Source organism: Nyctibius grandis, chromosome 1 (assembly GCF_013368605.1).
Source record: "Nyctibius grandis isolate bNycGra1 chromosome 1, bNycGra1.pri, whole genome shotgun sequence".
Lineage (NCBI taxonomy): Eukaryota > Metazoa > Chordata > Aves > Nyctibiiformes > Nyctibiidae > Nyctibius > Nyctibius grandis.
The window spans coordinates 36,738,081-37,026,438 of NC_090658.1; the positions used below are offsets into that span (position 1 = coordinate 36,738,081).

The 288,358-nt window shown below is 38.3% G+C and overlaps 2 protein-coding genes across 6 annotated transcripts; both read right to left on the reverse strand.

Annotated features, from left to right (window-relative positions):
* Window positions 1-4,776: 4,776 nt before the first annotated feature.
* Window positions 4,777-198,970, reverse strand: BIRC6 (baculoviral IAP repeat containing 6). 3 transcript variants are annotated; one of them, XM_068415935.1, is made up of 74 exons: window positions 198,718-198,970; window positions 182,628-182,809; window positions 179,877-180,014; window positions 179,273-179,466; window positions 177,447-177,558; window positions 176,076-176,158; window positions 174,658-174,880; window positions 174,399-174,559; window positions 172,481-172,539; window positions 169,740-171,134; window positions 159,501-159,650; window positions 154,700-154,925; window positions 150,203-150,363; window positions 147,241-147,372; window positions 145,892-146,023; window positions 145,434-145,612; window positions 144,706-144,836; window positions 143,673-143,834; window positions 143,431-143,562; window positions 143,058-143,155; window positions 141,677-141,824; window positions 137,218-137,351; window positions 135,944-136,090; window positions 135,206-135,393; window positions 134,264-134,578; window positions 133,752-133,851; window positions 133,064-133,278; window positions 132,668-132,876; window positions 132,019-132,365; window positions 130,840-131,059; window positions 129,250-129,383; window positions 126,573-126,710; window positions 125,698-125,825; window positions 124,969-125,100; window positions 122,811-123,026; window positions 122,246-122,429; window positions 121,700-121,855; window positions 121,232-121,365; window positions 119,387-119,540; window positions 118,517-118,633; window positions 117,366-117,520; window positions 116,055-116,181; window positions 115,098-115,208; window positions 108,997-109,130; window positions 107,840-107,967; window positions 103,955-104,517; window positions 100,731-100,906; window positions 100,141-100,237; window positions 99,757-99,951; window positions 97,679-97,879; window positions 96,757-97,036; window positions 94,694-94,950; window positions 93,391-93,499; window positions 92,646-92,867; window positions 87,403-88,183; window positions 86,329-86,472; window positions 84,368-84,497; window positions 79,712-79,843; window positions 77,338-77,505; window positions 75,224-75,397; window positions 70,970-71,166; window positions 67,812-68,112; window positions 64,770-64,987; window positions 62,261-62,425; window positions 60,142-60,310; window positions 30,433-30,643; window positions 20,626-20,771; window positions 19,664-19,774; window positions 18,226-18,443; window positions 17,404-17,565; window positions 15,791-15,868; window positions 11,164-11,352; window positions 7,193-7,327; window positions 4,777-6,148 (listed from the first exon to the last, which is right to left on the reverse strand). In XM_068415935.1, the coding sequence occupies exons 1-74, from the start codon at window positions 198,968-198,970 to the stop codon at window positions 5,969-5,971; spliced, it is 14,583 nt and encodes a 4,860-aa protein (XP_068272036.1). In that variant the 3' UTR covers window positions 4,777-5,968. The 3 variants fall into 3 exon arrangements, with proteins under 3 accessions (XP_068272036.1, XP_068272031.1, XP_068272046.1); XM_068415930.1 differs by having other exon boundaries at window positions 125,683-125,825; XM_068415945.1 differs by lacking the exons at window positions 179,273-179,466; window positions 182,628-182,809; window positions 198,718-198,970 and having other exon boundaries at window positions 125,683-125,825; window positions 179,877-179,989.
* A 3,507-nt stretch (window positions 198,971-202,477) lies between these two features.
* Window positions 202,478-218,864, reverse strand: YIPF4 (Yip1 domain family member 4). 3 transcript variants are annotated; one of them, XR_011049037.1, is made up of 7 exons: window positions 216,919-217,128; window positions 213,187-213,340; window positions 210,168-210,339; window positions 207,947-208,024; window positions 205,955-206,068; window positions 205,294-205,441; window positions 203,450-203,537 (listed from the first exon to the last, which is right to left on the reverse strand). XR_011049037.1 is itself a non-coding variant. In XM_068410944.1 (6 exons), exons 1-6 carry the CDS (start codon window positions 218,612-218,614, stop codon window positions 203,400-203,402), a joined length of 705 nt encoding a protein of 234 aa, XP_068267045.1. In that variant the 5' UTR covers window positions 218,615-218,864; the 3' UTR covers window positions 202,478-203,399. The 3 variants fall into 3 exon arrangements, 2 of the variants coding, with proteins under 2 accessions (XP_068267045.1, XP_068267037.1); XM_068410944.1 differs by lacking the exons at window positions 205,294-205,441; window positions 216,919-217,128 and adding an exon at window positions 218,566-218,864 and having other exon boundaries at window positions 202,478-203,537; XM_068410936.1 differs by lacking the exon at window positions 205,294-205,441 and having other exon boundaries at window positions 202,478-203,537.
* Between the last annotated feature and the right edge of the window lie 69,494 nt (window positions 218,865-288,358).

Consider the following 288,358-nt stretch of genomic DNA (forward strand, 5'->3'; position numbering starts at 1 on the left):
TCCAGTTAAGACTTGCCCAGTGACAACTTGGTAGTTGAGAGGATGGGTCCTGTTGGCAGATACGTAATTTCCTTTCCAGCAATCCTGCTGCTGGCTATTAGTTTTTGATCTGCCATGTCACCTCCATTTCCTCTTGAACCATTGCCACAGGACGTTGGCAGCAAACATTTGCAAGGTTTTGAGGACAGCCTGAACTGTAGCTACGGCCAGGATGGAGGCTGGGACTCGCATCCCACAGGACCGTTCTCAGCCAGCGCGCACAGGGATCTGGCACCCAGGCTCCCCTCATGTGAGAATGCCGGTGCTTGGCTAGGCTGGTTGCACGTATGTAATGATGATGTCCTGGTTACGTCCTAAATGAGCTACACTGTACCCCTCGTGCAGTGTTAAAAGAGTTGCTGTCGTGCTCAAGGCTTAGAACTGTGCTGCGCTGGGCTTCAGCTTCTGGAGACATCCAAACCACTGTTTAGGAGTAGGATGCAAGACGTTTTCTGTTGATATTCTTTTTCTGAATCACATACTTGTTTCAATATCTGAAAGAAAATAGAAAAGATGGGAAAAAACCCCACATTTTGCTTTTCCCATTTGCTTTTCTGGTAAATGAGAAAATGCTTAATGAAGCCACGGAGGCAGTCTTTAATGATGGCAAATTGAATATTTTTATTACTAGATTTTAGTTTGCTTTAATTTTCTGGTTGGGGGAGTTGCTTTTTTTTTTTTAAGATGTGTTCATCTGTTCCCTATTGGGGGTCTGGGATGTGGTTGCTTTCTACCCACAGAGCTTTATGAACTACTGAAGGCTTCGTGCATATCTGTGGATGTGGGTCTGTAGGTGAGGAAAAGAACAGTGAATGGAGGTGTAGGACACATAAATTTAAAAAAAATGCAGCAAGTGGTTAAGCTGGAAGTGTGGAGCACAACAGTGGCAACAGCAAAGTGTCTGCAGGTTTTTAAATGCAGTGACACATGATATGTTTGAGAAGCATTTCCTCATGTAAAACCATAGCTGACTCCTTGCTCTGGCAACCTTAGTAGATCAACCTGCTCGTTAATTTTGCAAATATACATTTATATTTGGTTTAAGTATAATTTTGGGCATTACTCTCAAGGTTTAACAACTTCTGTTTTATGCAAGTCTTACCAGTTACCTCACTTCTAAATGTCTTTGAGGGGAACAATAACATGCCTTTTCTAACTCCCAGGAGATTTTCTTAGGGCTGTCCTTGCACTGGTTCCTAAGACGAACTCAGCTATCTTCCCATCAGAAGCAGGGCTGCTAAACGCCCTGCATGGTCTCTGACTGATAAAGAACCTGCTTCTTTCCTCTCTGGACTTTTACCTAAACAACCTTAATTACAAAATTTTGCTATCTATCTGAATTACAGAAATCTTACCAACTCCAGCATAAATATTATCTAGACATTTGAGGATGATATTGTATTATTAAATGATGCAGATATTATAGGCATTCTTAATGTAAAGGATAAGTAGCATTAATATAGCTGGAGAACTAAGTGGACCAGGTTATCACTTTTCAAGAGCCAAAAATTTGCTTCTGAGGTGAGAAGCATAGAAAAGAATAGATTGCAGCCTGCAGAGATGACAGGTCACAATATACAGAACTCTCTCAATCAAGATGGAACATTGTGGTTTGGGTTTTGTTTTCTCTGAGCCTTTATTAAAAATAGAGGCAGTGGTGAGATTATTTTAAGAGCTCTACTATAGTAATTCACTGGGTAGATATTGTATTTTCTGCACTCGTGTTCCAGGAGAATAAAACAATGGCAACAACGAAATCTCCGGAGAATGAAATGTTTTTACTTGTGATTTGTTTTAGTAATTGTGGGACTTACTTTCACCCCTGTTCAGCTTACTGTATTTCAGAAGGCTCATGTTCCGATATAAACACCTCTGCATTCCACCTCCTGTTGTCACTGTCTATGGAAAAGGAGAGGGGAAAATAAAGCTCAGAAAACTGTTTTTCAAAGACAAATATCTGCCAGACCTGATACATTTATACATATAAAAATATTTGTGTATGTATGTATGTATATACATGGAAAAAAAAAATTGAGAACATACATCTGGAATAGCTTCTGTACCTTATACTTGTTCCTTCTGGTAAGAGAAATGTAAATCTGTGTCTCCTTTCCATTGAAAAATGCTTCTAATTTCTGTTTTCTAACTAGAGAGAGCTGACAGTCCAGGGAGGTAAGTCCACGTGATGGTGACTGGTTCCTGGAAAAACAAATAAGGAAACAAGAACACTTCTAAACCACACTATTACAAAGGCAGCATGCAAGTAAAAAAATGAAGAAGACATGCCTGAGAAACTCCAACTAAAAACCTAAGCCTAAATAATTCTCCTTCACAGGGATCAGAGTAACATCGTATAGTCTCAGCTTAAATGTAGGTCAGCTGGCTTTGTGTTCAGATATATATGGGTAAACAAGGTTAATAATATGGTTGGTTGCTTATCAAGTTGTTTGCCTCAGGATGTAAAATAGAACATTTGTTTATATAACACCAGAAACATTTTGGGGAAGAAAAGCTCCCCTAATAAACACCTTATGTATATGATTACATAGTTGCATGGAAAAAAATATCATTTTGTAGTAATGTTTTCTTAACAATGTGATTCCTGCCAGAAACTGAATGTCCTATTTGATACAGCAAGCAGAGGTTAAAGCCATAAGAAGTAGTGTAGTACATTTATTTCCTGTAGTGTGTGGGAGCTTGCTTTTTTTTTTTTTTTTTTTTAAGTAAAGAAAGCTGCTGCTTCATCCAACCAACCACAGTACTGATGACAGACCCACACTGAAGCTCCCTAGAAGCTATCGGTAGTCCAGTGCCTTACCTGTGTTGGCATGATTTTACCTGCTGCAAGGGAGTCTCCTTGACGGGTTAGCAGACGTGCACAATCTCTACCTTGAACTTAGGTCAAAGATTTAGAGAAGGAAAAACAGTAACAAAGCCCAGCCAACACCACCAAACAGGCTGCTGTAGACCCAGTCAATCTATAGTCACACATAGTTTATTCTGCCAGTACCTAAACATGTAGTTACTAGAGTGAAACCTGGTGTTGTTTACAGGGTTCTTATGTTTCAGATTTTCTTGTTTTTTTCTAATACATTTGTCATCTTTGTTTTTTCCTGTATAGCAGTGCTAGGATGATGGAGGAGCATTAATCCATACATTTATGCACAGCTTTTACCCAAAGGAAATTCCAGAGGAAACCACTAAATCTTGTAGTGACATCGTTCATGTCTCTATACGAAGAGTACTCTGTCTACAACTGTGAAACAGAACAGTTGTTTATGCATAAATACCAGCATAACGAGTGGTTTGCTCTCATCGAGCACAAGGTTTCATAGATTGCTGACCTGTTCCCTCTTCAGTAGATAGTGTAGATTGAATCAATCAGAAAAGCTTGACATTATCATTTGTGAAGTGTCAGCAAAGACTATTGGCTTATTATGTGGGGCGCTCATCCTTTGGCAGAGTGGCTACAGCGATTCCAATGGCTGGTAACATCCCATGCTACACTGCATGGCAGTGTGTCAGTGGTGAATCCTGGGCCAAAGGCAGGACCAAAATCCATGGGGTAAAACTCCATAAAGATCTAATTAGCAGTGTGCTGCCCTTTGTGCTTTTGAAAATAATTTCTGTTGATTTTTAAAACATTTTCTACAAAAACAGCATAACAGTTCAAACACAGGACTTCAATGTGATGGTTAGAAACTGTTAATATACCTATGCAGGTTTCTGTTCAGTTTGATGAAATGGTAAAAGATGAGGGGAACTGGTTAAAAAAATACTCAGTTGCCTACATACCTCATGGGATTTACTGTGATGTTACTGCAAAGTAACATAGCTACCTTGCATGTCATACCTAAAAAACTGAAAATACATATTTTTGTATCTGTTGCCAAGTTCACAATGTACTTACTAGACCGTAACATAGTTGCAAGTTATTAAGGATTGAATCTCTGCATTAATTGGGTACCATACCCTTCTAGCTCAGGTTAGAGCAAAAAAATGATAATTGGTACATGGATACGAATCAGAGTTTAATATACCATGCAGCTGTTTACATCTGCTTAATTAAGCAGCAGTGCCTTCACATTAGCATTGCTATGATACCGTAAATACACACTAGAGAAAAAGGTACAATCATGTTTGCCATCCTCTTAATGTCAAATCAATGCAAGTTACATACTTTTTATTTCAGTGTTGTTTTTTAATGGTAAAAAAAGTCTTCACGTTGAAGGAGGATCTTCAGGTCTGGCACATTTGGTTTAGGTCCAAGTGCCAGGATTTTATAGAAAGACTATGCTCCTGTAGACAGACAATTGAAGCACTAAATGAAGAGCTTAATGGAAACCACTAACCTAAATATAGTTGGAAGTCAGCAGGTAAATTTCACTTTTGGAGCCTTTACAAGAGTATCACAGTCGTTTCGTACAGTAATAGAAGGCAACCAAATACCCGCCTAGAAAAACGCAGTGCTGTTTTAACACTGATGAAGTTCTAACGCTGGGACTATGTGGCATAAACTCCTTGCTTCACGTATTTACCAGCGGCTCTGGCACAGAGCTGCTTGTTTTGCTGTTTGATCAAGGATCCCCTGAAGTAACACAGACGTGCCTAAGCTGGGGTTTTGAGAGGTATGTACAACCAGGACAGGCCTTGGATTAACACAACGTATCAATGTAACAGAAAAATTGTACTGTCTGTTAGCCATCAGCATAAGAACACAACCTCAGTTGGTGCCATTTTTAATGATTAGAAATAATACATTGTAAAACAAAAAGTGAAAAAATTCCAGCGTGATACTTATAAACAAAGAACAAATAGGAAACAAAAAAGCTTCGGTTTTGCCTGATTTATAGTATTTATAATACAACAGATCATTACTCTGAGGTAATACCATAATACCTTTGTAGTCCTTCAAGGACTGCTCAAAAATTAAGAACAATGATAGTAACGCATGTTATGTTAAAAGCGGGGCTTGATTATTACATCAAGCAATCCCTCACCCTTTTTAGTTAGGGATCTGTGGTTGCAAGTATAAAATTGGAAACAGATCTATACAGCAGGAACTGCAGAACATTAGAGTCCTGCGTGGCACGTCATTAGCCTCTGTCAGTACTTAAGAGTACAGTTGATTACGTAAAAATCAGACATTTCAACAGAGAAAAGACTTTGTTCCGGAATAGCCCTTAAGAAATTTAGAATACTGTTAGTTTGCATAAAACAGCCAAACAAAAGATGAATTCAGAAGTCCAAATTTTGGCATGAGGTAAAACCATGTGCATTTATTTCATCTGCATTTTAGAATTAGTAAGCATAAAATTAAATATGTTGACTGGAATGAATTCAGTCATACAAGTGCAAGTCTTCAGCTAGAATGTATTTTATGGCAGTTTATTTAAAAAATGTACCAGTAAATCATAAAAGAGGGATCATGTCCATTTAACGTTTATTGAAGTATACAGGAGGTTTTCTTTAGAATCAAATATGAGCATGAATATATGGCCAAACGTAAAATCTATCAAATTCAGTGAAAATTTTCTGACTTTAAATAGTAGCTGTAAGAATGACCAATATATATTCTTTGTTACAACCGCCCTCACTCTACAAGTAAAAAAAAAAATAAACATTCAGTAAACATTCTTTCCTAAGGTAGTTTCCCTTATATATCAGTGATTTATCCATTTCTTGTATACATAACTTTTTAAACATACCAATCAGTGGTTCTCACAATTGAAAAATAAAAGCACAAAAAAGTTTACACTCTTGTACAGGTAAATAAAAGATCATCTTGAATTAAACTGTATATCCTTAAGGGCATAGTATAGTTTCAATTTCATTACCTATTACATAATTAGCTTCTTACATACAAATATTGACATATTTGGCTTGTGCTTCAAAGCCTTTGTGTCTAGAAAGTCCATGTCAATGCAACTCATAACTTGAAATCAGTGTGGATATCTTTACTGCTGCTGGGTTTAACCTGTTCGTGCAACATCATCTCTTCTGAACTTGTTGTGGCACTGCATTTTTCTGGGGAGTCGTCCGTGTCTGGATCCAATCCTTCAGGACAGGGAAGCTTTAGAAGTTCTTCCCGCAACTGAGCTGTGTGACGCTGGATATACAAAAAGAAGTCAGATGGACTTTAAGACCACAGTTAAAACATTACTTTTGACAATGTTAGAGAACATCAGGCAAAAAAAGGAGTAAGTAGAAAAGGTGTAAATGAACTGTTTCAAGGGCTAGATAAATTTTTTGCCTGTGTTTAAGGATTGGTGCTTTCCTTGTAGTGACAGAATAATTAGCAAATGCTGCTAGGGACAAATTAAAGGCAGTAAACAGATCAATGCATCAATGCAAATGCATCAATATAAACGCTACGCTATTTGTCTTGCAGTTGAGCCGTATCTGCGTTCTGTGAAACTGGCTTGGACTAGGTAGGTCATACAGTCAAAACATACATTTATAAAGAGTTCATGGTCTTGATGAGATCTGTTACAGAGACAGATACACAGAGATTTGTACACTGATTGCAGTACCTAACAGCAACCTCATTTTGATGACCAGTCACACTGAAAAAATGCAAGTCTAGCAATAGAAAAAAGACGACTTTATTTTTTTTTTTTTCCTCCTCAAGGGAAGAAAAAAAAATAAAAATAACGTAGGTCTGTTGTCTGTGTGGACACAAAATACACAAATGATAGTACTTGTCTAGGAAGAAAGAAAACACTATAAGGGTTATAACTGTCGATAAAAGTTTAACACAGGGTAAAACTAATTGTCATGGAGCACAGTTTAATAACTGTGCTTGTCTACTCAAAAAGCTTCTTTTCTGGCAGGAACTGGTTGTAGTACAACTTTATGATAAACCCCCACACACCCTTAGAGAGAACAAAATAAACTATATCTTACATAAGTATTTATAGAAAAATAGGCAGGACAGATGCTAAAGGAAAATCTAACATGTAGAAAAAAATACTGAGAAAGTGGAGTGCACATACACTTTATCTCTTGACAGTTGGGAAACAGGTTTGTTTACATGTTTTAAAGTTGCTGGGTTTTTCTATTATTGCTACTATAAAACTCAGCTGCTGAGCTATTTCATTGCCATTTGTCATCTTTGGATTAAAGAACATAAAATTATAAAAGCACGCCTCACCTTTAGAGCTGCTGCATGATGGGACATAGTCCTGCCTACCCGTTTGTCACTGCTGTACTGCTGTATGTCTGCTATCCACTCCTCACACTGAGCCATGATCTCCACTCTTTTCAAGTAAAAATGTTTGTGGATGACCTGCAAGAAAATAGCCAAATAAAAGAAAAGAGTGTGCATTGTTTTCTAAGAACTATATACTTTAACAATACAAAATCTGTAAGGCCCCTATGAGTCTTAACTGGATAGAAGGAAAAATAATAATAAAAAAAAAAATCAGTATGAGGATATTTCCGCATTGAACCAGACTGCAGAAAAATTGTGGAATTTCTGTCCTTGGAGATTTCCAAGACCCAACTGGAAAAAGCCCCAAGGAACCTGTCTCAATTCAGCTGATTCTGTTTTGAGGAGGAGGAGGAGGTTGTTCTGGACGTCTCTTCCAGTTTGTATGAATCTATGATTTATGTGGTGTCTGCCATTTCAGCATTCACTTGTGTTACCTGGGCGAAGGGTAAATGAGTGCCAGAAATACAGTGTCACACCAGGGAAAAGCAAAAGTGTAGACACGTTCTTCAGTTCAAAGATGATCTTACTGTGCAGGCACTATGTAAGGTCACTCATGTTCGCACAGGGGTAGGGTTACACAGACACAATATTAAGACTTTTATTGCTGGTTTCACAGTCCCATTTTATTAAAGAAGCACAGGCAGGGAGAATAAGCACCACGTCTTCCCCGGCATTAACCACTTGCTGCCTGAACAGAAAACAGGTAAGCAGAAACACTGTCAACAGTGTGAGCACAGGAACACAACATCCTTCTGCACAGAGAAGAAGGATCATACCAGCTGCTATGGAAGAGGTAAAACACATTCCCTACACAGAGGCAGCACCTCTGGGGACAACTAGAATTCCCAGGCAACAGGAGTTGAGCTGCCCACAGTTTGAGTGGGAACCAGTATTTGATCGCATAGTAATTTTGGTATTTCCATACAGATTTGAGTTTAAAAAAAACAACCAATCAATCCTCAGACAAAGCTGTGAATCTCTGCTTAGTGCTGGCTTTGTGTTAAACAGTTTTGTAAAGCTCTGCCTGGTGAAAGAAACAATAAAATCAAAGAAATTTTACTGAGCACAGAGAGTTCTTGGCAATATTGCAACATAATTGACAAAATCATCTTTCCCTCTAGAGGTTAGAGAATATAGCCATCTGTCTAAAGAAAAACTGCATATTGAAAGCATAATTGACTTCAATTCTGGATGCATCCCTTATATCCATAATGGAGCTTGGAAGAACTCCCAAAGACCAGCAGTTTAGATCTCCTGAGCCTACCTGTCATGTAAGACATGAAGGGAAGACAGCTCAGATTTGTGAAGACAAAAGATCTGAGGAGCTGAAGGACATACATTCTTAGACCTCAGTTTTCAAGATGCCTTTGCATTTATGTTACTCAATGATCATCATTGTTAAGGTTTCTAACACAGCCCTACAAAAAAACCTAGAGGTCTTAAGGACAAGCTCGTCTCTCAGAGAAGTGCTCAGATAATCTGTGCTACATTTTCATTTGCATGGGGCTGCAGACAGAATCTAGCATTCTTCCAAAATTCAGCTATTGCCCCAGAGAAAAATGTAATGCTTTCCAGTGCATCATTTCCATTTTTGGACATGTAAAGAAAGACACATGCCACTTTACATAATAATAGGGAATATGTATTCAGAGAAGCAGAAAGGGAGTTCTCATGTTGCACAAGCTGAGCAGGCACTGGGTAACACCCCAAGCGTAAGCTAGTACGATTGTGTTTTTAACACAAAAGCAAATTATCTTAGCCTCAAACTTTCCCTTACAAAAGGAGGCTACTGTAGCTTCAAACTTCTTCTCAGAATCTTGAGGATTTCATCACACCGTCCTAAAGACCTCAACACAGGGAAAAATAAAAAATTGTATGTTGGGAAATGAGGCAAACTGCAGTTACCTAAACCAGAACAAAACAATTTGGATGCAAAGCTTTTAGGTGTTGGCCAGTTCTCTTCCGTGCAGCAAAACTCTCTGTTCACGGGTAACAGAGGGGAGTTTCAAATGTTGAAGATACCTCTGCAAACTGCTGTCTACCTCTTAATGCTACTTTTCATTTACATGTGTGAGCATGGCTTAGCTTAACTCAAGTCCTACCTATGCACCACATTTAGAAAGATGGTAGTCGTGTTGTTTTCAACATTTGCCTTTTGCTAACAATGTGCTGTGTATAAGTCATCTGTTCTCAGGGAGTAACTGGTCTTCCATTGAAACACCACCTTTTGGGTACACCTCACTACGTTACCTTCCTGAAGAGGGGCAGGATGTCAGCTGACAAGATGCCTTTTTCATACAAGTAGTAAAAAAGCTAAGCTGCAGCGTAAGCACAATATTGCTGAGATTCTTTTGAAAAATGCAATAACAGCAAACTGGGATTAATTTACCAAATACTGTCATATTGCACATCCTTCATTTCTGTATATGTGAAAAGAAAGATGCAGCATTATTGTCAGGGAGCCCACCGCCTTCTGATACTTCAATTAATTTAAAATTACTGTAATCTGAGAACTTTTTTGGCAAAAGTGAAATTGTTACATTTAGCTAGAAAAAAAGGACTTATTAACAGAGGTTATTTGATTATGTGTCACGGTATTATCTTTACCATGGTCTTCAACTTATCGAGTAAAACATTTAAGAGGTAATTTCGAACAACCACAGTGTTTTTCTTCCTTAATTCAAGACACCAGAGTACACTGCACATCCTTTTCCGTCTTCATGTGGATAAAATATTTAACTCCTGTCATGCAGGTGAAGTGTCTATGGTTTCTTATTCCACAAGACACAGTAATTTTAATGGAAAAAGGTTTTTGCATTCCAAAGGATGTTTTTACAGACAGCAAGGAAGGGATGGGAGACTACCCTCTCACTCAGACACCACGCTTAGCAATGTGCAAAATCCTACAACAATTATGCTATTTCAGCATTTTAGTATGCAGACAACTGAAAGCATAGGTGATGTCACAAGATGGTTCCACACCTCAATTTAGAAGTGGCAACAGTTTTAGTAGTTCAGAGTAAAATGTGTTTTTCTCTAAGTATTTGCTGGTAGTACTGTGAGATGACTCTTGTTTGACCAACCATTTTGCATTAATATTCATACAGATTCTCTTACTTAGTGTATCTTCAACTCTTTTTTCCTTGAATCCTTTGCCATATATATATGTTCAAGTCTCTGAGATCTCACTGACCTTCTTTGAGAAAGGAGTTGGACTGGAGACACTAACAGAATCCCTAACAACTGAAGTGTTCTATGATGCTATGGGTGAATTAGTTTATTTTCAGGAATGTAAACAAATTTGATTTCTTTCAAATAAGTTTTTTAAGATAGTGTGAATGCATTAAGGTTAGTATTACTTTTATCAGCATCTAGACAGTTGTTTTCAAAGGCATAGATTCCTAGTTTAGCATAGATGCTTTGTGGATCCTTCCATAAATAACATTCAGGCTGGTATTTGTTTTAAAGTATTTTTCCAATTTGCATTGTTTTGGTGTATCCGAAGCGTGTCCTAATACTTGCTTCAAATTAATGTTTCTTGGAAATCTACTTCCTGGTAGCTATGCTGACTGACAAACACCGAGCGCCCATTTGTAGGGCTGATCAAGTTTTCACGTGAAATGTAGAAGGTACCACCTGGCATTAAGAATGAGCCAAACTGTATGAACCATGTATTATCAAACTGGGCACCAAGCCTCCTTACAGGTCACTCCCAGTTTGTGTACATTCCCCTTTCCCAGAAAAGAATCCGTGAAGTCAAGTGCATCCTTAGTCACTTCAGTCTCTAGGATCCATTGCCCCATGGAATAACGAGGAGGCTAAAACGATGTTTCCAGATATTTGCATTATTCTTAACACTCAAACAAGATAAACAGACAAGCAAGATATTTACTGTGTTTCACAAAACCTACCTCCTTAAAACATGGCGATGGATTTCTGATTTGTTCAAGCATTGCCCACTTGACTGTTGCCTGTCGTATATTTCCATCGTATTCTCTGGAGCTCTGGGTACCACTCGGAGTACCTCTCGAGCGTTCGTAACCCGGTTCATTAAAATACGGTTCTGCTACCAGTATTAGGGATTGGACAGACACTAACACCTGTTAAGAGAAGAAACTAAATATTAAAATTGTGTCACCCGCTTGTTTTTACAAATATACATAGTTTTGCTCACCTTATGTGCAAAATCACTTCTATGGCAACGTACTGTCATTTGTAGTACAGGCTACGTGCAAGCAGGGAATGTCCATGCTTTCGAACTGAAACCGTTGCCACACATAAAAAATGTAAGTAAGTCCTATGACTGTGTCCTACGACTGTGAAAATGACAAATACAAGTTAAAAAATAACAAAAATACAAATATAAGTAAAAGAAAATGTTTAAAGGAAGAGATGTCTGATTACACCCTTTTGTGAAAGAAAGTGTATTTATTTGTCAAGATCTCGGTCAACAGTTCTTGAACTTTTCCTGTGGCTGAGCTTACTGATTCTTCCAATTCTGAACCAGATGGAAAAGGAACAAGGGAGGTGAAATGCAGACCACTGAAGTTAATCTTGGTATACACACTCTCCCATTTTTTCTTTCAAATGCATTCAATTGATTTAGGTATGTTTTTGTTCCTTTAGTTTCAGATTTTACATACAACACTGTGTGTCATATGCCATTAAAACAAAACCTCAGTACTTCTCTTGAGATAGGAAAAAAAAAAAGTTTTCAGTACTACATCAACAAAGCACCAACTATTCAGTGATAAGGAAATGACAATTTTCTCCCTTTCAATTTTATTATCAAGTACATGTGGGAATAGATGCTTACATACATACAAGGCATTTAACTATATGCCCAAATAGTCCTAATATAAAACAAAGAATTAAATAGATACATAGAGCACTTAGGAAGCCAAATATGTAGGTATTGCATATTCATGATTTGATGGCTTGCTAATTTTTCCAGTATTAGAATGTCTGTCCCTGACAACTTTTTGTTGCACTTAATCAAAATTATGTTACTGCAAAAATGTTGTTATATAGGTAGAAAGACATAATTGACTTCTTTTTTTTAAAAAAGATGAAGGATAGGTTTTTTCTTGTGTACTTAGGACCAAGTCCAGCAAGAATTTTTAGGGATTACAATTCTGTGACACAAACCTAGCTTCAGAACTGTAAAGAATTCAAAAACGGTGATTTGAACACTTACATTTCCTCCAATATTGTAAAACTGATGATATGTTACATGCCGAAGAATGGCATGTCCAGCACCTGGCATACTTAGGCGCAAGACATCCACTGCAGTAGATTAAAAATGTCAGGGCAGCTGTTTCTGGAACTGACCCTCCTCCCAGCCTAAATACAATTTAAAGCTTGGAGCCATTCCCTAATTTAGCAGCCCAGTTTGTGAATTTGGATATGGACGACAACAGTCCCTTCTTTGTCTTGGAACACGCCGAACATACAGCTTACATCAGATAGGTACAGTGTCAGCAACTATTCAAGACGTTGGTTCTTTCACAGGGTAGCAGTGTTACACTCAAAAATTAAAACAGGGATAAATGCATTAAAATACACAGAATGTGTCACAAATCCGGTCCCAGCAAGAAAATGGCCACTTACGACACTGAAAAGGCAGAATATTAATGCAAATGTGCTAAGCCAAGGCAGAGTACTTCGGGTCCAATGCTTCAGGTACCCAAGGTGTTTTGGTGATCTGTGGCCTTTACATGTGTTTGGAAGTAGTTGGGTTTTGCTTTTTTTAATTTTATATTTTAGAGAGAGAGAAAAAAGATATTTTTAAATAGCTACGGTTGAGAAATTTGATACAACACAGATTGTACTTTCTTGGCCTTAATAACCAGTTGTTACTTTGAATTATAATTGCAATGAATGAGAAACTCTAAACTGATCTTCCAGTTTCATTTGGGTTATAAAAGTTAATTTCTGAAGTATTTTGGGTGGTCTGACAATACTTTAATCTTTGAGCCAGAAAAAACATGTTGTGCTTAATTCTTTCGAAGCAATTTATTTAGTCCTACAGCTGTTTTCCATTTAAAAGCTACAAAGTGTTTTCCTCCCAGTATGATGGGGAGGGGGGACTTTTCTAACAGCTTTCTTACTATTTTCAAAATGAAAACCTAAAAACTTTTATTAAAATTAGAAACTTAAATGCTGCATGAGATTTCTACAACCAAATCTAACATTTTAATCTAAGAAAAAGGACATTAGTGAAAATAAGACTTCATAATACTTGCACCTGTCTACACTGATTTTACAGTTATATGAAATTTCAGTTCATCTCTTGATTAAGAAGTTGTATCTTGGGAAAGTGACCCTATGTAAGGAACCACAACTTAGATCTCCAAATCCTAATTGTCCCTTGAAGGGAGAGGAAACATTAATATCTCCAAGGATGGAAATTCCACAATCTCTCTTGGACACCCACCATAGTGTTTGATCACCCTCATAGTGAAAAAGTTTTTCCTAATACTTAATCAAAATTGCCCATGTCCCATCTTGTCCTAGTGCTCTGCATCTTTAAGAGGTGTCTGTCTCCATCTTCTCTATACCTTCTCCATTTAGGTATTGAAGGCAGCAGTAAGATCTCTTTGCCATAGGTCCACTTTTTCACCCACTTATAATCCACATCTCACTGATTTGGCTACAAGGGTACTAAGGGAGACTGCATCAGAGATCTATCTTGCTGAAGTCAAAAGTAAGCTACATGCACTGTTCTCCATTTGTGCAGAGCCAGTGACCTCGCTGTAGAGGGCAAGCAGGTTAGGCAGGCGCTACTGACCCCCAGTAAATCCACACTGGCTGTTCTCAGTCACTTTCTTGTCTTTCATGTACTTGAAAACCCGCCTGGATGCAACCCTGTGCAACATGCTCTAGGTGAACCTGCTTTGGCAGGGGGTTGGACTAGATGATCTGCAGAGGTCCCTTCCAACCCTTAACCATTCTGTGATTCTGCGAAAATAGCTTCCAGGAGGATTTGCTCCATAATCTTCCCAAGGGCTCGGGTGTTGCTGACCAGCCTGCAGCTCCCCACATCCTCCTTTTTGCCAGTCTTGAAGCTGGGTGTGAGAGTGGCCACGAAGCTGCCTTGATTGTTCTGATCTTTCAAAGACGAGAGCTGGTGGCTTTGCAGTGACATTGGCTGGCTCCCTCAGCACCCCTGGATGCATGAGATTTGCCTCCATGAACCTGTGGGTTCAATCAGCTTGAATACTGTTTCCTCTACTGTGGGTAATTCCTCACTCTCACAGACCTTCCTAGTGAGGGCTCAGGAATGTGGGAAAGCAAACCTTACCCCTAAAGAGTGAGGCAGAGATGACCTCTGCTTTTTCTATGTCCTTGTCAGTAGGTTCCCTGCCACACTGAACAGCAGGAAAGCCTAAGGAAAACGTAGTCTTTTTCTGCCAACATACTTGTAAGCAGCCCTTCTTGTTCCTCTTTATGTCCCTTGCCATTTGCAACACCAGCTGAGCTTTGGTTTTCCTAATTTCTCTCCTGAATGCTTGGCCAATGTCTTTATTTCTAAAGAGTAGTCCATCCCCTCCTTCCACCTTCTGTATACTTTCTTTTTTGCAGTTGAGCTCAGGCAGGAGTTCCTTGTTCACTCGTGCTGGCTTTCTGCCCCTCTTGCTTGACTTACACACACTGGAATAGACCATTTGAACTTTCAGGAGACCGGTCAACCACTCTCCAAGGCCAGTTCCTGAACAAGCTGAAATCTGTTCTGCTGAAGGCCAGGGTTGTAATTCTACTATGCTGAAACAAAACCTCTACAGTCTTTTAGGATTTGGAACAGAAAATGTATCTTGTGCTATGTAATAATGACTCCAAGGAAGGAATAAATTCAGAAAGCGCCATAGGAAATAAGCCATTGCAAGCTTTACTTTTATTTAATGTATGTGGTTGTTAGTCAGTGCATTTCTGTGACATAAAGCTGAAAATTATAAGGACTGTATGTCCTAAAAAACTCCACTCTAATTTCGCAGTAATTGTCATGGAACACGCTGTACCTACACTTTAACTCCCTTCAGCTTTATCCCTCTATCCAGCTTACTTGTAGACTTTGGAGGAGTACATTTACAGTTTGCACTAGCGTACTTCGCTTTCTCATCTCTCACAATGTGGAGCCTGCTTTGTCTTCACCATAAATAGCTTGTGATAGAGACATTACATGAGTTCCAGGAGGTGATACCATCTTCCAGTCCTTTTTTTTTTTTTTTTTTTTTAAATAAAGTATTTGAAATCATCCAAGCAAAGCTCAGGCAGTGCAGGAATGAGCTGCACACATGAACAGCCACTCTTCAAGACAAGACCAATAGAAATATTGGTTGGAAAGAGCACTTTGAAGAACTTGCCTACTCTACAGTGTTTCTTTTCTAGTGTTCCAAGGACGTTTTCTGGACTTTTGTCTTCTTTATGCTTATTTAAGAAAATTCTGGTTTAAAAGCACTATAAAAAGAATCCTTAGGACTGACAGACCACTTACTACTCCTAAATGACATCTACTGAAGAGAAAGAAGAAATGCTCACCTGCAAAAAACTTGATGTTTGGGGATTCCATTTCTCTTCTGGCCTCCCATGCCATGTGTTAAGTATGCTTAAACACACCTGAGAAGGTGACATTATTAATACCACAGACAAATATTATGATAAAATTGTTCTACTTGGGCAGAACAGAATGTTAGCATTACATTTAATTTTTTTTGACAGACTTTTGTTTAACTGCATTCTAAAAGACAAATTTGTTTCCTGTGAAACTAATTTGAAATGAAAGCAGATAAAAATAATGTGGATAAGGAAGAACAACATGTTAATAAATGAACAAGGCAAGGTAGATTACTTTTCTTCAAGGAGAACCTATAGATTCTAGTGGCTCCAAAAATGAATCATGAATACTATTGATTCTTTACTTTCTTCTTTAAATATTGTTCTAACACTTATTGTTGCGGTTTTTAAAGACAATCATTCTGCTTAAGCATGTGAAAGGTGGCTTCTGTCACACAGACTATCAAGGAATTGAAAATATTCCTTAACTTTTATGACTGATCAGGACTTTAGGGGAGTCTGTGGAGTTCTTTAACCTTGTCACAAAATGGAACAATCAAAGACAGGGAACACAAAGAGACAAAATAAACAGAAGAAATTTAGAGGCGAGTATTTGCCAAGACTTAATGCTAAGCAAAGAAAAAAGGACATGAAGTCTCCAGTACGAATTACACTCTCTGTCCATATCAAGAGAAAACACCATGTCTAGTCCTGGAAAGGAGTTTTACAGCTTGTGAAAACAGGGAGCATGGGGAACCCATGAATGACAGTGGAATAAGGAAAAAATGTTAGCCTATGGATTACATGTTCGCACCAAAAAAACCCTGAAGGAGTGCCACAGGGCTGCAGCCAAAGCTGTTTTGTGGGTCTGTGCTTCAGTGGAGACATACACATCTCTATAGCTCTGCAGAGAATTTCATGTGTGCTGATTTTTAACATAAATAGACATTTCATCTCCCTGACATGCACTTGACTTTCTGTTAGCTTTTTGGAGCCTTTAGAATGAGCCACAACATACCAAGGAGATGGGGGAGGGAAAGGGAAAGCTTGTTTGTTTTAACTTTTAGTATTATTTCCAAAAGCTTTATTATTTTTTTGAGAAAACTGTCATTAAGTCCATACTTTGTAGTTACATTTTCTTTTATAAAGGATACCGAGGTTAAGGAAAGTCGTCATCTTCCCCAAGAAAAAGCACTTTTGCATGGAAAAAAGAGACAAGGCACTTGGCAAAGACATTCAGTTGCAGCATACTTTGTCCATGGAAAGGATCCTGGGTATTTCAGCTAGCCAAAGTAGATTTCTGCCTGGTTAATTTAGCAAAAAAGGTGGAAAAGAACATCTTTCTAGGTCAAAATTACTTGGGTTTTGGTCCATTCCAGCTCATAAAGGCTTTAAAAAATCTCCAAGACTATTCAAAAAGGAGATCATTCTCATTTGAAACTGTTAAATCACTCTTCATTTCAGTTTGAAGACCTCTTTTAACCAAATAGCTTCCTCCAGTATGTTAGGAGCAGCTGGTCATTTGATTGCAAAAGTAAAAAAGTTTCATTCGTTTCACTTCCTTGTTCCATCTATACCCAACCACAAAGCTGACCTACCTTGCCATCATTGTAGAGGTTTGGATTAAATCTCACGCTGTGGCCTCCAGTTGTTTCCAGGTTCACAAGTGGAGGGGAATTAGGATAGTCTTGTGGAAAATATACATCAAATTCAAAGCAACCATTTGCGTAAGGGGTGTCTGCAGGACCAGTAATGAGAACCTACCGTTGTAAAAAAAAGACAACAGTTTTCAAAAAAACCTTACATTTGTCACACAGTTGAGATTTTTATAAGTTATACGAAGCATTTTATTGCCACATGCTACTTATCAGAAAATACCGTTAGACATCATAACCATATGCAGACTGTCAGCCTGTTCATTTTGATGCTCTGGGTAAGTGAAGCCCTCTGCTAACGTTCGTTTCTCTGGGTTACAAATGGAAAGCAAAGCAGAAGGAGCTAAAACTCTACCCGCTGTTGGATGCTATTAATAGAATTTTTCTACAAAGTTCAGGTCCAGACATATTCAGCATACTTCTCCATACCTACTGCTTTTACTCAACTTAAATGGCCGTGTGCAAAGATACAATTGACCATAACAGAGTAACAAAATTAAACTTTTCCCTTCAGAATAGCTGAAGAGTGAACCTTGTCCTGCGACACCCCCTTGGCTCACTCCTGGGGTGATTGGACAGACTCTCCCTGCCCTCCGCCAAGTTACTGAGAAATCAGGAGCAGACTCTAAAATACTATTACTTACGTTAAAGTTTGGCCAGAAATTAGAGTACATATGAAATACTTCAGGTTTTTCTTAAGGCACCTTCTTAAACATTTATATGCCAAGCTGAAAGAGGGAAATAAAAATAACTTTGCTTCTTTACCTTCATAATGTCAAGCCGCTCCTCGTCACAACGTACGAAAACGCTGGATGAAGATGAGAGAGGCAGTGATGTTGAAAGAGTCACAGCTTCTTGAGCAAGACGTCGGGCTCTGGCAGCACTGTTGGCATCACTTGCATTTTTTACCTGAGACATGTAGTGGTAATTTACTTTGAAAACCAATTTTCCGTCATCATCTTCAGAAACCATTTCAAAGGTATCTAGAAGAGAAGAAAATGTTAATGCATCAGGAAAACGGGAGAGTTCATAAGGGATTAGTCTTGGATAAATATTCTGAGTATTAAAATCAGGAGAGTTTAATTTGCATTGTACTAATGCAAAAAATACGTATTTTGTCAGTTAACAGTGATCACAGAAAACAAAGCATTAACAGCCCTGGGTCGAATTAATTTCTGCAGCAAACTTACAAGCTTGCATATGCAACTTGTCAGAGGTACACCATTTCTGATTTGGAAAGCTACCAGCTACTCCAGACCAGGAATATAACAATACTTATGAATACATAATAATGATGATAAAGGAATTAGTGTGAAGCAGAGTGCCAACAGTATTTACTTGTGTGGTGGTTGCAATGATATTAAAGAATTATAAAAAAATTACAGTGAAGCTAGTTTTCTTCAGTCATTTACTATGCAAAATCTGCAGCAGGGCTGCCAGGGTGAGAAGCTACCATTACAAACCTCCCTACCTCCTACTCTTGGCATACGCTCCACAAATGTTTGTGAGGAAAATCCCTTACAAATACAGCAGCAAAGAAATGTGACTGCAAATGCTGTCACTACAACTCAAAAGATACTCACAGAACATGTTTTTGCAATAATTTTATAGCTCTTTTTGGATGAGATACTATTTGTTCTTTATTAATTTTTTTTCAACATGTTCCCTTTATAGCCAAAGTTAAGCACCAATTCCCATCACATTTTCCAAACGCAACATATTGCACTCCATGAAAGGACACAATGAAGTTTACTAGAGTTTCATTTTAAAAAAACACATTTTGATCTGAATTCTATTGCATTTAAAAACTAAGAGCTACATTAACAATCATATATATATATATATATATATACAGTCATATGTGAGCTTTGAAAAAATCTACTAACATTTCAATACAATTTGAGGACTTAAAGACTCACAAATCATTACCGGAATGAAAATATGGATACTATCATTGAATTCATCTGGTCCCTTGAATTAATCTAGTGTATGCTTAAAATGTTTCTTATTAGTTCAAAGAGTGCATTAGTTGGTAACCTGAAAATACAGACTTACATAATTTTCCTTATGTGAAAAGTATAGTGGTCACATATGTAAAGAAGTTGGGTAACCTTCTAAAATAATTAGGGATTCGGTGCAACAGGTTGTGTATTTCTGAGGTATCAGCTTTGTAAGACACTAATATTCACACTTCTCAACCTACCAAACTGGAGTTTTTTCATGACAGCCACATACTTTTCTTCAAGAGACCGTAAGACAGACAAAGGCTTGGGCTTCACAGCAGCCTTTTTGGAGTATTCAGCCATCTTCTTTTCTGTTACATAAACCGTGATGATTATTTGTAGTTAAGCACGTAATTTTGAGACAAATACAGCAAGCACTTGGGGATTATTTAACTTGAAATGACATTTTATGGTGACATTGTTTGCAGAGAAATCTGAAAACTCGGCATCACTCACAACATACAAACCTGTTTTTCTCACTACCATGTATTTCATTATCTGAACAGCTTGAAGTAAATAAAGATGGTTATATCAGCTCAGAAATAATTCATGACTGCTGCTGCTAGCTATATTCTTCTATTGTTTCTTCTAATTTTTTTTAATTTAAAATAGGAAGTATGACATACGCTTGTGCGGCTGGACATTCACATATGTATTCTTGATGCACTCTCCAAAATCTGGAGCTGATTATACACGCCTTTTTAAAATCCACTGCCCCGATTAAGCTACTTAATCGTTAGTTTTCTTCACTAGCCAACCAGATGGCCCTTTGAACGTCTGCAGGTTCAATCCATGATTTAGATTTTTGTTTTGCATCCGTCTAGTTAAGAGTTAATCTAATTCATAAGATTTAGTCTTAACAGCAAAGGCTTTACTATTAATGGTCATGTATGTTGTTTTCTGCCAAGAAAAACAAAAAAAGGTGCTACGTAATTGTGCTGAAAGTCATTAGATGTACTCTAACTTTCCTGATTTATTCTGTTTCCTGATTGAAACAATTAAGACTACTGCAAGGTTCATACTACCTTTGAAAACGTAGTCCATGGTTGGGGGCAGGAGGAAAGTCATTTGTCTTGCTTTCAAGCTATTTTATAAGTTATCTGTTAATGAATGTATTACAAATAAACACTATACAGTATTTATAGAAGTATTTCTATTTTACCTTGGTTTGCTTGGCGCAAACTGGTGGTAGCAGCATAAACTATCTCCGCGGTCTTTTGGATGTCTGGTACCAGAAGCGTCAGTCCCTCTGGTTCTTGATCAGAAGTATCTGGTTTTACTCCTGCTTTAGCTTTGTCTTTTTTAGACCTGTTTGGGGTGGTTCAACAGGGAAAAGTACCAAAGATTAAAGATCAAGATTAAAACAAGCCTTCTGAAATGGAATGTCTCTATGTATCTCCAGGTTAGTCACTGAATGTAGCAATCAACTGTGACAACGTGAACACACAATCTTGATTTGACAAACAGAAGTACATAGAATCATGGAATGGTTTGGGTTGGAAGGGACCTTTAAAGGTCATCCAGTCCATCTGACGTGAAGAGTAAAGACATGAACACAAAGCCAGTGATACTAGTATACTAGTTTCTGCTCCCACCATTTACAGTTTTTGATTGTTACGCCACATGTTGACCTTGTGTTTGCACATTTTCAAAAATACTAGGGAAGCTTACAGAATCAGTATAAGAAAGACCTCTAGTATAAATTCACAGCATGTCTATGAACGACAAGCTAGGCATCACAAGAGAGCGGGTCAAAAATGAAGTTTGTCTCTCTCTGCAGTTCTCTTCTGGGCTATAAAAGTTAAGACCTTTTATTTCAATAAAAAGTTTAACGTAACATAATTTTATAAGACTTACAAATATAGAAGGTATCTATATTATGTTGGATGTTTATAATCAATGTATTTCAAATTAAAATGTCACTTTAAACACCTCAAATTTTTATAATGAAATAATTTGAAAATACAGTATGTACTAACACCGTTGTTTGATAATGTTATTTGCCTAGTAATTTAAGATATATTTAAATATTTTGATTGTGATAACCCAGTCTTTACTAGCACATATATTCAACTGTTGAAATGAAGACATGGTATTTGATAACATTGTAACCTAAATGTGCATATTTAAAATCTATGTTTCAAGAGCTAGCATAACTTTACACTGTTGTCCTGCAAAACTTAGGAGGTTTTAATGCTAACAGCCTCCAAATTATTTTACTGCAATTTCTGTAAATTTTTTGTTTTAATAGCACTTGTTCATTTTATGACCCAAACAAGCTCAGTAGCCAAGCAGCAGTGGTTTCCTCTTTCCCACTACCATACCTAGAAGCACAACAGGAGGCCATCTACACAAGAAAAATTAGGAATTTAATGTTTTGATGTCGAAAACATATTTTAGCAACTACCAAATACTATATCCTTTCTGTATTTCAATCTAGACTGAAATCATGCATAAAGAATGCGTCTCTAAACTATCCAATAGAGGTGATTATAGTAATACTGAAAGTCTTTGTACTGTACCTAATCAAATGAGAATATCCCCAGAGTGCATTAGTAACAAAACTAATTACTGCAGCATGGTATATTTTCCCTGTTCCAGATTTAATCCAAAAGGACGTTAGCCCATTCTTGACTTCAAGCCATATTGAGCTTTCACGTGCTCAAAGTCAGGAGGAAATCATCACAGACAAACAGTGTCGTTCAGCGTTTGAGGAACAGCTTAAGACAAAGAAGCAGCAGCTGCCTCTCCCATTCTTACTTCCAAAATCCTCATCACTGCCTTTTTCCTTGTGGAAATCTAAGCCAATATTTTTAACATAACCTAATACATGTATTTAAGCCCACTAAGCCTCAGCGATACCTGTTTTAACATCACAGACATGCTAGCAGCCACCAGTCCCAAGAAACGTGTACAGATTTAGAACTGCTTGCTGTTTATGTAGAATCCTTAAGATATTTGCTACAAAACGCTTGGAGAAATTTTGACTGAAATGAAATGTCAATGGGCTTATCCAAGAGAGAGATGCGTGAAAAGCAATGAAAATATGATTGGTGAAGATACTGAAAGTGAAATTAATTCTCACAAGTTTATTTTCAAGACAGTTATCTTGTAGGGCTTTTACCTTCCACATGGTTTTACAATTTAGACTACCAGCCTTTTCCTCCTACTTGGTCTTAGAGTAAAACAAAAATTAAAATGTTGGCCTCATTAGACAAGAGGCTTAACGACATGCTTAAAACCTCCTACAGATATACTGAGTTACTGACAGTCAACGACCTAAGCAGCCAAGGAATATGTATCTAGTTGAAGCAGTAGGCACGTGAGACATCTACTCAAATGCAAATTCTCAGTACCAATAAAAGAATTTCCTTTCATTCTCCCTGCTGTCTGGAACAGTTAACACTTCAGCAGTTTTGATTTATCACAAGAGAACGTTTTCTTAATGTCCCTTTTACCACCAATACCAATACTCTGTCCACTGTTATGCTGAGCAAAATAGACAAAACCCCCGTCTCCTCAGAATATACCTTTTAAATCAAGGGTTGGCAGAACAGCTTTACCCTGTCACCTTTAGGCATCTGGAGGTCGTGTGATGGTCTACATTACCAGGCTGCCTAACTCTCCAGTGAGGCCAGAACTCAGATGGTTTAAAAGGAGTTTAGGAAGCAAAGTGCAGGAGTGGTTCCACCTTGGACACCAAGAAGAAACCAGGTCTAATCTTTGGCCTGGCCTTGATTCTGCCTAATCGGGGATTTCAGTCAGTTTCTTGGTGAGTGTAAGCCAGCTGGCATCACAGACCCCCCAAAGCAGACATACTGCCTGATCAACATTTAGTTTCCTCACACAGGTCATGCTTGTCTATTCTAATGGTTATGGTAAAGATCATTTTTTTTCTCGCCTTTGAAGAAAAACCCAACTGATACTGCCATAACTTTTAAGACTCCTATTGATGATGACCTCCATTTTTTCTGCCCTCATTTTTCCTTCCTACCCTTGTTTGAGTCAAATCTTTTGCGTCTAAATAAGAATACCAACTTAGCACGGTTAATCCTGCAAAGTTCGTAAGATGTCGCTACATGGCCTTCTTTACATATTTAGTGTTATACACAATTATTTGGAGATATTTAACAATACTTTATAGCTTGTCAGTTTATTTACAATCAACATACGGTAAACTAAGGAACTCCCTAGACTCTAGATGCAGAAATCTGTCAAAGGTTCCTCAGTGGTATATATTTTCACACGGATTATAATTTGTAAAGATCACACAGTTTTGTCATCTTTAGTTCTCTGAGACAGAACTGAATTTCATTGCAGACATGACCTATTACATTTCATTTTATATTTTTTTTTTACACTAGAAGACCACAGCATCCCTTTCTAAAATCATATCCTTACGATATGGTTTATCATGACTATTAAATAAATGCAGTTTAAAGAAAATTAGATTAGGTACATTATAAGATTAAAATCTTGTGTGAAACAGCTCTGGAATTGCAGATGGAGATGTGCAGCTGGTCCATATACCCATCTCCCTGATGTAACGACACACCCTGGTCTGCAAAAACTAGAAGTCTGTATAGTGTCCTAAACTACTTGGTTATAAAAAGGGAGAGACACAACTGTAATTCACAGCCCTGTGAAAAAGCTGAATGAGTTTTACATATAACTGATGCACAGATGAATCTTGCAACACTTGGAGAAATAAAGGTCAAAGACTGGTGGCCTCTGTAAGCCCGCTGTGGGCTATTGGCCTGCTGTATGGATCCTAACTAATAAATACTTTAACAGGCTTCGTTAGGTTTGGTCTTGGAGGTGGGAAGCAGGACTTTTAGGGCAGCGCAGATGTTATTCTAAGGACAAAATTACAGCAACACCAAAGATGATTTTTTTAGTCCCCGAAACAATTTCTTAGTGCAATCTGAAACACATGGTATTACTTTGTGTGCACATGAAAAAGCAACCTGGTGACCATTCTGCCATTTGTGAGCATGTATAACATGGGCAAATCAAATTACTAGTTGAGAAAACGTCACCCTCCCATCTTGGTGTCATCTCCACTTTTATACTGCTGCCGTGCTCCTGCCTGGATTCCGAGCCACAGCAAGCTCTCTCCAAGCTGTGTGTGATACACAAATGTTTCAGAGGGACAAGCAGAGTCCCAGCTCGAGAGAGGGAGCTGCTGGGAACTACAAGGCTCTCCCAAAAATCTATGAATGAGGAGATGAAATACGAAAATTAAAGTGATAAAGCCAGTAAGATCCTTCAGCTCCTTCCCTGCACTCTAGCAGCCTGATACAATTTTATGTACGCAGATCAGCTAACAGTGTTATCAGACTCCTCAGCAATAATCGTATGTTTTTCAATGGTATTCCAAAGAAACATGAGAACTAACAATACTCATAAATAATAAACTACAGTCAAAAATATAACATTGGGAATACTTAACTGTACATTTTCTCTACTTTTAGAAAACATTTAAATGTCTATATCATAATGTACTTTTCTTTCCACCAAGATTCTGCTTGTGAAGCAAAATTTAATGCAGTTATTTAATACAGGCCAAACCTTTATCTAAACGTTACAATTTTCAGAGTGGAAGAGGAGCCAAATATTTAATTTAGACTTAGAAACTTCCCCATACAATTTTTCAACCATTGAAGAAAAAGCAGACAAAATCATGTCAACTCATATTTAAAGGGATGACAGTCACTAATACATTTGCTAGAAGAGACAGCAGTGTACATGCTAATAATTTAAGCCATTAATTTAGCTTGTGCTAGAAGATGACAGCCTTCTCTTCACGCTGTGCTAAATGAATAATGAATGACACACTCCCAAGGCAACTTTAATTATTAAAGCCAATACTAATACTTACTCACCCATGCCTGATACTTAGAGGTAAGTGTGTTGATACGGAATGATACCTTTATCAAAGTATTCACAAATAAAGCCAATGAACCATTCAGCCCCTCTGCACTAGAGGGACAGGGCTTACAGCAGAATGCTGCTCAGCTGTATACCGCACTCACTGTCTTGGAATAAAACTGCCATAGGTTTGCAACCATGGTATCACTCAGCCCTCGTGGTTCCCCACCTTCTGTAGGTTTCCACAGGTACCAAGTAGAAGCTTGTTCCTTCCAGTAATTCACAGATTCTTAAACCAGTCTCCTGAAATCAGGCCAAACAAGCAAAGGACCGTGCCTTTGCAAATAAACACCGGTGAAAGCCAGTAACCTCCTATGAGATGGCTCCACATACTCCTCCTTGGGGCTTCGAGCACTGCACTTACAGACACTACGCTGCAGCATCCCAAACCAGCAAAGCCTGCAGGACTGCTCCCTGCAGCCAACCATCACCTCCAAACATGAGCCTGAGAGTGCAGCAAAAGAAACTGACAGTTGTTTTGTCTTTGAAAGAAAAATAAATTAAAACAAATTAGGCCTCAATTCTTGGGACCCAATTCTAAAGAAAAATTTTTGTTTGCAAAGTGCACCATTTCACATAGAAGTTCTGCAAAATAACAGCGAAGACAATGAAAAGCCATAGCAGTGACAACGCCTCAGGCCTATCGGGTTGTATTCTAGCACCCCCACGCAACAGGAAAACACCCAGGTCATACCACCAATGTGACAGGCAGGGCCTCGTACATTGAGACAACCTTGGAACTGGCGGAATTAACCCTTAGTACCAGTGTGACCAGCGACAGAAGTGTGAAGATGACAGAATCAGATCTCCTTCAGGCAGTTACCATGGGGGTGGCCAGGATGATGTGGAAAGGGAAAGCATAGTTCGGAATGTTAGACATAGGCTTGCTGTGCTCCACTACACAAATAAACCATCAGCTTATTTTGCCAAACGTAACAATCTGCCACGCAGCTCACGTAGCAGGCGGTGGTTCAGATGAGCCTGCTTTGCTACACGCCAGTAGTTCTCTGCAGCAGCGGGCTCAGCCCCCATAGCAAACAAACGTCTCAAACTCAGCCCGTGTGGCAACCCACTACACACGCCTGACCACCCTCAGATTAGTGATAGCTTTTGACTCCCTAGCAGTCCAACAGAATCATGAGAAATCATGTCATACCTAAATGTCTTCTCCATTATCCAGAAATTTCCCAATTTTCTAGCAGAATATTATGGCCTTTGAAAGTAAATGAAATCAAATGCTAACTGGAGTCCAAAACCAAAACTGTTCCCCTTAAATTCTGGATCCAAGTGGACACTCTTGCTTCAACATGGAGATGACGCTTCATAGACATGCAAGTAGAACTGCTGTTCAGATAAAGGAAAGTTTTGTCTTTGAAAGCAGGTCCCATAATTATGTTGTTGTTCTCGCATTTGACCTAAAAGGGGCAGCAGATTGTCCCATTTAAGAAATTCATGCCAGCACTTGCTTATATTGCTGGCACACCTTCAACTAAAATGCTGAAAATTAAAACCTTCCACCCTAATGATTCCAAGCTGTTCAGGCTGTTGGTGGTGTCATCCTTGTCCATATACTGCTTTAAATACAAACAGTATTATGCTTAAAAGAACCAGTGAAAGACAAGATTTCTTTTTGTGCTGATACATCAAAGTAATACAAGAAAATTGGACAGATAACGTAACTGAACCAACCATGGAATTTTTATCAAATTCATCAATTACTAAAATAATACCCATTGTGCTTCTAGAATTCTTCTTTGTTTTCAGATCCTAAGCTGACACTGAAGAACTAGTCATACCGTATTTTATTTTACCAAATTAAAAAGAGCTTATGAGTAGTAGTTGTGTGCCATTCTCACAGTTTTTAGACTTCAACCTGGGGCAGTGACACAAGAAGATACAGGTTTCCATGCCCATTAAATCTGAGGCTAACAGATGACCAGATTAGCAAAAAAAAAGTGATTGTGGCGGAGAATTTTCTACATAGGTCTATACTGGAAATGGATTACACAGAAGCCAAATAGATTTTCTTTTCTATTTTAAGAAGATTACATATACTGTGATGTACATAGTATTGCCAGCAAGCACAAGCTGACATTTTTAGATGGGTATCCACCATAAAGAACTGTTATTTGTTCTTCCTAATTCTAATTCTATTTCTTTTGCATTAAGTCAGCAAAAAATCCCACCACAGGTACATTACATGCTTGATACGTAAGACTAGCATTCTCAGTCAAGAAGGATCAGAGAAATTAATGGGTAAAGTCCAGTCCATCAGGAGTTCCTAGAAAGAGTTCCCAATAATGGGATTCCTGCTCAGAAAAATCTCTCAGGTATCAGTTGGTGACTATTCTCAGTTTATAGTGAGAGGAAGAACATTCTACACACACCTTTTCCTGACATTGTATTTACCTTCTTTTCATGATGTTTCAGCATATGCTTAGTGACAGCATTAAATTCTGCAGGGAAGGATGGGTATTATTTCCTAACAAGCCATCTTTAAATTGGAAGCAAGTGAACAGAATCAAGAAACAACTAATTGCTGGAAGCAGTAATATTATTAAAAGAAAGAAATGAAAATCTGTATTGCACCATTTGCTTTTCCAACTCCCTAAGGGCAGAAAAAAAGATGATTCAGCCATGAAAAACCCCCAAATCCTCAGTTCTGGAAACTAGAATGGTTGAAGACACACAGAAACAGAGATGGAAAGTTGGCTGTGAGATCTGTACCAGCTACAGCACCTCCCAGAGGCAGGAGGTATTGGGAGGCACGCTAGGGCTCCCTCCTTCTGTGAGTGCTAGTCTGGCGACTGTCCCTTCAAACAGCAACCACATGCAGCACCGACTTAATCGGTCAAATGACTAAAAACCAGGCCCCCTCAGACTTGCATCCTGCCCCGTGAGCCGAAACAGAAGTGCAACATTTCACAGAAGTTGACAGTCAGATCTCAGTGATAGCAGCATTTCTGAAGGCGAGAAGCCATAGTTTTGCAGAGCAAAAATTGATTATAAAAGCAACCATAAAGCAACACCGTGTGAATCACTCAGAAGTGCTCCAAGAAGATTATTTGACCCCATGTATGAGTGTAAGTTGGGGACAGACCTGTTGGAGAGCAGCGGAGGGGAAAGGGACCTGGGGGTCCTAGTGGACAGCAGGATGACCATGAGCCAGCAATGTGCCCTTGTGACCAAGACGACCAATGGCATCCTGGGGTGTATTAGAAGGGGTGTGATTAGTAGGTCAAGAGAGGTGCAACGGGTGCAAGCTGGAACACAGGAGGTTCCACATAAATATGAGGAAAAGCTTCTTTACAGTGAGGGTAACTGAACACTGGAACAGGCTGCCCAGAGAGGTTGTGGAGTCTCCTTCTCTGGAGACATTCAAAACCCACCTGGACGCGTTTCTGTGTGATATGATCTAGGTAATCCTCCTCTGGCAGGGGGATTGGACTAGATGATCTTTCGAGGTCCCTTCCAATCCCTAACATTCTGTGATTCTGTGATTTGGAACAGTCAGAAGAGGCAAAAGAAACACCAGGAAGGTAAAAGTAAGTAGTTTTGGCTGTTAAAATAATACAAAGCTGCATTGTATTTATCCAGAACGTTCAGTTTTTCTTTGTGAAAGGGGAATATTTAGAGGGAAAACTGATTTCGCAGTACAGGTACTGGTTATTACAGAGTAGAATGGGAAAAAGACTGCCGGTCTACATTGTATTCTTCTCCAACATCTATGGCCCAACCAGCCAGGGGGATAATAGGACAATAATACCAGGTTTGACAAGGCAAAACTGTCTTGTAACTGTGGACTACACCAAAATCATCAAGGAAGAAAAGCAGCTAACAATTAGACGGGGCTCACACATTCCCTGGAAGAGAATCTGTGCTTATTATTGCCTTTATAACCGTTTTACAAAGGCAGTTACCTAGGGGCTGGTTTATGGTTACTGAAAGAAATGGTCATTCATGGTTTGTATGTGTTTCCTTAAAAAGTCAGCTCAGCTCTGGAAGGTGTGCAGAACAAGCTCCTACAGCATTATACTGTGACGCTTACACAGCCTGATGGCATCACAGCTGAGATGGGACATTCAGATACTTTTCCATTTGTTTGCTAACGGCTCTGCCGGACTGCGAGTGCTCGCAAGAACTGTCACACAGTTTCTCAGAGGAGGCTGGAAGACCCTGAAGTCTGGCACAGATGGCTCCAGGGCATTCGTTTGTAATTTCACATCATCTTCAGCATACCAGCTTACCTCTGATGCCGGTGCTAATGGACAAACTAGCTGCCATAAAATCACCAACTTACAGAAACGTACTTTTCATATGTAGCACCAACAGATACCACTAGTCAAAAATTTTCAACCATCTCTACAAAGTTAGGGTTCTCACCACAAATAACAACTCCCAAGTCTTTTGCCTCCTGAAACTACTTCTCCCTGACAGAAGCCAAAGGCTTCTCTCCTAACTGGTTAACCTCCGATGGAAAATGCATTGAGGCACCTGGTCCTTACTCAGTGGGTAAAGCAGCACAGAAGCATATAGAAGGTAGTTGGGACGTTTCTTGTAAAAACTACCCTTCGGTTTGGCCCTCCCCAGTCCTGTTCTTTACAGAATGGGCTTCTTCAACAGCTCCCAAGAAATGCTGCTGCCTTCAGACTGGCAGCAGGAAATGCACAGTTCTGCAAAATAAAGATTCACCTCATTGAAGAGGGGAAGAAATTTAAGACAGATCTGAAGCTCCGAGATTCTTGAGCAGCAATCCTCTTTCTGATCAGTAGGCAGTTACCAATGAAGTGACAAGAGTATGCAAAACTACCAGCTTCTTGGTGTCATACAAAAAACCATTCCTTGTAAATAATGCAGTAAAACAGAATATATACACATGAACATAAATCCAGATCAAACAGATAGTATGTTCTCACTCTGGAGTGCAGCACCCATTCAGATAAATATACAGAACTGAATCTTCTTTCACTTCTACATTCATAGTATGCAAGTAGAAAATACAGTTTAAATGAAGGTTAGGGATGACGAAAGTGATTACCTCAGTCGGTTGGTATAGGTATCTACACAGGTCTTCATTTTAGCCAACAAAGTGCCAACAGAAGCTTGTGACTCCAACTGTTCTTCCTCCTCTTCACTATTTTCTCCCGACAGAGGAAGCAGTAACGGCACCATTGATGTGCAGGATGCAATTGCACGGAGTAATTCTAGCAGGGCTCGGTAAAGGGGAACGTGTCGGGCCATATCCAAAACTAAGAGAGAAAAACAGTTTACAAAAATTACTAAAATTGAAGACCCCTCCACTTTTAGTGCAGATTTTTAAATAGAAAAGTTAGATTTTAATAATTATTAAAATATTACTGACATTTAATGATAAAATACAGTATTTTGTAATAGCCATTTATAATTTGTGTTTTAATGGACTCGTCCAGAAAAAAATTGTATAAGATATCTGGGAAACAAAGGTTAGCAAAAGACACAAGAGGACAAAAGTGTTAGCAAGGTATGGAACAGGATTACCACACGCTATATTCATTTCTAGTAGCTTAATATACAATCCTGGCTCAAGTTTAGGCTGACAGTAATCGCAAACAAATATCTATGGAGGAAAAAATGTAACTTATGGTGTAGCAGGGTAGCATTTGCTGGTTCTAATAGCATAAGCATTAATAAAGACAGACTTTCATATCACCCACTTTATTTATAGTTACCTTCTCCTTTGGGAAAATTTGTCTGCATTATTGCAGGAATATTTATGATCGTGAAATAAATGAAGTATTCTACTAAGCAGTCTACCTTTGCTTCTTTTCACGGAGAAAGTATCATTTTAAAAACCATTATGCATTCTTCAGAGCATGCAAAGACTCTGAAGAAGATGCACATTTTATCTGCATACATAAGAACCACAAAACAGCAAAGATTAATAGGAATATATATTAGGTAGGCAAACCTCACTGTCTTAGTATTGCTTAGTGTGATGTATATGTAATATAGAAGTAACTGTGGGTAGAATACAGATATCAGCTCCTCTGACTAGGAAAGACAGGCGGAGACACACAATTCTAATGGATTCTCTAGTACCACATTGTTTATTTCTCTTTTCCACTTGCTTGGACAAATGTGTAAGGGATGTCATTTCAACTGGCTTTGTATCATTAATAGAAATCCTGAAAATGTAGCAATATGCAGATATAACACAGCTGCTTCCTCTGTCCCTAGGATGTGCTATTTTTAACCTAACTGCAGAAAAAAAAATTGCTCTAGTTCGAAGTATTTACAAATGACTGAGTTTATGATAAAATAAGTTTATGCTTTTTCCAGAAAAAAAAAAAAACAACAAAAAGGCCCTGACAACTCACATTAGGACAGAACAAAACATAGAACAACTCTTTAATGCTTCATTTAGCACATCTCACCCTCCAAGCTAAAGCAGATCACAAACTTCATCTCGCCTCACCAAACCCTTTGCTCTAAATACAGCACAATGGGACAGTATAAACAGCCAAGCAAAAGTCAACAAGTTTATCCAGGTTTAAAACTGGATTTATCTCTACTAAGTGTTCTTTGATCAACAGCTTGCTATTCGTATTTTGAAATTATTACAATGGCACAAACTCTTAACTGGGTCAAGTTCTGTTGTGTGGAACAGGAAGAAAATTTCCCGAAACAAAGCATTGATCTGTCAGGCCTGGTATCATGGCCCTAAAACTATCCTGTGACAAAATATTCCATATATTTTTTAAAAAAAAAAAAAAATCTATTGAATGTAAACATTGGCATTAAGAAAACCAGTTTCAATTATCTGTCAATTCTTATATTTTATATATTTTTATATGTTATATATATCCATTCCTTATGTTCAGCCTCCAGTCTTTAGTGAACAATGATTGCCCACAGAAAAATCCCCACAATGTGTAGTAAAATGGCCTTAAAATAAACACGAATAGATCCGACGATGTGTGAATTTAAAAAAAAAAAAAGAAAAAAGAAAATAGGAAAGAGAAAAACAGGGTTGTGAGAGGGACAGGGGGGCAGCAAAAGAAAGGGAGAAAGGGAGACCATAAAACCCCGTAGTGTAGCCCTCTCCAGAAACCACTTCCCACCTGTAGTGCTAAAGATCAAGCAGCTCCTCAGTTTAATCAGTACCTGTTTATTATGAAGACAGTGAGTGAAGGAGAGATAGGACCTCTTAGATAACCACAGCATTTACCTTCTGGAAAGCTTTTATTTATTTATTTTAACCATGAATTTTTCATGAGGCCAGAATATATAAATTCAAATCCTTCAATGCTTGCTTGCCCTCTCTTTTGCTAAATGGATAGTTAAATTCAAAATTACTGCCATGAGGGAAACTGAACTGACATAACTTTAAAATGGGAATGTTTTCCAGAAAGACAGGAGAGAATTGCTGGTTTTAGCCAATTCAACTCACTTGCACTGCTTTGCAATTGTTCTCATGTGAAACAAATGAAATGCCTTCACTCGGTTTAAATTTAAACAATCTTTTAGGGAACAGCTACCAATTTCTTTTACCTTAATGCTAGACTCTTCTAAACTCAATGTCTAGATACCATTATGTGTCTTATGCTATTTTTATCCAAGGCCTTTATTATATTTACTAAGGATTATGACCCATGCAAGTGTGTTTGTCCAAACTGCCAGAAATCCCCCTCATCCCCAATCTAAATCCTAAAAATGTTTATCAAGACTGAATATCTGGAAAAGCATCAGAAAAACTTGCTGTAAAGAACTCAAAATTGGCAAATTACTGCTTATTACTTTTATTTGGCAGTTCATCTACTTTTTGTGCCTACTTTGCTTTCAATTGAAAGAGAATGCCAGACCGACTACAGTATGTGTTTTCTGCAGATACAGCTCTGCTTTCTGAAATAGGTTAAGAAGACTTGAGTGTTTTTTTAAATCTCTATATTTACATGGAATTAGATGCTCCAAATTGGATAATGCTCAATTTTTAAGACACTATGTTTAAGCCACTAGGACTACAAGACACTCCTTTGTAAAATACCTTCCTGGCCCAGATCTACTGTTCGCTGACCTGTCCATCTCCTCCTGGTGTGGCCGGCTGAATTTACAGATGTCCTAACAGCACCTTTCTGGACTGACAGAGCCTTAGCAAGTCCAGCAGCGTTCAAACTACAACCTCAACGTTCAGGTTGTACCACTCAGACTCCATCATCATCTTCACTGCTTTTAGTGTTTGCAGCATATTTAGTTAGTTAGGATTTATGATAGATGTCTTCCCTTTAGATATCGTTATGTATATATTTGAGGAGAGTAGTTCAGAAATATAAATGATACAGCTTTGTAAAAAAAATATTTAGATCCTGTAACAAAGTCCTTTAAAGGAATTGACTTAAAATACTAAAAACACAAATAAAAATGTAAAATACAAATATGCAAATTAACAAATCCTATTTCCATGAAATAGAAGCAATGGAATTGGACTATAATCCTCACATGCAGGTATCTTACCAACTAAGATGCCAGCAATTTGGATTTTAAGCAAATATAAACTTAAATGAAGAACAAGTGTTAAAAGTAATCCATCGTTTCCTTCGAAGTATGCTGTTCCTTAGGAACATACCCAACTTTTTTCTGCCTGACTGAATTGGGCAATGCAGGTGTAGCGTAACATTTTGTTCGAATTAAATACGGTAGCTTCTTCTGAGGGAAGGAAAATCCAACACATCACAAAATAGAAACAAATACTTTTACTTATAGGAGAGCTATAATTTGAGTATCATTAGTACATCTTAAATCTGTCAGAATTTTTTTATATCAGTACTCCAGTTGTGTAAGAAGGCATTAACAACATTTGATTTCTATGGGCATGCACATAAGCTCACCAAACTGCAAATATACAGCATTCTTAAGAAAACGAAAACGGAAGATTAAAATTCTTGGCTTTGTAAAAATGACAGATGGATATATTATCCAGGATTCTCCGTTATCCCAAAGTCGAAAATGTATATATAATATACGTATATATATAAAATATATATAATACTTGTATATAATGACAAATATATTTTTCAAACAGCTCAGTTTGGTGCTCTCTGACTCCCGCACTGAGTGTGCCTGGCCCGTCCTGGCTGTGAGGCAGGCACACACACATGCTTTGGGGTCTTTCACATCTGTCCATTTTTGTGCTGTCGGTGCTCCCCAATTCTGTGGGGCAGTGAATTGCTGAGGAAGGTTCAATCCCCCGTACCAGGGACCAGTTCAGAAGCTCCCCCTTTGCTGACTCTCAAACAGAACCTGCCCGACAGAGCCTGCCTGAACTTTTGCTAGGTTTCCTGAGCAGTTCTTCAAATGACTACTATATGCCACATACTTACACCAAAAAAAGGGAAAGATTAAATTATTTTATTACTAGACTCAAGCAGGGATGTGCACTCAGTTTTTATCCTGCTTCCTTGTCTGCCTTAAACAGGGCCAGCAGGACAGGGTCGCCTGGTGACAACAATGTTGTCTCAGAGGAGGCTCCAAAACCAGTGCCTGGAGCGTGGCTTTTGCACCGCCTGACCCAGTCTGCTTCCCCTGCGAGCTTCCCATGTGCTTCTCAACTTGTATTCAGTAAATACACATCAAGGTCTCACCTTTTGGCTATACCAGTAGTTAACCAGTTCAAACTGTGGAGCATGAAGCAGAGCACAAGCTAAAACCTGCTGCTGAACCTGGAGCGTGAGCAGCCAGCTGCAGGAGACCTGTAAAACAGCTGTGACAGCCTGGGGGTAAGGGAGAGGGGCCGGGAGGTGACAGAGAGCAGCAGGGCAACACCACCACAGTGTGGGCACCAAGACGATGACAGCAGTGCTCTTGAAGGTTGGGATCCCAGTGCTACCACAGGCAGCTGATTTAAAGGATGGTAACAGCACCATCCTTATTACCACCTTTGTTCTATTAATTGCAAGAATTACGAGTTCTAAAAGGATGAGTGGGTATGTCCAAAAAAGAGGTCAATGTCTCACTGACCTTGGTACTTAGCAACGAAGTTCACTGTAGCCTTTCTAGACAACAGGCAGCATGCATATATACTCACAATTCACATTAAAAGTGTCTCAGGTCTAAATTTATTCTGTTGCATTTATGAAAAGCAGCAATCTCAGCAAGGTCACTGCCATTTACTAAGATAGGTAGGGATGGCAAACATCTGGAAAACATCTCATGGTTTAGTGGGATAAGGTCTTATCCCTCCCTCCCATTCCTTTGGGTGATAAAGGTCAAGTTTACCTGGAATCACCACAATTCAGTTAGCCTCTTGCTACAATATTTGCAATTTAGAAAGACACTGAAGGCTAAAGAGGTAAAAAATAGACATTTCATAAAACCAGATCTCCCTTATAGGCTAATAACAAGCAGTCTGATTTGGGGTGGTGGTGGAGGGAAGAGGAGTCTCTCTGAAGTTATTTTAAGAAGTCTTAACAACTGATTAACATTCAAAGATTGTGTGTGTGATTTCAAAACATTTCAATTGCTTTCCACACACCTATTTATTCATCACCAACAAAGATCTATTTCTTACAAAGACCTAAGACTACCCATATGCAATTACAACTTTAATATAATGAAAAAGTGTATGAGGGAGCTAGTTTCATAGTATCAAGGTATCACCTTAAATTGCATATATATCTGTAACAAGATAATGGCCCAACTGAGTCTAATACTCCTTTGCTTTCTTTTAATATTATACAATATTCAAACAAAGAATAGCTAGGCTTAATGGCCCATTAAATAGACAGCACTGAACAGCAATAAACTTTTTTTGCAATTCATTTAACATCCTCACTACAACTTACCTAGCTATGAATAAGATTATAAAACTTATTTCCATTGCAAAGGATATTTAAAACATATCACAAAGAATATGCACATTTACTTTAAAATAAAGGAAACTATTAATATAGCATATCCATTATATCCAAAGATCTTCGCATTTTCAAGCAGATTAAAGAAACAAATAGAGAAGAATAATTTGTAAGAAAATGATGAAAAGTTCTGCTTTACTTGCATCTAATGTGAAGGCCTTCCCACTGCGATGCTCCCTGTGACCAAACTAGGAATTCCTACCCTAAAGGAGTCTACGAACTTGATGTAAAATAAAACAAAACAGACACTTGAGGGAAAAACCCAAACACCTTTACCAGTTTTACACATATCACATTGCCAGATGCATACCCTCCTTGCTTCTGTGCTACGAGAAGAGCTCTCTGTATATGCTCTCAATCTATCTACTGTACATAATTTCTCATTTACTAAACTCACATCATTTAAGGACTTCTTGAATATCAGTTATTTTAGAGGCCCACCAAAGTATGACTATTTTTTCTTATGTGCAATTTCTTTTTACTTCTGACCAATATACATGACTTTCTGCTTTGTTGAAGGAAAGAAGGGTGTGCTGGCAGCCACAGCAGAAGGCACCACTGGAAACTCTTTCCAAATTACAGCCCTTTTATTTGTTGTCTCAAAGAGATCTACCACTGCAAACATGAGAGAGATGGTCATGTATGGACAACTAAAAGGAAATAACTGAAAAGAAAAAGGCATTCTGGAGAGAACGCACATCTAAAACCAGGAAATGTAACTTTAAACCAAAAAAATTCTCACAAATGGCTACAAGTGTGGCTTATATTTAACAGATAAGAAGAGGGAAAAAAACAGGTTAGAACTCGAAATGAACAAATTGATCTCTACAATCAAAGATGAAGTTGAATTCTGATTTTACAATTACGCTCTTATCTTCCATTCCAAGAGGCCTCCTTCTTGCATGGAGTAGAGTTTCCAGTGACCTAAGAGACGCCTTCAAGTCTCATTTCTTATTTCGTTTTGGATCTATTTTTCTCTTATTTCAATAAGACTTTTATCTTCCTGGAAAGATGAATGATTGTATTTTGTTAAATATTCATCCAGAAGTAGCCATCTAATCCTGCCTCTGTTTTAAGTAATGTGAAAAAAAACCCACTGACAGTTATGTGGAGCAGCTGTATTATGAAAATGTTCTGTTCACATCATGCACAAATGCTCAAAATTTACTACAGTGTATCCAAACTTCCCCTGCAAAAAACCCACGAAAATACCTTTGTATTCCAAGACATTTATTTTTTCTTTTATAGTAATAAAGTTTAAAGGACATTAGTCTCATCAATTCAAGAAGCTAAAAGTAAAATAAGACATTCTCCTTACCATGCTACTTACTAAGAAGTTTAAGTCCAACGTTAGGATCACGACTGCAGTACCACACCCACCTACCACTACATTTTTCTTTTTTAGTTTGTTTTACCTTTTTTTACCTCCGAATAATTTAAAAATAGGTCTTAAAGTTCTGTCAATTTTATACCATTTCTAAAACATGCTTAGTAATTACTGAGGACATATTTTTGATGCCTCAGTATGTTATTCACAAACCTAAAACCCACAGCCATGATTAAATTAAAGACTTCATGATCTCATTATCATATTAAGGACTCTCAGTAGCTACAAACACCGCTATTGCAAAAAGCCACACAAAGGAAACACTCATTTTGTATTTTTAATTAAAACCTTCAGACACAGCCTCCTTGTGGCCACAGACACTGCCAAGCATGAGAGAGACCCGCTGTCTTCCCAATAGGGCCACACATCCTTTTGCTAAATATTTTAAAACTGGAGCCGTTCCTCAGCCCCCCTTTACCGCATCTTTGCAAACATACGATCTATGAATGCAGTCCCTGCTGCGGGCAATAGTGTCAGTTCCAAATACGTCATGCTCTGCTGCCTCTTGATTTTCTGTTTCAGAATCAACCCAGGGCAAGCCTCTTTTATAATAGGCCTAATTAACACCCTGTGTTCTGCTCTGTTTTGATAGAAAAAAAAAGATTGCCTACAGAGTATTTCAAAATCAGATCTCTTTAAGAAAACATTAGCCTTTGGGTAAAAATAAAACAAAAGCTTTTTAAAGATTGTCATCTTGTAATCATTTAATTAGCTCGACTTTTTCTTCATTTTTCTTTATAGGAATAACACAAACATTCTCACAGTACCATTTTGAGTATCAGAAAAAATGGCATCAGAAAAGATCAGTCCCCTTGTGTAATGAAGCAGGAGAAGGAGGGGTTAAGCCCCTTACAGGTCAGGACTTACAAACCCTGTGTCAGAGCAGTAAAACAATGCAGGAAGAGTGGGCCTCTGAATTCAAAGTGTACAGTGTCAGGCTCCAAGTTGTTGATTATTATTATTGTTCAGATACAGCCTTAAAATTTTGCTCTTCTAATGTCAGCACTGAGCCTGTTAGCAGTCAAAAAAAAAAAATCAGATCACATGTTAGAAAAGATGAAGGGAAATTAGAAATTACTTAATGAGACTGCACAATCATTAGTATCACTTCAATACCATGTGCATTCTTCCCCTTTCTCAAAGGGACAGGACAGAACTGGAAAAAGGACGAGAGAATGGCCACCAAACAACCCAAGGTACGAAATGAGCTGCTGTACTATCTAAAAATGAAATCAACTAAGACTTTGCCACCTCAGGGACTAATGAAGTGTATCATAAAGGTGGTTTTTTTTTAATTATGAGTGGTAAAAAAGTGAATAGAATTGGACTGATCAATACATTCAAAGGAATAAGTGCACCATTAGAAGAAATAGTGCCACTTGTAAAAGAACATAGCTACAGCACACATCACTGTTAAGCTTTGGAAAAGCTTAGCAGTAAATGCTAGGGAGTAAATATTGTTACAGGTTCAAAAGTAATTAGCTAAATTCATGCAAGAACAGGCCATCAAGGGCTATTAAATGAGGAGACAGCACCCTTGGCCACATACTAGCAGCACCAGGGCAGCATCTGTATGTCAGCCCCACCCCTATATTCTCCCACAGGCATCGGTTTTTGTCCACTATTGGTGACAAAGTAATGGGCTAACAACCTTAGTCTTGGCATTGCTATTCTTACAAGTGTCTTCTAGGAAACTTGGAAAAAAATAACAGTTTAAATGCAATATAAAAGGAAAACTGTGTTCAATTATAGAAGCAACATGCATTGCTCAAGTTAGTTGGTCAGTCATCTGGAGTTAGGGTAGTAGTGTGGCTCAAGGGAGCAGACCATTGCTCTTAGCTACTTCTGGTTTGCTTATTTTTAAAGAATATTTGATTTTGGTGAAGTTAAGCATTTTCAGGAACCTTTTGTTTACAAGTAAAGTCAAGCAACACTTAAAAACTTGTCACAAATGTATCCATTAATCCAGAAAAAAAACTTTGCCAGAAAAAGTATGAGGCATTACTGCATTAGGCCGGTGTGTACGGTCGAGTAAAGAGATAGAATTTCCTGTATTTCGAAAGGACAGAAAAAAGAAACCCAAATGATATAAAAGGCACAAAACACAAACTGAGCTTTTGAAGTGTAAGCGACTACTAAAACTACGCATGGTCCCCAGTTTTGGAGATACGACTATTTCCATGCCACACTGTAGTCCCTGATAACGTAATGCATTAGAGAGATCACACTCTGCCATTAAATAGTGCTCCAAACAATTTTGAAGAGGTGGTCAGGTAATGAAGGGATGCTTCTTGGAGACTACAGAGCCATCTAACATGGGAGGTGGGGAATACATCACCAAGTAAGAACAATTAACGAAAACTAAAAATGCAAAACTCTATATTCATTGGCTTTGCTTGTCTGTATGAAAAATGGCCCAGTAGGCATCAGATTAGAAAGGACGTGAGCAGAGTACTGCAGAGGAAGTCCATACTACCACAGGAGCCAACTCCACTGCAGTGTTTAAGAATCTCTCCTCTGAAAGATCGCTGGTTTTACCCAACATCAGTTCTTTAGAACGAACAAAATATGAAGAAACACAATTCAAGCATAAAGCTATAACCAAATCATGTCCGTATCCAAATCTGTAAAACAAGTGTAAGGAAGCATCAATGTAAAGCTACAGAACTACTCTATATTAGCCAATAAATACATAATGATATAAAGAAAGGCATAGACAAAAGAAAGATATTTAAAAAGGTATTAAGAATGGTATCTATAAAGAAAGCCATTCAGAGACTGCATGAGCATAAAGTTTTTTGCCTGGTCAGGGGATGAAAAAACACTTCATTATTAATACAACTCTTTACTATGGCATTTAGTAAGATAAAAAGGACCAATAATTTCTATTTGAGGCAGATGTAATGAAATAAATCCAATATTAAAGGTAAGCTAGAAGTGTCAAATTAATCTTCCACTTAGCCAAGAAAATAAGAAAAATATTTTCTGTAGAGAAAAAAATTACAAGATTTAAATATTCTTCAGACAAAACCCTTCTTGAAACAGTAAAAATAAAACCAAAACAAATTAGGTGCCAGCTTGCTTACCACCTCATGTTAAGTGTCTCAAGTGCAGGCACTCCACAGAGATTAAAAGAAAGGTATCACTGCTTTCAGAACACAAAGCAGCATTTTTAAGGAAGTTTATCTGGCTTTCATCATCCCTGCACTGGAGGAGGGAATAGTGATTTCACTATTTTTGGCAGAGGAGTGGGCAAGCAGCCACCTTGAAATGGTCCTCAGTCTGAGCATTACCCCTTCCAGCCCATTACACGGTCACTAGTATTTTAGAATAAGATGGGAATTGAAAATAAGATGGAAACCTGCCATTTCATTGCACATGCTGCAAAAATCGATGTGGAAATTCAAAATTAGATAATGAAGTTGTGGGGTGTTTTTAAACCATTACTTCAGCAGATGGAAAAAGGCCAAGACTTGGGTCTTCTGTTCTGTCAGCAGAGGACACCAACATCGTTACTAGAATGAAAGGACGTGCAGTTCCCGTGCTTTATGGCAAATTTTCCATATGTGTGAGCACACCTACAAGATCATGTCCTCAGGGGACAGAAAGGAGTCTACTTAGGAATCTCATTCTGCCTTAAATATCTAATTATTTCGCTTCGCCAAGACAGCAGAGCCCCTGTGCATATGCAAACCAGAACCTTTATCACTTCAGTGTATTTTCTAGAGAATATTTGGTTGTTTAAATACCAAGATGGGCTTTTGGTAAACGCGCAAAGTGCAGGCTGAGGAGAAAAATTCAAGCCTAAGAGCTTCCCTGAGTCTAAGTTATATGAAACGTAACCCCTTGCACTCACTGCACACTGAAATTGCCTTAGAGTGCAAATAGCTCTGTGGTAAATTTATCAACCAGTTTCACTGAACACCACATATGATGGGGAGAATCATCTCTGTGCCCCAGGCTTGGGGAATAGGAGAATCTGCATCTTCTGTGCAACCTCACACAAGTTCCTGCATCACTTATTAAAATGGATCATCCTCCATTATGTTACAGTATAACAATAAAGACTAACTCAAAAGAAAAGAAAATACTCTTTTGTTAATGAGTGGTACTATCTTGAAGTTGTACTCTAGAGAGGCCAAGAAGATATAAATACTGTTAAAAAATGCTAGAGTTTGTGTGTTGGAATAATCTACCATAGATTAACTCTTCATCTAGACTAACTCCTTCAGCCACAGAGATCTGTTTCCTTTGACCTGTACTCAATACTATGAATATCTTCAGAGAATAGTAAGAAAGGAAATACTATGAATGGGGAGTGTCTGCATAAGAGTATGGGAAATGCCAGATCCACTTACAATATTTTATTTTCAAAAACAGGAGAGAAAACAAGAACACAAAAGAAATAAAAGACAAGTGAGACTGTTACTGCACAGAATAATGAAGCCCTATCACTTGACCAAACAAATGAGACTTTCAACTGCTGAAAACGAAAGCCAGCCCTCACCTCAATGTTCCAGTAAGTTCCTCTTCAAATGCATGCTGAGCTACATGCCTCAGCTGATGAAATTCTTCCCTGAAAGTACAGTGAGCTCACTCTTAGGAAAGGCAAAGTAAAAACATCTCAACTAACCCTGGCAATGTGCTCTGTACATGAACAGAAAGAAATGGATTCCTAGTTTGTTTGGTCAAGAAATTTTTAGCAGTTTATCCAATTGTGCTGCCACTAATTGACAAAGCCACTAATATGGAAAAAGACAAAAAAATTGAAAGCGTGTTACAGTCCTTTCAGAAGTCTCTTGTGTGTACCAATCAAATATTTGTGCCCCTTAAGTGGTTAGTGTATCTTTAGCAACAAGGACCAGGAAGGCATGAGAGTTAAAAAAAAAAAAAGGAAAGAAGCAGATGGTACATTTCTGTGATATAATATGGAACCGTAGGACAACTAGTATGGTGTCACATTCTCCTCTGCTGTCATATTATCTTCTCAAAAAGGACTGAGTGTGTTAGCCATGAGAGGCATCATTTAAAAATTAATTTTTAATGCCTCCAGTAAAATCTGTGAATGTCTGTAGCATGCGGTGCTGCACAGCAATCTATTCCAGACACCCAGCACTCATATTCCCAACCAGGATTACCAAGTCTAAACGAAACCATTTGAGATGTACTGTTTCACTAAAGTAAACTAAGAAAAAAATGGGAGGCCCGGTAATATTTACTCTGGATATTTTGAAAGATGCAATGTGGTATCTCAAATTTTAAAGGGCCTGCTGAATGTCTTTACCAACTACCCTCAGAGGGAAAACAAGTCTAGTACTTACAGACTCCCAATCTCGTCTACAAGCAGTGATATAGCTACCAGTGTTGGCTTCCAAATAATGAAGGGAAAAAAGGAACTCCTGGATAAAACGCTCATGGGCCTTAGCAATGAGATAAATGGACCAGGAAAGCTTAAGGATAGGCTCCTTCCGCTCCAAACAAGATTTACTTCCTTGTGCCTTGAACAGTCATGTCAGTGTCCTGTGCTGTTTTCTGTAAATTAAACAGCTATCACAAGATGGTGACAGTCTATTGGCAGAGAGAATTTCATGGAACACTTATGGCCAAAAACAAACACTTTTGAAGACAACAGCCCCTACCTTTTATTTCTCAAGGGAATAATTCAAAATAAATACACAGAAACTAACTTCAGGAATTAAATGAACACCAGCTACATCTGATGTATCATTTGTCAGCTTCTACACATCCTTCTATCAAGGATCAGCATCTAACTGCTTTTCTCCTGAAAACTTATTAAAAAAAGATAACCCATCTGTGGGAGGCGGAAAGGCAAACACCACCGTCTAGTTTCCCTTTATATAAAACATATTACACAGTGGAGTGCAAGGCATCAAGGTCTATCAAAAAAGTATATCTCACATTAGTATCAGAAGAGTGATGTCTAAGTGCATCCAAAGGGGAATAGTAAAAAAATTACAGGCAGATGCAAGATACATAAGCAATCTGTTGCTCGTGCTTTCAAGACAGTCATACTATCCTGTAACCACAGAGGTCCAGAACTTCATAGTGGTCTCCAGCTGAGAAAGAAACTTTGTTTACTTAGTTTTCAGGATTGTCCTGTAAAGCACCTTCAGTGGCTTAGTCATCATTGGAAAAATTTCTGTGATTTAAGGCTCATTGAAACAAACAAACAGAAGAAAAAACCCACCCCACTCCTTGATTCTAGAGTACTGTTTTTCTGAAAAATACTCTGTATTATTTAGGCAGCATGACAAAGAATACCTAGGTGAGAAGCAGGAGAAGGAAGAACAAGGTGAGATGCGAGAAGCCCCATTGAAATCTAGCCTTTACCCTTCCTATTTGTCACTTGATAATTTCTTGACTATCTTTCCCACAAAACTCCCTTCCTTCTGGAAAATCTAACACACACTTTAATTCACTGTGATCAAGGGAGTGAGGGCAGAGGTTGCAAGCTCGTCTGATGTATGCTCTGTACATACAGCTGCAAAATCCACCACCAGCTGTGTAAATCAATGAAGAGCTCTCCAGTTAATGGATTTATGTTTAAAAGCCATATAAAACAATGTGCAGTGCACTCAGAAACAGATAAAGACTGAAGCAGAAGTTACAGTCTCTCAGTGATCTTTGCTAAATAATGATTTGTTGAAAAAAATATTTCCATTAGCTCTGTCAAGTAAGTAAACTTCAGTCTTTAAAGGACTAAGTCTTTTATCTGCCATGCAATCCAGGACCCAATTACAAACCAAATCTAAGCTGCTTTGTTCCTCGTAACAACTAGTTTTTTAATTCTCAAAGATCTCAATGCCATGATGTTTCAATACGTATTTCATAATTACTCCCTATAAATTACAATAAATTTCTGGAACACAGTAGAGCTAGAAGTACAAATCTACAATTTGTTCTTTCAGAAATCTTTTATAATATTAACCACTCAAATGGATAATTTGTTTTGACATTTTAAAAAAATTCTGTTACTAAAGTTCTACTCCAAAAGCACTATCTGCTAGGAAATAGTCTGCTACTTTAGATGTTTTGAAAATATAATAAGCATATATTCATATTCTTTTGCAATAGAAAATAAGAGATTTCATGAGATAATAATTTCATCCTCTTATTCCAAAAGTATTTACAACTAAAAATGACAAATCAGAGGAAAGAAATGTGGCAAAAGGTGATGGGATGGTGGTATCTTCTAGGTTTGTTCATTTTGTTTTTTTAAGATCAGTCATCTGGAAACTCATATGGACAAGATTTGTTCTTTCTTACAAGGTAAGATGCTTTCAGGGATTTGGAGAAAGAGAAACTTGTTTTAGTACTGTTGTTCTCTGAGAGCCACCCTCCTGGACTAGGATCAGTTCTCACTACTCTTGCCCAGTAAGGACCCAATATTCACTTAATGGACTCCTCTAACATGAAAAATTTATGAACATGACAGCTCAAAAACCTGATACTTGAAAGCCCTAACACACCTCCAGAAGCATACAGCCTGCACTCAAACCAATGTGAACAAATAGTCCCAGATACCTGCTGTCTTTGACAAAAAAAAACCTCTTGAGTTGCAGAGAACAGCACTGAATCACAGCTGAAGCATTTTAAAAATTACTAACTGCTTTTTAAATGTACAGTACCCATACAAGAGATTCTTTTTGACACCACTGAAGAAGAGAAAAGTGAAAATTGCTTGATGTCCCATGTGACACTAGAGACTGACAAGGAGAAAAAAGCCTTTCGCCTTTTTTCCATCATTCCCTTCCACCATATCCAGAAGGTCACTATGGACAGCTGGGGCTGAAACCCTCACCTCTAACTCTGGAACATTCATCAGCCACCAACTTCTGAGTTGCTTCAGTTCATCAAGAGAGTGATTGAAATAGTTCCCTCAAAACCAGTATGTGACATGTCACTCGACATCCTCCAAAGGCAGATTTGGCTCAGTTTTTCCTAAACTGTTACTCAGCTGTCAAACTTACCACTTTTTCTTGACAAAATACCGGTGTGCATTCTGACCACATTCACAGACAATAAAGCAGTGGTTGAGCGTGACCAGTGCTAAGAGAAGCTGGTGTGCCAGAAGAACTGGTACTACTCTGTGTCTGTTTAATTAATTTCTTAACACAGAACTATTTTAAAGCAAGTGTGAGAGACTGGAACAAGTAAATTTCTGGTAAGTGAAGACTGACAAGTGCGAACAAACTAGAGGAATTTCTGTAGCTAGCTATGAGAGAATTCTGGGGTTTTCGAAGGATATTCTGGGTCAGTAACTACGTTACAAAATCAAGAAAAAACCCAGACAATAGTCAAAAGGCATTGAAGTTCCTCAATCACAAGGAGAACAAGGTGTAGACACATAGCTGAAGTGTCAAAATCATCAAGCCAATGCTGAAATGAAACACATGAAAGAGGTGTGGATGAGAATAGTAAGACATCTAAAAGTAACTTGTGTTGCTACAGACAAAGGATCTGAGTTCTTCCTCTTTTTTTTTTTTCCAACAGAAGATTAAAAAAAAATACTTTTTGAAACCTGGCTCAAACTGGCCATGCCCATCATTGCTGACTCAAGGGCATCACACATCAATCTATATCATAAAAAATAGGATAACAGCTCCCACAAAGAAAACAGCAGCTGTGTTTAATTCTCGGGGGGGGGGGGGGTGAAGAAAAAAACTAAGGAAGAAGGAAGGAGTGCGGATATTCACTTCTCGCTTATGCTAAGTGAACCAGTTCATCTTAACTTGTGCATACTATTGCATCTCCTAACACACACAGATTTGCTCTGTTGTTCTGCAATTTAACTGAAAGTGTCAGATCTCATAATGAGAAGTTCAGGGAGGTTGTCAAAGAAAAAACTAGAATGCATCACCTACAGAAGGCATCTGCTACTACATTTCAAGTAGTTTCCAGCATCTTAGGGATAATACAGAACATCTACAAGGGAAAACAGTCTTCATGGACAACCAATGTTATGAATGATCCTTTGGATTTCATCACAGCATTTTAACCTAAATAGATTAAGTCTAGACAGCTCTTTACATTTTCCTTTCCATTTTCTCCTTCAAATCTTCCTGTATGTTCTGCTTTAACTTGCAATCTTCTTCAGAGCATTTGCTCTCTGTAATGGCAAACAATATCTGACTCAAAACATGCTATTTTAATGAAAAAATATAGCATATAGAATGATCTTAGAGTACATGAAAATCAAAATTATATACATCCATAAAAATACATGAGGAAAAAGAAAACTTACACTTTGGTTAAGAGTACTTGTCCCTTTTGTAAATGTGATGTTATGGGTGTACCACATTACTCATAGCAGTAGCACATAGCAGGATAATGATCATCTAAGGATCAAGACCGTAAATTGTTGAATTTATACCACTGAGTTTTTACAAGATAGCCTGGCAATTCCCTCTTCAAGTATGAATATCTTTAAAACATGACATACATTTGTATTGCCTAAGGCCTACTCCCATGCAATACAAATGCTCAAACATCAGCAGTAATGAACAGAATGACCTCTAATCAACAGAATTTGTTCTGCTCTTGGGATGCTACATAAATCGGTTACTAAGGAGTTGCCAAAGTCTTACTAAATGCTTGGAAGCTCCACCTAGATGGAAGTAACAGAATTAAATTTAGGACATTTTTGGATACCAGTGTCCAAACCCAAATATTACGTAACCATGTAATGTTCTCCCCAAAACAGATGGTTTTATTACTGACTTGTATAAAATGTACTCCCAGACTCTAATGTTATTTTACACAAAATGTAAAATATCTCCCCATCTTTCCAAATATCATCAAATATTATCGATAAATCAAGGCCTTTTCAAATCAACATTTATTATTCACTTCATTTGTGAGAAATGTGAGAAATCTTGCATGAAATTTTCTCTTCATACTGAAGATGCATTGTAGCTATAAGGAAGGAAGTTATTTGTAAATACCAGCTTCCACCCAACATGGATGAATTCCTCAAGTTTTCTATAATTGAGAAATGTTAACCCTGACAACCTTTGTCTTTCTCCCCCGCCAACAAGTAATTCTTTGCCAACACTGACAGCTTAAGCAGCTACTGCCCCATCCCTCTTATTGTGCTGTGCTAGAGATCTATTTTTGGCCGGGTCTGTTCTCCAAACCAGCTCACAGCATGTCTGCACAGACACGCATATCAATACAATGGAAGGACGGGAGGGGAGAAATGCCATCAAACCAAGGTCCATGGCCAACGTGGAATCCAGATCACAGTGCGCAGGAGGTGTCGTTCCCCCTCAACTGCGTGCAGGGGGAGCCCAGAGAGATTTGTTTCCCTGGGTTCACCTGAGCCACTGAAGTGCCAGTTGCATCACAACTACGGAAATGGCAGACCACTATGAAACCTCAACCATGGCAATAACAAGGCCAAGAAATATTTTGTGAATCTTTTGCTGCTCTCTGTGGATACATCTTAATTAGCTGGTTATTTGCTGTCGAGCTGCTGAATTTATTTTATTGTCACTATTCATACTTGACAATATTGCAGGAAATTCTTCTGCTGACCCTGAATCTTTATAACTGGTTGTGTTGACAAGGTGACAGACACCTACCTTCCAAATACATCATTAATCTTTAAATAAAAAAGGCACATTGCACAATTTCCCCCCTTTCACAAAGGAAAGGGTTTGTTGCTTCTTAACATGTGAGGGTTAATACAGTACAATGGCTCAAAAATGCAGTTATTGCTAGGTGCTCTCAGCAACGTGAATGGTCAGAATACACAGGTGAAAATTTCCCCATCTTTATATCTCTGAATGGATCTAAATGACTACAGAAATAGATTCCAGATCCATAGACAGAAAACAATTCCAGGAACAACTGAAGTTGCAGCAGCCTTTTCAGAATAAGGGATAAGCTTAAAAGGAAAGACCACATACACATATTAGAATATATTTTAAGGAAGCTATGCTGGCGAGATTTAACCTAATTACTGAATTCTTCTAGAGTCAAACAATTTCACCGAGGCAACATTACTTTCAGGATAAAGGGTAAATCATATACAAGTACCATACAAGTCATGGTACTTCAAACATGGTATTTACCATTAAAATAATACAGATGTAAAACATGCAGTTTTGTTCATTACTAAGAAACTAACAAATGTACTTAAGACATTTTAGAAAAATAATGAGAAAAAAAATCAATGTGTAAGTAAATTAATTTGAAAATGGAAGTATTTAAAGCAAGGATTTTACCCTCTTTTGCTTTCTCACAAAAAAAATTATTGAAAACTGAATTTCAAACAATGCCTTGTAATTTCTAAAATATGCTGTTCTGGAAAGTGATCAAGGTTTCCAGTTACATTCCTGCTGTTTGAATTCAATGTAATTAATTATATTTTGATTTTTCATATGCATAAGCTTTTTGTACTTTTGAATTCTGAATTGCTTGATATTGCAAGTATTTTTTTTTAAATAAGTTTTCCAACATATGTAAAATATAGTTGCCTTCATATCAAGAAGCTATGTTATACCCACGAAAACACATTGCATTGGTAGCTTTCATAGAACAAAGTCACTGAATAGGATTATTTGAAACACAGCTACTTGCAGAGGTTATTAAAATTGTTGCTTTTTATCTGAAGAGATTGGGAAGAAGAGAAGACTTGGCATAGCTCCCCCCCCTTTTCAGTAGGGCAGGCAAAAAATACCTCTCTGATTCACCTAGGAAAAAACTGAGTTACTGCTGCTATGAAATCAGGACAGGAATATTTTTCTTTAAGTCTGTGTTTTCATTAATTACACACTAACATGCATTCTTTGGGTGGTGAATAAAAAGAGGAAAAGCGTTAGAAGTAGTATTTTCCATAGAAACAATTGCCTGTCAAACAAAGCATAAAAAGACAAAAGGCAGAAACACTGTTTCAGCTTGAATGCCTTAATGTCACCATTTGTCATGCAGCACTTCCTCTGAAAACCCCCAAGTACAGTTAACTCTACTCCTCTTTACACCACACACTTTCTCCGGTTGGTACAAGATTAAAATGTGCTGGGCCTGACAATGAAACAGCAGAGCCATCGCACATTGTTATGCAACTCACTGTCTGCAAGGGTGGCTCGTAGCTCCTTCTTTATTCAGCAAGTGCCAAGTGCATGTTTAATCAATGTCACAGCTCACCACAGTGTGCAACTAAAGCCACTGTCATTCCTCTCTTCACATTTGCCTCGCTAAGTTATGCAATGCTCCAAAGAATACCTTGGAATTCTTTCCAGAGGCTCTCACTGCAGGTGTGTGACAGCGTTCACACTATTGCCAGTAAAGCAGACTTCTCATCCTTTCTCAGCCTGGACTAAAATTACATTGTGTGACTGCACGTAGTTCGCTGCATTTGGAATTACAGCATGTCAACGTGAGAAAGCCTCTTCAGACGGCTGCCACAAAGAGTAAATCAAAGGCTGGGTTTTTCTGAAGTCTTAATAAATAACTAAGTGTAACTGAATAAAACCAGGAGCTGTTCCTCTTTTTTTTTTTAAACGCAAAACTGAACAGCATGCATTGCGTTGCTCTGCATCATCTAAGGAAAAAAAAATCCTCAATTTTAATGAGAATTAATCAACAGTGAGGATCATTATCAGAAAGGGTTTTACTGTTTTTCTACTATACTTGCTTTAGTGGATTACTGACAGAGAAGGCCAGTCATTTGGAAGATTCTGTAACATTATTCTCCTCACCGATAAACTTCTTCATCAAGAAACTGTTCGTGCTCCTGTCTGGTCTGTCTGAGTGAGGAGAGCAGCCCCTTCATGAAGATAAAAGCCTGGTTTGCCACTGAATCGACAAGTAAGAAGCATGTCTGATGACATTTTATTCCTGATGCAATGTAGGGTAAGAAAAATCTTTTTTTTTTTTTACCTTTCTGTGAGATATGCTCTGAGCTGATGGCTTTAATTAGACTCACAGCAGAAATACGTTTCTCTCCAATGATTAAAGATGTTTGCCAGGAGAGAAAAATGTTACTGCACTATAAAATGTGATTGCAAATCTTCAGTAAATTGGGGTTATCTGAACTAGTAGAAATCCCAATCAATTTTTGGTTTAAGGTTAGAAATTTCTGATCAATAAGGCTAAAACAGCATAGCAGATTATATATAATATCAACATCTCAGCCACCAATGAACATAATCTTACAAAGAACATGCTTCTAGAAGATATTTGACTGTAAATTAAGAGTACAAGAGCAGCTAAGTAATAGAGATGACCTGTCAACCTCACTTTTGCAATAAAAAAGCTAATAAATCGGACACGCATCTGTAAATATCTGTCTCAAATAGTTACATTGTATAGAATTTTGTTACTACAAAAGTACTACTGTCCTTTGGCACGCTGCAATAATAAGCATATACAATAACAACTACCTTCATATTTGAAGAGACAGACATTTTCTGTTAAATGTTTACTGTTGCATGGATGTCCAAAACCTGATCTATTAAACAAGTAAAAGGATAAGATCACACCTGCAATTGCCTACTTAGGGCTCACTGGTCAAAAAAAGACAGTGATACTGTATTAAAGAGGCATATCTTCCATGTTCAAAAACAGTAGACATGAATATTTTCAACTGTTTTTGTACTGTGACAGTTAAATATTTAACAACAGCTGAAAATTCACATAATCTCCCCAGGCATTTCAGAGTCTTTGACAATGCCCACATACCTGCTTTCATCAATTTGATGTTTCATAAGGAAACAAATTAGCTAGCTAAAGACAAATTTTAAATTTGTTTTATAATGAAGCATATTAATTGGCTTGAAGCATCAAGCTATTTTTCCACTCCTTCTATCAAATCTGTATCTACAGAACAATTACTTTTAACACAGACATGTTCATACGAAAAGAAAACAAAAGATGAATACAACTCAATAAACACAGCATTAAGAAGTGTTGTGTAAAGAAGTACAGAATTGTTTTTAAAAAGCTCAAAGCTTGCATGTTTGTCAGACCAGATTTACCATTTGCTTTCTTTTTTCTAGCTAGCTGCCAGAATACTGGTGAAGGTATTTGCAGGAAAAATGGGGACCTCTGCCATCACAACACTGGAAGATGTAAAAAGGCAAGAGGAGAAAGAGGAAAAAGAAGAATCTATTTTAGCACTGCTTGGGATTATTGGAACTGTGCTCAATTTGTTTGTTATTGTTTTTGTGTACATCTACACGACACTTTGATGACATTTTTGAACATCAATTGCACAGCACACAGTGCAAAGACCAGTGATGGTAAGAACGATTTCTATATTTAAAGTAAAAAAACCCACTGTCTGAAAAGATTAACAAAAACATTCCAGAGCCAAGTGGCTACGGGCTCTGCATCAATGACTGCTAAACGTACCTGTGAGCCCAGCTAGAGTGCTAAATTACATAAAAGAAGGCAGACCATATTCAACTTCTCATTGATAACAGATGAAATCCAAATAGCAGAAACAGAGATGCCACTGTTTTATTGCTAGCAAGTGTGCAAGACACAAGAAATATAAGCAAATACTGAAAACAATCAATATAGAAAGAGACTAATTAAATATATAAATACATGTAAGTAAGCCCCATGATGCTTTCTATGGTTTTGTGTAAAATGTCTCTTCATAGCTGAGACCAGAAGACAGACAAAAGGGTTTTCTTTTTAGATCAGCATAATTTAGGCTTATAACTTACACTAATGTATAATAAGTGTGGAAACAGGAACACTGTTATACCAAAACTTGTAATAGTATAAATAAAATTTTAACTACTGACTATATTCTGCAGCATTTTTGTTAGCCTTGTGGAAAGCTGAAAAAGGTTAGATTTTCTTGCCTTTACCGAATCTGTATTTGAAATCATCATGCTATACTGACGATGTGCTTTTCTAATTAAAAATCCTTTAAAGTGGTGTGAAAAAATAAAGAATAGTTTCAGTACTTCAAGAAATATTAATAATTACAATGACACACTAATACATATTCTCCAAATGAAACAAATCTTGTTACTTTTTCTGTATCGCCATTGTTAGAACATTAAGTCAAATCCAGCTTTCATGTTTTCATCCTGATGCTTATTTTCAAGTAAGATAAAACACATCACACAAGGATTCATGGTGTTGCATGGAAAACAGGTTTAATAATCTTTGCCCAGAAGAGTGTACTCTCTCTTTCTGGACCAGGTCCTGAAGACATTTTCCCTTTTTGTACCATTTATGAGTGAGGCCCAGAATTGCAACTCTTGTGCATACTTCATGGAACATCCAATTAGACTACTGAAATTGTTGAAACTATTTCCACGTTTTTAATTAAACCTATGTACGTCTTTGAATTAGATCCAAAGCTGCAGACAGTCTGAGATCATAGAATTTTTTGTACACATGAATGTATCTCACATATAACTTCTAACAGAAAAGCTATTTTTTTGGAGTTTAGGATTAAAAACACAGTAGAAAAACTACATTAAAAAAAAAAGGGAAACACTGATTTTAATAAATACCATTCTTAGTATTATACGTGCCACAGAAGAACAACGGAGGAGCTGCATTTCTGAAAATCAGCTCAGTTCCTAGGCTGCAAAGCTACATCCAGTCCTTCCATAAAATGACAAGCAAAGAAATACATCCCTTGTATAGGTGATAGCTTATTACTGCGTAGAACTTCGTAACTGCTAAAACAGCTGAGCCTTTGGAAGTCACTTTGAAACAAGCACACGCGTAAAATAAGGTCAGGGATCTAGAACAGAATGAATTTGTCGAATTCGGCAATGGTATTTCAGTCAGTTGCAGAAACTACTCTGTAACACTGATTTATGGACGAATGAGGAGGAAGATGGTATATTCTGGCTTTGTGACTCTGAGTCAATACTGGCTCAACCAGAAGAAATGACAAACAGCTGGGGCTGCACTGGAAGGAAGCATGTGCAGACAAGAACATTTATTCACTATCCATAGTCTACAGCAAGTCTCTAGTATTGTATACTCATTTTTCAGTACATGAAGCACCAAAGCTTTCTGTAAAATTAAGCTACATCCTAGAGGAATTATACAGGTTCTTTATGTTTATTTAAGACTACAGAATAAAGTCCATACATTATTACATTTTTCAATGTACTTCTTATATCTACATTCTTATGGATATTATTGCATTGATCGCATAATACAAGGATATTTGAGATGGGTCTTAGAATGAGAGGTTACAAGAACCTGAAAACTGAACAGAAATATGAAATTCAGGTAGAAATTACTGCTGTTTATTTTGATCCTGAAGTTATTTAAAACTTGTCAATTCTGTCAAATAAATAAACAGTTTCATTTCATGTCATTTCAGTGCATAGCTCTCTTCTCGAAACTGTGAATCAACTAGTACTCTAGCACTGGAGTGAGATACTGCACCTTTTTTTGTAAACACTTCAACAGCAAAAGAGAAAAAGCAATCCCAAAGTTATAATCAAATCTGGCAAAGGTTCAACATCATTCTTTTACCAATGAATGAGTTCATTAACATTAATGAAAACATTAATGAAAACTAGAGGAATTTTTAATTTTGGTAATTATATACTGTCTATCTAAACTGCCATTGTCCTTCTAATTTCACTTATAGCAAAAGGTTTTAACCCATTGAAGAGGGTAATACTATCATTAGAGATTGCCCCGGCATATGATTTATATTCTGTTTTAAAACAGAAGTCTAATATCCTCTCTTAACAAGTAATACTTGCGCCCTATACTCACGTGGACCTAAGTCTAACCTTAGTTAAATGAGCTCCAATATACAGCTCTGGTGCTTATACGTTTAATCCAATATATGCCTAAGAATCTCAACAACAACAAAAAAATCTTAACAGCAACTACCTCTTACTAGACACAGTAAAAAGTCAATAGTCTATGGAAAAGCAGAATTTCACGATGATTCAACAAGTACACTGCAGTAGTATCTTCACACCTTCACCAACGGATGAATAAAGATGTAGTGCTCTTAGCTGAATGAGCTCAGCATACCGATTTCAGAGATCCATAAGGTAACACAAGCTTCCTGAAGTACTCAGCCTACTCAGTCCAGTGGAACTGGACTACTTTGCAAAAAGCAAGGCACCACCATATAATGCCTTGAGAATAAGTATGATTAATAGAAAAGAAATACCCTAACTTCAGCAGGCAATCTAGTGTAGTTCAAGCTCCGAGGTAAGGAGGCAAGGCCCAAAAAGTACGACTAGCAAAGGTGTATCAAAAGAGGCAGAAAAAAAGAATTCAGTACATTCACCTTCAACAGATCTGTCCATAGTACTTACTCACCAAAGTTCACAATGAGGTATTTGACAGCAGGATAAAGCAGCACGACTGTTAATAAATACACAAGTCCAGGGTGCAACAGTACTTGGTAAACTATGAAAGGTGCATTAAAAGCAAATACTGGACTTTTACAAAGTGGAACATGCTGGTCAGTAAACACAATCCTTTCAGTAAAGCCCTCACATAGAAATTCATCATCTCTTCTCAGCAGCCAAACACAAGGAAGACTGAGCTAATCTAAAACCGCAAGCTGACCACATCACGTGCAGTCTTTGTCCACCAAAGAAGAAAGGGTGGCTAAGAGAGCTAAGAGGGGAACACACAAGAAAACCCCAGCTAAAATCACAATATCACCTGCTTCCTGTAAGCCTGGGAATTCAAGCAAAGAGAATTTGGGCAGAATTCTGCAACTTGCTACGAGGTCTGTCTTCCAAGGAAGAGGTGGTACCAAACCTCTCTTACTTTTTGGCTTTAAACAAGATTAAATCATCTCAGGGTTTGCTAGATACTAGTTTAGGAACAAACCAGTACAACTACATTTTCAAACAAGAAGAGTCTACCTAATATTGTGGTATCACTGATGAATCCCAACTTCGCTGAGCTTTTTACTGTCTAAGCCCATAACAAAATAGACAGTCTGTGTCCTAAAAGTGACTTGATTTTCCTTCTGTTTCATGATTCCCTTCCAATGCCTTTCTTTCTATAAATCCTGTTAGCTACAAAGACTACTATTACTACTACTTTCTTCTCTCCCACGTGTAAATACTAGCTTGTATTAGTCTTCATAAACCTAGGTCCATCAGTCAAATAACTCCTACTTTCATCAGCAAAATCTAGACCTTCAAGAAAGCCGTGTACTCCAGTTAGAATCTGACGGTCACACGTTTGCTGGGACCCTCTTGTTGCACAGTGCAGATTTTATTGTGTACTTTGTTCAAGGAGAGAAGTGTTCACATATTTGAAAGACTTCCTACAGCAGTAGTTCCTTCAAATGAAATGCACTGTATACAAGACAACAGTGAAAAGGTTTTACATGACAGCTTTTGGTGTGAAATGTGCATAAATGCGTGGCAATGAAGACATGCTAGATGTTCCATGATACAGAAGTTAAGAACAACATCAATTTTACAAAAGTAAACACGAATTAAGACCCTAGGAATAAACACAAGTATAACAAAATATCTCACATTGTTACAAAGATAAACTTTTTTCATTTATAAAATGAAAGATAATAAAAGCCACAGTAATGCCATAACAAGATATGAGACAAACACAGGAAAAAATGATCAAGAAACACGGTGAGGACTACAGCAGCTATTGCTCCTTGTGACTAGAGCTATGATCTATCTTGCATAATAAGGAAAGTCCTTCATAGACAGATAAACCTTCCTTCTCTACCAGAAAAAAGCAATTATGGAAATTAATGAAAGTGGTCAGTTCACAATTTTCACGGACTTCACAATCACCTTGCTCTGATGCAGATGAAGCTGCAGAACGTGTCAGAGCAATCTGGTTTGTAATGCTCTGCTCAAGGTGAGGTTTCTAAAAGAATAAATGATATGTGAGCACTCGTCTGATCAATATTTCTTTTATCTAGAACAATCTAGATAACAATCTAGTCCATGTATGTTTTGGGCAAACTAAGCAGGGATGGCAAAACTTATTTAAGCAACAAAAAACCTCGATACATTTCTACCTGTGACATAGGCCAATTTTATATTCTGATACTGGAACTGTTCAAGAATTTTGCCAAATCAACTTTGCAAGCAGGATGTATCATACCTGTAGCTAACTGAACATATGTAAACAAAATATAAAATTCTCATCAATAACAAAACACTTACTATCTTGTATCTCCACAGTGGTATGAGCCTACTGTGCAATAAAGGGAAACAGCACATCTGCAGTTTCATTTCATTCATATTTCTTTATAGAAATTTTTTCCCACAAAATTTTATGCATATAGCATATATATGTATAAAAAATATATCTGAAGATCACTGTTATTGCAACCGTTGACAGCAAAACGTGAAATCTAGTAGAAAAATACCTGCAGCATAAGGGTAACCTTTAACTGGTCCCACCAGCATCCATTCAAGTCTGAGAAAGTTACAGACTTGCTGAAAATTGCTATTTTCGGTCAGCCCTGTGCTGGGCACAGCTTGTTCCTGCTGGGGTGCCAGAACCCGGGAACACTCTATTAGCATTCTGTATGCAGTGTCCTAATTTCTCAGTCCAGCATGTTACAGGAAGAATACAGGTACTTGCTTCTTCCACATGAAAGTACCTTTTGACAGCAGAAGGTACACTGGTCTGAAAATTAGAATACAACGTACATGAGCGTTACTACTAATACTGTTCCCTTTCCTACTCCCCCTGGGTAGGCATTCAGCCATACCGGAGAAGAAAGAGGTATTCAAGATAGAGAAGCCTGTAATTAGATCACGTCTAAAAGGAAAGACTCAAATCTGCGGTACTACATTGTATTCGTCTTCGAGGTTTTAAAAAAATAAAAATAAAAATTAAAAGTCACTTTCACATTTGAAATGTTTCAACTACAAACACATAGTTTAAGTGAATTTTTCAGTCTTACGAGCATTGTACCAGAGCTTAACACAGCTCCAGAGCTTCTCAACCTCTCTCTTGCAACAGCCAGGCTCTCTGTTAGCTGTATCTCCTGACACTCTGTTAGTGACACGGAGAGCTCCAGCATCACCTGCAGCTCACACTCATTAATGTGAGAATTATCTGTCTGCTTTTGAACTAAACAGTAATTACTGCATTGGAATTATGTCCAGCTATCACTAGGACAAATTGTTTTCAGGGACTCCTTTCAAACTAAGTGCATCTGACCCAAATATTCATGAAGAGAAAACATTCTTTCCAGAAGTCATCCTTTTTGCACATTTCCCTCTCATACTGATATCCTATTATATTTTCAAAGATAAGCTTGACTGATATAAGCCTGCAAAGTTGTTATTTTTTTTAATCCAGAAGAACATAATTAATTATAGTTTTATATATAGACTTCTGAACAAATACAGCAGGAAACATTCAAGACTATTGCTTGGATCAATCAAAGCATAAGAACCTTCAGATTTTAGTTATAAATTCCAAAAGAAATAATCTCACCCTTTGTGAATTTGTGATCAGAAGATTCGGTAACAGCTTTTCTCTGAAAAGCAAGGTTTTGCTTTGCTTTAATGTAGTTTAGCTGCTACATTAAGAGCTACAGATCCATTTATGAAAAAGCAGAAAGTAACTGCTTTGTTCACTCTTTACTAACTGTTAATTCACACACACAACATCTCAACACCCCCTGCCAACCACAAGTAGCAGTAGTCCAGCAGTGGAAAACATACCTAAAATGACTGTTGCCCACTGAAACTGGCTTTTCTTCGTACTTTGGGAAAAACAAATGGTCCCTGAAAGCCAAACTAGTCTGAACTTCTCGCCACCAGCCACATATCTCATCTCTTCTATCAGTATCTGACTGTTCCTCCCCAGTTAAAGGTGACTTATACAGACACATACGTTTTTCTATTGAAAACAGCAAAAAGCAATTTCAACAGCTGCGATTCATCTATAACTCAGAACCAACAGCTTCATCCTTTAGATAACATAGCATTTTTGCCAGGTCTTTCAATGGCTTTTCCTTTCTACCTCAACAAAGAAGAATTTATGAGTATGTTAGAAAGATTACTTTATTGTTTTACTTTATCATTTACTTTATTGTTTTACATTATATTTTCATTTGCAATAATGAGCCTGGTGTATAAGCTACACAGTTCATTTTCCTCACTGTAATATGTGCAAAATAGAACCAACAAATTCATCGCAAAATCAGGGAGAGGTGTCAAACTGTGGACTGGCAAGTGAAACACCTTCATATTTTTATTTTTACTATAAGGCCCCAGCAGACTTTGTGAACTACTTCCATCCCATCATACAAGATTATGCAATGCCCTAGTTATTATAGATTAAGAGCACCATGTTCTTGTTTTAGTCCTATGTAGCTTTGTAACTATTTAAGACATGGACGATTTCTCTTTTACCTCGGAGATAAAATATACTGTGCAATTCAACAAGAAGCTATGACATCGTTTCAAGAAATTCACATCACCACATCCTACAAATGGCATCCAAAAGAACTGCAGTAACGTGACAAGACTTTTACCAGTTACTCCAAAAACAGGGTAGGCAAAATAAGGTCCAAAACCAAATTACGCAGATTTGGAACAACTCCTTCTGCTACTTAATGGAACAACTCCTTCTGCTACTTAAGGATTAAATCCATCTTTACAAACATAGTAACTGAATAAAAATCCAACCTAAGACTCAGGAAGTGTTTCAAAACTTCAGGCTGACAGTTATCTGAAGAAAAAACATTTTTCAACATCTTCATACTAAAGCCTGTCATCTAGTGAGACTGAACATAAACCACAAACCCAGTCTGCTGGTTTTGCCATCAGTTCCACACAGGTATTTGCTTAACTCATATTGCTTGATGCTACCTTGTACAACTGAAATGGTTTCCACAGCAAGGTGCAACACACTGGATGAAAACTATCAAAGCATCTTTGTTTCTGAAATATGAGTAGAAATGTGATGACCACATGTAACTCATTTGTTTGTCCTTTAAAAAAAAACCCAACAATTTCATTGTTTCTATATATTTGGAATATTTTGCAGTTCTGATAAGAAGCTTATTTTTGTATTTCCTAAATAAATCTGAAAAAGCTCTGATCAAAGTGAAAGAGAATTGCCCTAGTACATGCAACATTTAGCAACTTCAGGCATATACTTGCTCAGTTTCCTTACAAAAGTAACATTTTTCTTCACAGTAAGATTCAGTCTTGTATAAAGTACTCTCTCCATGTATCTTCTGCAGAAGAACTAAAATGTAACCTTTTCAGATCCAAATACTATTTTTCTGTTAGTTTCAACAGTTCAAGAATTAAATTTCAAATTAAAAAAAGACATTAAAACAACGAAGTTTAAACTCTTACAACAAATGAGTATTTCAATTAACACTATCATATTGTTTTCGAAGACTCCATTAGTACAATTCTAAATTGGCAAACGCACTGAAACGAGCCAGAACTACCTATTGTTCATATAAAAACTTATTTGAAAGAAGTAAGCCAATTTAATTTAGAAGGAGACAATGGCGCATTACCTGAATCGTTGCGGAGGTATGATGACATTGCTGGGATGAGGCAAGATTGACTGAGTAGCTCTAGGAGAACAGATGGAAGAGCACTGCTGTTGTGTCCCCTCCCCTCATGGCTAGTTTGGGTCTCTCCGTTTGATGTACTCCCTGCAGGATTTATGTAACTGGCAAGAACCTGAAATACACAAAAAATATTTAATCAAAACTGATTTATTTTACGCAAAAGAACTTTGGTTTCCTACCTTAAGGAAGACGCCATAATACTTCACTAGCTATTTTGCTAATTCAGTACTGGTATTTACTTCAGCAGTCCCAAAGATGTCTCAGAAGAAATTCTATACAGTTATTAGATCACGATTACAACTTTGGCTGATGACAAAATTAAATAACTATTATAATTCTGAATGACTTTAAGAGATCAATTAATATGAATTTTGACAAATCTGCTGGAGTTACTCGAAGCAGGAGTTTGTCAGCTCACACCACTGAGGCATGCAGCTGATCAGTCCCATTCACTTTAGAATACCAACTAGCAATAAAAGATTTTTTTTTTGAACTGAAAACGTTTCAAAAACCTTTGTAACTTCCTTTTGTTTGGGATTTCAGAGTTTACAGATTAAATCACAACTTACGGTGACCACAACAGTTACTTGGAACAACAACTTGTGAGCACAGCTCTTGCTTCAGTGAACCTTCCCCTCAGTGACAGCGGGGCAGTCACCTCACGACTGCACACCTCCTTGTCCCAAGGGTTGTTCTGGCTGAGTTCACAGGCCCTTACCATGTGTTGCAGACATACAACTGAATGCACTTCCATGGGTCTGATTTGTGCAGTTTTACTCTCAAATTAAGTAACTCCAAGGCTTGAAAGGCTGTATTATTTGAAGTCTCAGGGGCTCTATTAATCTTTTTAGCCTCTTCTTTCTTTCATTTACCCTCTTTGTTCTAACCCCATTACCCACAGTATTTTGCTGCAGCATCTTCTCAGCACTCAGAATTTTTCTAAACAACCTTTCTAGAGAAGGGACCAGGGAAAGTCTGCTGTACAATTGACTGACATCTTCAGCAAAATGCTTAAGGGTTTTCTACTTCCTCCTCCAATTGCTGACTCCTTACCTCACGACTTTTCACAGTTACAGCTAAACCTCTGCATGCCATAATACAGAATACTGCCTAGAAGCTTCGCCCAGAGTAATTCAGGTGATTTTTCTCTTTCTTGCCTAGGAAAATTGTTTCAGATTTTATTTGTTTTGCTTTTGCAAGGGATGTGATACTTGTGCCTTATAAAATACAGTGACTGAAATAACTGATTACATAAAAATATCAGTCAGGGCATGGGCATTTTCAGAATTTCATCTCCTTTGTGCTCAACCCCAGCAGCGAGGTTAGCTAACGCATTTCAGCTGGCAGTTCTGTGAATGGAATTTTTGATGACTAGATAGAATCCCATTTTCCCTACACTGACCTACGATAACAGGGGTTGGTTGCATTTCACAATGCACTGAAAAGCCTAATTAAGTGGGATTTTCTTCTCCTTAGCATGAGGCATTTGGAAGGCATCAGAGTTTTACTAAGATCTGGATGTTTACTGGTGATTTACTATTGTCATTTACTTGACATACTCATGATTTTATAGTATGTCTGAGTGAGATTTTCTGTTATATTGGCACAACACATTCATGAAGACCAGTAACAACCATGGGCATGTCCTTAAAGCAGAGCAAAAATATGCGAGAAATGAATATTTAAGATTATGTGGCACACAAAACAAAATGCCTATTCCCACATCCTCCTCCTTTAATGGAAAGTCTTCACTTTTGACTGAGATACGCAACAGCTCCAGGGAAATACACTGGAATGCTTCTTGGTTCCTGTCTATTCGGAACTGTCACCGAGGCTTACCCGCACAAGTCTTTTATGCGGCAGCCTAGTGACAGTTGAAAACAGCCTCACTCCAAATATGATCTGTACCATTTTACATGTAGACAGGCAGTTGTAAATTATTTTTTGCCCAAAATACCATAATTACTCTGCTATGTGACTGAAAAAATACAAGCTCCATTTTTAATATCTAGTCCTAATGTTTCAAGTGCTTATCATTAATCAACATTTCATTATTACACACCTGTAGAAGGCAGGTCACATGCTCTTCTTCTAGCCTTTGCTTAGTCAAAGCTTGTTCAACATCCCATCCTGAAGCTGTGGAGCCTGTTCCAAAGCCTGTACCCTTAGCCCAGTATAACTGCTGTTCTTCTGCTGATGCACTGTTGTGTGTACTTGACACCTGTGGCTAAGTTAAACAAAAAAAGTCACAATAATTTCATGTTTTTCATCTTATGAACATTGTCTTTAGAAAGCCTTTGTTCTGCAAAAGACTGTAATCCAAATTTATTAACTTTACAGAGATATCATCAAGATCCAGTGAAATTCAAAGCTTTAGATAGGGAAGACTGCCACATACATGGAGCTCTAGTACAGGTCAGCACTAAATTGTTTCAAGTGATTCTTCAATTTGACTAGGACTGTAAGCCCATTTTTGTTCTCTTTTAAGATACTATCGCTGCTTAAATGATTAAAAGTATTAAAATGCTACTTAATATCATGCTAAACATCACAGCTCTGTAGTTATTACTGTTTAAGACCTAGTCAAGTTTAATAACATAATTAGATGAAGGGGACAGGAGTAGAAATGTTATCAAAAGTACACAACTGAAATGTTAAGATGCTCAAGCACTTGCTCATTTTGAATAAACGCTCCAAAATAGCAAGAGGTGTAAGTTACATGTATAGCTCTCACACATGATCTCTGTGTCACTGAAACACACGCTATTTCCTCTGCAGGTAAGAGGTGGGGGAAATATCTTGTCCTTAAAACGTTCTAAGAGAGTGCATTTTTTCCAAAGGTGCTTGTACAGCTTTTTCCAATGGTCTGCCTCACTGCATTTTATTAACATAACTCCAATATTATAATGCTTATCCCTTATGAAACTATTTAAGTACTTATGCTAATTTTGAAAGTTTACCAGATCTTTGGTGAAAAGGATGCAGAAAAAACTCTGATAAGCATTTTTTAACTAATACTTTCCTAATTATATGTTTAGCACCCTAAACAAATGATCTCGTTTTCTGAGCAATGAACACTTTCATTAGAGTTACTCAGTGACAATTAGCCTTACTGGAAACCAGGTCATGTGAGTAGGTGCCCAACTTTAATTTGTAATACTTGATGTATGGCTCTGAAAAGTTGCACTTTCTGTTCAGATCTTCTTCAGTGACTTTGTTAAAGATAATACTTGAAGGAAAAGAAATGATGTATGGAAAGACTGCAATGGTAAAAAAAAGTTATCACCTATGAAGTACCATACTGACAGTAATCTGGAATCACCATTTAACTTTTACATTGGGAATGTAATGCACCTCGGTGATGAAATAGCTGTGTAGTTATTCTCATGTAGATATTACTCATTACATCACTCATGAACATGTTGTGCCTTTAACACTCAAGAGGACTGTAATGAGCACTGACTTAAAGTACTTAAGGGAAAGCCTGGCCCCAGGAATACAATCCTCTGTGCAGGTCTGATGGATCTCTAGTTTCAAGTTACCATCTATCAGCTGATAGATATGAATGATGAGAAAGCAAGCTGTTTAAGGGGTCATGGTGTAACTGAAGCAGAGATAAGAATTAATGGCTGCCCTTTCCCTCCAAAAGCGCAAAAATGCTAAGGCGTTAATGTGTCAGCAGCCTGATATCCCATTAGAAGCAGAATATCTCAGCTTCCCCTTAAACTTGACTAGCCATTAAAGTGAATTATTCTCAGGCACAGCTTCATCTCTTCTGTGCTCAAGCCCTCATCGGTATCAGAGCTGCTAAAATACAGACAGCCCTATATTTTGCAGCTGCTTAGCCATATTTAGCCACCAGGAACTTTTTCATGCAAGCCTCTGCCACAACAATGCTAAAGAGGGCAAGTCATTAATTTTTTAAACACTTTTATAGACAATTGGTATGTTATGCAGAAATGGCAACTCATAATCCCCAAAAAATCAGGGGATACATATTCTGAATAGAGAGTGGTATAATATGGGAAGTACCTTGAAAAAGTTTAATTTTGGAGATTCACTCAGGATCTTGAACGCTATGGAAAATTTTTGTCTTTAGATCTCATTTCCCCATCAGTAAAAAGGATTTTAAAAAAATCACTGCATTAATTCATTAATTTTCACAACTCATTTACATTTGTGAAGCACTTAAGAGGAAATAATTCACAGCCAGCAGAGTTTAGATGATGAATGCTAAATAAGGTAATGATGTCATGCTATCTAACGAGTATTAGAGAACCACCATCCATTGAGCATTATGCCTTTCACCCACTGAAAAAGATGGTCCTCTGAAAGAAACTGATTACACCTTAATGCCTCATGACAAGCCTTCTTTGTTGATTAAATTTCATGTTTATTTGCAACATGCAAGGATAATTACTTCATCAAGTACTTTCTAATTATTTTTGTTCTTCATTCAAATGCCAACTCTGCAGAAATTAGACTCTAATGAAAGCATTGAGATTATTTTCTTCTTTATAGTTAAAACTCCTACTACTTCTCAGTGGCAATTATTCTTTTGCTAAACTTACCTCTGCCTGGTTGGGACTAGAGTTGGGCACTCTTGGTGCATGGTGGCTTAGAGCAGACAGACAAGCAAGGATAAGATGTATAGCCCCAATCTCCAGTGCCATCCGCCTGAGCAGTACTCCATCATCAGTAGTCAGTGGTGTAGTGCTGAACAAACTGCGCAACACATGGAAGGGCAGAGTTGGAAGCACGTTTGCTGAAGGAGACTGCAGGATATGACCTAGATTGAAGAAGAAATATGTGAAGACCACATTTTCTTTCAATAGTTCAATACAGCCTGTTAATATCTGCAACAGTTTATAAACAACACATACAGAAATCTACCAAGGACTTCAGTATTTGCATATAGTAAGCGATCTAATATTAGGTTCCTCCTCACAAAAAATTTTCATCAGGAGAAGAGTGTAGAAGAAAGAATGTTTCTTTATTTCCTTTATGGATTTGGTTAAGAACCAAAGTTATAAAATCTGATTCGCCACTTCCAGGGAGAAAATTCAGTTTGTGAATAATAGTGAGTATAGTTTCCGTATTTGACTATGCTTCAGGTCATATTTCTGAATGAAGAAAATGAAGGTGGTTTGAACTAATTTTTTTTTTTTTTTAAACATTCCAACTACAGCAAGTTAAAGAACGCACATGGCCAGCTAATAGCAGTTCAGCTGACAAGGAGCTGTAGTTTATGATGTAGGATTATTTTTCATACTCATGTGCCCAAAGTGGGAATTAAGTCACTGACACAATCCAAGCTGTGATGCTATTCAAGTTGAATACATGGTGAAATACTAACCTAATTTTAATTAGATGAGCTCCACGTTTGAATTTTGTAGTAGAATTATTTTAGATTTTTAACCCTTTTGCATTATGAGCAAAAATTACTTCTTATAAAAGCCACATTTCAAATACAAGAGTGACCTATTAATGCAACGTGCTCAGATTTGGGAAACTGTCTCAATTTTTTCTGTATTTAACAATGCATTTCACATTCCTTCCCCAGTGCATATGTAAATAGAGATATTTGACAACTGAAAATACTTCAGATACTGAAAATAGTTCAAAACAGCCAACTCTGTTCAGAAGTTTGCCTCTTACTCTAAACATACTTGTAGTATTTTCTCCCTCATTCTTAGAGTTTATCAGCTATATCATCATCCAGAGGTTTAAACTGAAATACATTACAAATTATGTCTAAATTTGTATGGATATGTATCTACACACACACATACATATACAGACAAGTTAATTCATATCTATCTGATATTCTTTGTAAAGACAATAACAAGAAGGAAGCAAAAAGTCCTCTGACTGGGATCTTCATAAATAAAACTGAACATCTCTGGAAAAAAGCCCATCTAATAGACTTCAAGAACTGCAGGTGTAGCCAAATGACAAGGAGACAAAAAAGAAAAACTAAACGTTTGCCCATGATTTATCTTTGCAGACAACTGAACCCATTTTTAATCCGTAAGCCATGGATTTGTAAGCGCAGCTCTTTATATTATGTGAGAAAGTAAAGAGATTCTAGGTGTATGAAAAGATGCATTTCCAAGAGAAAAGAAAAATATTAATGCTTTATACAGACAATTAATGTGGACCGCTGTGTACAATTGATTCCATATTTCGTAAAGAGTTGAATTCAGACATTTCACTTAGGGAATGGAGAAACTTGACTGTTCGGTCCAGCAAAAACAAAGGCTAAGAGGGAATACAATTCCTGTCAACAAATGCATCAGAGAAAGAACAGCTATTTATGATGAGGAACAATGCTGGCACAATGATAAATGGGCACAAACTGGATATGAATAAATTCAGGCTGAAATTAAAGCAGTCTCTACCTATCAGGAAAATTATGTTCTGGAACTGTATTCCAGCAGCAATAGTGGATGCACACACACAAAAAAGAAAGCAATCCAAATTTTAAGGATTTGAGTTAGTCTCTTTTTTTTTTTTTTTTTTAAAAAAAAAAAAAGAAGGATATAAAAATTGTTTGCAATAGCAAGGGACTGGAACCACTCAAGGACATAAAAATCTGAAGGACTGCATACAGTCCTTCAGTTAATTAGTACTCAAATTAGGTGGGAGTAAGCAGCCAGACTGAATTTTTGTTATCTAGTTTATTCTTGTCTACTGTCCTGTACCTAAATAGAAAAGAAATAAAAAGATAAACAGAAAGGAGGGTACACGAGACCCTTCGTTTCTCAGTTGGTCTTACGAGCTACACGATGCCCACCGCTCTATAGGCTGCTGAATAGAAAAAAACTTCAATTGATTGCTGCATAGAAAAAACAGCATTCTTTGCAAAATCATAATGAAAGGAAATGTCTTAAAAGTACTAAAACATCTCTCACATACACTCTTCCAGTTTTTCAAAACACTAAGAAATACAAGTATTAGAACTTGCAGAATTCCAGGTTCAGCTGCAAAGACACTGACGTTGTCTCTCGGCTCAATCTGTTCATTCATTGAAGAATACCCCATTTCTCCCTCTGAACTCACACCATTAAGGTAGAGCTCCTGCTCAGCTAATTTGAACACTACGATCTTCAGCTTTTTCTCTCCTTTTCTAAATTTTCTAAAACAGTATTACTCAACAATACTTTTCTAAAACAGTATTACTCAACAATACTTTTCTAAAACAGTATTACTCAACAATTTGTTCTACATCTGCTATAGCTGTCCTCCCATCCATATTATTCTGCATTTGGCTGCAGAATTACACGTTTGCTGAATTAGTTGAGCATACCCAGCTACTCAGATTGTTGTGTCTGAGCGCACTGTCATCTTAAGAGTGTCACTGTAAGTTTTATCAGCAGTTATTTTACAATTACTCTGACATCTAGATGAGAACACTTGAATACTGACGATTGTGACAAAACTTTGCCAGACAGAATTTAATATGTAGTGACAAGAGACTACCAAAGATGCTAGCAACACAGTTCTGCACAAACCAATTCTAGCTTCCTGCTAAAAGCATTACAGTGTAAATACATTTAAGTAAAATGATCTAGCCGTGGTCTACAAAGAAACATAATAATTGCAGCACATACTTCCTTCACCATCATCTGTAACTCCCAACACCAATCTCAACAGACACTGAGCATGTTTCCGTTCTTTTAGCAGCACCTCAGCATAGCCCGGGAGACGAAGAAATAAACCAAAGGCAGCCAAAGAATGCGCAGGTATGGGGGACATAGTCTGAACTGTTGACTTGATCGGTGGAGGTTCTGCCGCAATTGTTTCTGGTGCTTCATACACCAATTCCCCTGACTGTTCAATGGTAACCCATTCAAACTGATCACTGTCCTTCTGCTTTTCCTGTGTGGTCGATGTAACCACTGGAGTGCTCACCTTAATCAACAAAAACAACAAAAAAATTCGGTAGTCATTCAGTTAATCACCTAGGCAAAAATTTTATTAAAGTTAGGATCTAAAGGACATACAATCTTAATATAAGACACCACTAAAAAGTCATGTGAAATATATACTATCAGTTACAGATATGGGGACCAGGCTAAATGGCTAAAAAGGTCATACTGGTTGCATTTCAATACAATTCTAGAATCCGCCTACACAAGCAAGCAACTGCATTTTGCCAACCTAAAATCCTCAGTTAAAAGGTATCTAGAGGCACAGGAGACAAATTACACTGAAATAAACAACACAAAGATTAGTTTATGTATCAGACTTAAATAAGAAATGGCCCCTTTATTTTTAAACACTGAGTGTGAACTCAAGTGTTTAATTTTTAATTACATATTGCAAAAAGGAGAATAATTCACCATAATACCTTTAAAAACTGAGAAGAAATGTGGGTATCTTAGCAGTCTCATAGCAACTCGTGCTCCTTTTAGGCTTTCGATTGGTTTGGCAGGCTTTATTACTATTATGCTCCTACGCAACAGTCTGTAGTTCTGTTTTCTGAACTAACACGGCACAGTGGACTATGCAGCCAGGCATTATGATGGGAATCAGAGCTTAAGGGAGTAATAGTTGTACAATCCCCCAGGAAACAGTCATACACTCAGTTAAAATGAAGGTATGACACCCAGGTCCCTCTCATAATTAAACATCACAGAAGTTTCAGGCTTAGCAGATGAACTGACGCAATCATATTTAAGATTTTAGTATTTATCACCAGACTGATCTAAACTGGAAAAGATTACTCTGAAAAACCCTTGCAGAACTTATTCAGAATACCAAATTCCTAATTAAAAGTCAGAGTCATGTTTAGCTGCATTTATTCCAATCATCTACACGCTAAGAGAATCAGAAGCACCAGTGACTTAGACAAATATAAAAGTAAAATTAGAGAATAAAGAGTCTGGAGAACTCATCAGTCTTCATTCTGAATCTTCTATTTGGTATTATTGTCCTTAATTTGTTTTTATGGACCACAGTGTTTCTTATTCAGTATTTGAATCTAAACCTGTATCTCAGGCTAAAAAAATGTGAAAATAACTTCCCAGGACTACAGAAAAAGAAGTAAAAAAAGGGATGAAATTTCTCATGGTAATAAGTTGCCTTTCATTTGTTGCAGAATTCCATGAATCAGTCTTCTTCAAGAGAGAGTACACGTTATCTCTCTTGGATTTCAAAATAAAGTAATTGTTTATATGAACACATTTCCTTAACTTTTTAATTCTTGAACTGGCTTGATACTCGACCTATAAAACATCTTTGCAGAACTATGTGCACTTGCAGCCCAGAAGGCCAATCGTATCCTGGGCTGCACCAAAAGAAGCGTGGGCAGCAGGTTGAGGGAGGTGATTCTGCCCCTCTACTCTGCTCTCATGAGACCCCACCTGGAGTACTGCGTTCAGCTCTGGGGCCCCCAACATAAGAAGGACATGGAGCTGTTGGAACAAGTCCAGAGGAGGGCCATGAAGATGATCAGAGGGCTGGAGTACCTCTCCTATGAAGACAGGCTGAGAGAGCTGGGGCTTTTCAGCCTGGAGAAGAGAAGGCTCCGGGGAGACCTTCTAGCAGCCTTCCAGTACCTGAAGGGGGCCTACAGGAAAGCGGGAGAGGGGCTTTTTACAAGGGCAAGTAGTGACAGGACAAGGGGGAATGGTTTTAAACTGAAAGAGGGGAGATTTAGATTAGATATTAGGAAGACATTCTTTACTGTGATGGTAGTGAGACACTGGGACAGGTTGCCCAGAGAAGTTGTAGATGCTGCTCCCTGGCAGTGTTCAAGGCCAGGCTAGATGGGGCTCTGAGCAACCTGGTCTAGTGGAAAGGTGTCCCTTCCTGTGGCAGGGGGGTTAGAATGAGATGATCTTTAAGGTCACTTCCAACCCAAACCATTCTATGATTCTATGAACTATTTACAAAGGATTCACACTCATTATCTGGTCTCACTGCAGGGTTCCTACTCCTGCCATAGTTTTGCAGTCAGGGTACTGAACAGCACCCTTAATTAGTGATTAACTTAATTTCAAAGGGAATAAATATTCACAATCTTTGCTGTTTGGAGTATCAGCCACAGATTTCAAAAATATAGCCAAATAGAATTTGAATAATTCACAGGTTATTTTTTTCCCTTTTTAAAATAGACTGTGTACCTAGAACAGCAGAAAAAGGTGTAATTTCACACTAAGGCCACTACTGACACTTTTGAAATGCCTACCAGTGCCTCCAGAGAAATTCTATACGTAATTATAATATGTATACAAATAACATATTATTTATTATATAATTTTATTTTAGATATGTTAATTATGAATATAAATATAATTAAGATTATACGGTCATTTATTATTTATAATAACAAATTATTATTAAAATAAAATTATATAATCTGCTTTGAGAACTGAATTTCACTTAACATAAAAAAATCTGAGGGTACATTTACATGAGCAATTAAATGATAAGCAAGTATGGCTTTATAGTACATCAGCAACTTTATGTTACTGCACCCTCCAAAATATTTATGAATTAACAGAAGTGAGGCAAGCAGCAACACTGAATTCATGCGTTTGGTCCACAAGGACACGGCCACTCAAGAAGTCTATAACATGTATAGGGAAGCAGCATGTGTAGCTGGACTGGGCTGTGGAGTTATGCGCTTGCCTATTCTAAAGCAGCTTCCCCACATAACTGAGATGTCAAACTGAACCACAGAGAAATACGAGGAAAAGACTGTCCTTAAACAAACAAATGAACCACTCTTAGCATGTTTTTCTACACTGATTTTTTCACTCACTTGCTGAATTACATCAGGATAAAGCATAGGGAGTCTCTCTGCAATAAGGGCCAATCCGCCCATTCCTGCAAAAACTTGCAGCGGAGACTGAATGGGACAAGTTTCAAGAAGTGATTCATCTAGAACTGCATCCATACACTCATCCCCAGGACTGATGGCTTCATCTTCAGGGCAAGGTCCCAGCAAATCTGCATGCTCTACAAAAACACAGAGGTAAGAGAAATTAATACATCATCATCAATATTGTATTTATTTCTTCGTCCTCACTTAAAAAGTGGACTTCAAAAGTATCAGTTCCTTCTTAAGCAAAACCTGAGTGAAGAACCTGAAATTAATGAGTACAAGAATATCAAAAGAAAATAGAAGTATTTGTGGCACCTTTTGTCAGTGATGGCAGATCCATGTCATAACTTGGGATTATTTATACAGGTTTACATTTTAATTTTTAGAATTTTATGTTTTATTAGAATTTGATCTATGCCTTGAAGATTTTGTTAACTTTTGAAGTAAGACATTTTTTAACACTGTCTCATCTAGGAGATAAGAGTAGGTTTGTTACTCTCCAACACAGAGTTTATAGCTGAAGAAAGGAAAAATAACCTTAAATTAGTCTTGCTTTTTCCTCAAAAATGCTGAACAAGAATATTTTTTTTAGTTTCCCCTTTCCCATCATTTAACTCACCATCCATAAAGTCGTATCACCTATCACTCACCACACCTATCATTCTCACATCTCCTCTCTGTGAGATGTCAAAATGCTCCTCTGACAAAGCTGTGAAATTTCATTCTATTCTTCCTCATTAAATGTCTATTTTTAACTTTCTACTAGCCTCCCTCCTCCCAGTTTATGACTAAGCACCCTAATATCTTGTACAACAGACAAAAAAAAAGATAATTTTACACCCTGATGTACACAGCTTGTATATACAGAACGCTACCACAATTCATTTTGCCAAAAATCAACCTTCTTTGCTCATTACCACAGGCAAACTTCATAGTGAATATTCAATATATTTAATCTAAAAAATCTGTATTGCAGATTATGTTGTTCAATACTATAATATCTATTATATGCTTGTAAAAACACAGAAGCACATTAAAGCACAATTCATGCAGCTACCAAAACAAACTTTTTTTTTTTAAAAGTTTTAACCACAGATACTTTATCTTTTAAACCCTTCTCTTCCCTAATTTGCAGGGAAATAGGAAACCGCAGGTATTTCCCAAACCTAATTCTCAACTTTTAAATGTGCAAGAAGCACCAGGTTATAAGGACATTATGGGTATGTTGTGGGAGGAGCACATCGTTATGGAGTAATATGATCAAAGTATCAGATTTAGTAAGCTCATATCAGGGATATGTAGGAGTAAGTACATCAATTCACCCTAATTCAACCTGATGGACTATGAGAAACAGAAAAGGTCACACACACTTCCAAAGCAGGATAATCCTTGTAAGAAAGAGCCCAAACATAACACTTTCAGTACATACAGCAGCTTTGATGTCTACTGTTCTTCAGGATACAGGCAGAAACCACCTCTGTGGAAGTCACTATCGCCACAGATAGAAGGTGAGGATGTCTGCAAACATGCTGGTCTCAGCAAGGGACCACCTTCCATCGGACACGTGGAGGATTCCACCATGCTAGGCTGAACATGATTTACAGTTTGACTGCTTGCAATGACATGAATTGATCAGACCACAAGAACGGTTAGGTTTCCTTGATAAGGAAAATTGTAAAATAAAGATTTTGAAGGCTCACCCCTCTCTTTTACAGTGTAAAAAGCTGTAAGCCTTCCCAAAGAGGGAAAACAAGTGTCCTGGTTTCGCTGGGGTGGAATCATAGAATCAATTTTCTGTTTAGCAAAGCTGCATTTTTGAGAAGACTGCAGAACCCGATACAGTGGGAACAAAGGTGATAAGACACTTTGTTTTAGTTCATGACCAGCCATGGTATGCAGGTTCCCATGGTGATCAAGGCCGTTAGCAGTTTTGAGTTAGCCAGGTGCTAGAAGAAGCAAAAGCCAGGGCAGCTGACCCAGGCTGGCCCACAGGTGTACTCCATACCATAAATGTCACGCTCACTATAAATTGGGAAGTTTGCTGAGAACAGGGCTCCTCCTCAATGGTTACCATACCCTGGAGGGGCTTGCCTGTCATTCTGCTCCTGAGGCTTAGTATCCTGTTTGTTGTGACCATCGTGTAGCGTTCAACATCTGGCATTCACTGCTGGGAGTGTACAGCTTGCGACCACTATATGGGCTGAGTATAACTCTGTGTATTCTGTATCAGCATTAGTACTAATATTAGGGGTTTTCATTTTACTAAATCTGTTTCCATTTCAACCCACAGGTCTCCTTTCCTTTTCCCAATTCCCCTTCAGGCTGGGGAGGGGTCACTGGGTGATAGAACAGCTGCTTATAGTTTAGCCCCAGGTGCAGGCTAAAACAGAGACAAGAAGAAAACAGACACACACAGATATTCACAATGCATAGAAAGACCACTAAGGCCAAATGCTTCTCTACAATAGACACTTGAAAAATATGTTATCAGTAAGTAAGGGTATAGGTAGATTTTTTTTATGAGTGCAAATAAAACACTATTCCTTTCACATCCTTGTTGCAAGGAGTTACACTTAATTATGCTTCTCCAGAATTTGCTTTAGTTCATCTTCTTATAGCCCAATTGAAATCATTTCACCTCCATGAACATTCTGCAAGTCTTCAGTGAAGTCATGCACTTCAGCTATGCAAAACTGCTGATCTCAAAGGCATTGAAGCACACAGAAAAAAATACAAATAAATGACACTTTTCTTCAAGTGTAGTAGTAGTAAATGCAGCACTAGAGACAGCATGTGAAGCTATGCAATCTATCCAGCACAGATGGTGTAAAAAAAAGAAGTCTACTTTAAGTAGAAAGTAAGGAAATACTGATATGTAAGAAGGATTTCTATAGATATTAAAAACTAGTCATGAAAAAGCAGTAGCACTAACCTTCACTGATGAGTGGTGATTGTGAGGCATCTGAATGTAACTAATATTTTGCTGTATAGCACCACAGATGAATGGATTTGTAATGATAAAGTCAAATACTGTAATGATAAAGACTAATACTAAAGTATTAGTCTCAAGTTTTAAAAAAAAAGCCTAGTAACTTAATAAAAGTTCAAAGAGGATCTTCATGTTTTCACATGCAACTCTACTACTAAACTGAACCTCCTCTAATGCTTTTGAGTTTTATTCAAATAGAAAAATATTTATTGTAAGTTTATACTTTAAATACACAGCAAAACAAAACAAAAATATTCAAAAGAGAAAGGCCTCTCAATAGTGTAAGAGATCTGTATGACCAGCCATTATATGGAGTCATGAAATACTTAGACCAGAGAGTAAGAAAATAGATTTTTTTTTTTTCTCCAACTCTTCTGTTTCTTATCTTTTCTAGAAAGAGATGGATCTATCAAGTGAACAGTTTTTAAAAGAAGCCCCTGTCTTAAAATAGTGCAATGATTAACTTTGTAATTCCATGCTGTGTCAGCAGGCTGGTGATCACCAGATTACCTTAGCTTAATTTCAAGGTCCCATTTCTCGAAGTCCTTCCCTAAAGGAATGATAATCAAAATATTTCACCGCAGATTCCTGGGATCCAGCTCCTCCCTCCCCCCTGCCCAGCACTATGAGTAAGTAGATAGCAGGCAATTAGAAAAAACATTAGCAAGAAACAGACCATATTAGGAAATGTTAAAAATAATGTTTTTAAAAGCTAAAGTTACAAGACTTGCTTGAGAAAAATTCCCATTTTCAAAGAAGCATTTAAGTACTCAAGTTGCCACAACAAAAAAATTTCACAGGCTTCTATAATTCATATGGTTTGAAACAGCTCCTGCATTACTTAATCTGCCCTGGTTATCAGCACAAACACTTACTACAGAGAAGTGGTACACATGTCAAGAAATAAAATACACAGATATCTATAGAGTCATATAATCGTATCATATATAACACTACAATGAAGAAAGAAAAGTGAAACCAGAACAACCATATTGGTGCACCTTACAGATACAATCTGAAGACAGGCAATGAATTTGTTCTTTATCACGAAGTTTAGCACTTGTCTTGTACAGAATGGCTCAGGAACATCATCCAAGAAAATACAGAAAACTGCTGCTTCTTACCAAGGAAATCAAAATGATTTTTGTCCAAAATAAAAGCATTTTAAAAAGGAAGATACCAAAAAAAGTAAGAACACTCACCCTTTTCTGTGTGAAGACGTTTAAATGAGTCTGTTTTTGATAAGCTTGGATCCGAGATGACTTTGGAACCAAGCTTAACTGTCAAATCTATTGATCGGTATCCTTGAGGGAGTTTACGGTCATACAGCAGAGTCAGAAGCTGGGCAAGTGTCATTTCAGCTGGTAACGGTTGGCCTAAACAACAATGGCATCGAGTCAGAGAGGAAAATTATGATTGGATTATTTTAACACACATGTCCAGGTGCTGTTCATTACTTGTATCACAGATGCCAAGTAGACTAAATATTATCTGGCTCCGAACCAATGCCTTAATTTTACCATTTGTTCTCTTGGGAAAAGGGGCCCCATCAGTTTGGAACCAGCCATCAAAGAATTATGCCAACATTCCCTAAGGCAGCTCTGTGCTGAGAGCCCAAGCACTTGGCATATTTAACAAATGGCTAAGGCTGTAATTTGATGTGCATTTTAAGTGGGTCCTGCCTGTCCCCTACTATTAAACCCCACCCCTGCATCACCTGCAAATTGTGGTGGCATACAGGTATGTGACCATAAAGTAAAATGTCTGAAGTGGAAAAAAGTAGAAACCAAAGAAACCTGCAATTCTTTTTCAGTCCTATTAGTCCCAAACATAGCTCACTACTCTTGTGTCAGGACACAACTCAGCAAGAAAAAAATTAATGGCACTGCCAGCAATACTTTTCTCAGCAGCAACGCAGACTTGAAATGTACATGCAATACAGCCCAAACTGATTACTCAATTCAAGATTTTGGCCACTCTGTTGTTTACAAAGAGTATGTTCTTCCCTGAAATTACAAGGTACTCTCAAGGCAGAACAATTTTTCCTGGTAACAAGTAGATTTACACATGAAGTGAAATGTTTTAGAGTTGGATCATATAATACACTTAGCATGCCCATTTCATCTTGACTGTACTTAATCAAGTAACACGTTCCAGGAAGGTCTTTAGTAGCAACCTGTTTCTTCAGTGGAAGATGGTGTCTTAAGAAATGAAAATTAAAAATGTCTTGCCATTATGGCAGTGAATAAGTTTTCCGGCCTTTTTTTCATCACTGATTCTGCTTTCCATTGCTTCTTTTTTTGTAAAAATTGGCTATTGCACAAGACGTGTGACTGACCGGACCACAAATACAGAATGGTCTACATTAGTAGACAGACAACCTTTACCAGCTAGATACTGAAAACAGGCACTGAGTTTTGATCTCCTCTCCAAAGCAGCAGCATTAACTGTATCAATTTTAGATATTTTAATCCAAGCATATGATTCCTCTAATAATTGCCAGAGGACAGCCTCAAAGCCAATAATTCTGTAGTAAGTTCCAAATTTAGTTTTTTATTGGGTGAAAATGACTTTGATCAGAAGTTTACCACCTAATTCATTAGCTGATTCCTTGTTTGTATGCTATAAAACAGATAAGAAGCTCTTCTGCATAATATTAAAGTGTTTCACCCACATTCCTGTCCTATATCCCTGATCTAAGGTTAAGAATTCCAGGCACACCAATCTCCATAGGAGAGAGATCTCCCTCTATGCCCTAACCACAACATTGCCACCAGCTTTATCCAGACAGCTGATAAAATGTGAGTACATCTCTGCTATACGTAAAACACGACTAACTGCTTAAGACGTGCTGTTTCTGAAAACACAAGTATTATGGAATTCAAGAATATTCTGGAAGGTTGATCTGCCAGTTCAGGAGAGCAATGCAAGTCGGCTGCCCACTCAGAACATGAAATAACAGGGCACAAATACCAGTTCAGTTCTGCCTTGCAGGTGAAAGAAAATGTGAGTCACCTTGCAAACCCATCCCCTGTTTATTTCTGAGTGAAAGTGAAAATGTTTTGAGATTTTGTTTAGGAACAAGGAACTAAACTTCAAGGAAGATCAGCATAATTGTTACTTCTGTCAAGCCACTATGATGTTATAATGCTCCACTTCCACATGAAAGCTGTTACCAACCCAGAAGGGCTCTACACTTCAAGATGCTCAAAAGAAAGATAAAGATGTCCACTAGCACTACACCTACTTTCTGATAGCGTATCAGCCACTGAAAAAGACCATAATTTTTAAGTTTAATATGAATTATTAAAGTTACCTGGTAGAAGTTTATGGTACAGATGAAAGACTGGAACACTAATGGTCTTGCTGGAAGATTCTCCTCCTGAGGAAGAGGTACCTACTTTATCAGCCATCACTCTTCCTCTCCTTGATGGTGGACGTGGAGGGGTGGATGAAACAGCTCTTTTTGACTGAGATTTCAAACCTAGTACAGAAGTGAAAAATTCAAAGTCATTCTAGCAATTAATACGTTCAGTTAGCCAAGATGCAATGTATTCAATGCCTTCAATAATAGCAAAAAAGTAAAATTTTTCAGCACCGGCTAATTAAATATCAGAATAGCATTCACGTATAAAATATATTTGGATATAATCCCACTATTTTTACAGTTAAAAGGCTGTGCATCCTCCTGAGCCCCAAACATAAACCAAACTGTAACTGTATTAGATCATATCATCCATAAAAAAAAGCAAAAGATATTCTGATTCTGCTCTTAAACTTAGTTAAAGAGCCTGTCTTGCAATGGGCCCTACAATGAAACTTTTTTAGGTTGTTTTTTCAACGGAAAGCAAGGAAGGCAAAAATTTCTAAATTGACAGACATTTCAGCACAGACTATGGATAACAACCACTTGTCTGGCCTACAAAGGTGACTTCAGCTGCAGTACTGACAGTACCACATGTGATGGAAGGTGTCTTTAAACACGCTTTTAAAATTGCCTAGGTCAAAACATGTAAAAGCACTACATTAAAATTAAAAGGCAGAATAGGTACATAAAAGCTTACTGAGCTTACTTAGCAAGACTGCCATATTTTGGGACAGCTTAAGTTGACTTAAGGTACAGTGAAATTATACTAATATCATGTACCCTTCTACGCAGGTGACAGACCAAGTAAAAAAGTCAGCAGGTCAAGATACAAAGACACATACAACTACTGCCTTATCATTAGCCAAGAGCAGCTACAAAACTAACAACATCCACGCCTGAAATGCTGTAATACACTCTGGTTTCAGCTGATGAGTAGGAGCAGCTATAATATGCAACACATTCTCCAATAATCTCCATATGCTAAACTAGCTTGTCTCAGGAAGATCAGGCTTCAAATACTATCTCTGTTAATTTTACCAATAGGGAACAAGTTAAATACTGGCTGCATGAGGCTCTGAGGACACTAAAAAAAACCCAGAATACATGAAAAGATAAAGACAAAAGAAGAAAAGATTTCACAAACAGGTAGTAAAACCAAATGCAAATGAAATAAGTTTACATTTAAACTGTTTTACTTAACAGGAAAAAATTATTTTTTTTTCTTCCTAGATTCTTCATTCATGTTTTAACCCTTCACTTGGACCTACTAATATTTTAGATATTACCAAAACATGTTTACCCTGTTCAAGTGGCACCTACTGCAAATCTCTTTCCAGATAAAGATGCTGTAAGTAACATCAGTTGTGTTGCTTTAAATATATACCAAGACCCATGAAACTGCTGCCCTAATCAACACTTGAGTTGAATTATATCTACATCTAAAAACCTGAAATAAAAAGCTTAAGAAATATTGGTGCCAGAAGTCAAAGGAAATCAGCATCTCTTCTTCATGCTTCATGAAGTGTAAATGAAATTGAGGTACCTCAATGAAGGCAGAAAGACAGATAGGAAAAGAGTAGTTTGAAGTTCATTAATCTCTCTCACACCCACCAGAACTTCAAACCGACAGACTAATGATCCCCACAGCCATCATCTGAACTGTAATCTTCTTGTATCACTGCAAAATTACTATGTTCAATCTATAACATCCATAGTAGTTTTGGAGGAAAAGGGTTTATGTGAATCATTTCAGAAGGATCTTCACATTAGTTTTTAGAAGCTAATGCTTTGGAAGAAAAACCTGTATTTGTGGTTTCCAAGTGGAATAAAATGATTTTATGCTTACATCTCTATCTGACAGTTTTTAGCAGAGTATCACCAGTTGTTATGCAAAGTATATGAATCCTTTTATTTCCAAAGCATATTGCAGGAGCAGAGGTGATTAAACTCTGATGCACCAGCCACTGCAAAAAGGTAGAGGTATAATACCCATACCACAGTAACAGCACACAAATACTAATATACTGCCATGTAATCCAAGCTTCAGGTGTGTCTCTACAAAATCCTTTAAAATGCACTAGCAGCAGCATCCACAACATATCACTGACACACACATTTAGGTACAAATTTGTCAAAGTATATAATCTGCTAGAGGCAGCAGTTCTACCAGGAACCAATCTTTGCTGCCTAACAGCCAGTTAGATTAACTGGGCACTACAATTTTTCTAACCATCGTTAGTAATAAAAAGAATTGTTGTTAGATACTCCCCGCCTTTAACATCAGAAAGATCCATTTTTCAGAAGGTGGATGAAAAAGACATACCAGAAGCAACAACAACGCTGTAATTGTCCTGAAATCCATTTTCTGCTTTAACTTTTTCTTTCTCTTCATAGTTCTTTTTTTCTTTATCTTCCTTCTGTTCATTAATTAGCTTAGCTGTAATACTGGGTGTATCTACACAAGGTGGGGGAAAAAAAAAAAAAAAAAAAAGAGGAGGGAAAGGCATTTCAAGATACCAAGTTGATTTTATTACAGTTTGTAGGTTGTTAACAAAGCTATTCTCAACTATTTTAGAGGCTTAGAGTTCCATCCCAGGCAGCAATAGTGTTGCAAATATATATGAATTAAGGTATTATGATAATTCTGGTCCCCTCTTCCCCCAAAAATCTGTCCTCTGACAATTTAAAACTATAACCGTTTAAAACCATTACCTGATGAGTCAAGTGTATTCATGTTAAAACACCACTGCAATCAACTAAAAATGAGATTAAGCATAAAAAAAAAAAAACACCCAAACCCCCAAAACCACAAACTAAAACACCAAAAAAGCCAACAAAACACCAACAAAAAAAAATTCTAAAACTTTTTTTTAAGGACACCTACAGACTTATTTAAATAAATTGCTGTATTTATGTCTGGGTATCCAGTGTTATATACTGACACAATTTCAGAACTGGCAAGTACAACTGTTCCTTTGAAACTGGAAGATGCCTGAAGTATGTTATACAAGCAAAACTCGTTCTGTTTGCTTAAGCGAACATTAGATTACCGCAGTTCAACCGTTTTGGTTCAATCATTAGGGCAGATCACAAATATCAGCAAGCAACTACCAAGTTATTGATGATTGGTGACAATGGATCATTTCACACTTTGTAAGGTACAACACTGGCACCAAAATGGCCAATAATTCTCTAATTGCTTCTGAGTAGTAACTTATTTCCACATAGCAACAGCAGCCTTAAGATATAGCCACAAACTCAAGACCTAGAAGTACCATCCAGCTACCTTTAATTGCATATCACCAGTGCGTGAGGTGCTGAAAGAGATATGGTTTGACTGCTTGGAAGTATATTATGATTTCTGTCTGAAGACATTGATTTTATCTGTGTTAAGACAGCAGGGCAGACCAAAAGAAGATATAGAGTGTGAAATCGCTGTTACTCAGGACCCAACATTCACACACACTATATATATACATATATATATATATATATATATATATGAGACTGGGTGTTGGCTTTAAAAAATATTATTATTATTAAACTTTAGAGTTGCTCTAGTTTCGTCCCATGGCCTGAATGCCCATTTATTGCCAGAGAATTTAAACGACATTAATAAAATTATTAAGGAAGCTTAAGCAATTGTATTTTTACCACTTAGGTGATACCCAGATTTGTTGTTCAATTTTTCTGACCAGCCAAGACGAGTAACTTAAAGACTAGGGTGAATGAAATACAAAACAACTGGTATTCATCCTAGACAATCCTATCTGCAGTAATACTGCACATTTTCTTCCTGTGGTGAAGGGATGTGAGTAGATTTAGCCATGATTTTAGATCACTCTCCTCTTTTTTTTCTTAAAGGTTGAGAGAAAAAGTTTGACGTGAACATGCTTGTTGTGATTTATTTTTGCAGAAAGTATGGCACAATCAATGTGAGATATTAACAGCATAGTTAAGAAAAAAGAAGTTAACCTAAGGGACAGACTGTGACACAGGATCTTCACGATTTCCTGTTGTTGCAGCGGTGGCAGTCTTTTTTTCCTTTCCACCCCTCCCTTACCTCTCCTAACCATGGACTTCATGGAGTGATATACAAGTATCACAAGGTTTTAATACAATCAGAGAAATCACATTAGATGAGGGATGGAAACAAGAGAACCTGAACTCTTCCAGAATTAATTCTTCCAATTTAAAATGAGAGTTAAGCTGAGAAATAATAATTCTGTAGCAAAAAACAAAGTTATGGTGCCCTACAAAGTCAGCATTTGATCAATTTCAATTACAGACATTACAGTATATCATATCATCACATTCCCATCCTCAGTCCCTATTAGTGCTGGCTATCAAATTGACCACAATACACCAAGAAGGCAGCTATTCAGTACAGTTCACGTCACTACTCAACAACTCATCCCTACCTCATATACAGTGACTATCCCACCCATTACAGTAATTCTGACCATAAATTGCCAAAGGATCTGAAGACCTTAGTCACATTCCACCCATGACTGTGTCTGGACAGTAAGTGAATACAGTAACTGAATACAGAATTCTATCTGAAATAGTAAACTATTCCCTGGTAAATAAGCTTCAAGCATTTTTCTAGGATTCACTGTTTTTTAATTAAAATCCCAAAGCATATCTTGTTCTGTCTAGTATTCTGACAAATACCATATAACACTTCTGTCACCTTGTTAGGTAACATATTTATTGCCCTAAAGAATTTGTTAATAATTTCAATGTAAAGCTTTTCAGTAGATATAAAAAAAGCAACAGTTCCTCTGAACTCCATGAAGATCTCCTTTGGAAATTAAAAGCTGATCTACACAGACTGCCAAAAAAATGACACATACAAATATATCTACATATAAGAACACACATACCTAGTCAGATGAGTGTGCAGCTAAGTGCACACACTTCAGTGCACGTCTGCAATATGGCAAAATCGTAATTGCTGTAATGATCTTTGACTTTTATTTGCTATTACTGAGAACCACATCTTAAGAGTAAAGAGGAAGTGCTAGGTTTTTATCTTTTTTTTTTTTGTTTTATAAACTAGACATGCTTAAAACTGATTTCTGATGTAACATGACCTAATAAATTTTGCTCTGTTTCTTAACTGAGGAGAATCAGTTTACATCTTGCCTGGAGGGTAGGAAGGCCCTACAGAGGGATCTGGACAGGTTAGATAGATGGGCCGAGACCAATGGCATGAGGTTCAACAAGAACAAGTGCCGGGTCTTACACTTCGGCCACAACAACCCCATGCAGCGCTACAGGCTGGGGGAAGAGTGGTTAGAAAGCGGCCCGGCAGAAAGAGACCTGGGGGTGCTGATCGACAGCCGGCTAAACATGAGCCAGCAGTGTGCCCAGGTGGCCAAGAAGGCCAATGGCATCCTGGCCTCTATTAGGAATAGTGTAGCCAGCCGGTCTAAGGAAGTGATCGTCCCTCTGTACTCGGCACTGGTGAGGCCGCATCTTGAATACTGTGTTCAGTTCTGGGCCGCTCACTTCAAGAAAGATGTTGAGGTGTTGGAGCGAGTCCAGAGGAGGGCGACCAAGCTGGTGAAGGGTCTGGAGGGTCTGACCTACGAGGAATGGCTGAGGGAGCTAGGGTTGTTTAGCCTGGAGAAGAGGAGGCTCAGAGGTGACCTTATTGCAGTCTACAACTACCTGAAGGGAGGTTGCAGTGAAGTGGGAGTTGGCCTCTTCTCCTGGGCAACTAGCGATAGGACAGGAGGGCACAGCCTCAAGCTTCGCCAGGGGAGGTTCAGGTTGGACATTAGGAAGAATTTCTTCTCAGAAAAGGTTATTAGACATTGGAATGGGCTGCCCAGGGAGGTGGTGGAGTCACCATCTCTGGATGTGTTTAAGAAAAGACTGGACATGGCACTTAGTGCCATGGTCTAGTTGACAGGGTGGTGTAAGGGCAACGGTTGGACTCGATGATCCCTGAGGTCTCTTCCAACCTGGTTGATTCTGTGATTCTGTGGTTTTACCTAGAGAGCTCTGGCAAGGACACAACACCTTTAGTATGAATTCTACTCTTTATCTACATTTTAAAAAAGATCACTAACCCTAATCTTTACCATATAGTTGTACTTTCTAAAGTATTAAATAATTTATCACTAAAGTTCAAGGTGGGATTCATTTTAAGGTTAAGACATCTAACATTCAGGTGTCAAAATTCATATGGTCTGTGGAGGCCTGGTGAACAGAGGTCCCTACAGAAAGATTCATCTCTCCATGTATATTCGAGTAGTATAACTGAAAGTACTGAACTTTAAAAACAAACAAACAAATTCATGCCTTAACTTTATCTTCTCATTGCATTTAATTTTAAAATTAATCTCTAAAAGTAAATTATCATTTTCAATCTCCATTTAGTAAGCAAACTCAAATGTTGATATACAAGGCAAAAGTACATCCACAGAAATTAGCCTTCATTAATGTCCTTTTCATAGCAACATGATTTCATTTCTATCTTGAGATAAACTTTTAAGTTCCAGGATATTTAACTGACATAATTTGGGAATATTTAAGTGACTGGATGAAAGACAGAGTGTTTTAAAGACTGATATTTGCAGTATCATTTGTATGGTCTTGCAAATATCCCATGAGAGATTTGAGAACACATTAATACTAAAAAGCACACAAAAAAAAACCAAGACAACAAACTAACCAAAAAAACCCCAACCAAACAAAAAAAAAGGACAAAACAAAAATCCCACCTTCCCCACCTCAGTTTTAGAGAGGAAAAAAATAGTATTTGACCAGTAAAAGTGCATTTTACATGCAATACGTAAGGCATATGCAAAAGCTTACACCTTAAACCACTGTTTCATATTTGGCAATTACCGATGAACACTGCAAATATGTATGTTAGATATACTTGGTTTACGCGGGCTTTTTGGTTTTGGGGCTTTTTTTGAAACTGTATCTTAAAAAAATAGAACATGAACTACTGCAAACTTGCCTGACACACGATCAAGAACCTCTGCTAGAGTTGTTGAGACAGGCAAGTGAAGAGTACGAAATTTGTGTCCAGCTCCATACATTGGATGTTGAATTACATGACTAGTAGCATTAATTCTACCTTTGTACAGCTGAAAGGAAAAAAAAAGGTCAACATTTAACATGACTTTAACATTCAGAAATAAGTTAAAACACTAAGTTCTTATAAACTCATTTCAGTAAAATAAAGCTAAATCTCTTGTGTGCTAGAAAACTGACATAGCCTTCAACTTTGGCAATACACAGTAAAAATGCATCAAATTTGGACAACTTTAAATTTTTAACTCGAATTTGCTTCGAAAGCCTAGAATATTTTTAGGATCAGAAACAGCATAACATCATACTTGTTTTAAAAAAAACAATTATTTTACATAGCTGTATATGAGAGAAAAATTGAGTGTCTGGGACTTGCAATTACTTAAGAAACTAAAACTTAATTCTGAAATTAAATTAGGAAAATCACAATATACTTGGAGAAAGATGTCATTTCTCTATTGCTCTAATTTGGGGATGAAGTTTATTCTAGACTTAATATCTACTTTTTGCTATTATGATGGACAACTAAGTCACTACAAGTTAAAACATTTCAAATATTTTATCATAATATATTTCAGCCGGAGCTCTGTTCACATTTTGTATCATTCTTTGCTTGCAGTAACTTTTTACAGACTTCTGCAATGAAAGTGCTACTTATCCCCCTTTTCTCCTATAATCAGGAGAACTGTTTACTAATAGTCACATACAGGACTAATTTATTGTTGTGCAATATTATAAAAAAAAATTCATACTTGATGACAATCAGAATTTAGTTTCTAAAATACAGTTTTGGTAAGAACTTAAGAGATAAAAATGGGGATCCAATCTTTGAAATGCTATGTTGTTGGACATACTAGAAGCATATGCTGCACATCCACATTATTTTTAAGGTTTCTCTTTGGATCTTAGAGGAGGAATCATCTCAGTAAGAACAGACAGACTGTTTGCTCGTGTTTTTAATACAATACACGGAATTCTCTGACAACCTCTTTTCAATATATTTTTTCTGCTTTTACATATCTAGTAATATTCTGTAAAAATCTGTTGTATGTAAAACAAATTATTAGAAAATTGATGTTACCTTCACATTACCTATGGCCATGTTAACAATTAATCTCAGCTAGGCTAAAACAAAACACTTAAATGTTTGTGTTAAAACTGTATTTGTTCCTCCTTTTTCATTTTATACTATCTGATGCAGTTTCCCTGTCATATGTCTCATGTAGTACTTTACTTCTGAGATGCAGTAAGAACAGCAGAAACCAAAGTAGAAAGCAATTTTTCCTTGTATGGGAGTACCAGATCTTTTAATGACTTTGTTTTCCCTCTATTTCTTTACTCACAGCCTTCAACTGACAGCATAGCACTTCAGTCATTAATTATAATTCTGTGTTCTGGTGAAGCATGTGGAAATATAAAAGCATACATCTGCTTTATAAATTAATTCAAGTATTTTTCACTCAAGAACTTTTTCATGGTGCTTGGCTAATGCTGAAGGATCTCTGCCAATTTTGAAGCATCAAAACTACAACTGTTCCTTAATTAAACTGATAATGAAGAACTGCTGGAAGGACTAGAACTTGTATCTATATTTGCTGCTAATGCATAAGGATACTATTAAAAAGTCTTCCATAAGATAAATTTCAGTTGTCAATTCTTTCAGAAGCAGTACATTTTCAACAAGATGGCTTTGTCTTACAACAGCGCCTTAAATTTTCTTTTAAAATGCTGAGTTACAATTCACCAACACATTCCTTTCCAAAATTCTGCAATGTGTAAAGTAGGAAAAGCTGCCATCTGACATTTCAAAGTTGAATATAGCCAGATTTTTTTTTTTTAAGGCTAAATTTATTCCATGTTCACCATACGGATATCAAAAATTCTTACTGGACATGGGGACTGAAGAAACAAAGTCACTTTCTCATCCTCTAGCATCAGCTGCAAAAAAAGCCTCCTAATAAATCCTGAAATATTTCCAGAGGTTGGGAAGTTCCCACGCTGAGGAGAGGACTGGAACAGTTCACAGAGAACCTGGGAATGCAAAATGACATCAGATTTAAAATATTTCTATATTTAGGTCTCTAAAGCATAGCTCTACACAGCCATAATAGGTAGTGCCTAAGATCTACCTTCCAGTTATCATTCAAACCCGATTAGAAATGAGCACCACTGAAGAAAATACCAGCAGCAAATAAGGCTTTTTAATAAAAAAGTTCAAAACACTGACTAGAGCATCAAAGTGAACACAAAGACTACTGAAAAAGATAAAAAAATCTGAAGATAAAGTATTTAGAAAAGTAGCTTTCAAATTCCTAAAGCAAAAATTTCCCACTGCATAATGCAGTATTACTACCAGCCATTAACAGAGAACTGTACTGAATTTTTTACTGAAGTCTACCAGTTCCCAGGGCATCGCCATTCTTAATGTTGAAAAATCTTTTTTTTAATTATACTTTTATTCAGCTAGGTCTGCAAGGTTAACAAATGAAAGGAAAACAGCTGAATTTCCACTAGAATGCCAAATGCAATGCCATATTCTGCAATAGCCTGTATTTCCCCGGTCACAGGTTGTGCAGCGTATATGGTTGCACAAGCAAATTTACCAGGAAATCTCCTTAAGTTACTGACATAAAAGATGTGCATGAAGCTTGATTTTCAAATTCCGTTTTGGAAGACTTTAGACCTATCCAATTAAATACAGCATTTTGGATTCTGGTCTAAAGTTTATTCCTCTAAACCAAGAGGAATACAAATCTACACATAGGACTGGACAGACATGCCAAAACATTTTTATACTTTTCAAAGTTAGACCAATAAGCTAACAATTTTAATACAAAACTTTTCCAGTCAATGACAGCTTACAAAAAGAAGTTAAAGAAATCTAAAAAAAATAAAAAAGTTTTGAAAGTTGGCTGTAGTTATTATTAAAGAAATTAAAGCTTTTTTTTTTTTCTCTCTCACCTGTGCCATAAGTCTCTGGTTATTAGGATGGCAAGAGATGCACTGTAAGAAGAAAGCAACTGTTGCATTTTCAATTGCTGTCCGCTGCTGAGTGGTCAACCCTGTTGTTACAGTTGAAGAAAGCAAGCTAGATCTTGCACTGGTCTGTTGTGCCGTCACATTGTGTCCTCCAGAAGTAGCACCAGAATGGCACAACAGAAATAAAAGTGCTGTCCACAATGGATTGACTTCAGAGCCACCCAACCAATCCTTCATCATGTGGCTGTTGCCAACCTCTGTCAAAAACCTGAGAACAGGAGCAACCAGGTCTGCCGTGATAGGCATTTTATTAAAGTGCTGTGGAACATGATGTCTCCTGAGCCTGTCTGGCGTGATATCCGTTGATTGTGCCGTGCAGTCAGAGCTAGAAGTATGGTTAAAGCAAAAACTAGCAAGACTTCTTACAAGCAGTGAAGGCAAACCTGAGTCCAATAATTGCTTGATAGCTTCAGGAGACTGAGATGAGGCAGCAAGAGTAGCCAGGTGAGACTCTGTTAGTGCAAGAGGGGCTTGTGCGTTTTTAGAGTCATCTGTTAAAGATGAACTAAGGTCCTGCTTTTTGCTGTCATCAGTCATGGACAGTCTGTGTTGACACTGCATTGGAGGAGGAGTGATACCCATCCATCCCATGAGTAAGGAAAAATAATTTGGGTGGATGTGGCACATTGAGCAAAGCAAACTATCAACAGCTTTCTTCAAAACCATATTGCAGGGAAGAGACATGGACCAGTTAAACAGTGACCTGTAGGAGACAGAAAATCATGTCAACACATAGTTTGCCACTTTTATTCCCTCTTCTTCATTGGTTCATAAAACATCTTTCCACATTTACAATTAACTATTGTAGAAGCTGTTGTAAAACACACTGTGCTGAGCCTGAAAGCCTCTTTTGGATCACAGTATCAGCAGGACATTCATTACCCAAAAGGCATTCCTCACCTGTATGTTTAAAGTTCTTTCATCATACTGTATTTAAAATAGATATAAAATTACTTTTCTGGCATGCTGCACATGAAAGACAGGATTTCAGTCTTTTGACAGTTGTCCCATAATTTATGCATTTTTGAGCCAACTGCAACCTCTTTGAGCTTTCAACTCTCCAAGCTGCAGCGACTAGGATCACACACACATGCACACACACACTCATTTACGTAAAGGTCTCTTAATCCTTTATAAGAACTGAATGTACTTTAACATGTTTCAAAAAATTTTTAAAATTTGCTTTATTAGAGTTCTACTTAAAGATGTCGCAAAAATGAAAGCAGCAACAATCTTGTTGGTTGAATGATGTTACCCTTGCTATCCTTGCTCAACCTGAACTTAGTACACAAGTTAACAACAGAATTATTCCTCAGATACACTAAAATCCCACCCACCTTTGAAGTGACTTCGTCCAAATACTATCTGCTTGAATGCTAATCCAAGGCACATGAATGCAAAAGCTAATTTAGCTCCTATTATTCAGCTTAAATTTCAGAAGTGGTATTTGTAATCATCAGACAGACTTGTTCACAGTAGATGAAGTATTTAAAAAAAAAACCCACAGTTTTCTGAACTGCATTCACAGTACCTTGACACCATACATAAGTTACGTTATCTTAACCTTTACATACAGAGGTGAACGCACACTACGTGCCACTTCAACATTAGGGTTTTAAATAAGTTTGGATGTAGCATCATATATCACATTGCCATTTGAAGACAAGGATTGTTTTTCTCTCTCCTGGATGGAAGTGTTATTCTATGTTAAGTCGAAGGGACTCTAAGAATCTAGAACAGAACATGGGTCTAAACAAAAGTTACCTTTATTACCAGTATAGTGAATGGCTGACAAAAAACCCTCTCCAAGATAAAACATTAAAAAGTCATCTCAGTGATGAAATGACCCATAACTGTGGGAAGATAGTCACAATTTCCCAAAGTCCACATGTAGTAAAGGTACACTTAAACTCTTCTCCAACAATATATTCACACAACCCTTCGGCCAAAATTTTCTGGGTAAGTTCATGCTTTATGAAAAATAAGATTCTTTTCCAACTAGATATTAAAAAATAACTAAGGAATAAACTAGTATCCATTGCCCAAAGCAGAAATATTGAAATGGAAAATGGGGATGATGGGAAAATACATCCAAGAGAAAAGTGAAATATCTCATGAAGGAGAAATTCAGAGTTATAGCTAGAACCAATGAAAATATTCCAAAAGTTAAAATATCAAAGAGGATGAAGAATACCCGAGAAGTTATTTTTATTAGAAGACCTATTTAGTCATACAAGTCTGACAACAACTCTTCTATATTTATTAAAAATGTAGCATTAAAAATGCTAGCTCCAGATGCTAGCTGATATGAATTACAGTTTTATTTGGCAGGAGGCAGAGGAACAGGGCTATATTGCAATATGCATACTCAAATAAGGTACAATAGTTTTATTAGTATTCCTTCATTTTGTCCTGTGATGAAAACAACATACTCTCCCCTCCAAAAGACAGGAATTCAGTTGTGAAACCCACTTTTATATTACTAAAAATCTAAATGGGCTATCAATTTTACGAAGTCTATTTTTATTAGAGTTCTTCCTTTTCAAATGTTAAAATTCTTAAAATGTATCCTGAAAATGTATTTCTGTTAAAATGCATTGCTGAAAGGACTAATTGACCTGCAAATCCTTAAACTGATTCCCAAAATGAACAAGCTCATTTTGAATCAACAATTACGTATATGACAGTATCACTGAAGTGTCTTCGGAAAAGGTCTAGCTTGTGGTCATGTATCTAAAGACCATCACATTGCACATATACAAGAGCTCCATGTGCTTGTACCAATAATCGCAACTTGTACATTTCCCAGTGTTTGAATGTTTGACTATGCCTAAAGGAGACAGTAAGATAGTAGAAAAATATGAAAGTTCCTTAAGGGCAACAAAAAACCCTATGTGCTATCAAAGTTCCTTTCATTAACTGGAATTGTATTCAATGGTACAAATGAAAGACGCTTTACTAGATACAGGAATTTAACAGCTATATTTCTATAATACACATGAAACAAAGCTATGTGGCTTCTCTCTTTTGTTTTGTTTAAACAGAAGAGATGGTTAAGCAACATAAATTAGGAATGTTCACAGAATCAACCAGGTTGGAAGAGACCTCTGGGATCATCAAGTCCAACCGTTGCCCTTACACCACCCTGTCAACTAGACCTTGGCACTAAGTGCCATGCCCAGTCTTTTCTTAAACACATCCAGAGATGGTGACTCCACCACCTCCCTGGGCAGCCCATTCCAATGTCTAATAACCCCTTCTGTAAAGAAATTCTTCCTAATGTCCAACCTGAACCTCCCCTGGCGAAGCCTGAGGCTATGTCCTCTTGTCCTATCGCTAGCTGCCCAGAAGAGGCCGACTCCCACTTCACTACAACCTCCCTTCAGGTAGTTGTAGACTGCAATAAGGTCACCTCTGAGCCTCCTCTTCTCCAGGCTAAACAACCCCAGCTCCCTCAGCCATTCCTCGTAGGTCAGACCCTCCAGACCCTTCACCAGCTTGGTCGCCCTCCTCTGGACTCGCTCCAACACCTCAACATCTTTCTTGAAGTGAGCGGCCCAGAACTGAACACAGTATTCAAGATGCGGCCTCACCAGTGCCGAGTACAGAGGGACGATCACTTCCTTAGACCGGCTGGCTACACTATTCCTAATAGAGGCCAGGATGCCATTGGCCTTCTTGGCCACCTGGGCACACTGCTGGCTCATGTTTAGCCGGCTGTCGATCAGCACCCCCAGGTCTCTTTCCGCCGGGCCGCTTTCTAACCACTCTTCCCCCAGCCTGTAGCGCTGCATGGGGTTGTTGCGGCCAAAGTGTAAGACCCGGCACTTGTTCTTGTTGAACCTCATGCCGTTGGTCTCGGCCCATCTATCTAACCTGTCCAGTTCCCTCTGTAGGGACTTCCTACCCTCCACCAGATCGACACTCCCACCCAGCTTGGTGTCATCTGCAAATTTACTGAGGGTGCACTCAATCCCTACATCTAGATCATCTATAAAGATATTGAACAGCACCGGCCCCAGAACTGAGCCCTGGGGAACACCGCTAGTGACCGGCCGCCACTTGGACTTTGCCCCATTCACCACCACTCTCTGGGCTCGGCCATCCAGCCAGTTTTTAACCCATCGAGGAGTCCACCCATACAAGCCCCCGGCAGCCAGTTTGTCTAGGAGGATGCTGTGGGAGACAGTGTTGAATGCCTTACTGAAGTCTAGATAGACTACATCCACAGCCCTGCCCTCATCTACTAAGCGGGTCACTTGGTCATAGAAGGAGACCAGGTTGGTCAAGCAGGACCTGCCTTTCATGAATCCATGTTGGCTGGCCCCGATGCCCCGATTGTCCTGCATGTGCCGTGTAATGGCACTCAGGATGATCTGTTCCATCACCTTGCCTGGCACCGAGGTCAGGCTGACAGGCCTATAGTTCCCTGGATCATCCTTCCGACCCTTCTTGGAGATGGGCATTACATTTGCTAATTTCCAGGACTGCCGGTAGATAATAGAGAGTGGTTTGGCAAGTTCATTTGCCAGTTCCTTCATTGCTCATATATTTTCAATCTGGAGTCACTAAAAGTATACATTTGGTGTTTAGGGTAACTTTTCCTTAGAATTCAGCAACATCCAGCAACTACATAGTTCAAGATTCACTCAAGATTTTGTGCTTTGTTTCTTTCAAATCAGACTGGCTGGAACAAAAATGGCAATTCCAAAAAACAATTCCACCCTCCCATAGCTCTTGGCTATCAGTCACAGATACTGGATACCATGAGTAATAGAATAATGCTTATAGGTACTGTGAAAATGACTACAAACACTCAATTTTAACAAGAACAGCCCAGAGCTACCCACTAAAAAAAACACAAAAAAACCCCATGAAACAGTCTACCTTTCACATATGTGCAAGTATATAAATGGATTCACGGTTATGCTTCAGATTTTTGTTTTTAAACACAATTATACCTGGAAGATGTGAAGTGCAGTTTTCTGTTTAGAACTACAAAACTACCTGTTTAGATATCTTTAAGCATTCATTCTATGAGTTAGCTTCAGGGATGACACTTTCCACTACTATTTCACCACAAGTGCACTTCAAGTCGTATCATTTCAGTGAACAAAATAATTCAGTTATAAAAAGTATGTGGTGCAAAACTTTGCTTTACTTACTCGAAGAGCTCTCTGTCCAGCAACGCTGGTAAATCATATTCAACAAGCAATTCATAACTATGCCACAAAATTGCTGCTACACAATGCAAATGGGAAGGAGATGGCATCAAAAGACCATACTCTCTTGTTGAGCTATTTGGACAAATGTAGCTGACACGGCCACTTTTTTTCATAGCTGCAACTCTTGCGGAGTCACTGACCCATTTCAGCAATGCTTGAATTCTGGAAGGCAAGATGATGTAGTACATTATAAAGGGTCAAAGAAACACTCAAAACCAAATTATCTTGCTGTCTTTTAGTAATCTGATTTACACATTTATCTCTTCCTTTGAAGCAAAGTTCAAGAGTGAGCGCAAACTCTGTTTTCTCAAGACTTTGATTACTAACGGGAAAAATTAATTAAAAATACTTATCTTGGACAGCCAAACGTAAATGTTCTCTCTACAGAGAAAAAAAATATAGCAGGTATCTGTGTTCTGAGTACTTGAGAGAAAAGTCAGTTGAACACTAAAAGTTTTATCACATTTATAAGAGCAAAAAAAGAGGGACAGCATTCTCTGCAAAGGATGCAAAAAGCTGGGAGGGAAAGCTGGAAAGCTTCTTTAGATTTCTGCACTTTCAGGCTATCTCACAACAATCAGATTTTTAGAAGTCTGTGCAGCATTTTTTTGTGCAGTAACATCAAGTCACTATTTAGCCGATTATTTTTGTATACACTTTCACATGATAATCCAAATAACATTACCTATCTTTTGTTCCAGGGTCTTGAGTTGTTCCAAGCTGATAAAGAATGTCTATTGTGGAGTCAGAAGAGAGACCATTTAATCTTCCAAACAGTAAAGGGCTATTCAGATCTTGCCGCATTCAAAAAAAAAGGGGGAGGGGAAATAATAGAAGTACTTACATACGTATTTTAAAAAGTACTAATGAAATTGTTATAGAATTGCAATATTAACATTGAATTGAGTTTTGCCATTAAAGTAAGGATGCAATTCTTATACACACCACTATCTTGAAACTGGGCATTTTGTATGTTCAATGCAAAGTTCAGCCATACTTTAAAAGGAAAAATCATTGCAACATTCAGCAGATACAGGACTTAAAGCTTTAACTAGTAGGACTTTCTTCAACATATTCCAAAAAGACATGAATAATTCCAATAGGGCTCTCAAACCTCATGCTTCACAGTAACAAACATTTATTTCAAAATGGAAACTTATTTAACTCCAATTTCCATCAATGGGACTAAGGCCAAGGATTTTCCGAGGTTACTTCCCACTTGTCTTCTCCTCACTGCATCCACCTCCTGCCCTGTAGGAAAGCTACTCTCCTATCTAACAGCATTCCAGCAAAAGACAGTAAGCTACATTGAAACACTAACTCATGGCAAAGTAAGTACGGAAGCCATTTTGAAAAGTGTTTTCTGTTAGTATCAGCAACTTCAAAACAGGAAAAATACAAGTTCAGTTTTCTTTCATTTAAAAGCCTCAAAACAGCAAAGCAAAGTGGTATGGAATCATAAATACAAAAACCCCAGTGCACTAACAGAAGAGCTACTGCAAAATTTCGCTGTGGGACATAGATTAGTTGCTCAAGTGTCTTAATTACGTACCTCCACCTGTAACTATTTTCAACTCTTAGTGCTATTCAGAATTTATACTGTCCTACAGACTATTACTGCCCCAATATTGCTGCATTTGCTTTCCTTAACATTACTCATGAATGCTCTTTATTTTGAAACATCTAGACATAGTATCTACAGTAAGACACACTTACAATATGTTGCATGTTCTACTCTCGTGTCTTCAAAACATTCACATAATTACCTATTCCACACAAAAATCAAAACAACCCTGGCTGCACTGCTTTACTATTGTAGAACTACCCACATACAAAGACTGTGATACTTCGAAGCATAACGAAGCACAATGACAAGTTCTGTCAGCCCCAATTCAGAATCAGAAAGCATCACACAAATATACTATATTTGTACATTTATACAAGCAATGTTTTTAAGTAACAACTGAAAAGAAAAACATTGCACTCACCTGCAGGATCGCTCCCTGATGCTGAGCAGTTTCTTAGAAGAATGTCAATCAATTTTAGGCCTATTCTGGTGGACTGAAGCCCAATTTTAACAAGCACAGCCTCAATGTTTGGAGAATGCATACCACAGTAAGGTGACATTAGTAAAGCAGCACATGTCTGCAACAGATTAGCAGTGGGTGCTGCAGCACTAGCCATCATTCCTTCTAAATCACTTATGTGAGTGAGGCAGTGGTGTAATAATCTTAACCATCCAATACTGAAAAGGAAAACATGGAAATGAGCTAATGTATCATTTTCTTATCATTTTATTTTTCATTTGTAACATAACTACCTGTATTAGATTCTAGAACAAGTACTGCAGAAAACTGCTATGACATGATCAGACATCATCTGAGAAAAGCAAATTAAGACCACAATGTAATATATATTAGCAATGCTGTTGTAATCACTGGTTTAAGGTTGTAAGAAAGACAGGGTTTGTGGGCAGGAAGGGTTAATTAAGAGCCTGCAAGTTTTACTACTAAAGTTTCTAAAACATTTATTGATTCACATACATATTTCTTCCAATAGCACCAACCTATTGGGGTGAAGGCAGAGGGGAAGGGGTTTATACAGGGGGAAGGTAGGAAGGAGGGGATTAAAATTAAAAATGTGTTAATCACTACATTTCCCCCATGTCACTCTTATTCTTTAACAATATCGTTCAGTATTCCTTTTAATAAAAATCTTGAAAAGTAAACCTATTGTAATTGAATCAATTTGGAAACACATTAACTGGGCTTTATTTACAAAAAATATGCTACAATGCTGTTTAAACAAGCATTATGAACAAGAGGGCAATCTGAGTTGCATGTGAAATACACTGACAAGTTCTAAACTAACAGGTTAACTTATTTTCACAGCTAACCTTATCTCCCACAGTTCAAAAAAAAGGCAAACTTGCATATAGATCTTAAATGAAGTTTACACTTTTATTTTAGGAATAATTTACTCCTAAATATTTATCATTTTAGAAAAGAGTAAGGTTTCTGCTATGTCTAAAACAAAATTATACCCAAGTTTATTGAATATATCTATCATGTTACTGCCATTACTTTATTATACCTATAAAACTAAGCTGAAAGCCACAATAAAACATTTCAAAACTTGAAGAATGTACACTCACCTTCTTTTTCAGGTACTGATTATTTTTGTGTGACTTTAAGATAACCTTTTCTGAAGTACAAATATAGCAATAGTATAATTTGGCTATGAAAATTCGCTTCACTGCTATTCAAGATCAAAGACCAATTTCAGCTATACAACTTTATTGTAATATTTCAAAGTAATAAATTTTTACAATTTGGTAAGCTAAATTTCAGAACCAGGAAATCTCAAAAATTCACTCATTAAATTAAATTCAAAGTTGGAAAACTTAAACATTTATTTTTTTAAAATTCTTAAGGGTTCATTTACTTTAAAAATGAGTACGAAACTCAGGATGTCACCTAACCAAATAAAAGCTTTTGAAAAAAAATCTTGCTGATGTGCCAGAATCACAAAAGCATTCGGTTCCTATTTCTCAAATGTTTGCAAACAGAAATATTAGATACAACTTCCACAAAACATCCTATTGTCCTATTTCTATTCCTGCTCCAATACTTATGTAACTCCGTTGACTTCAGTAGGGATAAGAAGTATGTTGCTACTTCAGGTTTTTTGACAACTGCGTACCCATTAAAAACACGGAATGCAACTCTGAATGCTTTCCTATCCTCTGTATTCTTTCACCATTGCAGAGGTGAAACACACCCTTTTACATATGCAGATTAAGCATGCTACCAAAAAAGTGAGAACTGCTTATACTTGCCTTCTGAAAAAAAGAAAAAAAAAAAAAAAAAAAAAGGCAAGCAAGTTTTCTAAGATATTTGAAACAGATTCTGTAAATGCTAAAATTCAACTACAAAAACAGATACTCATGAATACAGTTTGCTACTGAAATATCTGACAACATAATTGAAAAAAAAACCCAAAACATGAACTGGCACGAACATGCCTCTGGCCATTGATACTAGAAGCTTACCTTGTTTTAGAGACCTGATCCTCAGAGGGAAGGAATGGATTATTGACGGTTGCAGACGAGGTGTTTCCAAAGGCTGTGAGGCCTAACAGTTTGATTTGCGAGAGGCCGAGTGTACTGGCATCCCGAGGACGATGGAGACGGAGGCAGACAGCTGAGGCAACTTCAGCTTTTACCAGCTGGATTTTTATATATGTGAGACCGCTTGTGATAACAGGAGTTGACAAAGGTAACATATTGACACCATCTGCGCTTATTTCAACAGATACTGATGAAGGGCAAGCTACAGAGTAAGATAAGAAGGTTTAAAACTATTTATTTAAAAATCTGCAATGCTTTGAATTTTAAGTTTTAAACATGTATCCCTGTTAAAGATACAGAACAAGATGACTGAAATGATGTTAGGCAAACACTACTTCAAAACTGCAGCTGCAGTATTTGACCTGTGCAATGCTATATGTTAAAATGCATAAGCATTTTGATACATGGTGTATACAGTTTATTTCAAAGACTTAAGATGAAGAAAAGTCCTATCAGTATAAATGCCACATGTTTCCCTAGGAGGGCTATGACAGTAAGAGCTGAAAATCTCACGCTTTCTTACAACTACCATACAAAACCATTTTGCCTGAAGACTCCTGACCAATAGCACAGTCTCACTAGGGAAAGTTTTGAGAAGTTTGACAAGGTTTTTTGGCATATTTAACATTAATGCCACAAGACATGCATTAAGCTAGAAGAAATCAAGCAGAGGCAGGGCCTTCCATTCTCAAGGAAAGCAGAATTAGCAAGCTTTTCAACTTACTTTACAAGCATTCTTCAAACAACCTGTCAGCTTTAGTTCGTCTGATTATACTCTTTGTATCATTTCTAAATCCCACCCTTCAAATTTTCAAACCGGCATCATGTCAGTGAACCTACTTACTCGCCAGAGAGGCCAGGTGAGGCTGGATGTGGATCTCCTTAAGCAGCACGGCTGCAGGAAGGTGAATCGTGAGGTCGCACCAAGCTTCCTCAGGTAAAAATATGTACGACCACGCAGCAGACCGAGCTCGTCTGTGGGGAGGAGTAGCCTGCAACAGTACTTCAGCAGGCTGGGCAGTCGGACTGCTTGAGGTGATGGAACCTTCAAAAACAGCACCATTAACATTGATTATTAATGTTTATTAATAAAACCCAAATTAATTTACAACCTGAACAGTGGAAAACACTTGTTTCTCTATCTCACCTGTTTTCATACATTGATAACATCCCATGTATAATAATGACAATTGCTGAGATATTTTTACTTTTACTCTTAGACTGTTTTACATAGGCAGTTTACATTTCCACATGCATATGCACGTGCTTAAAAATTTGCCAGCTACACTTGCTACCAAAATCCTGAACTTTCTATCAAGAATTCATTACAAAAACAAACCAACCAAAAAATGCAGGTTGAACAGTATGCTTAGAACTTGAACTTAGTTAATTCATAGTTAACATAATGAAGGCTTTAAAAGTTCAAATATTACAATGATAACATAAACGACTTAAAAAATCTGCACACCTTTTTCTTTAAAAAGGTTTGTTTCACATGAAAACCTTTTTCTAAAAAAAACACCAGAATCAAAAAAACCTGACCACAGCAGCTGCTTATTTTTCTAATCTTAGCACGAGTTAAGAATGAAGTAGGAAGATGTAGGCTATGTCTTCTTTAGCAAGTGGTATGGCACAAGACCAGATTCGTGCCGTTTGAACTACAGGTACTTGGGGTGTTTTATTTTAAAGTAGCTCTAGCCTGGCCCCATGACTGAATGCCTAGCAGCAGCTGGAGGTGAATCCCTGGACACATTTTGATAGACTTCACCACAAATGAATCGAGTTCGTCTCTCAGAGAACACTACATTATGAGAATCAGTGTAGTAAGTAAGGACAATAAGAAGGTTAGTTTCAAAAGCACAATCCCGACTCAAAGTAAAATACTAAGACAGATGCACTCACAGCAGAACATCAAGAATTGCAGCTCTGTGCAAGTTGGGAGACAAGGCATGCAAGAGCCCACCACCACGCATGCTTAGGATTTTTACTCCTTGAAGTAATCAAGTACCAACCTTTGTAGGACTCCTAAATTTACCTTTAGGAATTTGTGCAGAGCAAGATAGAAGATTTCTAACAGCCCTCTATTTTGCCAAATAAACCTTTTTTTCTTATTATTTCATTATTTTTGACACTCTTAAATTTGAAAGACAGGACTGAATGGATTTCTCTCTTGTCCAACAATTTTTCCAGAAATTTTAAAAATAATTCTTTCTTTCTTCCCTCTTGACAGTGAGACACCCTGTATGAATACATTCATGGGCTACCTTAGGATAGTGGGCAGCAACTACTAAGACACTAGTAGTGAAAAGGAGCCTTTGTAAGATATTCAAGTACATTTACATCTTAAAACACATGCATTTTAGTTAAGCGGCAGCCATTGCATTGATACCAAAACAGCATTGCAATTCTAACAAACATTCATGCAGGCAACATTGGAGCCATTAGGTGCAGGTGTGAGAACAGCAGCAGCAATATCAGCCCTATGCTCCAGCTTCTCTGTTTGACCCAGCTCGGGCTCATTCTGTGTCACCCAACTTTGCTCTGCTTCTTTAACAGCTCCATCAAATCTGATGTGCCTTAAGTGAAGTCAGTGAGTCTCCGTGTGTCTATGGCAGATGGTGGGTTGGAACTGGCTATCCCCTGACCTAGGAAAGGAGAAGGGGGCCCACCTTGATGCATGACTACATCAGATATAGATCACTTCCTTTCCTTCTTTCCCCTATCCACAGGAGGTCTTATTACCTGTGGAGGAGGGGCTAACCTCCTCCCCCCAGCATCATCTTGAAACACCAGCAACCCCTCCGTTTAGAAGATTTAATAGTATTGCAACATTTGACACTATCACAATATTTTTTGTTAATAACTTGATAAACATTCAAATGACCAGTGGATATTAATGTAAGAGAAAGAAGTATTACTTACCCAAAGGTGCAAAATTGTGAATTCCTTCTGCATTATCAGGCTCAGAAGCTAGCACTCGAGCTTTCAAACTGCTGTCTGTTGCTTTGGTGGGACCAGAATCAAGAAATTTCATAATAGTAGAAACCATACTTCTTGCTGTGTTAACAATAGCTCTTGTGCTCGTTACCATGTTGTTACAAATAAGCTGAACACCACCTGTGTATAATGTAGGCGGGGGAGGGTGGGGTGGGAAACAACACCGTTCAGAAGCATGCAATAGATTCTAAGCAAGCCAAGGCCTATTTAGTAAATTTGCTCCTCCAGACACATATGTGTATTCCTTCTTTAAGCGCCAAAAAGATCTACAATAAACCTTTTACTTGATGTAGCTAAACACATTCTTACCCATATCATGGAAAGCCTTCAGTGCTTCACTTGTATCCAAAACTCGTAAAATGAACCAGAGCAGTGGCTCAGATAACTGACAAGTGGCAAGAGAACCCTAGAAGGAAAAGTTAAGAAATACAGTTTCATGCAAAATTAATAAGACAGAAATACGCATTAGTCTCCCCTTTTAGTAGGCAAAAATCCCAGAGAGGAAATGACACCATAGTTGACCTCTCTAGCACAAAATAGCAATATCATGCTCCATATGGTTCTTAGAAAATAAGAATACTGAGCATTTAAAATACCTACAAATATGAACACAATAAATGTGTTTCCCACCTGAACATAATAAAACATTCAATCCATCTTCAAGCCTTTAGCCAGGAACATTTATGGGAATGTCAAAATGTCCTTACAGAAACTCTCTCCCCCTCTACCACGGGCAACAGAGGGAGGCTTCCTAACTTCAGCACCAAAATGAAGTGAGGCTGGAAAAATGTTAACATTTCTTTCACATAGCACTAGTTCAGTTTTCTGAACTTCTTATAGGTTACACTATCAACTAATCTATAATTCCCTTGAAGCACAGCAGACCTAAGGGAACTTACCTGTCTTCCCATGTACCCACAGGCCATGTAGGTAAGAATTGGCTGAAGCATCACTTGCACTGTTGTCGCTTTTTTACTAAGTGTTGTCAAGATAGTGAACAATCCATCTCCAACTGATATTGCATCTAGGCCACCGTGAAAGTTTTCATGTTTAGTGAGATGTAAGCCACTTGCACCTTAGTGAAAACAGAAACAGTTCAAAAGTCAGAAGCTGAGACCTAACAAACCATTACAGCACATAACAGAACTCAAGGATATTTAAATTTCTTTTCAGTTAAAAGTTCACATGGATTTTACAAACGACAACTGGACCAGTTTTCAGGATTATATAAGTTACTGTTAGTGTTCCCAGATACATGTTACCTTCTTTACAGTATAAATAAGAAGACTTGTCCCAGGAAGCCAGGGAATTTAAATTCAATTTTAGATAAGACCATACAAATGACTGTAATTAGTGAAGGAAACAGAATAAGAGCTACAAGGACTGGAATCACTCCTTAGAATCAGAAGCAACTAACAAGATTTTAAGTCTTTTTTTTTCAGATAATAATAGAAGTGCACTTGTGTAGCAAAAAAAAAAACCCAAAACCGTTTAACATATATATTTCTGTCAGAAATCCCTCTCTTGGAATTCTCCTTCTCAGTGTTACAGCTCAGGATTTATTCATGAGGATTTACTGAATATCAATATTCAGCAATATTGATTACACATTGCTGAAATTGAGGATGGAAAGCAAAAGAATAGTCTTCCCAAGGAAGAGATTACCCCCGTAAATATAACCGTTTTACAAAGCATATCACATCCATCTGGAAGAGCTTTTAAAAGTAGTTTTAGATATGAGTGGGGAGAATTGATGGAATAATCCCATTCCATTTAGAGAAACTGGAGTTATACTAACAAATAATTACAGAAAATAATGTGTTCAAGCGATCTTTGGAACATGCCTTAGAGAAACACTTTGGCAAGAGAACTGACAGCTGTAGTCCTTTAATCACCTTCAAGCTGTCAAGAAAGAAAATACTGAGAGGCACTGGATGCATGGAGACAGAGAAAGAAAAGTCTTAAGACAGCCTCTGCACAGTCTAGAAAAGTTAAATGGAATGAATGATGGAGCTGAAGCCAACTAAAGTGGGTTTGCTGTAACGATTTTGAGAAAAAGGTAGGGCAGGAGGGGAATACTGTTACTTGTATGATTTTCATAGTCTGTCAAAGACAAAGCATAAAAACTCAATGAAATAAATAGACAAAATGGCCATAAAAGAAAATGCAACAGATGTTTTCACTTCGTGTGACAAGTGAATTACTCAAGGCCATCCTGGTTCCCAACCAGCTGGCTCGCTAGGTGCAGTAAATTAACATTATTAGCATAAATTTTGACACCAGAGCTGCTACTTATCAGTACACATCTGCCGACGTCATCCTGTTTATCTTTCCTAGGTAGCTAGCATGCTGCACTAGCTATTACATGTTTACTACTATATGCTGATAACTGATTTTTGGATTATATATAACCTTGGCTGCAGTCCTGGAGAAATGTTTTGTTCATAGAAATTGTCTGGAGAGAGCTTCATACAGTTTTTCATGAAGGAACTAAAACCACAAATAGCTGTGTTACATCTTTCCAAAATACATATACAAATTAGTTTCAATAACCTATATTAAAAGGCCTTGGGACGAACAATCCGCTGAAGAGATCAGCTGGCCCAGTATCCTGAATTCAATGAAAAACATTTTGAAACAACACTACCTTTCCAAATTGCCTTTTTAAAAATGCAAAACAACTGCTGGACAGAATTCAGTGGTAGAAAGACATCAAAGTTGAGGAGGAGAATATTTGAGTTTAACTCCAAAGAAACACATAGTCAGAACAAACCATCATTCCCAGAACAAACTACTTTCAGTGTTCACAGTGTATCTGCAATATGACACCAACTACCCACAGTAAAGGAGAAGATGTTCTGGAATTAATTTCGGGAAGGTTCCACCAGGGCAATCTAGGCTTGTCAAATACTGCCTGCTGTTTAATTTGACTACTGGAGATTACTACTTTTTTCTCAATTCCTTTTATGCCAAAATGAACCACTGGTCTAACATTCACGTGCTCTCATCTAAAAAGTATACCGTTTTCTGGTAGTAGAACTGGTTAACAGTTTCACATCTGCTTAAAAGAGACTACTACAGAAAAGGCCACAGATACTTTCTTCGAAACAAGAATATCACTATAAAAAGAACGAAATTTTACAACTATTATGCCTGAAACAGAGTGCAAGATCTTTGCCTATCCTGCAAAATGTTTTTCCAGTTTTGTGCATGCAGAAACATTCACGGTATTTCAGCCAGTGCTTTATTTTGTGCAAATAAACTCTATGCTATCAGCACAGCTCACAAGCAAGTCACATAAAGACAGTCTCTCTGAGCAAATGCACCTTAGGTACATGTCTGACAAACAGCAACTTTGCTGTTCAAAGTATCATCAGTTTTCTCACTTGTTCGTAGCAGGAAGATCCCACCCACAAATATACGACTGGAACCCTCAGAATATGATGTTACTGAGACTTCTAGTAAAACAGTGGAATAGAAAAGCTTATACACTCTGTGCAAGGGCCACAACCGAAATTTGTCTTTTTCAGAAACTATTTGAAAAAAAAGAAAAATAATGCAATACATAGAGAACAACTGAGGTAACGTATCTATAGTACAAACTCAAGACTAATCCTAATCCATGTATAGAGGCACATGATGTGCACGGACTGAAATACAGGAAATTCCATTTAAACATAAGAAAAAGGCTTTTCTACTTTAAGAATGATTGAACATTGTACAGGTTGCCCAGGATGGTTATGGAGTTTCCACCCTTGGGGAATCAAAAACCCTACCGGACAAGGTACTGAGCAACCTGCTCTTTGAGGCAGGTTCTGAGTCGACCCTGCTTTGTACAGGAAGGCTGGACTAGACAAACTCCAGCCGCCCCTTTCAACAGTGACCATTCTGAGATTCAGCAAATTCAAATGCCAGATGCACTCCTGTTTGGTTTTAATTACTGTCTCCCACCTCATGTTAGTTGTTTTCACATACCTGGCCCCCCTTTCACTTCTTATCAGTCTCTTTTCCTGTCATTTCTGTGACACATTCTTTCATGTCTACACCCAATTTATGAGTTTGTAGAAGCTTTAAGCGTTTCACCACCCCAAAAGGTCTTCTGTTTTATTCACAAAATACCTACCAATAATCATTGCCATAGCGCTGCTGTTACACTGGCCAAGTGCAGACAAAATCTGGCTCATAATTTGTTGATTGGCTAACACCAAGTCTGCCACATATGCAGTTGATCCTTGAGTATTAGGGTTGCTTCCATTGCCATCTTTGCTTCCCGAAACCTTTTCTTCATCAGACACACTGTCTGTAGTACTGCTTGCTACTGGAACACGGGCACTATATTCTCGGTTAGTGGAAAGCGGCAGTTGAACTAAAATGTTGACCAGCTTTAACAAATCAAACATAAGTTGATCCCTTGTCATTTCTCCACAAACTGCTTTGGCATCACCTGGACGGATAATATTGGCAAAAAGCCCTCCAAAACACGCTCGAGCACCCACAGAGCTGTCTGAGCCGCTGCGAGACATCACTTTGTCCGAACATGTAATGTAATGATGCACAAGAAAGGTTATAGACTCAATTACTGCAGAAATAGTACTAACTGATACAACTTCAAAATTCTGTTCCAGGGTAAATTCCAAGAGTTTCACTTGTGCATCCAAGGGTCCCTGGCCCGTCTGGAAAGCACCTCTGAAAGAAAATAAAAGAGAAAAAAAAAAAATAAAAATTCATTGTTCAGTATTAACAAGTTAAACAGGTTTGTTTGGTTGGTTTGGTTTTTTTTGCTTGATTTTTAAGAATCAAAAAACACACCAGACTTGCAATAAATAAAAATCCAGCCATATTCAGAAATGCATGTTGAAGCACATGAGTCAAGCATTCATAACTTTTTAACACACTGGTCATTACACAGCCTGTAGAACCTGCTCATCCTATCACTTTCCTGATACCATTAAGGATTAAAATCTCCTTCGAAAAGTCTAGGATCCATCTTTTTTTTTTTTAATCATTCAGTTAATTTTGTAGGTATAGGCTTGGAATTGAGATCTGTTCAGTTATGGGTGAAAAGTTTCGTGTGTTCGCAGGGAAACTTCACAGAATCACAGAATCACAGAATGTTAGGGATTGGAAGGGACCTCGAAAGATCATCTAGTCCAATCCCCCTGCCGGGGCAGGATTGCCTAGACCATATCACACAGGAACGCGTCCAGGCGGGTTTTGAATGTCTCCACAGAAGGAGACTCCACAACCTCTCGGGGCAGCCTGTTCCAGTGTTCAGTCACCCTCACCGTAAAGAAGTTTTTCCTCATATTTATGTGGAACCTCCTGTGTTCCAGCTTGCACCCATTGCCCCTTGTCCTGTCAAGGGATGTCACTGAGAAGAGCCTGGCTCCATCCTCATGACACTTGCCCTTTACATATCTATAAATATTAATGAGGTCACCCCTCAGTCTCCTCTTCTCCAAGCTAAAGAGACCCAGCTCCCTCAGCCTCTCCTCATAAGGGAGATGTTCCACTCCCTTAATCATCTTCATGGCTCTGCGCTGGACTCTCTCTAGCAGTTCCCTGTCCTTCTTGAACTGAGGGGCCCAGAACTGGACACAATATTCCAGATGCGGCCTCACCAGGGCAGAGTAGAGGGAGAGGAGAACCTCTCTTGACCTGCTAACCACACCCCTTCTAATACACCCCAGGATGCCATTGGCCTTCTTGGCCACAAGGGCACACTGCTGGCTCATGGTCATCCTGCTGTCCACTAGGACCCCCAGGTCCCTTTCCCCTACGCTGCTCTCCAACAGCTCTGCCCCCAACTTGTACTGGTACATGGGGTTGTTCTTGCCCAGATGCAGGACTCTACACTTGCCCTTGTTATATTTCATTAAGTTTCTCCCCGCCCAACTCTCCAGCCTGTCCAGGTCTCTCTGAATGGCTGCGCAGCCTTCCGGTGTGTCAGCCACTCCTCCCAGTTTGGTGTCATCAGCGAACTTGCTGACAGTGCACTCTATTCCCTCATCCAAGTCATTAATGAATATATGGAATAGTACTGGTCCCAGTACCGACCCTTGAGGGACTCCGCTAGACACAGGCCTCCAACTGGACTCAGTCCCATTGACCACCACTCTCTGGCTTCTTTCCTTCAGCCAGTTCACAATCCACCTCACTACCCGATCATCCAGACCACACTTCCTCAGTTTAGCTGCGAGGATGCTGTGGGAGACCGTGTCAAACGCTTTACTTCATGTGAAGAAGTCATGTAATACTTTAATGTCACTAGGATTATTTGGTTTTTAACAGGAAATCATGATGTTTTTTTTTCTTCCCATAGTTTTTTTTTTTTTTTTTGGTTGATTGGTTGGTTCCCCACCCCTCACACCCCAAGGCAGAAAGAAGAATGGTCAGGTTTTAGCTATCTAAATAGTAACTATACATAAGACCATGAAAAGGTACTCAAACTATCACAGATTGGTGCTTGTAGGTTGATTGCTTGAAGGATCTCTTTTAGGGGTGAGTTTATTTTCCCAGTTGCTTTTACACAAATACTGGTGGACTACAAAATGAAGCTTTTGAATCAGTAAATTTAAAATAAAACTGGTGCTAATTCTTGAAGTGTGAGTTAGTTACTAATTTTTGATCTATTTCTCTGTCTCTTTTGATGCTAATTAATATTACTATTAAAATTAAATACAGAAGAAAACAGTTTATAGAAATAGTCCTGAAGTAAATATTTGGCATTTAATTAATTCTAACAGTAAAATACTGCTTTTCTTCACAATCAATCTTATGCTTTGATCAGACATGGCATACTTCAATAATTACCTGAGGTTTTAGAAATAACCATCTAAACCCTTTTCTGGTGCTTTGCTTCCACTTTATGACATTGCAGTTCTACCTTTGGTTTGCCTCAAAAAAAAAAAAATCTAACACATTTCAAAAACTATCCTTTCAGTGGTCTCATTAGCTTATTTCAAATAAATTATGGCATGTAAACACGCATTCCAAGATTCACTGTGAATTAATGATTTTATTGTACTATGACATTTCCTGTATTAGTGATTGATCATCAATGTCACCTGGTAAACATCACCCATCCAATTTAAGTTACCAAGGTAAAACTCTTGGAGAAGGCTGAAACTGTTCTCTGCGTGATGAAAGAATAGATAACACCAAAGTGCCACCTACTGGGAAGCCAGAAACTGAGGAAGTTAATTCCTAATTATATGAAGCCTTTGTCTGAGGATAAGCAGAACATCAATACCAGAAATAAATGATAATTCCTGATGTACTTCAGACCAAACTATTGCCACATTTCTGGTGTACTGCTGTATACACAACAGCCTTGTGCCCATCAACCTAGCTTTGAAGAAGCAGAGCTGTAAAAGACAAGCTATAAGCTCTTATCTCTCCCCTGGCCAGTGGCACCACTTCTCTGCACTAGTGGGGAGACAAGACATCAGTAGGCCCCAGAAGGAGAGTGGGGCAGAGGAGTTTTTCCACTGTCAGGTGAGAAGAGAAAAAAAGACAAAGCAATAAATACGCATAGTGCATAAACAGGATTATGCAATCTCATATTTCATCCTACCACGTTATAAAAGCCATCCATATTATTTTCACAATCTACAAATAATTTCTAGAATCTTCAATTAATTCAGGCCTCTCAGAATTCTTTTTTCTCTTTTCAATAGGTAAGCTCATCAACAGTGCCCTTATTTGAGGGATTACTTTAACAACGCCTATATCTCAGCGCTAGATAAAATCAGTTCAAACAACTGCTTAGTGCTTCTATTCACTGTCCCTCACACGAACGGCTGCGTGTGGATTCCAGTCGCACTCTTCCACGTTCCAGAAGCAGCCCAGATCCTGCTGATAGTGCTGCAACAACACCCAAGATCTCCATCCATAAATAACTTGACAGTATGACAAGGCGGTATATACACATCTTAGTTGCGATTCACACTCGCATGGATTTTAAAGACAAAGAGGGCAGGAAAGGAAAAAAACAGTCAAGATTTACCTTTCTGTTGAAAGTATATGTATTAATTTCAATAAAAATTCACTGAATATCTGAGGACAAGTTGAAGAAAGGTGCACTTGTAATCGAGTAAGAAATTCTTGCATAGCTTGTGTCGCTGTTGGCCCAACCTAGAGGAAAGGCATTTTAGTAAGTATTATATAAAACTGAAATGTCTTCAAGAACATTACGTAGTATCTATCTAACAAGAACATTTTCTAAGAACAGAAAAGTTTTATGTAGCTTAAATTGCTTTCTGAAAAAATTTTCTGGGTTTTCACAGAACTATTCCATATCAATTTATATTATGTGTTTCTCTATAACTAACCATAAGTAAAAAGCAAATAATTCTGTTCTTTGCCTAAGACTCGTTTTGCAGCTTGAGACCATCTTTTCAGCAATGCGAACTACGCTTCACACAGAATACATTTCTGTGCTAATCTGAATGTTTTTTCACAAACTACACATTTACATATAAGCGCTTTAAATTAATGGCACTGCACAATGTATAAGTTCTGGAAAAGACTATGTATTTTCTGGAAAATACTGGAAATATCAGGTGTTTTCTGCCTCCTGAATTAAGTGTTTCTGAGACTCCCGTCAAATATTACACACAATTAAGTTAACTTGGGCTTTTTTTTAATCACTATTCACAGATGTTTCAAAGACTGCAAAAAGCAAAAAAAACATTAGTTGAAATCAGGAGAAACAATAGACACCACATGAATTCAGAAACAGGCAGAAAATAAAAGCATGATTCTGGAATTATTAGATTTTTAAACTTAACTTTCTTTGGCATTTTTATCTCAACCCAACAAGATTTCAGGAAACTAACTGAACTCTATTACTTTCTTCATGCATACAACTAAGGAATCCTAACATGGAACACATTCACTGACATATTGCATGGCATTCTTTCCCTGTGGCCAGTCTCCAGATGTAAAAATCTATGATGACTACTCAAGAGTGTATCACCAACATGAACTTCCCTATGGTTGCTCATCAGAACCAACTAAGACTATAACCAAAAAAAAGAAACAAGCCAATGATATCACAGAATCACAGAATGTATATAATACATTATGAATAACACATATTCATGTCAAGTGTATTGAAATCCTATTATGAAGAGTTTTTATCTTCTTTTAATTGCTAGTTACCTGTGGACTGTGTTGATTTGTTCCATGAGGATTAGTGCCGGAAAGAAATTTCACTAACACATGAATGAGGTTTGGATCTGACACCAACAATTGGGCAGTACTTTCCTGAGCTCCAATGGCACTGCTTGGACCAGCTTAAAAATAAAGACATAAAAATTAATCTGTAATTTTAAGCATTAAGTGTAAATCAAACATTTATACTGCATATCGCTTCTACTTATTTCATGACGTGTAAATATTCTCAGCAAAATCAGCTACCGAAAGCTGCTTACTCAGGACTACAACTTTGAATGTAGAGTTTTCAGTTAAGTACAGATACAAACCCCCAAAACTGTTCCATCAGTGTTCCAAGCTTGCTAAGGCAATATTCCTGAAAGTAGAGCTTCATTTTGTAGAAGCAATATATACAGACATTTCGATTTGTTTCGCTTTGCTAGTCCAACACTTTAATATGGCTTAAGTGCATTTGTTAGTTTGTCAGACAGAGACCACATGTTCTATTATCCTGTAAACAATCAAGATATTTTTGTCCTTGGCACATCAGAGATTTCTCATCATTGACTAAAACTGTAGGAAGCTTAACAGATAAGAACTCTGAGGACCAGAATTAGAATTAAAATACACCCTTCAATGATCAAACAAATGAGCCTTATTAAATGTGAAGTCTTACTCACTCAGTAGAGGCATATTGAATCAATTCAAAACAAAACTTGAAAAAACCATAGCTACCTACTGAATAAAAACACGTATTCTTATAATATTATCCCTATCTAAATAAAGGTACAGGTTATTACATGCTGAAGATGCAATCTCTTTCAGACTATCTCATCATATATGGAAGATTAAATCAAGAGGAAATGATGTTCTGGTATGAGAGCTTGGCTGGCATCCCTTCGTATCCCAAGATAAGATTCTTAATTAGGGAGGCTGTCAAAAGAACCAAATCCTGAACTACTTACTAGTCATTCTGTTTAGCAGAGTCTTCATCATTCACAATAATTTCCTTAAACTACGGAAAGTTATACTAAAGATCCCAGCCAGGAGGGAAACATCTCCATCAAAACCAGAATTGTACCCTGACTGCTTCTATCTCAGTTGAAAAGCTTTCAGAGCAATGAAGTAAAAATGGCACTGAAAAGACACTTGCTATGAGAAGAAACCCTTACAGGGAGATGGAAGGAGAAGATAATTCACAGTAAGTTTTCTCCTTCTCAAATGCCATTTTATTCTCAAAACTATGAACAGATTTCTTTCTACTGTAGTAGTGGAACAAGCCTGTATGGCTATGACTGACGGCATGGCAATAGCTGGAGTTGAATAAAAGGAAGAAAGCAGCCCATAGCATTCCAGTTCCATTGTATTGTAGACAATAAGCCTGCTCTAGTTTACATTTGATAGCGCAAAAGATGAAATGGCTAGGTCTTGTCTGGGTGAGGGACAAGGCTGTAAAAAGTAAGCATACAATTTCACAGGTTCTCTGAAACAAAAACTGAACACTTCAGAACAACAGAGAAGCCTTCCATTGCAGGCTGTGCCTTGGAAACACCAGTCTGGGTGAACTGGTCAGGTTTATTTTCCCCTGCTGAATCTGCAACCCTGAACATTTAGTTAAGTAAAACATACAATACACTGATTTTCCCTCTAAGAAAAGCAGCTACGTAGGTTATTGGTGGGCGTTTTTTTGGTTGGTGGTTTTTTGGGGTGTGTTTCTAAGCATATTGTGATACAAGTTAAAAATGATGACACTCAGGTCACCAAGAACACTAACTTGCTAAGCTCATAGCTCTTGCATGTATACTTAGACCTGTTACATTACTTCCTTCTGGAGTTTTTTGAAAAAAGTTCCAATTATAAATTATTTTGAAATTTAAGACAAATCACTATCACTAAAATTACATTCAACTGCAGCTGACATAACTAATTAAAATGAAAAGCTAATCTGGTTATTGTTTTTCAGTTTTCTGTAACTTCTCTGTGTTTCAATGTAACTGCATCATTCAAACTTTGTATATGACTTCAGTTTTGAGTAGACATTACTTGAGTTTGTCCAAAAGTACTGAGTATTCAAATTCATTTTAAAATAAGTGTATAAAGCGCCCAAAATGTTTATATTTTTATTTGGAAAAGGGGACATACTTTTGTACTTTCCTGCGTTCCTGAATGGTACCTTCATAGACAGAAGGTATTTCATTTTCTTCAGAGACCTTGAAACACCTATGAAGTCTATAATGATCAGTGTGACAAGCAACATTGCTATTCAATGTTCTTCTTTTTTAAAAAAGAAAACAAAACAAACTCTCCATTGAAACTACAGCTTTTAGAATATGTATGTTTGCATTCTTCTGAACAGGGCACATTTCGGGTGTAGCTTCAAGTCATTTAATTTGTTCACTTGGTGTTTCTTTGAAGGTAACATTGTTCTAAAAACTCCAGCTTTTTCCTGCTGTGTTCACCTTCACTTGTTAGGTCTGTACTGTAACTACTTAGTTAAATCTGGCTACTGGTGAAGATAAGCAAAAAGGCATGTGAGGAGAGCATGAGCAGTTCTTGCTAAAGGAACAGATGCGTAAATGCTCTATGAGAATGATTTGACAGATGACAGCTGTTTACTTTAGAGCAACTATAGCTCTGAGAAATTTTTCTTAGCCAGCTATCATTGTAGATTTGCTTCTACCCACCTTCCTTTACATGGCATTAAATGGTTCTAGATGTCACCCATCAAATACTGATTTTAAACACCACCCTTGCAAAATTTGTCCCTGGATCTTGTAACCAATTAAGGGCATCATTCTAAAAACAAATGGTGGGAGTATTGGGTTTATCCCTGAAAAATATCTTGCACTCCTCAGCTAAGAGTTTCTGAAGCACAGAAGTTACACAAACTGAGCTCTCATTCTAAAGACATTTATCAGCACATAATGGCATAATGAAATAAGATTTGCTGACCATGAATTGACTTGCCTAGACAGTGGTTGCTCATAAAACCCCAACACAGGACAGTTCCCAAAAAGAATCTGCCCTATACTCAGGTGGGGAAAAAAACCCAACTAAAAAGCTACTTCTGGATTGATTACTACTGGAAAGATCTGGGGTTTGGGAAAAATAACTAAGAAACAGCTTTGAAAATAACATCAGGATGAGATCTCTAGAACCACCTCATTCTCGTTACGAGATCTTCTTATTCATTATCTCTTGAAGAAATGGTGACCAAAACTGTAATCTTCAGAGTACAACAGTTCAGAAGTGGGTTCAAAGAGACTACTTGTAAAATGCAAGTAAGGCAAGACGCTTAACTAGAACAGATGGAAGAGTATGAAAAAGCATTGCCCTTATCCCCCCCCCCTTTTTTTCCTTCCATTTCCTTTTCTTTCTTCTTTTTAAATGAAAGACTGGGGAAAACAGAATAGCTGAATGTGAACATATGCATCAAATGGGAATAATGAATTTCAACTAAATAAAGCAAACTTAAGAACGAGGTTCTCTGAGAAGGCTTTGAGAACCAATGATTTAGAAAAATAGTGATAGTGGAATTTTCTCAATGCCCACCTGCAAAAAGAGTTTAGCGAACCGTCTATGAGCTGCTACACCTCTAAGTTGTTTTTCAGTTTCTGAAACAGCAAGTATGATTATCTAATGAGGATTGTGTCAAGAAGAGGTATCTTCTTGGTTATTTAAAAGGCTTATTGCATCTGAAGAGGTTCATTATACCTGAAATCATCTGAATAAAGTATTTTTGGTGGAGGTGGTGGTTTTTTCATCAGTGAAGATATTCTGCAAATGAACACACTTAGGGGCTTGTTGTATTTTGGGTATTAAAAGGGGAAAGAACCTCATTTTATAACCACACACATCTGGCAAGACTAACCTAAATTATTCCCAATGAACTGTAATTGACATGTTAGTAGTTTAAAAAAAAAAAAAAAAAGAGGATAACCCTAACTATGACCCGCGAATACAGTGAAGATATATGAACCATTTGTATTTCATAGCTCAAAACATTGCAGAATGAAAGAGGATACAAGAGAAACATGACTCCAAAGAAACCTGACATGTCACTTTAATTTCACCAGTCTCAGAAACTTGTCTTTAAATTGTTCACTCTCTACTGGCTGCATATATTAAAAAACAAACAAACAAACAAAAAAAACACAACAAAAAAACAAAACCCCAATCTCTCCTGGAAATCATTATCTTGAAAATTATAAGTTGATGAGAACTCCTGTGAGACACTGTCTGTAATGGCTTAAGAGACTATTATTAGTCCCAGTTCTGAACTAAAGCACATGGAAACCAAAATTATTGACCAGAGAAGTGCTCTGATGGATCCCACCTTCAATTGTCAAGAATTGAACAGAGATTATTTCACTTCTTATATGTGACAACAAGCATATTGAGATAGAATATTATCTTGAATTAACTGCTGAGGAATCCTAGCACAGAAGTTATCTGATGGGTGCTTAAACCTACTTAGCTCCTGGTTCTATTAGTGAGTATGGGAAAAGTGGCAGTTAAGGGATATACATCTGTGTTAATACACACATGCGTATAAAAGGAGACACACCTTTAACCCTTTTCGTTACCCTCCACCAAGCTTGCATCTCCAACTCTTTCCAATTCAACTCCAACCTTGGGGTCACAATCCTATATACACAAAAATCCACAACCACTTTCACATGCTGAAGTGCGCCCACGATGACTCATGGTTGTTGCTTCTGAGCAGTTTTTCATTCACATCATCACTTACTGATCTCAGGCAATTGCCTAAGAAAGTCCTGCAAACACGCAGTGTCAGAGCACAACACTGAGCATCGCACCACTTGGAAGAGATTCACATATGGTCTCAGAGGTACACACAGCATATTTTTTGGAAATTGCTAGTTTACAGTTACAAATTGGAGTGTTGAAAATACACATGGGTGTTAACTGCAGGCACAGTTATCCTACAAATCAGGCTACGTTCTATAGTCAAATACCAAGTATAAGATGCAGGTCTGAATTTGTGAATATGGATTAAGTCTCTTCCATTAGTTTATTCACAGCTCTACTGCTTCACCTAATAGCAAAAATTTCAGCAGATCTTTGTGAGACTGATCTCTACATAACATCATAGAAAAGGGACAGAAAGTGAAAACCTGAAGAAAAAAGTGCATCCTAAAGACAATGATTTGAAATGCCATATATGAAAAAAAGGTTCATAAGCATCTTTGAGGAAAACTGTGGAGAACAGCTGTGTCATCCCAGGATGCCAAATTGTTTCATAGAAGTGTGATCTTCAGGTAGCCCTGGGTTTCTTTCTTCTGTAATTACTGTCTTTAGTCACATGTTTGGAGTGAAAAGAGAATGTAAAAGAGCTCTGACTTGGTCTAACATGTAGGTTTTAAAAGATTCCAGTCTCCAGATTCTTACTATTTCATATATTCGTTAGCCTTGAGGACAAGGCCACCAAAGCATTCCTCACGACAGCTGCCCTATGACAGTGAGCCATTTAGAAGCTTAATTTCTTCATTTAAAAATTACATCCTTTAATTTCTACCAGTATTGTGGCAAAATCTCATTCAGAAAGCAAGACTATTTCTAGTGTGTTATGGAGCAATACACAGCATGTGAGATAATCTGGTGTGTATAGGGAAATGAAACGAAAGGGCTGGATTTCTTTTTTAATAGATTCAGCTTCTAGGAGATTATTTTCAGAGAGCTTAACATAAGCAATGACTAGTGCCTGCATATTTATGAAAATATTCCTACTGCATCAGAAAAACATGAATCTCTCTCATAGTACCTTAATCCTTCCTCTCTGATACCTCTTCCCATAGTACAAAGCTAATTGCCATGGATCATTAGCTAGTCCTAAAATTCATTTTTAGGAGACATTGCCAACCTACTTACAATTACATTTTCTTTTACCACTAGGGTTTCAGTTTCCCACGGTACAAGCAATTCAAGGAGCCCACTCTTGAGAACCTTGAAGTTATGGAGAACCAACAAAAGTACTTAGATGTCAAAAGCAAAGTTCTTGCAGTCTTTCAGATGAGAATCAACACTCATTTGTACGTCACTAAAACAGGCAACATGAAAAAAAAAAAACAAAACACAAAACTTACCATTAAGCTGCATATTTGTCATAAGAGTTAGGCTATGAAGCACAAGGCACCATGTCCGAAGTAACGTATTAGGATACCATGCCAGAACTGACAGGAAGCTAGTTACTGAAGCTGTTAAGAAAAACATGTTTTTCCAAGCTTTAATCTTCAGGGTATTACTATAAATTTCTTATTTTTACTGTAAGGTGCTACATTTATTATTGTTACTAATATTATTGTTTGTTGTATTTACTTTTTTTTGACAACTATTGTTCCAGGAAACTAGGAAAAGAAGCCTCAACAACTTCACAGAAACTGTCCCACAGAACTTTCTACAATGCCCAGACCCTGACATCTCAGAGAAAACAATGCAAAGAAACTGGTTTCAAAATGATCTCATGGAAGTCAGCGTAACAGGTTCATTATAGCAGGCATTAATGTTTTGGACTATCATCAGAAGACACCACAGATTTTCTAAACTATACAGTGTAACATATTATAGAAAAACAATTATTAGACATGTCTTTGTACTAGATTAGTAGTCTGATGCCAAAAAGTAATAGGGCTTCCCCCCTACTCCGACCTCTTTGATAATAAAGAGATCATAGGATGGTATACAAGGAGAAGAAATTTGTCAGAGAAGTGCATACAGGTGCACAGTTCACCTTAGACTAAGAGGTGTATTTTAAAAAGACCTCTTGGGAGTAATGATGAGTTAAGAACCACTAATTTCTGAGGAGATTATGCAAATACAAGGAAGCATCTTTTGGTTACATATTAGCTACACATTTTTCATGTTAAGAAGATAATGAGCTGAAGAGCTCTTTAATAAGAACATAGAAAGTATCCCAACACTGATCTTATCAAGAATACTTATTGTAATACTTTTTACCTATTAGCAAAAATTGAGTACTTAAAAAAAAAAAATCTTATCTTACACTTCCTAAAAATTAATTTCCCATATTTAATGTATTTTACCTTGGTTCAAGGAAATGACAGGTATTCGGTTAGCATTATAAAGGAAAATATCAGCGCCACTATCTTTACTTCCAGAGGAGCTGGAATTCAGGCTTAATGTGAGCCATAACTGTAAAAGGGATTCAAGCTGAAAAAAGGGAAAAAACACTATTAGACCAAACTCAAGTGTTTTTCCAGAACTCCAGAGCACAAAAGTTTATCTGTTTTGATTTTAAAACCTTATCTACATTCTCAGCTGCTACTCTTTCACTGACAATACACACACCCCCCGCCCAACCCCTGCTCTTTTACTGGATTTGAAGATTCTGATAAACATAATATTCAAGGCAAATTCAGCATAACTAGCTTCTGCTATGTGTTTGTAACTGATTTCTTCTAAATACAGTTAAGTCTCTCTTAAGAAGTTTCTTCGAACTTATGGTAAAAAAAACCCAGCTTTACACACTTCTCAGAAATGTCTGTATCATAACCTTACACCTGTAACACTGGTTTGCATGTAAGCTTTTGGAATGTCTCAGTATAAAGTGATGTTTGCCAGTCAACCAAAATTATTCAAAAGGCCAATTTAATTACAGGGAAACCTCCTTTACTATCAGACAGACACTGATGTTCACTCTGAATAACTCCCTTGAGGAAAATAACTATTTAGGTATTCTGGGGAAGCATCAAGGACCTTTGCACCACAAACAGGACTTTGGATGAGATATTTAAAGAACTATTGAGGGATGGGGTCAGCTACCCAATTAAAATATAAACAGGCAGGCAGGCACCTAATCACTCATATATAGCACACATGGTATTCCTTTGTATGTATCAAGAAAAGCATTGCTAAACCAATGACTTTTCAAAAAGCACACTTTTAACATTTAGGATCATCAGATAGTGCAGGTTGGAAGGGACCTCTGGAGGTTATCCAATCCAATCTTCTGCTCAAAGAAGGGCCAAAGAAGATGTCAGACTGGGTTGTCTGAGGGTTTATCCAGCTGCATTTTGAAAACCTCCACGGACCAAGACTGCACACTTAGTGACATTCTTCACTAATAAGCTAACAATTATCATTCAGTGAACCTACGAACTTGTTTTTAAATATGAAAATGTATAGCCACTTTTTCACTGTAACAAGAAATGTCCTATTTGATAAAAGCTTTCAGCAGCTTGTCTGTTACTGGTACTGTTCTCTATGACAGCTTCATAAGCAATAAAGCACATAACAGGTTACTTGCATCCTAATTAGTAAGATGTACAGGAAAACAACTTTCAAATTTAAGAGAGAAATACTACCACAACATTTCAAAGTTCATAATTCTATACCTGAACATGGTGGACTTGTAGCATGGAAAAGAGTTTGTTGAAGCATGCGCTCAGCATAGGTATAGATGACAACTGTACAATCAGCTGGGCATTTTGGTTAGCAGCATGTAATCCTCTCAGCAACGAATCATCTGTTCCGCTAGGAGACTGGGTTACTAAAAAACAAAACAAAAAGTACCATCCCCCCATGAATTATTTTATTAAAGTTCCTAAAAGTAATTTCATATTTATTTCCTTGCATTTTATACTTAAGGGAAAGACACTTATTTTATAAGTTACAAGAACACCTTCAATGTAGTGTTCAGCTGAGTTAGACTACTGACTACCATACTGTGAAAGGCATACTTGAATATCAGACATCTCCCTCTTCACAAACACTGTTTGGAAAGTGAGCCCACTCAAATACATTTTCACAGTTCTTGCTAAACATCTATTATAGGAGTGTTCTGATAACACAATGGTAAGACAAACAATTGGAACATCTCTTTCATACATTATGGTAAAACTATTGCAGTCAATAATAAACTTCCAGAGAATAAAGGCTGAGAATGTCACTAAACCTACCCCATCATCAGCTATTCAACTAATGACTGCATGCATATTAAGGTACCTGGAGAGCTACAAAGAAGCACATCTTAACAAGATGGGCGGTGCAACTCCCTGAAAATATGTTCAAAAGTAAATCAGCATTCATGAGTGTTTCTACAACATAAAGCTTACTGAACAGCTGAGTTCAAAATTGTATTCAAATATTTTCACTTTCATCACTGAACAGGTGAAACTGTCAAGTGCAAAGCAGCTTCAAACAGCCGAAATTTCACAATGAATGCAAGAATGAAGCTTCACAAAACCAGGAAACTTAATGTTCACTTACACCTAGATCAGAAAATGAAAACAATTCCTCCACTGGAGTATAATGCACTATAAAAGAAATCCTGCATATTTGACCAGTTTCACAAAATGTCTTAAATATATGTATACACATAATTCAAAAATCTGAATAAAGAAATATCTCTAAAGCTCAGCCTAACAAGAAAATTCAAGTGAAATTTAACTTCTTCTAAGCTGCTAAGTGACTGCAAAAAATTAGTACAAATTTCAAAGCGTCATGGTCATTATGTGAAGAGAATGATTTGACAACACGTAGTTACATGTAGGAGATGTATTCGTTAATGCCTGTAGAATGGAATCAGCCTCCAGGGTGGACATCATTTTCAGCATCAGCTCGGCCTGCTGTTCAAGTCCAACTTCTAGACGTGCATCTAAAGCTACACAAGGCAACAAACAGGGTAAAACTGAATTATATCAAAGATATACATAATTAGTTACTCTAACTTCCTGTGCAAGCAATATAGATATATAAGTATACATTAAACTGAAAAAAATCTCAGTATCACTAACAGGAAGATTCACTTTTATATACGACAGAAGCAGAATGTAGAAACTTCAGAGACTGAACATAAGATTTTCCTAGACGTGAAATATATAACTAATAAAACACTAAATTTCTGTGAAACACATCTTTCTTTTCACAGTCACTTTAGTATCACACATGACTAAATCTGCATATGTTTAAGCCTGTTTCTCCTAAGGTAACAGCTCTCAAACAAGAACCAGTTTTCCCCAGTGTGGCACGGGAAAGATCTATCACCCCAGTTCAGTAGTACTCCTCCAAACTAAACAAGTGTGCCACCTCATTCCTCAGGGTAGAGCCAACTATCCAAAATATCAGCCAACTAGAAAAGAGCTTCCAAAATTACCTGAGAAAACAGGCATGATTTAAAACTGCTTGTAAGTGCGTGTTCAAAAATGTTAGAAAATAAGATTTTCTGCTATGTTAGGCTGTTTTACATGTAAACACCACATAATATTTTCTCAGTTACCACAGAAAAACTGTGGCATATAGAAAATTTAATTCTTTCTACTTAACGCAGGTAGCGATTGTTAACATAATTTGATGTGCAAAAGTGTTGAATACAGTATCACAGAAAAGAGACCCTGAACAGAACTTAATTGCTTACCTTGAGAGACTGATACGCTCACAGTTTGTGATCCATTTTTCTCTGTAGTTACTGGTGGTTTTGCAACGGGAATTCCCACACCTCCAATGTAAGGATTGTAATTGTAGGTGCCATAATCGGCACCCCAGTAATCATACCAGGTGCTGCTTATAGGCTTAAAAACCAAACAAAACAACAAGAAAAAAATAAACAGCAACTCTATAGACTGCCCAAGTACAAAAAAAAAAAATTTGCAATGACTGATAACAAACACTGAAGTTATAAAAAATTAAAACCAGAAGATTGCATACAATAGCTTTAGAAAATTTTGTTTCAATTTTTATTGCAGTATAAGCTACTGAACCCTTAGTGATTGTCAAAATCCAGCAATGCAATTAGCTGTCTCAAAGATTCAAGAAGCCAATTTGAAAATGTTATCATCAGTTTTTACTCACATATTGGTACCATATTTTAAATTCGCAAGTGGGGTATCACACAGATATTTTGAGAAGTTATTTATCAAGACAGAATACTATATTATTAACTGTACTATTGAAGTACCTTGAAGCCTCAGTGAGGCTCAGGGTTTATTTGTACTGAGCTCTGCAAAAGAAAGAGTTGAATAATCTCTACTCAAGTGTCATAATTCAAGACACCAAGAAAGCATATGGATCACAGGAAAAAAAATAGTTATGTAAGACAGTATGAAGGCAATTTGTGGATGCCTATCTTTTTAATGGCAAGATCCAATATCATCTGTCATTTTACAGATACAGAAGCAAATCTTAAAAATGATTAAGAATGAAGAAGTGTTTTTCTGGCTGTTTTTTAGAGGACATCCAGTCAGGCAATAACATCATGAAGATACCTGTGGATGAAGTGAACTAAGGAGTACTGCCACATGAAATGATAGCAGAATAAAGACGAAGGGAAATACCAGTAACACAAAAACCAAGCAGTAAGTGGAATTTTTGGTAGGTTGAGATTTAAAGAAAAAAATCTTTACATGACAGGTAATCAGTGGAAGGACATGAGGGAATATAGAAAAGAAAGACAATTTAGTGTTGTCTGAGCAAGTGGTGAGATACTTTAAGTTAATCCTAAGATACTTTAGGTTAATCCAAATGAGGCTGAAGGTTTAAGTTAATAGTGAGAGGAGTGGGAAAACTCCAAATGAGAGCGTCATCCTTATGGACAGAGAAAAGAAACTCAACATTTTATTATGAACACTTGTGTTTCTTTATAACCAAAATATTTTTGTTTTTTAATATACCAGGACAATATACTATTACATCTAAATGTAACTTTACTTACTCTGATGTGTTTAGCTTCGATTTATAGTATGAAAACATTTAATAATTTTCTTGTTCCACAGCGAAATAAGTTTTGAAGTTAGTTGCTTCTCTTCATAGTCTGAAGCTGGTCTGAGCGCTAGCTACTGCTGACTTTTTTTTTTTTTTTTTTTTTTTTAAACACAATACTAGCAGTAGTAACTCTTAAGATCAATTGCAGAAGCAAATGGCACTCTATTCTTAATAAAAAAGGACAGGACAAAATCTTATTTTTCTTTTATATTAATGCTTTTGTTGCCTTTAACATGTGCTAAAGTACGAATAAACAGAGAAGTTCTTGTTTAAAGAGATATCTTCATGCAAAAGCAAAATATTTTGTGGTCAACTGAGATATGAACACATCCGAGGTGTGAACACAATCTTTACATTCTTTCCTGTCATTCTACATTAAACCTTTATAAAAAGCTAAAAGCAGCTCTGAGACATCAAATACCACTAATGAAGAAGTGTAAGAGAGAAACGATTTTACTATTTCCGAAGTAAAGTTTATCCTGAAAACTCAGGTGTGTCATACCTTGAAGACCTTGGCTGCAAGGGGATCTTTTTCCAAATCAATATCCAAAGGATCAATATCAACTTCCATCAGGTCTTGCAGTAATTCAAGGTCAATGTCCTTATCTTTTTCCAAAGATGACAGAGGCGGAGCACCTTTGAATGATTAAAAGAGTATAACAGATTATAAAACGTGGATATATCATACACTTAATGGATAATTTCAAGGCTTTTAGTATTACAGCTCTTAGTGGAAAAAGTTAAGGAATGCAATCAAGCTGCTGTTTTTAAATAATTGGAAAAATAACCATTTTTTACTGATCGGATGTAAAACTAAGTTGAAGTATTGCTTATATTCTGCCCATATTTTCAGAAACTAATTATCCTATCACCAAAAATCCTTTACTGATACTTTGATTGATGAGTAACAGCAAAGGTTTTTTTACTTTTTTAGTATACATATACACGTCAAGATCATGGAATAATTTACCTGTGATGTCATGTGTCAAAGGCTCATCTATTGTTTCCACTAACTGAACTGTGGACTGCTGGAGAGAGTCATCAGAATCCCCAGCTGAAGCTCCAGCATCTTCCCCCAAAGCACTTTCTTCCATAGCTTCAGCTGCTATAGGTGCCAACAACTCTCCTATGTATTAGATTAAGCAGACAACTCCATTTCAAGCTTTATTCCAGTTACAAATTAACATCCCAGTGTCTAGGCCAACTGTTTGTTTTTCTTCATCTAACTCTAAATTCTCTAAGGGCTACTTCTCCAAGGGGAGGAGTTCTGAATAATTTTCAAATAATCAGGGTCACATAAATATTAACATTTCAATGCAGTAGTCACTAATTCAGGATTGACTGTAATTGCAATTTTAAATTGCATTTTTTACACACTAATCTCAATTTTATGATTTTTTTTTTTACTATCTTAATAGTGTCAGCATGTTCTAATAATAAAAAAAACTCTGAAACATTAAAGTAAGAAAGTTTGAAGTGTAATGTACATTCTGAAAAATATGAACTTAAAACAAACCTGCTAGAATATCCTGCAGCATACAAGTCAGAGAATACTGAGCCCATGCTCCTCCCCAAGAGATGTCTCCTCTGTTAAAGTCAGTTCCAACAAGAAGCAGCAATAATCTTTCCAACTGAGTCTCATTTACAATCTCACATAAATGAATTGTTGGTCTTGTAGCATTTGCAATTCTAGCAAGAACCTATTAAAAAAAAAAAAACACAAATATATGCCTATTCATATTTAACACTATGGAAATATGTAATAGCTTTAATTTCCACGATTATTAGATTTTGCTTACAAGTAAGTTATATATTTTCACTAGCTTAAATTTTAGAATTTTACAAGTGTAATTATATGAAAATATTTTTTAAAGCTTACTTTTTTTACGCAATTTTGAAGTCATCACATCATAAATTACAGAAAAGGTGACAGATCATAAAAACTACCTCACCAGAAATTACTAGAAATTTTAATGCTGCAGCTAATTTTTACCATCAAGCCAGCAAAAAAAACAGTAATAGAAAGCTAATTTAATGCGGTCTCATTGCAACTACAGAGTGATGTTCCGTATTCTGTTTACCTTACAAACAAATAGAAGCAGATCTGCGTGACAAGTAAAGTCCATGGACAAGAGAAAAAGTGCCAGCTTCTGCACTACAGAAATACAACGTTCATGTGCCAGTGTAAATGGAAGTGGTTCTATTTCTGGAGTTTCCTTTGTTGTTGATACTTCTGTATCTAAAGTAGAGCGAGGCCATTCCGCAGTCCGACGTAAGCGTATTAAGTCCTTGAAGTGCTGCAGAAATTAAATTTGAAACAACAGTTATGTTTTAAAACTAACCTCTAAATCTTCTCCCAGTGAAAATCTGAGGCAGCAATAACAGTAACTGTACAACTTTAAAAAAAAAAAAAAAGAGTCTAAGAATATACGAGTATCTGAAATGGAAATAAGGTTTTATTGGCAGAAATTTGTTTTGGCAGCACGTTATCTCAGGTGACAGACTCATAACCAAATTATCCAGTTCCGTACAAGTGCCCATTAAGCCTTTATGTTTGTCATAAAACATATTGAGAATATGTATTTTAGAAGTTTCTTTCATATTTCCACAGCTGCATATAAAGCTATGGTTACCATGCAGCAAACTGCATATAAAAATAGCTAATATGGAAATTTACCCTTACAAGAATGCTGACTTCTCAGTTCTTCATGTTAGATAAATCATGAATATTTCTAACTTACTTCATACTTCCAGGGTACAAAGTGTCCATTAGCCACCACAAATTGAACTAGTCTGATACTTGATCAAGGCTCTAAACTACAACCTTTTTGACAGAGCGTCTACAAATTCAATGGAGAAAAGAAGGTGCTTTTATTAACCCTCCCATCCACCAAGGGCACACATTTAGCAGCTCAGTTCATTTAATCAGCTACACAAGCAGTCTAAAATTAGAGAACACAAAGGCCTCTTATAATCTCACTTAAGTAGTAGCTACTGAAGTAGACCAGAAAAAGAACTATTTACTAACACGAAGGTTTCAGCTTTCTCCTAAATGCAATAAATGCTTTAAGTTACTCACAGCTTGTCATAACTGAAAGCGATTAGTAGGTGAGGTACTAAAAACTGCATGAAATGCAACTATCAAGTGTACAGTAATACCATAACTAGATGTTAAGATACTGCAAGGGGAAAACTCTTTAGTTCAACATGCTTTTTTGGTGCAAAATAGCTGCTATAAAATGAAGCTTAAGTAGCTGGACAGCATATTTCAGCCAGTGACTCATTTAAAGATGTCTCAAGGGGGCCACCAGTGGAGTAGCCCCCTTGATATAACCTGCTGGAAGAAAGCAGAAGATAGTGCAGGAAAGAACAGCTCTTGACAAGCAGAGTTAGTGAAAACTTAGGGCTTTATTTTTACGCTGGTGTTTAAATTTTGAGGGGTTTTTCATTATTACTGGAAGTTGTAAGATTTCCCTTTAGATCGCCTGTAAGGTCCAACATTCTATAATCTCTTTCCACAGGCCTACTTTCAGTCATCCTAACAGACGTTAGTACTTCTGTAACCAGAGAGCAAATATTTAAAGAGATACCTACGTTCGGTAGCTAGAAAGATTTACACTTTTTTTTTGTGTTGCCTGCAAAGTCCATGTTGCCATCTCTATAAATCCCTACGTTTCAGCACCTCATCTCACAATCAAAATAATTCTTTAACTACCACATCCACTCTCGGTATTTGGGGCTTACTGCAAGATGCCACAACTTACGTGACAAGTACTTTTAGGAAGCTAAGAAGCTTCTGAGAAAGCTCAGAAAACATTCTCAAAAGTTGTATTTATTAGTTCAGGGAGACAGCATGATTATTTTCTGATTACTCAACCAGGAGAGCATCCAGAAGAGTATATATAATACATAAAATTTAGCCATATAAAACATTATTTTACATTTCTATTGGTATATGTTAACCAAAGTTTAAAGATACAACTGGCATTTCCAAAGCTATAAGATTATTAGTGATTTTGGCCATGATTACTAAAAAAATCCCTGTAGAAGGATAAACTAATTTTCACAGTGCACAAAATTTCCACATGGCTGCTGTTTTCAGCACCAAAATATACTTTATAGCAGCCATGATGAAACAACTTTTTAAAATAAGGTCAACGTAGGACAAAAATTACTTTTCAGGAACAGGTTTTTTCACACAAAAGACAAGAAGTCAGTCACAGTTTCAGAGCATCATACCTTTGAAGTAGCCTGCTTTAGTTTTGCCTGTTCTACTAAAAGTTTGTATGATGATCCTTTGTTGCTTTGTATTTTCTCTTTTTCCATCTGTTCCACCAAAGCCTTCTGTTTTGCTTTTAATAAGTTAAGTTGCTAAAAGAAAATGTTAATAGGAAAAAATGAAAATTTCAGCAATAAGATGTTAAAAGGATCAGTATGCTCATATGATAGTTACCTTCAGTTCAAATTGTAACTTGAGCTTTTAAAATACAGTTTATATACAATTTTAACAAAGACAGTGTAAGGTGCCACTAGCAGACCCAGAACAGATGAAGTTTAAGAAGAAACAGTATTTTTAAAGGACCTCAAGACATACATGACTAGGGTTATAAAACCTGCACGGTTGCATTTAGAAATGAAAATTTTGTATCTTAAGAATTACCAACTTTTAAATCACAGCTTAGGTGCTTGCACTCAGGTATACCCAGATTTATCTAGAAAGTAAATATTTATTGTCCAATATGGGCCATAGAGTGCAACACTACACGCCAACATCTGTTCTTCCAGCAGATCCCATGCCCCACAGTTTGAGACGAATGTCAAAGTAGTTAGGCAGCCTTTAGCTACAGAACCAGATTTATGCAAAAGCAAGGCTGAATGAATACCAAGGCCATAGCTGTTCTTTCAAGAAATGAGATATATTATGAGATATACTTTCATGAAAATAGCCACTACCGTGCTGGAAGTCACCTGTTTATGATGCACAAGCTGTTTTCTGATCTTTCGGGAATACAGTCTATCTAGGCTACTGTTGCCTTTAGTAGATCTGCTCAGACTCTGAGTGTGAAGGCTATTATTTATAAAACTCCACTGGTTTCCTAATGGAGATAGAAAAAAAAAGGAGATATTAATCTATCTTATTAAACCCCACTTAACTCCAGAGAAAAGCATTTACATTGCAGCAATGGTTAGCGTCTCCATACACTAAATACTAAAGAAGCAAGCAAAATCTAACTCTCTTAGTGTTACACAACTATCACCACTGATGGCAATATTTCTGCGTAATTTTAAAATGCAGTGGTACCATCTTGATTTCATTATTTTTAAAACATATAAAGAAGTAAGCAAGACTGTCCTAACTAAAAATACCTGAACAGTTTCCATAACAGAAAAGCTGTACAGTTTTCATTTTTAGAAAAGATATTAAAAGAAAACCATAGCTAATCCACTTAAATAATAAAAAAAATAGACAAAAAAAGCATTTAAAAATATTGGATACAAATACCACGGCAAATACCAAAGCAGTTATGAAGTCATACTGTTGCTCTTTCTCACAATACAAACTGTCTCAACACAGTGTACTCTCAATTGCCCAGTCCCAGAGTCAGACGATAATATACATTTTACAAATAAAATCAATCCTGTATTTTTCACTTTAAAAAAAATGAAAGAGGTCATATTTCTAAGGAGAAAGGGACATAAAGAAGCACACAACAGCGCAAATAAAATGATCACATCTGGTTTTAAAATCTCGTTTTTCCAGTGAATTGAAAATACATTTTAAGTATTTGAACAGCGCTCAAACGAATGCCCATAGAAACAAGTTTTGATAATATGTTACACACCTGTCAAAAATCGTTCCCTGTCTTTTCCATTTAGAGGTTTCTTGGCTGTGGCTGCTTCGTCTTCAACAGTAGCTACGTAATCCAGTAGTCTGGACACCAGCATTACAACCCAGCTGATCATGGGAATGTCTAAAACTCCTTCAAAATAAATAGATTTGAGTGCCTTAATAAAGTTTTGAAGCCAAAACAAACTAGTTTTAAAGAAATCATAAAAAGCATTAGATGGCACACATTTCACTAGGCCACAAAGATGCCACTCCCTTTTTTTTTTAAATGAGGATAAGACTCTGAGCACTCATAAATGAGGGAAGAAATCAAACATGCAGTATAAAGTCAGGTGCAAGAGAAAATGTCACAGTTCTCCTAGTCTGATGAAGTCAGAAGTCAAAAGCTTCACCTCTACTGTTAAAAGTCAAAAATTAAGCAGCATTTTAAAAAAAAAAAAAAGTCAGAAACTGTATGTCTAAATTTCCTAAATACCAAATGCAGAATGACAGCTGCTTGTATTAAAGCACACAAATTAGACGTCTCAAATTCCAGTGTAGAATTCCTCCATCAGTTATAACTGTGCACTCAAATACCTTCCTTTTCACTCCTTTGTTAGGGTATTTTCATGTAGCCATTTGAATAAGATGCAGGAAAGCCAAGACTGAGTCCAGATTAGATGAACGCGCTGGCGGCACTAATGACTGGCTATTGCCTATTTCAGTCTCACACATCAAATGCAGTATTTTTGTGCAGGCAGGAGGGAAAAAACCCCATATCTTACACATCATGTGAGAAAAATCTTCGTGTGCATAAGCAAATCTAAATGAACATTTCTAAAGTGAACTCATGGGTGATCAACAAAGACTAGAAAGCTACAATTAATGACCACTTCATCACAGTCATTATGCAAATAGCATACTTTTACATAATATCAATACAGCAAAGTCATTAGTACTAGACGTTACATGCAATTTTCATCCTGTGCACTGTGCTAAGCCACATTTAACTATACTACACTTTTCATACACTGACCTCAAAAAAGCTTTAATTTACTCAAACTATTATTAATTCCAGATCAAACAAGAAAACTAAGGCACAGAAACAACTTGTCCAAAATCGATGCAGCTCTTGGCAGCCCAAGCAATAGGATGCAGGCCCTGACTTAACTCCAGTTTCCTGTCCACACTGGCAGAAAGCAGCCCACCCCAAGCAGGCAGAGGAACAGGAGGCCTCCTCATGACAGGACCTGATCAGGAACTGCACACTAAATGGCAAGAATCGAAATGAGTAGCACTGGTGATTGCTACACACCTTTTTTGGTTGGCAGAATAAAAAGGAAGGAGCCTGCTACAGAGTGAAGTATATACCTTTTCATACTTCTGTTTAAACAAGTGCATTTATTTTCCTTTTATCTCTTAAAAAAAAGTTTCAGCTTCTCTGTCTCCTTCCAAGTATCTTTTGCTCATTCCTTTTCCCCCCCTCTACCTCAAAGTTTACAACTTCTCTCTACCCACAACACTCACCTCTTGCTCTGATTGTCCTTTGTTTTCTGACTTTTTCCCCAGTAAGTTTTTACCCCTTTGGCCCTTAGTTATGCGTGATGGTTCTCAAACAGGAATTTCTTCTGCTGTACCTGATGCTTCCACCACACATAATAATGCCCTAGTACTCACCTGTACTGTCCAGGAAGAAGGAAGCTGGAAGACCAGCAAATAAAGCTCTGAAGTATCAGTTACTTCTGCTTCCTAAAGTCCTCCGTGAGGACTACTAGTAAGGCAAGAGCTATGAAAGGAATTGGCAGCTGTGGGGAGAGTGCAAACAGGGGTAGAGGAGACGTAAGCTTGGGTTTGCCTCAGACTAGTTAGAGACTACAGCAGGATATGGCCAAGATAGAGAAAGTACATGGTAGACCAATGGGAAGCAATAGGACAGCTTCTGACATCAGCTGTAGGCTTGTGTACATCAGGAGACAAGTTAAAAAGTAAGGACAGAGTCTCAGCTGGCATTTACCAACTTCACAACACTAAGAAATTTAAACAACAAACACATCTCCTGCAATGCTCTGCTACATATACGTAACAAATGAAGTAGCCTAGAGTTTGATGTTCTCAAAAGCAAGCATTTTCTTCAACCTTAGGATAGTTAAGAAAACACTCAAAGAAAATCCAGTCTGGAGAATATAATTTCAGTAATTTTTTAGGGTCAAAAAGTTGTAAATTCCTTGTGATTACAAAAAAGCCTACGTAGTTCGCAGAAACCATGGAGATACACCTCACAAACTTGTCTTCATAACCGCGTTGCACCTCACAAGCTTGAAACTTAGAAAGGATCTCATGAGAAACAGGGGCACTTCTTTCCAAAGCAGCAAATTCCAAAGTCATTCACTAGAGCGACTAGGGCTGTCTACACATTGAACGTTCCCCCCACTTTGTTAAAACTTTAAAGCTTCCTAGATGAATTAAAAGCAACCAAATAGATTTTGCTCAGGTTTAAACAAGGGGATGGGGGGGAGGAATCTCTTTTAGCACTTAAAGAATAAGAAGTTTCAGCACATTTTAAGACAACTGTGTTTTGGAATAGAGTAAACACGCAATTTCTTCTTTCAATACACCAAAAATTGTGAGCTAGTATCTCAATTTTCTAGCTTATAATGAATATGAAAATATAGTTTCCCAAATTAGAGGACTACCTTCAGTTCTTCTGTGCACAGGTAAATGAGGTTGCAGTGGTGACAGCAGGTTATCCAGGAGATTAAGTAAACTTTCTAAAACACCACTGTTGCTAAGCGATCTTTGGCCAATGCAAGAAAGCAACATGAAGACCCTAAAAATAAAATTTACATATTTAAGATCTTATTTCTTTTTCAGATCCAGCAATATTCTGAAACACCCCTTATAGAACAATACAACCCTAGGCTTTCATCTGAGACCCAAGCAGATTGCTATGGAAAGCAGTACTGTAGCCCAGCAAGTGAACTGCATTTCATGTTCTATTGTTATAAGGATAATGCAGCATTTTAGGGTGAACGTTTTCTCTTTCACCCTCAAGAGGTCAGCAGAGCATCCCCCTTCGTACATCTGAAACAAGATCTCCTCCATTTTATTTCCTATTTCATATGATATACTGAATAGCAGGGATAGAGAATCAAATCCACGTATTCCTTTATCCTTGAATTAATTCATTTTAAAAAATCATGAAAATTTAAAAGATCATGTGTCCAGTTCTGGGCCCCTCAGTTCAAGAAGGACAGGGAACTGCTAGAGAGAGTCCAGCGCAGAGCCACGAAGATGATTAAGGGAGTGGAACATCTCCCTTATGAGGAGAGGCTGAGGGAGCTGGGTCTCTTTAGCTTGGAGAAGAGGAGACTGAGGGGTGACCTCATTAATGTTTATAAATATGTAAAGGGCATGTGTCATGAGGATGGAGCCAGGCTTTTCTCAGTGACATCCCTTGACAGGACAAGGGGCAATGGGTGCAAGCTGGAACACAGGAGGTTCCACTTAAATATGAGGAAAAACTTCTTTACGGTGAGGGTAACCGAACACTGGAACAGGCTGCCCAGAGAGGTTGTGGAGTCTCCTTCTCTGGAGACATTCAAAACCCGCCTGGACGCGTTCCTGTGTGATATGGTCTAGGCAATCCTGCCCCGGCAGGGGGATTGGACTAGATGATCTTTCGAGGTCCCTTCCAATCCCTAACATTCTGTGATTCTGTGAAAATATAAATGTTGCTGTCCAAAGAAGGCAGAAAGCCACAGAACAGTAAAAGTTTGATTAAAATAAAATGCTCATGTTTAGAATATCAAAGAACTCAATCAATAACCTGAAACAATCAATACATCTAACATTCAAGGCTCAACTCTATGCTTGTTTGCTCTTATCTCAGAGAAATCTTTTTTATTAAATGCTAATAGTGTGCTTTCCGGTCTCAATCCTACTTCCAAATGCATTAGAAGAGCAGCTCTATGATGAGGGTGCATTTAAGCCTGCTAAAGGAGAAGGCAATTTTTGACACTGGGGAACAATCCTGATAGGTATGTGAAGATCTCCAAGTAAGGAAAAATAGCAACTTATTGTGGTGCAAGCACGAAATACGTGAAATAAATAAGTGCAATCAGTCATTTATTGTTTGCAGTGCTTTTGTGGGACTATCTCTCAAATCAATGGAATAGATGGATAAATATGCTTGTCACATTTTGTCAATTCCAATGTTAAGTTATGAACAATGGAATTATTTAAGTGATCCACAGGTAATGTAGCAACATAGACTTAGACCTTACCTGTCTTGTGGGAATATGAGAAGCTGTTCTGAATTGTATAATTCCTGCAGTACGTTTGAGAGAAATTGACCCCACCATCTTTCTCCTCCACAGAGCTGAACAAGCAGAAGGCCAGTATGCAGTCGTATCTTTGGGGTTCCACTGATACATAGGTGTTTAAATAATTCTTCACAAGCCTGAGCATGAAAAGTACTTTGCAGAACCACAGGAACAGAGTGCCCTTTTACAAAAAGAGAACAAGTAACTATGTTTTAGGAGACAATGGCTTGAAAACATAGGACGAAAAAGTTTGCAGGAAGTTTTTAAAACTATTATGATTAGACTAATTGGCACAGGGGGAAGGAGGAGGGAACACATGGGGAGATGGTAATTTGCAAGTAACCCATAAAGACCAGGCCATTTGGTCAAAACCAAATCAATTTCATGTCAGTGCAAATACCCACCATGGAATCTACACAAAGCAAAACCAAACCATCATTATGCTTAAGAACAAACTAGCACAGAAAATTACAAGACAGACACACCTATCAATAGAACAATGTTCTGCTTTTGCTCCCCCACCCCCACCCCAAACCCACCACTCCTACTCAGACTTTTCAATTTCGATTCTCCAAGAACTCTTTCAATGGCAAGTTTAGGAAATAAAAATCCTTACTGGATATTAAAAATCATGAACTGAGTAGAGATTCTAGTTTTATGACTTTTTTTTCCCCTCCCACAGAAGCAATTTCTGTTTCCCCTCCCCACTTCTAACTGCCTAATCCATTCCCAGTGTTGCACAGGTTTCAATGCTCACAGACCCTTCCACAGGCTGATTCTACCAATGAAAACAATAAGAGTAATTCTGCCTGGGCAGTCTTCTGTTGCTTCAGCAAACTGAATCAGCCCACAGATCAGATGAGTATCTGAACAAAGGAATATTCAGCCAGGACTAGGGAAAAGGGAAAAGGACCTCGACCTCTTCTCCTGTCCTTTTTGGGAGCAGGAAGTAGTTAGGTCAGCATGATGCCACTGGTGAAACTTTACACTGTATGTTACCACCTACTAAAATCATAGTAAAACGTATCTGAACACAGTTTAAAAGCTTTATAGTGGGAAAGTACAGATCAAAAAATAGAAACACTTGGAAATTGTTTCTACAAACATGACAAAAATATCAAAACCTCAAAAAATACTAACCATTGGAAGAATGAAGCAAACTAAGCAAAGTATCCAGTAAGTATCTAATGATGGTGCGTAACTGTTCTGTGGATGACATCTGAATCAACTCTTTTGGATCAGATTGCTCCTTCAGTGTTTTCCTGCTTGCACCTAAAGCTACTTTGAGCCTCTGAACAGCATGGTGAGCCAAGTTGAGTTGAAGCTGTAGCTGAATGCAGTCCTGGTAAGCAGAAAATACTCTGCTATCTTCCTCTACTGCCTTGTCTGGCTTTCGTAAAAAGTACTGGGCATTGTTAGCACTATTGAGTGGTGGCAGGTCAATACTCTGCAGAAGGATTTCCAACCGATGACAGGCCAAATTGTACCTAAAGGGGAACATTCCAACACACAATTCAATGGACATCAGCGAACGGCAACACATTTGACAGTCAACCTGCCTGAAGATGACTTTGGTCCATTTTGAATGCACTGTTAAAACAGATACTGAAAAAAAAACCCCAGTGTAGTCTTTGTTATTGCTATTCACTCTAACAACTCTACAACACAGGCAGACTTTTCTTTGGTCTGAAGAATATCATGGGAAGAAAAAAAGACATCTATAACATTATGGTATCCCAGTGTCTTAAGTTAAAATAACTAGCAAGTACACATATGTTTTTATTCTAACCTGCACTGTATGTCTTCTTGCAACGCAACCATCATTGCCAAATGTTGGTCAATTTCTGGCTGATTTGCAGCTTCACCTTCTCCTCTGAGGGGATCATGCATTAGTTTCAGCTCATTTTCAAAGGGCAAGATATAGGTATGGCCATAATAAAATCCTAATGGGATTTTTGCTCTGGCATTTGTGCTACCGTATCGACCAATAACAGTGATCTGAAAGAGAACACAACTATACTATAACACAATTGTATCAAAACAGGCAAAATAAACACCAAGTTGAATATTCATACAAATTTTACAGCCAACTCAAGCTTGGTCTGAAGAGAACTTAAGAGAAAGTTCCCATACTAACAAAGATCAAGAGTTTAAAAGACAGAGTATACAGTCTATCTCCTTTTACCTTCATAAACCTGCAAACTGGGGGTGGCAACAAGTCATGTAAAATAAGTGAATGTGTGCTAATGTCAGTAGCCACTACCAGTCGCCTTCCATCCACTTCTTCTCCTAAAGTCCAGATGTCAATTGACAAAGAAGCCAAATCCCCACAAGTGGGAATCAATACATCTGTCAGCAATATAGGTCTTCCAAAATCTAAGGTCACAAATCTTCTTGCTCCTAGGGGAAAAACACAGGATTGCCTAAAATACCAGTGCATGCTAACCAGCAAAAAGATGTTACTTCTCAAACAATAAAGCCACTGTTTATATATTGTTCAAAAGGTGTCTATTTGAGGTTAAATATAGCTGCACAATCTCAGAATCTCTCACTATAGCTTGCACCCTTTGTAAAGAAAATGTTGGCTTTGACTTAATTTATGTTGTTATGCTTTTTATGCATTATTTCAGAACAGGTGCTCTGTCCAAAGACCCAACATATTCCCCCCAGCCCCCAGGATTTTTCAACTTTATAAACATCACTGAATGCTGAGGCTTGAACTTCCAGATACAACAGAAATGCTAACTGAGAAATATCTTTTCTTTGAAAAGCCAAGTGAGACTGAGGCTAAGCAACTTACTTAAGACCCTGGAAAATATTCCACTTCTTTTTAGAAAATGTGTCAAAATTATTATTAGGAATTCTGGTTTTACCTGAGTGCATTCGCTCTATAATAATTGACTGATGAGGTGGAGGTTGAAGAAAATGTGAAGCATGAGATATTGCAAGAGCAAGGCCGGATCCAAGTGGATTCTGAGGAGTGGGAAAACATCAGTAAAATTAAGTCATTAGAACCTATGCATTTATAATAAGCTGTTCTTTACAAAAGACTGTAAGAAAACCTCTTTTTATTTAAAGATGCACAATTTTGACAACATTTAGATTTGAGCATGAACCATCAGAATATATTAACTACTAAGTTCAAAGGATTAATAACCCCTTATATAGTTAAGCTAGCTCCAATTAAAAGAAACCATTTGAGGTACTATAACAACTATCTATCTTGCTTTCATAAGTATTCCTTATCACAGAGTCTAAATGTAGTGATCCAGTTTTCACATCTCATCCAAATAAACAGATATTTACTAGCACTCAAGTACAAACTAGATCCTGATAAGGCTTACAGCATCTTCTTTCTATAAGAAAAAAAAAGAAAACTAATTACCGTTCTAGACTTGCTTGTATTTTTGTTATGTGCTGCAAGGTTAACTGTTGGGGGATCAATGACTGAACCAGGAAAAAGCTGAGCAAGCTCTGCATTAATAACAGCAGAAACTGCCTCATTAGGTGGAGTCAAAGGTGGAGTCATGAACAGAGGAGTTGTTTTTGGTGTGGGTGGAATGACATCTGAAGGATGGATGAAGAACCCTGGGGCTGCTACTGGATTAGAAGGCACAGAGTTGTGAACAGGACCAACTGCTGATGCTGCTGCTGCTGCTGCCGCTGTTGTCTGATGCAGTTTTGCTTCCAGCTTAGCTTTCTGTGAGGGAAATGAAAGCAGTGTATGTAGCAGATAATACTGCTTGTGAACACAGTAGTATTATTGAACTACAAGTTCAACTTTCATTATAAAACTAGATTTAATAAATCCAAGCTACCTTCAACATAGGCATGTTAGATGTCCAACTATAAGCTGAAAAATGAAACTCTATTGAATTTGACCTCAATTGCTGAGAAAAATGAGTAATTAAGTAATTAATCAAAAAATAATAAAAAAAACTTACAACTGAATTGCAAAGTACACAGCCAAGCTTCATACTGACAATGGCTTTATGACTGGTACTTCCCTGTGTCTGCAACTGTGCTTTTCATTTCAGTGAGCTTTCTTCAGTTTCGGACTGATACGCTTACGTATTAAGACTTAGTGTTGATTACAAACTCCCAACCCATCCTCAAAATACACAAAAAAAAGGTCTGAAAGACCAAAGCAACATGGGAGACACTCTCAGCATTTTGCTTAGTAAGTGTGATCCTCAGTCAAGAGCTGTTCCTTCCTCAAATACACTATTGAGAGGAACAAAAAAAAAGAGGTGACTAGCTCTGCAACTACTTTCTCAGCTTTTGAAGTTTAGAGACAGCATTAAAAAATAGCCAAATAGCCTCCAACCTGTTGCTGAAGCTTCAAAAGCTGCTGCTGTTTCTCTTGCAGCACCTGGAGCTGTTGCTCGGCTGAGGCCATTGCATGAGAGAGAGACTGCAAAGCTACCTGGGCTGCTGAACTCAGTGCTGTCGAGGCTTCCCCAACCGTTCCAGAAGAGAGGCCACCAACTGCTGGGGTAACCCCAAAGGTACTCACTGGCATCAAACAAACAAAAAAAACCAAAAACATGTATGTAGAAAAGACATTATAAAACACACCTTTAATTTAATTCCTTACTAATTGTTAACAGCAAAGTAAAAGCAGGAGAAATATCTCCTTTTACTCAGATCCCGGTACAAAGTAACATCATCTTGAATTACGAAGTATACGGTTTATAGACTATGCACACTCATCATACAGGCAATGTTTTCATTACAGAAGAGCCACCTAACGCCCTGGAATTCTTTCGCCACATAAGGCTGCAAGGTAAAGATGCAAGCTTGTATGTTATACTCTCTGATAGGAACAAATTGATTCCAATTCACAAATTTGGAATCCAGTTTGTTAAGCTCTAAGAAGTTTAATTTCACCTGCAGTAACTATTGTAAAAAAAAAAAAAAACAAGAAAAAAAAACCCAAACCAAAACACTTCAACACTTACACAACTACAGGCAATAAGTTTGTCAAATGGTGCTCATTATGTCCAACTAAAAATATCATATTGTGGAACTACACTAAGTAGAAAAAATGAAAAATTTTATATACCAGTAAACGTACTTGCATCGTCCCTTTCTATTCTAGTTCCATCACTTGTTGAAACACAGGTAAAATGCAGAGGTTCAACTTCCAGAAGTCCAGTAAGGGAAGTAAAACTACCTTCAGCAGCTGCACAGCTACTTATTTTCCCATTTCCTGAAAGAGAAATAAATATCTACACAATCAGCGCTAATGTTTTCTTGATAGCGACACTTCAAGTCATGAAGAGTCGAAAAAGACAACTAAATATAATCCACATATTTCATTACTTCACATTGTGGAACAAACACCTCAACACTATCACACCCACAATATAAACGGAAGTATATTTTTAAAATGGATAATGCTGCCAAATCTGAAGAGAGTATCTTAATAAGTCAAACTATCAAATGTGACAGCAGAAGCATACTGTAACCTTCTTAATTCCAGAAATAAATTATATATGGATGCTCTATTCTTTCGACACTGTGGAAATTAGCTTGCAAAAATACACTGATATTACTGGAAAGGAAGAGAAAGAAAATAATAGACTGACTAAGATCATACACCAAGTTAGCTTAAAAACTAGACTACTATCCAATATATTAACCAATTCACAGTGTTGTATGGAGGGAGGGATATGAAGGAGATGGACAAGAGCATACAAAAAAAGGAAAGGAGACACTATGACTGATGAATATGCTTGCTATGAAAAGAATTTCCTGACAGGTAAAAATTGCCTCATTCTTAGGACATTCCATGGCCTGAAGATTCACTTATGAACTAACCTGACAGGATAGATACAAATATGCTTTTAAGGTATTTTAATGCCTCTGAAACAGAAAAAAAGATCTCATTAAAGCTGTAATATTTAAGTCAAAGAGCGTCATATGGCAGCTTCCCAACTTCAGAAAAATCCATTTAGGTTTCTCTGCCTTTGAGATGGTTGCTAGTCTAAATGAATAATAACACATCTCAAGGAAGCTGCTCAGTGGAAGTGACAGATGCTTCCTAGATGACTCTGACACAGGGAATGGTATCAGCCTTTCTGTTTCATCTCTAGCCTCTTCTTAGATCTTCTACAGGATAAGAAAAAAAACAGATTCCAGAATGAGGCTTTTTTCTTGCCCTAAGGCCTACAGGAAATGTAAGAGATCTCATGAAGCAAGAGAGTATCTTGAACTTCATTACATACAGCTATAAACCAGATGGGAAGTATAAAACCGCATCTTCACTAAAGGAAAACAGTGTAATAGAGAGAATTACCAATTCTTCCACAACAGATTACTGTTAAACATACATACCTGACAGAACATCAGACAAATCAATTTCATCTGACTGTACTCCAATGCTGCTGTTGTATACATTTTTACAGGAGGAGCCACTTATTTCCAAATCAAACAGAACTGGATCAAAAGGTGAACTATATAGTCCATATCTGCAAACGGAGTAAGACAAACAGAACTATTCAAACAATAAAAATTTATGTAAAATTATTTACAGAAAAAGGCCAAGTCTATCATCAGGATTTATCATATTTTGAACTACTCTTTCCATTCGATTGACATATCTTAGAAATTACCATTCACTTGTATTTCATTAAAGTCATTAAAGCTTTTCAAACAGCTTAAGATGCTAAATAAGTAACTCTGTTACTAAGTAGTTTTGAAACACGACACATAATCTCTCTCAGATATGGAAACTAGAACTACAAGCCTTAGACAATTAACCACAGCAATACGCATGCCTGCACATGGTAAACCAGACATTTATCTGAAGTCAATAAAAACACAGTACTGTTTTCCAAAACAGCAAATGAAACTCCACCTCAGCTTGTTCTTCCAGCTGAAGTAAGAAGAAAAAAGGAAACGCTTCTAGGGATAACAATCAACACTTGCCAATACTTTAAATATCTCAACAGAAGAAAATCTCATTAATCCTATTCTGGCAGTACTGGAGGGGAAAAAATAATACAATCACTCAGGTAACAAGGTGGTCCCAAATCAATTAGGGTTTTATAAGCCAAGAAAAAGGAAAATTCAAAGCGATAACAAAATCAGTGGGGTCTTTTTTTGTACCAACACCTGTTGCCAGCAACTGACAAGAGGAGAAAAAAGCAGAAATCAGGCCAAATTATTAAGCAGGAGTACAAAGAAAGAATGCATCTGTGAAGGTACAAAAGTGAGAAACACATAACACTTCGCACTTTGACGACTGGCAAAAGCCAGAACAAATATGAAGTATTTCCATGAACACACCAGCAGCGATGGGAAGTTCCTCCACCCCCTTTTGCCTCTGCCTCTGAGCAGCTTCTCTGTTCTTTAGCAGGTGAGGGAAGCCCCCAACAGGTAATGCTGAGAAGGCTGGAGTGTTTAAATGTCTCTTTTTGATCGAGTAGTCACAAAAGGATAAATGTCTATATCAATACTACAACACCAGCAACAAGGTAGAACAAGTTCTAGACTGAATGTTAAAATGCTTCCACGTTGGCTGGGCTCAATGCTTTTTTGCCACACAATACTAAGACTGTAACTAGTCAGAAAATGATGCTACACAAAAGGGCAATAATTGCTACTCATCTTAAAAAAAAAAAAAAAAAAAAAGAGTGAGAGAGGAAAGAAAATCTGAGAATTACAGATCAACCCATTGAACGTACCTTCCCCAACGAAATTACTTAAAAATATCTACAAGGTAGCAAGTTCAAGATGACAACTTTATACTAAGAACAACACATATTAGATGAATCTAGGTTGCTCTCTACAAGCACGTACTACATAGAAACAGTGCAGACTGCACATCTTGCAAGACTGACGTGTTTGCTGAATAACTTTTTTTCATAAACAAAGCAAGACAACACGCTACTGTAAAGTGGTTACTAAAACACACAAAAATGCTCAGACAAAATTCAGTAGGGTAATTTCACAGCCCGTTTTAGACCTCAGATTTACAAACTCAATAAATCAGGTCACCTCAACATTAACACTGATTACTTGCATGATTTAAGTGAAGAGTCTGATTTATTAAGTTAGCAGGTGATAAAAACTAAAAAGGGGTTACAAGAGCTTTGTAGAATAGGATCAGAATTTGAATGTGTTGCAGCGAGTTAAATATATTCTGTCCAGCCCAGATTTATTTCAATAAGCATAGTGCCTTTTGCTGATCCTTCAGCAGGAATGATCAGGTTCAGTTTTAAGTTGCATTAGCAACACTCTTCACAAAAGGACATAGAAGTTACATCAACAAAAAACAAAGAAAAAATCAACAATGTCACATTAAAAAAACATTACCCTATTCATAGAAGCAGTAATGAATATAAACTATGTGAAATACCTCTTCTGCTTCTCTCAGTAGAGATCTCAACTGGAATAATGTTTACAGTTTTGTGTACCACAATTCAAGGAAGATGGGGACGAAAGAGAACAGCTCAAGGAAATGCTTTAAGAATGACTACAGATCTGGAGAATATGATCAAGATACAAACATCCTCTAGACATCCAAAATTTGTTGAATGAAGTAATCTGCTCTTTATTGCCAAGGTGGACAGGACACAAACATTAAAAAGCTTTAGCTGCAGCAGGAGAGAATTCAGATTAGACATGGGCGGAAGGAGACAGCTCAAGTGTTAATGGTAAGAATAATTAAGCCATGTATTAGCTTATAATATTTAGAGTAATTAAATTCCACCACTACTTCAATCAGATGCTTTCAAGAACACGCTGGAAAAATCCGTCAGATTTGCTAGAGACAAACCAGCCTGCTTTGTTGTAGAACATCCTAAAATACTGTCTGAAATCCCTTTTTAGTTCCCTGAACTGCAAGTGATATAACACACCCATCTGGCCTTATCCTTGCAAGTTTTACTTGCTTTGTTGTGGCACATGATAGTAAAGTGAGTACTACTCTGCCTTTTAAGACAACATGAATGTGCAGATCCTTTAAGTAGACATCTGCTTTTATTTCATTACCAAATGTTAGGCTATTGTACCTGGGAACAAATACAAAGAAGGAAAAAAACAGTACTAGAAATTCTGCAACACAAATGCACACAAACACAATAAAATATGACTCAGGGAGAGAGAAAGGAAAAAAAGTAAAGCTATGGCTGCTTACTAATTTCAATTTTTTAAAAAAATATATATTAATACTTATCTTCTACATAAAAAAACAAATGAGAAACGACAGTATTCTCTTGATCTGTAGACATATAAAGGAAAGGCCAGTAAATTCTGTCTAAATTAGTAAACTAAGTCAAGAAACAGTCAGTTCTTGCTAGGGAAAGAGCGCTACAGTAATCAAATAGGGGATTACACAGATGTATCTGCTGCTATTCTTACCCTAACCACGGGGATACTGAGTTAAAAGAGAAAGCAAATAGGAATTTATTTCCAAGAAGAAAATAGTAAAACACCATCTAGAAACATTCAGAAAACCTAAGCTTGAAGGATGACAAGAACAGGGGCTCATTTCAGAAAGCTTCCCTGGAGATGCAGACAGCTGTGTTTTCCACTACGTGATCTGACACGTCACATGTGCCAAACTCAAAAGAGGGCAACTGGAAAAGAAAAAGACTTCTATTTCAGATATGCCGTTTAAAGGAGGTACTTGGAAAAAATCTATATGGAGGAATGAGTCAATTCCTATTGAAAGGTGCCATTCTCATGTCAAGTGGATTTTCCATGTTTTTCTCCTCCATTTGGTTTCTAAAGAACATTCAACATGAAAACACAAAACTTTTTATTCTTCCAGTTCCCTTTGTGTATTTTTCAAAAATCTCCATTATCCACTCACCATTTCTATTGCTGGGATAAGTCTTTTAATTAACTGCAAAGATTACAGATGGTGAAATAAAGTAACAACTGAGAAGAGGAATGTAGTAGAGAGCATAAGGATCCAAGTATAACACCTGAAAACAAGTTTTTATCAACTATTTCAGAATTATAGCCCATTAAAAAAACCCACCCCAAAACAAACATCTCCCCGCTCCAAACTTCGCTTACTAAATTTTCAATTTGATCTGAAGATTCTGAATTAACCTCTACCAAACCTCTTCTACCTTGATCTTGCTTGACTTGGAGGAAAACTCTTGCCCACAAATCACAACTGAGAGAGCTGTCTAACAGCAGCATGTTCCCATCATCATAATACAGCTTTGGAAACTGTTACAAAACTGAACCACCAGAGACTTCCTTTAGGTATCACGTAAATCCAAAGTTAAATGGCCAATCAGTTCAATATGCAGAAGACGCAATATCGGAGTCTCAAATTACATCGATATATGATTTATAATAAGAAGCTGCATTCCCAATAAATTACTCCAGGTCTCTACACTTAGAATCTGGCCTTTAGTAGGAAGACATTAAATGTAAGGTCAGCTTATAGAGAGACTACAATTTTGTGTTGCACTATGCAGAACTGAAACTATTCAGTATATTTGTTTCCCTCCCATACTCAAAACAGGACATGCTTTGTTAATCCTTACACTAAAAATCATAAATACTAAAGGACTGCACAGTCTTCAAACATTACATACATATTTGCTGATTTAAAGTGCACTGTAAATTACAAGATAGCAATTAAATTCACCTTTAACTTTTCACAAGTCAAAACTATTTTCCAGAGCTGTAACATATTAATTCTTGCTCAAACAAATAAGGCAAAAAGCATTTTTTTAAACAGCCACCTTTTTCGGAACACCAGAGGATGGCATTAGACAGTTTGCATGTTTGTCTCTATTAAGTTTACAACAACCACATTTCTTAGTACCTTGTTTGAAGTAATGCTTCCATAGGTGTTAGGCGATCCTGCAACTGTCGGGACACAGCAGTTAGCAATGATGCACAAGCTGTACTACATCCTGCCAAATCTTCATCCTTTACATAATTCAGCAATACAAAATACCAATACACAGATCCTGCATTTAAAAAAAAAATAGTTTCAAGTGAAACATGATGTGAATTTTCCACTCAGAAAGCATACTTTGAAGCATAATCAATGCAAGTGATAAACGAAGTATATAATGACTACTGAACACAGACTAGGAAGCATTCTCCCCCTCCCCTTTTTTTTTGAGAGACTTCAATTTAGAATCATTCTATAAACATTAGTTTGCACAAGTACTTCAAATTCTCTTATCAAATAATTCATAATTGAAGAAAAAAAGGTTCCAAGAGACAGCTTCATACATACTTCTTTCGTTGCTTCTGCCCACTGCCTTTACTAAGCACAACAATCAATATGCTCTTGATACACTAAGCTGCTAGACTAAGGGTTCCAATCCCTTCAGAGCCAAGCCTGACTCTAGATTCAATTCTTCCTCTCCCCTTATCCCCTGTTTTTGGCTGCTCTCTCCTTATTCTGTATTTGCTGGAGGCACTCTTTCCTTACAGATCAGTTCTGGGAGCAGAGTGCAGTGGTTCTGTACAGAAACACAAACTTCAGCTTCCTCATCCTCCTCCCTCTGTGCGTTCCATACCCTCAACAGCAGCGTGTTAAATGTTTCTACCTAGGTGATAGCAGAGCAAGCATTTTGGACTGCAAACTAATTTTCCTGCAAGACTCCTTCGTGATGCCAAGCTAGATGCAATTCAACAACATCATACTGTGAAAAACACAAAGCAGGCCTTGCCACCCCAAACATGAGTGCTTAAAGTCATCTTCCCATTCTATCTGGCACTCAAAAGGCTTCAACAAGGTGCTAAGCTACCATTACTCTGCAACATAGATGAGGAAGGAATTTAATTTAGTTAAAAATTTCCTTTTGGTGCAGAAGTATCACAAGTGGATTGCTATTTGGACATCGTTTGGATAACCAAGCTCCCAGGAATAAATCTCTTAATTTTCAGAAATAACCTACAATCTTGACTCTCACTGATGACAACAGAATCTGTGGTTGCTCAACACTTCTGAAAATTCTTGCAAAACTTATTTGAGCTCTCCCAAAAATGTTAGTGCAAGCTAATTTGCTTAAAGTTCCATCACCTACAAATGCATACTTCATACTTCGATACCACCTGACCAGACCACTCCAAGAAGCAGTTTGTACTAACTGAACAATTACCTAATTCTTATTTCACAAGAGAGTCCAACAAAACATGCCAAACAAACGTACTGTGTATTTTTATGACAACAAACATTGTATACATACCACCTGTTGCAGCTGCAGGCAAAAGTGGCATATTGTCAAGTAAAGCTTTTAGAAGAACTGATCCAAAACCCTGCTGACTTGGGTCACATCTGCCGTTGCTACAAAGAAACACACAGACACTTTAACATTTAATGAAGTAAGAACCAAACGTGAAATCTCCTCCAGAAGACGAAGTTGAAGGAGTGATATTCTTTGCAGTCCGACCCTAACACATTTTTCTTCAACAGAAGATCTTCCAGATCTTCTTGCTTTATAAATGCACTGTTAAACAACAACAAACATGTATATGCAATTCGGACTGCATGTAATAACCCCAAATATACATAAAATATAAATACATAAAAATAAACATATATAAATAATTAGCACTGACCTGATGCATAGTGCAAGAAATCGTGCACATTTGTGAGCTATGCTCCGCCCAGCTTCAAAGAAGCAAACACGTATTATATCAGAGACACATCTACGTGTTTTAGAAAGCAAGCTGTCATTTCCTTCCTTTGAGCTGTAAAAAGAAGTTGCATACTTTAGAGAATTGTATAAAACTTTGGTTTTTTTTAACAGAACTGATCCTGAGAAATAGCCATGCTAACTTAAACACAATTTCTCTCTTACCTGCCAGGTCCATTTGAATACACTCCTGCCAGCCAACAAAGCGTGTCTAGTACAAGACTCTGAGCATGTTCTGTAGTCAGCCCATCATCTGTCTTCTTGCAAAGAGTGGTAAGCAGCTTCTCATGGAACTCTGAAAACTGTAACATGGCACACCGTTGAACTCTAGGGAGGAGGGGAGGGAAATAAAAACCAGAATTATCCAATATGGCCATTCTCCTGTTAAAGTGTCCCCCCAGCTTTCTATCCTGTCTTAGGAGCGGCAAAAAAAAGAGGAGAGTAAAACTAGCACACAAGCATATACGACACTTTCTGTGCACACATTCCCAATCTTCCTATTTTCTGCTCACAGAACTTCCAGGGTTACTGTATATTTAGTAACCTTCAGGGAATTTTTTTTCCTATTAACTTGTCTAGTAACTTCTAAACCTAAACAAACTTTCATTATCAACAACACTCTGGCAACCATTTGCACATACCTCTCTGCAGCTTCTTTGACCTCTTTTAAGCCCATTACAGCCAGTGCCACCATTGTGGGGTGGCAGCTGGTAATACAAATTAAGTACTATATTATTCATATTTAGGTCTGTAGTACCAATCCATAGAGACTTTAACCAGTTTTTTGAGTAACAATTTGTTAGTTAAATTTGATTCTAAACTTTTTGACAAATAATATACTCTCTGCTACAAGAAACAAGACAACACGGGGCAATAGAAAGGAAAGATGCTTCCTTTAAAAAAAAAAAAAATCTGTCCAAATAATTTGTCTAATTTACCAAGAAAACTTATTTATATTTTCCTTTTTAGGTCAGGCAAATAATAACTCAACATACAATTTCATGCATGGTGTTATTCTACCACAACTTGCACAGGACAGTGCCCTCATCTCACAATTTACAGGATTTTCCATATAAAATACATTTATGAAATCAAAACTTGAAACAGTGGTTTGACCTGAGCTACTTTGAGAACTAAGTATTTTATAAGAAGTGTAACTAAAGTTAGTATGTTTTAGAATTAAAAAACACCTACTAACCTTTCCTTTGAAACTGAAGTTTTTTTAAATCTTCGAATTGTTACAGAGACTTCTTGAAGTAAGTCACAGCCTCTCAGATTATCTGATTTTCTTGAAGAATTAGTGGCTTCAGTTTTGCTAGATGGCTTTTCCTGATTTTTGGGGGGGGGGGGGGGGGGGGGGAAGATTTCATAAATTACATTGGTTTTGACTGCTTCATTTGCATACCTTGTTCAGTGAAATGCATACAGTTCAGTAAAACCTCTCACTCAGTTTGAGTATTGTACTAAAATAGACTACTTTTATTCACTAATTGCTTTAATACAGAACACCAAATTTAACAATGTTCTGTAATTTATTATGTTTTAACCATTCTAATAATGTCCACAAGCTGTGCATCGTATCATCCAATCTTACAACTGCAACGATCAAGAGTAAAATGCACACACACAAATCTTTCTAAGACGATGAGGTTTATCAGCTACTTAAAACACTTATGGAAACAGAAGTTTCAAAAACAAGTGCTCAGAATAGGAATATGGCAGAATAGACCTTTTCAACTAAATTTGCACAGAAAAAACAACTTAGAGATGTTGAACTCTGATTCTTGAAGGTGTTAACACAGTGTCAACTCTTAAAGTAATTTTTAATGGCTCTTAATTCTCCTAATAGCTGTTTTGTTTTCAGATTACATAAATTACACCAATTCTACAACTTTAACACAGATGTCCTTCTTGGCTATTCATTACCTTGCCTGCTGCAACTTTTATCAACAATGAAGAAATGGAATGGCCCTTGTTAGTCTGAGGTTTTAGAGATGGTATTCTAACAACTGGTCTAATGCCACCATTGCAGATTTCTTCTGTTCCTCTGTCATTCACTGCTTTAACATGAATTAAAAATGAGCGGTACTTGCCACCAGCCATGCCTAAAAGTGGAAAAAAAAAAAGGGGGGGCAGAGGAATTTGCATAGTTTACTAGGGCAAGTTATGAACACATTTCAACTTCACAGATACTGCGTAGAAGCAGAACTCAACTACATTCATTACAGTACTTTAGCATCAGTCTGAAAAGGTAACTCACTATTGTGTTATATAGCAAAATTCACCAATGTGAAAACAAATACAAACCAAAGTCTGACTACAGAAGTATGAGATGCACTTTAGTCACACACAATTCATGTGAATAGCATAATAAACTGGTTTACCTTTAACAAGCTTTGGACTTGTTAGTGTCAACATTCCAGCATGTCCTGATAGATCAAGTCCAGTAGCCAGCCATACTGGACCGCAAAGTATATCTTCCTTGTGTTCCTCCAGAAACGGACACAATCTAAGACCTTAAAAAACAAGTAATATAGACCTGAATTACTGTAAGTCACAAAATCTGATCATCTGCATGCATTAAAAATACATGATGTCAAACTCTGAACACTAAATACATATAAACTCTACATTGAAAAACTAAACAATTACTTGAGGTTCACTTTTAGGCATTTTTCAGTGAAATCAATAAAGGTAAATGACAGTTTTCAAAGCATTTTCAGATATATTATATGGATAATATGTACATTGATTGGCTCATCAGAGCCACAAAATACACAACTGATAAAATGATGAACCAGTATATTTTGATCCACAAGTCTCACTGTACTGAGTCTTTTCTGAATCAGGACAGAACTGTTGAAAAAGAAAAAAAAAAGACTACTAATTTGTTTCTCCTGTAGTATATTGATATTATTCAAATTATCATTCACTCATCTTCTGCTTCTTTCTCAGCATGAAAAACCTCTTCCAGCACTTTTATCACCCCTTTTATCCCCTCTCTCCACCAATCCTTTGCAACACCTTTCCTGGAGTCGTAGAATGGTTTGGGTTGGAAGGGACCTTTAAAGTCATGCTCTACATAAGCCTGATCACATGAAAGGAAAGAAGGTGTAAGGTAAGACTGTTGAAAGGACCAAGAAAAATAATCATAGTTCTGGAACTGATTCACTCCAACTATCAATTTTTAGTCTGTAGCTCTCCTCATTTGGATCCAATCTGATTGCCTTCCAGAGTCTCTCTAACAGATTTTGTGGAAGAGCACTGGTTAACAAAAACGAGCACAGCAAGTCTCATATAGCTGAAAATTAACATGACTAGTCGTGAATTCTTTACCAGCTGTTTATTTTTATTGGTTTACAGCAGCAGTCTCTACAAAAGCCAGATCTGCAAAGAAAAATTATATTAAAACTAGCTGAAGAAACCAAGTAAAAGACTGCTGGAACAGGGTAAGAGTTTAAATTAGAAAGGTGCCATATCAGTCTATGATGCTTTTAAGCACCAAAACTCTCCAGTACTTCTTTTTTTTTTTGGTGTGTTTGTGTTAAACTTTCAACTCATACAGTAAACAGACCAGTGAGAGAGGCAACACTGAATAGGGCTGAGAAATCAGTCTATTTTAAATGGCTGAGAAATTTTTGCAGAGAAATTCCAGTCAGTATATCATTAAAAAAAGAAAAAAGCAAGCTCATATTTTAAACACGGTGTAACAAGATAAAAAAAAAAAACTTACACTGTGGTTCCTCTACATCCATATACTGCATTTCTTCATTGAATTCAACCAGTCCTGGTTTTCCATTTCTCTCCACTTCAATATTATGAGCTGGAGATAAAGGAAACGTGATCTGTCTATCTACTGCTGCTTCTGGAAATAAAAATATTAGCAAGATTTCGTAAACATTGCTTAAGGCTCACAGAAAACAGAAGCAGTAGTTTTCATAGCAAACTTATCAGCTTTCTGCCCAAAACACTATATTTCTAATATAGGCATGTTCTCGTACTAGGATTGCAACTGAACTTGCAGCAAATAGTTGAAAAAATATTTATTTGAATGACCTGTAAACAGGCTGCTTTAATTTAACACTGATCAAATTATTTTCTCCTAATAATCAACTGCAGATTACTCCTAAGTAATTAGGTTCCAGCATTGAAAGTTTGATAATTCAAACTGAAAATAACTGGATTGCGCCTGCTGAACATCAGACATTATTTTGGTAACACTTACGTACAGCTCTCTTTTTAATTAAATGGTTCTCATGAATCATAGATGAAGAGGACATGCAAGCAAATGAACAAGAAGCATATACAGTGAATTAACTGCCAGATCAAAAACATCAGTTCCAAACCGGAAGAATTATGCCTCTGGCCTTCCCATTATTGCACACTATATATTTAACTGGTTCCAGGGTTCTTGTCATACCAAAAAAATGACTGAATAAACTTTCCCCTACAGATCTTCCTTAGGTCTCATTACCCTAAAATTTCAGTTCTGTTCTCGCTCTATGGAGGCGAGGACAAGGGAGGGATCGGGGGAGTTAACTGAATTTCAGTCTGAAGATTTTACACATTTTCAAGAGCCACCAAACAATCCTGAATATTACTCTTCCCTGAGATTAGGACATTTTGGTTAATATCCAGCACAGATATAAATTATCTAGGTTTGCCTTCCCTTATAACGAAATCATTAGCACTCTATTACTTCACTTAGGAGTGTATAGAAAAAAAGGCAAATGTCATTAAGGTCCTTTTCCAAAACCCAAGAAATTGACAAATGGTAGGAAACAACTGCAATGCAATGAACACTTGAGTCCCATTGAATCAAAAAGAAAAAAAGACCTTGCCAAGGTCACCTCACAGGTGCTCTCACATCCCCCAGCCCTTTCCAGGCTGCCTGTGTAGACCCTTGCCCTCCACTCCATGCTTTCTCCACCCTATCCATAACAGAAAAGAGCAAGTTCCACTACATGGCATCTAAGGAAGCGAAATGTCACTTTCTGGAAGAGATCTGTCATGTCTTATGTTCGGTATGCTGTACTGTAAAGCATCCACAAAAAGCTCTGGCAATTCATTTCACAGCCAAATCAAACATCCTCAAAGAATTGCCAACTCATGGAACTGTTTGCTCAGCAACATTTAAAACTGAAACACTACGGAAAAAAAGTTTAGCATTTCTTCTACTGTTTTGTTTCACAGGTGAAGATTTTCAGATTAATTCTGACATCCAGACCTGCAATTGGACTGAATTCTAAAATCCACGCTGAAAACAAAGCAGGTTCCATTCAGAAGAGCAACTTAAGACTATCTGTCCTGGTTTTGGATTTTATAGAACAAAATTCTGCTACATGTTAAAATTAAGGTTTTACTTCAAGAATTAAACAAAGGAAGAACCCACAAGAACATCTGTTGACCACTGTCCTGCAGTCACAGCTAGCACTTCTGCTAAAACTGTTAAACCTTCATGTCTCCTAAAAGAATACACTTTTCTCCAAGAATATTACTGTGCCAGAGTATTTTATTGTTGGATAACCATCAGTTTATAGGAGTTCTTTAAGGAGCATGTCCAGCACACTTTTTTTCTTGTTAAAACACTGGGGGATGCTACAGAGTGAGAAGTTATATGAAAGCATGTCAATGATCTTTGGTATGCTTGTATTCCTTTTTAAAATGTACAGCTCTTATCCTTGTTTACCTGGGGTGCTCTTACTTAGCATTTACAAAAATAGAAAAAGAGCTTTTAAAATCATGCTTGCGGCTCCACCCAACACGTTTCATATCTAGCAGCCATTTTAATAATATCCATCAGCAAGATTTCTCTGAAATACCAGGTTCCTAGAAGCTTTTCAAAACGAGGTGGCCAGATAAAGATAACCAATTAACTCCTCAATAAAAGGAAGTGCTGCACATAATACCTTCCATCCCTAGCAGACAGGGCAGCAGGACATGCAATGAACACTCTCACCACAGGAAAATCCCAATAGAGGCACAAACTCTTCCACATCAAAGAAGTGACTTTTCAATTTATGCTACCCCCTCACAGGCTCCCTGAGAGCTAGTAAGATGCAGAGTCCAGCTAGGAGTCTTCCCAAGGCAAGAGCATTCATAACTTTGGTCTACCCTGTCAAAGCTGCAAGGAACAAAAGGTGAAATCGTACTGCAGCTTTCACATAGCTTAGTTAATGAGCCAGATCATGAGAGAATTCCCAAGGAAGCCAGGTTTTATCTACTGTCATCAAAAAAAAGCTTCCCTATTTACTCTTATGCATCCAAGAGGTACTGGCAAATAATTCCCTTCTGTGACTTGGAATAATTTATTATAATTTTTAAAAATATATCAAGATCTTAGAAGAGCACTATTTGTTTCATCAGTCAATCTCTAGGATGATTTACAATTGCCAACATACATTTTTTAATGACTGCAGGATTCAAGCAGTAAAGAGTAATAATTCATTTCAACCTTTTTGAGCTATGCACTTTTATTTTTATAAAATTCAGTATTTTGAAACTGTTTACCCAGTTTGTTTCCTTAATTTGCATTAAAACATGGTAAGTGAAACAGACCATGATGCTGAGAAATAGAATAAAATGGAAATAAGTAAAAACACAATTTCAAGCAATTCTTCTAATCTACATCACAGAGAATAATGAGTTTGAGAAAATAAATAATATTCTGAAAGATATCTTAAGTTCTTTCTTACCATTGACTTTCCCTAAGCCTGGAGCTTTATTTTTCAGTAAAGTCACTTGAATCTGGGGAATGTTTGTGATGTTTGAATTCAAAACAAATTTGAAGTCCACATGACCAACCATACAGGCTTTTGGTAGAACCAATTCAAAGACATGCTCATCCCAGCTGTTGCTGTCAGGGAAAAAGAAGACAATGACCCAGTGTTAAGAGAAAATTCAGATCAAGCAAGCCGCATTACCCAGTGCATTCTCCATCTATGCAGACTTCATTTAACAAGAAGAAAAACTTGTTGACATCCAAAACTTGTTGACACAAAATTAGTTGACATCCACATGAATTTCTGAAGTAAAAGTCTTTCAAGCTGCAGTTAACCACATTCATTTTGTGAAGAACACGTTAAAAGCCAACTGATAAGAGAGGGCAAATCAATGTTCGGATAAAAGTAGCAGTGAAAAGATTCCCTATTACCTTCATCACAGTACTGTTTCCATATTACTATAAATATCAGTTACTCATTCCTAGAAAAAAAGAAATGAGGAAAAAAAAAAAATCACCAAAAAAGAATCTACCAATCCGTGAAGTGTATGAAAGCATGATAGTAACCACCTTGCAATCTCTTAAGTTGGCTTTCTCCATTGCTAAGTGTTAAGCAATGTCACTTTCCAGTGGTATAACAGCCACATCCAGGAGACTCAAAATACTAGTTTCAAATTATTTTTTAAAAGACATTTTATACAGGATGAGAAGTGCTTCTTACCAGGTGCACACTCAGAAGCCTGCACTGTGAAAAATGGGTGTAGCTTTCTTTTAATGAGTCATATTTTCTTTTTGAAGCCAACTTTGGTTTACACTGAAGGCGTAAACTTGAGATAATAAGTACCCCTCAATGATCAGTTCCATAGTTTGATACACTAAGGTTTGCAAAAAATAGTTCAAACCAAACAGAACTCAAATAAAACTAATCATGCGTCAATTGTCACATCTGTATACATTTTTAAAATAACTGCACTTCCTGATCTTCTCAATTTATCACTAAGTAGTTTTTTTAAAATGTAGTCACTTTGATAGCCTGTGATTATTTAATTGTATAACTGAGAACACTAAGAAACCGAGTATGATGGTATAAATATCAGTTAGATGTTTTTCTAACACCTAAATTACAAAAAGCTATTTTAAATCAAATAATAGGCTACACAGCAAGTATTGTGCAGAAAACCATTTTAAAATAGATTAAGGATTGGTACCAATATATTTAATACTTTTTATTTTCTACAGTAATATCCCTGAAGACCATATCTCCCTCAGTGAAGCATAATACATTTACAATGGATTCCAGGTACACATAATGAAATGGCACGCCAGCTTTCCAGAATAAGCAACATAGAAAAGCAATGACTTTGGGAAGAAAGCTGGATAGAAGCAAAAGATGGACAGGAGAGAGCTTGTGGTTATGATTTAAGAAGCAACAGTAAAGAATTTTCAGCTAACTGTACAAATAACTCAGGTAATTAAAATATAATGAAAATTTATCCTATAGCTCCAGGGAAAAAAAAAAAAAAACAAAACTGTTAGCAAATGTAACACTAAAAACTTAGAAACACTCATGCCTTTCCTCTGGCTTGGACAGTATGTAGCCCATTGCAAAACAGGAAAAAGTTTGGGGGGTGGTTTTTATGTCTGAGTATTCCTATAGGTGTCAAGCAAAGCATGGACTGAATGAGACATTCAAAGGAGTAAACCTTCTGAAAGACTAATTAATATTCTGCTCATTCAGTTTAAGTTAAAGATCTGGTACAAAACCAGAAATGAATAATAAACGAGTTTGTCTGCAGTAGTCTTTTGTATATGTATGTTGCATATGATGCATACTGTCGTACTGATTTACAACTGTTATTTGTCTACTCCAGAAATCTATTTTTGACAGAATTCAGCAGCAGATGCCCCAAAGGAAGTTTTAAGTATCTCTCAATAGGCGTGTATGGAATAATGATCCTCCATGAAAATCTCACATTAATCCAACAGTGAAGAGACCTTCTTATACCCGTGGCAATGAACTTCACAATCTAATTCTGTGATGAGTTAAAAATGCCCCTTTAAACATTCTTTTAATTTCTCATAGCTTTGTTTAAGTGCATCCTCTTTATTTGTGTGCAAAGTTTCAAAGAAGCAAAAAAATTTACTTCCTTATCATTTTCTCAATATTTTAGCATATCCATCCTAAGTCTTAATTTCCTGTGATAATCTAACACAAGCTCTTTTAGTAACTTTTCTCATCTTTGAAACCCTTCTAAATGCAAATATACCATCATTCTCACAACTACAAAATATTTCCCAACACATTTCTTCATTCCTTTTCTAGGACATCTCATCAACGTTAGATCTTCCACTACAACTGAACTCTGAGCTGCAGACTCATTTACAGAGTTTAAACACTGGGAAGCACATCAGTACCTACCTCTTCCTATATAAATTTGAGAAAAACCCAGGAAACTCAGATGTCCCTGTTTATCAAAGCACATTAGGAATTAATGTACTTTTCTTAAAAGGATTAACCCTATTTAAACATTTCAGTTAAATTACCACTGAAGGTGAAATACTGATTTTTAGGTAATTCATAAGGTAAACCAGACTCTGCTTTTTCTGTTTTCTTCATTACACAGCCTTTTTAAAATAACGAAGTAGGCCTCAAAGAGTGCGAGTGTAATGCCATTCCCTAAAACACATTTACAGGATTATGCCCTTCTATCTATTTGAGAAACAAAAAGAATTACCATATCACATTGCATTACTCACATCTTGATAGGAATCAGTATGAGACACTCAAAGAGGAGATAAAATGAAAGGAGATATTAAGGACTAACAAAAGGAGATATTAAGGGCCAACAAAATAATCCAGAAATCAAAAAGTTTCTTTCCAGATAACTTTTAATTAAGAGCTAATGTTGCTCTCAATCTTAAAATTTTATATTCTACCCTATGAATAAAGGGATTGTAATTTAATAATTTTCATCATGAGTCATTTAGCAGCTGTCAAAGTTTTCCAGTACTAAACCAAAACTTTAACTTTACCTCTTCACATTCCTGTTTAGTGTGCAGCAGGCATAATTCTTTTCCTCTAATGAAACAAATATTCATAAGATAATGTTCCACCTATCACCTTCCACTTAACAGCTATTACTTTCACTGTTTGCTTCCTTATATCTTCATATTGGTAGCTTTTTACTTTTCAGCTGTTGCTGAACACACTGGATAATCAGTAGTTTTAACTGAAGTTATTTTGCAAGGAATCACCTCCTTTCCACTTGTTACACATAGAATATTTTATTTACACAAAGCAAAACTACAAGATAAATACAGATTTTAAAGCCTATCATGCACTGCAAGTTTTTAACCGTAGCTTATGAACACTTATTAAAGCAAGTTCAGCTCATGTTAGGTGTCAGCCCTGGAAATGCCTGCAACTATTACCTTCCAGACCTGTTTTCCCATGAGGAATGTTTCATTATCACATGCTGGCTTTCGCTTATTTATACGACAACCTTTTTTTCCCCACGTATGATCTCTAGCTTCCCTAGCATCCTTTGGCTATTTCACTGTTTACAATGTATGGCCACTTAGATTCTACATTATTATCCAAATCTTATACATCAGTGGGGCAGATATGTGACAGCCTGACCCAAAAGATCTTCTAGTGCCTTATTATGCACATCCCTTAATAAAATACACAACACAACTTCTATGTGTATTTTGTTTCTCTAAGCATTTTTCAGAAAAACTATGCAAAGCTACTTCAGGTAAGTTTTAAAGCAACTCTTCAAGGAGATTGCAACACTGCTGTTCTAGTCTTTAGGATCCCAGAGGAATTCCAAGTTCTCATGCCACATGTAAAAAACTAAGAAGTACTACACACACCATGACAGTGCAGTTCATTTCAATGAAAATATTGCCTAAATTTTAGCACAACTAGGGCTCTATATTGGCTTAAGTAAATGTCTCGTGTATAAAGATTTAACTTGACATGAACAGACATAAATCCAGATTCTGCCTTCACATATTAAAATAAATTACAATACGATTTCATTTAGAACAACTAATTAGTCATACTGGCACCTACAGCTTGCGTTTTCTGATTAAAAAATGTACTAAGTGTGTATGCATAAGAAGGGTGAATCAGACTTTTATAGAAACAATTAAGAATATCTCTAATTCTGTCAAATGTGCTTGTCTAATTATATAATGAAATGGCAACATTTGACAAACAAAAATACATGCATTCAAAACTTGACTTTTCTATTGGTTTCAAGGTCCACTAAAACAACTCTCGCAATCTCACAAAGAGCTGTAATGCAAACTACCAAGTAGGGATTATTCTCTTTGAAAACACACCTTCTTAAACTTCCACACAACTTAAAAACAATTAAATTGCGTTAAATTTGTGATTATACCAGCTACACGAACTAGTTAAGCAATACACACATGATTCTTTTTGCACCATTACCCTACCTACCTGTCTGTCTGCAGCTTCCAAGTTCGAGTATGCTGAGCTGCATCCCCATGGTGCTGCTGGTGCAAATGCTGAGGATGCCGCCTTTGCTGCTGTTCTTGCTGGACTTCTACCCAACAGGGAGGTACAGTAGCTGAAAACCGTGGCGTCAAGGTCTCAAACCGAGTCAGTTCCACCAGGGATGTCAGCGTTTCAAGGGAAAATGGCTGGTCCACCAAAAGATCAACTCCTAAATAATTACAGAACATACATTAATTACTACATTGATATTTTTTCCAGACCATCCTATAAACAGTTTGAAATATATCCAAACTGCTATACACTAAATTAACTACACGTCACATGAAGTTTCTAAAAGAAAAAAAAAAAAAACAACAAAAAACCCAAACAAGCAAAAAACAACAACAACAAAACCCAAACACAAGCAACCAAACAACCCTAGCCTTGAAGCCAGTATCCTTTGAAGACAGCTCATTTGGAATAAATTTTCTAAGTACTGAGAGCTCTGAGCATGCTGTTTGGGATTCAACCAGAAGCGTCAGGAAAAAGTAATCAGCCAGCTATACTTTGATGATGTAAAGCTGATTAAAACATTTTTTAATACCTCTATTGACTCAGCTTAAAAAAAAAAGAAAGTTTTATATTTCATGAAAAAAGACATATGGAATTACTATGCAATTGTAACATTTTTATCACTGTTTAAAACATTACTTTGGCACCTGCTTATCAATATAGACTTGTTTTATGGTGGATTACTAGAATGTTTTGGAAGGCTCCCAATTCAGCTTAAAAGAGGGGTAAGGAAAAAACAAACAAGCTTTATGTAATGCACTTAAAAGACACTGGGCCTAGACAAGTATTTTGGCTTCTTGCCTTCATATTGAAGTCCTGCCCTGAGGAAATGAGGATATTAATTGAAGAAGTGCTGAAAAGTAAAATATCCCAGGGAGGCAAACACCTTAAGAAACATTACAAAGGAACACTAAAAACAATCAGGTTTTCTCTGACAAAAAAAAAAAAAAAAAAAAAGAAAACTTGGGAAAAAACGTCAATTTTCTTACATTTTGAGCATTTTCTCTTAAAAATGCAGTTTGGAGATTACTTGTAAAGAAATGATTGTTTTCAAAAGAAGAAAGTTCGCTACCTGACTACTACTGTCACCAGCTCAGGGGAAAAGAAAAAAAAAAAATAACTACACCAACACTAATACCACACACCCAGTGAAGTCAGAACCTAGAGACCATCTTGCAAAAAAAGCCAGGCTGAAACTAGGATAAGAAGATTGCATCCTCCAGCTTGAGAGCAGAGAGGCACATGCAATTCTTCCCAAAAAAGGGGAGAAGCTCAAGATAAGATACTCAGAGTCAGGCAGAAAATTCACTCTCATTGCAACAACTGTGATTTCTACTTTTCAATCTAGGAGGCAGGAAAATGCTGAAAAGATTAGAAATTAGAAGTGCTTTAGAAATCTAATTTCAATAATACAACAAATACCTTTGGGGTTTTTTTTACTGTCAAATGTGAACCTCATTAGCTAGATTACACTGCAATAAGAAGCGAGATCATAGCTCAAACTGTGCAACAATTCTAGATTTGAGTAGACTGGACTTTTTCTCCTTCATTCTCCCTCCCCCTCCAAAAGAAATAATTACAAATTCAGAGTATTCAGAGCAATCACATGTGATGTGGTATCAACCCCTAAAATTGAAAAATGAAGGACTTAACTTTCCACTGCTGTCAAGTATACCTGGCTTCTTTTGCAAAATTACATTATTTTGGTTATATTGTAAAAGTCAGTTATGACAAGCTGAAGTTCTAATAGCAAACTTCAAAAAGTTTTTAAACTGGTTAGAAAACTAATATTCTTTTTCAATTTGCTTCTAAAAAAAGCATTATCTTAGATCACTTCACCACAAAAACCCCTCTGCTCCTTAAAAGGAAACAATAATTTTAACCTAATCTAAGATTTACTACTCAGCAAAGTCATATTTTCTTCTAAAACAATACAATTTAAAATGTATCCAAGTTGTAAATGCAGGCTAGAAAACAAAATTTAAGAAATGCATTCCAGAATGCCAACAACAGAGAAAAATAAATACACAAACAAAACCCACAATATATATGAACAATATATGGACAAAAGCTTGTGCTTGTTGCTGTGGTTTCTATCCTGACTACAGCATCTTTTAGCTACAGTTTCAGAGAACACCAAAGTGATTTCATAAAAATATCCCGCTGCTGCCTGCCATCATCTGTGAGTGAGATATATAGATCAAGGCTTTACGCTCAGTCAGATCTGCCTAGGAGTTCACTTCCCCAAAGAGAAAGCTTTCTATTGAGCTGTGTTCTCTGCCTGAAAACATGCTAAGACAAAAGTGGAAGAAAGTATTTTCTCTGCTGTTTAGTACTTTGATTAAAAGAGAAGCAACACTGATGTTATACATGGTGGGGACAATGTCTGATCATGATCTATACACATGCTGACAGCTTCATTACTTAGAAAATGCACAGTCCTAGCAATCATTCGCTCATTATATGCTAAGAATCCAGTATTACTGACTTCAGTATCCTTAACCCAGATAGTTCAGACTCTGCAACCACCGTTTGGTTTCAACTCTTCCCTGCAGTTTGTGGACAATCTAAAGACACAGCTACTTTGAAGTCTATACATAAGTAAATCCCTTTCTTGTTCCAACAAGCCATATTCAAGCCTATACTGAAGGCTGGATGGGAAGGAGAACAAGAAAAAAAAAATAACAAAAAAAATTTGCCCATTACAGTACTGGCAGAATTTGAACAGTAATGGTCATCAATTTGATTCATCAGGTTAGTTAAAGTTACCCTTTGACTGGAAGTCACTTGTATCTGCTGATAAGCTACTGTATAGGGAATGCATCTACTGAAGCACATCTATGTCCTGGATGTTGATATTCTCTTTAATGTTTTATTTGCCATTAGTAAAAGAAGAAATGTGCAGAAGAAAGCCACACACTTCTTTCCCCCACATATGTACAATGGTTTCATATGTACATATGTACAATGAAAACTGCAATATGTAGCAGTTTTCAACCTTCAGGAATGGCTCCTTTGGTAAAAAGGAGTAGGAGAAATTCAGTCCTCAAAGCAGAGGAGACAGCAAGAGCTGTACTGCTGCTTACAGATAATCTTATGACAAAAAGCATCTTTTCCTTCCCTCTTTTGATTGCCTCTTGTGGAGTAAAATCAGGGTACATACAAACACAGCACAACACAACTTAAAAGTGTTACAAGGCTGGCAGCAAGCAGGGGTCTGGGGAGAAAAGACAACAAGCAGGCTCTTGACAACGAAGATGCCATGATCCAAAACGGTCCCTGTACTGCCACTCAATCCCCTCCCAGCTTTTTTTGTCCTCTGCAGCTGCAGGTAAAAACAATCCCCACCACACATACACACACACACACACAATTAACATCACTTTTCTGAAATAGTCGTAGCTACATGAATGGTTTATTTCCATTGTATCATAGCTTTATCTTCATGCTTTATATTATTTGTTCTTATATTTTATATTCCAGGTCATCTATTCCCAGTATATCCTTATTTCAGTCCCAACAGACATGACCAAAACCTCCAAACTCCGACCCAAATAAAATAAATATGCTTTGTGTCTGTATCTTCAACAATTGCAGCATAAAACAAAATGAAAAACATAATAGTTGTACAGCTCTCTCACAAACAATCCCCTTTAAAACACAAAACAAGACTATATAAATATATACACTTTAAATTGAGTCCACATGACTCAAATCTTCCTCAGGCTTAACGAGCAAAATTAGATTTGTTGTTAAGTTTTAGTAGCAAGTTATCTACACTAAAGCATCTTTAATGAGGGCTGAGAAAAGACTGAGAGGCCCACACAGGAGTTCCCATAACCTGCATACTACTCACTGTTGTTTCTTAGAAGCAGGAGGAGCCCCTCACATTTTTCCCCTTCTACCCAGCTACAAAAGGAACAACCCTCTTGCTCAACTCTTTAGTCTGCCCAAGTAGGCCAGGATACTACAAAAGGCAGCAGACTGGTGGCAGGACTGGAATATGAGAACTGCAGTAAAGACAAGACCTAAATATGATGTTTAGGGTAAAAATAGAATTCTGACAATTAGAAAAAAAAATATTTCTTGCTGTCCAAGGGCAGACAACCTTTCCAGGAAGGAAACTAGTAAGAAAATGACAGCAAAATTTGAACATGGCTCAACCCAGACAAACTACTAAAAAAAAAAAAAAAATAATCCTAGAGTTCACATCATAAGCTTAATTTATCAACAGCAACTGCACTGCTTAAGTATAGACAGCATCAATCTCTTTGTGTGCAGCAATACCTGTTGAATATGTGTTTTGTACAGTTTTAATAAGTAGAGCTGTACAGCTTCTGCATGAAACTTTAAGGCAATTTTACATCATGAACATATGATTTTAATTCCAAATAAAGAGCTCAAGCCTATTTAAACTATGAGGGAAGCTCAGTGCCTGCACAATTATCTGTTCTTCCCTGTCTGCCACACTTAATGCATAGATTGGAAAAACAATCAGTTATACAAAAGGGCTTTTTTTTTTTTTTTTTTTTTTTAAATCAGGAACTCCTAAAGTGTTATGCTTGTACAGAACTAGCGACAGACATACGGCAACTACAGAACTCCAACTTCGGGCAGCAAAAAAAGTATAAAGCAACATGTTATTAAATAATTCAAAATCATCTTAATATGCAACTTCCAAAAATTACAAAAGCATTTTTACTTACAATACATTTAAACATGTGCAATTTACCTGTAATGCCTGGACTAGAAGGGTTAGATAAGGGTTTGGTGCCTTCTGATGACTGTTCTACACTTTTGGAAAGGGATCCATCTACAAGTATATCAGCTTCATCTATGTCATCACACGTCCCTCCAATCTGAAGGAAATGAAGTTCTCCACCTAAAATCACCACAGACAACAAAAGAAGCAAGTTTAGACAGGCGTACAGATAAATTCAACTCACAAGACCGGCTTGCAGTTACGGTGCTACACAATTATGACAATAATTACGCAGGACCTGAAACCAGTAAGATTATACAGGAATACTCCTTTTGCTTCACTACAAAAATTTCCAGGGTAAATGCAAAACAGAACTACAAAAATACTGACTCTAGTTATGAATTGCATAAAAGCAAAACAAGTATTAGGAAAGAGGGGGTTTAAAACGTAATTAAGGAAACCCCAATAGAAACCCTAAATCATAACCATTATGGCACTTTCCATAATCCAAATAATATTTTAAACAGAAAATAGTCCACCATATCAACTGAAGGCCTACGCTACCTCATTTGTACAGGTTGCATACATTTGCTTTTAAAGTTTAACATCTGAGAATTGAAAAATCACTTCCCCACTGAACTCTCCTAACTATTATTATTCTATTATTTTGTCAGACCTGGAATAACAACACTGATCAGGTCAACAGTCAAAACAGAAAATCCAAAATTTTCAAGGGACACGACGTTTTGACAGAAGCTTGAAATCATTCAAAGAGCTTGCCCATTATTCACCACCACAGATATACATAGATGAATTCTGTCATTCACAGAGAAGTCACCGAGGAGGGCTGCTCTGTCTTACAGAAGGCTGGTGGAAGGGTAAGGCCTGTTAGCAGTTTCAGAAGTTACAAAAATCCTAATTAGCAGGTTTTAAATAGAGAGGAAAATCCTAGGCCTTTCATAGATTTTCTGAAAATTGCTTACAGGCTGTCCTTCAGCACCTGACTAATGTTATGACAAACCCTGTTATGCAAATTATCCAGAAAATCCGAAACAAACAAACTTGAGATAATATACGTAATAAAAACCCAAGATAAAAGCATAATCAGCAGGTACAGGTTCCACACTGTGAGGGGTGAGGGGAGCGAAGCAGAGAGCAACAGAGAGGCACAGCAAGGCAGAAGAGTGAGCGTGTGAGGGGGCACAGAGAGAAGACGCGTGAGAGGCACGGAGAGAGCTGGTACGGGTTTTTTCTGGATCTCAGTAAGAAAGGCCCGATAACAAATGGCTTAATAAAACAGCTGTTTTAACAAGACAAAATAAAAAGAGCAAAATAATAGCTCAAATGACCAAAAAGGAAGAACCTCTGCATGGACAGGATCTGTGCAGTGTGCTGTGGGAAAATCCACCTGGGGTCTGGGTGCTGCTGCATGAAAGCAGGGCTCCCAGCATCTGAAGGGACGTGAGATATTCTCACTATATATATTTCTCTTTCTATTCTATCTTATTATAACAGCTATTTCATTAAGCCATTAAGCCATTTGTCGGTGGGGCCTTCCTCATTGAGATCCAGTAAGAAGCCTGTACTGCCCCTCTCTCAGCCCCAATCCAGCCACCCCATCCCAAGTAGATCCCAAGGGTAGAGGGAAAAAAAAGTAGTTCTGGCAAATAACACTTATAATGAGTTTCCTTGAAATTCAAGAGCTCACAAATGAGCAATTTTCCTCAAATGAAGAAAATTAGGGGCACATTAGAAAACACAGACCTTGACAGCTTCATTTGGTGATAAGCCAAACCTCAGTTTGTTTCCCGTTCTGTTTACAGCTCAAAGATCAATGATCAGAATGATCTCAATGATCAAAACCAGATAATCTCCTGCCCTGGAAATAAAGTATACTTTCATGTAATGGAAGTTCAACATACTGACTTCCACCATCTGCCATTTTTACAGCTCACAGCAGGAGAAACATTGAATAACTTCAGAAAGTTGTGAGTTTTTCTAAGGGGAAGTTATGCCGAGGTCTCACTTACTCTCTAGATGGTTGGGTTGGGTTTTGTTTTAAAGAAACAAAACCTTGGTTCTCAAACCAAGTTTCTGTCACTAATTAACAGCAGCAAAAAACATCCTTACCATTTTTATTCATACTACAAGAGGAAGAGAGTCACAGTTCCTTCATTCCTAAAAGACTCCAGCACTTTTCCAAGAAAAATTCTGTGCTAAACTTGAGATATCTCACTTCCTCATATTTGTTTTTAAAAAGCTTCTGTAAAGAAGTATCATGAACTTCAGTTATATGGTATTAGCCCATAAAATTATTAGTGCTTATGCACATTTTCCAAACCTCTGCACGTGGCTTTGTTTCTGTATCACAAAGGAGGCATTTGCTTTCACAGAACATCCTAAGATGACCTTCTGATGAAGCATGCTTATTTGTTTCAAAGATACCATGGTTTCTATAGTAAAGTGCCAGGAAAAAAGATCTGTGCAAAAGTCAATGCTGCCTTTTTTTTTTTTTTTTGGCATTACTACTGGCATATGGTATGCACTACTAGGCTGAAACAGTGACTCATCTGGTGTTTTCTAATTCTAGCCAGGTAGCAAACATTGTAAGCAGCAGTTTTTCTGAAGACTTCTCTGCTTGCATCACTTTGACAGAGGCGACAAATGCTTCTGTTGCACTACCAAGAACATATGAAAGCTGACACTGACTTACTCAGTGATCACAGAGAAGAATAATTGGAAACCAGTATTATTATACTTCCTGAAAATAACAGGTAACACATTCAAAACGTTGCTAATTCAATTCTAATTGTAATTAAAATCTGTAATTTGCTTGGACTCAAGAACCTGGTGGGTTACACAAGCAGACCATAAGAATCATAAATCCACCCAAATAAATCCCAAGCTTCTTTCTAGCAAAACAGTTATCGGTCCCAGGAACGCAACATTGGCACAAGTTAGAGAACACGTCAGAGACTAGGCCACTGTAGTCAAAGCCAATCCGATGAAATGTTTGGTATCCTGAACATATTCTGCACTCTGGCAGGAGTCTGGAAGAGCGACACAATTGTCAATAGCAAATCACAACACAAGGATATAGTTGAATAATACCTGAATATTTAAAGGAATTAAAAAAAACAAAGCCATACCATAGGAAACTATCCACTAAACAACTTATAGCCCTCCTCATCTCACCACTGGGCTGTAGAGAAAGGGTTAGTTCTAAACATACTAGTTCAGAACACTTGCAAAATGTTCTCTAGAAAGCTTTCCCAAAACCTCACTCCAACAGAATTTACACTGTTCTTAGAGATTTCAGCTGTAAAACTCCTGGCTTATGAAAAAATAGAATGAATTGAAGAGGGACAAGTTAAAGTTACTATGCCTAGCAAGAAATAATTAAATGCACTATTACAGGATGAAGCAAAATCAGCTAGCCAGCAGTTCTGTAAAAGAGGCTCTTGTGAGTCAGAAGATACACCTGATTCAATTTCCTGCTCAAAAGTGCAAACATCCCACTATGTATACACACACATGGTATGTACAGACTGCGGAACGGCTAAGGAATTCTTCTGTTCCATTCAAAGGCATCTGTAAGATTACTGTGCCTGGTTTTGGGTATCTCATCAAGTAACATGTGGACTGACTTGAGCAGGTCTTTTGGGAGGGGAGATTAAGGCGTTTTTTTCTTTCAGTTTCCCCTGAGGAAAGTTTAAAAGGATTGGAGATATTCAGCTTAAGAAAATAAATGATTGGAGGAGGACAGTACCTAAAAAAACTCTGTCTTCCCCTCCTTTTTTGAAGCAATCCCTTTGCCATGTTCATAGAATCATAGAATGGTTTGGGTTGGAAGGGACCTTAAAGATCATCTAGTTCCAACTCCCCTGCCATGGGCAGGGACACTTTCCACTAGACCAGGTTGCTAAAAGCCCCATCCACCCTGGCCCTGAACACTGCCAGGGAAGGGGCATCCACAACTTCTCTGGGCAACCTGTTCCAGTGTCTAACCATACTCGTAGTCAATAATTTCTTCCTAGGATCTAATCGAAATCTCCCCTCTTTCAGTTTAAAACCATTCCCCCTCATCCTATCACTACATGCCTTTGTAAAAAGTCCCTCTCCAGCTTTCCTGCAGGCCCCCTTCAGGCACTGGAAGGCTGCTAGAAGGTCTCCCCGGAGCCTTCTCTTCTCCAGGCTGAAGAGCCCCAACTCTCTCAGTCTGTCTTCATAGGAGAGGTGCTCCAGCCCTCTGATCATCTTCGCGGCCCTCCTCTGGACTCGCTCCAACAGCTCCATGTCCTTCTTATGTTGGGGGTCCCAGAGCTGAACACAGTGCTCCAGGTGGGGTCTCACGAGAGCAGAGTAGAGGGGCAGAATCACCTCCCTCGACCTGCTGGCCACGCTGCTTTTGATGCAGCCCAGGATACGGTTGGCCTTCTGGGCTGCAAGCACATATGGCCAGCTCATGTTGAGCTTCTCATCAACCATCATCCCCAATTTCTTCTCCTTAGGGCTGCTCTCAATCCATTCTCCACCAAGCCTGTATTTGTGCTTGGGATTGCACTGACCCACATGCAGGACCTTGCACTTGGCTTTGTTGAACTCCATGCGGTTTGCATGGGCCCACTTCTCAAGCCTGTCAAGGTCCCTCTGGATGGCATCCCTTCCCTTCAGCGTGCTGACCACACCACACAGCTTGGTGTCGTCAGCAAATTTGCTGAGGGTGCACTCAATCCCACTGTCCATGTCGCTGACAAAGATGTTAAACATAAAGGATAGTACAAGTGATGACTCCAATCAGCAAATATGATACAGGCTAAACACTAGGAAAAAAAAATCATCATCAAGGACAGCATGCAGTAGAAGGAATTTCATGAGTACGCTGTTAAATCTCCATGTTGAAGATCTTCAAAAACAGGCTGATCAGTACTCTACTTCTGAATGGGTAAGTGTAATTGATCTCGACTTGAAGATGATCTCTTAGCATCACTTCCAACACTAATTTTGATGTGGAAACAACTCGACATCTCCCCAATTCCATCAGACCCATCACCTATGAAGGCAGAAAATTGAAAACACTAAACTGATTCCTGAACTTCAAGTACACCAGTATGCAAAGGCTGACAAAGTCTAATGACATGTAGGAGACAAATAAGATATCCAAACAAAACCAGAAAAAAGCTACAGAGAGTAATTAATACACTATATACAACTCAAGAGCAAGAAACCTATTATAATTGAAAGGCACAAGATTTGGGGGAATCAATTCTCAAATGTATGAAAATGACAGCCAGTTCTGCCGGGCTTGCAACAAGAAATATTAGCATAGACAACTCACTTTCAACATACCAAACCCCAGTCTGAAAAATCACTACTTTCTCTGAGAAAGGGGAGTGACCAGAAAAACTCTTGCTATAATGTAACACTGCAAGCAAGAATTTAGAATTATGTACATAGAAAAGTACATTTAAAAAAAAGTAATCACAAAGCAGACATCTAAAAAACAAGTGCTTATAAATGAAAGTGTAAAACAATCAGTAAGATACAAATGTACATGATGGGTTACACTCAGTGTTCGTGGTCTTCTTTTACAGCTTCCAACTCTGACGAATTCAGAAATAGACAATATCCAAAAGAACTGATGCAATGTGATCTAGGAATTGCTATGTGTGAGAAGCTCGTTATGGAACTTCAACTGGAGCTGGGTCTTTTTGTCTGTAGGCTCTGAAGCAATGTAGGCAGAAAAGAGAACTGCTATAACGAAAAAGCACTAGAGTTCTTCTCTCTTATGATTAAAACAAGTAGAAAAACTTTTTTTCTCTTTGTTTTTCCCCAAACTACTTCCAAATAATAATTACACTGAAAAAATAACTAAATGAATTCGGGGAACTACTGAAGAACCACTTCGTAAAAATCATACTGACTTTCTGTTGAGAGATTTTTTGCTAGATGTAATGCAAAGACAAATACTAGCATTTTCAGTAGGACTCAACAGGGAAATGATTTACTGTAAAACCTTCACTCAACACAGACATTCAAAAACTAGATTTGTGAAATAATTAGGTTGCAAATTTCAGGTGAGCACAATCCAGTAATACTTCACTCACTCGAAGGAACTCAAGCACTCAAACAGATCACACAGATTTTAACACCTACTCAATCAGACAGTCTCAGTGGAAAGTACCTGCTTCACCACAACACCCTGAACATTTCCACTTCTTGTAGCATTTGTTTGAAATGCCACCTCACTCTCCAACTTGATAATATTTCTTCAGAGAGCTTCAGACACTGAAGTTCATAACTTGACAAGGGAGAACAGTAGCAGTGAAAGACAGAAAATTGACAATTCTTAATGATCTTATTAAAAATACTCCCAGAAACACAAGTATGCACAATTTTCAAAACTGCCAAAATAAAATACAAGCAGAGATTTGCACCTTTATGTTAGATAAAAAAGGAACATTTCAGATACGTCAATTTTTCCACCTCATTACATATTCTAAAGCAAAGTTCAACAAAATTGCCAGAATTGCAAACACCGAGCTAAACAGCTAAACTAAGTAAACATGCCAAAACAAACCCAACAAAAGAAAAAAGTAGAATGTATACTGTGTACCGTTTTCTTAAGTAATTTTTGGTTGAACTGTAATTAAAAAAAAAGAAATGTAATTAGATGAACACTGAGATATAAAGAACACAGTGACAACTGTAAGTCTGGAAATTTATGCATCCAAAACAAACTAAATCTGATCCTCTTAAACACCAGATAAGAGGCTTCAAATATCACCAAAAGGCCACCCTACAGCTGTAACCCTATTCAAAACCAATACCTGTCAGCCTACTGCATAGTTTTATAACAAAAATCTACTTATTTTGGAAGCTACAAAAGCAAAATTTAAGCTGTTTTATATTAATGACACAAGACAAAATGTTTAAAACCCCTGTATGATAAAACACAAAGCACTTCTAAGAGGTATATTAACTGTAGTCTATCTTGGCCAAGGGGAAAAGAAAGCAAAGTACAAAGAGATTAAAGTCCACTATGTTTGCTTAACAGAACTGGAACCAAGAATATACCTGCACACTTCCCCCCAGAGGTCAGCTCCAGGTAATCTTTGCAGAAACAGAGAAGCACGTGAAGCTGACACCAAGAGGTAATGTTTTGAAGTGGTATAAGAATAATTATTCCCAACTCACAAAGATGGATGCAGGTCTAAAACATCTTTACATAAAACCACTCAAAACCTGAAACACCCTTTCACGCAGAGGTTTCTTTTCAGTTACATCTTAAACGCAGTCATGGGAAAACTTAGTATTTTCATTGGTAGATCATATATGTCAACAAGCAGAAGCAGCAGAAAAAGGCTGTTCTGCATCCAAAACTTTCAGACATTCAAGTACCTCTTAGCCTACTCCTACCATCGAAGCACGTAAACATGAAAGAATATACTGCTCACCTTATAGTCTTGAATAGTTTTCCAACAATATCTAAGCATTTCCAGTTCATGTAGGCTCCAAATTTTCTACTTAACATTTTCACTTATGTCTCTGCACTAGAAGCTACTTGCTAGAAGGATTAACGTTGAATACATTAGTGAATATAGCTATTCTACTTTCAACACATATCTTCCTAATGCTGTCAGACTGCAGGCACCATCTTATATGTGGTAGTAAATATAGAGAAGCAAAGACTTTAAACTGATTTTGGAAGAAGCCTAAGAAAACTGCATTTAAGGAAAAAACATAATAATAATAATAATAATAATAATTTTAAAAAATATCTCTTCAGCTGCCTGGCAGATAAGCAAGAAATCTCACCCACTTACAGCAGAAAGATTGAACAATGGTTACAATTCAACACAACAAAAATTACGCAAAATCTATTCCTTACATCAAGTTATTCAAATGTACAGTAAGATACAGAATTAAAAAGTTATATTAACAGTTGAGCTTTTTTATTTGCTTGTTCTTTTAGTATTCCTGGATTTTATGCAGCACAGTTATTTATAAACATTTAAGACCAAGTCATTCTTTACAAAGCTTCATATTTTGGCATAAACCTTAGGACTGTGAGACATATCTAGCATCAGACACTGAAATCCAGACTTCTAATGGACATTGGTCCCTAAATATTTATGATGGCTTTGGACTTAATTTCTCAAAAGTGAGAAAAATTATACCAGAAGAAGTGACCAAAATGTTGAAAAAGAAATAGAAATTGAAAGCTTCTAAAGACATTCAAATAACAAAAATTATGAATTCTGAAGTTCATTCTAATTTGGTTGCAGAGCATAAAATCAAGTTCCAAATAGAGATGCAGTGGGTGTAAATGAAAGATAAGAATAATCCATGGATAAAAAAAATGAATAGCTATCAAAGTACTATATTCAAAAGAGGAAACTTGAGGACAGGGGGATACCTGTGGCGTACATGACTAGAGAAGAAAGAAACCAGTCATCTTAAAGACAGCAAGAACAAGAGAAGTCACAGGAAAGCTATTTATAAATTACTCGATGGATATCATAACACTCTCAGAGAGAAAAAAATACAGAGATATTTACTGAAAAAGCAGAATGATATGTTTGTCTATTATGAGGTAGATGAAGTATTTTCCAGTCAGTAACAGAGGTGATGGTTATCTAGGCAGAAGAGACAAATACTCCTACGCACACAGAATAAATGCTCCCAGCTCAACAGACCTGCATATCTTACACCCAAGGTCCCAAAACAGGTTTAGATAATACCAAATGCTACAAGAATATAATTACCATACACGCTAACATGGGATGGGAAAGTACCGTGCACAGTAACAATAAGCCATTAACTTCTATCATTAATCTTAAAACATAAGAAAGACAGAACAGATTTGATGCAAGAAAGAAATGAATAGTAGTACAATTATGTAGAAAAAAAAAACTTTAGTAAGGTTTGGGTTTTTTTAAATGAGATTGCAGTTTGATCAGCAAAGTATAGGTAAAAACATTATGACGTGGATATGATATACTAACAGTTTTCAAAGACAATTAACCTTTCAGAGTTCCATTTTAACTAGGAAAAAGTGTGCATTATTAAATAAAGCTAAAACAGTTTGATAGACATTTCTTCAAAAGCAGTTACCAAAAGACAACAATTCAGTAAATATGAATGCTTCCCTTGGGAATCTGCAAGGATCAATACTAGTTGCTAACACGCAATGTTTTCATCCATACTAAAAAAGCAAATCTAAAATCTCCACTGCTAAACTCCTGGTAGGTAAGTGATAAACACAGGGACCTTAACAGACATGAGATTTTTTACAATAAGCTTGACTTTATCTGTTGGAAATAACAGGTAAATCTGATTTGAGTTTAACAACTGCTCATAGGAGGACTGCGTAATCAACATGACACGATCACGAAAGGAGGAAATGTGTCAATTTAAATTCTTCTAGTAAGAGATAAAGTTCAACATGATGTTGGTGGGAGTTCATCTGAAATGTGTGAACCATCCCATCAACTTAGCCTCCCTGAGAGGCTAAGCATTTCCACCAGAGCTGCATTCAAGTGCAGGAGAACTAGATAAGACATCAGTGCATGGAGGAACTCAGCTGGATGACAGTCAGAGCTGTTTCCACTGCCCCAGTGTGACACAAAGAAGCGGGGAGGTATGTGGTGGTTTAGGGACTTCTACAAAGTAGCAGTTGCCTGGACTTGAGTTACACTCCCCTCCTACCTGCCCCCTTCCCCCAAAATGGCTTGTGTTCATTTTGAAAAAGATTTAACAATCCTGCATGGATAGTCTGGCTCTCATGCTCAAGAAAGTGTAATCCCAATTGCAAAAGGCTGAAGCAGAACCAGTAACCCTATCTGAAAGAACATACAACTGATCATTGGAATAAAGTATAAAAGCATTATCTTCTCTACCCTCTTGAATATTGCCAATTGCAGACAGGAGGTATTTTTCTGAAACGTGGCTCTCTAGCACAGAAATAATTACACACAAGAACTACTTTTATTTGTTTTGGATTTAAGAAAATCTGTGCCACTACAAGAACAAATTTACCAGTACACTGGACATACCCAAGAGTTATTCCTATTTGAGAGATTAAAATCTACATTTAAAATGAGGAATTAACTAGAGTCCATGCTGCCTACAACAGAAGTAAACTGTACATAAATTCAGTGGAATTTGCCTATTCCTATTTTGAAACGTACGTTCTAACATTCTATAATACAATCCAAATACAGTCAAATCAAGCATAAAAAAAATTTTTTTAAAGGGAAGTCTTACCTTTGGTGCATGCACATAATCTGTCTGTGCCCGAACAGTATATCACAGAGACAAATATATCTGGTTCCTCAGTGCCCTCTTTTTTAGGCGGCTCCACTTTGGCCAGAATTTCAAAGTTCGAAAGGTCTAGTATTTTTACGTATCCTCCCTGAGTAGTTATTACCAGGTGCCCAAGAGTAGAGATCTCAGATCTTCTCTCTCTCCCACTGCCATTTTTAGAAGTTAATTGTATTTCCTCTACAGGCTCCTCACAGTCATCCTCTCGATTATCCAGTATATCTGGTGGGAGCAAAATCATTGAGGTAATTGTGTCTTGGGGGTCTTTGATATGCTGGATTTTTACCGGTTCCTCCTCTAGAGTAACTATTCTAGTGGTATAATTCATCTTATAAAGTACTAGGTATCCACCACTAACACTTCTCTGTTCAGGTTGAATTATTAAAGGAGTTGGTACATCTGCTGGTGACTCATGTTGGATTACATCAATACTCGTGCCATTCACTACAGCAAGACTTGATTCTAGTTCCCCCTTCCTTCTATTACATAGTGCCGAGTTTAATTTATTTAAATTATTCAAGGCCTCTACTTGATTTATTGCACTCAGAGATTCGATAGGACAAGTCCGCAGTCCTACTAACAAATGAACTCCATCTGCACAAGGAGTGATTGAATCTACACACAGGTTCTCCTCCTCTGCAAACTTTGGCAGACGCAGGCACTGAACCAAAGTCCCAGGCTTGGGAACCATAGAGCTCCACTTGTCTGAGTCCGGAGAAGTTAGGTTGGCTGCAGCATCTGCAAACTGCTGGATGTAAGTCACAGGGGGATCCTGTAACAGCAACTGTTCCTGACTGTCCAGCTCCATTTCAATGATCTGTGGAACTGTGAAGCCATCATCATGTATACTTTTACTCATAATATTGTTCATCTGCGAAAAGAGTTTTCCTGCTTTTTCATCAGACTCCTTAATGCTGTATAGCAGCAATACAGGTAAAGTCCTCCTTACCAGAGGGGAATTCAGTTCTGAATTAGTGCAGGATTCATTGTCAGTTGATCCCTGTTCCGAGACACTCTCACCTCGAGTCCTACTCAAGCCATCCAGTGACCTCTGAGAGTTACTGCTAACAGGAGAGGTAGCAGGTGATTTGTATGTTAATAGACCTCCAGCTAATAAACAAGGAAAGGGAATGTTGTGTTGTTCTAGATGTTTTTCCTTCATCTTCTCAGTCTTACAGTTGGCCAAACAAGGATTTGCCCCAAGTTCTTCTAGATCCTTAACCGTGTCTTCCAGAACATTTGCAACAATTTCCCACTGAAGTTTTTCAGGTTGCTGAAGAATGCTGAGAGCTGTTATATCAAGGCTGACTTCCATGGTTTCTTTTTGTGATGTATGCCCTTCAAAACAAAAATGTTTAACATAATATATGTACAAAAAAAAAGGAATTATATTGCATATATCATGGACTTATCCTCATAATTAAGCAAAAAGTTGCTGTTCTACAGTTTCAATAGGTTAAAACATTCCATATGTTCAAGATTTGATAGTCAAGAAACAATACAAGAGGCCCAGGAACATTCTTTCCACATAGACTAATGGTTCTAATTTTATCAACAAGAGTGAAAGTAAAGAGAACAGGACATTAACCTTTGTAACAAGTCTCCCAGTAAACCGCACTATCTTTCTACCAATTATTCTACTTAGGCTAGACCACCATACTGAAATCCAACTAATCTAATCAACTCAGTTAATGTTCTGCCATATATTATTCCCCTTTCTTCCTAGATAATCCAGTACCATCAAAAATCTGCAATTCTTCAATCTTAGTTGAAAAACATGTCATTTTACTCTAAAACTTGATACTTCCCACCATGTAACAGACCACCTAATAGAAAGAACTCCAGGCTATCATAAACCAAAACTCAGTAAAAACTTAAAAGAGATACCTTTATCAAATGAAACAGTACTGCAAGAACAACAATGAATCAGAAGAGTTCAACTAAGTAATATAGAGATTTAAAAGATTATGAAGGACACCGTACAAACCCAGATCAAGAGGTGAATTAAGCATAAATGACAAGAGCACCATCTTTGCTAATACATTTGTTGAAAAAAAAAAATCCTTTTTTACATCTCAGTTCTATTTCCTTGTGTGTATGCACATGTTCTTTTTTTCTCCACTTGCTGATACTTATTCAAAGATGTAAACTGATTTATGGAAAATAAGCACGTAATCCTCCCTCCCATCTAAATTTCCACTTTCAACCTCTAAGAAAATAACACAAGAACACCATGCATAGCTCTGTTCCATTTCCATATGAAATCTTTATTCAGGAAGATAAACACTCTATTGAAGTGTACACCCACAGGCAAACAATCAAGATACAGGAACTTTCTCCGGCAATCCCCTGAAGTTAAAGGGGTTTATACAGTTGTAATTTGTTCCTGTTCTGAGTAAGTTCTTTTAGCTTGGTTTGTGTGTTTTATTGACAGCAAGATAAGCAATGCTTGTTGTCAAATAAGACATTTATTAACCAACAAAGCAGGGTTTTTCTTTTCTCCTGTACATATTCTCTCCACCACACAAACAGTGACTTAAATATTGGCATTGCTTTCAAGGTCAATCTTTTTTCTAATACAGTGAATATAATATCATTTGCTTTTGACAGGGCTTTTTTAAAAGCCAGATAAGAACAATTTCCTTCCTGACCTCTAACTATTACATAGATCAGATATAACCTACCTGTCACAGATTCCGATCTGGAATGCTCTTCACTGTCTGAATCCTCCAGTAGATCATCACTGAAAAAAAAAATGCATGAATGACATCATGTACACTGTAGCTGCATTCTGATTTTTAATTAAATTTTAAAAAATTAGTAAAAAATACAATGTGTATTATAACCTGGCATTTCTTTTAGTCATTGTACATTCATTGATGAGTTGGTCACAGACACTAACAATATAAAGATTTCTTTCCTCCGTCATTGAAGCAGCATACCAGCTTTCCGTTTGCCTCATTTTGCTATTGTATTCCCAACAATTCCAACATAAATGGACTTAAAATGAAAGCCAGTTCTCGGGAGTCTTTCCAAAAAAAAGAAAACCAAATAAACAAAACCTCTAATAACTGATGAAACCTTCTTCGAAGTTCCTCAAAATAGTCTCTGAAAGCTAGAGTTGCCAGACTGGTCTTCAATTCTACCAAGGCGATTTTGTAGCAAGTGCAGAAAGGGTGTATGAACAGTATGTTGCTTTTAAAAATACTAACAGATAAACCATTTTTTCATAAAAGCAGATTCTGTTCAAGAGAAATAGGCCCTTCAGTAGTTCTAAGAATACATGAAGATTTTATGCATCTGGCTTTTTCAATATAAGAAACAATTTCCTATTACAGGCTCTTTGCACACAGGAAGAACAGTAATGCCTTTGCAGTTCCAGGTATAACTACTCACAGTACCAAGTCAGATTCCCAAATTTCAGCAAACTGGATGCTTCCTCCTCATGCCCTATAAACAGATCTTTTTTGGTTCAAACCTGATCAGCCTTCATTTCATGACAAGACAGTGACAATTCAATACTTTAATTCTCATCCAGCTTCCTCTTGAGTGGGAAAGTGATAGTAAATTTCATATAGATTAAGTGAAGTGAAAGATGTTTAGTTCTGAGCAGTACAATTGTACTATCCTTTAACCAGCTCTTAAAATTGGCTTAATTCTTCAACTCTTAAGGAGCTTACAGCCCTAAAGCTACAGTAAAAGCCTAGGCTCCAGCAGCTGTTAGGCCCCATACTCTGATATTGCCCACGTTTCTACTTACCCTCTTCATATTTGCCGCTCAGTACTGCAGGAATCACGCCAAGCTTAAAACCAAAGATTTACTTTCTTGTGCATTTAGCAGTACTGTGATGCTGAAGTTTAAGAAGAAACATTCAGAAAACTAGCAAGACTCCCCAAACACCTTTTGTCCTGAGTTTTCCAACAATTATTCACTCTGTTGTTTGAGTTTTGGTAACATGAGAAAGGAGTTTCCAATAACAGACAAAGCAGCATAAATGAAAGAATACTGCTTTTTCTCACAAAAGACTTTCTAAGCACTGGCATACCCTCTAGCTTATCTAAAAGCTTGCGATAGGACTGTCTAATTGTTTAGAGTCTTTATGCATGTGTTAAAGTACAAAATGAAAGTAATTCCTAGCACACCTACATAATTTATTTTCAGAATGACATAACCAGAAATTACAAAGAAGCAATCAGAGAACAGCGTGTTCCAGAAGTCCATAAGTAGCCTTTACTTTCAAAACTTGAAATGCATAACCTGTAACTAAAATGAAAAACTGTTCCAAAACTTATATTCCTTTCTTTTTTCTCTGCCTCTGGAACACCAGCACAGCACAACAATGAGATTTGGTATCTCTCTGTTAGTGGAGTATAAAAATTGAAACAGCAGGAATAAAATGCAACTGGCTTTAAAGATAGAAATTTACATTATTGGTTTTTAAGTGTTGAATTGTGTACAGATACACAGTAATTAAAAAAAATTATCTCCATGAAAAAAAAAAATCTTACCAATCTTATGTTTCACAAAATGTGACTTAACTAAATGGCATTTATCACTTACACAGCAGCATTTCATATTTCTAATTTTTTAGATTGGCATACCTGTCTCCTTCTAATTTTGGTATATCTGAGCAGCTAGATGAATCTTCTAGCCATGCAAGTGTTGGTCTCCTTGAGTCAACCCCTGAGCTCTGTTCTCCTGATAACATAAGTTGCTGCACAATAGCTGGATCATATGCATTGATCTCAAATTTTAAGTGGACCTGAGAAATAACAACAAAAAACAGAAGAGGTCTTTAATTTAAATCGAGACTAATTAATCAGTAATTAGCTAATAAAACTGGTTGCTTATGTTGTATACCTTCATAAGTTTGGAAACATCCCATATGCAGATCTTTCCTCTTTTTGTTGCAGCAGCTAGAAAATGAGGGCAACTTCCAGATCCAAAGCAGGCTATTCTGTCAGTGCCATCTGTGCAGGGAAATTGTGCTGGACTTGTTGCCAGTGTGACTGAAAGAGGTACGTTCTGAGTGTGCTCACCCTTGACAAATGGGCAGTTTGGGGAATGTCTCTCATGTTCAGACCTTTTCATATTAAAAACAAACATAGCAAACATTGATTTCTTACTGTGAAAAATATACACATCATATACAAACTCAGCCCTTGAAGTGAAGCTGAAACTGAACTGTTTGAACTGTACTGCAGTCAACCATACGAGAGAGTTCCGAAGTTACTAACGCAGCTTTCCCTGCTGTTTCTTAACAGCAGACTGTATTAAAGCCTTTGATCACTTAATGGATATTCCTATTCAAATGGAGGAATCTACACATAGCGCTCTGAATATAATTAGTCCACTTAAAAAAATAATTGTTCTATAGGCAGCAGCCCATTATGTCCTCACGAAAGAAAGCACAGATTAAATTCTACAGAGCGTAGATTAGAATTCCAGTGTTATGAGATATTATTATAAGTAACCTTAACAAGATGAAGCAATGTCCTGTCTTTAGTTCTACATCCACACTTACAAATATCAAAATTGAAAACAGTCCCGAATGACACATTGACCAGAAGCATGAAAAAAATCTTTAAATCTCAATATATACTCAAGGCAGACACATGGCAAAGAGCAATTACATTACTACAAAATGTCTGGAAACCAACAAGGGAAAGGAGGAGACAAGGACTATAAAGATAATATTACAAAGGAAACTTTCCAGCAAGTCAGGAACCTGATGGGTTCAAATAACAATTATAAATTACCATATAATCAAGACAAAAATTACATCAAGAACACTTTTAAATCAATAAGGTCCTCCATTTCTGTCACTATGCTCAATTTTAACCGATTCAGGAAATTAGTAATGGATCTCTCAACTTCACATAGAAGGTAAATATGCACTGCATGGCCATTGCAGTTGAAAAACTTAAAAAAATACATGTTCTAGTCACTATCACACAGAAGATTGAGTTTAGATCACTGCAAAGAAATGTTGGCTGCCATCTTTGCCATGGAACAATTTGAAATGAAATAGTAAATCAGAATTAAGAAATAAAATCAACTACAATTTCTTGGGTTTAGTATATATACAGAAATTTGACATAGTACAGGGAATTATTCTATGATTTGTCCCATGGAATCATTCTCAAAATCCATTGTTGTCATTGATACTCCCTAAACTCACCAGAAATCCCATCAAGATAATGTTGACCTTTGTTCTCCAAAGATTTCTAACCTCTTCAGCACAAAATTAAATCTACCCCAAACATCATTAAACTTACCAAGGTTCATCTGTAGGCTCCCAGCATACCAAACACACACTACAGGTAAAGCACATGGCTCTGTCATCTCCTGATGAAGCAGGCTATAAAAATAAAAGACACTTGAAATTTATATAGCTATGTACTACGAAACACTTTAACTAGGTGATTAAGTCCTTGCCTCCTTCTAGTGGCATAGCAAAGCACCACATCAAATGTATAAAAAGCCACAAATTACATACTATAAACTGGCAGTATTTCACATTAAAAAAAAAAAAAGGATATACCACACTACTACAGAAGAGATTGAGAACCAACACCTGTGCAAGCCGCTGGATAAAAACCACATACACATAGAACAAAACTCAGCATCACTGATAAGACTTTTTTTTCCTTTGGAAAAAGTTCACCAGGTTCAAAAAAATTTAGAACCTCAGCAGAATAACCATACATCTGCATAATTGGAATAGGTTAAACAATATTTCCTATTATGCCTTCAATGTGTTGGAATATAAAGCATTCTACATCATTCCTCTGCAAAGAACAGTTGTTACTAGCTGAAGTGACAGAGGAAAAAGAATGGAAGTTTCCATTCTCTTAAATTTTAGCATTTTCATGACCACATTTCAAGTCACCGAGATATGCTCGGGAATATGCAGATGCAATTCCAACATACGAATTCCCTGCACTTCTCCTCCTGAACAAGCTTGAGAAATCCTCCAAAAACTTTATCCACTTGCACCTATCAGGCTTTCCAGTCAACATAATGAAGCAGACAATATCGATGTCAAATGATACACGCTGCCTAGCCATCGTTACATAAATCCATACCATAAATACTTTTTTTATAGTAAAATAATTTCAAAGTATGAAAAATGGAAATAAGTAAAAGTAGTACAATAAAATGTTGAGGTTGTATTTATTCACTAAGCTTAATAATTTAGTAATGTGATCTAGAACCACAGTTTAAGTCCCACTAGGAAAGTATGGTTAGAGAACTCCAACGCCAATCTTACTACATTTTTGCTTAACCTATAATATAAAAAGTAAGGCTATTTACTCAACAATCTAACAAGGAGAAAGAGAGACTCCATTTAACAACCAACTTCATCCTTATTATTGTTGTTTAACTCAGATCAATTTGATACTTAAAACTGTTTTATATGGTGAAGTTCAGAATAGTATTTTCTGTGATCTGTACAAAAAAAAGAAGCAACTTCAAGGCAAGGAAAAAACCTGAAACTTTAAAAGAGAAGAGCTGAATGATAAACTTTTTCATTATGGTTTTTGCACCATTGAATGAATCCATTAAAAAAAAAAAAAAATACTTTTTCCCCTGCTCCCCAAAACTTCATCTAGGGAACAAATACCAAAACCAACTAAACCTTTTACCTGGTGATAGAATCCAGCTTGAGCCATAGGATCTGGCTGCGCCCACCTATAACCCACATGAGGCCACGAAGTGAATGTCTCCCGTCTGTTAGCTTCACTATACATCAAAGACCTAGAAAGGTAAAAAATTCTACATTACCCTTATGAGATATTTTCAATGCTTTAGTAACCATTCAAAATACCACACATAGTTATGCATCAGATAGCTAAGGCTACTCTGAGTTTAGGGAAGAAGCAGAATCTAGCCCAATGGAATTCCTATAGAGTTGTTTTTTTTCAACAGGACAACTACGGCAAAAATTTGAGTTTATTAGTTGAACAGATATGAATATGCATATTCAAAAATAATGCAAAGTGATATTTAAGGTTTAACTGAATAAATGGTACGAACCCCCTAACACTCATCACTCACTGCATACTATAATAATTAAAGATTATGAACTACTAAGTCACAAAACATGAAGTCCTCTGCAACTCAACATCTACAAAGAAAAGAAGCTCCTCTCTTTTCCGCCTTCACTCAGCGCATGTCCCTCATCTGAAATCGTACGTAACAAACAACTATCAGCTTTTCTTTTTCCTTGACAGAAGTTTGTTCTCCAGTATCATCCCAAGAACTAGTGCTGTTAAATAGAAAAGCGCCTCACTTGTTGTTTCTGCCCCTCAGTTTCAGGAGATTTTTACTGCCTTATAAGAGAAAGGATACATAAAACATTTCCTACCAAGGAAGTAAACTATTCTTGCAACACCCACATAAGGGCTGTCTTAACTTGACATTATATCATCTTAAGAGACAGATCTCAGAGCTCTAATCAAAAACACAATATGGCGAGGTACAGATACAAGTGGAGGCTTGGGGAGGAAAAGTAAGAAATGAAATCAATTTTATTAAATTATTTGAGCTGTAAGAAATTATAATACACTTGCAAAGTAATATTTGTACAGAAACTTTCAAGAAGGAATTCAATTATAGACTTAGAGGATTTATCAGTATTCTAACTAGTCTCGGTTTATGAGGGTTAAAATAATGGGTTACTCGCTTGTGTACACATTATCACTCAGATCAGAAAGAGATGAAGCAACAGTCTGAGGTAAAATTTTCTCTGACCCCAAACACATAGCAGGTGACTAGAGAGTTCAGAAGTAGCATATATATACTCTGCAAAGGTAACAACTTCCTAAACTTCCAAAACACAAAAGATGGGCATAATTGTTCCTTGTATGAAGGAAAAGGAATTGATTTCATGACACAGCATAGTATGTATGCTCTGTGTTTGGTAGACAAATGAGCGCTCTCTTTGCATTCAAAAGAGGCGTACATATGCTCTTAAAGCTATGCAGTTTCTGAATATCTCAACATTGCAGTCTCAGCAAGGTTTCAGCACTACTTTGAGTAAAGCCAGTAACTTACGTAGCTAGTCATACGCACCTGACTGTTCAGATAAAACCCATAATCAAACATGATGAAGAGTAAAGCCTAGGTAAACACATCACATTAATGTGTTACAATACCACCTAGGGAGCTGTATTTAGGGCTGTAATTGTTACCTTTCTGAAAGTATGTGTTGGGATTAAGAGCAAAGCAAATTCAATTTGCCTGGCATTAAAGTCAGAATCCAAACAGTCTTGTGGCACCCATGAAGATTTCTCTAAGTTTAGTAATATGTACAGCATATTGTGCATTAAACAGTTAATTAACGGTATGTGTAAGAGCAAGAAAGTACAGAACAGGACTAATTCCTTTGACAAATACATTAAAGTCATCTAAGAGCTTATTCTGATACAATTAAGGGGTGAAATTCATCACTTATTTTGTCTTAATATACCTGTCCACAGATCGACCAGGTCCCACACCAAGTTCTGGTCGTGCGCTGGGCAAGAGGTAAGATAACCTATCCATCACAGAGGATGCTACAGGTAAGGCAGCAATATTTTGATTTATCTTCTTGAGTTCATTTACAATGGCACTGGCGACAGACTTCAAAACATGATGAGGAAGGTGGAACATAACCGTTGCCCACTAAATTAAGACAAAAAGTGCCTAGTTTATAATTTAAAATTTTAATATCTGAACAATAGGTCACAAAGGTGTCAAAAGCAAAAACAAATGCACATCTTGCGCCCTCTCTTGATTTCGAGAAATAAAAGAACAGACACACAAAAGCAACATGGACATAATGCAAGGAAAGTCAATAACTTCATATTTTAAGCTCAGTTGGGTTTATTAGTTGGGTTTATCAGCAAGAAACTAACCTTATTTGTTCTCTTAACAAGTGAAACTTCACACAGAGGAACTAAGGAACACATAATACATACCATCCTCTTCAGAGTCCACCACACTAAGTCAAGCATTTTCTATGCTTCAATAATGGCAGCCAAACAAATTAGACTTGGGAATCCATGTTAGTCAGTGGGGAGAGAAATTCTTACCTTTGCAACTTTATGATTTGCTGCTGTTTCATGTGAGGTATTTTTTAAACCATCCTTCAGTTGTGTGATGAATAGGTCATATCCCTCCGTGCTAGAAACATCTACTTTTTCTATGCAAGCAGATAACAACTGCTGAGCCTAAAATGCAGATGTGCAAGAAAAGTCAGCATCCACATTTAATAATAACAGACAAGAATTACACCTGTTTCATTACTCTGGGAAATGTAATTTGTCATTCCAGTTCATCATATATTATATCAGCATAATTCCCATAAAAGACACAGAGTTGAGTAAGCAGTTCCAAATTTTACTTTGTAGACCAATCAATGGATAAACTTCGGCAATAGTGACAGTAATTACTACAAGTTCCCTCAGGGGCAATATTACCAAATGTTAAACAAGTCAGTCACATAACAATTAAAACAGAACATATATTAAAGCCAAGCAAAAAGACGACATCTATTGTCCAATGCCTTCCCTTCAGAAGGATTCATTCAGCTTTAGGGATAAAAAGTGAGAGCAAGAACAAAGCCTTGTCATTTTTCTGAGTAGCTTTGCATCTTAAAAGAAAGAAAAACAATGTTGCAACAAAATTAAGAGATAAATTACTTACAATGCTAGTATAATGAAGCTGAAAAATGAGGTAGGAAAAAACAGACTAGTTCAGAATCTAGAAAATCTTAAAACTCAGAAATACTGTATCTAGAGAAGAACACTATAAACATCCATTTATTGACCTTTATTTCTTCCAAATCCCATCTGTTTCTAGCTTGTCCCTCTGTCTGCTAACTTCATGTCAACAGGTAAGATTTAAAGGTGCGCTTTACATGCAAAGCACAGAGTACCCTCTATCTGTGTTAGGTGGGCTAACATCTGAAAATGTTGTATGAAATCTTTCAAGTTACAAACACAGAGAAACAGTTCCCTGAATAGAGGGAAATACGAAACAGCATAGAGGCTGTATCATACTTGTCAATGCTGCCAATTAGAAATGCATAAAGATGCACTGCATTACCAAGAGATCAATCATATAAACAGATTACTTAAATTAAGTGCAAAGATTTGCAGAGTAGAGACTAGCAAAAAATCAGGGCTCTTGCTTGGATAAAGGTTCTTGAACTTCCTATGATGAAAGAGGTGGACTAGTATATTTGTATGATATTTGCTTAATAGCTACCAAAATTTTCTGAGGTCTGGGTACCTCCCTCTTTAAAATTCAAAGAACTGAAGACTGCTCATATTTTTCTGCCCACCTCACTGATTTGGCCATGAACTCCCCAAATCTGTTCCTATTGAATGATAATATTTGCCAGTTTTTTTCTACAGGAAGGATCTTTACAGAGAAGTGCTCTATTTTAACCTTGAAATAAGGGTCTGCAAACTCTTTAGAACAGAAGAATCTTTAGCTAAAACGGACACAGACTTACAGTTTGATTTGAACCATTTGAGACTGCAAACCAGTGACAGCAAAACTTACGAAAGGTACTGCTGACCTCTGTCAGTCACTTCACACTCAGCCACACATACCAAGATTTTGTAGTTACCCACAAAGGGTGTAAAAATGATGCCAATGGCAGCAAGCCTGAGGAACCTGGAAAGTTCTCTTTGGAGACCTCTATGAAGCAACATTTTATTGCTGTTACTCCTACTCAAGACAAGTAGTTAAAAACCCCACCTATAACACACATTCTTGGTTCACAATAAGCACCTGTTATTCAATACTCCAAGAGCACATAAATATTTTAAATTAATTCTCAGGATAAGTTGGTGGTGGTGGTGCATCATTCAATACAAATTTATTTCCCACAGAGATGAGTGGGAAGTGCTCTGTTCTCAGAGTGCTTTAAAGATTCAGAATCTGGATCCAGTAGTCCAGTTCGGGTTTTTTGACTGTAAGCACTACTCTAAACATTACTATCGGCAGATGCTCTATGCTTTTCCCAAAGAATTAATCTCGCTTGTAATTAAAATTGTTGTACAGATTTACATCCCCGGTCTATTACTTCATGACTACTACAAAGGTGAAAGCTACCTTCCTCATCACCAAGTGCCTTAGAATAAAAGCTATCTTGTATTAGGCAACATTTGAAAATAAGAATATACATGCTACCTCACCTAATAACTGCTATGCTAGCTGACGGTAAACCAATGCAACAAAATCCTAAGCAATACATTCCAAGCAAAAACGTATACATTAGATTCCCTTAAAGTGATACTAAATGCTTGGTTATACTGTCTCAAACCAGGACGAATCGTGTTACAGCTGCAATAGTCCAAACATAAAAGGGAAGCCAGGTTTGCAGGTAAAAAAGTCTTTCATTAGGCCAACTGACCTAGCTAGAAAAGTTAGATTCCAGCATTAATTCTTCACATGTAGCAACACCACATTAGCTGATTTTGTCTTTTTTTTTTTTTTTCCCTGAAAGCCTAAAACAGAAAAATTCAAGGATGCCTAGCAGCCCAGACTGATTTCTAGAAGTGCACATAGATTCTGGAAATGAGTCCTTATTTCTGGTCACTAAAAAGTTCTTTCATCTTAAATAACGTGCTCTTGAGGAGGCAAGCTCTTATTTGTTCGAGGTATGGATAACTGCAAAAAGCTACTGCCCTATGACAGCTAACAGCTAAGAAACTTTTTCATTCTTGCTGTTAATATCACACTAGAAACTCAGGGTCAAATGTCTGGTTTCAGTATTTCTGACAGTTATTTACATACTCTTGTTTTTTTTCCCCGCCCTGTCCACATCTTACCTCTGTAACCGGCAATTCAAGCTGAACCACGTCATCTTGTTTTGAAACAGGCGTTTGCAGAGCTGTGTCTAACAGTAAGATGCCATTGAGATCTTTCCTACATCCTACTGCATAATCATCCACAAAGATCACTTTATCCACAGCAGAAATATACTGACATTTCACCCGTCCACCCGGTTTAGCTATAAAGGGAAAGACAAAAGGCAAGATCCAATTAGAAAACAGCTTTTATAAAAGACCTCTAATATCTGTTCCAGAAAGTAACGTAACACTTCAGCAAAATCTTTACTTCTTGAGATGATCAACAACTAGCATTTTAGCTACTACAACTTTCAACAATCTTTTATATTTCCTGCATTAAAAAAAACAAACAATCAAAATCTATACATCCCATCAACAACTACAACCATTTTATTCCTATAATGAAAGTCATCATTCAAGTCCTACTCCTACCAGGAGGCCGAAACTACTGTTTTCAAGCCTAATGTAGATGCCTGATACACTTGATGTTAGCTCACAATCAACAATAAGAATTAAATGGTACAAATCAGCACGAAAATTAAGACAAAATTGCTGAACTACCATTACGGCTGATTAACACCATTTCATCAAGCAAAACAACACTCAAACTTCTGAAAACTAAGTACAGCACACAACATCTGCCAATGCTACACGTGTTCCTTGAGACACTAAGGTGGCTTATTTCTGCTCAGCGCTGCACACGTGATGTCAGTAACAGGTTAGAGAAGTTTGGTGGGGGTGGAGGAAGACTGTCGGCAGATAAACAAGGAAAGGCTGTGGCAATGGATATTATCCCCAGAAATGTTTAATGTAACTTGACATTATTACATGTCTAAGACTGGATGGACTGTAAAACTAAATCCATGTAATATTCTATCTGTGCAGAAGGCAAATTGCCTTAATTCACAGAAAGTTTAAGCTGCTGCTACAGAAGCAGACTATGTACGTTACAAGTATATGGACACCTCATCCGAAGGGCACAGCTGAAATCACTGGATCGTGTACATAATCTCTTCTTGTTGCACAGGAACAGGAATTTCATTAAATTTTGCACTAATCAAGCCCTGTCCCTGTTCTCCTCTTTCCTCAGACACTGGATACTGTTTTTGTTATGAATAATTAAAAATCAGCATTTAGGTAGCTAGCATACAGATAGAACATCTGGACAAAGACAGCTACATAGCTCTGCTATCTTCACTCTTTGATATAGTTAAATGGAAATTAAAACTTCTCCAAATACAGGGCACATCAACCACACTGCATTTGTGGTATCCTCTCTTGAAAACTCGGGTCAAGAATAGTTGTCAGCTGCCATTGTCATCAAAATTTTGGAAACAATGACTCATATATTCTCAAAATACAGGACATGTGCCTTTGCCTGTATGAAGTATTGTAATCATTTTGTAATCATTGCTGTAACAGTCTGAAACACTTCAAGAGCCCTGGAATCACTTGATAGTTGTGAAGTCGTTAATCCTAGCTCAACAAAAAAGGGTCCTCCGAATGGCAAATCACATAGTTTCAAACTGTATTTTTGCAAATACATTGGAGTTCCTCTCACAAGACTTTCTGCAGACAACACAGCTGCAGGCAAGGAAGTAAGTCATTCTACAGAAAAATAACAAGTTTCGACAAAAATTCAAATACAAGTTTTAAGGTCTTTAAAAGTATTAGTTTCAACAACGTACTGGAAACTATTATGTAAATAAACTGAAAGGTAACATGTCCTAAACTAGAAACCTCAGTAGACTCACATGGTGTTTGCAGTCTATTAAGTGTGATTTAAGTGATGGATCACTGCAGGACACTTTCTTTAACCCATCACTTCTCTCCTCCTCCTCCCAGAGAAAATGGGAAAAGCAGCTCACCTTTTCTGGCAGTGCCAACACCACGAATGATCTCTTTTGCACTTCTGTTATTTCCTGTCAAGCACACGAGTATGCTCGTGCCCTGTGAGTAGGAGTTCAGCAGCCTGAAGGAGCCCCAGCCCTTGTGGCTTTCCAGGCTACATCGTTCTTATTTTACCATTTCTGTAATGTAGTTAGTGAAATCTCATGTCTAAACCACCAAATGGCTAACTAATATCCTCTGTGTAATCAGTTCCAATTTTTAGAAGCCAATGAAGATTAGTAATGAGGTAGATAACATGCCTAATCAACATCATCTTTCTGCTCCGTTAAGAAACAAACAAAAAATTGTAATTACAGCACAAGAAATATATTGCCTAACAGTTGTGATTCTCACTGTGCAGGTTAATATTTTGGTTGGTTACATTGACAGAAAGACTGGCTAAACTATCTCTAGAAAGTTATTTACAGTTGCCAGTTGTATTTTATTTGAAGCACATAAAACTAAAACAAGCCCCCTTAGCCTAAGTTGATGGAGCTTCAAGGAAATGACTATCAATATTTAGTGTCTTTCTAGCACCCTGGGAAACACACTTTGCAACTGACTGGTTTACACTTTGAATAGCCTCTGAACTGTTGACAAGCTATTTTGCAAACTTAGGAGTTTAATTTTGAATGTAGTTCAGAAAACACATTTCAAGATGGTTCTACTATGAGGCACAAACTGTACCGTAGTTCACATATGGCTGGCCAGAGGATTAAAATAGTAGGTTGAAACCAGGAAACTAAAGAATTTAGAAGTCACCACTATAGAAGTCACCACTGTAGAAGAAACGCCTAAAAAATTTTAATCATCCTCAAAGCACTGGCAGAAGGGTCCTTGCTAACTCAGGATCAACATTTTACAATGTGCCAAAGGACTCCAACCAATATCCTTTTGACAAACCTACCAGTGGCACTACAACATTATGTCATGCCTGTTCAGCCTGGCTAAGGCTACTAGCAATAAGTAGTGATCTGCATCTTCACAAATCACAGTTCAAAAGTTTCACATAAACTCACTAAATGACTTAAGCCAGATCATCAAAACCTAACTGTTATTCTCATTTTAGCCCTAATTCCTTCAGCTGTAATTTATTTTGGGTGGTGGAAGGGCAAACAGTCATTCAAAGTTTTTAACAGTTTTGCTTTTCAGTCTTGGCACAAGCGGATCATGGCTTGTCTCAATATCTCCAGCTCATCTGTCTAGGATTAAAAATAAAACAACTCACAAAGAAGTCATCAAGCCTTTTGCCAGTTCCTATACGCAAACCTGGCAGGCTTCTAGCATGCTAGAAGTGCAAGCCCAATAGCATACTACACTATGGTATGTCATCTATAATCTTAGAACTAGCGACCCAAAAACTTTAAAAAAAAGTAAACATCAGATTGCAGAAATGACGAATTTGAGAAAAGGAACATTCCCCCTCCGCCTTCTTTGCTTCAAACAATACAGAACAGACATCAGCAATTTCCTGTGATCAAAATCTGACCTACAAAAATATTACAGAAAACAAACTTGTTTGGAGAATACATAACAGTCTAATCAGCATCTATTGTGCCCCCTTGTCTGCAGATATTAAGATGAACCAAACTAATTAGAGAATTAGCCTTGCACTTCAAGAAGCAGAATAATGAAAAAGCTTGTCTCTGCTACATAGCTTTAGCCTCAAAGCTTTAGAGCTTAAGAGAAAGTCGCTGTCACCTGAATACACATGGCCACTATCATTAAGAGATGTAGGCTAATGTTGATAGTAACACCTTTGATTTTTTTTCTAATATTGAAAAAAAAAAGCTACGTTACCTTGAAAACTGCTAGCCAGGAATGGCACTAAAATACACCATAGTAATTCTCTTGACAAGAAGCTCCTAACGCACAGCATGTAAAAAAACCCAAACAGTTTCTAAATTACAGTAAACTAACACTTTTATCTGCAGCTATAAAGTGAGAGTGGTAAACACGTGCATCACAGCACTAATTCCATCATGCCAAGAACCAAGACTAATCAAACATCTAAAGGAACATCTGTAACTTGGACCTATGAATGCAACTACGTCTTCAGATTAAGAATTACAGTAACATTTCTGGAGAAACAGAAATCACGTCAGCTCAGCAAAACACACACATTACGTGCACTGATACCAGTTTCTTCACTTCCTATTTAAACTAGAATATCCAAATAATACATCAGTGCTCATTTCCAAACACTGCAGCCATGGGAAGCTAAATGGATAAAGTTTCAGTAGATCAAAACCCCTATCTATCCTGTTAACTTTGTATCACTAGATTTGAACATTAAACTATTCAAAGGCAAAAGAATCCAAAAACTCAAGAGAAGAGAACGGTACAACCGCAGAAGTCCTTAAAATTTAGTGTTAGAATTAAAAGTAAAATTTTAATTTTCCCCTTCACTATTGTGAAGTGTGGGTGTAAAGCTTCAAGTTCAGGAGATATTACCACTCATGGTAATATGCTATGTGAAATTCTCCTTCCAGAGGCCAGGTCAGAAGACAGCAAAACCATCCTTTCCATCAGAGACAAAAATGCTTCTTGCCAGAACATTGCTCAGCTACTTCTCACACATTTTTCACATGTACCTGGGATTAAAAAAACATACGTATCAGTTGTCTTCATTTGTTGTGAGGCAGGTGCCTTTCCTATTGCTACCGTTTCACATAATCACAAAACCAATTGAAAAATGTGTTAGCAACTATAACAACTCATTATATGCTACTTAAGTAACACAAGTTTGCCAAGGCAAGCATACCAGAACACTTGCAGTTTGAGGAAGTTCTACAGTACAAATTAAAAAAAAAAAAAAATCTTAAAGTTTAACTTGCTGTCTTAACTTGCTATATTTGCAGGAAACTATTTTGAACTAACACTATATAAAATCATAATTATGGATCAGCTGCATAGGGTAACATTTTCACACAAAAAGAGGACAAAAAGCAGACCACTGCAAGTCCGGTTTAAAAAGGAGAAAGTTGTCTCTAAATTGTTTTACATCAGTGGCTCTCAAAGGAAAAAAAGACACTGTGTTATGAACATCTGGGAACACAGCAACAAGAAGAGGGCTAAGGCATGGCCAAACCAGGCCATGACTGCTCATCACTACTGAATTTATCAGTTATAGATTCTCCCTTGTTCTTCCTCTTCTCCTGCTCACCTACATCTTCTGTGGAAACTTCAGCAATGCAGTTTTATCTTCCAGGTCCAGGCTCAGCCCCTTATTTGCTCTAAATATCACCTCAGCAAAGCACTCTGCTGCCACCATGAAGACGCTCCATAGGTCCCTCCTTTCCCAAAACAAAAGCATTCTCAGACTTGAGGAAAGGATGGAAAGGAATCTATTGGATGAAAACAAGTTCAAGTTGCTATTTTAGACAAGTGAAGTAGACTGGCTTAAACTAGCTATACACAAGCAACATTTTCTCTTTTAGATTTCACTACATACACACACCTCCATCTGCCACACCACCTGGAAGAGCAGTCCAAAATGACTGAATAAAGCAAAAACATGTTCAAAACTGAAACAGGAAAGAAAACTAACAATGTTCTCCAAACACCAAGAATGCTAAAGGAGTCAGAAATATCCAGCTTGGCATCACAAAGTGCCTTTAAACATCCTTATTTGCCAAAACTGGATTTAGTTAATCAAGAACAAGACATGTGATCTACAGTTTATCTTTCCTTTTAGCAACAAACAGGACAGAGTTGTTTCAGTATATGATAGCTGGTTTTAATAATCCTTCTTAGAGTAGAGTAGGAAGACGTCTTTTCTGGGCCAAAGCACTGGAGACTACCACATGAATATTAACTAGATGTGTATGATCAAGCAGCTACTAACAGAAGCTAACATTAACATTTAAAAGGTTTCAGAACATAAACAAAAACCCACTGAGATCAAGGCAGTTCATCTCTCACTAGCTTTGCAGGCACTGGGTCCTCTTCCACTCTACAACAGACTTAAACCGAGACTGAATCAGCAGGAAGACACGGGTGAGCTCTTAGTGCCCACGCTCTTCATGTAGTTTCAGATCTCTGTGTATCTAACATTACTGCCGCCTTGTATGCCACACAGAATGCAATCGCTCACAGAGCTTTATACCATTATCCCCAAGAACAAATTATGAAAGATTTCACAAGGTATTTTACAATCCTTCCCACAAACTCAGGTAAATTGTGAAAATTTAAGTCCCTGCAATTCTCCGACGAACACCTCACAGAGGACAGTGTCTTCTTCAAAACTTTTTTCAAAGCAAAAACTGTGATTAAAAATTTTCAGGAAAGATGTCCTTCACAAATTGCAGACGGATAGATTACACAGCATCCACCCAGAACCAGAGACAGGCAAGGAATACTTCACAGCTCCATAACAGGAAGTTCCCGTTCTTCAAAAGCAATTCCCATCGCAGCATTTCACAACAAAGAACCTTTGCCAGATGAGATTTTACCACCAGTTCCTCTTTTTGTCACTAAAGTGGCTAGAGCATCTGAGTTCACCCATTATGCATCCTGCAGCCTCTGTAACAGGAGAAAACATCACCAGTTATGGCACTTTTTAAACTCCAAGACTGTTTGGCAGGAAATGGTTTAGCTTCCACCCCTCCAAGCCCCAATACTATAAGGAGCTTCCAAAATATCAAGCTAGGAGAAGCAGCAAGTTCTCAAAAGCAGATAGGTGGGCTACAAGGCAAGTGAAAAACTGGCTAGACTGTCATGTGCAAAGTCAGTAGTCAATGATTCAACACCTACCTGGCAGACAGTTATGAGTGGCATTCAGCAAAGCATGATATCGTTTACTACCTCCATCAATGGCCTGGATGATGGGACAGACTGCACCTTTAGCAAGACTGTGGATGACACCAAACGGGACGTGACCGAGGGCAACTGATGCATTAAATGGCAGGGCTGCCTTTTAAAAGGATCTCAGAAAGTCAGAGAAATGGCTTGACACAAACCTCCTGAAGTTCAACAAAGACAAATGCTAAGTCTTACACCTGGTATGGAATATCACCCCATACATCAACAGAAGCAGAGGATCAACTGTCTAGGTGGCAACCCTACAAAAAGAACTTGGGGATCCTGATGGACAGGCTAAACAAGAGGCAGCAATGCATCCTTGCAGCGACAAACTGTTACCACACAGGGGATCGAATAGGCAGTAGATCAGGGGAAAAGATTGGTCTCCTCTACTCAGCGATTTTGAGCCCACATCCAGAATACCACATCCAGCTTCAGTCCTCCATGTGACATACCAGCACATATATATCAGAGTCCCATGAAGGGGTACTAAGACAGAGGGACGGAGCATTTAGTCTGCAGAAAAAAAGGGTTTAGGAGGAAATCTAACAGCAGTCTTCCATTACTGCAGCAATAGTTCAACAGCTATGCTAGACTGCTGAGTTACTACCTATCTATTTCTCTTTTTGACATTACTTTTAAGGAAATAGAACACTGAACACAGAAGCAACCATACAGGATCAGAAGAAAATGTGCATAACCCCATATTTTGTCCAAGACAGTGGTCTGAACCAAGTGGTTAGTGAAGAATTTAAGAAAGGGTATATACACAATGGTACTTTCCTGTAACACTCTCAGTCCCTGCCAATTTGTGCTCAGAGACCTTCTAAGCCAAAAGTGATTTCTTTTTTATATAATGACCTTTGACAGGTTGTTCTTCCATCAATTTGTCCAATGCTGTTGTAATTCCACAAACATCTAGCATCCACAATGTTCTGTAGCCAGGAGCTCCATATTTTACTATTTCTCACAGTTACTTCTTTTGATACCCTCAGCTCTTATACTAGAAGAGACAATCAACTCCCAATTTACATTTTGCACACATCCAGAATTTTGCAAACCTCTCTCACTCTCTTACCTCCCCATTCCCAAGCATCCCCATCATCATCATAATATTCTTCAGGTTGAATACTGTCTCACATACATAAGCCACCCCACACCTTAAGCTTCTAGTTCTATTATACTCTTTTTGAGAGGGAAATATCAAAATTGCACACATACACGCACTGACATGGACTTATATTCTCAGCTGGGTTCTTGACAACTTCTCTAGCAATTGCTTATATTATAACTATCGAACGTTTAGCTGGTATTTCATATTTCTAGCACAACTCCAATAAATCATTCTGGCATTATAAGTCAGTTTAGAGCTTGGGCTCCAACCCCACTACATTCTTAGGAGTACTTCAAATTCATTAAATGCATTCTCATATTCTCCTAATAACTGCTTCTACATATGAAAGATGAAGTAGAACAGACTAGATCCATTCATGTTTAAGCTATATTTAGAAGTGAAACTATTCTTTAGGATGTCTTTTCAAATTCTTTAGAGAAGCTGGCAAAACTGAAGGACCTTGTACGTTTAAGACACCTATTTGCAGCATAGGAATATTTGAACATGCTAACTATATAAGTTTAACTTCAGTTCTGTCACTAAAAGGGGACATTCAGAAAAGCTAACTTAAACCTTGTAAGACTAGTCTTGCCAGGCTCCTTCTATAGGTGACGGAAGCAGGTTCCTCCAAAAGTTCAGAGTAAGGACTTTTCCTTTCTTTATATTGAATGGAGAGAGAACCTAAGATTATTTGTTGAAAAATACTAATCTTGTTAATTCTACCTTACAAAAGCTATACAAAACTGAACAGAAAAAATCCACTATTAAAAAAAAAAGTCTGTCAAGCAGTGTTGTATGTCATCATTTATATCACAACATGAATCTAGGATCCTGTAGAAGACAGGTCAACCAAGTCTTTCACAGTATTTCTCCACAATAACCACAGCGCCTTCTTGCTCTCCAATAAAACACTCCCTATCTTCCCAGTCTTCACTGCCATCTGCCCAGCTTCCTACTTCCTAAACCCTTTCTAACCCTTTCCCCATTGTCATCCAGCCACTACATCATAGTTCTCAGTCCCATCCATCACTCTCCCAGCTCTCACTTTCCATAACGAGTTTTTCATGACAGTCTCTGTAGCCTGTTGACCAGGAAGTGGAGTTTATCAAACTCTTCTGCAGCTGCCAAATGCTCAGATGAGATCCAGCTTGCTTCACACACAGTCAGGTCAGGGAAGTGCAGTGGATCAAACAGTTTTCGCTCCACGAACTGCACAGGGGACTGAAGAACCGCCAACAGACTGTATGCTATGCAAGTCTTCATTAACCAGCACTTGAGACTGGATATGTGTTTTCACTCATGCGACTAATTTTCAAGACTACTTAACAGATAAGCAAATTCCCTCCTAAGTTACACATTAAATAAATTATCAATAAAATACTCACTTAAGAACCCTAGCAAATACCTCAAGAAAATTTTAAACACGATGGTGTTTACATTTATGTGACAGATAAGGTGCTATTTCCATAATTTTACACTTTTAATCTATGCTGTAAAACAAAAGCTGTTTTTTTTCGCCCCGCTTCTTGTGCATCATCCTCATCTGTGGAGTGCTCTTTCCCCTAACATACATGCAAATCTTCAAAATAAATGTTTTGCATGTGCCTGACTTCCTGTCTGCTTTTTGACTAGCAGTGTGCACTGGGTCCTTACCAGATCTTGATACTCTTCCCAAAGACAAGGCAGCAAAGGAATTGGGCCAGTACACAATCTATGATTTGACTCCACAGAAACCAGAAGAAGCTGCAAGTGTTGGTATCCACGTGTACTTTGCAAATGGAAGAACTGCTGGCAATAGCTGTTGTCTCTTGAATAGTCCACTCGGTGACAAGCACTCATCTGGTGACTGCAAGCAGTCATTGCAATTAAGAGAGCATTAACTATTTAAAGGACAGCTTTCTAACAGCAGAAAGCAATACTGTGGAATCACTGAAGAACCATCAGGAAAGTGAACTGACCCATGTGTAAATTTTTTATTTAAAAATAAAAAAAAAAATAGTGAGCAGCTACTGATCCCACTGTAACAGAAAACATGCAACAAGCTATCTCATAACATGACCCAGGACAGGCTGATATGCTCAGAAGTTGTCCAAGAGTCCACACGAGCCTTATCTCCATCTCCAAGACAGCCTAAGAAGCATTTTCAAAAGATGTCATACTGTTCAGGGAGAACTAAAGAATCCTCACAATAGCAAGGATGGACAGCTTTGTTTCCTGATTTGAAAGTAACTTGGAAAGAAAACCTGAAATAACAGATCAACATCATACCAAACAATCAGACATAATCATTATTAAAAGCTTGAGAGAAACAATCAAGGTGAACCTTCAGTCTCGGACAGATTTTTCTTATACTCTGTCTTATAAACTCTTAGATGTTGTATTTCACTTAAGCTCATGTTACGGATACCAATGCAATAGCAACCATAAAAATACTGTTATAAACAATATAACTAAAGACTCAGAAAGGGGTTCTATTGAGCCAGCTAACATTATGGTGGGCTGATAGAAAGGACCAATTAAAGGACAGGAGAGTATACTGGATCCAAACCACTGAACACCATGATGTTCAGAGTAGTAAAAAGGTCGTCATTTCTAAAGATCACTAGGCTGGGCAATTCAAAGCAAAAACCTTCTCCATGTTTCCATTACTTCGAGTCCAACAAAGATTTACCTGCTTTCTTTCATAATGTTCTGGACTTGAACTAATCAATTATCTCTGCCAGAATATATTTCTGCCAATTTTCTTCTACATTTTATATAATACAGTATACAATATGACTGGGAGCTGAGCTAAGGGTTTATCACATAAGCATATTAAAAGCTGTCTTGACCAAAGCTGGATGACAATCAGCACTGAGGTCGAAAATCAGTATTTTCCCAAGGATTCTTCAGATCAATGAGAAATACCTTAACCACCTGTGAGACGGACCAGGGCAGGAAGTCAAAGTTCAAAACCCTAATGCAGAGCACAGTATTTCCTCTTTGGGTCAGTTAAAAGCATTTCAAGAAACATTTTCCTGCAGAAGACCTTTTTCAAAGCCAATTTGCAGAGGACTAGGAAATTTCTGATAATCTGACATTAAAGCATTCTGCAGCCTTTAATAATACAGCGCTACTGTTGCAATGAAAGCCATGAACCCACCAGTCCAAATATGAATGATCTGTCAATAAAATGAAAAATGTTATGCTATCTTGCCTGGCAACATAACATATGCCTGCATCGCTGTCTGTTGTTGCTTCTGGATCCCTGCAATAAACATAGTAATGGAAACACCCCTTTAAAGGCATATGAAAAGATCTCTATTTTTACTCTATTTTAGCTTCTGCAGAAGATAATCCAGATGTGCTTCCACAGAGCCTGGAAATACCAATTAACAGCATCTTGACAGTCTGGCAAGATGCATGGCAAATAAGAAGGGATATCTGACATGCTCTGATTAAGATAGCAGACAAATGGAGCACACAGCAGTCTCGAATCTTCATTGGTATAAAACACTGAACTCAAATCTAACAATTCTCTTATTCTGTTTTCTCAAGTGCTTAACGCTCTTCATGAATGACCTCAAGATCACATAAAACAATGGAATTATCTCTTTGAGAAGCATTTTACCCAGATTAGCATTCTCATCCAAGTATACTCAAATGCAAGGTGGGCTGTAGCTGATCACTAGATATTTGACAATACTCCCATGCAATGAGAAAACAAACAATGAGAAAATTTTGTATTAATAGCAACAGCCTTCATTATTAATATTTTTTTTTGTCTCATAGTTGAACAAATGAAAATAAGAACAAAGAAGGTGAAGGAACTTGCCCCAGTTTTGAGGAATGAAGACAACTTGAGCAGTATTACCACAGTGACCTTGAAACAGTTGAAATGGTTGCTGATGTCTTTAAAAAATTCAAGCCTAGAATTGGATGGCATAGTATCCCAACAGTTTTTTCCTAGAGATCATAAGAAGTGTAGACTCCTTCTATGACTTCCAAGCTGCAAAAGAGAATCTTTTCTTCTTGTTTTGCCTCCTGCATCACATGGAAAGGAATCAAAAAAAAACCAGAACTGGATACCCCTTGATAATTCAAAGTGATCCAGCTGAAGACAAACAGGACTTCCCAAAAGGGAATGTTGACAGACAGACAATGGTGCTGAACTTGCTGCCACAGGTGAGCCTCCTGGGCTGGGATCTATCTCCTTCTAAAGTCTTCTGTTGGAGGAACAGCATTTGAGGGCCTCTGGTGTAATGCAGAGTCTCCGCTTCCCCTACAGGAACTGGTATGTGTGTACCATGAACAGATCCTTCCCTGTGTGGATTCAGAAGTCTGTATTTTGATTACTGTTAGGGCCTCTACGGTAATTTAGAAGGCTTTAGCTATGAAACATTGTACATTTTAGCGAACGAGGCTCTGAAGCTATTGCTATGTCAAATTAACCTAGAAAAACTCAAGATGGTCACTGTCCATCTGACAGTACATTTTAGTTTCTCATTGTGTTCCTGGCCAAGTTTCTCAGGGAATTACGGCACTCTCCCAGTTCAAGCAGATTTCTTATTTTATTTGTAAATAGAAGGAACTGATAAATCAAACATCTCTACAAACACTAAGAGAGACATTCAAGATTATTCTGGAAGTTTGTCTTGATTCTTCTGGGGTTTTTTTGTCTGGCTTTTTTGTTTTGTTTTTTTTTGAGGCAGAGGAAAACGCTCATCCTTAGTGCTGTATTTGGAGATTGATCATTCATGCTCTTTGGCTACCAGTATTCAACTTGAAACTGAAAGCACGCTAATATTTAAATGCCTGAGAGGAAAAATAAACTACTTGATAGACTTGCATGACAGATTCAAAACTACTCCTGACTAACCACTACTAGTGAACACAAAGAAATGCATAATACCCAGTAATCACAAGAAATGTCCTTGCACTCCCAGTCTGGCTCTCTGAAATGCCCAGTGTGCACGAAACAGCCTTAGTAGAATAAAAACGACAACCTCATACCCAGGCAAGACAAAATTAATGTTAAAGGATCACCTGATTTTCTCCTTCCCAGTGGCACTCTTATTCACCACCACGCTCTGGGATGTTGCAAATGATCACCTGGCCCTCCTGAATATGATTTAAACTCAACCAGAATATATGCCCTGTACAATGGATGGTATTCATGCAACAACAAAAATTTTTATGTATTTACCACAGTGGAACAGCAAATGCAACGTATCTGCAGCTATGTCTTGAAAAGTTATGCCAGCGATACAAAAAACTGTGTAGGGAAAACTGCCTTTCATGGTCTATTTCTTTCTTCTGTGCAATGCCGTTTTGGATCTTGTGCCCACAGAGGAAACAGATTAAAGAGGATCACACACTTTCAAGAGATACATCTGATAAAGATTCAGTGTGGCATAATAATAATCATAATCCTCACTGGATTCCCACAGTTTGGGCTCAGAAGAACAATCCCTGGACCATCACATACATCAGGCCAATGATGTTCACATGAGAAACTGAAGCATGCAGACCAGAGACCACATCCTAATGTCTGGACCTGATCTATAACTGAACTGTCTTTTGGCTGTGAATATTTTGTCTTGCTCTTTTACACACCAAAGAGAGCAATCTGCATTTACATTCTAACGAAGGCAGCCTCCACTGCTCTACCAGACTCAGTATTCCACAGGTTCAATCTTTTCAATGAGAATGAGCTCAAAGCGTAATGTTTTTCTGCAGTGAACTGCAACTGCAAATAAAAGCAATGCTGAGGCTTGGTGGTGTGTCCTTTTCTCCTCCCCTCCCTTGATGGGGGATCCTTTTTCTTGCTCTGCTTTCTAGGAAGGCCTGCTATGTTTTGGTTTTCCTTGGGTAATGAGCAACAGCATTTCTGTCCAATATAAATCTTTTGGCAGGGCAAAAGACCTGCAGCCCCAGTTACCAAGGAGGACAAGCAGTCTCCCAAGAGAAGTAGTTCTGATTCCTAGGGACTCTATTTTTAGTTATAGCACCAGAAGTCCCTGAAGCAACAATATCCTTTGACCTGTCATTTATGGCAGGGGAGGGAGCAGGGACAGAGCTGGTCTACAGGTCTGAGTGTCCAACTACTACTATCATACAAGCAAAGGGCTCACGCTGTACAGAGCGGGCAGACATCAGAGAACAGTTGCATCCCTTTTTCCTCCTCTTCCCAAAGAAGGGCTGAAGAGGGAGAGAACAAGAGTGAACACGGTTGCTAACAGCCTCAACAGACATCAACTGCTGAGATGAATCAGATTTCTTACGTGCATGCCGGTCTGAACCTATACAGACATTCATTTAAAGTTTCTTCAGGCTAAACTAAGGTTATAAATTTTTTTCCAGTAACGTAATTATCAGCTATACTGCACAGATAAAATTTGGGTAGATTGCAAGCAATTCTGTTGTTTCACGGGAGGAGGAGTAGAACCCATCTTTTACAGTCATGCTGTCACAGAGGAGACTGACACTAAAGGAAGTACACATGACTGAATGTAACAGCAGCAAAGCAATAAGTTATTTTTAAATAGTTACTATTTAGGGGAGAATTGTCATTAGCATTTTGAATACTAAATCAAATCCCTTGCAAGGATTCTATCACAGAAAAACTGTAAAACAACAGTTTAGACTTGGATTTACAGTTCACTTTTCTATTCATGAGACTTAAACATCTCCTACACAGACAACCAATTACAAATTAAGTCCTTGATTTATGCCCTCTTCATGCACAACTTAAAAGCAATTCTCAAATTCTGGCAATAGTTTGAAGAAAAGTAAGAAACGAAGTTACTAATAAAAAAAGCACTTTAGGAGATAGGATGGTAGAAAAAAGGGAATTATAGAAGCAGAGTGATCTGAATTCTGAACAAAGTGGGAAACACCACACAACAGCCTCATTTTCAATACAAGCTATTGACAGCAAAAGCAGCTGACAGCTTCTTAATAACTCCACAAAACTTTTCTTTAATCACCTCACACACTTAACCTTTACATTTTACAATGTACCAACTTTAACTTATGAAAGGAAATCACCGATTTTTGTCCTGTTCTCTTGACTTTGACATTGTAACACAGTTGCTGGTTTTCAAGGTGAAAATAAACATATTACCTAGAGCATGGCATCCCCGTACAATTCTTGACATTGCTATACCATATTCAGGTGGCAAACATCAACCCTTCACTAGCAGCACTCACAAAGCTAGATCTTATTAGCAACGCACAACTGTAATGAGAACCTGAACATGGAAACACACAACCAGCAAGAAGCATATCTTTCTGTGCCAAGGGCTGGTCTCACAACATACCAAATAACCCTACCACCAACATTCTGACAAGTACCTCAGTTCAAGAACCATTAATGAATGAGAAACAAAAGCTATCAATGGTATATGGATCTTCTTCTACAGAGCTAGTTTGTTAACAGTGTAAAAACACTAACTGGCAACAAAGAAAGCTGCTTCATAATTATGGAGATGCTACAGTCTTAGCCTCCACAAAGTGAGTACGTATTCATGCCTCCTTAACGTAATAGCAGGGATATTGTTACTAGCACCAGAGACAGTCAAGATACTCGGCAGCCTGAAGAACTATACAAATATATATAAAAATGTACCATGAAATAACTTTATGAAGGATTCTGACCTTAAATAATTCTGAGCTATAAGACAAATAACAGTTTCAAGAAATAAGCCTTCTTAACAAACCCAGATGAAGGCTCAATAACCATACTACTACAGTATCACATATCAGTAAGAACTAGAACTATCCCTATCCTGCATAACATGCCTCTTCCCATCTTTGAAAGGTTCAACATCACGTCACCCACAAGAACACCCGAAAAAGTGGAATAAAAAAATACAGCCCTATACATCACAGCCTTCCACCCCCATTTAATCTTTCAGTAACCACGCCAATACATTTCACAGAAGAAAAACACCACGGTGCTGCCCACACGACTACCTCTGCCCTGAAGAGCAGGAACCGTTCAGGCTTGAAAAACAAGAAGGGGTGAAGGAGAGTCAGAGGCACCCCCCGGCGCCAAGGGCCCGAACCAAGCACGGCCTCTCCCCCTCGAGCCTCCCCGCGCGGAAACCCCTCGCCCGCCACGACACCTGTTTTCAGGCGAGGCTCCGGCCCGCCTCCCCCGCGGCTCCGCAGCGCCGCGATCGTGCCCTGCAGCCGCCCCGGGGGCTGCCACGGCCCGCTCGCCCCGCCGCCCGGGCAGCGGCCGAGGGGCCCGGCAGGCCGCGGGGGCCCCGCGCTCACCGTTGAGTGCCGACGCCTGCAGCGTGGCCCCCGAGGTGCCGTCGATGACTTTGATGGCGCCGCGAGCGGTCACGGCCAGGATGGCGTTGAGCGCCGGGTGGTAGCACAGGCTGCAGAGACCGTCGGCGTCGCAGCGCAGGCAGCCGTCCCGCAGCAGCAGCCACTCGCAGGAGCCTGGCCCGGCCGACACCGGCCCGGGCCCGGGCCCAGCCGGCGCCGCCGCCGCTGAAGAGCAAGAGGCCGCCGCAGCCATCTTGCCGGCCGCTGCCGCCACCGCCCTCAGGACAAGAGGCCCGGGGGGAGCCGCTCACTGACAGTCCCTGGAGCCGCCGCCGCCGCCAGTCACCATCCGGGTCCGGGGAGAGGGGGAAAGGGAGAGCGCCAGCGTGAGCGGGAAGTGACACAGCCGCGCCGGATGCGGAACCGACCGCCGGCTGACACCGGGGGCGGGGCGCGGTGCTAGCAGCCCTTCGTCACGGAGAGGGGCGGGGGGCAAGGAGAGGGGCGGGGCTCCGCTGCGCGCGCGCATCCTCATCCTCCCCCTCCCTCCTTCATACGCGCGCGGCCGCGCAAAGGGCAGCAGCCTTCTCGTGGGCGGCGTGTGCATGCGTGGGGAGGGGGCGCGCTGGGCGGGCGGCCTCAGCCCCGGGTGTGCCCCGCTTCGTGCGGGCGGCCGAGCGGGGGTGGTGGCGACACGCGAGGCCTGGAGCGGGCCGCCTGCAGGGGGGCGGCGGTGCGCCGGGGCTGGCCTGCGCGGCTTGGGCCCTGCCGGGAGGGCGCCGGCGGCGGGCCCCGGCCCCAAGCCGGCGGGGGAGGTTTCTGCCTCGGGGGGGGGGGGGGGGGGCTGCTCTCTGGTGAGGAGGCGGCGTAGCTTCTCCGTTCTGGCTCCGCTTCCTCCAGGGCTTGAGTGCGGTCAGCTGGCCGTCGGCTTTCCCTGGACCTCGTTGCTGCGGTACCGGTACCGCTCCGGACGAAAACGGGGTCATAAGCGGGCGAGAGCGTGTGCCGCCTCCCGCCTCGGGGGGCCCGGATGGGGATTGAGTTTTCACACCCTGGCTCTGAGACTGGTTTTCTTTCTGTACTTGGAAGTGCGATGTGAGAGAGCCCCTTATTAAGTTGCCTCCAGCTTTGGTACCAAGTGAAAAAGGCCCAGTGCTAGTCTGCTGCAGCTTCGGCCCTTGAGAAGGGGGTCCCTGGCCGCCTGTGAGGGGCTCCTGCCTCTTCATGTGGGCCGGGTTGGGTGGGGGAGGTGTCCGTGTGTAAATACGCACAATCGTTCCAGCCTGAATTCTTTTTTTTTTTTTAAACCCCCAAAAGCAGGGATGGAGTCATTCTACCCATGAAAGCATTTTGTTCCGAAACAGTATTCACAATGCTTCAAAAATTACATCAGTATAATAAAGCCTTTTGTATTGTTGAGATTTTCCCTTTTCACCCACTGGAATACCAATGCAGCTTGTACAGCTAAGCCTACCTGTAGGCATTCTTTTATCTAAGTAGCATGTGCCATTAAAACATTTGAGAAGGCTTTTAGGCTACTGCTGGTCAAAGTTTCAAATAGAATGTGGTTTCCTATAGAAGAGTATTTTTATTAGAAGGACCCAAATTAACACAGGCTGCTGTGGCAGGACAATAATTTAAGAAATAGTGCCTGTGTAAAGACAAAAAAAATCAAAACTAAAACCACCCAGGCTAATCAAAATTGTCCTGAGAGCAAAATAAGCAGCTTTTAAGCTTGTTTCACTACTTCAAGCAAAACATTAAAGACCAGTAAGGGTAGTGAAAACTTAGAGCAGATCTGAACCTGTATGTTGTCCCCACATCAAAGCAATTATTTCATACACTTTTCAAGTAGGTATCATTTTTCTGATAAACGAGTATGTCTGAGGGCTAGAAAAGGGAGAAGCACATGTACATGTGTATGTGTCTGGCTGCTCTATACAAATCATCCAAAGACTATGTCTCATTATTAAGGTATGATACCCATGTCTCTATCTTGAAATGAGGTGTTGCATCTTGGAAAGGGATCTTTTTGCTAGACGGATGTGCTCCAGGTTTCCCGTTTTGACAGACAGAAGTAGTATATTTATTATGACAAAAATTTATTTATAGCCTCAAAGCTTGAGATTGATGATGTGTATAGGAATATAGATGTGTCTTAAGTCAGTAAATATAAATGAGCTTCATACATTCTATAAACAAGTTTAATTCACAATTTTTATAAAATATATCTTGTATTTACACACAAACCTCATCTAAAAATATGAGTTTGTTGAATGCAAAGGTATTACAAACTATCAGAACCATTTGAGAGCTGTTTGTACATATTTCTTGCACAGCATATGCAAAAGGTGACCCTAGAGATACTATGATTAAAAGGTGCAAATCTGCAACTGTGTACAAAATCTGTACTATGTTAAGTGCATATCCACATTGCATATTACACATGTGCCAGGTCTGTGGAAAGGAACAGTTAAAATTGCAACTATAAATTTCACAGAACACTAGTACAGAGGAAATGGAGATATTTGGAGATTAAATAGAACATTCTTGCATCCTTTGAATATTCATAGTCATTTCAGATGCACAGGGTCCATTATGGACATCTAATGAACAGTTAGGCAAAGAGGAACTAAGCTTAAAGCTCTCTGACAGCCTAAGTGTGTCCTTGCCCTTCATGTTTGTAGAGATGTTACTTAAAGATGTATTCAAAGGGTCTGGCTTGAGCCTTCCAATACTAGTTGGATATTCCTGTTTAAAAAGAAGTATAAATCATGAAGAAAGATATTAGACCAGATTATCATGCAAGATTCCAAAGCTAACATGCTTTTTTTTTTTAAATACACTAACCTGCAGGTTTGGTTGTTTTTTTTTTTTTTAGAATGTGGTATGAATGCTCACAAAACACTTGCAGATAAGAACTAAGCTGCTGGTTAGTTGGTTTAATATGACTCTGCAGTAATTCCACCAGAACTTCTGCAGAACTCTAAGGTGAAAAGTTGCCCACCCTACCAGTTTTTATCCTTTAATGTATTACAAGCTCAAGTATTACAATTTATGTCCAGCATCAACTTCAAGTAGTTCTGTTTAAAACCAACACAAGCATCAGCCACAAAAGCAGACTGAATAAGCTAAAGGTTTGTGGCAGAGCTGGAATTTAAATATGTATTTTGCACCAGTAATGAGTGGTAAAAATAAATTACTAAAATGGCAAGTCACACAGTCTAAAAAGCTGAAAAACTACAGTTCTTATAAGGAAGTATGTCCATCAGTGTTCAAAGACAGCCCTTGCTATTACCTTGTCAGGGCTGATTTTATTTGCAGCATTAAAAAAAAAAAAAAAGATGACATGGGGAATGCTTTTTTTCTGTTACAAAAAAAAAATATTAAGAAACTTAAGATCCATTTGGCAATACTAAATATGGAAGATTGCAAATGCCTAAGTTAGTACCATGCAAAGTGAACTTCAGTGGACTTCCCTTGTGAAGAAACATTACCATAAGGACCATTACATAAGCAATCACCACAGTACACAGGAAATACTTAACATGTCATCATGTTATTACGTAATCCTTGGATAGTCAAAATTAGCAAGACTGTAATTGTTACTAAGGCTGTAATTCTGCCTTATTTAGTGGAGGGAGAATCTGGCCTTAGAAATTTGTTTTCTTTCTTTTTACAAGGGATTAATAGTACTGTGGGGGAAAAAAAATGGATGTGTGTTAAAATACCATGCTATTAAAAGCAAGACAGAGCAAGATGTTGTAAAACATAGTTAGGGATTATTTTTATTTTGTCATCATAAAATAACATTGTTTAAAGATCACACAAATTTGATAGATCATCTTTTTTTCTCCAACATTAAGCCAGCACTACAGTTGAGAAAGGTGTTCACCTGTTTCTCTGTAAATTTATACTTTTAAGTAAAATAATTTGATTCTCTAAATATGCAATTTAATTAGTTATGTCACGCAGTAAATATCTTGCTCCTTTGGTCAGAGATAGTAAATGAAAACTTCAAATACTTGTATCTTCAATTTTTAAAAATCCAATATACATCCTCAACCAAGGAGTATTTACGCTACACACAAGCCATAGATACAAAATACACAGTATATACATGTTTTGAAAACAAATTGGAATTTATAAAAACTCAATAGCCAAATCAAAGTAATTGAGGCACTAAATTAAACGTAGTATCTTCATGTCTTGATTATACAGACTATTCTGTGAACAATCAGGACTGTTTCATAAATATATATTATCTACAGAATTTGCTGTGCCAAAAAAGCCAGCTGTGTTTAAGCTCAAAAGAAAGATTGCACTTTGAGATTGTTACCATAAACTTCTCATTTTTCTCCTCGAATATAGTAATCTGGTCCTAGTGCTTTTGGCACAGGTATGGAGCTGTGGTTTTGCTACACTTTCTTATAAAACACAAGGTTCTTTTATTTTGTTCATTAAAATCTGAAGAGTCTTAAACAAACCTAGAACTTTGATACAAATCTATACAGCTACAATTGCTTCATTAAATAATATACACAAATATGCTCTTTTATCTTAAAACATCTTGACAACTGGATACAAAACAGTCACTTGTATTACCTCCAGCCTCCTTAATCTTACGCATTATCAGTCTGCAAGGGAATAAAATATAGTTTCTGGCCACTTCTTGCACTATATCACACCCCAGTGTATAAGGACAGAAAATAAATGTATAATAAAAAGATTGGATAAATTAGAAGGGGTTTCTTGGTCTTGAATTCTTCTCCAACTAGTAATGATGCGGCACTGTATGCAGCCCAAAAGACTCCAAACAACTGAAAGAGAAGATGAACAGTCTCAGCTGACACAAGAAAATCTCTCCAAATAGCAACTAAAAATCAGTTCTTCTCTAATATAGAGACCCCCCAAAAAAGAATTTGGGGGGGGGGGGGAACTCCATCCCCTCCACACAAAAAGAATACACTATGCATTTTCATTTAAGTTTAGAGAAATATTTAACACTTAGGCATGTTATTTTGAGACACTTTTACTGAAGTTAGCAGTTAAGGATCTACAGTAAGATTTCTCTAATGTAAGACATATAGATACAATAAGGCAAGCCGTAAGCTTACATATACACCGATAATTTGAAACTTCACTGCATTAATATCTTTTCTCTCTACCTCGACTGTCCCCAACTGTTAATCCTTCCCTTTCTTTAAGCAAAAGAGTTACTGTACTTGACTCTTCCTCCTACAATACAGACCAGAGGGTTAAATTACCATTTTTTATTTCAGGATTCATCTGGCTCATAAGCTTTTCTTTAATTATGGTGCCCCCACCTCAAGGTTACTGAACCTCACATTCCTATTCCTTTCAGGTGCAGCAAGAAGCCTGCCAAAATACAGTCTGTATCAAAAACTATATTGCTTACTAAGTTAAGAAAGAACCACTTTAAAAGACTGGTAGAAAGTAACATTACCTATGAACACATATATATGTTATACATGTTATATGAAGTTAGCATGCATACTTTAAAAATAAAAGGAAGTCTTGAGGTCAGTGACCTTAACTCAAACCTCAAACTAACAAGGTTATAGCAAAAAGTAATCAGACATTATCATCCTCTAGCAGCACCTTGAATATTGATAAAAAAGAAAAAATACTTAAAACTGAGGGGCAGGCAAAAACACTGTAATCTTCTGCAAAACACAAGACCAAAGAGGGCAGACGTAATAGGACCCCAGCGAAGAACTTTTTCCACAGTTCTGTCAGAGGAGCTGAAGCCCCTTGAGCGGACTATGTGGCCTGTTCAACTGCCATAGCAAGAAAAAAGAAAAAAAAAAAAAAGGAAAACCAAAAAAACCCCAAACAAACAAAAAAAAATTGCATGTGATTGCATACTTCTGTTTTTGCTGCCTAACCTGGGACTGCAGAAATGGACAAGAAAGACAATCAAGATCATGACCGAATTCCCTAAAATACATTAGGAAAACTGCAGCAATTAAAACAATCGAGGTGCGTTACTTGAGTAGTTTACTTTGCTGATTGCAACTAGAAAAGAGATGACTGGAATTTCACTATTTCACTGCAAGTTCCCCAACTTTAGGACGGTGAAATATTTCCCCAAGCGCAGCGTCTCAAGCCATAAGAAGTAGTACTTGGCACAGCATAAGTAGTTTTGGCCATATGGGGCTTGTCCTGCATTTTCACCCTAATGACGCAAAGGTAAGAACCTTGCACAGATTCGCCCTGCAGTTAATGTAAGGCTGTTGGTAGTAATCAAGTAACAGAGGTTTCATTATTATACATTTATTTTCAAGTTATGTATTAGTTAATGGCAAGTTATTGATTTGCTTTCTGACTGTATCACTTAATAGTATATTTCAAGTTATCAAATCACAAGCACAGCAATTTTGTTATTTATCATACGCTCTAGTTGTACTTCAATTATACTGTTAACCAGCAAGCTAAAAGGACAGAAATCAATCAAATCAACAGAACAAGAACTCCAAAAGCATACAGCTTAGCCAGGAACAGAATTTTCTCAGTCAACCTTTCCAAAAGTTCAGCAATAACTTCAAAGGCTACCTAAAAGGGTTTTAAGAAGCAGTGGAGGTGTTCAAGAACATTATGTGGTTCTGGGATCTATCAGGGAACGTTGCTCATTTCATAAAAGGTGTCCAACAGCAGGTGGTATCAGGCAAGTTTTTCTTGCTTTGTGCCTTACACTCCACATCTGTAAAATCAGAACAATACTTACCTTCTCTGCAAAGTGTATTGAGAGCTTTGTACTGCTGCCACTATGGGAAGGTCTCAGAACAATGACTAACGTCACATTCACGCTGCAGTAACTAAAAATAAACTGGATGATGGGGGAAGGGATAGAACAGCTGCTTTTCAGATCATTTTGAGGTTTAACTATGCATCCTCTTTTCAAAATGATAATCATATTCATTTTAATGCAACTATTATAGCGCTGCAAAATACTTAAACAGAGGCTAACCTGATAACAGGTGGTGTTATAGGAACAGCACTGTACATCCCCAAATACTCAAAAGAAACATTTAAAACTGAATTTGCTTAGCAGTTATGTCCACCATGCTAACCAAAAGGATCACAGAGCTCATGTTGTAGTTCTGAATATTCTGACACATCATTATGTTGTCCTGAACAGATTAATACTTGAAGTGTTAGGAAAGTGACTTAAAAATAACTGTAAACAACTCTCAATAGATGATACTGAACTTACTTTTATTAAGGTAGAAACTACTTCAAATGATCCAACCACCAAAAGTACGGGCGCTATGACAATGAGGGGAAGTAGGGAATATCCTATCACACCAAGAACTTGGCCATAAGCAACCTGAAATTTTCAAGCACATAAAAACAAGCTTTTTAGTACTCAGTCTTTGTCACCAAACACAATTTTGTCTTGTTAATAACAGTATGAATAGCAATAATAATGTGTTATGTATTCATGAAAATTCAGCTAAAGTAAGCTCGCCAGTATGAAAATTGTTTTTGTATGCTACCCCCTAGAATTTTGTAATCAATCATTCAGTTCTTAGAAATATATTGTGTTTCTTTAAAAAAAAAAAAACCACTGTAAATGACAATTTTATCACTTCCAAGAGAAGTATTTACATAGGTTAAAATATGTAATTCCACCCACCCCTCACATTTTCATGTTCTGCCTTAAGTGGTTCTCAACTGCCACCCTCCATAGAGTGTACATATGGTACACAGGAGCACAGAACTAGAACAAACCCCTCATCACCAGCTGTAGTCCTGGCTGTCACAAGCAGCAAAGATACAATTTCCTGCATTAACATACTCATATCCATTATACATAAATAAATTCATAAAGTACATTAATGCTTTTGGCATCAGTGGAAGACCTAGAACCTGATCCCTCTAAGACACAGAAATCTTCTGATTTCCAGTTTAAACTTATTATGACTATCTTAAACAGATTTGTTCAAAGTATTTCCATAACTGTGTTTAGCTTCATGGGGATTAAAATGTCTGGTTTTTCCCTACTACAGTTTGAAATGTTCCTGGGCCCAGCTAGGCTTCTTGGATTTAACAGGGAAAACAGTGGCAAGACAAGTGACCATCTTGCAAGCAATCTCTTGGGGCTGCTGATCCTTCACAGTGAACTGTGTAGACCTGTACTTCCTCCCCAGTTTATACATTCTGATAATTGCACGTTTAGAGCCACAAAACAGATTGATTTAAGGGCATCTGTATTATGCTGGTATGCAGAAAAACCATGCAATCACCTTTATAAAAGCTTTTTTTTTCAAAACAGTGTTCACACAAGAAGACTCTAGCAATTATAATTAAAAGGAAAATCTAAAAAAATTCATGTAAATGATGTAGGAAGTCTGCAATGATAGTTCATCATTAATGCAAGATGCATAGTAAAAATATAAAAATCAAGTATCACTGTGTATTTAGTTCTTCATGACACAGTTCAATGCATTTTATGCTGCAGAGCCATTTTAAGAAGTTTCTACCCTCCCGAATGTTCTGCTGTAGCTGTCTGTGGGCCTTGCCGTAAGTCATTTTTTATTGTTTACACCCAAATCGCTTAGTGACTCAATTTGTAAACAGCTCAAACAGCTATTCCAACCCTGCTGGTGCAAGCAGCTGGAGGGAGGGATGTAGGCCAGAATTTCAACTGGCTTTGCAGTTGAAGAACATGCACTGACTTTCATCCTTTAATGGGTTCGAACTGCATCAGGCCAAGGATGAAAACAAACACTGGCAGGTGCTCTACCCACAAGCACTTTATACAACTGCTGGTAGTCCCATTTAAAAAAAAAAAAAAAAGTTTAAATAAAGGGCAGTGCAAGAGCGGTTCAAAGGAGGAGAAAGGGTCTCATTTAGCTCAGTAACCAAGAAATTGAAAGCACTTGTCCCTCAAGAATGGCCTTCATTTCTGGATCACAAGCACCTGTTAGAATTTCTGGGATTCATAGTACAAATTTCCAGATTGTTTATCACATCCAGCAAACCATCCATTGCACAGAAAGACTAGCTGACCATCTCTGTATTTTAGATTTTATTTTGGAGCCCAAGAACCTGAAATTTAGATGTTACACTTACCAACTGCATCCATTCTTAGTTGGCTGCAAGGTCCAAAGCCAAGCACCAAGAAAACCCAACTACTACTGAAAAATGTAGCCAAGACTTTACATTACCACCCTCTATGTCCTTTTTGTGTACAGGTACTTACTTCTCCTCCAAGAACCCTGGCCAGTAAAAAAATTGTCAAGGATCCAAATATCCAAATAGTTATAATCCAAGAAACAACCTTAAGAGACAAAGAACAATTAATTTATATTAATAATTTTCATTGTGAAAAATGAAAACTCATTTCTACTAAGCACTTTCACTGCAGTCAAGGATGCAAAACTGAATTCTGAGTTGTGGCAACAATAGCTTTACTTCATATCACAATTCAGAGATTACATTTACAGAATCACAGTAATGGTAAGTTGGTGAACATGGAATGCAGGTGCAATGTGTTTTCTAAGTATTGGAATATTGTGTCAGAGTAGGAAGGGTTTAGTTAAAACTAAAGCTAAGACAACCCTAGCTAAATCTCTTCACGTCCTACCTATTACAAAAGGTGGGCCAACCAATACAAGGAGTTGGAATCCTGCTTTTTTCATCCATAAAGACACCACTTTATTCTTTACTCAAACTGAGAACGCTCAGAAGAAGACGTAAGACTTTAACTCTCAGTAGAACTTGACGATAATTACAACTTAAGAAACAGCCCCAGACTCCTGGGACAAAGTCTGTATTTTTTCTTGCTGCTCTTAAACTGAAGAAGAAATCTTAAAATCATTCTCTGGCTTAACAGAACCTTCAAAGTAACTTAGCTATTCTCGAAGTTGAGGCACTGAGAGGATTGGAAGTGAAGCTCTCCCTTTTGAAGTACATTTTTAGAGGGAAACAATATCAGTCCAGTCTCTGTATTTCCAAATGTACAATGGCTGCACTTAAAAATTAAGTTAGTATTCAATTTTTTTGCTTAATTAAAAGTTCCAGATTCACAGAAGAATCAAATAGGGGAAGATTTTTCTTTAAATTTAAAACCAGATAAAAATTACAGCACCACTTCAAAAAATTAAAATAAATATAACGGCTTTATGCTATTTGTGAAAAAAGTGCATGGCCTCCTTTTACTTCCTCCTTTCTTCCACTGTCTAAAAGAAGAGGACCAGATTAAAGTCTTAGAGCAGGAATGCTCATCTCTCTCCATCTTACAGACCACCATTCAGTTCATCTAGACCAGCTGCTGTCAGTGATGCTGTTGCTAGCTACTAGCTTTCCTTCCTCACACATCTACAACTCTTACATCTGTATGGTAAATCCACTGTTCCTAAGAAACATTAGACCTACTCTTCATGTACAGTAGGTACACGAAATGCAGAAGGTAGCTTATCCGTCACAGAATCAAGGAATGGTCCTGGCTCTGCCTAGGAGACAGCTAAGTGGTTCCCTTGAATAATACAATGGTTTAGCCTACTCACTTCAAGTCTCACGGAGATGAGATACTGAGAGTGAGTTCTTAGTCAGCATTTGGTATGCCATATGGAAGCCAGAAGTCGCAAAGGGAATTATTTCATCTCCCCATTCACAAAAACCCTTGCATAAGCACATTCTGTTACTTTACATATGGCTTACTGCTATACTACGTTGTATTTAAAACTACTGTAACTACACGTACAGTCAAAGATTTCTGAAGCAGGATCACCTAGGCTCACATTCAAATTGTGACTATAAGCGATACCACTTCTCTATTTCAATCTGAATGTAAAGAAAAAAGCTAACAGTGTTTATGGAGGCTAATTAAATCTGCACAATACCTCTGAATAGCTATTCACCCTAGAGTTCAAAACGAATTATGGAAAAAGTCTATTGACTAGAGGAAAGTTATTTGATTGTAATCGAGCAGGGGGGACATAATAGCAAATGGCACTAATGAAAATTAAATATACCAGATCACAGTGGTGATATAGTATGAATTAAACAAGTGGCTTTATTTATCAGGAAATTAAAATTCATGGCATCCAAACAAACGTTCTTTGGTAACATTTTTTAGGAATAAAAAGCACGTTAACAAAAGGTCACAATTAAAACTGAAAGATTCACTAATATGACTATGAAGCCATTAGTATCAATCTGTTTCCTCTAGAAACCACATCTTTCCTTTGTTTTACCATATAAAAACAAGCCTGACATTTCATTGTGATTAACTTATCCGTGGGCTATTTAATATATTTCTTACTGCTGTCTTTCTACATATTAATTTGAGAAACAGCATTTGAAATGCTCCGCATTAGTATATAAGAAGACTTTCTACCTATGTAAGAATGCAAATTGCTTAGCAATCATGTCCCCAAATTTAGTTTAGTTTTCTTTTTAGGTAGAAGGCTTACACCTACCTTAAATTGTCCGTATAATGAAATCATTGAGAAGAAGAGGACAACTGCCAGAGGACCCCAAAAATCTGGATTGTCTCTCACTACCTGCCTATTAAACCCAAGAGATGGCATAGGCATCAACACACATCGAATTTTGTAGTAAATATCCTTCAGATCAATGTCGAGTTCTTCCCTGAAATTGCAAAGCAAGAGAGCATTACTACACACCACACTAATGAAACAGAGCATATAAAAGTCAGTTGGGGGCAAACAGTAGGTTTATTGAGCAAGTCTCCTGTCACCCATAAGGCCTTCCAAAACCATGACTAGCAAAGGAACAGTTCATCCACAACAAAGCGACACCATACCTTCATCCCACATTCAGTAACCGGTGTGACATAGTTAGATATATTTCATTATTCAAAAATCAGTTACATGACCGAGAATAGAAAACTAACACAACATACCCTAACAGTCTACATTAAGACAGTTGATCTATTTTCTGACATGCAGGAACACACGACACAGTCACACCACTAACTACTTTAATGTCAGAGACATGCATACACAGAAGTAGGATGTCTGTGTATTCCTATGCTGAGCAGTTTGCCCTGAGCACACTCATTATGGAAGCATTTTATTTCAAATTCTACAAGAAAGAATAGCTTTACATTCACAAATCCTAAACTATTCAAAATACTCGGGTAAAAGCAAATTTTTAAATAAAACAGGGTTTAACGTGCTTCAACAGCAGTAGTTTTCAGCAGATCAGTTTATGTCAATTGTTTAATTACTGGCTTGTTTCCAATATGGGTAAAAATAAATAAAAGCCAATTAAATTAGCAATAAATTCTATCAACAGATCTTGCTCTTCTCTAATTGCCTTCTCCACTCCCTGCTACCAACTATCTGTAAGCAGCTACAAATTGACCAGAAAATTATTCTGCATAGGAGGCTCTTAACTGGTTCATCTTGTCCTAGAGTAGGGGAAGGAAGCAGACTTTCCAAGTAATGGACAATTCTACTTCTTTAAGTTTATGAATTGACCCTTAAGACAAAACTGTAGGCTAGCGTTTTCCTTATGCAGTCATGACTGAGGAGCTCTGAAGAGTCGCAAGAGACTTCCCAGCAGATATCCCTCTGCTCTGCATTTAAGAGCACACTGGAGAAAAATGTAGAATCATATCCTAAGCCCATTTATGAAAGTTTTGTACAAGGCTTCGATTTATGCCTTTTTCCTCAGAAAAGCTGAAGCAAGAAATAAACACAAAGACATGATTCACCACAATTTGTCTTTTTAAAAAAAATTAAATACTGCTCATTGAGTCTCTCAAGGCAATTTCAGGATTGCTATTACTGAAGCTATTCCAGAATTGGTATTACTAACCTGTGACTAAATAATAAAAATTGTTCTTTAACAATGAACATCCCTGAATCTAAGGAGTAGACTACAAGCATCTATTTTCCTCCCTTTATCTAAGCAGAATGTAGCATTCTTATATTTTACTCTGAAGATTGTGTAACACTAATATTTCCTGTCTGGAAATAATTCTTTATCATCGCCTAGGGCTTCTGACAGTTTCTCATGTGAATAAACTGTCTTTCACACAAAGCTGACAGCTACTTCACCTAAGAAGTGATGGTAGCTGTAACAGGAAACAAGTGGCTGGAGTAAGGCTGCCCAATGAGAAAGAAAAGAAAAAAAAACCTCGCTCTATTGAACAAAATGCTTGCATGGTAGCATCGCATTAGTGAACTTCCCTTAACTGGCTGCTATTCTTTAAATCCTTAGTAGGATTCAGGTTACAAGGCTTCATTACAGCACATGTTCTGGGAATAGTAAGAACTGCATAAAAACTGCTACATGAAAGTCAGATTAAGGTCTTCTCAGTTAGGATGATTATATTCATCCTGCTTGCCACAAACTGATCATCTCCCTGGCACGTTCTCCTCACTCCAGCAATCAGCAGCTTAGAACACCTAGCTGTCTTTGAATCACAAACTTGGTTCTTGTGGTGTAAAAAGTTACACAAAAGAGGGAATTCATATGTTGTCACCTCAGTACACCATTCTGTTTCTTAATTAAAAGTTAGAGGTTTACAGAACAGGCTTATTCACACAAGGAGCTACTTCTGCACACTTTAAATTAAAGTACTTTTCAAGTAGCAGTTTCATTATTAAGATCTTCAGACATCTGTTCTCTCCCAGCACTCTCATTTGAGTTCTCCAGAGTACTCTCCTGCTCACTCCATTTTTTTTTAAGCATCATTATCTTTAATTCACACAGGAAAACACTGAGACACTGAGAATGAAGTTGCTTAGGTGCATAGCAAGGACTAAGACCCAGGCTGCCTGACTCACAGCATAGTAACCTTAACACAAACTTTCCTCAGCCAATCACGTTTCTGTGAACAAAACAAGGGATGCAGAGATTTTCAGTTTTAAGGACACTTCTGTCTTTCAACACTAACACCCTTTTAATCCAGCTTTATAAGATAGCATCAAAGATTATAAAGTTTGTGCTACCTGTCTTCTAGCATCCCTACTGTAATAAGCATAATTCACAATGCATTTACTTCAGAGTAACTGACAGAATTTACTTAGATTTACTTAACATTAATCTTACCACAGGATTGTCTTAGCCTGATTCTTTGACAGCAGTAAGAAACTCACAACATCAGCGCAAAAGAATACAATCTAATTTTTTAAACCATTACAAGATGAACGTATAAGAGCAGAAAAAGCCATAAAAGCTTTATGTTCTCTATGTACTTATAGAGATTAATAACATTGGATTCTGCCTTCTCCTTCCTTCTTGATCCACAGTGAATAACAAACCTCTCTTTTATACCAAAAAATCAAACCCCTAATGAGAAACATGTCTTCATTCCTGCACCAGAAAACACTCATTGTTCAAGTAATTTCTAAAGCAGAATTCTAGTCACAGCAAAAGGCTGAGGGACAATTTCAGAGGCTGCAAGTTGTTTGTTTTTCCTACACAGTGAATAAATATAGATACCCAAAAATAATTATGACATACAGGAGTGGCTTGTTATCTTCTGGGTCATCATCTTCCACTTCCAGAAGCCAGCCATACCCTCTCTGTCTTAGGAATGTAGTTGCAGTAGATTCTTTGATGAATTCTCCTCCAAGATTTAGCTTAACATCTGGAGTTGTTATGGAGCCACTAAGATCTTAGAGAAAAAGAGAAAGAAAGATATACCTTTTTATGTCTTGCCCAAAGCCATTTGTTTTAAAAGTACTGGAAGATAAACAATAGACATATAAAGCTACATGTGCTGGTCATCACCATGAAATATCTAAAGCTATACAATAAAACTAAATATTAAAAATTATTTGAAAGGGTACTTCTGGTTTTAATGCAATCGTGACAATGTTGGTTTATGTCTCAAATTACCAAGTTTAAGCTTCTAGATAGAACTCTTGTTTTGATGACACAGTGTTATGGTATGACAGAAAGGATTCAATTTGCGCTTTATCATTAAGCATTTAAAGGCATAAAAGGAGTTAACTAATGAAAGTCGCATCCTACTATAAGTTGTGGATTATTCACCCTTTTTTTGCTGACCATACTATACCTCTTTTGAAGCCCATTCCTACACAGTGGCATTGTTTCAGCCAAAACCATTCTCTGCTTTTATGTCCAATTTTTCATGAAAGGAAACATTTGCAGATGTTTTAATTTGTAGCCTGGCTTTAATACAGGTGAAACTGTTAGAAAAAGAACACTATCAGAGATCCTTAGGCTCTGGCCAATAAGGGAAGATACAAGGAGTTCTTTTCAATATACTATGATCTTGCTCTGCCACAGTACTAAAAAAAACAAAGAGCAATTTATGTGTGTCAAAGTCACCAACAAATATTAATTTTATTCTCTCATTGTATTCAGTTATATACAGATGAAAAACGCAAAATAGTAACTGAAAATATACGAAGCAACTTGAAGAAAAAAATACAGAAGAGGGGAATAATTACTCCTTTAGGAAATGATGGATTTCCATTATTAGCTAAAAAGGAAAAATCCAAACAGAAACATTGCAAATTTTTTTGTACATACATTATTACAAATATATTGAGACGAAAAACTCTCCTCTGATCCAACACCTTTTCGCTTCACCAAAGAAAATGCTATTTTGCTTTTCCATTGTTGTGTGTTCTTCACACAAAAAAGTTCCTAGGCGCAGAAGTCCCAAAACACCTGGCCACAGCAAGTACTTCTGAAACACATACTCACAGAGGCAAGTCAGGCCATATTTATAGATTACATTTGTGACATCCTCTACAAAATGCAACGTATTTTTATACAAACAAGATTTGTACAGTGACAGAATCTCACACAGTCTTCAGTCAGCATGTCTGAAGTGTCCACTGATCACTCGGTATTGCAATTAATTTAACAGAATTCTCTTTCCCAAATCAGCTTGCTAGGCCACTCAAGCTTAAATTTAAGCTTCCCCATAAACGCTTTTCAACCGTTTCATAATCAGGAGAGTCAATGACCCATTGCTTTGATTCTTGGAACACCATCTGCACGGGATCCTTGTAAAGATCACCGTAACTTAAAGAAAGAATTTCTCTTTGCTCCTGTCAGTATCATCACACATATACTCTTCTCACCAGACAGGAGCAAAGATGCCTTCTGCTGTTTACAGAGGGAGGAAAAAAAGAATAACATATTTTTAATGCCTGGGCATCAAGGTAGAAAATTTCTGAGGCTTTCTCTATTGTCACTGGGACCCTTTTGTCATTTAAAAATATTTTTTAATCCTAAAACACAACACTGCTTTGCAGGGAGAGGTTCTTGCTACTCTTTGTGCACAGATGTGGCTGTCAAAACAAGCAAATACAACAGTCCAACCAGCCATTTATTCCTCCTTTCACAGTGACAGCTGACAATCCATCCTGAGGCAGGGAAACTTCTACACGTCTTATCTACCGGGACTTCTTTTAGCAGTCGATGATTGGTGAATACCTACAACCACATTTTTTAACAATGAAATTTATTAACATGACCTTAAGTCTATTTTGCAAGACATCTCAGGTGGGACATAAAGCTGCAGAAACCAAGGTAAAAAAATCCACCACCCCCTCTTGTACAGTCTGCTTTGAATGAGATGGTTAACAGCAGGCCAACCGAGAAGAATCTGCCAAGAATTGATGGTTCTGATGCTTGCTAGCAGGAGTTAGGGTGCCTTCACTGCTACTGTCTCAGGCAGAGCACCACAGAAGTAAAACTGAGGTATCTATCTTTCATGCCTCATTTCAACCAGATGTTGTGGAAAACTGGCCTTCAAGACAGTCTTTGCTCTAGATCTTGAAAAAGAAGTACAAGAGGCAAAAAAAATACCTCAGTCTGTTCTTAATACTGTATCTGTCCACTGAATTGAGAACACCTCTTCAGCATTCTTTCCCACAAACAGCTCCTACCTCTCATGGAAATAAGATGGGAAAAATAAAACAGCTTATACTTCTATTTTTCATATGGATGAAGATTTGGGAAACAACGAGAAATCAGAGTGCAACATGTAGTATTTTAATTTAGAACTATCAAGCTGTTTAATTTTGTTTATGCTTTTGTTTGTTAGGGTACATCTACTCAGCATTTTGCAGACAGGACTACACTTGAACAGGCAGGAGATCACTACTTGATTGTGTCCATAACAAACACAGAGCTAAGTCCAATCCAACACATCCAACCAGCGAAGTGGCTGTATTGGACTGGGTTCAGCACTGCTCAACAAATACTTCCAAGTGGCAATCCAGAGAGTTTCCATTCAGAGGTACGTGGATCCTTTCCCAGGCTAAGGTGGAGAAGAAAAATAAAACAAACAGAACAACAACAAAACAAAGCTGACATTGTACCTGTTGAATAGTATTCCTTGTCAGTAGGACTGGAAAGTTCACCAAAGAACATACATTCTACACTAGTTTCTCCACTTCAATAATGCTTTTCCAGGGTGGGGCACATGAGTCAGGATTTATGCAATTCCCTACCCCTATCCACAATTACAACAGTAACTACATACGTACATAAAGTAGAATGCTTGTTGTTTAAATGGGTAGAGCCCAAAAGGTCATTCACCATCACAGTTAGCACAACGCTGACTCTGGCATGTTCATTTTCACAGTCTCAAGACAGATCTTCACGGCATGCTGGTACACCACAGCTATTTGTGCAGCAGTTTGGCAGCACACTTCACCTCCTAAACTACACACAGGGCTTCTTTTCCCCCCTCTCATTACTGTGTTGAAATGAGACATGGCACCAAGCCTTTGGCACAGCACGACAGCGCATGTGAACATACGGTACAATCATCAACAGACACCAAACTGCGCTTCCAGCGAAGCGGGAAAGAGGAGCAGTCTGTGACAGCGCCCGTCACGGGTGTGTCAGGTCGCCGGGCACAACCTCGATTGTGGCTTTCGGAGAACCTGAGAAACTGAGCAACACGGCCGGCTCCGCCGCGTATGAGTCTCCGCCAGGCGGATAACGCAGCCGCTCGCACCCGCGTGAAGCTCCGCTCCCGGCACCCTGCCGCAGCGGAGGCCCGGAGCCGCGGCCCGAGGGCAGCGGCCACCTCAGCCACCCCGCTCCGCCTCCAGCCACGCCACCAGCCCCGGGGGCGGGGGGAGGAGGGCCAGGAAGGCACCTCTTGCCTCAGCGGCACGGAAGCCGCCCGCCGCCCCGGGGCCTGGCTGAGCCCTTCCCTCGGGAAAGCGAGCGCGGCCCGAGCCGCGGCCCCGCGCTCACCTTCGGCGTCTGCCGAGGAGACAAAGGTGAAGTCCCCGTTGCTGGGCGCATAGAGCGGCGGCTGCTGAGGGCCCGGGGGCTGCATCTCCCCGCCCTCCGCGGGGGCTGCGGGGCCGGTGGGGGCAGCGAGAGACGAGCGGGCACCAGGGCCTGGGGCCTCGCCGGGTCCCTCCTGCGCGAAAGCCAGCACCCACCACCCACAGCGCAGGCGCCTCGCAGGGCAACAACAAGCGACACCACCCCTCCGATTGGCTGCTTGCAAGGCGCGCCGCGATTGGTCGCCGAAGGGCCAATGCTGACTGACTCCCCGACTCCGTCTCGGGGATCGAGGTCACTTCGACACCGATATAAAGCTCCTCCTGATTGGACAAGGCACGACCCGACGGGTGGGAGGGGTGCAGGCAGCAGCAGCAGGGTGTTAGGGAATCATAGAATCAACCAGGTTGGAAGAGACCTCAGGGATCATCGAGTCCAGCCGTTGCCCTGACACCACCCTGTCAACTAGACCACGGCACTAAGTGCCATGTCCAGTCTTTTCTTAAACACATCCAGAGATGGTGACTCCACCACCTCCCTGGGCAGCCCATTCCAATGTCTAATGATCCTTTCTGAGAAGAAATTCTTCCTAATGTCCAACCTGAACCTCCCCTGGCGAAGCCTGAGGCTGTGTCCTCTTGTCCTATTGCTAGATGCCTGGGAGAAGAGGCCGACTCCCACTCTACTACAACCTCCCTTCAGGTAGTTGTAGACTGCAATAAAGTCACCTCTGAGCCTCCTCCAGGCTAAACAACCCTAGCTCCCTCAGCTGTTCCTCATAGGTCAGACCCTCCAGACCCTTCACCAGCTTGGTCGCCCTCCTCTGGACTCGCTCCAACACCTCAACGTCTTTCTTGAAGAGTGGGGCCCAGCACTGGACACAGTACTCAAGGTGCGGCCTCACCAGTGCCGAGTACAGAGGGACGATCGCTTCCTTAGACCGGCTGGCTACACCATTCCTAATAGAGGCCAGGATGCCATTGGCCTTCTTGGCCACCTGGGCACACTGCTGGCTCATGTTTAGCCGGCTGTCGATCAGCACCCCCAGGTCTCTTTCCGCCGGGCCGCTTTCTAACCACTCTTCCCCCAGCCTGTAGCGCTGCATGGGGTTGTTGTGGCCGAAGTGTAAGACCCGGCACTTGTTCTTGTTGAACCTCATGCCGTTGGTCTTGGCCCATCTATCTAACCTGTCCAGATCCCTCTGTAGGGACTTCCTACCCTCCACCAGATCAACACTCCCACCCAGCTTGGTGTCATCTGCAAATTTGCTGAGGGTGCACTCAATCCCTACATCTAGATCATCTATAAAGATATTGAACAGCACCGGCCCCAGAACTGAGCCCTGGGGAACACCGCTAGTGACCGGCCGCCACTTGGACTTTGCCGCATTCACCACCACTCTCTGGGCTCGGCCATCCAGCCAGTTTTTAACCCATTGAAAAGTCCACCCATCCAAGCCCCCGGCAGCCAGTTTGTCTAGGAGGATGCTGTGGGAGACACTGTCGAATGCCTTACTGAAGTCTAGATAGACTACATCCACAGCCCTGCCCTCATCTACTAAGTGGGTCACTTGGTCATAGAAGGAGATCAGGTTGGTCAAGCAGGACTTGCCTTTCATGAATCCATGTTGGCTGGCCCCGATGCCCCGACTGTCCTGCATGTGCCGTGTAATGGCACTCAGTAACAGTTGTTATTGTTACCGCAGCGGGGGGTATGGTGCCGCCGCCCGCCTCCTGCGCCATCGTCCGGCCGACGGCCGCCGCGGCCTCCCGGGCGGCTGCGATCCCCCTTCTTTCCTCCCTCCCCCGCTTCAAGGGCTGCCCGCCGGTGTCGGGCCTGCCCCCGGTGCCGTTAGCATCCGTCCCTGGGGGCGCAGGCGGGGACCACGCAGAGCTGCGGTGGTGAGGCTGGAGCCCAGTGATCAGTCCCCGCCGGCTCCTGAGCGCGTCCCCGCCCTAGTGCCCCCTGCTATTTACGTTCGAGAGCTGTGGGTGGGCGACTGGTACGGGGGCGGTACGGGACTTGCACGCCACGCCCAAAGGTAGCCCCGGGAAATGCCGTACTTTCAGAACCCCACCAAAAGTATTCATGCAGCAAATGATTGTCGTGGAAGGGCGGCTGGCAGGACCCTGTGAACCGTGGGAAACAGCCCCCTCGGACTAGAGGGCTGCGAGGGGAGCTCTGATGTTTTTAGTCCAGTCTGGCCTCCCAGAACTGATCTGAAGAGAAATTCGGCATTTGCAGCACCCTGGGACAACAGCTTCACCCCCTCACCGCCATCTGCAACAGTTTTCCTGGTTTTCTTCTGCAAGTTGTTCATCCCCATGGCCAATGCCCTCTGCCTGCCGCCACCTGCCATCTGCCTGTTATCATGTTTAATTGTAAATCTGCTTCTCATTTCGTAGTGAAATATTTTCTTCATGTCTTTCTATGTGCTGCTTGACCCATGTAATCTGCTTCCTGCATACTGCTAAAAGCAGTATTTTGAACTTTCAGTATCAAAAGATTGGCTGGGAAATACTCAGCCTTTCAAATATAACTATGGACTTTTTAGTTTTCTTTCTTTGTTGAATAAAAGCATTATACCAAGTATTTTCCTTCCATGATGAATATGAAAAAATCCATCCTTTTGACTGTTCAGAAGGTTTTGCCTACATCTTTACTATTCAGCGATATTTTATATGGCTCCACCTCCCAGTATCATCATGGTCATCTGCAACTCTTTTGCTAATTGTTTTCCATATACAATCCTAAATCTCTTCTGTTACCTTACATCCTTTTTTCTCTCCCATTCTTTTGGATTTGTTCCCTCTCAGTATCTGTATTCAGTTTTCAAGGTACTTTTAAAGCTATGCCCAGTGCTTGTATATTAGTGGTATCCTTGGTAGTCCCCTGCAGTTCTGAGGTTTCTGGACTGCTCTCCTGCAATTCCCTTGTCTAGAAGGAAACCTGGCATAGTCACAAATCAGACGTGGAATGCAGCATATTGCATACACTCCAGAATGGCTGCCTTTTTAGTTCATAATTAAAATGCACTAGCATGGGCAAAAACTCCCACAGTTTAAGCTGCTACATCCAAGATAGCCCTTTTACCAGGCCTTGCTAGCAGCAACTGTGATGAATAGACTAGACTAGACTTGACTAGACTAGAATAGACGACTTCAGTTGGAAGGGACCTACAACGATTGTCTAGTCCAACTGCCTGACCAGTTCAGGACTGACCAAAAGTTTAAGCATGTTATTCAGGGCATTGTCCAAATGCCTCTTGAACACTGACAGGGTTGGGGCATGGACCACCTCCCTAGGAAAGCTGTTCCAGTGTTTGAACACCCTCTCTCTAACGAAATGCTTCCTAATGTCCAGTCTGATAACTTGCAAAGCATCACTAAATGGTCCATTCATGATCTGGTCAATGACAGTGCTGTGAAGCATGTTTTTAACTGACCTGCAAAGAGACCTATGAAGAACTAAAGAAGTTTCAAAATAATACGACTGAAATACTGTTGCCAGTCCGTGTTACAATAAGAGAACCATCATCACAGCTCTGGTTGAGGTCTATGCTTTGAAGAATTAGGAACCAGGATCTCACTTTTTATTTGTTCAACGACTACTAGATTTAACATAAAAGCTCCCAGATAACCCTGCTTAGTCTTAGCCATTAGCTCCTTCCCTTTGCTCCCTGCTGAATACCAACACATTTATTCTCAGAGGACACTTTTTTTCCCTGACATCTCAGGGAAAAAGGCTTAAATTTGGTATTCGTGCTACATATATTTAATTCTACTTCATACATAGAACTCATTAAATGCCATGGAGTATAAATATGGATGTATTTTAAATTGAAAAAGTTACAGGATGAGAAATTGCATTAGAGTGGTGGTTTGATTTGGAGAAGGAACCTCCTTTCTCATATATATCCCATTAAAGGAGATCACTGTGAGTTGCATCTCAAATAATTTTGAACAAGTTAAAGCCAATCTGATTTTTATGGAGAGAGCATGACTGGAAAGTTCCTGCTTTGCCATATCCAACCATAACTGAAGTTTGCATTTATATCAAATATAACTTGGGTTCAAGTTCTCTGTGGACATTTTACAGGGATTATCAGTTTCCTTGCAGCAGCAGAAAAAAATGACCTATAATTGCATGTAACCTATTTTTAAATTGAAAACTGTCTTGATAATATAAAATAGCCCTACAGGTATTTGTGTAGTTTGATTTCCCCTTTAAAAGGCTGAGCAATCAAGACATCTGGCAAGAGTAACTCATTTTCTTGGCTATTACGTGGAACTTATTTGTTACAAGCTTCCTTCAATTTCTGATGTCTCTTCCTCTTTACTCTGTTACAGCCAGCTTATCGGAACTCAAGGAGCTTTTGGATGATGCTCTTAGTCATATGGTTTATTTGTAGGTAGTCCTGTGAGGAGGAGGGAGTTGGACTCAATTATCCTTATGGATCCCTTCCAACTCGAGATACTCTATGATTCTATGATTATACTTACCTAGACTGTTATGATTGTGAGGTTCCCTGTTTTTGCTGGGATATCTCAGATGCTTCCAGAAGCTGTGCCCTCCATAGGATGGTTTTGGACAAATTTAGAATCATAGAATCATAGAATCATTTAGATTGGAAAAGACCCTTCATCAAGTCCAACCATTAACCTGACACTGCCAAGTCCACCACTAAACCATGCCCCTAAGCACCACATCTACTTGTCTTTTAAATACCTCCAGAGATGGTGACTCCACCACTTCCCTGGGCAGCCTGTTTCAATGTTTGACAACCCTTTCTGTGAAGAAATTTTTCCCCATATCCAACCTAAACCTCCCCTGGCACAACTTGAGGCTGTTTCCTCTCGTCCTGTCACTTGTTACCTGGGAGAAGAGACTAGCACCCTCCTCGCTACAACCTCGTTTCAGGTAGTTGTAGAGAGCAAGAAGGTCTCCCCTGAGCCTCCTTTCCTCCAGGCTAAACAACCCCAGTTCCCTCAGCCGCTCCTCATCAGACTTGTGCTCTAGACCCTTCACCAGCTTTGTTGCCCTTCTTTGGACTGGCTCCAGCACCTCAATGTCTTTCTTGTAGTGAGGGGCCCAAAACTGCACACAGTATTCGGGGTGCAGCCTCACCAGTGCCGAGTACAGGGGGACGATCACTTCCCTAGTCCTGCTGACCACACTATTTCTGATACAAGCCAGGATGCTGTTGGCCTTCTTGGCCACCTGGGCACACTGCTGGCTTGTATTCAGCTGGTTATTGACTAACACCCCCAGGTCCTTTTCTGCCAGGCAGCTTTCCAGCCACTCTTCCTCAAACCTCTAGTGTTGCATGGGGTTGTTGTGCCCCAAGTGCAGGACCCGACACTTGGCCTTGTTGAACCTCATACAATTGGCCTCGGCCCATTGATCCAACCTGTCCACATCCCTCTGTAGAGCCTAGGCTCCTTTAGGTTCCTTTCTTTGTTTGTGGGGGTTTTTTGTGTGTTTGTTTTCCTGTTTTTAATTTTGTTTCTTTTTATTTAACTACATATAGGGATGACAACAAAGAATGCCATGTCAAGGAATTGCTTGCACTTAAGGCAAACCTGTCACTTGCTTCATTGTAATTCGTATTTATTGAAGCTGAGTGACAAAACCTTTAAGGAGTTCGATACCTGTCTCCTAACAAGATCATCAACATACACTGCTAAAACAAGACTTGGAGGTGTGGGGGACAAAAGTAGTGTACCTCTTGATGAATGTGAGGAATAGCTCTCAAGTCCCTGTAAAAGGGTGGGAGGAGACAAAAGAGAAAGAATGAAGTCTCACACTGGATCAGCTTTGAGGAGGAAACTTGGGACAATGATAATTAATGACAGAATATTGCACAATAAGATGAGTCACAAATGCACATTTTATTAATGTGCCAAACAGGAGCAGTGACAAATGAGACTGCATGATAGGCTGGGTGACTAGTTCTTTCTCTCCTCGTTTCATGGCTTCATGCACTGGACCCAATGCTATGCATGTGCTGTATGATTTTCTAAGTACAACTAAAATACATGTAGGTTGATATGAAGCAGAAGAGAATTTCGTGACACTGCTGAGCATGGCTAGCAAAGAAGAGATCTTGTTCGCTATTTGGAAATATTTTCTGTATTTTCTCATTGTCTACGATTCTGACTACGATCTCTGTATGGACACGGGCAAGTAAGTTTCTCTGCTTCCAATAGACTATTTATAAAGACATTCATTATCATTCATTACCTTCTTTTTAAACATTATTTTGATAATAGAAGGAAACTTGTTTTAATTATTTCTTTTCCTAGGGACTTTTTGACCAGTTGAGACCCAAATGGAATTTCACATAGAAGAGACACTGAAGGAGGCAGAGGAAAGACATTCTGCCTGTGCTTACCTAAAGTAAAAACAGTGAGTAGATTTTCAAGGGTTGCTCCTCCTGATGTCGTGTCATACAGGAGCAGTGATGGATCAAGAAACACACTTGATGCAGGCACTCTGGATTTTTCTCAGCATTTGCTCAAATATTAAGATTTTGGCTGTCCTTGCCCTCCTTTCAGCCCCCTTCCCTTTCCTTTCAGGCTCTGCAAGTGAGCAACCCGTGTCCCCTGCCTGGGCTGTGCCAGCGGAGGGCACCCCAGCACTGCTTTTGACAGGTCAGACCTTGCCCAGGGTTTCAGTTCAGGGTGGGATTCCAAAGAAAAGTTTTCAAAACCAGTTGAGTAACTTGTTTCACTTAGATGCTGCTATTAGATTTCTGAGCATTTTATGAATTCTCCCTTTCTATGCACTTTAGAAAAGACCTTCACTGATTAAGGCCCAGACTACATGTAAAAATGTCAGCAATCATAAATTGCTCCAGTTGGTCTGCTGAAGTTCAGGTTGTCCTGTAGCTCTTTGCACATAACCACCTTTCCATGTATCTTGACTGTTTGCGAGTGCTGGCTTCACTCCTACCACCAGTGGGACAATTTGCTTGCTTCTGGCTTACTGTATAGTAGTCAGGGAAAGGAAAAAGTGAAAGGAAGTATCTAAAAAGGCTGTAGAAAGCCGTGCTGCATACAAATGCCTTGTTGGATAGTCACAAATCCAATTTATCTGCAAATGGTTATCTTAGGAAAGGCTCCTGTTTAATTTTAATTTTAGATATACAAGAGTCGTGCAGTATGTGAATGTACTGAAACATTTTGTAATATTTACTGTGTGAGAAGGAAGTCAGTCATTGATGTTAAGAGTCACCTTTCAGTTTCTTGGGGGGAGTCTGGAGCCAACTGCTGTGACAGAGGAAGTAGGCAGAGTTATGGGGAGTTTTATTCCTAACGTCTCAGAGTAATATCAGATTAGGCTGATCTTTATGTTGATAGTACAAATAATCCACTTTGAAATGGCTTTTGCATTTGCATCTAGGGTTGTTAGACCCTGTCTTTGGGCCTGCCTCGCTATAACTAGTTGCTTGAGTCAGTGCTGCTCTAATTAGTGAGGAAAGCCCTGAGCTCTGGCTTCTTAGAACAGCAAGACTCCATGGTTTAGTCTAGCTATCAAAGTCCCACAGTGAACATCTCACTCATGAATTAAAATTACTATCTTTCAATGAAACCATTGAAGAGTGAATGAAGTAAATGCATCGTAGATACACTCATTTCAACTGGTAGTAGAAATATTTACTAACTTGACCATTAACCCTGGACTGAAGGCTAGGTTTTTGATAACTGCTGTCTTGTAAAATTTCAAATAGTTATGAACTGGAACTTGCTTTACATCAAGAAACAGTTCCATATGGTTCTGGCAGCAGAGAAGTATTGCACCACATACTCTTTAAGCAAACAAGATATTAAGTAATTGTACAAGGAGGAAACTTGCGGAGAAGGAACCTACAGATAATATGGGGTCAGTTTTTGACAAGCACTGTGACACTTTACTGCTTACTGATTATTTTTAATTTAAGAGCATGCTGATGTGGGTAAACTGCTTGCTTTCTTACCACTACCTTACTTCTTGAATATTTTTAAAGAAGAAAGTTCAGAGATGTTTTAACTTCATTTTGTTACAAATTTTTTTCACTTAAGAAACCTTATATGCCTTTGGTAGTGGGGAATTTGCAACTATTTATTTTAACTATTTCTTTAAAGAAAAAAAGAAAAGCCTGTGTGGCATTTTCTTAGAAAAACTATTAGAAAAGTTGTAACATTTAAGGTGATACTTTTTACAGGAGCAAGTTCAAATTAGTCTTTCAGCACTGTAAAGCCAGAATAGTTTTCCAGAATTTATGACTAAGTGGTAACCTAATATGCTAGCACTTATTATTAGTTACTACTACCTATTAACATACTATTTAGTGTGCTACAAACTATGAGATTATTACTAAGTAAAGCTTGTAATACTGCGGACTATTGTAGATTCTAGAAGCTTTAGAATATTTAAGTTTTGGCTTAGAGAGGGTTAATGTCAACACACTGCTCTTCTACACTTGATATTTGAGTATTTTAAGGATTTTTAAAAAAGCTTGTCTAAGCAAGCAGTATTTTTCATTCAGTATATTTTTAAATGACTTAAAAATCATGAGTTTGCTTACATGAGGATGGTGATTAACATTTACAAATGAGAGCTGGGAGTTAAAATTGATAGCTCTGTGAAAATATCTGCTCAATGCTCAGTAAAAGCAAATGAAAGGAATTGTCAGAAAATGGAGAATGAAAGAGAGAACATTATTGTGGCACTGTGTCCGTCCATAAAGCCATATAGTATCTTAATACTGTGGTCTGCTCTAGCATTCCATCTGAAGAACATAATGGAAATGGAAAAGATCCCAAACAGTGGAACATCTTACGGAAGGCACGGCTGGAGATGGGATACTGAGCTAGAGGGACCTTTAATTTGACCTGCTACATATTATCACAAATGTACTTTATTTTCTCAGTTGTATCTATTAAAAGGAAGTAATTTTTTAAGGTATCTTTATTTAGTTTTATGTAACGAATACATGAATTTAAATGTTGGTTTTGTACGCTATTACCTTAATTACCATTTCCATCCAAATGTATCTTGGTATCATTCAAAGTAAAAACAAGTGAATAAGTAACGTATGCCTCACTCACTATCCTTAATGATAAAAATGTAAAAAATAAGAATCTGCACATATATATTACACTATGAAACTATGTGAAATGTGAACTGAAACTGTGAAAAATGTACTGTATTTTTCTGGTTGTCAAAAATATCAACTAAATTTGCTTTAAAGGTTATATTTTAATGATTATGCTGGTGTATGAGAATGTTCTGTTTCTTAGGAATTAAAGCAGAAATTAAAATCATTTGCTTAAATCAGTATTTCCTGCTTATTGATTTGAAACATGCTTTAAAGTTATCAAATATATATACATATAAAAAAGATATCAAATCAAAGTAATTTTAGTCAATTTGCCTAGAGAGAATATTGTTATATCTGACTAGTTTCATATCAGCATTTCATGAAAGGTAATTTTTTTGTGGTCTAGGCAAATGACAATAACATCTGGAGTATTCAATCTTTTGATTTGTTTTGTTTTTCAGTCTGGATATTAAATTCACTGTTCCACAGTTCAAGCATTGAACCTTTCAGTCTGAACAAGTAAGATTTATAAACTACAGTTTCTTTGTATTTAATGTTAGATGTCAATAGTAATTAAAAGATCAAATAAAAAGAAATTGTCTTTTCAAAAAACAGTACATTATATTTGCTATATTTATGTTCTAATTATATAATATGGCTATTTGTTAACATTGTAACAAGTCTTGCTCTGAAATGTTTTTTAAAGGTAGCCTTTACAGCGAATTTTTATAAAAAATATGTATATTTCAATGTATTATAGATGGAAAATTTGGGATTAATAATTTTTTCTGACAAAATATTTTTTTGAACTGGATACTTCTTGTGTTAGATATCTTATAGTAATTTCTATGGTTTATTCCAAAATATTGCAGATTATTTCAGAGTTGTAAAGACCACCTTCTCCCTTTGCCCCACAATTATACAGAAGCTTAAGTTTTATAAAATTATCCCTGAAAAAGTCTTATTTACTGTAATATTTGAGGTCTAGAAAACTTAGAGGAATGTTAGTCCAGTTTTATTTTGGTATATGCAGATAAATCAATGACCCCAATACTTATTGTAAAATTCCACACAATGAAATTGCAAATTTGCAAAAATGTAAAATTCTCAAAATGCAGCTCTTTCTGGAGAAATGCTTGTGGCACACACACTTCTTCCCACAAAAGACATTCCCATGACTATCATAGTTATTACTATTATATCTCTAACCTCTCCTGGATTTTGTGGAAGAGAACAGAGCTGCCTAACTGAAACGGGGCTGTCCCTAATGACTCCAATTTACCAACATCAGGCCAGAGCCTCACCTCATTCCTATCACCTCTTTTTTTTTTTTTTCTCCTTACTGCCTACACAATGCTGTTACCTACCTTTAACTGGCTATTCAAAAATAATTCTGGTCAGATATAGGCACTTCTTAGCTAGCTTGGAAGCTGAGAATCTGTGCATTTCTCCAAGCTACAGACAGATAAATATCATATATATATTCCTTCTGGTTAGGAGTGCTTGCATGCCCCGACACTGATTTTTAGCCGTCCCCACCACAGAGTACAGAAGCCTGTTTGGGGATATTTTCATCCTGGGATGTGTTCAGGACTGCCTATGAGCTTACACATTAAGTATAACTCATTTGACTATTTTAATCTTAAAATGAGTGTAATAATGTTTAAGTACTTCATACAGGTTTTGTTTGAAGAATCAAATTATATTTGTCATGACCTGCATGAACTTGCCAAGATTTTCAAGTGCAGATCCAGAAATATGAATCCATATTTAGACATATCAGTAAATAACATAATTTTCAAAAGCAATTTCCATTGAAACTTTTAATATGTTTCTGCGATGCTGGCCAACATCTCAGACATATCATGTGACTTTCATACCCATACTGATACATTCCATACTGCATCTTTTTTTACCAGAAACCTTCTATCCATTCACAGAAACTTTCATAAACTTTTCTACATTTCCACTAAGATCTCACCATTTCCTGAATACTATTTGTACCTGTGTAGATATTAGCCGCTCAGTGCACCACAAAAGTGTGCACTGAATACTGAAGGACATTTTATGTGGCAGCTATGGTATGAGCTAGACTTACTCTAAGAAACTGAATTCTCTCTTCTCAGTGGAATTTGTAGAAAGCGACGGAGTACATCTCGTTCAAAGAATGGGAATGAACACTGGGAAGAAAATAGCAGATGACCTTTTAGCCTGCAATGTCACGTCTTAAGCTTCGCCAGGGGAGGTTCAGGTTGGACATCAGGAAGAATTTCTTTACAGAAAGGGTTATTAGACATTGGAATGGGCTGCCCAGGGAGGTGGTGGAGTCACCATCTCTGGATGTGTTTAAGAAAAGACTGGACATGGCACTTAATGCCATGGTCTAGTTGACAGGGTGGTGTAGGGGCAGCGGTTGGACTCGATGATCCCTGAGGTCTCTTCCAACCTGGTTGATTCTGTGATTCTGAGTGATTCTGTCTTGTGAAGAAGTGAATACCATTGCCTGTGAAAAGGTTGAACAAGAAGCCTCAAAAATGATGATTTACATGATTTTGAATAAAGGTTCAGAAGCTTGCAATATTGTGGTTAAGTCACTTGAGAAACACAACCCTTTTCTCTTTCATGACCTGCAAGGATATTGTAAGTATTACTAGCTATATTTTTATCTTCTAGTCAGGAGTTAAATTATTTAAAAAAAAAACATGAAAAACTTTCAATGCACTCATTTTTACCATAGTCTTATAATTCTGTAGTTAAGTAAACTCTGATTTGATTTGTATGGTCTGAATTTTTTCATCTGAGAGAATAAGACAGTGAACACTAGGAAATTTTACAAATGCTAAGACACAAAGAGGGGAAACCCCAATCCAGTGAAAAATTCTGAAAGGGTGAAAATCGTCTGTGATCAGATAGTTGAAGTGCAGACAGTTAAACACATCCCATCACTTGTTTACGATAAGTGAGTTGTGGGTGAGCTGAACACTGAATTAGATTAGTTCTATGGACAAAATTAATACAAAATTTAATGGGGATTTGTAATGAGTTTTTCAAATATAAACCTCTTCCCTGTTGTTAAAGGACTCTCTTTTTCTAAGAATGTAATCCATACATCTAGGCTAATCTTTCAGCACTCCCAGAGAGGCATGACATTTGTTACCGAGGCATTTCCCTAAAATAGGTTTCCATGATTTCCTTCGGTTTATGGGACTGTGCTTCTTTACTCCACCTGATTCTAAAGTCTGATCTTGAAACACATGTCTGACTCAGCCCTGTCCCTTAGTCTACATATATGCACTTCAAAAAGCAGCACATACAAACCTTCCAGGACTCCCTTTAGAAGCTGTTTTTTTGTAAGCTTCAGACTTTCTACATGTTACTACATTTTATTATGTCGATGATGGAAGATTCAACTAGGCTCAGCCCCAAACTGTATGAAAGCAACTCTTAGACTAACCAGAATGCAAAAGACAGTTTAAAAAAAGAACTAGATTGAAAGTTCATTCCATCCAACTGTCAAAAACTGTTACTGATTTACAAATCTCTCTCTTAATACTCTAATACCTTTCATATATATATAAATGCTGTCTTTCCATATTAAAGTCTTCAGGGATGAAGTCTTGATATATTCTGTATCCTGATTGCCATGAAGTATTAGAGTTCTCCTTTCAAGTTAGTAATGCATACTGTAGTCACACAGATCTAACATGTGAATCCCAGGACTGGCTAATCTGCACGAACTGCAAGTCAGAAGGTTGCAAAGGTGGTATAGTTCCCTTCCCTGGCCTGTTGCTGGCTTTCTGCAAGGTCAGTTACTGGATACCAAGGTTGAAAACTTTGAATGTTTGCCAGGGCCACATAATCCAGCACCTGAAATGGAGATGGCAATTCATATGTCTACTCATTCTCTCTTTGATGGCATGGTAAAAGAATGCTTCTCCTGGATTTGTTCCACAGGAAAATCACATTTGATCTACTATGAATTACTTTCTCTGGGCTGAGGGGCAGTTTATATTGATTACACGATACAGTAGCTGAACAAGAGTCGGTGTTTATAATTTTTTTTCATAGCTGAAGGTATCAGAAATTTGAGAAAGCTATGCTTATTATACATGAATCATTTGACAGCTATTGAGGATAGCATAACCTACATTGTAAGATCAGTCTGATGAACTAAGTGAACTCGAAGAAATCCAACAAGACAACTGCTGTATCTCCAGTGATGCTGTGGAAGTTCTAGGTAAGAATAGTAACAGTAATTTTACGAACTGAGTATATGTGTTTTGACAATCAAAACATCATTCTATAACAGCAGAAAAAAACATATAAGGATAAAATCAGAAACACCTAGGTTCACAATGAGTTTCAATTAGCAGGGCTATAAAATGCTGTAAGGAAAGTTTATATAAAGCTTTTATATAAATCCTAAGTATAAAGGTTATATAGAAGAGAGATAAACTATTGCATAGCTCTGTAAAAAAAAAAAAAAAGGAATGCAAATACTGGATGATGCAAGCAAAACTAGTTTTCAAAGTTGTTTTTGTTTCAGTCATTACCAAAAAGATTCATTCTGTTAAGGCACCTACTCAAATCATTTTAACAAGGTCACGGTAGTACAAATAAGGATAAATAAAAATTATTTAACTAAAACAGATGAACTCAGGTTAGCAGAACTTAGGGAAATTCACAATTAAGTATGTAAAGAACAAACTTAAAGAATCATTGAACCATAGACAACTGTCTCTAAAAATTTGTGGAGGCAGAAAAGTGGAAAATTCAGTATCTTTTGCTTGAAAGGAGGAAATTATAGACAAGCCAACCTCACTTTGATACCAAGAAAAATTCTGAGACAGATTATCGCACAAACATTTTTAAGCACTTAAATGATAGAGATAAAAGAGAGTGTGAACAAATGACATCAAACCTTTCCAGGGAACAGGGTGATTAAGATTGAGGAAAGATAAGTCTGGATCATAACTCAAATGAGGTTTTTAACACTATCCTTAACAAGAAGCTAATTAAATACATATAAATAAAATGGGTGCACAACTGGTTAAAAAATTACTTTCAAAGAGTTATCACAAGTGCTTCACTAAGTGAGAGAACATTTTGATATAATCAATTAAGTCCCTCCTCATTCTAACCAATATTTTAACTGATGGCTTAAATGACAGAATGGAGGATACACTTGTAACATTTCAGATGATACTGAGCTTGGAAGGCTTACAAGCCCTGTTGGAATACAAAACCATAAATAAAATCAGATGCATTTAAGAGGTGGTCCAAAAACATTAGGGAATTCAGTATACACAGATGTAAAGGGCTGTAGCTGGGAATGAGACATCAATTTCATGCGTATAAAATGGACATTAACCTGTGTAGCAGGAAAGAAGCAGGGGTCTTCTGTGGAAGACTGGAAATATGCAATTGCGAAAAACATATACTGGTGAGTCCTGAGCAACAAATCTGTGCTCAGCCTCAGTATCATAATTAAGAAAGGTATAGAGAAATTGAGAGAGAGCACCAAGAACAGCTGGAGGTTAAGAAAATGTGACTTAAGAGGAATAGCTTCATTTTGTTTTGATTGAGAGAGAAGTCTGAAAAAGATATGATAAAATTTTTATGTTCTTTAAGCATTGAAAAAAAAAATGCTACAAAGAGATGATAATCAACCATTCTTTTTGTCCACTGGGAGAAGAAAGGACTGAATTCAGTGAAAATGCTTGTTATCTCTATTGACAAATTTTGACCCAGGCTAGAAAATACTTTTTTTTTTCCAAGTAGCCAAACTTTATATAAAATATATAGACTGAAAACTGAATAAAGTTGAGTAAAATAGAAAAATTGGTTTAAAATTATGAGGGTGCATCTGTGAAAACAGACATATGGATTTCTGTAGTAAATACTTTTTATTTTGGCACAGAAAGGCAATCTCAAAGTAATACAGTTTAAAGAAGATAGTCTCATCAACATTTATGAATAACAATCCTTTCAATTGCTTAGTTGCTTAGCAGAGTAACTTTGTGCTTCAAAGCTCTATTTCAGATTGGTCAAAATGTGAAAGAATAATGGTAACCCCTACATCTCTCTTCCCACAACTGTATTTGGTTTCTTTCCTTCCTGCTCCCTCAGCAGTCTATATTTCTCACCAAAGACCGTGGTTAATGTTGTTTACAGTAGAAGCAATGAAAAGTTGAATAAATTAGAGACCATTTTTGTTCTGCCTATTCCTTTGTTTACTCTTTATCACTGGCACCTGATGCTGCAGACCCAGGCAAATTTCATGCCTTCCACAGCTTTGTTCTGTAAGAAAAAAACAGTAGAAAAGCATACTCCCTATTTTCTGGTGGATATTGAATTGCAACATACTAAGTGTTCTTGTCTTGAGATGTATAAATCCACTCTGACAGTTGAAACATATAATATAAAACCAAAGAGCTCCATTAGGCCTCATAATTAATGTACTAGGATGTGGACAGGTGTTTTAAACAACTAACGTATCTTCGTTTTCCATTTAAAGGTAGTTGCGAAAACTCAGATCTAGAAAGCTGACAGAAAAGGATTGATAGCTATTGCTAACCTGAGGAAGAAAGTGTGGGTAGTCCAGGCAGGTGGCCTCGTAAGAACAAGGTCTTGGACAGAGGGTGGTAAAAATTCAGTCCTGGGGCTTGAATGGAGATGGGTGATCCTTTTTTCAGGATGATTGCAATTAAGGCACCTTAGGGAGAAACTTAGGGAGCAAACCAGGAGCTCGGACAAAATGGTGAGAAATTAGAATGACCAAGAAAAGTACTTTGTGCTCCAGGCGGCTGTGCAGTTTTGTTGCCAGTTGGCATCTTGGACATAATAGGACCAAGCTGGAAACCAGAGCTATAGAGCAGGCAGATTTGGGTAAGGCCTAGAGGGAAAATAAGAGCCAGATGAGGGCTTATCTCTAATGCTATGCCAAAAACCAAAGGACTATGCAAGCACTGAAGCAATCACCTTCCAAGAGCTATAAATGGAGTATGTAAAGTTTTTCAGTGGAGAAAGGGAAAGTTCTCCACTTGTTGTTCCTGTTGTGTACTAAACAACAAGTCTGTGAAGTCACAAAAATGAACAAATGAGGTTGCTCTGATAGTTCGAGACAGATCTGTACAAGCGTGATTTGACAGTGCTATCAACAACTGACTTCACTTGTTTTTAGATTCTCATGCTATTCAGTCTTATTCTTCCAGTCTGAAGACCCTTCTGTTTTCTATGAAAAAATTAACACAACCACGCATAATTTAATTATTGTAATTAAAGGACTATTAGCTTCTTCTCAATGTGCTATGTTGTCTTTTATTGCAGCATGTCATGTTTCCAGAGAGAGTGCTTTGCAATGGCAGCCTTTTGCCCTCACTTTGTGCTGATGTAAGTTTGTACATACAGTGCATAGCAATGGAAAATCAGTCACTAGAAATGTGGAAGACTATGTTGTATAGGGAACTGGAGTGTGTTCCGTGTCTTGTGAGATCAGAAACAAGTGCCATTAACTCTAGTCCTTGGAAGAAACCTTTACTTTTGGTAAGTAGTGGAAAAGTCTTTGTTAGGACTGTTGACAGGGAAAAAAGCAAGCAGCCGAAGAGCAATGTTTTAATCACTTTCAAAAATGGGTAACTGAGTCTTTGTAAGACAATTCTAAAGAGGAGTTAATCATAGCCTGTGGATAGTCTCAATCCTGCTAGAAGAAAGGAATAATAAGACCAGACCCCAGTTGTTCCATGGTGGAGTCAGTGAATAAGCCTGCATTTTGGTGTGCTGTTTTCCTCACTAAACCAGCACATTTCAGTACTTCTAGAAAATATTTTTAAGTGAGAAATTAACCAGCAGTATCCTCCTCTCCATCCTATAAAGCAAAGGAGCCTGAGGCATATATAAAGCTTATTTTTCACATTCTCTCAGTTTCTTTCCCCAGTTTTCCTCTAGAATATCTTGGACCATATTCTTTTATATTTTGTACGTGCTTGTAGTAAGCACAGTAGTGCTGCCTGTAAACATGAACAATTTTAGGTTTGTTTTTACAGTCTATCCCCTTCCTTCCTAAAGGTCTGATGATTAACAAGCTGAGTTATAATGCTATTTCTACACATTCACAACTTAGGGATAAAAAGATGTTGATGAGATACTTAAAATGTCAAAACATAGATATATAGAAAGCAGGAAACTGCACCCTACAGAAGATCATTGTTTATTGTTACAATACTGTATAGTGTATGCTTTCAATGATTTATGAACGATCATTTAATCTGCCTTCCCAGCCCTCTGGACCTGAATTAGTCTCTTGATAGCTCTGATTAACTTGCCCCCCTTCAGTCATATAGTTCTGTTTTTGCTTGTAGATAAGCAGCTTTTGGTTCGTTGTGTTTGGACTGTTTCCCACAAGTGGTATAAATGTGCCCTTAATGCTTCTTACAAGTTTGATAATAAGATTACAAGGATGATTGTAATATTTGTTGATTACTACCCAGTATACTGCTAATCCATTACGGTGGTGAGGAAAGGGAAGTACACAGCATGGATTTGAACATAAATCTCAAACAGTAGCACTTGTTAACTTTCAGCAGCTTATGTATTTTATTGTGCTCATTGCTAATTAAAATTCTTACATAGAAAGTTTGCTTCACCCGAAGCTTGACCTGCCTCATATGATGCATTGAGGTGGCAGTTTCCTTGAATTAGGGTAGTTCAGACATGTGACAAGTATTCTCTGATCACCTTCCTTACTGTAAGCGTCTAATAACTAGTTAGCACGCAAGAAGAACATTAATGTCCTTATTGTGGTAGTTCTCATGTGTGAAAACATAATGGGTTCTCATGGAAGGGAAATAAGATTGGGACAATTTCTAACCATAGAGATTCCTTCACATACGGCATGTACTCCTCTGCATTTGCTTTCCTTTTCTACTTTAACTTTACTCCTTTCTGTCCCCTTTCCTTTTTTTCCTGTGAATCTTCCCTGACAACTTTTTTTTAAACAAAGACATTTTTAACAAAATGTATTTAACTGAATTTTGACTGGGATATAGGAATGATCAGGTTACATTTGTGGGAGCTGCAACGGCTCAAATCCTTTCAAGACTGGGACCTCAAAAATTAGCTTGAGATTTCGATCAAATGGAACCATGTGCCAAAAGGCTGAAAATAACAAGAACGTTGGCACTGTTAAAACTCAGACAATTTTCTCCAAATTACAGAAGTATAATAGGGAGAACAGAAAAAGGTTGTTCCTCTTCAAGCCCATGAATATCTCAGTATCCATAGAGAAATCTCATTGATCTGGAGACACTTGCAGAACCCTAGCTACTTCTAGGCCTTCTTCATGGCACATGGATGTCTCAGGAGCTCTACTCACAATCCTTTAGGTCCTCTACTCAAAACTACCCCAGACCACTTCCAATTGAAGGTTTGAAGGTACGAATGTGGAGCACACCTGGCTCAGCACTGCTAGTAGCAATAGTGTCTTACTGGAAAACTCTGGTAGGAGCTCATGCACTTGTGGCAAGAGGGCATGTCAGGTCACAGATAAGCCTAAAAGAGGCCTGAAGAAACCCTGTTCTGAACAATATATTGGCAGATGAGAGTGAATGTGCGTGACTGGTAGGAAATAAACCTTTTCCAGCACTACATGAAAAGAAATAAGGGTGACTAGGAGGTTTTTTCACAGGCTTTAGGACAAAATCAAGTATTTCACAGAGTCACAGAGTCACAGAGTCACAGAATGGTTAGGGTTGGAAGGGACATCTGGAGATCATCTAGTACAACCCCCTGCCAAAGCAGGTTCCATTTCATTAAAGCCATAGCCTGGAAAATGAGTCAGTATACTAATATATCACAACAGTCAGGGTTACATTGTTGTAGCATATTAGTCAATTCATAAGCATGTATCTTCCCCATCCTTGAGGGATTTTTCACTGGCAGATTTGCAACAGCATGAATCATCTGGGGCAACACTCATAGGCAGTTCTGCACAGTTACACTGCACTGATGTCACTGGGAGTTTCTCTAGTATCCTCAGAGAGCCTGGGCTTCACTGTTCCTTCGCTTCCCCTCACTCTTGAACGTGCACAGTCTAGTCTTTTGCAGTGTACTAATGCTAGTCTGTGCTTGGCACAGAATTGCTCTTAAACTGTTATGCTCCTTCTGCGGACTGTAAGAACATAAGAGAAACCTCTGTGAATCTTCAGCAAAGATTCAACAAAAATTGCAGATCGAAGGTAATTGGATTACTGAGCCGCTGCTCTACAAAAACAATCAATGACTCTACTGCTAGATTAGAAATTAGGAATCACTCCTCAATATTTGCTTCATTTCAAGCAGGAAACTTTTTCTTTATGTCAAAATGATGCAAAGACAATTTGTTTTTTAATTAAACCTGGCATCAAGTTTCCGTTTTGAAGTCTGACCTGGCTCCTGCAAAAAATCCACAATAAAATTTCAATCTGCACTTTAGAGGTAGAGAAAAACCAGCTTGGTTCTTGAAAGTATGAAGTGGTCTTCACACTTTGTCAACTGTAAGAGCAGATTTGCTAGCCAAAATGCTAAAATAAAGCTGGAATAAAAAAATTGAATGTAAATCATCCTGTCTCCTGCCCCAAAGACAAATAGAGAATACTTCCCCTACAGACTTGATTAGCAAAAGTTTTGTGACAAATGGAAAGAGCTAATTATTTGAATTGTACTGAAGCCAATAGAGTTTTATTTAGCAAGGGCTCTAAGAAAACATTACATTAACTTCATGTTACTGTAGGAAATTGGAAGAATCCAGAGATGTATGGTTTTCTTTTCTTAAAGGAATTTTTCAGAAGAAAGTACAAAGTGTAACCTAAAAGATGGCGACTTATGACATTCCTATTATTCTTTGCTTAGTATGATTAGTGCTGTGTATTTCTATTCTATTTTAGTTTAAGACCTTCAATAAAATATATAAAATAAAACCAGATACTGAATCACGGTTTTTTCATCATATGCTGAAACTGTTCTGACCCTGGAATGCATATGAGCTAGTTAATAATGTGAACCTGTACTCCAAATAAATCATGGGTCAGCCTACTCTATATATTAGCAACCACTGGGTGTCACTGTGTCTCTACAAATACAGCTAAAATAGACGATAAAATATTAAGGAAAAAAATGCATATCAGTTGCATATAATGCATATCGTTATTGTGTCTTTTTATGGAACTGCCAGGTTCCTTATTCTCCCATGTATATGAAACTCTTTAAAAAACAGAAGTAATGATCAGCCAATGATCAGAAAACCAGCAGCAAACTAGGAGGTTGCCCTAGGAAAAACATACTCCTTCATTTGCTTTCTATGCAGTCTGTAATTGTGATTGCTGGCATCAGCACGGGTGTAATTCATTTTCTGTTTCTTTGTTTGCAATGCGTTGGCTACAAAAAAAATGGCTACCATACATTTTGTCCAGCCTCTGCAAGTATTGTATTATTAAAGCCTCATACCTTACTGCAGTTAGAGGCTGTTCTCCTTTAAAAGATTCATAGTAGCTATAAATATCAACCTCAGCATGGAATTCAGCCTGTAAACAACGTGTGCTCCAGAAGCAAGATCTTTCTTCAGTGAATATTTTAAAAAGATTGATTGTGGCACAGAACAGCTCAAAACTCTGGTTTCCAGCCCTCTGTTTCACCAACAGGTTTCACTCTGACCGAGGAAGCAAAGGCCAGGATGATGTCTAGGGTCTGAGCAGATCATTGTATATATTATGCCCCCCAAATACTTCTCCCAGTATTTAGGTTTCACAAGACAGAGCATAGTTGTCAGTAAGGGTTACCGTGCCCTGCTCCCAGGGACGACAAAGCTAACGTCACCAGCACCAGCCCAGCCTGGCGCTGAGCTGTGCTGAGCTCCTGCCAGCAAGGGCTGAGGGGTTGTTGCAGGGTTGACAGCAGGTAAAGCAGGGGCAGAAAGAGGTGCTGCTGTCCAAGGAAGAAGGATCCTGGTTCCTGCTCACCACGATACTTTAAAGTCCTCACTGGAGAGTCCAAGCATGTGAGTGGCCTCTCACAGTCTTTTTTCATATGATTCTGCCATGTATTGTTGTCATGAGCTGCATGTATGCAAGGCTCAGAAGAAATACATGGTGATACTCTTCTGGCATCTGTGGACTTAATACCAGCATGAGCAGAAAATATTAAGACGAGCAGGTTCTTCTGAAAATATGAGATGCAACATTTCTTTAGCCTTGCTTCTATGGTTACCACAGAGCAAGGACAGAAAGTGCTTTTATATTTAGGGTCAAATTCATGTGATGATACATTCAGCTATCATCTGAAGCATTTATAATAGAGACAGGCAGCTGTAGGTATCAACAACAACATTCTGATTGATCAATCACAGAAAGAGAGGCAGGAAGGTCAGTGTCCTGAACAAAATAAGAGAGGAGTACTGGCTTAGTGTGAGCCATATGTATTTTGTCTTCTAAAGTCTGAATATACATTAGAAACATTCCCCAGTGAAGGGCTGGAGCAAGTATGCAGTTAGCTCTGCCTCTGTCTGTAGATGCCTAAGCAGTTGCATAGATTGAGGCCTCGAGACTGTGGCTAGAATTGTCTAAAACTCAGTTTCTTGTACTCTGAAACATGGAAGATTTCCCCTCTGATCTGGAAGGGAAACTACAGTCATTGCCATCCCTCACAAATTGCTCCAGTCTCCTTGTTTTGTTATTTTTTTTTTTCCAAAGGCAACAAAGCTGACTTATCTCCTGGGGACTCCCTGGCTTGTTCACTGCTGCAACCCTGTGGCCTGGCACAGCTCTCCACTGTCTGGCGGAGAGCCCAGGACACTAAAAAGTCCCCGTCTGTGTCCTGACTTTCCAGCTCCTAACCCCCAGCTCAGGCAGCCTAAAAATTGCAGTGTCTACATTTGTCACCCAGTCCTCCGGTGGGGAGAGGGCAAGTCTCGTGAGCCCCTGCGTGAACTGAGGCTCCCAGTGCTCTTGTGCTCGGCGTTACAGCCCCAGGGTCAGCGAGAAGGGAATCCTCCAGCTGGGCAGGCAGGGGGCTTGAAATCCTGGGGACCTCTAAGCATTGGCTAGCCTGAAAAGCGGACACCCGTGCTTTGCATGTTCTGTAAGCACGGAGTAAATCTATGTGGGGGCCACCACCAATCTGCCATTAGCCCATCGCCAGTCCAAAAATGAATTCGATCTCTCAAGCCCTAAATCAGGCCTACACCTGTGGAAGTAAGATTCATGAAGAACTGCTCTCTGAGGTGCTGCTTCTCTCCTCCCAAGTCTGTAATGGCAATGTCCTCATCCTCCTTCCCAACACCAGGCAGAGCCAAGTGCTGTTTGGCCCTTCCCCTTTCACAGTGAGGTTTTGCAGGGGTGGAAATGAAAAGAGCAGTCCTGCTTCTGCCAGGATGGATCCCGAGGTGCTGGATTATTTCTCCTCTGGTCTTCTTCTCTCAGAAGGGCAGAGCAAAGGACCTTGCTTGCTCTCTGCAGAAGCTGTCATCAGCTGCTGTAGCCCAGAAGCAGGGCTGTGAAGCCAGCAACCAATTAGAAGGATTTCTTCTGAGTGTTTTGTCAAGTGCTCTCTTCTACACACCACCTTTCTGTTCACAAACGGTAAACTTTGGGACTTCAGCTCCTTCCAACTCAACTTATTCTAAGCTTTGCCAGAGCTGGCCAGAGCATTAGACCTTGGAAAGACAAACTCCTGAATAGTCCGCTACATGAATTGTCAAAAAACTGCACAAGTTTTTAAAGGAAATATGACTGTGATTTGGGAAAAGTTTGTTGAAACCAAACTATTTCCAAAGAATATGTTGGTTTTGACAGATCAGCATTTTCCAATGACATTACATTTTGTCCTTAAATTCCTGAACAGCTCCAGTCAGGTCTTTGTTCTGGTTCGGTGACAGCAGTGAGATCATCATCCGGTCATGCCAGACAGCAAATCCAGTTTTGCAAAAGGACCTTTCTCAAGCTGTGAGTTTCTACTTTGCAAAGGGTCTCGCCACTACTTTAAATTGCCGTTTGCATTTCGAATTTCCCTTTCTTGAAGGGAAAAATCACAGGATGCTGAGAAAGACGAACACCAAAGGCATACGTTTATGGTGAGATCATTCATTCAAATGCAACCAACTGCAAGCGTTAATGACATTTTGGAAAGGAAGATTAAGATGATTACCTTGAGCCAAATGACAAGAAATCAGGGTGCTCCCTCTCCCATTCTGCAGATGTAAAAGCAACATCTGTGGATGTACTTGGTTGAAGGCAAATAGGGGCAGTAAAGTAGGAGATGAGAGAACTAATAGGACTTTGCTAATATGCAACTCACAGGCTGTGATTAAACGGACATGTCCCCGAATATTCAGCAGAGACACTTGCAATACTGCTAAGGAGGATCTTCACCAGGAGCATCTCTCTTCAAATATTTAGAATCACTTTGTGCAGGATTACATCTGAGGTCTTATTTGGCTTACCATGTTACACAAGGTTTTATCAGCTGTGTTTATTTTCTATCCCACTCCTGCAGGTCTTAATGGTATGGCATGGAGTATACCCTAAATCCTTTTTTCATAAGTTAATGTCAGAGTGCTCTCTAACACATTTAAAAAAAAATTTCTTTTAATCATTTTGAATTGTGGTACCAGATAGATACAGTGATTTTAACATTGCAGTCCTTAGTGGTATGATCAGCACCAAGAGGATGCATGAAGAGGTTCTCAGATTTTGTTGGTCTTCACAGAGAAGAGTCTCAGAATGATGTAAAATGTTCCGTGTTTCAAAGAGGCCTGTGGGCAATATGGTTGGATCACCAAGATCCAGCAATAAGATTTTAATCCTTTAAACTTCAGGTGATTGGTAAATTCAGATTCAAAGATCATGATCCAAATTGGCCTCAGAAGTGGTTGGTTCAAGACAAATCAAAATGTAACTAGACTTGCTTTTCAAGGCTATTTCTGATTTGCCTCCTTGCTAAGGAAATAAGGGGGAGAGACAAAGCATTCTGGAAATATCAAACAAGAATTCAGTACCATCAAACTTCACCTGGTTACTGTTTAGATTTGTTTTCAAAGGGAGACCAAATGCAAACTAGCCATAATGCAGATTCAGTCCCAAAACTTTTCAGTCCACTCAGACGTAAAAGTCCACTGTGCGATAAGGACACTTGTTAAAAAATGCATACTTTTGATCATTCAAGACAATAAATAAACAGAATAGCAAGCAATCCTAGACTCAGGACTTTAGGTGAGTCAAGTTGAAAATACTTACGTTCACTGACCTTAAAGTGAACTTTGCTGAATAGTGGGCAGACAGGGTTACCGGACCTTGTAAGGTATGGTATATTTCCAGAATGCTTTGTCTCTTGTACCTTGCAAGGTACCGTAGTGGCACATCTCCAGACAGATCAGGCACTTCCAGGCTCACCCCTCAATCAGAACTGAAGGAAGCAGCTGAGAATGAGAATTTTCTTTCTCTGGCCTTTTGTACATAGATGTAAGATTTGTTCTGAGCTTTGTGGTTACACTTGGGCCCTTCTGCCCAACTCTACGATATGGGGTTTACCGCAAACTTCTTTACGGGTCACTTAAGACCCTCTAAAGTATATAGCATGTGGGGAGCTTATTGCTTAAGTTTTACAGGACTCATGCAAATAAAACTGAATAATAACAATATCTCTTGAACTCAAATAAACCTTGAGGACTTTTAGATACAGTTAAAATGGTGCACAAACCAGAAGTATTATTAAAACTGATTCATCTCAGGGCTGTTTTAGCCTGAGAAGCTCACAGCTGGTTTATGTCAAGGTTACTGTGGCTGCAGCATCCTGATGAAACCAATTTAAACCTCCCTTATTCATTTTTCTACTGTATTGTAGCTGTCATCAGTGTATAGACCTAGTGCTAACCTCAAGGATATCTTTGGAAAAAAAAGGTAAACTTAAGTTTATAGGTTTTGGTTAAACAGATAAAAAAACCTGTAAAATATCAGAAGCTATCTAGATCTTCAGCTTAATGTAAATTCAGAGGATTGCCATAGAAACAAGTGCATTTTTTTCATAGTGGAAGAAACTAATGAATTACAGCAGTGGGTTAAATAATTTAGAAGATGAGTACGGATGACTGCTTAACTCTCAAGCAGCAAGCTTGTTCTATTTAAAGCATTGTTTCAATTTTTTCTCCTTCTTTCTGTACGCATTTTAATAATTTACTTATTCACTAAGTGAGGTCAGTAAGCCCACTGCCCTGTTCTATACCATCAAATGGAAAATGTGAGTTTAGGAGACTTGCTTCTGAGGTCAGATGAAGAGGGTGCACAGAGAAGATCAGCTTGAGGGCGGAGGTAGTGGTGCTGATGTGTTGGCATATATGAACAGTCGTGTGACTGATATATCAAATTTAGTGTGATGACACTGTTGCATAACTGACAGTTTCATTTCAGAGTCTGGGATGATGCTACATAATTATCCTTCTGCCTAGAAATAAAAGGGCAAGTTGAATGTTGATCCAGTTAAATAATTCCAGGAAGGGAGTATTTCGCTGGAAGAAAGTAGTACGGTTGCAATGCAGAGGATCCCATTTGAATTAGCCAATGCACTACCGGGTGCATGACCTCTTAGTTGAAAGTAGGAGATGGGCATAATCTCTCGTCATATTTGAAAGGGGCACATAAAGACAAACTGTATGTCCAGGTATTCAGACAAGTGAGGAGGCAGCAGCAAGGTCCCAAAGGCAATGACAGAGGCTCTGGAATGGAAAATAAAGAGATAGGTGCTCTGGAGTTCAAGCAGCATCATCGTATGTGTTCCCCTTGATACAAATGAATGTTGTATCAGTGCTTGCGAGATCACTAATAGGTATCAATGAGCAGTGTGTTCTCCATACCCATTTTAAGCTTTTTGCTGCTAGTCATTCAAGCTCCCTTCAACAGTTTTAGCTCTCATCAGCCAAAAGGTCGACAAGGCAACTGCTACTTAGCAAAAAGAAGACCAAGGAGCTCCAAACTCTGATATATACATCTTATGCCACAGGACAAGATACAGAGAGGCAAGCAGACAAGACAATTCACAGCATAGTGTCACAAAAAAAACCTGTCAGGAGGAGTCTTCCTGTGGGTGAAAATGAACCACTGACTATTATGCACCTAGGTTTAAAATCTAGGAAACCAAATTGTGGGGAGCAGCAAGTCTCAGTAGTAGCTTCAGTAGTAGCTGATTTTAAAAAAAAAGCTATATAAAAATGAGAACTCTTATTGAAAAAAAGACCTAAAAGGGGCAAGTAAAAGAGTAAATGTTTGCAATTAACATGAAGACTATTTATAGACAAGATATCAAAGACTTAGAAGGATGGCAGGACTTCTACAACACAGACTTCAGATGTATCAGCACACTCCACCCAAAGCCCAAAGTAATCAATTGACATGATTTAATATCCGGTTAGTGGAAGGTATTTGAAGTAAGAAGACAGTTTTCAAATATCTGAGACTACATTAAAAGGAGGAAAATGGAAAATAATATAACTGGCAGGTTAAATAAAAATGCATATGAAGGCAGGTTGGAAAGGAGTTTGAGGAACAACTTGAAAAAGACATAAAATGTCATATAAATTCTTTTTCAAACAGATGAGGAATAAAAAGCCAGCCAGAAACTTTGCAGGGCAATCGGTGGCCAAGCATAAAAGGGAGTACTCAGGGAACATGAGGTCATAGCAGAAACTGTAAACAATTTTTTTTTTTGTAGCTGTGCTCTCTTTGGAGACTTTAGGAACATTTCACCATCAGACTCCTTCCTGGTGGATGAATCTGACTATGGGTCACGAACTGAATTGTCAGTGGAACTGGATTGTCAACTAACTGAATAGTAACAAATCACCATACCCAGACATTGTTCAGAGCAGAGTTGTAAAGGAACACAAGTCTGAAATGGCTAACTATTAGCTGCCACATATAATTTCTTGTTTAAAACCACCTCAATACCAGATGAAAGGAAGTTCACAAATTTGTCAGAAATAAGAATTCAAAACCATTGAAAACTCCAGCTAAATGGGTAAAAACAGTGGTAGAGAGTGAGCTGGAAAAGGGGTTAAACAGTGAAGTGGCAGAATTTGCTGATGATACTGTATTGTTCAAGGTAATCAAAATGAAAGCTGACTGTGAAGATTTGTGGGAGATCCTTACGATGCTAAGAGAGTGATAGAACAACAAATGAAACTGAATGCATAAACGTAAAGTAATGCCTGCGGGACAAATGATCCTATATATATGTTAGACTGAAAAATAGTTTCTGTCACTCGGGAGAGAAATTTTAAAAGCAAGTCCTTACTAATGAACAATTAAGCTGCTAAAATACTGGGAATTATTTGGAAAAGAGTATGGCATGAATCCATAGTGGACCTGGAACTTGAAAACTGTGTGCACTTCCAGTGCCGTCCTCTCAAAAAGTTTATAGTAAAAATAGAAAAGATAAAGAGAAGGACAAGAAGGGCTGCTGAAGCTTAAACAACAGCTTCCCTGCGAGGAACAGCATGCAGCCCAGAAAACAATGGAAGTATGCTCTGATAAGACTTATGTAAACAGAGAGTAGCAAAGAGAAGGTGAATAGGAGTTAATTGTCCACTATCTTTTCTAATGTGAGAACTATGGATATCAAATAGACCTAACAGGTGACAGATTCAAAACAAACAGAAAAGAGACACTTCACATAATGCATCACAAGTTCTTAAATCCCTGAGCTGAGTATGTACCAGGGTAGCATCACTAGATACCTTCCCTATTCTTACACTTGGATTCTTCCAAGTGTAAGAATAGGGACTCTCCTAAGACTTAGAGTCTTAGGGGTAGAATGTTATTCTCCTGTCTTAGGAGAAGGTTGCTATTCTCATGCCATAAGACAAATTAATTTCATTCCTCTCCTTTCCATTTTCTCAGTTTATTTGTTAAAGGCTCTTATCATGTCAGCAAAATATACAAGGACCTGGAATTGAACCACTGTAGCAAGAGCTTCCCAAGAAAGCTGGGAATAAACAGATAAGTTTAGTTTCTGTTGAACTTCAAGCAGAAGTCATTTTGGTTAAACACATATCGCCATAGAGAAAACATCCCTTTTAAGGCAGAACAATATTAGATTACAGGGTATGTGACACCATTTTTCCACATTCCAGTTTAACGTTCACACAAGCTCTTCCTCCCAGATGTGACATTTCGCCTGACACTTACTGCATGTCATGCACTGGCCTGAAGGCAGTAGGTGAAAGTGACATGGAATTAAAGAAAATGTTCCCAACAGCGTTGTCATGATCTGCAATCGCATGAAAATCACTACCATTTATTTACAGTGGCTTGGTTAAAGATCTGTACCCGGCCCAAGGGCATAAAGCAGTGACCTAAAGTCTTAAATAGAATTTCATTTATAAAATAAAACAAAGGAAATATACCACAGTAATAATATTTGAAAGATCTGCTGAGTGGTAAAATAAACACTGCCTCTATTTATCTGGCTATCAGTCCATGGAGAACACAAAGTAATTTGTCATGCTGGAATGGTGAGACTTGTGAGCATCTTTAACTCACATACATGAAAACTTAGTGGGAAGACACAAGATCAAAACCATCCCTTTTTTAAGTTGGTGTTACAGTCAATTCTGCGTAAATAATAATTTCCCTTTCCTTTTCCCAGTGGTCATCAGTCTTATTTACCTCAGGAATTCCAGCTATGCTCAATTTGAATTTAATATCTGAAACAATCTTGTAATGTGCGCTAAGAAAGCATTTTTGTATATTTGCATATTTTGAAAAGGAATTTACAAATAATCTGGATTGGTTTAAACAACTGCATTTTAAAGCATGCATGATGTTCTATAAGGGTAGCTGGGAGACAGGATTACAGCGATTTCTGTCTGTGGATGTGAGGGATAGGCTTGCGAACCACATACAACTGTCCCCATGGTACGTACCGTATAGAGGTCTGTGGGGCAGAGGAGGAGCTGGTGTGTGGCATGTGCTCACACCTGCAGTGCCCGCTGCGGCACACCAGCCGTATCCCTGCAGCTCAGAGAGCAGCCCAGGGCTGTCCCTATAGGCCTGATGGAAGAGTAGTACCTGCCAGGAGGAGCAAAGATCCCGTGGAGATGGGTGCTTGAACTGGCACTTGGGTGCAGGATACGCCCAGACTCTCTCCCTTAGTATGTGCCTGATCCCATTGCCAAGCCAGGCCTTGCATTCATGCAAGGAAAAGGACCAAGTCTGGGCTCAAATATAGCCCAATGAACAACATCGATGCACCCATGATTCTGGGGAATTTTCTACCTAGTCATCCTTCTGGATCATATTTTGACTGCCTAGTAGATGAAGATGTGAAGGTGCTGACTGTTTTGCACAAGAAGAACAGAAGCAGCAGCCATTGCTGTTCCTAACAACTACCTATTCAGATACAGAAAATCAAATCAGAATTACAAGGCTGTTCTTTCAGTTTGCATATCCATGTGCTGCATTTACCACACGCTTCCACATTTTCAAAAAATAAGGTAGGAGTGTCACAGACACTCTCAGTCATGACAAGGCTACATCACTTGCCATGTACACAACTGAACATTGAACAGAAATGTTACTGGACAAAGCAATAGATAAAACTCTCAAAGATTCAGTGCAGAGCTTAGCAGTAATGAAAAAACAAATCCATGATATATAAATAGAAACACTGCCTATAGTCTGACAGAAATAATTTTGGAATGATTTCAAGTGGACAGCAGTATGCAAACATGAATAATATGCACAGAGATGAACACTCAGGGACTAGCATGAGGGGAAAAGCAACTGGAGTAGTGTCTGAGTACATATTCTGGGGTTACAGAGAGGTTAACGGAGCAAATGGCCTGGTTCTCAGGGGGGAGCTGCATGAAGAGTTCCAAAGGGTTCTCTCTCCCCATTTTACATTCATGAGGAAAAGAAAGAAAATGATTCAGAAACAAAGGATAATCTACTTAGCACTGAAATACTGATGCCATCAACCCTTCCTGCAAATTCAGTGGGCTTTTGATGAAGCCCTTATATATCCAGAGCAAGGAAAAGAAAAAGGAATGACCTGAAGAAACATTCTGAAAGGTGGCTTAGTTATTTGTTTTGGGGGTTTAAAGAAATGGCGAGGAATTAGCAATGAGCCCAAGCAATGAGACTGCTGAATGTGTTACCTTGTTTACATTTTGCATCTCCTTAGGCTTCTCATTAGAACTGTATCTCTGGTCTGAAACAGTAGGAGTCAGCAGGATAAATGTACTGTAAGAAACACATTTTCATCCAACAGTTCAAAAGCCTCAGTAAAAATGGTAAAGCGTAATCTGTCCGCGGTGGGCTGTAGCAGCAGACAGCATGGGTGGGGCCTCGGTGCAAGTCTTGTCTGACTGTTTTTTCAGGGAGCTTGAATAAAGTTATTTATTTTTGGAAGAAAATAGGTCAATTATTTTCTATGGCAACTGGGAAATAAACACACAAACTGGCAGCAAAACATCTTCCCCTGTTCAAAAAAAAAAGACCAAGTAAAAGGTTACTTTGTAATATTCATTGCTAAACTATTTATTCAGTTAAATTCCATGTTGGCTTTTTACAGCCACGCAGACCACAGTCCACACAGCTGGGAGCTGATGGGACGAGTCCCAGGAACTGCTGGGGAAGCTAAGCCTGCATCTGAGCCTGAGCCCAAGCCTAAGCCTGACCCAAGCCACTGCTGACAGTGAGTGGGGAGAAATTTCACCTGGATGCTCATGCAGCAGGAAATGTGAATCATGAGCACTGTCTCACTTCCAGTGGGATTTGTGTGTGCATCATTTGTATATAAATTAAATTTACATCTTAAAAGATGTCATTACTACTGGGTTGTTGAGGTCAGAGGGAAGGTACTTATTTACTTGCTTCCCTTGTCTCTGCAGAAGCCAGCACTACTGGCTTTCAACAGGGCAGTCAGCCTGCAGTTCATTCACTTCTCTTAAGCTCAAGACTTTTTGTTTCTGTAGATAGGTTCTTCCTTCCAAAAGCCAGAGGGTTTCCTCAGAGGGAGGAAAGGAGACTCCTGGCTCCTTTCAAAAGAAAGCTGACTGACTTCCTCACTATCTTTCCTCCCTTTAACAAAAGGGAGCCTTAGCCGCTCTCAGACTATTTGGGACTTTCAGTTGCACATCTCCCTGTCAGCCTCTCTTCCTCTTTGTTGACAATGGGTGATGTGCCAAGCCATTGATTGTGAGAAAAGGCAGGTAATATGTACCATTATGGTCTATACTTGTCAACTGAGACTGAAATTCTTATTTCTTATATAAATTTGGAGTAACTCAATGGATCTGGGTCACAGGATTCACTTCAAACTTAAAGTCAATGGATGTCAATTGATGAAACTTTACAGAAGTACAGCTAACATGGGAAGCCAGACAATCTTCTTCTTGGGAGAGCGGGAGAACTCAGAGTTATCTGAGTTATTTCAAAACAAAAGGGCCAAAATGGTGGACTATAACTGAAGTCTGGTTTTATAAAATAATAGTATCTTTGAATATAATGAAAAAGGGACAGCAGTAATGAGGTAGTAGGCACAGCACTGAAATGTAAACATATAAAAATTCTTAAAAATATCTTCTAATTCCCCCTGAGTGGAGAGGAAAATATGCTACTCCTATTAGCAGCATGTTTTGCTCTAAGCAGCTGTTAGATCAGGATCTCCTATCTGCCAGTTGGGAAGAAAACTTAGTAATTGATTCAATCACAAATCTTTTACGCAACTTGACTTACAGGAATGTACAAAACCCACTTCTTTGACTGTAGAAAAATATCAAACAACTTATGACAGCTTCACTTACCCCTTCAAGATTCTTTCTGCCAGAACCTTAATCCAAGAGTCACCTCTCCAGGCTTCCCACAAGCCTACACAGCAGAGCTGTTCAGACTGCTGAAGCTGCTTTTTCTCTTGCTTCCAGTGCGTGGTCTCACCCCTCATCTCGCCGAGCCATATCACACACACGCACGCACACAGGCACGCATGCACACACACTCTTGCACATACTTTTCCTAGTGCCTCATGCAGCCAAAGTGTCTCTGCTCAGAGCACTCAAATTCCTGAACAGCTCTGTCTTGCCTTTATTTTGTGTTGAGTATTTAAGAATGCAAGAGTCCCAGGGCCAGAAAGAGAGCAAGAAAAATACAACCTTAATCTGGAGGCTGTAGTATTAGGGGTCATCAGCCCTAAAAGTGGGCAGATATGGGCTCTAGTGCCAGCTTCCCTGAATTATTTATCTTTCATCCAATAAATGTGCACTGTGAATGGCATCCTTTCTGGGGCATAGACTCGTCTTTTTACATCTGAGTGCTTTAAACAAGGAGGCAGAATCGATACCTCGAATCCTTGCTTGCTCTAAGTGAAGAGGCACTATTCCTCCCCAAATTCCTGGCATGGCCCAGCAACTCAGCCCTCTCCTTAGAAACTGAACATGTGATGTAGGAGACATCCATTGAGCATATTTTTCAGATAAGGTCTGTGAAGGGTCATAGGTAAAGAGGCATGAAGAGCTAGATAACAACAGAGCTAAATTCCCGGATTAGGTTTCTTCCGAACATGTATGTTATCTACCTTTAGGTGTCTAACTTACTTCTGATCTCTAAGTACTTTTAAGATTAAATATTTTGAGGCAGTAGGCTTTCTGGACCTCCTTCTTGAAATTCCTGCCTATATGCAACATAGCTAAAGTTTGGACAGTTTGTACAATGCCTTCGGTTCCAATATTCTTTTTCAGTCAAAATAGCACTGTTTACCTCAGTGATACTAATCTTCATTTTTTCCATTGCAAATGAACCAGTGTTGGGCCCAGAAGCTGTGAGCCACTGGAGCATAACTCTAATAGGCTCTTACTCTTGGATAATTTTAATAAGTAAAGATGCCAAAGGGTGCTTGGGTTTGGAGAGCAAGACTATTTTCACTATTTCTATCCACTGTAAGTACTTCATGAACTTCATTTGGTACAAAACACCTCTGTTAAAAGAGACCAAGCATGAAACTTTTTTTCTCAAACATCTCCTTCTTTACTGACAAATCCTTGGGAAAAGGAATTTTGTTAAAAACACGAATTTCACTCTTTTCCTTTCTCATTTTTACCATCAAAGTTTCCATATTCCCCTGTTCCATGTGTGGAACTCACCAGAACCAATGACGTTCCCAGAGAATGCTACTCACAGGCTTGCTTAAATTAGAGTTAAGTGGGGAGAGAGAAAAAAAAAAGACAACCTAACTAACTTGCAGTTTCTAATGGCCCATATCCCATTTAAGCCATGGCTGCTTTACACTTTGCAGGCATAAACTTCTTGGGCAAGAGAGGAAATATAGGGTTTTTTTGCTCTTTCTGTTACTTTTCATTCTTAGTTCTCCTGCCACAGCTTCACCACCCTTCCTGTTCCTGGAATAGCAATTTGGTGGCATCTCTGAGGAGTCTGAGAGAAGATGAGGAAACATGTTGGGCCAGAATATGTCAAGAATGGCTGATATGAAATAGTGGAAGAAAACTGAGGAGTTGAGCCTTGTGGCTACAGCTGGCTAGCACGGTCATGCAGTGCCAGAGGTAATCCAGTGACCCATGTCCAGACTGTTCCAGCATAGTCTGCGTGCTAGGGATGGAGGGGCCTGTCCTACTCCCCATTCCCATGTCTTCCCAAGATGCCATTTTAGGGGTGTAAAATGGCCTTCAAATAAGGATAACATTACACTTGAGAGAGAAAATTTCATATCAACCAACCAATGATCTGGGGTTTTCACATGCAAAATGTGGATTTTAATGTGGAAAAGCACCCTGCAACTTCCTGAAGATCCTGAGTACTGGAGAGTTAATTAGTTAGCCATCCTGATGATTGACATTCTCCCTGCAGGGTGATGTGAACAGTTTTAAACATCTACACATATCGCCTTACAATGTAAAAATTTTTATTCCAAAATACAAAGAACAATGAATGTGGCTTATTACTCACTCTATTGAGTAATTACCACACAATGGCAACAAAAGGCATTTGGGGAAGACAATGTGAGTGACCACTAAACCTATTTTTGGTCAGTGTATCTACAGTATTGAATAACTGACTCCATTTTGTTTGATTTGCTGGCCATCCACACTGCTAAATGTTAGTTTGTTCCCAGCAGCTCCTTAATACCTTCTAAAGCAAAACTGGGATGTGGGGTCAGGCACAGTAGCTTTTCTTCAAGGAACTGGAGAGTTAACCCATTTATAGATATTGTGTCATTTTCCAAAATAAATTCTTCCACATGTGAGAGCATTGAGTTGGTAAGAAGATTAATCTCTTATCAATGCCTTATTTATTTTGACCATTTACAGCTTTATGAGACTAACAGAATGATTTATCAGTGGCTCTGAAATACTGTAAACATGTCATCCAGAGTTTCTACATGCACTTTTGCTTTGGGATCTCTAGGATAAATTCTACAACTGAGTTGGTATTCACATTTGCTAGGATAGAAAATATTGATGTGATTCACTTTTCTAGGATTGTTACTAGATGCAGCAAGCAAAGAAAAGAGTAAATATTAAAGGAAGAACTAGAAATATCAACCTCAATTACTACTCACAGCAACTTATTATGATGTCCTGTCAGCCACATGGAGAAATGCACTCCCTCTTAATGCTATTGATTCTACATCCAGAAATAAAACCATAAAATACCCTTTCTTTCTTTTTTTTTTAAGATGGCATCTAAGATTGCTCTAATTAGCAACAGGAGACTGAAACCACATAAGAAAATAGCTGAAACATAAGCTTAAAGCATTTTGGAAAAGACGACAAAATTCCTCAATGTGCTTCCTTAAGACTGAAAATGGAATAGCTAATTTATGCCACAAATCTGTGTTTGTGGCAAAGGTTCGTGCAGTCTGTTCCCTCAAATGGTGGAAAACTGCCATGTTTAATCAGAGGAGATATAAGCTCAAAATGCTTTCAGGACTGAATTTCTGTTCAGAATCACAGCTGCATTTAGAATCCTTTGGCTGATTTTATCAAAACTTCTTACTATGATATTCAGCACAGGGAAACAAGAAAATAACTGACAAGAACAAATGTCATGGAAGGACATGTATTAGCAAGTTCTAACTTGTTAGTGGAATAGGAGACCCTATTTTGTTCTTCTGTTGTAATAGAGAGCTGCAAAGTTTTCATAACTTGAATGATTGTGTGCTTTAATATGCTAGAGGTACAAAGCATGTACTCAGATGTTTCATTTGATAAACCGCCAATGCATTTCTCATTGTCCACTTCTTCGATAGGAAAAAAAAAGTATATATGTGGGCAGGAAATGTATCAACCCTGATACAGCTATATTCAAACTTGCATCCCTAGAAGTGCTGACAGTAAGTAAATTCATATGTATTCTTGGTACTTTCTTGTCTGTATCAGTCATCAGACCCATCATTCATGACGCAAAGGCATTCTTTAAAAATGAAATAACACAAAACGTTTGAGACCCAGAGGGCTTTAAATGAGCCTAGGTGGTCTACTTACTTCTTCCGCACCACTTACTTCTTTATTTGTTTGTTCATAATATTGGAGGAAGTTTCTGGTTTCTGGGGACGTGACAGAGCAGACATATAGCTAGCACTTACATCGGGTTAACAGGGCTACAAAAGTCCAGAAGGAATATCTTGGGAAGAAGATAATACATAGTCTATGAGAAAGAGACCAACAATGTAGCTGAATGACACCCTTGAGTTGAATTAGTTCTTCACTGTGATTACTGACAAATTTAAATGCTCTGTATACATACAGTCCCTGTGAATTTCTGTAAGACTGTCTATAAAGAGAAAGAGTTAGTTCTACGAGCTTAAAACTTCACTCCAGTGTTATGATATTTAAATGATCATTAAGATTTATTCAAACAATATATAAGGGTTTGTTTTGATATTTCTGTCAGAGTTATAACTATTCCTACAGTTTTATTCTGCCTGTACGCGTATAAGATTGAGAGGGGAATAATTAAATAATCATGAACATATGCAATCTAACAATGAAAGACAGACAAATCTTCTGTTCTTGTATAATTTCTAGTTTAACTTCCACATTGATAGAACAGTTATCAAACTGAAGATACTTTGCTACACAGAACTGTAAGAAATATATGAAAATGATATAAAAGAACATTGAGGTTTCATTGTGATGGCCTCAGACAAAAGGAATAACAATGTTCTCCATAAATCCTTAATTCCATCCCTTCATACACATGCAGTACCAATAATTAGAAGATCACGTATGATTTTTTTCCTGCAGGACTTCTATTTCATTCAGCATGGTGTATCATTACATTTGTCAGTGACTTCTCTAAAAATCTCATTAGATCCTTGCTGGCCTTGCAAGACCCAAACCTATTGAAAAGAAGCTCATTTTCCCTGATTTTTCACAGCAGCAGTCTGCAAAACCCTTCATGAGCTGGGCTTCTGAAGCCCAGGGTGGGGACAAAATCTTTGTTGGGAGCCTTCAATTTATGTCTAATTAAGTCTATGAATAAGCAAACCTTGCTTTTTGCCTGCCATAAATTCCGTGCTCTTTGAGACTTTCAGTTGTCACAAATTCACTGTTGAAACCACTGCAGAGCTATGAATATCATCTTCAATAAAACATACCTCCTAAAATCTACTGCTAGAATGCATATAGCAGTTTTCAGCACTGATTATAGCTGCTATGCTGTAAGACATTGTCAGCACTAACCTTTTCCCATTGTTGGGGACTCCTTTCTGCTGCTTCTTTACTGGTTTGATTATAAAGCAGCAGTGCTAGAATTATTTATGTTAGAGTTTTATACTAATGCATATCACCATACTGTGAATGTGCCACTCATTTATATGCAAATTTAGAGGCAAAGTCCATATTATACTTCTCCTATCCTTGCTCCTGACTGGAAATCTAATTGTAAGGATTCAACACTAATAAAATTAGTACAATTATCAGTGCTCTCAATTCTTAATTTTTTTTTAACAGTCCTGCAATAGTTGTTGTTCCCTGAGATTCTCAACTGCTACCGTATGGATACTTAAAGAGTGCAGATGTTCTCATTACAGAAAAAAAAAAAAAAGAGGAAAAAAAATGTCTAGTATTCCAGTTTTGAAGGAAAGATTTTAAAACGCAAATTTAAATGCTGACAGCAAGAAACATTTAAAGACAACCGGAAATCCATTAATGCTTTTGTATTGTAATTTTATTTTAAAGCCAGTCTCAGTTTCGGGGGATCTGCCTCACATTTTATAAGAATGTTTGATACGTGACTTTTTATTGTGAAACATAAAACACTATATGGTAGAAATTTAGTTTAAAAACAGAAGAGAAAACTTTGCTGAAAGACAGCAGCAAAAAGAACTTGAATATGTTACTGCAAGTTAGGAAAACTTGGAAGAACAGGGGAAAAAAACCCTTTCATCACATTACTTAGGAAGCAGGATCTGGATTACTGTAACATCTGGTCTGGACTCACACTGGCTTAAATCCCTGATAAACTCTTCTGTGCAATTATATGGGACAGGAGCTACAGTCTGGTAGGCAGCAGATTTTGAAAATGGCAAGAAGATTTTTGCTCATCGCTTTCGCTTTTATCACATTTTCATTCAACGCAACATCACCCAACAAAATGATAAATGGTAGCTACTTATATCCTGCATTTAACTTTCTGTCATAAAGCTGTTGACAGTGTAAGTAGAGTCGCTTTGACAGATATCAGACACCCACAGATTCCTTACTAAATTATCTGATTTTTTCCTCATCCCAAATTTACCATCCAGCCAAGAACTAATTTTGCAGCTTAGTGCTGTCAGACAAGAGCATGCTGCTGACCTCATGTTCCTTAACTGTGTCACTGACTTTACTAGGTGACATCAGAATCTTGTGGATACCTTACAAGCCCAGAGAGCTCAATTTTTCTTAAGATATCTGCTTCCTGACTCTGTCAGCAAATGAAGTACAATGAAAGGTGGAGAGAAGAAATCTCTAGTTTGTACAGTCACCTAGACAAAATTAGCTTTTCTATAATATGGGACAATCTCACCTTTCTGTAAGAAAAATCTTTAAGGATTGTCACAGCTAATCTTTGGGCAGTGCTTTTAGAAGCTCGGGGACTGCACTCACACACCACTCAGCAAGGAAGGGGTTAAGTCAAGACCCTCTTTCCAGAAGCTCCCTGGACTTCAGTAGCAAGAGGTTCCATAAACAAACAATTTTTGATGGCCCAAAATCCAAAGAAAAAGAGGTGATCTGGAGGGATTTACTGTGGCATGATCGTGACAGAAGAAGCAACTTTACAGAGATACTGTCCAAAGCTATGATTAATCGGTAGAAAGGAACATCTGTCTGACCCAAATAGCAAATAAGTTAGATTGGATTGACACACTGCAACACAGATGCATAATTATCACCTGGCCTAAAAAAAAGGAAAGAAAATAGCAAGAAGCATCATCTTTTCTGATAGCAAAAACTATAAACAATAAACATGCATGAAACTACCTCTTCAAAATTTTATTATTGACATTTTGTGTGCTCTCAGCTGTGATGGTGTTCATACAAAGACACATAGTGGGCCTGGCAGCTGCACTATCACCATTTTTGAAGTGAAATTTTCAGGCAGGAGTATACGTAACAACATAGTTCTGTTTCTTCATGTATTGCGTATGATAGAATCAGAACCAGTTAACTTTTATCCAGTGTATTTATTTCATAAGTTCTTTTCCCTGTAATACCCTGTGACAGTCAGAGAATGTACTCTTTGATATGTATTTACTGGCGGCTCTCAGAAACATGGAACTGTTTGTATAGCAAAGTCAGAGCATCAGTGAGAAGGGCATGGACCTCTCCTCTGAGCAATTTCTCTTCTCTGCAGCCTCACAGACAGAACTTGTCAAAGGCTGTTGCCAGAGCAACTGAAACCTCTCACAAAATAGCATTTCTGATGTGAGACAGCTGTGCCGCAGGAAAATACAAAAGCAACTATTTTCAAATGGCTCGTGTTAGAGTAACTTGTTATGAAAATCACAGAATCACAGAATCACAGAATGTTAGGGATTGGAAGGGACCTCGAAAGATCATCTAGTCCAATCCCCCTGCCGGAGCAGGATTGCCTAGACCATATCACACAGGAACGCGTCCAGGCGGGTTTTGAATGTCTCCAGAGAAGGAGACTCCACAACCTCTCTGGGCAGCCTGTTCCAGTGTTCAGTCACCCTCACCGTAAAGAAGTTTTTCCTCATATTTATGTGGAACCTCCTGTGTTCCAGCTTGCACCCATTGTCCCTTGTCCTGTCAAGGGATGTCACTGAGAAGAGCCTGGCTCCATCCTCATGACACTTGCCCTTTACATATTTATAAACATTAATGAGGTCACCCCTCAGTCTCCTCTTCTCCAAGCTAAAGAGACCCAGCTCCCTCAGCCTCTTCTCATAAGGGAGATGTTCCACTCCCTTAATCATCTTCGTGGCTCTGCGCTGGACTCTCTCTAGCAGTTCCCTGTCCTTCTTGAACTGAGGGGCCCAGAACTGGACACAATATTCCAGATGCAGCCTCACCAGGGCAGAGTAGAGGGGGAGGACAACCTCTCTTGACCTGCTAACCACACCCCTTCTAATACACCCCAGGATGCCATTGGCCTTCTTGGCCACAAGGGCACACTGCTGGCTCATGGTCATGCTGCTGTCCACTAGGACCCCCAGGTCCCTTTCCCCTACGCTGCTCTCCAACAGGTCTGCCCCCAACTTGTACTGGTACATGGGGTTGTTCTTGCCCAGATGCAGGACTCTACACTTGCCCTTGTTATATTTCATTAAATTTCTCCCCTCCCAACTCTCCAGCCTGTCCAGGTCTCTCTGAATGGCTGCGCAGCCTTCCGGTGTGTCAGCCACTCCTCCCAGTTTGGTGTCATCAGCGAACTTGCTGACAGTGCACTCTAATCCCTCATCCAAGTCATTAATGAATATATTGAATAGTACTGGTCCCAGTACCGACCCTTGCGGGACTCCGCTAGACACAGACCTCCAACTGGACTCAGTCCCATTGACCACCACTCTCTGGCTTCTTTCTTTCAGCCAGTTCACAATCCACCTCACTACCCGATCATCCAGACCACGCTTCCTCAGTTTAGCTGCGAGGATGCTGTGGGAGACCGTGTCAAACGCTTTACTGAAATCGAGATAGACCACATCCACAGCTTTACCATCATCTATCCACCGGGTAACATCCTCATAAAAGGCTATCAAGTTGGTTAAGCATGACTTCCCCTTGGTGAAGCCATGCTGAGTGCCCCTAATGGTCCCCCTATCCTTGATGTGCCTAGAGACAGCACCAAGGACAAGTTGTTCCATCACCTTTCCGGGGATGGAGGTGAGGCTGACCGGTCTATAGTTACCCGGGTTCTCCTTCTTGCCCTTTTTGAAGACTGGAGTGACATTCGCTTTCTTCCAGTCCTCAGGCACCTCTCCCGTTGCCCACGACTTAGCAAAGATGATGGAGAGTGGCCTAGCAATGACTTCCGCCAGCTCCCTCAGCACCCGTGGGTGCATCCCATCAGGGCCCATGGATTTATGGATGTCCAGATTGCTTAATTGGTCCCTGACCCAGCCCTCATCTACCAAGACAGATTCCTCCTCTATCCTGACTTCTTCTGGGGCCTCAGAGGTCCGGGGCTCCTCAGGACAGCCTCCAGCAGTATAGACAGAGGCAAAGAAGGCATTCAGTAACTCCACCTTCTTTTTATCCTCTGTCTCCAGGACCCCCACCTCATTCATCAGTGGGCCTACATTGCCTCTAGTGTTGGCTTTACCTGCAATGTATTTGAAGAAGCCCTTTCTGTTGTCCTTGACCTCTCTTGCAAGGTTTAATTCCAAGGAGGCCTTAGCTTTCCTAGTTGCCTCCCTACATCCTCTGACAACAGACTTATATTCCTCCCAAGTGGCCAGCCCCTCCTTCCATGATCTGTACACCCTCTTCTTCCACTTGAGTTTGCCCAGCAGTTCCCTGTTTAACCATGCAGGTCTCCTGGTACCCTTCCTTGACTTCCTACCTGCTGGGATGCTCTGATCTTGAGCTCGGAAGAAGCAGTCCTTGAATGCTAACCAACTATCTTGGGCCCCCTTACCTTCTAGTACCCTGTCCCATGGGATTTCCCCTAGCAATTGCTTGAAAAGGCCAAAGTTGGCCCTCCTGAAGTCCAGGGTTGTGATTCTGCTAGCTATTCTGTTCCTGCCACATGAGATCCTGAACTCTACCATCTCATGGTCACTACAACCAAGGCTGCCCTCAACCTTCACCTCTTCAACCAGACCCTCCTTGTTAGTAAGGATAAGATCCAGCAGCGCTCCTCTCCTAGTTGGCTCATCCACCATTTGCATCAGAAAGTTATCATCAATGCACTGGAGGAACCTCCTGGACTGAGGATGGCTGGCTGAGTAGGCCTCCCAGCAAATATCAGGGTAGTTGAAATCCCCCACAACAACCAGGCCCTGTAATTGCGAGACTGCTCTCAGCTGCCTGTAGAAGGCCTCATCACCCTCCTCATCCTGATCCGGTGGCCTGTAATAGACACCCACAACAGTATCACCCCTGCCAGCCTGCCCCTTAATTCGCACTCACAAACTCTCAACTCGCTCCTGATCCGCCCCTGGACAGAACTCAATACATTCTAGCTGCTCACTCACATAAAGAGCAACTCCACCACCTCTCCTTAGTGGCCTGTCTTTCCTGAACAGGACATAGGCATCCATGACCACATTCCAGTCATGCGAGGCATCCCACCAAGTCTCTGTGATTGCCACTAGATCATAGCCCCCCAACCGAACAAGGATTTCCAGCTCCTCCTGTTTATTCCCCATGCTGCGTGCATTGGTGTACAGGCATTTCAGGGAGCGAGCTGAGCACACCGATTTCACCCCAGGGGGATGGGGGGCCTCCTGATCTACCTCAACACTAGAGTGTTGCCCCAGTGGTGCAAGCCCAGCTACTACCCCATCCCCCTTCGAATCTAGTTTAAAGCTCTCCGAATGAGCCCTGCTAATTCCGGTCCCAGAACCCTTTTGCCCCTACGACATAAACCTTTCCCATGTATTACAGTCACGCCTGGTGTCTTATAAAACCAGCCATTATCAAAGAACCCAAAGCCCTGCCTGTAGCACCAGTCTCGTAGCCAGGCATTAATAGAGAGAATCCTACTATTCCATCCCACATCATCACCTGAAAATGGAAGGAGGGAGGAGAAAACAACTTGTGCCCCAGACTCTTTCACCAACCGCCCTAGGGCCTTGTAGTCTTTCTTCATCCCCCTCAGACTACGGGATGCAGCTTCTTCCCCACCTGTCTGGAAGATCAGCAGGGGGTAGTAGTCTGTGGCCTTCACCAGGTTGGGGAGTTGCCTGGTGATATCCCTGATTCGGGCTCCAGGCAGGCTGCAGACCTCCCTGTGATGGGGGTCAGCTCTGCATATTGGGCCCTCAGATCCCTTTAGGAAGGAGTCTCCAACCACTAAAACTCTTCTCTTCTTCCTTGTGGACGAGGTAGCTATACGCCTGTCAGGTTTTTCTGACTGTGGTGGGACCTCTGATATAGGTTGCCTCTCCACCACATCCCCATTGGACCGGCTGTATTCCACTAGGGCTTCATATCTATTGCTCAGAGGCACCTGTGGAGGCAAAGTAGGCAAGGAGGGCACTCGCCTTTTGCCATGGCCATAGACTTGCCTCCACTCACTCCTCTCCTCTAGGTTATTGTTTTCCACCTGAGAGGGGCAGAGTACAGGGGTTCCTCGATCCTGGGAGCTCTCCGGCAGGTGCTCCCATTTTTGTTGCAGGGAAGGCAGAGCCTGGCTCCACCAGTCTATCTCCATTTCAGCCTCCCGAATGCTCCTAAGCCTTTCTACTTCAGCTTGAAGCCTTTCAACCTGGCTTTGCAGCTGTGCCGCTCGGCCAAGTAGATCATCTACTTGCTCACAGCACACACAGCTCCCTAACACCACAGAGATGCTGTAGCATTCCCTGCAGCCGGCAACCTGCACCATCACCTCCTTCCGTGGGAACTCTGTCTGGGTTCCCACATCCATTTTGGTCTTCTTCTGTCAGGTAGATACCATTGTTCTTTCACTGAGCTGGGAAATACCTGTTGGTGATACCCCTGGTTCACAGCTCCTTGGCACCTTCCTTGTCTTGTGCACTGGGAGGGAGTCAGCGCCCTCCCCAATGAGCTGCAAACGACTGCAGCCCCTCCTGCCCTGGGACACACCCAGTCACTACTGATTCACACAGTCATTGCTGACTCTCCCTCTACCCCCTGGGCAGGGACTAGTCCTTGTCCTCCAGGAGGCTCTTTATCACCCAATCAATCAATCAATCAATCACCCAATCAACAGGGAGTGGTGCGTTTAAATCGCTTAAATTGCCCACGGTGCCTCTGGCTATGCCCCCTCCTCTCCTGATTTGTTGCTGGGAGCCTCTGGGTCTGGGGTGGGGGGGAAAGCAGCTTGGGGCTGCTGTTCCAGGGGCTGCTGCTCCATACTATGCCATACTATGATAAACAGTCATAAGAAATTACAGTTTCATGGCTGATGGGATCATCTCTTGTAATGCTGCTTTCCTGATAAGTAGAAAAATAATCTACAAAACAGTGTTTATGAGGAGGCTTTTAGGATAAATTCAGCCCTTTTCTTCACAGATGAAAAAAAGCTCTTGATATTTTAAGCCAAATGACTCAACTATGGAGTAAGTCCAAGGACTGGCTGAAAAGGGTCATGGTATCCTCATTAATTTCCTATGCGTCTGTCCAGGGAGCAAGAAGAGGTAAGAAATCAAGCTGTGCAGAACCTGAAGAACAGTAAGAGAAAAGAGGCTTTGGGGTCTTGAGGTTGAAGACTATGGCTATGCTTTACTGCTGTACTATAGATGCTAAAAATAACACTTCCATACAGGTTCCTTTTCCTGTTTGATTTAGCATGCAGAGCAGGTCTTCAATGAGGAAGCAATCCTCTCTCATACCCAATTCAGTCTTTAGCTAGAGAAGATGCATTTAGGCTTAAAAATTTTTTTAAAAAGTAACGGAGGGCTGTCTGAAAACAAGGAGTATCTCATTCATAATAAATATATCTTTCACCGAGTCACTGATGTATTTATTATGTCTTTTTTTCTGAGGGGGAGCTCAACTTCAAGTTGAAATTTGTGAAGCAAATGTTGATTAAGAGAAGGTAAGAGACAAAGAACATATGTAAGCTGAATTATAGCGTATAGAACAAGTTAAGTGGCATTGAGTTATTTGAGCAGGCTATTTTCCATTCTCAGACCATACAGGTTCCCCATAATTCTTGTGCTGCAAAGGACATGAAGGTATAAAGGCAGCACTGGCACTGGATGCTTTAATAGATGACATTCAGAAAAATGCAGTTGTATTGGAAAGTGGCTGTGACTGAAGAGAATTTCTAGGGCAGCAAATGTCATTTCTCAGTGTTCTTGGAGTTGGAAACAGTGATGTGTTGCTTATGAATGTCACTCACACCTATAGCCACCTTTGTCTCATTTACGGAAGAAGATGAAGGAAAGAGTGGTGGGATTAGAAAGTGAACATTGACTTTTGCATTTATATTTCTCATCGGGGATATCAAACTGCAAGGTGCTGAGCATGCTGCCCCTTATTAGACCAGACCTGTTGGTTTCAGTGACCCTAATAATTTAAGTCCATCCCTGAAGATTTTGCTGGATTAGGCTGGCAATGTTTTATATTTTGCAGAATCAATTTCGGAGCTCTCTCACTGGTGTATTTTTCTTCAGAAGACATAACTGACAGGATACTCATTTCAGACGTGTCCACGTTTGGTTATGTTTCGAAATCTCCTGACACTAGATGTCATGAAAGTTATGTCATCTGAAGAAAAGTATTATCTACTCTTCATAGGAATATCTGTAGGGTTTTTAAAGAGTTTAGGACTCTGCTATCATCTGTCAAACTAATTGAAAAGTAGTTTCCTATTTTTCTTCTTCACTTTTTAATGTCGTGCTCAGGTGCATAACTAGAAGTATAGAGAGATGGATTTTAGTGTCACAGCTGTGTTAATCAGGAGTCAGTCCATCGAAGTTCATGGATTATATCAGCCCCAAACTGAATAAGCATTGTTGACTCAAAGACATCAGGAGAACTCTCTTGAAAATGATGTTAGTAAGAGCTTCTGGAAACTCTTCTTTTTCAGATTAGTCCATCTAACCCATATTATATGCTCTGCATTTTATGTCATTTTTTCCTGTTTTCTCTCCTCTTCTAAGTGGAAAACTTTTGTTTCTTTTAAAATACAAGATTATTGATATTTGCATTGCCTGCATAAGGTGTACCTTTCCTGATATCCCACTTACCTTCTTCAAGAATTAAGAAAAGAAATGTGCAATTTTGCATAAAATGTAGCTCACTACATGACATTGAAAGAGAGTGCTCTAACATGGTAATTTCGTTATGGAGTTGTGAGCCATTTCCATTCGAATCAACTTAATCTTACGCAGTTTATACATCTTTTAAAAATCACTGTTAGGAGTGTTTGGACACAAATATAAGCACAGAACAGATTGCATTTCAAAATGTCTGGAATCTAGCTATGAATATTTTTCTAAATGATGTTTCAGCTGTCCAGCTTCCAAGTGCTCCAGCACTGGAGCACTTAGATTAGAGCATTTGTATTTACTAAACTGATCATTTCTAGAAATCTATTTGGAGAATCCTTGTATCATTAACATTGTTTCTATACTGATGACTTTTAAGATTGGAACTTTGATCACTTTATTGCTTGTTTATATGATGCTATTAAAAAATCAAATGACTATTACATAATATTTAGTAAAGGAGACACTGTGTCTATCCTCATTTTCTCACTTTCCTCCATTTCTAACAAATGAAGGTCTATCCACTGGTAATCAGCTTGCATAGACTGAAAACTTCATTTAATTTCAGAAAAAACTCCTCTTATCCACAGGCGTTTATTTTGCTTTTGTCTCCATAACTCTTTCAGCTGAAAAAAAATGGGGTAATGATGTGGAGGCACCTTCGAAATTGTGAAAAAGTATGTCTGCCCTTTCATCTCATCCTTTCTGTGGATCCAGTGCAGCTATTTACTCACATAGTATCTCCTTGCCTCAGACAGGAAGATTCAGACTTCCACATATACAAAGACCAGAAATGAGAATACCATCAGTAGGTATGTGGAGCTCCAGTGGCATTTCATAAGTCTTCATTGTCAATGGGGAGATACACACATCTACTAAGCCAGTTCTGAGAACAAATGCTGAGACAAGAAGCAAGAATTTCCAGAGTGTGAATGAAAACCTTGTGTGTCTACCAAATATCTTGAGATAAACTCCTGAAGTACCTTTGACAATGTCAGGAGATTAAATGGGAATTGGACTATTGACTTTAGTGCAAACATGGTTTTGCTTCTGTGTTAATAAGCTGAGCTAGTGTGCACTCTGATAGATGTCAGGGAGATCAAGGTCCACCACAAAAGGACCTTTGAACAACTTCCTCTGTCTTCAAGAGCTCCTTCAGACAACCTGACTGAGTCGAGAGGGGAGAAAATGCAGGCCTGCTTCATTTCCCACATTTTTCTCATAACAGAGGTGAAATAAATGATCTTTTTGAGGCCCTTAATTATTAAAACTCTTTGTACCCTTCTGCCTGTTCTCTCATGACTCTCCTTCCTTTGCCCCAAAATTTCCTTTCCACTTTAAAATCACTTTGACAATTGGAATCTGAGTATGGCCCAAAGCTGTTACTTTCTCAGCTGTCCTGTTTGCAGTTATTGAGTATTACTTTCTGGATGCTCTTTTACTTTAAACAGAAAATATGCAAGCATTGTAATATTTTCTGTTTTTGAAATACAAGAGAACACTTTTTTTGGTGAGATCTTAATCATAGATTGGTTTCTTGGACAGGAATATTCACTTGGCATTAAACAACAGTAAAGGGCTTTGCTTTCACTTCAGGCTGCTTTAGAACATTTCAAAGGCTACAGGAAATATTCTTTCTATGATTTACGCTCTATCTTAATTGTGCTGCAGTATTTCCAAAACAATATTGAAGGATGTTCTTTTGTGGGTAGCTAGGAACAAAAATATCTTGTTTAACTTTTGAGCTGTGTATACTTTCTTGGCAAAGATTAATTTGAGAGATGGATAAAAGATAGCTTTTTTTGCTTCAAGGAAGGGTTTTACTTTAGCAGATTGAATTTTGTTACCATTGCAAACCTTTTACAGATTGGGTTCAATTATAAGAAACAAAACTAGAACTGATATTTCTTTGGCTATTTCCCAGAGATTGTTGGTTTGACAGGGGTTTTTTTAAGTCTTTGTCATGCAAGGTATCTGAGTGTTTGTCCTCTATTTCTCGTTTTTTGCAAGGAAACCAATCTCAGGCTCTAATACAACTCAGCATGGAAAAGGTGAGGAGTGAAGAAGACAGACTTTTGTTGACCCTATCTTTTCCTGACTTGTATGCTGTTTTTTCTTCTCTTTTCATCTACTACTGCAACCCTGTGTATGGGAATAGAGACATAAGACTTTCTAGAAGCCTGTTAAAAGGATAAAGATCATCTAAAACAATCCTTCATCAGACCCAATGTCAACTTGTGTGCAGAACCCTGGCAGGCAGGAGCACTGGCGTGCCAGGGGAAGGGAGATTTCTATACAATGTTGTGCTACAAGAGCTGGGGGTATCTGGAATTAACTGGCATGTGTATGCTTCAAGAGGCTGTGAATTCTTCACTGAGTAGAAGTATTTTATGACAATTCATTCTATTTTTGGAGTAGCTTTCAAGATGCAGGTTTTTTGTCACAAGATCATGGCAATCATGGGATGTGGTTTTATTTGGGATTTTTTGTTTTTTTTTTTTAAGAATGCAGTAATATCTAGATTTATCCAAAAGGATACTTTCTTTTCTCTTTATTGCAGACACTGAATGTGGCAGTTGAGTTTGATTTAATTGATGATGGAATTCATATAATAAGAGTCATACAGTATTTCCTCTGTACTTATGCTTTGTATAACTTTCTTACTGTCATTTAAAATAAAAGCATGATTATTCATTTCTGAGATCTTTTGGAGAGATTATATGTTAAGCTGAAGTGCAAATTTACTTAAAAATAAAGACAACAAATAATATACTATCAAATGTTCACAAGTTTACACTGCAAAGCCCATTCAAATTTTAATGGATACTTTTTGCATTAAAATTCCACCACTTCCTAGTATTTTTCCATCAGTTACACTCAGCAAATTAAACTGAGATGCAATTCCTGTTATAATTACCCCTCTGGTCCCCAGTGATGGTCAGTGCATCCTGCCCAGATGTGTACAGCTAACTTCCACTCACTGACAGTCACACTTGTCTCCACATGTATATGAATGCACCCTGTTGTCATCGGGATGGCTTTTATTCCAAAAGAAGTTGGCTCCTTTGCCACAGCCATGCTTCCCCCTCCCCAAAAAGTGCAAAATGACACTTTTCTTTCACCACTTTTGTGTTAACAGCAGCCCTCACTCACACACCTCTCTGTGGTGTGTGAAAGGACATTTCTCTGAGTCTGTGGACCCTCTATATGCCCCTTTTGAAATATGCTTCACCTCAGTATTTGCAAAGCACTTCCTACAGAAGCTGATACTGATCTAGCCATGAATGCAGCTGAGACCATAGTGGCAAGCTTGTACTTGCTTTCAATTCTCACATATTCTATTTGGTTGCAAAGTGGCTGTTTTTCTTCCTCAAAAGCTGGGCTGTAGATGCTTTACACGCATCTGCTGTGAACTTCTGGCAGTCTCTGAAACTCTAATGCTGATGGGCTCTGGCCATCACATGTACACAGCCAGAATACAAGAAAGTATGGAATATATAGTAAGAGAATACATATTTCTAAACCTATTGAACATGTAACATGCAACTGTTCTGACTTCAAATGAATCTTACAAAGCAGAATTGCCAGTATGCTTGTGTGCCTGTGAAATGTATAGTTAAGGAAGACTAATTTTCCTTCCTCTTGTCTCTTTTTAGCTCTGATAAGAAAAATAGGCCATATTTAACACTTAAAAAGATGTCAAATTGTGTTTACACTTATTTAACTGCAAATTTCTGTCTAAAGAAGAATTTAAATGTTTTCAGTCAAGGTCTGTTTTTCTAGCCTAGACAAGTTGGAAACATCACCCTCTCCAAAACAAACTTATTTTTTTCTAAATTTGACCTACCTTTAAGAATTTCCAAATAAGCAGCTATTTGTCCGGTTTCTGGTTTCAATCAAAACTAAAACCAACACACTTATATTTCATAATGCTGTAACTGAAGTTACTAAATTTTCTTTGTGTGTATTAAGTTGAACACAACATACTAAAGTTGCAGGGAAACAAACCAGAACTGGAGTACCAGGAAATTGTTGATGCCTGTGTAAATCAAAATTGGCAAGGTCAGCAAAGTCCTAGCTTTTGGGTTTGCTCCAAAACTTTTAATATTGCAAAACAGACTTCTTAGCTAGGAATCCTAAAGATGCTCAGAGAATTAAACATTTAGAGAAAGGCAAGGCTGTACAAATATTTACTTATGATTATTATTGTGGTACTTTCATATCCAGGCCTCCAAACTCTTAATAGATGTACTTAACTTTAGTGGGAATACTTGCACTGAGTTAGTAGAAATATTAATAGGCTTAAAGTTAGACACAGATGTGTTTGCAGGACTGGAACTTTATATTTTATATGACTGGTATTAAATTCACCTTCCAACTGTAGCTTTAAAGTTCATTTCATAATGGGACTCCTGAGGAAACAAGCTCAGAAATAATATATGGTCCTGGAAAAATATTTTGAGTTCATAAATAATATGATAGAGGATATTTTCAAACTTTGGAATAACTTTTCCATTGAGGCAGGTTTAAAGACTGTTTAAAAGAAACATGACGCTTAATTTAAACATTGGAATATATTGCCAGAGGGAAGAGAGTATACGTTTTCATTTTTATGAATTAGTTTTTGCTGAATTATCTTATTTACTGCCATCCCATTTGCATCTGCAAGGGGCTTACTTTACAAAACACAAGAAGAGAAAGGACACTTCATGCCTAAGGCGGATTCTCATCTTCTGTAAAAATGTGTCATATATTTATTGAATCTGAAATTTAGGTGTGCTCACCTGCTATGTAAGTAAGAGAATTCATTATGCTGTGGTCCAGCTTATCCTTGCTTTTTGCCCGTTGCATTTTTAGTAACACGGATACAAAGTCTGTAAAACTCCATCAGGTCACAGTGCCACCTGCCCTGGTAGAAATGCCTGAATGTGGTGCAGAGTAGCAGTGCGTAGGGCCCAGCACGCTTCTCTACTGAAACAAAGCAGTGCTCATAAAACTGTAGTGAATGGAAAAAGGGAGGGGGGCCACAATCCCCTCTATAAGTGAAAGTGGAATCTGATCTGGAGCTTGCAATGCGGTGCTGAAAGCTGAAGGAGGTGCCTGAGAAAGAGAAAAACTGCAGGAAAATGACAGTGAAGCCCTCTTTTATAGGACAGAGAATTACAGGACAGCTGAGAGGGAGAGCAAAGCACTGGACTGTAGAAGCACAGGATGCAGTACTCACAGTAAGTCATCTTTTTGGGTAAGGTTGGGAGTTTTTTTCAGATTGTTTCTAATTTTAGGCCACAATTAAATTTAAACTTTTGGGACTTTTCTATGAGGCCAAGTGGTACATCCTTGTATAGCTCCACACAGTAGTAACAAACCTGAAAATTTATACCCAGGAAATATTTTTCCCCAACTTGAGGAAGTACTTGTGGAAAAGCCATAAAATGTAAGAAGACAGAAAACTGATAGGATTTTATAAAGGCTATTACAGAAATGCAAAAAAATTTAAGATCAAAGAAGATCTTCTCCATAGGCTTCATTAAACAATCCTGGGAATACTGCATAAAAAGATGATCGTTCACCATGATATCCTCTGAGGCTGCACTATAAGGACCCCTGGCACATGCAATCTAGTCAAAACACTAGAGGTCTTTTAATGTGGTCAATATCTTATGTTTAGGAGATAAGGTTTTCTAATGCAAGATTCAGAAAAAATAAAAGTGCCAGATGGTATAAATGGACTAAAATGCCTGTGTTTCTCTAGGGGAGGACTACCTGAGCAATATAGAGAAGTGACCATAAAACTTTTCCTCTACGACCTCTTTCCAAGCACAAGAAGCACTCTGAGGTCAGAAGGAATAAGTTAAAGGGGGTTAAATGCCATGCAATGCTTAGGAAATTAGAGACAGTGCTGTCTAAATTAAACCAAACACTTCTCCAGCCTCTGGGGTGTCACAAAAAGGTGCAAAGATTGTTTAAAGCTACCTTCCTTGCCAAGATGCCAAAGGCTGTACTGCTAGTTTCCTATGCCGTGAGCTTATTTCTTGGCCACATATCTGAGAGACAAAGGAACTGGACTCTGCATAGATACAGGTCTACTGGACATGCTTCTATTGTCCTCCAAGCCACTTCACTGAAGGGATGCAAACTTCCTTGTAAATCTGCTCCAAATCCAGTCACTTGGTCGATCAAACCTCTGCACGCTGCATTCAGGATCTTTCTTCCTAGGAGAGAATGAGTAATGTCATGACCAGGTTTTATGAAATTCAAGTCTAAACATGGTTTCTTTCTTAGTAAACATATTCATTTTTTATTAGTAATTTTGTGACTCCCTTAACAGAGTTTGTAATATTTATAAGCTATCTATCTAACAGAGATATAGACATGTCTGAATTCACAAGTACTTTGTAGTTCCCACCAGTTAATAAATTATTACTGGAAGATACTTATTTCACCCTTTTGAGGTTATATACAATTAAAGAGCTGTCATTTTATATCAGCTTTGCCTATATTAATGATTTGATCCAAATTCACACATTTTATGATGTCATTCCAGGTGTAATGCCAGTGAAATCTGTGGAGTTCCATCATTCATATAGTCATCCCCATACTATTTTGCTGTAGCATAAACTTCCGAATTAGGGAACAAGTATATTTTTCACTATGTCTGTATTAGCAATCAGTGCAATAGAATTGGATCTGCAGAATGAAACACAGTGCAGAGGATCCAACCTCAACCCTGTGTGTTTCACACACAGCACTAGTCTCATCTCATGGACCGAATGCTTATTAGCAGTTCAAATGCATTAGATGTGCTCTTGGAGAATCTCCCACCTAAGCTTCATCTGGAAGGATGCCATTTTGTGTACTCCATAGCTTCTCCACAATGCAAACCAAAGTGCACAAGCAGGGGTTATGAGGACATCTATTTCACAAGTGCTCTCCTGATTTGAACTAAAGTGCCAAAGTAGATGAACCTTAATGTTCAGAGATACAGAAGATCAGGACTGACCACTCTTTGCCAGCTAATTCTACCTGGAAGCACAGTAATTCCACTTGGGGTCCCAACAGCAATGTGGGGTCCCTGAGTTCATTAACCCATCATTCTCATTAGTGCTCATTCTTCAACTGGATTTTTCAGTCTTAACTCAAGAATTTCTGTGCTGACATGGGGTCCAGGCTGACATGCTCTTAAGCAACCAGCAAAAAGAGCTATTACTGCCAGAATAACAGTTATTCAATGGATAGGTGGGAGAATCAGTTTCTAAGGGAGACATCACTGAGTTTCACAGGAGTGCATGATCTAGTCATCAGTGGAACCCAGATCTGACTCCAACTCTTATCTTTAAACACAAAGCCATCTATCTTTTTAATACAAGCATTGTGAATTGCAACTGATCGTAGTAATGATGAATACACTTACTTCAGTCTTGAAATTCAACTTTTTACTTTCCAGTTACCAAAAGATTCACAAGAGATGAAGTTATGGACAAAAATTACCAAACAAATTAGTAGTTGCTTAACAAATTATTCTTGTCTCGCTAAAGTTTGAGATGTCAATGTACTTTGGTATTAGGTTCCTTTGCTTTTGTTTGCTTCAAGAAGTTTGAAAGGTTACTATGTTAAACACTACAGAAAAGCAGAGCTTGCAGGGAGACACAATATTTTATATAAAATCAACTGATTATTTTACATGAGACCAAACAGGATAACCTTTGCGATTAGATCCCTTTCTCCAGGTCACTACAGGCATTGGTTTGAGCCCTACACTTTCCAGTCCATGGCGTTATAAAAGCTTTACAGAAGCAGAAGTGCTACAGACTTCACAGGTGAAACTCTGAGTAATAGGTACATAGACATTGCTTAGTGGCTCTATTTTCAGTGAAAGACAAATGTTGATGATTCTGCTGAGGTTTTCATGACTTATGACTCTGTGCAGAGCACAGATTTAGGTGCTCAGAAACAAAGCCATCACTTCAGGGATGTGAGAATATAAAGGGTTAATGCACATCTTGTGACTGATAGACCAATGGGTGAATTAAAATAAATGGAGATATATTAATCCATGGCAGAACACATTAGTGTCAGGTGATTTTACCTTAAAAAGCCATGACTAATATAGAAACACTGTTCAGATCAAGACAAGATTTTTTTAACATGCATAGTCATGTCTGCATATATGTGGCTTTTGGAAGAGGAAGAGGAAGAGGAAGAGAGCAAAGGTGAATGTTAAGAAGGAGCATCCTGCTATGCTAATGAGATCAGATATCAAAGCCATCATGTTTCCTGCTTACGGATTAAAAAATCCCCACTGTAGACTATGGTAGAAGGCTACAATATGATTCTAATTTAGAAGGAGATACAAATAACAGTGTAAACAGATCAACAGTATTGCAACTAAATCATGGGTGGAAAGCAGCTGTAAAAGGAACGTATCTTACAAGCTAATACATTAGGGAAACATAATCTGAAGTATATTGGATTCAATAGGAGGAAATAATACTAGGAATGGAAAAGGACTATTTGTAGGGATACAGTAATGATGAAAGGACTTCTGTAATACAGAAGGGAGATATTCTCTGTGTCACTAGAAACTTCATATAATTACTTATGCGGAATAGACAGTGTAAAGGGAGAATGAAGTGAGAGAGAAGAGAGGAGAGTCTAATTATTTACTACCTTCACGAGGTGTCTTTATGGGGGAGATCTGCTGATCTGTCTACCAAATAAAGAAGTGATATAAGCAGCTTAAATAAATGAAAGACTAGAAAACTCTAGGGCTAAACTCTCTTCACCTTATTCATACAAGTAGCCTCTTGAAATCAACAAGACAAATACTATGAGCAAGCCACACACAGTTAGACCTTCAAGAAGTATTAGTATGTGAAACTTAGATTTCTTCAGGCAATGTGTTTCACTGAGTCACTGGGCTGGGACTCAGAAATACTACTGATAATATTTCCAACTCCCTGGGTACAAAATCTTGAACATCCTAATTTCTCTGCATACTTCCATTCCTTTTCTTTCTTATTTATTTAGTCTGGAAACCCTTCGAGGCAGAAACTTATTCTTTCTGTGCAAACACACTTAGCCAAGGACACATTTTTGAAGGGAATTTCTAGGTACAGTTATCACACATCAATACCTTCTTACTTACCTTCACATCATCAGGCAGGTCTAAACTGCATTCCTGTTACTTTGGCTTTTTTTTTGTTTTAGTCATATAAATACATTTTGAGAAGGGTTATGTTCATCTGAGGGGGAGACCTTTGGAATTTCTGAAGTTTGAATAAAACATTGTAACTGCTGTACTTAGCCACAGCTGTAGCTTTGCACTATAATTTTGTGTAATATGCTATTATCAGTCCAATTTTATAAGTGAAATAGTACGTTGGTACTAGTGCCCTATAGATAATTAGGCAGAAAGCAAACTCGCCCAGGAAGTTTATGAAGTTTAGGATTCCATTATGAATATCCCTAAAATATTCTGCTAATGCAATTCAATTAATTTTTTTAACCAGAATTGCCATGTGGACAGCTGTAGTTAGCACTAAGCAGCATAAAATACAGAATCCTGAAGAAAAAGATTGCTTTGTCAGCCAAATGCACAAAGCATGAATTCCCAAAGAGGCTCAAGAACGTATGGGATAATGGGAGATTAATCTTTCAGAACAGCAAGTTGACAAATATGTAGACTAGTGTATGTACTCAAAGCATTGCGAAAGGTAACAATTTCTTCAAAAGCCTATGCTTTGTTCTTAAAACACTATTTCTTTCATTAAATCTTTTTGCAGCTTTTCTATCAAACAACTTCATGAAATATAATGCAATTGACCTTTACAATGTAATTCACCCACCTAATCAAATGGTGGATGTTTGAAGATGCTTTTATTAAATGTCTTATACCACATTTAGGTTGCATTATTTGGGCAATGACAAAAAATTAGAAAAGTCATGATACTTAGTTATATTTGCAGTTTCAGTGAGTTTCTCTGGTAGTTGCTTAAGTATCAAGTGCAGTGGGCCACCTATTCTCCTTACCTGGAGTCATGGTGAGGCTCACACCCTACCAAAACCTCATTTGGTTTTAGGCCCATTTTCTTTTCCTCTACCTCTGAGTGACACTGTCTACTCACACCACCTTATCCTTTCTGCGCGAACTTTCCTCTGACCCAGCTTTCTCCATCTAATCGAAAATATGAGCTTGTCTTCGTGCCTTGCCTTCTAGCATTTCTCATTTCCACTTACATAAAACTTTTCCTAAATTGAACTGCTGAGGAGGGATTCTTCACGCCAAGTAAGAGGGCTGGAAGGTCATCAAAGGGCCCCGCAGTATTGTATCTGGTGAGGGATCTACTCCAGTGCTTAATCATCTCACAGTTGGGAAGTTTTCCCTAGTATCTGACCTGTATTTCCCTCACTGCAGTTTAAGCCCATTATATTTTTTCTTGATCTCAAATAAACATGAAGAACAATTTGTTTCTATCATTTTCACAGCAGTCTCTGTGTACTTGAAGACTGCTCTCACATATCTCTTCAGCTGTCTCTTCCCTAGACTAAACAAACCTCATCCTTTCAATCTCAGAGGTCAGATTTTCTAGGCTTTTGATCGTCTTTGCTGCTTCCCTCTGGTTCATAGATTTCTTAAAATGGGCTGCCCAGGCCTGAGCATAAGGCTCCAGATGAGGTCTTGACAGAGCTAACTAGGAGAGTTAAGATGCATACTGTTCAGGTGTGTGTTACACATTTTTACGCACTCTTCATTATATTCAGTTTGTGATCTACTAAATCTCCTTACCGTTTTGCCCAAAAAGGCCATCTAGCTATTTGTTTTCCATCTTTTAATCATGCAAATAATTATTTCAAAGTGTATTACTTTGTGTTTGTCCTTATTGAAATGTATTTTATTTATTTAGTATTTTAATAATAAAATACTTTTTTTTACCATCACCTAAGTTACTAGTGAAAATGATAAAAATATTCATTTAGGAAAAGACCTTTCTAAATGCACTTAATACAATAATCTATTATGACAAAGCAAAATTAATAAGTATCATTTGAGTACAGTTTTCTAACCAGTTTTCCACTCACCATGTTATTAGATTTACTTTACCATATATTCCCAAGTTGCTTATATCATCTAAGACCAAATTAAGATTGGCCATTTACTATTTCTCCACTATCCACATGGCCAATTACTGTGTTATAGAAGGAAATTAGATTAGTGCTATGATGTCACTTGTTCTTTATAAGTTCGTCCTGCTATTTAATTATTACCCTGCAGCCTTCTAGTAATTACAAATACATTGTTTAAATACCTCTTTTGATATTTTTCTGAGAATTGAAGTTTGGTTAACCTGTCTCTTTTTTAAAGAGGGACATTATGTTTCTTTTTCTGTGAAACCAGGGAGAATGACATAAGGCTGCCTTTGAAGAATCCCCTGGGCTCACCTTGGTACAAGCCATGGCAGGATCAATACCAGAGGTGGTGGCAGAAGGGCACGTATGGACCAGGGTGGTTGCACTGAAGACTTTGAAGATGACACTACTACATGTTCAAGACTTATCGAAAATACGTCATAGAAAATACACTTCACTCCTGGCCTGCACAGCCAATGCTGAACACGCTTGACAGAACTCCCCTGTCACTTATTTCCTTGTCTTCTTTATAGCGTTAACCCCAATAACTGGCATTTTCAGCTATACTGGACAGAGTCTGAGTGCCTTTCGTAGTGGGATCCTAATGAACTGGTATCTTCTGGTGCAAAACACCGTGCACCTAGACAAGTGCAAGCCATTCTTCCCTGTACAGATGCTCAATGTCTCTTGTCATACTGAGTTTTATTACTTCCCAGCAGGCCTCATGCTGCATGATTCCCCCTTTTTATCACTACAAAACACAGGTGCTACATGCTTATTACTTTATCTGTTCATTTTTCTCATTGTTCTGATAATATCAGTTTCATTTTTCATGCTACCCACTAGCTCCCCCCTTCCCCGCCACATGAGACTGTGTCAATGATAAACTGAAAAGCAGCAGCAATGAATCGCCCCTAGCAGCTATGTTTATACCTCTTCTATAAAGCAGTTTTGGGAGTGGCTGTGAACATGCATCAACCTGCCTGTCTCTTACTGACGTGGGTGACTTGTGGACACCTGCAGCCAGCCAGCAGCCAGCCTGCCTGGATATGCTAGCGTTGTGTTAACTCACTTTGGGTGCTCAGGTACACAGGAGCTTGCATACTCCATTAGGCACTGTCCCATCATATCTGGGGGTATGTTTTCAGGTTCATTGTCTGCATAGACAGTGAATCTGGTGTTGAAGACAGCCTTGATGCTCTGCCCCACAGACAGAATGAGTGGGTCTAATGGTTTCCTTGTGGCGTTTGAATGTGCTGCTTTAACTCATTTGTAAGTTATTAATGCAAGGATTCAGAACCAGTTCACCTCAAATTATTGATGTGAAGGACTGAGCAACCACAGAAACAAAAAGACACACATATTAATTAAAATATATTATGACTTCTAAAAAAATCATTAACAATCACTTCACTTTGTCTTCTACCTAAATAGTTTTCTGCTTGAACATTTTCCAATTAATAATCCTTTCTTTGATGGAAGAACGTGCTGAAACTCTGAATATTTTTTAAGGGGGAGAGAGAGAGACCAGCTGTTGATTTTTGAATGGGATACATATATTAAACATCTACATTTTCATCCTCATAGATGGTGCTGCAGTAGAGTGAGTTATGCCAGGCTAAAGACAGAAGGGTAATAACATAAGATCTGATATTGGCAGGAGAAAATAAGCCAAAATCCTCGTAATCACATCAAAACAATTTCTTAAATGGCAACAAAAGAAAAAAGTTATGAGGAACATAGTACTTATTTAATGAGTCCTTGGCCATCTTAAAAATTTGAATGACTAATACAACTTCATTACTTACACACCAAGAGTCTAAGTATGAAAGTTGTGAAGGGATCTTTTAGACTTGTCTGTACAACCAAAGAGAACTTGTGTAGAAATAAAATGTAAAGATTTAGCATTAAAGATGGTGTGTTTTCCTTTTGTCCAGGTGTAACAAAAATTCCTTTGCCATATATTTTCTAATGAGCATGTCAGAATTCACCTTTCACTGTAGTTTTGTGGCTACAGAGGGATGCTCATCCCAATACAAGGATAACCCAGAGAGTGTATAGTGACGCAGACTTAGCCACTTAATTACCGTTCCTCATTCATCGCTTCACAAATCCTCAGAGTGAACGGAATGTTCTCTGCCTTGAGTTACAATGTTTCCTCTTCAGTTTTGCATCATATCATGGGGGATTTTCCAGTTCTTTTTGTGTTTTCTTGTCTTTAATCCCAGATTTTCCTAATCGAAGACTACCGAAGTCTCCAGTAAGGGGCATAAAATTTCAAATACATGAGAAATGCATTAGTATGCCTAAGCTCTTCGCTATAAGTATATGCATGTATAATGTGTTCCCACCAGACTTACTCTTTCATTTTTGTGTTGACAGAAAAAAAAAATTAGCAACTGCATCTCTTCATTTGTAATCTTTGAACTGCTTAGTTTTGTGTCTGTATTGATATGGAGTGTCCAAAAATGCAGACAAGGATTTTATTGCTTGCAGAATAAGGGGACCTTTTTTGAGTCCCCAGAACTCCAGATTACAAGATCTGCTTACCTGTTTAAGGATGGCAGGGCCAGATTTATTCTGTACCTGAATTACCCTGTTGCCACAATAACTCAACCCACCTTACTATAAGCTGTATTATTCCCTTAGAGTGAGGGGAAAAAAAATCAAGCCAATGGGAGGCTTGTTTATAGACCAATCTAACATGAGCCATCACATGGGAGAAATAGACACACATAACCCCATTTTAGTCATTCAATCAACATAAAATTGCACTCATAATTAGAGCCTGTGAATGAGCAAGGTTCCTTCAGCCATTCCTCTTCTCATGGGTTTGGGAAATAGCAAAATTGTTTTTTTTTTCCAGAAATCTATGCCAACATCTGCTTTATAAAAGTAATTTTTCATTTTTTTATCCTTTAAATCACTTTTGTTGCTCCTTTGAGCTCTAGCAACCCAAAGGAACAACTAACTTAACTGAGCTTTCAAAGCTAAAAACAAATGAGTGCAGGGATCCTTCAGTCACTTCTCCAGCTCTGTTTTAAATATGTTGCAGAATGGCCCTTGAACCTCACCTTGCCCTCCCAGGCTTCTCAGAAGACCTGCTTAGCAATGTCTCTCAAATTCTGGGAAGAGAGGTAACACAGATGGCAAAGAAGAGAACAAAGGTAAGAGGCAGGAAAAAAAGGGCAAGGAAATGAGATCCAGGAGGGAAAGGGCAGATAAAGGCTATATCTAGACAGACATTCCTTTAAGCTACTGAACTCAAGTTTTGGGATTAAGTACTGCAAAATCCTATCCATATTTTTTATCTTTTCACTAAGCCACCAAGAGAGCAACTGACAGAGGTACCACTTCCCCAGCCTTTGGTATCTGCAGAGTAAATTATTGACCTGCCTTCCTGATAGTCTTTAAAAGGGAAAGGTATCATTTATGGAGAGATATATGCAACAATTTTCAAGTAGCATTTTTTTTTGAAAAATAATTAACACTACAGCATTGTTGCAGAACATGGATTGGTATACAAATAGACTACTTGCAAGAACATCTGCTGATTCATGCTGATCCCAGGCTTGAGGACAAGATGAGGGAATGCAGGAAGCATGATTTCCAAGCTTCTAATTCATTGTCTGTGAGCAATGGCGGCAACTATTTGCCTCTCAGACTTCCACATGAATAAAGCATGACTGGGAGACACTCCTGATCCCCTTGGTTCTCTCTCTGTGAAGTATGAGAACCCTGTTCTTGAGTGCTAATACAGTTTTCCCAGACAGTCAGTCCACAGCAGAGGTTCAGGAGTCAGAAAATACTTTAGTAGGGGTACAAAATGGTTTAAGATGCAGAGGCTGAGCCATCTAGAGCATCCAGCCATTTACTAGACAAAGGAAAAACAATGTTGAGGAAAGAAATACAGAAAGAGAAAAAGGGAAAGGGAGGGGAGCACTGAAGAAAAAAGTAATGAATTCATGTGACTAAAGCAAATTACTGGAGGTCCAAGCTTCTGGGATCTATTGAGAGCTTCCCTAATGACTGACCTAGCCTCTCTCCCCTTGTATCTGTGCAGGTTCCCGGAGGTATAATTCCCACTATACCACTTACCTGTATTACAGGCATGCTGAAGGGCTTTAAATAGTTGGAAGGAAAGTATCTGATGTGTGCCAAATATTATAATTATTAGAGGCGATTAGAAATTGCAGATAAAACTCATCTTTCTCCTTCAGACAGTGTCCCTGGAAGTGCTCTGCAGTTGTGTCAAACTCACCAGAAGACTAGCTCCATGGCCCACCGTTTCAACTGATCTATAGCAGCTTTGTGGTTAAGGCACTCCAGAGCTATTTCTTATCTCTCTGCCACTGACTTCTGACAAAACACAAATTTCTCTGTGTCTTAGCTCCTAATTTATAGAATGGAAATGTTCCTAACAGGCACATTACAAAGATTAGCCCATTTACGATGTGTTCACACAGTCCATGTAGTGTGGTACTTGGGGAAAAGAAATTCTGACATAAGCAATGTCTTTGCGAGGCAGCAAAAAGAGATTCTCAACCTGCTGCTCCTGTCCAGCACCTACATTCCCCATTACCGACACAGATGGTATCTGTATTTAAAATTTCTCGAGAGTGCATTAGAAAAAAGCTGGACAAGACTAACACATACCAGAGACTGAAGTAATACGCACTATTATCTTGTTGGAAAAGAAAAAATAAACACAATTCTTTGAATAAAACCAGAACTTGCAATACTTAGATAGGAGGCATATCAATTTTGATTTGAATGAGTTACCAATTTGGTGCTTGTATATCTACTTAAGCTGTCAAAACATTACATGCCGTGGAATATATTATATATATCAGATGGGTCAGATTTAGGCCACTTCCTTCCCACACACAAAATCAGTGGTGGTTAAGTAGGGCATGGATTTTAAGCTTGTTCATGGCCTCTCATAATCCTACTCTCAACAAGTCCTGTAGTAGGAACCAAAAGGCGAAGAGAAGGAATCAGAAGGAATAATTTATATTTTTTGTTATTACTGCCTATCAGCCTGATATTCTCAATGTTTTCCTCTGACAGAAGTCCTTAAACAGCCAGGCATGATGTAGAGCAGATGACTTAATCATTTGACCACGTCTCACGTTCTCCAGATGTTGCCTGAGAGTCTCATGCACTTACTACATGTTGTCACAATGTCTCTACCACTCTATCACCCCACACACCAAAAGTACTAGATTGACCTGATCTACTGCTCTGTAATCTGCAGACCAGCTGGCTCTTGTACAGGAGGCTGTGGAAAAGGGAGGAGACCAGGACGCCGTGAAGCAGATGCAAATTATATCTCAGTGGGGTTCAGTGTTGAAAATGAGAATATAAGAAACACCCTACTGTGCTGGACCACTATTCTGCCCTCACCAGTGGCAGTAGGAGATGCTATTCAGGAAGAGCATGGACTCTTGGCCCCTCTCCCTACTACCTGCAAAGAGGTCACTCGGCACACAGGAGCATCTCTCCTCCTACCTGAACAGGCTCTCAGGTGCTGGGAGAGCAGGAAGTTGAAAAATAGTATCGAAAATAGTGTGGCCAGCAGGACTAGGGAAGTGATCGCCCCCCTGTACTCAGCACTGGTGAGGCCACACCTCGAACACTGTGTTCAGTTTTGGGCCCCTACAAGACAGACATTGAGGTGCTGGAGCCAGTCCAAAGAACGGCAATGCAGCTGGTGAAGGGTCCAGAGCACAAGTCTGATGAGGAGCGGCTGAGGGAACTGGGATTGTTTAGCCTAGAGAAAAGGAGGCTCAGGGGAGACCTTATCACTCTCTACAACTACCTGAAAGGAGGTTGTAGTGAGGCGGGTGTTAGTCTCTTCTTCCAAGTAACAAATGATAGGACGAGAGTAAACGGCCTCAAGTTTCACCAGGGGAGGTTTAGATTGGATATTAGGAAAAATTTTTTCACGGAAAGAGTTGTCAAACATTGGAACAGGCTGCCCAGGGAAGTTGTTGAGCCACCAGCCCTGGAGGTATTTAAAAGACATGTAGATGTGGTGCTTAGGGACATGTTTAGTGGTGGACTTGGCAGTGCTGGGTTAACGGTGGGACTTGATGATCTTAAAGGTCCTTTCCAACCAAAACAATTCTATGATTCTATGATTCTATACCTGCATGCTTAGTAGGGATTGCCTGTTTGCATGACAGTAAAAGTGTTCTTCAGCCATTTCTGGAATGGCTAAAATATAAAACGCTTGCATTTGAGTGGTTATGATTTAATCTTTAGGATCAAAAAAGGGGAACAGCTATGAGAATTTTGCAGCCTAATGAAGAGTTCACATACCTTCTCCTTCAATGGCTTCTGTGTGCAGTGACAGCCATTCAGCTCCTCTGACCATTCAGTTTGTCTGTTCAGTCCTTTGGCATCCAACTTTTATGTCAGGCTCTTATCCACAGGGACATCAGAAACACCAATTCCATTGCCATGTCCATGAGGAGGCAGAACACAGAAAGGTAAAGGAAACATACTTCACATCCTATCCTGGATTTAAATAACATTGTAGTGTAGTATCAGGCAGGCAAATTAATTTCAACTGTAATGACAGAGTCAGATTACCTCACTGTTTTCAAAATTTCCCCAGTATGAGACAGCTTTAGCAATGAAAATTAGCAAATAAAGACCTGCAACTGGCCAGGGAAGACTGGCCAGGGAATGTCAGAGACAGGAGACTTATGTTACCATCTATAAGAATCATGTGAAGGGCTGTCAGAGTCAGAGTAGCAAGCTCCCTTTGGACTCCTGAACCTAGGAGCTAAAATAGTAGTACATAAGCCAGTTGTTTTGATGGGTTATGCTTGATGTACTGCATGATCCTTGCTTCCCTTTATCCATGCTTTGTTTCCAAAGCTTGTACTGAAATGAAATGCTTCAGAAACAGACATATTTTTCAACCAATCTTTCAGTCTTCAGTAACATATGTGAAAGACAGTTCTAGTTCTCTCCTACAATGTGAAAATTATTAGTTTATCATCTTCACGGTGTTTGTCTTTAATTTAAAAAATAACAACACAATAAGATTATACCATAAAAGACAGATCATACATTCTGCCTCAGGTGGCCACTCCTGGAATCCCTTTTCCAGGATGACTTAGTTCATACTCTAAATTAGCATTCCCTAGAAAAAAATAGCTATTTCCCCTTAGAGCCTGTCTCTGCATGCCGGAAGCTTTCACCTAAACCTTTCTCAGCAGGATTGCCACCTGCTTCCAGGGCAAGGTCCCTCAGGCAAACAGTGTCAACCTCTTACAGGACAGCAATAGCCTAATCTTAAATCCTGACAGTGAAATATGTGGAGATGCTGAGAGCTGGGATTGTTCAACCTGGGAAGAGATGGCTCAAGGGGATCTTCTCAGTGTGTGTAACTACGTAATGGTGGGGAGCAGAGAAGACAGAGCCAGGCTTCTCAGTGGTGCCCAGTGAAAGGACAAGAGGACACATATTGAAATACAGGAAATTCCATTTAAACATAAAAAAAAGTTTTTTTCACTGTAGGGTTGGTGTAACACTGGAACAGGTTGCCAAGGCAGATTGTGGAATCTCTACCCTTGCAGATAATTGAAAACCCAATGGAACACGGCCCTGAGCAACTTGTTTTAATTGATCCTGCTCTGAGCAGGGAGGATTGGATTAAACAGTCACTAGAGGCCCCTTCCAACCTCCACCCTTCTCTGTGATTGTGTGTCAACATCCACAGGCTTGAAAATATTAAACTCATTGCTTTGCTTTCTTGCAGATTCGTCACAGGATATACAGGGTTCGAACACAACTCTCAAGCACGTATGCTTGGAATAGGATGGATTTACACTGAGACAACTCAGGAGAAGAAGAGCAATAAACTTGAAAGACAGGTGCATATTTTATGTTTGGACATCTGTCTCTGTCACGTGCTGTGAGGCTGACTCTCCACTGGGAAGTGAAAGGCAAAATCCCCCAGAACCAGCATAATAACTATTAAAGACCATGTCTCAGAAAAGAACTTGCACATATATTTGCCTACAGATTTTAGTGGAACTTGCTTAAGCAATCTGCTGAATCAGGACTAAAATCCCCCGATAACTAACAGGCACTTCACCTCTACAGAGTGACCTACTTAATTACACTAATACCTTTTAAGAGATTTATTCCTCTCCTAAGGTATGCATTTTTCCCTGGTGTTTTAGGAAAGCCCATGACAGACATTACGATGTGTTAAGTGAACTGCTAAAGATTCCAAATAGTCCCAGATAACAAAGAACACTTTTTCTTTAATGTGCTTTAGAGAAGTAAAGTAAATATATCTGGAAATTTAAGAGCACCAGTTGAAGTGTTTATGAAGTTGTACATGAGCTATTTGGTTGTAACAATGCTTAACTGTAATTCAGTGGTCTTATTTGCAAAATTTTTTGTCTTCTTTATGACTTGTTTTTTACAGGACTGGGCAATTTACTGTGCTGTGCCACTATGGGTTAGAGCGTCATGCTACAAACTGAGATTCACCTTTTGTTGTTACATACGGCAGGCTGGCTTCTTAGATATTTCTAGCAATCATTTTGCACAAGTATGAGTACAGACAAGTATCAGCCTCATTCGCCCATCTTGAAGTAACACAGAGGTTTTAGACCAAAAGAAGTCCCTTTGAAGAGACTTCAATTGCCTAACCAAACCCATTAGCTATTCACTTCCAGAAGAATGCAAAGATTTAACCACAGTACAAATATGGCTAATAAACATACCAGAGCTTACTCCTACCCTCAGACAGCACTGAAAACAGTTGTCTTTCTAGCATGACCAAGGCTAGATGAGTTCAGCACCTGTTGCAGCAAAATGTGGTAACTATTGAGCGTGTTTTTCTAAAGCAGGTGTTGAACTCCCTTGACCTTATTCACATCAGCCGGACAAATGGACAACTGTTTTTCCTCAACAAAGAGCACGTGTGTGATCTTGACATAGAGTAGATTCTGTGATTTTGAGAAAGCCTAAGAGTAAACGCTGAAGTTTGAAGCTTAATAATTTCAATAAAGCTGAAATCAGCCCTGAACTAAACACCTCCTCCAAGCTAAACTTGAACTTTAAAAGGTTTGTGATTTATATGATGCCTCTTACAAGGACACCAGTTCTTACTCTGTCTATTCAGCTCTTTTTTTCAGCTATCTGGAAACCTATAGCTGACCTCTCCCTTAAACACATCCAGATGCACTTGTTTCTCAACCTCAACTACTTCTGAAATCTTTGGCACCCTAACCTCTGTAATACCATTCAGCACAGGGCTATTGCTTTCTATAAGATTTGTTTCTTGGACATTTATCTTAAATAGGCTTTCCTTATTTCATACCAGCTCCTCCAGGAAGGGTAGCTGAATTTGTCCCATTTTGTAATGTGTTGGTAGTCTGATAATCACATACTGAGTAAGAAGATTTATCTGCGTAGATGTTTTCCTTCTGATTTAGGCCTTCTTTCCTCCCAAATTATAATCATGTTACCCTTTTCCAGAGGAAAAACATACCATTCTATATAATGGCTTTCGACAGAAGTTAATAACAGAGTTGTTCACAAGGCTTTGCCCTTTTACGTTTTTTTGTGATTTTCAGATGCTTGGTGCAATGGAACAAATAGTTACACCTTTCAATTACAGAGTACTAAGCTGTACTGGAAAAAAAGACATTTGAAAATTCTACAGTTGTGCATAATCATGAAATAGTAATGTTTTAACTTGTTTTCAAATCATTAAAATACATTAGCATTTGTATGCAAGTATGAGATTAGAAGAACTGCAAAGTGTGCAGCAGTGTTATAATAATGTTCACATACAGACATAATAAAAAATATAAACACGAATGCTTCCAAGATATTAAAAGAACAGAAATTCTGTTGCCAAAGCAAATAGTATTTTACTGAGTAAAACTAATCAATGATGTCTTATTTTTATTCTTATTCTTGTGATTTTATACTCTCCCTGCCCCTAACTAGCCACTTGATGTACAGAAATGAAGTAATTTCAATTTCTCTGTTTGATTTCATGAATGCCCACTGTGAGCCGCATCTAAAATTTTGGTGAGGAAAGACATCATCATGAGCAGGGAATTACTGTTGTATTTTTCAATAAAAAGGAGGTATGAAATTAGTTCAATATATGGGCTGTCTGTTCCTAGGAGTTTTCAAGATGTGCATCATGTGAAAAAAAAGAAATTATTTCCTACTTTGTCTACGTTAAGAAACAAAGGGAAGAAAACAGCCTTATAGTTTGCATACTGAACTGGAATTTGGGACTGTTTTTACACTCACACTGTGGGTGTGTACACTTGAAACACTGCACATCGTGACCTTCCTCCCTGCCGCAGGAGTAGGGCTGCTGCACTGTTTCCAAAGCTTGTAGTCAGAACATTCCCCCTCCTCATCCTCTCCTACTACACGGGCAGCTTACCCTGGTCCTATCCTTGCTACCAGACCTTCTCGGTTCATATCCACCACTTGCACTCCTGAACAGCAGCACCTCATATGTGATGCTTTAGTTGACAGTAGTAGAAAGGATTATATTTATATATACCTACAAAGCCAACTTCATGTTCTCTTTGGTACATTTTTGCCATGAAGCCACCTAACCTGTGGTTAAGTGGGACTGAACAGCAGAGCCATCAGCCCAGGCAAGGAGTAGTCAGTGGACCTTTTTAATAAGAAAAGCAGTTCTTACAGTAAGAGGCTGCTCTGGCTTTTCTTGCTCCACTACTGTGGAATTCAGTGACATGTTAGTGAAGGCCTCTGCCAGATAACGGTCCCAGTCCTTGGAGGAACTGAACCTGGTCCCAACAGGTGAGTACGAAGCTCTCTCCTTCATCTCAGCGAAAATATCCTTTTTTTTTTTGACAAAGTCATAGAATCATAGAAGTCATGCCTAGGACTCCTCCTGGATGTCTCTCCAAAAGGAAGTCCAGCTTCCATTTTAATTGGAAAATTAATTATGATTTTTTCTGACTAAACTACTCTTGCATGTTCTATATAACCCATGCCTTTTTTAAAAAACCTGGACAGGATGAAAAACACACAAAATTTTCCTGTCTTTTGAAATTTGTGTCCTAAGGCTCGTAAAGGGTCCGTTATCTCCACAAAGAGACTGTCTTAGTGGGTCACAGATGATGTTAAAACCTGTTAAGCATTCAGTAAGGCAGAGCAGCACAGTATGATCTGAACACCCATTACAACTCAGACGGTACACGTGACCTCTCTGTAGGATGTTTTCATCTCTGCAAATTGCAAAGCTGCCATCTGGACTCTATTCACCCTCTCTGTATCTGCACAGCACAAATGCAGATACTTTTAGGCACGAGACTGCTCTGTCATGAAAAAAAGAGTCCTTCTGTCTTGATTCATTTAAAGGACACCAGGGCACTTGTCCAGCTACATAGTGGTATGCTGGAGGTACTGCCTGAAGTCACACACTGTGGGAATACATGTATAAATAAGTACTCAAATTAAAAGAGAGTTTGCTGGTAACTGGGATGCTTTCAATTTCTGTTGTCTATGGGTAAACTTGAAGCTTTTCCCCAACCCCTCTCTCCTGGGTCCATGAAAATATGCAGGATTTATGAAGCCAAGAGGAGCAGCTTAGGGCCGTAGCACTGCTAACGTGCATAGCCTTGCTTTCTGGGGAGGATAGCTGAGGGGTGGAGGCGCTGAGCACTGCTGCAGGTGGTGTCCAAGCAAAAAACCCCGCTCTGCTGTGCCAAGAAGCACATACACTGTATGCTGAAGACGTCCAGCTATTGGTGAGCAGCTTCCCTGTTCTGGAAAAAGAGCCCAGTGCCAGGAAGCTGATGTTGAGGACACCCCAGCCATCATGCTCGGGGTGCTGCACTGCTGCCAGAAGTGCTTGTGGAATGATTACAAGATGTGACTGGGCTCTCTCTGTCAGGACAGCCATCAATACAACAGCAAATTATCCCGCTGCTTGCCAGCCTCTTTACAGCTCTGTGGTCTGAAATTACTCAGGTCTGACTGTGTGAAGCTTTACTTAACTTTCATCTTGCAATACAACATTTTGTTCCATTACAGCACTATTACCCAGCCACAGGTTTTATGTTTAGCTTGCATTAAATATTTCGTTCAGTAGTACATTCAATGAACATCAGCTACCTTTGAACTAAAGATTTATGTAAATGGTAGGTACAAGAAAATTTTGAAAATATAAGGAAAAAAATTACTTAGAGGGGAACAGGTAGAATTCTGCCCCAAACCAAAATAAGTGAGAAATTAAGCAGTTGAAACCGAGTTCTCTTGCAAATATGCAGCATCAAGTATTTGCTTGATTACTATTACATAAAAGGCTTATAAAGTAAGCCTCAGTCAAAAGCTCAGCCACTACAAATGCTGGGCTGCAGCAACTGAATTTCTGGACCAGGGGTATGAGTTTAGGGAAGTCAGAAAACGTTTTCCATCTACTAACCTTCTACACAACTCCTGCTACTCTAACAATTTAAACTAATAGAGAACCTGGCCCCTACCAAGTCTGCATCTTATTAGAAACATACTGACTTCAATGGCTGCTTGGGAAGCCAAGAATCACATTCATCACTGGGTTATCTCATCTGACATCAGTGAGATCAGAATTTGGCTTAAATCCTCCAAATCACACACCATTTTTACACAGGAACTATGGAAAATTAACTTTGAGTGCTACACTAATTCTACTATATTCGGAGGAGGACACTGAACGTTTCTCTTTGTGCAAAACTTCTCTTAATAGCATCCTTAAGTAGCTATCTTCAAGTGAAAAGCCTTTTATTCACTGGTACGGAAGAAGGAAAAACTGGAGTTGCTTTTCCGTCAGCCTTGGGTTGAGGATAGCACCTGTGGCACTGAGTACCCATAAGAGACACAGAATTGCTAGACCAGGCAGGCAACAAGCTACTTCAGAACAAGGACCCAGGAGCTATGTGTAATCCCCTTTTTCCTTAAAATATCTGTCAACAGCCAGTATTTCTTAGTGGCAGTTGAGCTCTTATTTTGCAGCAGCAGGTAGGACTGGGCCTTCACACCACATGCTGTCAGGAATATTATAGCTTAGAGAATAGCCTGGCTTCTTCTCACTGAAGAACGGAAACTTGCTGTATATTATCCAGTTGGTATGTTCTGATTTTGTTTTGATTTTGGCTGCTGAATAGAAATAGGAGGACAGAATAAGTTTTGTTTAATGGACAGAAAGTGTATGAAACAAGATATGATGGAAAATATAACTGTATAGTTACCGATTGGTTAAAACTACTCTCTTTTTTCTTAATCTAGAGATCTTTTGGGGAACCTTTATTATTTTTAAGAAGAGCTTTGAAATGAAGCAAGGACTCCTGGTGGAAGGCTTTTTACAGTTACATTTTCATTTTAGCTGGATTTTGGATGAAAATTGGTTTTGTATTCATAACATTTTAATGGTGTTTTATTAATTCTCTATGGCATCAAAGTGCCCATAGTATATAATTCGTCTCCTACACTATGTCAAAATTCTGGTCTTTATGCATCAGAGCTTTCAGTCACAGGCCTTATTTTTAATACCCGATTCAGATGTATTTTAGGTGTTTGCACCTTGAAGAGGTGGCTCCGATAAAAAATGGTCATAGCTTAATTTTCAAACTGAACTTCCTTCTGAAAATCAAAATCTTCTTAGTGCCTTGAATTCAGCTAGTTAGTCACTTTCAAAAATTTAGGCTGGTACTCCCAATAAATTAAATCAGAGATTTTTATCTATCTCAAACACAGGATAAAATCACAAATGCTGGATACCCCTCTTGCTGTGCCTGTGTTTGTGCATGTGTATGCATGCATATATGTGTCACTTGTGCAAAAGTTACTAAGTTTTTTGTAGCAAAGCTTCTCTAGCTACTTAATCATTTTTGTTGTTCTATGGGTTGGGAGTAATAATTGCAGGGAGCTCTGAACAAGTTGACTTTTACATGATTATCAAAAAATCAGCTTTCTGGAATATTTCTTGTGTGATAAGCACTGTTTGGAAAGTAGTTTTATGTCTTATAAATAATAGACTTTTAATTAACCTTTCTTTTCACTGGCCTTTTTTAAAAAGATAAAATAAACAAGGACACACTGCTATAATTGATTAGGTTATTTACTACAGAGCTTTTAAAAACATTTTCATAAGTGGTTGACTAATGACACAAAGATTTGGATCCTGCACTCTAACTTGAGCATGCTCTAATGATCTTATCCATAAATGATTAACAGGTTTATGGGATAGGGAAAAGTGGAATTTTCTCTGGTTTTCAGTACAAATCATGCCCAGAACATGTTCTTTGGCATCCCGAAAACCAAAATATAACAAGAATGTGTTTCTTAGTATGAAATAATAATCTAAATTGAAGTACGCTCACCCTCTGGGGGTCCTATTATGATTTTTAGTGATTGCCAAGTATCTTTATAGATGACTGATTTGGTGAGTGCTCTACCCGGCATTCAGCAGTATAAGCACTAGAAATATGTAGTTGCATAACATTATAGAGATGAGATTTTGCCAATGAGACATGAACATAAACTGCAAATAAGAAAAAAGATGTTTTTACCTTGTCCTTCGAAGAGTGCAACTAATTATGAACCTCCCTCCCCGCCATGTGCTATCCTACACATGGGGAAACTTAGTCTAGAATAAAGCCAGAAGCAGTCTTATCTTGTCTAGATGGTGTCAATCTGGAGCAGCCCCTGTTGCTGCCTTCTCCAGGTATTTCTTTATGATTTTGGAAATGGAAAACTGAGAGATTTACATAGTTGAACAACTGTCTACAAAGCCTGGGGCAC

Excerpts from the sequence above, each read along its gene's own strand:
- BIRC6 (XM_068415930.1), bottom strand. The coding sequence starts at position 198,970 with ATGGCTGCGGCGGCCTCTTGCTCTTCAGCGGCGGCGGCGCCGGCTGGG. Across the intron at positions 159,651-169,739 it reads ATTATGTGCATGCACCAAAG|GTGGAGAACTTCATTTCCTT; the intron begins GTAAGACTTCCC and ends TGGTGATTTTAG. Across the intron at positions 100,907-103,954 it reads CGCTATGGCAATGATTATTG|GTGCAAGTGGCTTACATCTC; the intron begins GTAGGTATTTTG and ends GTTTTCACTAAG.
- YIPF4 (XM_068410936.1), bottom strand. The coding sequence starts at position 217,003 with ATGCAGCCCCCGGGCCCTCAGCAGCCGCCGCTCTATGCGCCCAGCAAC. Across the intron at positions 213,341-216,918 it reads CTCCTCGGCAGACGCCGAAG|ATCTTAGTGGCTCCATAACA; the intron begins GTGAGCGCGGGG and ends TTTTTCTCTAAG. Across the intron at positions 206,069-207,946 it reads CCAGGGTTCTTGGAGGAGAA|GTTGCTTATGGCCAAGTTCT; the intron begins GTAAGTACCTGT and ends TGAAAATTTCAG.